The 288,358-nt window shown below is 36.7% G+C and overlaps 13 protein-coding genes and 5 long non-coding RNA genes across 20 annotated transcripts; 9 read left to right on the top strand and 9 right to left on the bottom strand.

Moving 5' to 3' along the window:
- Positions 1-11,961: 11,961 nt before the first annotated feature.
- LOC128242548 (uncharacterized transmembrane protein DDB_G0289901-like) lies at positions 11,962-14,828 on the bottom strand. Its single transcript, XM_052959739.1, has 2 exons — positions 14,708-14,828; positions 11,962-14,310 (listed from the first exon to the last, which is right to left on the bottom strand). Exon 2 carries the CDS (start codon positions 14,287-14,289, stop codon positions 13,441-13,443), a length of 849 nt encoding a protein of 282 aa, XP_052815699.1. The 5' UTR covers positions 14,290-14,310; positions 14,708-14,828; the 3' UTR covers positions 11,962-13,440.
- Positions 14,829-38,756: 23,928 nt separating this feature from the next.
- LOC128244464 (uncharacterized) lies at positions 38,757-39,551 on the top strand. The gene is made up of 2 exons (XM_052962466.1): positions 38,757-38,987; positions 39,237-39,551. The coding sequence occupies exons 1-2, from the start codon at positions 38,757-38,759 to the stop codon at positions 39,549-39,551; spliced, it is 546 nt and encodes a 181-aa protein (XP_052818426.1).
- Positions 39,552-42,269: 2,718 nt separating this feature from the next.
- Positions 42,270-47,120, top strand: LOC128245063 (uncharacterized). The gene is made up of 3 exons (XR_008263045.1): positions 42,270-42,401; positions 45,991-46,185; positions 46,487-47,120. It is a non-coding gene; the product is annotated as an uncharacterized LOC128245063 (long non-coding RNA).
- Positions 47,121-66,218: 19,098 nt separating this feature from the next.
- Positions 66,219-70,621, top strand: LOC128242643 (uncharacterized). Its single transcript, XM_052959882.1, has 3 exons — positions 66,219-66,331; positions 68,596-68,698; positions 70,316-70,621. The coding sequence occupies exons 1-3, from the start codon at positions 66,227-66,229 to the stop codon at positions 70,459-70,461; spliced, it is 354 nt and encodes a 117-aa protein (XP_052815842.1). The 5' UTR covers positions 66,219-66,226; the 3' UTR covers positions 70,462-70,621.
- Positions 70,622-75,263: 4,642 nt separating this feature from the next.
- Positions 75,264-76,489, top strand: LOC128242793 (uncharacterized). Its single transcript, XR_008262714.1, has 3 exons — positions 75,264-75,355; positions 75,915-75,978; positions 76,428-76,489. It is a non-coding gene; the product is annotated as an uncharacterized LOC128242793 (long non-coding RNA).
- Positions 76,490-83,807: 7,318 nt separating this feature from the next.
- Positions 83,808-87,393, bottom strand: LOC128242581 (uncharacterized). The gene is made up of 2 exons (XM_052959799.1): positions 87,288-87,393; positions 83,808-84,747 (listed from the first exon to the last, which is right to left on the bottom strand). Exon 2 carries the CDS (start codon positions 84,732-84,734, stop codon positions 83,829-83,831), a length of 906 nt encoding a protein of 301 aa, XP_052815759.1. The 5' UTR covers positions 84,735-84,747; positions 87,288-87,393; the 3' UTR covers positions 83,808-83,828.
- A 7,249-nt stretch (positions 87,394-94,642) lies between these two features.
- On the top strand, positions 94,643-99,762 carry LOC128244463 (heat shock 70 kDa protein 12A-like). The gene is made up of 6 exons (XM_052962465.1): positions 94,643-94,657; positions 95,009-95,231; positions 96,164-96,363; positions 97,382-97,600; positions 97,903-98,047; positions 98,684-99,762. The coding sequence occupies exons 1-6, from the start codon at positions 94,643-94,645 to the stop codon at positions 99,760-99,762; spliced, it is 1,881 nt and encodes a 626-aa protein (XP_052818425.1).
- A 1,332-nt stretch (positions 99,763-101,094) lies between these two features.
- Positions 101,095-106,011, top strand: LOC128244462 (heat shock 70 kDa protein 12A-like). The gene is made up of 6 exons (XM_052962464.1): positions 101,095-101,216; positions 101,995-102,223; positions 102,441-102,584; positions 104,170-104,388; positions 104,644-104,779; positions 104,939-106,011. Exons 1-6 carry the CDS (start codon positions 101,095-101,097, stop codon positions 106,009-106,011), a joined length of 1,923 nt encoding a protein of 640 aa, XP_052818424.1.
- Positions 106,012-112,995: 6,984 nt separating this feature from the next.
- LOC128242322 (uncharacterized) lies at positions 112,996-118,236 on the top strand. Its single transcript, XM_052959427.1, has 2 exons — positions 112,996-113,846; positions 116,260-118,236. Exons 1-2 carry the CDS (start codon positions 113,193-113,195, stop codon positions 117,604-117,606), a joined length of 2,001 nt encoding a protein of 666 aa, XP_052815387.1. The 5' UTR covers positions 112,996-113,192; the 3' UTR covers positions 117,607-118,236.
- A 4,284-nt stretch (positions 118,237-122,520) lies between these two features.
- On the bottom strand, positions 122,521-126,247 carry LOC128243478 (uncharacterized). The gene is made up of 4 exons (XR_008262839.1): positions 125,498-126,247; positions 125,076-125,139; positions 124,515-124,541; positions 122,521-124,287 (listed from the first exon to the last, which is right to left on the bottom strand). It is a non-coding gene; the product is annotated as an uncharacterized LOC128243478 (long non-coding RNA).
- Positions 126,248-127,149: 902 nt separating this feature from the next.
- LOC128243459 (serine/threonine-protein kinase PRP4 homolog) lies at positions 127,150-147,629 on the bottom strand. Its single transcript, XM_052961250.1, has 15 exons — positions 147,569-147,629; positions 142,875-143,810; positions 142,456-142,629; positions 141,764-142,012; positions 141,282-141,363; positions 139,426-139,585; positions 137,870-139,021; positions 137,570-137,655; positions 137,137-137,221; positions 136,536-136,683; positions 136,094-136,231; positions 135,479-135,632; positions 134,506-134,620; positions 133,895-134,133; positions 127,150-127,591 (listed from the first exon to the last, which is right to left on the bottom strand). The coding sequence occupies exons 1-15, from the start codon at positions 147,607-147,609 to the stop codon at positions 127,388-127,390; spliced, it is 3,963 nt and encodes a 1,320-aa protein (XP_052817210.1). The 5' UTR covers positions 147,610-147,629; the 3' UTR covers positions 127,150-127,387.
- On the top strand, positions 128,192-133,066 carry LOC128243477 (uncharacterized). 2 transcript variants are annotated; one of them, XR_008262837.1, is made up of 5 exons: positions 128,192-128,654; positions 129,288-129,452; positions 130,327-130,445; positions 130,771-130,846; positions 131,173-133,066. It is a non-coding gene; the product is annotated as an uncharacterized LOC128243477 (long non-coding RNA). The 2 variants fall into 2 exon arrangements; XR_008262838.1 differs by lacking the exon at positions 129,288-129,452 and having other exon boundaries at positions 128,204-128,654.
- Positions 147,630-150,549: 2,920 nt separating the features above from the next.
- LOC128243457 (protein virilizer homolog) lies at positions 150,550-195,062 on the top strand. Its single transcript, XM_052961247.1, has 44 exons — positions 150,550-150,629; positions 150,881-150,993; positions 152,684-152,770; positions 154,399-154,447; positions 155,536-155,668; positions 155,957-156,174; positions 157,349-157,520; positions 157,688-157,790; positions 158,116-158,595; positions 158,841-158,936; positions 160,077-160,171; positions 162,670-162,806; positions 165,331-165,417; positions 166,380-166,528; positions 166,829-167,069; positions 168,611-168,718; positions 169,108-169,307; positions 169,857-170,088; positions 170,386-170,483; positions 170,946-171,126; positions 172,205-172,319; positions 174,717-174,866; positions 175,330-175,473; positions 176,028-176,231; positions 178,272-178,357; positions 178,921-179,067; positions 179,865-179,960; positions 180,148-180,220; positions 180,630-180,766; positions 181,003-181,202; positions 181,634-181,861; positions 182,188-182,293; positions 182,732-182,806; positions 183,873-184,033; positions 184,517-184,763; positions 185,045-185,144; positions 185,449-185,594; positions 186,197-186,318; positions 188,278-188,339; positions 191,590-191,768; positions 192,144-192,252; positions 192,505-192,592; positions 193,081-193,200; positions 194,019-195,062. Exons 1-44 carry the CDS (start codon positions 150,564-150,566, stop codon positions 194,092-194,094), a joined length of 6,216 nt encoding a protein of 2,071 aa, XP_052817207.1. The 5' UTR covers positions 150,550-150,563; the 3' UTR covers positions 194,095-195,062.
- A 7,803-nt stretch (positions 195,063-202,865) lies between these two features.
- LOC128243464 (sodium- and chloride-dependent glycine transporter 2-like) lies at positions 202,866-217,627 on the bottom strand. Its single transcript, XM_052961255.1, has 13 exons — positions 217,219-217,627; positions 214,500-214,631; positions 213,413-213,704; positions 212,013-212,145; positions 211,712-211,846; positions 210,952-211,055; positions 210,603-210,727; positions 209,966-210,078; positions 208,694-208,828; positions 205,080-205,179; positions 204,538-204,638; positions 203,926-204,093; positions 202,866-203,583 (listed from the first exon to the last, which is right to left on the bottom strand). The coding sequence occupies exons 1-13, from the start codon at positions 217,439-217,441 to the stop codon at positions 203,368-203,370; spliced, it is 1,977 nt and encodes a 658-aa protein (XP_052817215.1). The 5' UTR covers positions 217,442-217,627; the 3' UTR covers positions 202,866-203,367.
- Positions 217,628-222,303: 4,676 nt separating this feature from the next.
- Positions 222,304-225,592, bottom strand: LOC128243471 (uncharacterized). Its single transcript, XM_052961266.1, has 2 exons — positions 225,103-225,592; positions 222,304-224,563 (listed from the first exon to the last, which is right to left on the bottom strand). The coding sequence occupies exons 1-2, from the start codon at positions 225,461-225,463 to the stop codon at positions 224,154-224,156; spliced, it is 771 nt and encodes a 256-aa protein (XP_052817226.1). The 5' UTR covers positions 225,464-225,592; the 3' UTR covers positions 222,304-224,153.
- A 4,277-nt stretch (positions 225,593-229,869) lies between these two features.
- On the bottom strand, positions 229,870-231,765 carry LOC128243475 (uncharacterized). The gene is made up of 2 exons (XM_052961271.1): positions 231,382-231,765; positions 229,870-231,128 (listed from the first exon to the last, which is right to left on the bottom strand). The coding sequence occupies exons 1-2, from the start codon at positions 231,641-231,643 to the stop codon at positions 230,665-230,667; spliced, it is 726 nt and encodes a 241-aa protein (XP_052817231.1). The 5' UTR covers positions 231,644-231,765; the 3' UTR covers positions 229,870-230,664.
- Positions 231,766-240,913: 9,148 nt separating this feature from the next.
- LOC128243466 (uncharacterized) lies at positions 240,914-247,844 on the bottom strand. Of its 2 annotated transcripts, none has more exons than XM_052961261.1 (3): positions 247,788-247,844; positions 244,552-244,693; positions 240,914-242,104 (listed from the first exon to the last, which is right to left on the bottom strand). In XM_052961261.1, exons 2-3 carry the CDS (start codon positions 244,645-244,647, stop codon positions 241,361-241,363), a joined length of 840 nt encoding a protein of 279 aa, XP_052817221.1. In that variant the 5' UTR covers positions 244,648-244,693; positions 247,788-247,844; the 3' UTR covers positions 240,914-241,360. The 2 variants fall into 2 exon arrangements, with proteins under 2 accessions (XP_052817221.1, XP_052817222.1); XM_052961262.1 differs by having other exon boundaries at positions 247,767-247,801.
- Positions 247,845-265,391: 17,547 nt separating this feature from the next.
- Positions 265,392-268,451, bottom strand: LOC128243480 (uncharacterized). Its single transcript, XR_008262841.1, has 3 exons — positions 267,799-268,451; positions 266,607-266,730; positions 265,392-265,823 (listed from the first exon to the last, which is right to left on the bottom strand). It is a non-coding gene; the product is annotated as an uncharacterized LOC128243480 (long non-coding RNA).
- Between the last annotated feature and the right edge of the window lie 19,907 nt (positions 268,452-288,358).

Below are 288,358 nucleotides of genomic sequence, written 5' to 3'. Positions count from 1 at the left end.
AACCACCGCAATCACCCGGCATTGCGAGGACATTAGTTCTGGCTTCCATCACTTTAATGTTGATATTTTTTATGTTTACAACACGTCCAAGAAGGTAATATATAATGTGTTCGCTGAAGTTATTTTATATAATAGCTACTAGGACACCTGAAAGGTAAAAACACAGCCCTTTTCCCCGGTATATCCCCGAGGGGGCTGTGGTAACAATTGACTGGTGCATTATAAGAGAGGAAATCAAAATTGAGCATGCAAGATTGTTTTATCAAAGGCGATGGCTTATCACCATATCATTGAACAAAATGTATAAAGTAATTATGTACTTACACTGAGAGTGGCTCCAAGACTTTTCTATGCACATAGGTAAACAATCATCTTATTCACAGATGCTGTGCACATATTCATACATTTGGCCTCATTTAAAATGAAACTTCATAAATAAGTATGCGTATATTTGATATTTTTATCACCCTTTTGCAAAATTGAAATTACATTATTTTTTTCAAACGAACTTGTATTGCTTGAAAATTTACGTGTCAAATTAAAAATGCTACCCACGGTAAGATGAAAATAAATCCGTTTGATGGTGGTAATCATTCAATGTCGGCTTTATTACCTCAATAAAACACTATGAAATTCACATCATCAGCATCCGGAAGTAGTGATAACATACATGTCTGAATCATTCGGACGCTTTGATCAGAGTACATTTTGAGGTCAATAAGTAGACTGGTACCCTGATTTACTTTTCCTAAAAAATATAAAGTTATACAGGTACGTGGCATATGGTTTTTAGTAAACATTAATAGTATTTGAACAATAAATACCAAAAATCATGTTGTTTTTAAAAAAGTGCGAAGTGCCTCGCGATGATTAGTTAAAACTTTGTATCGAAAAGAGAATATCACGGAAACATGCAAATTATGTCGAAAAAAAGAACAGGGACCGACTTCGGAGTACCAACATTCTATACAAAGGATAACAATACTTTTTTAAACCAACTTTCCTGGTTGTTTTCTACCTAGACCGCACGCTTTATTCGCTTTACGTATGAATTCACAAGACATTTCGAATGCGCGACGGGCACCGCGGTTAGCTGATACTGGTTTCATTTCGGATAAAAAAGAAAGAGGGTACCAGTCTATCAATACAGAGCATTGAACGGAAAAATTTCGATGCGTACTTTTCCAATATTTTCATATTCTTATTGCATATAATCTGACCGTATGCAAGAACATTCATGTAGTTAACCCGATTAACTCACTCGCTACGTATGAATTTATTGTGCTTCATTAAAAGAACATACAGTTAGCTTGAATTGTTAGGAGAACTATTTTTATTGGATGTTTTCATTGTAATCAGTTCTGGTACTACTTTGATTATTCAAATTCGCTAACCGCAATCCAATCAAAATACAGCGTATGAATACATTACGTCAGTGAACCCCCAGATGCGGCTTGAGAATGCAGGTATCGTGTTTATGGCTATGAACTAGGCCACAAGTGCCCTAGTCCAAAAACGAATGTCTTGCTATCTCGACATTCGACATTAGACATTCAAAAATGAAAGTCTTGTCGGCACGAAATTGGACATTAGTCATCAAAAAATGAAAGAGTGCTTGCACGGCATTGGACATAAGAGATTCAAAAACGAATGTCTTGCTGGCACAACATTAGACATTGGACATTCAAAACTGAAAGTCGTGCCAGCACGACATTGGACATTTAAAATCTAAATTGCTGGTGAAACATTGGACATTAGAAAAGGAATGTCTTGCTGGCACGACATTGGACTTTCGACATTCAAATATGTAAGTCGTACTGGTACGACATTGGATATTGGGCATTAAAAAACGAATGTCATGCTAGCACGACATTCGACATTCGACATTAAAAAATGAACGTCTTGCTGGCACGAAATTGGACATTGGTCATCAAAAAATGAAAGTCGTGCTGACACGATATTGGACATTAGAGATTCAAAAACGAATGTCTTGCTGGCACGACATTTGACATTGGACATTCAAAATTGAAAGTCGCTGACACGAAATTGGACCTTGGACATTCAAAAATGGAAGTTTTGCTAGCACGACATTGGACATTCGACATTCAAAAATGATAGTCGTGTCAGAACGACATTGGACATTCAAAAATTAAAGTGCTTGTGAAACATTGGACATTCGCAAACGAATGTCTTGCTAGCACGACTTTGGACATTTGACATTCAAAAATGAAAGTCGTGCTGGCACGACATTTGACATTGGACATCTAAAATGAATGTCGTGTTGTTACAACATTGGGCATTGGACATTAAAGAATGAAACTCATGATGGCACGACATTGGACATAGGTCATTCTAATATGAATGTCGCGCTGTTACGACGTTCAAAGACGAATATCTTGCTGGCACGACATTGGACATTTGACATTAAAGAATGAAAGTCGTGCTGGCACGACATTGGACATCGGACATTGAAAAATGATAGCCTTGCTGTTACAACATTGGACATTCCAAAGGATTGTCGTGATGACTCGACTTTCAGTTTTTGAATGCCCAATGCGCTGTGTCGTGCGTGCAACACATTCGTTATTCATGCTCAAAAAGCGAACGATCTCTTCAGACATTCAGAATATTTCAAGACAATTAGTATTCAAAAACAATCGGGGAAAGTTAAATCGAATGAATGCTTAAATAAATAGATATATAAGATATCACCAGCATGAGGTGTGTAGTACTTGCGTACTACTCCGCATCTTTAGACTTTGTTTTGAAATACACATCATATTTTTCAGCGAAATGGCCACATTTCCTAGTACATCATTTTAAAAGCTTAACGAACGTTCAAATGATTTCAATGGTTAATATTGACAATAGAGAGAACATAGTTAAAAGGGCTTGCAAAACTGATTCAAATATTATTAGCAATTAGCCATACAAACTACATTAATAATGACAATTTTTCTAAGGAACATAGTTGCGTACTTTATTTAACTTTTGATTGTTTACAATTCTTGTTCATTGATTTAGGCGCTCATTATTTGCAGAAAATGTCATCTCATATCTTTGGAACAAAATGCAAACAAATAAAGTTGTCTATAAACAAAAAAAAAATTGAACAAGTTTAATAAATTTTGAATTAGATGACCATAAATATGATATTTTATTTACATCAAATTTTATTATTTGACGATTTACAGCTTTGCAAACTATTAAAAATGAGATGTATGACCTATTTCTTTCAAAATATGTCATGCATATGTAATTTGGCACGACTTTTATTTTCGAATGTCAAATGTTGTGCCGACACTTCGTTCATTTCTAAATGTCCAATGTCGTTTAGACACGACTTTCATCTTTTGAATTGCCAATGTCTTGCTGGCACGACAATTAATTTTGACATTTTTAAATGTTCAATGTCCAAATGTCGTGCCAGCACCACTTTCGTTTACCAATGTCGTGTCAGCTAAGCATTTATTTTTTGGACATCTAATACCCAATGCATTGCCAGCACGAAATTCGTGTCAGGTCGACTTTCATTTTTGAATGTCGAATGTCGTGTCAGGTCGAATTTCATTTATGAATGTCGAATGTCGTGCCAGGTCGACTTTCATTTTTGAATGTCGAATGTCGTGCGAACAAGCCTTTCGTTTTCCAATGTCCAAATTTGTGCAAGCACAACACTCATCTTTGAATGTCAAATGTCCAATGCTGTGCCAGCACAACAATCATCTTTGAATGTCCAATGTCCAGTGCTGTGCCAGCACAACAATCATCTTTGAATGTCAAATGTCCAATGCTGTGCCAGCACAACAATCATCTTTGAATGTCAAATGTCCAATGCTGTGCCAGCACAACAATCATCTTTGAATGTCCAATGTCCAATGCTGTGCCAGCACAACAATCATCTTTGAATGTCAAATGTCCAATGCTGTGCCAGCACAACAATCATCTTTGAATGTCCAATGTCCAATGCTGTGCCAGCACAACAATCATCTTTGAATGTCAAATGTCCAATGCTGTGCCAGCACAACAATCATCTTTGAATGTCCAATGTCCAATGCTGTGCCAGCACAATTTTTATTTTTATTTTTTGCTCAATGTCCAATGTCGTGCCAGCAAGACATTCGTTTTTTAATATACGATGTCAAATTTCGTACCAGCACGAATGTCCAATGTCTTGCTGACACGACATTCATTTTTTTCATTTTCGATTGTCCAATGTCAAATGTCGTGCCGGAACGACTTTCTTTTTACAATACTGTGCCAGCACGACATTCGTTTTCGAATGTCCAATGTCGTGCCAGCACGATTTAAATTTTTGAATGTCCAATGTTTTGCTGGCACGACATTAATTTTGTCAATTTTGAATGTCCAATGTCGAATGTTTAGCTAACTTTACACAGCAATCGACGAATACACATTTCCTTATTTAATAAACTCGGTAACGGGTATTTCAGACGCCATTAATCCGAGAGTTTTTACTGACACAAACCCTTGAATGAAACCCGATTCTTATAGGTCCTCAAATAATTGCAAAAACTTTACATGTTTGTGTATGTTTTTACGTCCTTCAGTGAAAGAAGGCTTCGTACCAGAAGCATTAAACCATCATCCATTCATTTCAAAATTCATTTTTGGATATTCCTTTGTGATTTGTATAGTAAAAATACATACCAAATCACAAAGGAATATCAAAAAAATGAATTTTGAAATGAGTCACCAATCAATTGGATGTAATTTTTTTACATCCAATTGATTGGTGACTCAATGCTATACACGTGAGAGAAAAACTTCCTCTAAGGAAAACCTTTAATTTGAATTTTTGGTGTTGTGTTACATATCACAACGCAGAACATATATCAGACAGGAGCGAAACGTTTGCGAAACTGCAATCTTACATTTTACGCGTCCGACCGCGCTCAGTTTTAAAACATTTGAACGCACCAGTGTTTTAACACACACGTGTACAAATGAATGTTAGCGTGTGATTCATTTTATAGGGTGTGCACTTGATGTTCACAATCTAAACGCATCATGTCGGAAAATAGCTCATTGAGCTAATGTTTCTTATTTACATATCCGACTTTAAATAAAGATTCTTGTATCTTGTATCTCTTGTATCATGTGTTCACAAAATCACTGACATTTAGATGTTTCAGGTGCTTTTCATTTGGATGTAACATATCTAAATATATCACATTTTAATGTACATGAATTTAGCGGCCTAGCGGCGTGAAGTTAGCGGCCTAGCGGCATAGCGGCGTGAAGTTAGCGGCCTAGCGGCCTAGCGGCCTAGCGGCGTGAAGTTAGCGGCCTAGCGGCGTGAAGTTAGCGGCCTGGCGGCCTAGCGGCCTAACGGCGTGAAGTTGGCGGCCTAGCGGCATAGCAGCCTAGCGGCCTGGCGGCCTAATTTTTTTTTCTATTTCCAAGCAATTGTTAATGCGGGTTTTTTAAAACAATGATAAATCAAGTTTTTTATACATATAGTTACATAACGGCAATAAATTGTTTTCTGTTCAGAACAATTTTCTTTACCTTTTATTCTAAAACAATTTTAAATTAACTGTTTTATGCACAAATTATCACTCTGAAGCATTTTTCATCTTTTTTTCAAAAAAGTCGATCAAGCACTTCAGCGACCTAGAGGCCTAGCGGCCTAGCGGCGTGAAGTTGGCCGCCTGGCGGCCTAAATTGAATCCTATTTCAAAGCATGTATACATGCATTTTCTTCTAAAACAATGACATATTAACTGTTTATATGCACACATTAACACATTGAAGCGATTATCAACATATTTTTTTTCAAAAAACGTCGATAGAGCACTCAACTAATTCAAAGCATTAAACATGCCTGTTCTCCAAAACTGTTGACTGTTTTTATGCACAAGTTATCACTCTGAAGCGTTTTTAACATTTTTTCAAAAAAGTCGATCGAGCACTTCAGCGGCCTAACGGCGTGAAGTTAGAGGCCTAGCGGCTTAAAATGGTTTCCTATTTCTAAGCATGTTTACATGCATTTTTTTCTTAAACAGTGATTTATTATTTACTGTTTTATGCACAAATGCACTCTTAAGCAACTATCTTCTTTTTTTTCAAAATAGTCGATCAAGCAGTTCAGCGGCCTAGCGGCCCAGCGGCGTGAAGTTAGCGGCCTGGCGGCCTAGCGGCCTAAAATTGGTTTCTATAATAAACCATTTATATATGCCTTTTCTTCTAAAAAAAAATGACAAATTTATGGTTTATATTCACAAATCACCATCCTTTAGCGAATTATCTGCATTTCGCCCAAAACTCGACCAAGCTGCCTAAAAAATCAATTATAGCGAATATCAGCATTTTTATTTTTATTTTGTATTTAGCAAAATTGTTAAACCATGGATTTATCATTGTTTTGGAAGAAAACGCATGTATACACACTTTTAAAAATAATATTAGAAGAACATGCATGTTCACATGCTTTGAAAAGCTGACTGCTTGTTCGACTTTTTGAATAAAATGTTGATAATCGCCTCAGAGTGATAGTCTGTGCATAACAACAGTTAATATATCATTGTTTTAGAAAAAAAAATGCATGTATACATGCTTTGAAATAGGAAACCATTTTAGGCGGCTAGACCGCTAGGCTGCCAGGCCGCTAACTTCACGCCGCTAGGCCGCTAGGCCGCTGAAGTGCTCGATCGACTTTTTTGAAAAAAAGTTGAAAAACGCTCTAGAGTGATAATTTGTGCAAAAGAACAGTAAATATATCATTGTTTTAGAAGAACAGGCATGTTTAATGCTTTGAAATAGCTAACTGCGTTATCGATGTTTTTGAAAAACACTGTTGATAATCGCTAATCGCTTCAAAGTGTTAATTTGTGCATAAAACCAGTGAATATGTCATTGAAATAGGATACCATTTTAGGCCGCTAGAACGCTAGGCCTTCAGGCCGCTAACTTCACGCCGCTAGGCCGCTGAAGTGCTCGATCGACTTTTTTGAAAAAAAGTTGAAAAACGCTTCAGAGTGATAATTTGTACATAAAAACAGTAAAATATATCATTGATCAAGAACAGGCATGTTTAATGCTTTGAATTAGCTGACTGCTTTATCAACGATTTTGAGAAAAAAAATGTTGATAATCGCTTCAATGTGTTAATGTGTGCATAAAAACAGCTAATATGTCATTATTTTAGTATAAAATGCATGTATTCATGCTTTGAAATAGGATTCAATTTTAGGCCGCTAGGCCGCTAAGCCTTCAGGCCGCTAATTTCACGCCGCTAGGCCGCTAGGCCGCCGAAGTGCTTGATCGACTTTTTTGAAAAAAAGTTTAAAACGTTTCAGAGTGATAACTTGTGCATAAAACAGTTAATTATAATTGTTTTAAATAAAAACGTATAGAAAAATGTTCTGAATAGAAAACAATTTAAGGCCGCTATGTAACTGTATGAATAAAGAACTTTGATTTATCATTATTTTAAAAAAAAAAAACCGCAATAACAAATGCTTGGAAATAGAGAAAAAAATTAGGCCGCCATGCCGCCAGGCCGCTAGGCCGCCAACTTCACGCCGCTAGGCCGCTAACTTCACGCCGCTAACTTCACGCCGCTAGGCCGCTAGGCCGCAAATTAATTAAATGACTGGTGAGTGCTAAAATATTTACAGTGATCAACTATCGTCTCATAAGGTAGAAATGCCGTGTTTTCTGCACCTTTCTTTCATATCCTTCATGAGAACCATTGATTTCGATATTTATCCATCCTTTTGGATAAATTAAAACAACTGGATTAATTGTGGTGCATCTTATTCGTGCGTAAGAGTGCATCTTTAAAGTTGTGCCAGAATGCATTCTGTTTAAGAAACAGTTACAAGATTATATAAAAGGTCATATTTAATAAATAAAAACATATGAATACCACTTGAATCAAGCTATATTCATACTTTTATGGACGTCGTAACAGCTTGGCACCACTTCGTTATTGAACATATTAATTGACACAATGGAGCATTTCAGTAAACTTTCTGGAAAAATCGCTTTTACTTCATTGTGATATAATAATCCTTTTTATAGGAAATAATTTGAATCTATTTGATCCCACATTTGGAATTTATAATCGTTCTTAGTAACCATGCACAGTTTTATGTAAATATAGGTTTTTTAATGGTGATGCCAAATGTCCCGGCCTCATAGCTCGCGTCAGCTGCAAGAACAGCAACTAGTCCATGAGACTGTTCTTGACCAACTTAACTCCGCCAAAGAAGGCAAACAAACTAAACACACCCTTCGCCTTGTCGTTCCCGAATGCGCCCGCAGACCTATCGTGGCGACACGGAACAGCTCTCGTCGTAGTACATGCTACCCCAACCACACCGGCCAACGCCTACAGTTCCGGCGGTACATGAGGGGCTGTGGATCCCCTCAGGGTCCGGGCTGTTATTGCCGCTCTTGGAAATGCTGCTTGACCAGCCATGCTACTCCAGCCATTGCCCAAACTCATTCTGTTTTGTTGGTGACGTGTGATAATCCTTTGCGACAAAACTTTATTCAGAGACCGCGTCGTTGGCAATTTTTGTTTGGTATATTTTTCACCACGTTGTTATCAATGAAAATGTATTTACTGAAATAAAACAGAAAAAAACTCGAATATTGCATGATTATAGTTAGTTATATGTATTTCAAGTGAATAGGATTCAAAATGAGAAGGGAAGATCCATTATTTGGTTAACAATAAGCATTAAACCTATGATTTATGCTGTCGTCACAAATCACGAAATGCCGCCGGCCGACGTTGTAAATGCCAGTTTTCACTAAATATCGGCCGGTGGCAGGACTGCGGCAGTTACGATCGGCCGGCGGCAGTCGGCATTTTAGACGTTGCCAGCAAGCAGCTGAGATTTTAAGAAAAAGTTAAATTTCTGGCGACGTCGTGGCGATTTTTTCTATTTTTGCAAATCGGCAGGTGGCAGGGCGGGCGCATTTTTTGTTCGCGCGGTGGCAGGCAAGTGGCAGGCGGGGCGCAGGGCGATTTTTCCTCCGCGATCGAGACCTCAAGAGTCTACAAAAATCGGCCGGTGACTGCTAGAAACTAACTGCCACTCTCCAGCACCCGGCCTGCCACCGCTCTGCCACCGACATGCCACCGCCCGATTTCAGTATATCGGCCGGTGGCAGCGCGGAGGCTGGGAGGCGGCAGTCAATGTCGGTAGGTGGCAGGACTGCGATCTGCCGATTTCAGACTACCAGACATTAGTTTATAATGAATTGACTATTACCATACATAACAGTTCCCATGGCGTTCTTAATTGCACCAGATCGACTAAGAGACTTAAGAATAGCGGAGTTAAGATGGCGGCTTCGAAGAAATGAACGAAGACAGCAGTTTGTTCTTGCTGTTCTTCTGCATGAAGAAGAACAGCGTGCCCAACAGCAGCGACGAAGACGGACGGTTTGGGTGCGGTCATGGTTGCAGCGAAGAGTGTTTCTCGGCCAGTATGACACCCTTATGAACGAGCTTCGAAAATCGGCCTGCCACCGTCAGATTATCGGTCGGGCGCAGAGCGGTGGCAGCTAGATCGCTCAATCGCCGGCCGGCGGCAGTTGTAAATGGGCTGTCCCCCGCCAGGTCGCAGGGCGGTGGCAGTTTAATTCTAGCTGCCGCCGCCCTGCCACCTAACTGCCACTGGCCGGATATTTTGGGGTGTCACGTTTCCCGCGAGCCTTTGAAACCAACTGCCGCCGACAGGCGGCATTTTGTTGGCAGTTATATGTGACTGCTCTCAGCGATATGTAAAATATCGACCGGCGGCAGCCAACATCACGACTCTGCCGATGTCTAAAATCGGCCGGCGGAATTTAGCAATTTAGCAATTGTGACGCTAGCATAAATGGGGAAAAAACACATACCGTCGAAGCAGAAGTTTCGATTATTGTGCCAATAATATCGATCTGTTCGCTTTTAGCCTTATAGTTCGTTACGGGTGAACATTTTGTACACTGTCCACGAATGCTATTTTTAGAACCAAAATCATTGTTCAGGTACTTAAGTACAGAATTCTATGAATGTGTTGGTATGAAATGCGAGTTTACTGAAGTAACAGATTGCAGGCGATTTGAAATTGATCGTTTTAAATTGATTAGGATTGTTTTTCAGTCTTTTTCGAATTTTAAGAAATCATAATCCACGGAAAATTTCTTTCTCGGAAAACAACGAAACTTCGTGCGGACATATAGACATGTATACGATTTCACAGTATGCTGTAAACATTTGAATTCAACATTTTGAAATGGTATATATTGTTGCATAAAATATGTAACATAAATGCTTTTGATCACAACTACATGTATACATAACAACATGGCGAATACTAAAACAATAAGATGGCTTATCAGCGATTTTATTGTCTGGTAGTGTCCTTTGGTACACGTAAACTGAACTGCGGGTATTACAAGACGTAAAGTGTTAGTTCTACGCTATTCACACTTTCTTTGAAACGGAACGTATTTGCATTAAATATGCTACCAGTGCCGGATCCAGGATTCGACGTTAGAGGGGCCTAACTTAAACAGTATATGCTATCAACTATCAACTTGTCTTAGTCAACACACGTTACGCATTCTTTCTTGTGTCTCCGTTACACTAAATTCAGTCCCATAAACTCATCTTTGCCTGTTTATATCCTCCAACGACGGACAGCACCTTAAAAACACCACTTTCCTGACCGCCGCTCGCAAATGACCCGCCGGCCCTCGCATGCCGACACCCAGGGCAGCCCTCGTCATAGAAGGGGCGGCCCCATCTGGAGCTACACCAGCCGTCACTTCCTGCTATACAGGAAGCACCATGCTGGCCCGCGGGGTCCTTGTTGTTCCCGGCGCTCTTGGCGATGCCGCTTGAGAAGCCGCCCTTGCCCCAGGATCCTTCCATCGTGTCACTAGATCGCTTGTACTCGTGCTCTAGCACTTTCGACACGTGCTGAAAAAAGACGTCACGTGTATATTCAATTATTCAACCAACTAGCAATAAAATGTTTGTGTTATGACATTTTAATCTTGTGCATATTACATGGTGCTTTTATTGTCATTGAGTGAGTAGGTGTGCTACTAGGAAGAGTCAAATATAATTCATTTATTCATTAGTTGGTGTTGGTTTGGAACGGAAAGTTCTCAATATCCTGAATGGCCCTCAAACTTGGGCTCAGACTTCATTATTTTATTTTACGCTCAGAAGATATAAACTATTAAAAGAATTTCATGCAATACAAAATTAATAAAATGTTCGTAATTCAATTGCTGTTGTCTTTCAATAGCTGGATAAAGGTTTCCAACCATAACTAAAATTCAAGAATATTTATAGAATGTTCTATACTATATGGAGGTTGTATTCTAAGGCCGTTTTCAGAATTTGAATCAAAATTATTTCCGTTTAGTATCACCGATTAGGTCATGATGGTTGTTGTAAGACAAAACAACGAATAATGCAACATTTTCATCAATATACGTAGAAGGTGTAAGATAAAACGTCAATAGTTAATAGTCATTTCGCTCAACGTTTCGAAATTTACAAATTATAGCCTGCTAAAACTAGTTGTATTCTTTCCAACGTACTCGGGATTATGTCAAAATATAAGTTTCCTAAACGGAACCATATGGACTCATAATGCATATTATAGTCATTCACATATTCGACCGATACAAAAGCAATTGTATTACAAAGGTAAATTGCAAAATGCCAGTCTTAAATCAATTAAACCGCGGCAATGACCGCGTGTATCATAAAAATAACTTTTGGTCTACGTACATTATACCGTTGTGCATGAAGAACATTTTGAAATATTAAGAATCATATTAGACTGTCAAACATTGTGACAAATGTAAAGCTTTGCCTAAAATAATATTTATTTATGTCTATATCAAGACACTAAAAAGAGTGTAACCTGTGCTTTAAAAATGCAACAACCGTTTGCCCATTGAAATGTGAATAAGAAAACTCTCGTAACTAAATTGTTTGAAGATAAATTTTATTGAGATTATGTAAAACTTGAGCTCACAAATCAAGAAACAAAAACAATAACACAGAGAGTGTTACGACACATTGCACGAATAGAGAGATCAAAATTACACAGACACGATGGAAAATACAACACAATGATCACAATACAAAACAATACCACTGAGAGTGTTACGACACATTGCACGAATAGAGAGATCAAAATTACACAGACACGATGGAAAATACAACTCAATGATCACAATACAAAACAATAACACAGAGAGTGTTACGACACATTGCACGAATAGAGAGATCAAAATTACACAGACACGATGGAAAATACAACTCAATGATCACAATACAAAACAATAACACAGAGAGTGTTACGACACATTGCACGAATAGAGAGATCAAAATTACACAGACACGATGGAAAATACAACTCAATGATCACAATACAAAACAATAACACAGAGAGTGTTACGACACATTGCACTAATAGAGAGATCAAAATTACACAGACACGATGGAAAATACAACACAATGATCACAATACAAAAAGGCTTTTTTCAACACGACCACTTGTTGACATATCTGCTATTCTGTCTCAATATATGACTGTGGGCTTTGTGGAGCTGTATGTTTTTTATATTACTACCCACAGAACTTTGGGAGCTGTGATTCAGCCTTTTAATAATACTTCCTCATATTCAGTATATAAAACCATTGAATATATATTTTCAAAACTATTCCAGCGGTACCAATGTCTCAATATTGTCACCATGTGGAACTCTGCCGACGAATTATTAATACTCAAATCTAATACAACACGACATATGGGTATCAAACAAAAGTGCTTTTTTTAAACCATTAAAGGTCTTAGTGTATGCACGGTTTATGAGAATAGGGTATTATTCAATTTCCAGTTTATATTCCACAGAACGTTTGATGACAGAATTATAGTTCTAAGTAAATGTTATTAAAAAAAAAAGGTTCGATGGTTTCGTGGGGCTCGGACCCCGTGTAAGACCTTCCATGCTGCTGACTGAAGTATAGAGGAATACACGTTTCCCTGTTAAAAGTATTTTTTGACATCATTCGCCGTCTTTGCAGTGACACAAGTCCTTGAATTCAACTCGATTCTCATTGGTCCACAAATAATGGCATCAATTGAACATGATTGAGTATATCTTTAACGCAATCGGAGCATCTCGGTCATTTACCACCGAAAACTAGTCGTCGTATCACTATGACGGAGATGGCCGAGATGTTCCGATTGTCTTTAACGCCTCATTCGGGCTGCGTCAGTGCTGACCCAGTCCTATTTTTTTCTGCAGAACGTGAAAAATACTATTATATGTATTTAACCACAAACAAAACGGCTTTTGGATTAAAGCATTTGACTATTTATAAAAAAATAATTTATGTTCATTATGGAAGATAACACATAAGCTTAATGTTGTGTCCACCTTTTAAGTAAAGATACTTTTATTTGCCATGCGAATTTTTCTGTTTCCGCCTAACCCCCACAAACTTGGCCCGCCAAATTTCGATTTGCTCTGTGTGTCCCAAAGACTCTTGAAGCCTTTTACTTCAGGGCTCGATATAGTTCCTTCTTGTCCATCGGAGCTTATTGTTTCAAAGTCGCCGGTTTCTGTGGATGAAGTCATGCTTGTTTCCATCGCCTCCTCCTCTATCGACGACGATGTCTTTTTCAGTTTTTCCATCTTCGATAACTTACTGTTAGGAGGGTGGTTGCGTTTTTCTAGCAATTTGTCGCCCCAAAGGCTTGTTGTCGCGAGTTTCGGTGGGCCTTTCTTTGGAATCCGTGGAACGATGTTTTCTTTTCCTTTTTTTAGAAAGCCGAGAAACTTCGACTTCTTTTTCTCCGCTTCTTCGCCTCCTTCGCTTTGGGCATACGCGTACATTGATCCAAGGACCATAGAACCGGCCGCATATTCAAGAGAGCCATAACCGCCAAACTGTTCCGAGCCCATCTGCGCCATGCTGCGTTCCCGGCGACACCCGGGACACGACTCATCATAGTGTGGCTTCATGAGACCCTGATTACTCCAGTTGGTCGTATTGCAGGCGACGCACATGTTGGAATGCGTTCCAAGCGGGTCTGCGTTGTCCGGGCGGTCGCAGTGTCCCCAGCTGCTCGAACCGAAGCCTCCTGTGCCGATGTTCCCGCCACATGGCTCACCGGAACTGAACCCGCTGCTGCCCCAGCTTCCACTTCCATGACTCGATGATCCCCAGTTCCCGCCATTGCTCCCGGCGTCTACGGAATTGCCAAACCCACCGGAACCCCACACCATTTTACCAACGTTATTTGAACACTGTGAAAAGCAAGATACTCATTTAGCATTTGTAGCAATGAAAATACAATGAATAAACTAACATGTATATATATATATATATATATATATATATATATATATATATATATATATATTGTACAGAAAAGTGTTTTGCCGAGAATTGTCTTATCATTTTAGCAATTTACTACGACAATTACTTACACCAACAATTAAGTAGGAGTATTTTGTAATATTATATTCAAAATTTGCTATTAACATGTCTTTAAAGGCCGTCAATATATATAAAAAATCTTAAATATTTATAAACGAAGTAGAATAATACAATTTAAGTATGAGTTTCCATTTTAATAATACAATAGAAATTTTAATTTAAAGTTTATGTACCCTGTATGAATTAATATGATAAATCACTTACCCGCGAGAGAACTCTGTAGACATTTGTTGGCAAACAATATCTTCACAAATCTGTTTCTATTGCGCTCAAAAGTGTAATAGACGTTTACCCTATTTATTCGGAAAAAAATGAGTAAAAACTTTGGATTAATATTGGCAGTAATAATTATCTGATTCAGACACATTGACAAGCCATCGTTCCGTTCAATATTGCATGATTTCAATCCAACAAAGGCCCAATAGAAATGAGAATTTTCTTTTGTCTTCTAACAGTGACTTTGTTTGAATAGGAACAAATTACTTACCTTTACTTTCCTCAATGATTATTAAAAAAGAATAGATCTTTATAACGAAAAATTCCGATTATCTAAACAACATGAAGATAGCCCAGCTGTCGTTTTTGATGCTTTGAGTTTTAAAGGAACCCGGGGATGATTAATATTTACGCAAAAAATGGTATTGAAAGATATCAAATCATCATTTGTATTGATGATAGTTTAATATTAATGATAAATAGAAGAATCATCGTTTGTCAGCTGAAACTTTAGAAGCTGATGTGAGACAAATGTGCCTTCAGAGCCACCTTTGGACAAAAGGTTACTTAACACTAATTCCCTTGTACCTCTTTGTTTGCCTTGGGCATCGATCTGTATTGAACCTTATCTGCCATCTGAAATTGAAATGCAATATGTTTTCGTGAATCAAGTTTCTTTACAGCAGAACAGTTTTCTATAATAAAGCAACGCACAAAAATTGAATAACTCATTGTTTGCTTATTTAAAAGAGCTCAATAATGTATTCATAGAAAAACACAATTAATTGGCAAAATGTGAGGAAATATATACTTATATATTATACTTGAAGTCACAATAGTGTCTTGTACTGTTTCTTTCAGATTATATCGCTACCTTCAAATATTAAGAGCCCTGCATAATCTGAATTATTTCATTACGTCGTTTCGCGAGACAATTTCGATGAAATTGCGGAGGGGTGGAGGAATTCTCGACCTGCTGTAGTCACATATTTCGTTCTCCCTTCTTAAGAATGTTATATATTAACGCACTCTAACTATGGTCTGGAATGATTCCTATTCATGAGTTGTAGACGTCCAGCGAAGTATTTGCTTCACCAGTTACTGCAATAACATCTATCCCTCCTTTACTGTATTTGAATCGGAATAGAAAAACATTGACTATTACAGTGTGTAAAGATCATCCTAATCTACCGTGTACTTGAAGGTTATCCGCAAACATCTTGCTTTCTATTACATTGTCCAATTCTTTGTCATTACCTGAAACACATATCATATGATAGTTGAAAAGACACTCAGAGCAACACTTCCTCGACACAAATGAGCACACAAAAGTGAATCCAGTCAACGTACCTTGTATCAAAACACCTTCTCGATAAATGTAAGTACATGTTTACATATAGCATGTAACATTTTGTTGTTGTTGTGGGATTTCTGTCACTGTGTATAGCCAACTGCATCCATATACAGTCAGTGGTCAGAGGTCATAACAGTGGGCATTCCCTATACCATACGAAGGTCATTTATTCTTTTTACTTAGTATATTTGTTTTGCTTTATATTAGTTATGATAACAAACACGTTGTGCATTTGTGTAGGCCAAATTTCAATTCCTTTGACAATACACCGATCTACTTGGAGTATATTTGTAGCTGAAACGATAAACCAGTTTGTTATAAACGGTTGCTTAATTAACTTGTTCGTTCGTATTTTGCTTTTTTATATACTACTCAGAATGTGCTAAATGTCACCTGTAGTTACTAATAACAAGCCTTCAGAATGGACGTCAATTATGGTATAAATCATGGTTAAGCGATACTGGTACAATGCTCATTTGTTCATCCAAAGCGAAATTGTTACAGAACTACAATAATTTTGCTATATCTGACTAAGGATTATTTTATTATGAAATGAAGTATCAGGAAGTTTTGAAATTAACTTGACGTCGTTTTGACGTCAGTTCACTTTATATTTACGTTTTTGACTATATGATCATTTAGTATAATAACTTGATGACTTCCAAATACTACTGATAACGTAAAACGTAAGTAATAGATTTCAAAACCATAAAAATAACATGTGATCTTTAGTCAAATTTCAATTGTATGATAAACGCGACATTGCAACCACATAAGATGATAGTAAATATGTTAACGTTGTGCAGAAAAAAGAACGCTTGTTCGGGCTGCGCTCTTACCTCGGGCACTTCTATTTCTGCAGAATATTTTATAAGGAAATAATTTAATATTCACTATAATTTACTTAAGATTCTTTTTATTCCGATGATAGAACCATCCAAAATGTTTTAATATTAAACCGTGCAAAAACGTTGTCGATGAGGTCAAACTGAATTGCACTATCAGATCTGTTCTAGCCAGGCATCATCGTTGATGACAAGGCCGAAATAACAAAAAAGCGCGGGATCTTTGCTTTCATTGAACAACAATGATAGAGCATTGATGCCTGCTCTGTAGCGGAAGTGCCGGATTCTCGGATTCTCGGATTCGTACAACGTACAACGTGTTGCTTTACTCGTTTCTGATTCACGTATCCATATAGTTACTTTCTCGCGTTTTTCGCCCTCAACGAGTGTTTATATTAGATCTGCTCATGAGTTGTGAAGGACCTTTTCTCTTACGTTTTCAATTAAATTGCGGTGAGGCCCTGACCAGATTTGTCATAGTGTAACCAGATAAATAGCGTTCATAGAATAAGCGACCCGGCGACGTTCTATTTAAAATAATCGACGATATGACTAAACACGCGCGTTTCCAATTCTGAAAATGGAGAGAGATATTCCAAAGAAAGTATGGTATTTTAAAGATTTCCGGACCTTTTGCGAGCGGTGTGCACTACACGGAAAGTCCGACTTTTAATCGACCTTTCTGAATAAAATCCTTTCACGAGTGACGATAAACAAGAGCACCGCGGTTCGAACGGCATACTTTTGTGTGTGATTTTTTTCGAAAATGGAACTTGAAACTTTCCGGCAAGTCTGAGTTATGGGCCTTGCTATACATGCGTATATTCTCTCTGGTATCAAAAGGACAAGAGTACCAAGTTCATTTAAAAAGCTTGAAGTCAGAACAGTTTTGAGTTATGGCTAACGAGACCGATGACAACGCCGAAAAACAAGGAAATGGTATCAAAATACCATGGCATTTTTATTCGAATATCTAAAACACATTTCCATAGGTTGCAGTATACCTAATCCGACGGTGCTTACTTGAGAAGGTAGTATACTCTTCAAAAGTTTCTTCTATATTATGTCGTCACTCTTTTTTGTGTGTTTTTATGCATGTATTACTTTATTGTTTCCATGTGAAATAGTCACGGGATGGACAAACTTTGTAATTTTCTTTAATTCATAATGAAAACCAATCGGATATGGTGCTAGTCTTAATTAAGATGATAAGATGCACATAGCGCGCTTACACATCCCCCACGCCCGTTTAACCGTGGCTGACCCCACACATCCCCAACGCCCGTTTAACCGTGGCTGACCCCACACATCCCCCACGCCCGTTTAACCGTGGCTGACCCCACACATCCCCAACGCCCGTTTAACCGTGGCTGACCCCACACATCCCCAACGCCCGTTTAACCGTGCCTGACCCCACACATCCCCAACGCCCGTTTAACCGTAGCTGATCCCTCGTTTTTCACTTGGTGGTGAAACATTTAAGATGTCATTCATCGCTTTTACACAACCACTTTTTTGGAGCTTAGTTATTATTTTTGGCATTATTCCTCGTTTAATGACAATCCCCTTTATGCTTCTAAATTATTTTATAAACAGCATGAGGGTGTGGTGTGGTAAAACCAAGCCAAACTACGCGGACGACTTTAGGAATTATATCACCCTTGATAACCTCATAAAGAATTCGCGCGTACAAGTATTCACATTTCGCTTTTCGATATACAATTGCATGTGGTAAGTCAAATGCATTCCTCATTGAAATATAATACATTCATGATCGATTATATTTTGCAAAAATAATTCGTATTAACATTTAAACAAGAGTTCATGAGAAAACGAACAAGAGACAAATTACTCATATATGTTTGTATTCAATTCAGTTTGTTGAACAAAAGAGATAAAAAAAATGTTGATAGAAGGCGTAGAAACCTCTGTGCGAACAAAAGAGGCAGCACAAGAACACCTGTATCGCCGGAAGTGGTAGGTGGGGCCAGAAAGGGAGGAATGGCAGCTTCTAAGACGAAAGCTGTCCCGGGTGTCGACACGGTTGGCGTCGACGTCATTCGGTCAATATGATAGACGGGAATATGAAAACAAACGAAAAATAAACAAGCAATGTATAACTAGATTGTATAGTACTCACTGAGACACTGTTTTAATCAATAACATAAGAAGATAATACACGCAAACTAGTAACTCGTGGGCAAAGTTTAAACCAGGCTAAACTGACTAAGACGAAACATTGATGACAGCAACACGCGGCCCTAAATACCCTTCGAAACTTCGTAAAAGTTGTGCACTAACCTTGCTCATGAGTGGTGCACTTACCATTGCTCATGATTAGTGCACATACCATTGCTCATGAGTGGTGCACTTACCATTACTCATGAGTGGTGCACTTACCATTGCTCATGAGTGGTGCACTTACAATTGCTTATGAGTGGTGCACTTACAATTACTCATGAGTGGTGCACTTACCATTGCTCATGAGTGGTGCACTTACAATTGCTTATGAGTGGTGAACTTACAATTGCTCATGAGTGGTGCACTTACAATTGCTCATGAGTGGTGCACTTACAATTGCTCATGAGTGGTGCACTTACCATTACTCATGAGTGGTGCACTTACCATTGCTCATGAGTGGTGCACTTACAATTGCTTATGAGTGGTGAACTTACAATTGCTCATGAGTGGTGCACTTACAATTGCTCATGAGTGGTGCACTTACAATTGCTCATGAGTGGTGCACTTACCATTGCTCATGAGTGGTGCACTTAATAGACCTCGTAAATAGTAGTTTAACCCTATACCGTATTATCTCAGGCCATTGTATCAAAACAGCCTATCCTTTATCTCTTGCATATACACCTTTTAACCGCTCCGATACAATTTTTACCTCGCTGCCGGTCAAATGCCGTTTCTTTAGAGTATTTATTATACTTACGTTGCTTCGTTTTCATATGGTCTATAGCTTTTCCATTAAGATATTGCATTCTGCAGTACATATGTAAAATATATTTAATAAAAAAGTGTCCCAATTTTCGACTAATGTGGGTGTTAACGTAGTCCAATCGTTGTAAAGCTGCACTCTAAAAGATTAACAGTTATGACATTTAACAAATATATCTCGGAATCAGCTTATTCTGGTGTCAATGCCTTCAAATCAGTCATGCAAGATAAGTCACAATAGAACAAATCTCAATTGGTTGAAAAACTGTGGTGAATTTTATTCTTCGTAAAGAGTTAGTAACATTTAGCCATAAAACATCAATTTCGAAACGTTGATATGAAAAACTACGGTTTGGTCTTTTGTCAGTAGTCTTATATCACTGGTTTCGACAAATTTACGCAAAAAAGTGTCATTCCTAAACAAAAAAAAACAGTTGACAAAACGGTCAAAATGTACGAGTGCAGCTATAAGGTGTCCGATATACAAGTGATCGTGTCATTTCATCGACCAATTGGCGAGTATGTATAATATGGATGTATTGGTGTACAATGTGATGTTAGTATCAAAATATAAAGGGAAATGCTTGCTCATATCTTATATGTACAATAAATGACTGAAGCTACACTAGAGAAAAGGCTTAGAGTTTGTGTTTCTGTTCTTGAAATCAATTGAAATTAAATTATGATGAAAGGCTTATTTTGCAATTATATAAGGCCGAAATGGCGTGCTTGTAACGTTATTCTTCGGTATAAGTTTAATGTGATATTTCTCTACACATCACAACCGTTTGAATGGTAATTAAATAATATGTGGTTGAAGACAATAATTTCAACGACTGACAAAGTGATAGTTAGACATTAAGTAAAATTTAGAATGGGCTAAGTGAGCGTAGAGAACGAGCCCTTCTTAATCATGAAAATCTTATCTCAGGTCATCTTATTAGAATACAACCTCATTGGCTGACACATTGTAAACGCGAAAACTGACGCAGGAATTGGGTATCGGATGATTGGCATGTGGAGGACCTTTAAACAACCGCGAAAGACGAAATTCTTAATGATTAAGCGTAGTACTTAATAAATGCCTATCTGCAATTGCATTGACTGACAATTTAGGCTGTATTCTAAATTGAATGTGAACTGATATGAACCTTGTTATGACCATTCCCCAATTAATCAGTTCCGGCCTGTTAGGGTCAACCTGTTGTAGTGGAGGCGGAATGTCCGGCTTCTGAACGATGATAACGATGCACTAAGCAGGACAGATTTTTTTCTTAAGATATATAAGAAGAACTTTTCCAAAGCTTACCAACAGCAGTGTTTCTTTTGAACATGGCAGGATTCGGTATGTGTTACTATGTTCTTTTTTAACCAAATTAAACTGCAACGGCTTTTAAGTGTATTTGCCTTAAATTGTAGATTACGGTATTACGTTTTTTTATTGAAGTATCATGTCAGATACATTTTTACAAATTTGTCGTATGCTTGCTGGCAACATAAAACAGAAATATTTCACTCCTCAATGGTACATTGGTACAGTAAAAAGGGGCAGCTGACTGAGCTTTATATATTTTACAAGAACAGAAATTACAACTATTAGTCGCAACGAAATCAAATGTTATATTTTGCTTATAAATGTGATATGATCATATTGAGGTAAAATAATAAAGACTTGTGAACAGAATGTGTTTTTGTAAACAATTAATTGTTTAAATTACACCATCAACGGGTCTGGGAATGGCGCTTTTCTACAATTTCGTGTAAAATGTTTGTGTTTAGATAAAACTGTTTTTTCCAAGAAGTATGTAAGTGAATTTAAATAATGTTTATAATGTTCTCATCATGACTAATATATTTGCATGACAACCTCCAAACCATTTTATTTTCAGCATTTACAATAGCGATAGTAATAGTGAGCTGCATCTTTGGTGAGTAAATATAGTCAATGTGTGTATACCACGTGATAAATTACGTCATATATGCTACGTCGGAAGGCAGAATTTTGCTTAAAATGAAGACGATATCTTTTCTTGTACAAGACCTTTTTCAAATGAAACAAAGGGCAGTCTATGCCTCTTAAAGAGCCCCGCATTTGTTTTATCATCGAAATTTGATAAAGTCATCAGTTTCATCAAACACTTCGACAAACTTGTTTCCAAAATCATGTTTTGACAGTGCTCCGTCAGACGGCCGTATTGTGAAAAGTGTTTAAAGTAACTAAACTCTCAATCAAACTCTGGTAAAAGGCCGAAGGCAAGGATCTGTAAGCGGCGTAGACTGCGCTATATTTCATTTAAAATGGTGAAGAAATAGTGAAAATATCTTTGTTTAAAGTATTTTTTTCAAATGAAAGTATTGCCTTCCGACGTAGCATTTATGACACAATTTATCACGTGGTTCACACACACTGGTAGTGATAATAATGTAAGTTGATCGTATCAATCCAGTTGTGAACTACTTCATTTTTACCAACATCAAAAGTATACGCTTTCTATAATCATGAGGGTCCTATTAGTGAATGGTGTGAGTAAATGGTCAAATCACTGTTAATACAAAGCGACTTATCATGTATATGCATGCGAAGGTTACAAGCAATACATATCACACAAACGTTTATCCATAACCCTACGACCTAGTGCAATGCGGCTATATAGAGCATACTAGGTTTGTGACATAGATAGAGAAAATTTACTTTACTGTTGTTAAGATGTGTCTTATAAAATGTTTTAACAAGAAATGAATATAATAACAATGTTATTGGAACTTCATTCGGATCTGGGAGGTGGTATTCCATTCTTGTACTCATAGTACATGCTTATTGGACTCGAGCACATAACAGCCTTTTGCAATGAGTATTCTGTTCACGAAATAATTTTAGTACAACACAAATTCAATTTCATAATATAAATTACATCCACATTTCATGATATAAATTACATCCACCTTTCATGATATAAATTACATCCAATTTCATGATATAAATTACATCCAATTTAATAATAAAAATTACATCCACACTTCATAATAAAAATTACATCCACACTTCATAATATAAATTACATCCACCTTTCATGATATAAATTACATCCACACTTCATGATATAAATTACATCCAATTTAATAATAAAAATTACATCCACACTTCATAATAAAAATTACATCCACACTTCATAATATAAATTACATCCTTATTTTATGATATAATTTACATCCACATTTCATGATATAAATTACATCATCCACATTTCATGATATAAATTACATCATCCTTTCATGATATAAATTACATCCACCTTTCATGATATAAATAACATCCAATTTCATGATATAAATTACATCCAATTTCATCATATAAATTACATCCACATTTCATGATATAAATTACATCCACCTTTCATGATATAAATTACATCATCCTTTCATAATATAAATTACATCCACACTTCATGATTTAAATTACATCCACATTTCATGATATAAATTACATCCACATTTCATAATATAAATTACATCCACATTTCATGATATAAATTACATCCACCTTTCATGATATAAATTACATCATCCTTTCATAATATAAATTACATCCACACTTCATGATATAAATTACATCCACATTTCATGATATAAATTACATCCACCTTTCATAATATAAATTACATCCAATTTCATAATATAAATTACATCCACATTTCATAATATAAATTACATCCACATTTCATAATATAAATTACATCCACATTTCATAATATAAATAACATCCAATTTCATAATATAAATTACATCCACATTTCATAATATAAATTACATCCACACTTCATAATATAAATTACATCCACACTTCATAATATAAATTACATCCACATTTCATGATATAAATTACATCCACACTTCATAATATAAATTACATCCACATTTCATAATATAAATTGCATCCACACTTCATGATATAAATTACATCCACACTTCATGATATAAATTACATCCAAATTTCATCATATAAATAGCATCCACATTTCATGATATAAATTGCATCCACACTTCATAATATAAATTACATCCACATTTCATGATATAAATAACATCATCCTTTCATGATATAAATTACATCCACCTTTCATGATATAAATAACATCCAATTTCATGATATAAATTACATCCAATTTCATCATATAAATTACATCCACATTTCATGATATAAATTACATCCACCTTTCATGATATAAATTACATCATCCTTTCATAATATAAATTACATCCACACTTCATGATTTAAATTACATCCACATTTCATGATATAAATTACATCCACATTTCATAATATAAATTACATCCACATTTCATGATATAAATTACATCCACCTTTCATGATATAAATTACATCATCCTTTCATAATATAAATTACATCCACACTTCATGATATAAATTACATCCACATTTCATGATATAAATTACATCCACCTTTCATAATATAAATTACATCCAATTTCATAATATAAATTACATCCACATTTCATAATATAAATTACATCCACATTTCATAATATAAATTACATCATCCTTTCATAATATAAATAACATCCAATTTCATAATATAAATTACATCCACATTTCATAATATAAATTACATCCACACTTCATAATATAAATTACATCCACACTTCATAATATAAATTACATCCACATTTCATGATATAAATTACATCCACACTTCATAATATAAATTACATCCACATTTCATAATATAAATTGCATCCACACTTCATGATATAAATTACATCCACACTTCATGATATAAATTACATCCACATTTCATAATATAAATAGCATCCACATTTCATGATATAAATTACATCCACACTTCATAATATAAATTACATCCACATTTCATGATATAAATAACATCCACATTTCATAATATAAATTACATCCACACTTCATAATATAAATTACATCCACATTTCATGATATAAATTACATCCACACTTCATAATATAAATTACATCCACATTTCATAATATAAATTACATCCACATTTCATAATATAAATAACATCCAATTTCATAATATACATTACATCCAATTCCATAATATAAATAACATCCAATTTCATAATATACATTACATCCAATTCCATAATATAAATAACATCCAATTTTATAATATAAATTACATCCAATTCCATAATATAAATAGCATCCAATTTCATAATATAAATTACACTCACCTTTCTTTCTACTACAATGTACTACCAACTGACATTTCTCACTCTTTCCTTTAAAGCTGTACTTTCGCAGATTGAACGTTTTGACAACTTTTTAACTTTTTGTCTTGGAACTAACCAATTTTTGCGAAAATCCATGGAAACCAGTTATATAAGACTGCTGACAAAAAAATTAGATCGCAGACTTTTATATTAAAGTTAAAAAAATGATGTTTAATGCATTTTTTTAAAACCGTTAGTTTAAGCCATAAAACACTAATCTTCGGACGGAAAAATCAAAATCTGCGATCTGATCTTTCGTTAGCAATCTTATATCATTGGTTTGCAGATATTTACGCAAAATTTTGCTCTTTCCAAGACAAAAAATAAAAAAGTTGTAAAACTGGCAAATCTGTTAGAGTGCAGCTTTAATAACGGCTAACACAAATAGACATCTCAATTATTTTCTCAATATTTGTTCTACACGACCTAAATCTTGGATTTACATTTAAATCAGGGGCGGCTTAATATAAAACAATGATCAGAACTAAGAACTATTTACGTTATTCAAAACGAAAAACGCACTTAGACAATGACGTCAACGTGCAGCGTTTGGGACTGAAGTAGGACTTACAATCCTATACTGGGTGAGTACCTGAATCGGAACACTTTCCGCACTTTTTGAAATATTTTTAGTTAGATTTGCACCACAGCATACTAGGATTCAAGACCAATGGGTTGATATAAATGGTGTTTTTCAAGATACTTCCAATCTGCATGAAATGTACTTTATTAACAGCACAGTCAAGGACTGCCATTTTTGTCCCTGGAGTACCTAAATATGGAACAGTTTTAATTCGTATTTATTTTTGTGTTTTATTTTAAAGTTGTTGCTACATGTTTTGTTTAAGTAAACTAAAAAATTATTTTATTTCCAGCTTGTCTTTTTGTCAGTAAAATTTGACGATTTAAGTAAAAAAAAATACAGACTGTGCCAGTATGCTGTAATTGTGGCAAGCATAAAGTCGGTTCTCCGAGTTCCATGTATTGACATTTGAACATGAACAACTTTGAATGATAGCAGCATTTTAAATACATACCGGAGTATCGTGTTATTTGGGACGTGTATTTAAGGCAAGCGTCTATATTGATTAAAATCGTAAATAAACAGTTAGATCAAAATCGGAAAAACGCTTTTATAACGGGTGTTCCATATTTAGGTACAGTTCCGATTTAGGTACTCACCCAGTACGGTCTTTTTCACACCTTTGTTTTGTTTAAAACCACCGATCACTGTTATGAGTATTTCTTGTTTGTCATTATTTCGTTTTCACCAATTCAGCAAAAAGTACAACTCCACATCTGGGTATATATTGAAGAAAATGAGTTTCAGTACAAGCATGCGAGTACAACTCCACATCTGGGTATATATCGAATATATTGAGTTTCAGTACAAGCATGCTAGTACAACTCAACATCTGGGTATATATTGAATATGTTGAGTTTCAGTACAAGCATGCGAGTACAACTCAACATATGGGTATATATTGAATATGTTGAGTTTCAGTACAAGCATGCGAGTACAACTTAACATCTGGGTATATATTGAAGAAAATGAGTTTCAGTACAAGCATGCGAGTACAACTCCACATCTGGGTATATATTGAATATGTTGAGTTTCAGTACAAGCATGCGAGTACAACTTAACATCTGGGTATATATTGAAGAAAATGAGTTTCAGTACAAGCATGCGAGTACAACTCAACATCTGGGTATATATTGAATATATTGAGTTTCAGTACAAGCATGCGAGTACAACTCAACATCTGGGTATATATTGAATATATTGAGTTTCAGTACAAACATGCGAGTACAACTCAACATCTGGGTATATATTGAATATGTTGAGTTTCAGTACAAGCATGCGAGTACAACTCAACATCTGGGTATATATTGAATATGTTGAGTTTCAGTACAAGCATGCGAGTACAACTCAACATCTGGGTATATATTGAATATGTTGAGTTTCAGTACAAGTATGCGAGTACAACTCAACATCTGGGTATATATTGAATATGTTGAGTTTCAGTACAAACATGCGAGTACAACTCAACATCTGGGTATATATTGAATATGTTGAGTTTCAGTACAAGTATGCGAGTACAACTCAACATCTGGGTATATATTGAATATGTTGAGTTTCAGTACAAGCATGCGAGTACAACTCAACATCTGGGTATATATTGAATATATTGAGTTTCAGTACAAGCATGCGAGTACAACTCAACATCTGGGTATATATTGAATATGTTGAGTTTCAGTACAAGCATGCGAGTACAACTCAACATCTGGGTATATATTGAATATGTTGAGTTTCAGTATAAGCATGCTAGTACAACTCAACATCTGGGTATATATTGAATATATTGAGTTTCAGTACAAACATGCGAGTACAACTCAACATCTGGGTATATATTGAATATGTTGAGTTTCAGTACAAGCATGCGAGTACAACTCAACATCTGGGTATATATTTTCAGTACAAGCATGCGAGTACGACTCAACATCTGGGTATATATTGAATATGTTGAGTTTCAGTACAAGCATGCGAGTACAACTCAACATCTGGGTATATATTGAATATGTTGAGTTTCAGTACAAGTATGCGAGTACAACTCAACATCTGGGTATATATTGAATATGTTGAGTTTCAGTACAAGTATGCTAGTACAACTCAACATCTGGGTATATATTGAATATATTGAGTTTCAGTACAAGCATGCGAGTACAACTCAACATCTGGGTATATATTGAATATGTTGAGTTTCAGTACAAGCATGCGAGTACAACTCAACATCTGGGTATATATTGAATATATTGAGTTTCAGTACAAGCATGCGAGTACAACTCAACATCTGGGTATATATTGAATATGTTGAGTTTCAGTACAAGTATGCGAGTACAACTCAACATCTGGGTATATATTGAATATGTTGAGTTTCAGTACAAGTATGCTAGTACAACTCAACATCTGGGTATATATTGAATATGTTGAGTTTCAGTACAAGCATGCGAGTACAACTCAACATCTGGGTATATATTGAATATGTTGAGTTTCAGTACAAGCATGCGAGTACAACTCAACATCTGGGTATATATTGAATATATTGAGTTTCAGTACAAGCATGCGAGTACAACTCAACATCTGGGTATATATTGAATATGTTGAGTTTCAGTACAAGTATGCTAGTACAACTCAACATCTGGGTATATATTGAATATATTGAGTTTCAGTACAAGTATGCTAGTACAACTCAACATCTGGGTATATATTGAATATATTGAGTTTCAGTACAAGCATGCGAGTACAACTCAACATCTGGGTATATATTGAATATATTGAGTTTCAGTACAAGCATGCGAGTACAACTCCACATCTGGGTATATATTGAATATATTGAGTTTCAGTACAAGCATGCGAGTACAACTCCACATCTGGGTATATATTGAATATATTGAGTTTCAGTACAAGCATGCGAGTACAACTCAACATCTGGGTATATATTGAATATGTTGAGTTTCAGTACAAGCATGCGAGTACAACTCAACATCTGGGTATATATTGAATATATTGAGTTTCAGTACAAACATGCGAGTACAACTCAACATCTGGGTATATATTGAATATGTTGAGTTTCAGTACAAACATGCGAGTACAACTCAACATCTGGGTATATATTGAATATATTGAGTTTCAGTACAAGCATGCGAGTACAACTCCACATCTGGGTATATATTGAATATATTGAGTTTCAGTACAAGCATGCGAGTACAACTCCACATCTGGGTATATATTGAATATATTGAGTTTCAGTACAAGCATGCGAGTACAACTCAACATCTGGGTATATATTGAATATGTTGAGTTTCAGTACAAGCATGCGAGTACAACTCAACATCTGGGTATATATTGAATATATTGAGTTTCAGTACAAACATGCGAGTACAACTCAACATCTGGGTATATATTGAATATGTTGAGTTTCAGTACAAACATGCGAGTACAACTCAACATCTGGGTATATATTGAATATGTTGAGTTTCAGTACAAACATGCGAGTACAACTCAACATCTGGGTATATATTAAATATGTTGAGTTTCAGTACAAGCATGCGAGTACAAAGGAAAGATCTATGAGCAAGGCGAGGTGTGGACGGATGGATGTGACTATAATTGTACATGTGTTAACAAGACAGTCGGCAGCTACCAATGCAGAGATATGTAAGACATTATATTTTGTATTAAATTATATCGTCATTATGACAGCAAACAAGAATTGTGATAACATATTCATGACAAAATATAGTGCGCTTCAGAACTTCAGCTTGCATACTGTAAATGCTGTTGAAGGTTTCGTCGTATTATGGCCTGAGTAATCAGAGTTTAATGTCTAAACTATTGTCCGCCCGTCTCCTGTGCTTGCAAATAATATACTGGTTGTTTATAAACAACAATAGTGAAATAGGGAATGTCTCATTTATGACAATGTCTATATGTCCCCGGTTAAAAACCTATATTTGTTATATCAATGTCAAGACGTCCCTGTTTTAATATAAATCTCTTTAATTAGATGTCCCCCGTCAATATACGTACCATTCGGATGCACGTCGGTCATACCGCCAGGGAAATGTTGTCCTTCGGTGTCCTGTCCCGGCCATACAGTGACCGCAGGCATGACCACTTCTCAGACAGTGGAGCCGTGTACAGACAAATTACTTACGTGTCATTTATTGGATCAAAGCTTTTACTGCATTGGAATGTACTATAATTGGGCGGTGGAAAACTGTCGAAACTATTGTGGTTATTGTGACGTGTTAAGTACAAGTAAGTCATTGCAGAGCTTTTCAATGCCTTGTAGGTTCTTTTCTCAATACATTAGTAACGTATTAGGTGAATGTAGTCTTTTCTTGAAATTTAAAGCAATATTCACCAAATGTATTTCCATATTTTCAAAGATGAACCTTTTGCTTTATAAATACTTTTACATTATTACTATTTTATAAACTTTTACAATTGAAATAAATGAAAAAGTTACTGATTGGACACTTTTTAACTAAAAATAGAATATGTAGCCATATAAGGAAAATAGTATATTTTAATAAGACATACCGCTCTTTTGAACACTACTTGCGCAAATTAAGATATGCGTTACAAGTCTAAACATTTATATTACTTCGGGCGCAGAACGTACTCCACAGCGCCACCACTATTCGACCCTAGAGCAACAGCGCCACCACTTGAATTATTATGTGCATATTTCCTTTTTAAGAAGTGCTTATTAGTTCGGTTGTGTTCCGGTGTAAATTCTTAGCATAACTGTTTAATTTTGCTATGCGCCAAAATGTACTTACAGTGTGTGTAAGCATCGAAGTGTACTTTAAATGCTTGCAGATCTCAAAATATGCACCGATTTTAAGTCCGATTCGGGAGAATTTTAATCAATCACAACAGTTCGCACAATAATGAAACGAAATCGTTGCCAACCTGCAGTTAACGTGTTCTTACACGGTACCACATTGTCCGATTTACGGAATATATAAAAAAAATCAAATGAAATATAAATCATAATCACTTGTGTAGAAGTAAACACAGCGCACAGCTGCACCACGGTAGTGTCGACGGCTAATTTTCTAAGCACCAGCATTAAGTGGTGGAGCTGGCGGTTAGTGGTCGTGTAATACTGTGCATGGTTTTGATATTCATTTAAAAAAGCTGCACTGACTCAGGAATTACCCCACAAACAATCTTTATTACAAGTCAAACATTCAAACCATTCAGATACTAATCATCCCACTTGATTACTACGGCCGATTATCATTTTTAGAGGAACTTCTTGTTTATTTTTAAGCCACCTTCCCGCCATGTTAGTAGATCATCTAAGAAATTGCTTTTGCTTATCAAACGGTTAACCAACTTGCCTTCAAATAGGAGTAAAGGAAATGTGTTAGTAAGCGAGCCCTTGGTGAGCTACTCAACATATTTCCTGGACGAGTTGAATAAAAATGTGTAATAAATGACGACGAGTGCCAGATTCTTTTGATCACATGCCTTCTCTAGTATTAAATAACTAAAAACATCTACTTAAAGTCTTTTATCTAATTATATGCCGAATACCACAAACTGACAAAGCAATGATTCTTCTAGCGATACATGCATTGCAGAAATCTAGTACCCTGTTGATTCTAAAATGAAAACTAAATGCGATCTTTTTAATACAATAAGTAAAATAGATATTGAGATTATTTCCAGTAATGCTCACAAAATAAAGACTACAGTTTTTAACGATATTTGCATTCTTTTAATTGATGACATCACACCGGTTAGATGACGTCATAATTTGTAATATGTTTCAGAACGCAGGTTTAGATTATATTTTTATTAGAAATCAAGAATGAATTCAATTTTTTCCCTAATGATTTAAAGCGACTTGTTCATAGTTTGTAAAATGCATTTTCTACGAAAGAAAAGTATGACGAAACAAATCATAAGGAGTGTTTTTAAGGCTGCACTATCGCAGATTGAACGTTTTGACAACTTTTTTTTATTTTTCGTCTTTGAACGAGCCAATTTATGCGAAAAAAAAACATGGATACCAGTGATATAAATCTGCTGACAAAAGATCAGGTCGCAGATTTTCATATTTAAGGTCAAAAATGGATGTTTTATGCATTTTTTCTGAAACCGTAACGGTAAACGTAAATAACGGTTCAGCCATAAAAAATATTTAAAAAATATGAAAATCGGCGGTCTGATCTTTTGTCAGCAGTCTTATATCACTGTTTTGCAGATATTTACGCAAAATTGGCTCATTCCAAGACAAAAAAAATATATATATATAAAGTTGTCAAAACGGTAAATCTGTGAGAGTGCAGCTTTTGAACTAAGATATTGAGAGCCGACAAATGTTGATATTTTCCTAAGTTTTGTCTTTAAAGACCACACTTTGGAAGAACGTTAGCAACGCAATTCGCAAAAAGGCTGTTGCGTGATTGTTTCATCACATTATCACGTGATGTTACCAATGTCTTCGATAAAGTTTAAAATCTCAAATCATAGTTATATCAGACCTTTTGGCGTCGAGTTTTCTTATTTTGTTTCTTTATTGTTCCGGCGTGGGTTCGCTCCCCACTAAAACCAGTATATCTTTTTGTACTTTACGGATTTTTCTACAGTTTCTGTATTAAAGAGCTATAAAATAAGAGTTTTCTGATGCTTTTTTGAGTAAACTTATTTTAGTCCAAAAACATTAGCGAGTCCCTTTAAATGGAATACTTTAGTTCACACTACATCATAAAAGCAAAATAAAGAAATAATCACATGAATTAATGGAATACTACATAATTAAACAATTATTGTTTCAAATTAAGTTTTTTTTACAAAAAAGTGATGTTCTATCGTTTTATTAATCACGTGTACTCCAAATAATATGTGTTTTATATTAAACTGAAAACAAGCTATACCATTTTTTATATATTTTATTTATTAGATACAAGTATGAACTGTGTGATTGAACACCATTTGACGCAACTTTTGAAATGCATTATGCCATAAAACGTGGTGGTAGCGTATGAAATACCAGAAGTATTGGAATTGGTCAAGTAAACATACGTGAGGTTGCACTGTCAATTACTTTCGTGACTCAAGGCCAATTCAAGTTCAGGTTTGCAAATGACGGCAATTCAGAAGTTAAAATAATTAAAATATTTAAAATAATATATCTCTTACTAACCATATTGAGTATTGGTCTGGTCATTTTTTATCTGTTTAATGTGAGTAGGTTTAATCTTGTTATGTATGCGGATTTTAAAGTCATCGAGTGACCTTTGTAAAACTGTGTATATCAATATTTCAAGTATGCCAATTGCGTGCCGTCTTAACTTGAGACCATAAACTGTTGCAAGCAATACGAATATATTCAGTTCAAAATTTCAGTGAATTTTTTTTTATTGAGAATCATCATACCAAATTTATATCTTCATTATGTAGATAAATAGTGTGTGTATACCACGTGATAAATTACGTCATATATGCTACCTCGGAAGGCATTTTGCTCAAAACTCTCAATCAAACTCTGGTAAAAGACCGAAGGCAGAGCTCTGTAAGCGGCGTAGACTGCGCCATGTTTCATTTCAAATGGTGAAGAAATAGTGAAGTTATCTTTGTTTAAAGTCTTTTTTTTCAAATCAAAATATTGCCTTCCGACGTAGCATTTATGACGCAATTTATCACACACTGATTATCTAAATAAAGAATGCTAATAAGTTACAAATATTCTTAGCAAATTGTTTGTGGGAAATGTTTGACATAAGGAAATATGTTAATATATGCTTATATGTTCTCTTTTTAGACACCCACAACACCGCGCCTTCAAGTAAGTGACGTGCCGATATCTTTCATCGTACATTTATACTTTAGGTCATCATGTTGAATACTTGCTTTAGATAGGTCAGTTACAAAGTATAGTGTACATATCACGTGGTTAAAAGGTCTTTATGTGAACGTAATATGTATGTGTGTTTCGGAAAATTTTCAGACGGACAATATCGCTTATGTCTTTTAAAAAATGTTGTGCATTGTAAGAGTAGTGAATGATACATATACTGATCACGTAAGCACTTCCTTACTAAAGTATATTCACTATTTAATGCTGCACTCTCACAAATAAAAGTTTTGACAACCTTTTTTTGTCCTGGAACGAGCCCATTTAATATATGAAAAATTGATGCTTTATGCATTTTTCTTAAACCGTTCGTAACGCATTTATCAATAAAACATCACTTTTCGAACGGAAATATGAAAATCTGCGATCTGATCTTTTGTCAGCAGTGATAATCACTGGTTTGCAGACATTATGCAAAAAAAATGGCTCATTCAAAGGCAAAAAAAGTTGTCCAAACCGTGAATCTGTGAGAGTGCAGCTTTAAAGCGTGAATGGGTGAAGAAATGTTACTCTTTTGCTTGATCCTCCATCCAGGCATTCATTATCATGTACTATGCTTAATCATTAAGAATTTCAAATTTTGCGGGTGTTTAAAGGTCCGCCCACTGCCACTCATCCGATACACAATCCTTGCGTCAGATTTTGTGTTGACAGCCAATAAGTTAGATGACATGAATTAAAATCGTAATGATTAAGAATGGGCGGAGTGAGCATATCTATACGGAAGTATAGATATACCAAATATGTATGCTATTATCACGCGCTTTGTGTTGCAGCATTTGTAATTTAGCGGGAAAACAATGAGAAACACCAATGTCCGTCTGAGAAAAATGTCCGAAATAACCATCAACTTTCTGTTTTTCATATGACGTAAAAGTAAGTGTAATAATCATTAAGTGCTCAACCCATTCCTAATCGTCACGATTTAACTTAATAAATTATATCTAGTAGATCGATAGACGGAATAAAGAACATTGAGATTGTACAAACAAAAATTATGATGATATTAATTGGTCCTTGATAACATACCTTTTGATCCAACGTGGCCTTTAATCATTTTGACTTAGTTTTTAAAACGAGAAACGGTCTGTTCAATTTTATAAAGAGGTAATGCTATGTTGAGCTGAATAATACAACCTTGAGTATATCGTATGCATGATAGTGTACGTTAAATTTGATATAGAATAATTACATAAGCCTGCAATTGGATGATGATGTCTGAACATTTACGATATTATATTTATTTTAAGAAACTTGTGCGTACAGAGGTAAATACTACGACGAGGGCGACTCATGGACGGACTGTCCGTTCCACTGTACCTGCGTGGACGGCTCGACGGGGAACTTCAGTTGTGAAGATGGGTAAGCAAACAATAGATATACACATTTTTCTCAGGACAAAACATTATAGTTGCTTTTATTAATATAAGTTCTAGTTTTTAAAATGATAATTGACCCGTTTTATCAGTTAAAGGTACACATTTAACAAAGTAAAAAAAATCATTTGAATTTTTAAGTTATAAACTTTGGACAGAACTTATTTGACCATGGTTGAGTCGATAAAAAGCAAGCTGTTAGCCAGTTCGACAGTAAACACTTGACAGTGTCCTTTCGTGAAGCATTAAAATTAAATATGGATAGCCGACTGGGTCGGTACAGGCACACGGCACACGAAACAACACTAAACGATACAAATAGAACGTTTCAATATCCACAACAAGGTACAAATTACAACAATCATGGCGGTATATGTTCTGCCGAACAATTCTAGATCGTGGCGAACCTTTGTACTTGTAAATTAGTTCAACAAACGGCAGTCACAATTGCAATTTGATGCGGTCCAAACTGGAAATGGCACACTGTAATCTATCAACGAAATCATTGACACACCAAGACAACTTGGATTTCAGTTTCAGTTCAAATTTAGCGATTTTACAACGTAATACATATACTTATTACTGGACACTCTTTTGATATCGTTCATTACGCTATTGTGAACTCGTGCGTTGTGACAACAAGGCCAATTTTTAATATTTAAAATTAATTGAAACGCTAAACAAAAATACTAACAGTAGTATTCTTATTTAAAAACATGACTTATAATCTGTTTTACATCTGTTTTAGATGCAGCCATATACCTCCGCTTCCGCCCGTCTGTCAGGAGTCGACGGATTGTTGTGCCAAAATTGGATGTGGTGCCACAAACTTCGTTGGAAAGTAATTCAACCAACATCGACTGATCCTTGAGGACCATGTTATTCTAAAACTAATATCAACCTCCTATCGTTTTTGTGATAAATTTCATTAAAATTATCAATGAAATATAAATAAATATGCATACAATTCACATGTGTTAAGTTTGCAAGCATTCGGGGCAGTAGATCATATATCTCATATCGAATCAATTTCTTATGCCATTTGTTCTGTGTTCACGCATTGTCATATTACTGTGTGTACACAATACCATATTACGGTGTGTACACAATGCCATATTACTGTGTGTACACAATGCCATATTACTGTGTGTACACAATGCCATATTACTGTGTGTACACAATGTCATATTACGGTGTGTACACAATGTCATATTACGGTGTGTACACAATGTCATTTTACAGTGTGTACACAATGTCATATTACAGTGTGTACACAATGTCATATTACTGTGTGTACACAATGTCATATTACAGTGTGTACACAATGTCATATTACTGTGTGTACACAATGTCATATTACTGTGTTTACACAATGTCCTATTACTGTGTGTACACAATGTCATATTACTGTGTGTACACAATGCCATATTATTGTGTGTACACAATGTCATATTACAGTGTGTACACAATGTCATATTACTGTGTGTACACAATGTCATATTACTGTGTGTACACAATGTCATATTACTGTGTTTACACAATGTCCTATTACTGTGTTTACACAATGTCCTATTACTGTGTGTATTAAAGTGTGTACACGATGTCATTTTACAGTGTGTACACAATGTCATATTACAGTGTGTACACAATGTCATATTACTGTGTGTACACAATGTCATATTACAGTGTGTACACGATGTCATTTTACAGTGTGTACACAATGTCATATTACAGTGTGTACACAATGTCATATTACTGTGTGTACACAATGTCATATTACTGTGTTTACACAATGTCCTATTACTGTGTGTACACAATGTCATATTACTGTGTGTACACAATGTCATATTACTGTGTGTACACAATGTCATTATTCTATGTTCACACAATACTATTACAATGTGTTAACGCGATATCAGTTTACTATGTTTATGCATTGCCACACTACTGTGTTTACATATTGCCATACTTCTGTGTTTACACATCACCAAACTTCTGTTTGCACATCGCCATTCTGATGTATTTACACAATGCCATTGTGCTGTGTTTACACAATGAAATTCAGTGTTTACACAATACCATTCGACTGTGTTAACACAATGCCATTCTACTATTTTTACACAATTTCATCTAATAGCCACAGAAAGGTTGTGTTCATCGTAAATGGAAGGATTGACAAAAATGTGTCTGGTTTTACGGATATTTTCAACTCGTACAGCCTGACAAGAAATTCTGAGATTTGGTGGAGTGTATTAAAGGCCTCCTCACACATAAGCGAACCCCCCCCCCCCCCCCCCCCCCCGACGTCAACATGCGTGTACTGGCGAATAGGACTTGAGTTAATTTCGTTCCCATTAGTATATGTACGTTGTACATCGTTGATGGTGTTCGTATGAATGCGTTTGTGAGCTTCGGCTTCGGTTGCGATAAGTCTTGTTCGTCGGAATATTTGGAAAATGTTGAAAAATTAAAGTTTTGTCTATCATTCGTTAAAATTCGTTTCAATACGTTAACCATTCAGAATGTCTTCGCATAGCGTTCGTCAACTGTCGTTTGAGTTTGCTCGTTTTCAGCTAATTTGCATATCAAGCGATCGAGGACGATTCCATGACGAATCTTTGCGATAGTTTGCGAATTTGTACGAAATGTAGCGAATAATTACGTATTGTAGCTAACTGAATCCGAAATTTCATTACAAATTGAAGCGAATTGTGACGATTGGTTGACGTTAAGAAAACGAACGGCAGACCCTTGCATACGAATCATTACGATGGGTAACTACGACATACGAATCAACGCGAATCATTACGCATCTACATTTCTTGAGTAGTTTTGAGTATCTCAACAGTTTTGTGTATTCCTGAATTTCATATATAAAAGGTGGAGGTTAAATACCAAGATTATTTGTTATTCCTTCGTCAAAAATGGAAGATCTACAACGCCTGACGCTGCAGTATGTGGCGGCTATGGCCCACCAAGAAGCAACAACTTAACATCCACCAGTTCATCAGAGGCCGATTTAGGGGAAGAAGAGGAGCCAGAGCATGTCGCATCTGGAGTAGACCATGGCTGCATCCCGAGAGACGGCGCCAATTTGGCATCTACGATCAGCTCATGGTTGAGCTCAGAAGAGAAGATCTTGGAACCTTCAAGAAATTCCTCTGCAGGCCAACTGAAATGTATGATGAAATATTCGAGAGGATCCGCCATCGCCTCTCGAAAGAGCACGCCTGGTACAGGGAGCCCTTGGATCCAGGCCTCAAATTAGCTGCCACTATACGCCACCTGGTTTCTGGTGTCAAGTACTCAGACATGCAGTACTCATGGAGGGTCGCTGAGAATACGCTCTCTGAAGTAGTTAGAGAAGTCTGTCATGTGAGGAATAATATTATGTTGATGAGGTTATGACAGCCCCCTCCACACCTAAAGAATGGAAACAACTGGCTGATGGGTTCCTCAAGAAGTGGAACTTTCCAAATTGTGTTGCTGCCATTGATGGCAAACATATAGCCATCAGAAAGCCTGCCAGCTCTGGTTCCTTATATTATAATTATAGGGGTTTCTACAGCATTATCTTACTTGCCATTGTCGACTCAGACTACAAGTTCGTGTGGTGTGACGTCGGTGGTGAGTATAAGACCACATAAATTTTACTACATTTGTAATTATATAAATTATATATTGATTATTAATTATATATTATAAGTATTGCTATTTTCAATGTATACTGACACTTTCTTATCATTTTGTATTTTCAGGATATGGTTCAAGTGGAGATGCCAGGATCTATAATGCATCAGAATTCCTGGAGATGATGTATGATGGTTCCATTGGAGTTTCAGACCCACAGCCCTTTCCCAATGACACAGTCGACATGTACTTTTTCTTGGTGGGGGATGACGTCTTCAGCCTCAGTGAGCACATGCAGAAACCCTATGGAGTGAGAGCCCTGACCGGAGAGAAAAGAATTCTCAACTACCGGTTATCCAGGGCTAGGAGGGTATCAGAAAACGCCTTTGGCATTTTGGCCAATCGATTCCAGGTAATTATCTTTTTTTGCCAAACATACAGTCGAACTTCGCTAGCTCGAAGTTCCAAGGACTATTCCCTGCAACTAATATAACGTGCTTACACAACAAAAACCTTTATGTTTTGGTCCATAAATAATTTGTTCGATAAGCATAAATTCGAACCAACCGAGTTCGACCTATCGAAGTTCGACTGTTATTTCATTTATAAAAGAATTTTTTCACGTTATTTTTTACGCATGACATTATTTCGGTCATTTCAGATACTCCTGTCAAAGATGAACCACAGTCCATCCACAGTGAGACTGATTGTCAATACATGCTGCATTCTACACAATTTGATGAGGATGAGGTACCCCAGTATGCAGAATGCACAGGTTGACCATGAGGACAGAAGTGGCGACCTGGTCCCTGGGGAATGGAGGAGAGATCGCAAATTGGAGGATACCAGGACTGTCAATATCAGGGGCCACAACACAGCAAGCAAAAAAGGGAAGATTGTGAGAAATACTCTGAAACACTGGGTCAACTCTCCAGCTGGAAGTGTGCCATGGCAAGACAGGATGGTGCCAAGTTAGAGGTTAAAATTAAGTGTAATTTAGTGGAAATAAATTTAAAAATAATAAAGTATTTTTATTTTCGAAAATAGAATTGTTACCTCAAAGTCTAATCTAAATAAAGAAATGAATCGCAATACTAGTTCAAAATATTGATAAAGGAAAGTAAATAAATTATAATAAACTTAAAAATGGTTTGGAAGTCAATTGTAAAAAACATCAAAACTTTGCAATATTAATTAAATTGAGCCATATCAAGGGGATATGGGTCTTATGGTGTTGCAAAAAGTATAGATCAATTCCTAATAAAGGGAGTGAAGACACAACAATAATATACCCGACATTTTTATTTAAATTATTGGGCTTAATAAGAGAATTAATTATACAAAGACAAGAAATTTTATATTCAAAAATTATTTAATTAACAAAAACCTGCAATCAACATACAATGATACAAAAGCAACAAATACAGTGATCATATTTCTCCTCAGGATGACCAGGCTGCTAATCAGACTGCACCTCTGGTTCCTCGAGTTTATCTTGCTCTACAGAAGCAGCCTTTCTCGCTTTAGACGTTTTTCCTCTTCCCCTTGGCATTCCTTTGCAAAATGTTTTGTAAAACTTAAAAAAAATTGAAAATCAAACAGCACTATGACGTGGTGTTGAGTCAGAGAAAATTAGAAGCAAATTGACCCCACCTTTTCGCAAGTCATGTATAGCGTCCGGTAACGGCCGGATGATGAAATACGCTTTCGGAAAGCTTCGGACGGATTCGGATGCATGCGCAAAGTGGCGCTTTAGTTCGCATGTTTGCGTTCGTAGTCGCTAATAAAAAGAACAAATATTGTTCGCGCGACCGAACGCATTTTAGCGAACAACAGTAACCGTTCGTCACACTTCGTAAATCATTCGAAACAAATAGTTCCCCTACGTTTAAATAATTACAGTTTGAATATTTCAGCCGACCTGCAAGTAATGAAATATTCAAATAAGCTAATATTTATGTGTACAAAGTCTAAGTGACATTACAATGTAATTTTTGTAATAAGTAAGTCAATGAAAAAACTAAATAAATATATATTATGTAGGGATTTGAAACTGAACTTTGACATTCTCAAAGCTTAACAACATAAGCTAAGGCTTTAAAGAGTTTCAAATGGGAGTTTTCATTAGGGATGTGCTACCTTAATAACTAAATAAAGACATGGAAAATTATTAGTTTTATAACTTTATTTAAATTAGACCACATCGTATCCGGGACAGCTTGTGTGTATTCGACAGCATATTTATTTCCTTGTGTAATGTTCTATTTTATTCTGTTTGAGCATCTCATTCGTACAATGATATTATCATTATGAGTTTGCTTGAACACAGATTTATACCTTCAAATTTAGTATGAATGCTATGTCGAAAATCTGTCTCTAAATGGCTGTGTCGTGTCTTTCAGTAGTTCTTGTTTTTAATCAGACTTTATTTATTCATTTGCATATGCTGTCTGTATCTGACCGTTGAGTACTTGAACTTAGTTTATAAGAGTATATAATTGTTTTAGTTATTCTTCCTCGTCTTTCAGATCGATGGGTGAATGCGAAAAAATTCTAAGTGACATTAAATAAAGAAGAAGAGAGAACGCTTTCACCCCTCGAGATGATGCTTCCGCGTGTTGGGCTATATAACTTTGGTTTTGCTTTGATTGATAAATGTTGGGACATTTATGTAGGGCATTTTGAGGTTTTAACCCTCCAGTGACCCCATCATTTGCTGACCGTTCCATGGCGGTTATTCCACCAACAGTTATTTATAATTACAGGGGCGTTCATAGAAAATTAACGTAAGAATGGGGCGTAACTTAGGAACACCACCTCTTGACATTTGCTCCTACCTCAGACGCGAAGTTTAAATAGGCTTAAATGACAGCAAGAGGAGAATAAAAAAGATATTTTAACAATTTCTAGTTTGAATTTTGTAAGCATATATTTTCTTGTTTCTCCGATATTGACACAAAATAATCCGCTAGGGAAATATCTATTTCGATGCATGTGTAGCTTGTCTTTGTTGTTTAATGTATAGTGACATTGTGTATGTCACTCGTTTAGAGATAGTCGGCCTAAACCTTGAACATTTAAACAGGGTGTTCGTTTAGATGTTTAACTTTGACCTTGTCCGTTCTCTCTCTCTCTCTCTCTCTCTCTCTCTCTCTCCTCTCTCTCTCTCTCTCATGTATTGTGGTGCTATTTAGTCCCCTTTTCAAATAGACCGCTTTATCTTTATGCGATTTTAAATTTTGAATTTATAATACACTGTATTATTTGTGCTTCATTGTCAGATCACAGTATAAAACAGCACCAAAAATGTATTACAATTTCAAATAATATGTTTACGCAAACGTACTAACCGTACATATCCAAGGCTACATGATATTGCTATTTTGAATGTTCTGTAATATGTTACCTCCCTTATGTCCTAAAGAAGGAAGAGTTTCGATTGTTTTGTTGTTATGTATCATCCGCTGACACTGAACTTAAATAATAGCAACTACGTATTTTAATTATCCATAAACATAAAAAAAACTTTTCAATCGACTTCAAAGGCCTCACGCAAAGTTTTGTTTTTGAAGATGAAAATCAATCTCAAGGAAGATTATTTGGACTGTGTTCATGTCAGTGTTTTTTTTTCCTTGGGCGAAACTAGTAGTACCATACTTATTCATTTTGCATTTGTTTCCTTCTTCCCAATACCACGACACAAGTTTTTAAAACAAATCCTTATATGGAGATTATGCAATACGAAAAAAGAATATTACAAAACGGAACTGCCTCTGGCATCAGTAGACATAACCGCGCCTGCCACGTGTATAGCTACTAGTTTCAGGTAAACACTTAATTATACATAATTAATGATCGGTGTGAGTTCTAGTGATGAGAAATGACTGTGATCACTATATATTATCATAATTGGGACATATATTTGATTTAGGACAAGGTAAGCTATTGGTAAACATGTTATATGTTGTTGTTTTTTAATTTAACCTTAAAGAGACACTCATATTCATACACAATTATAACAAACATAAATTTTAAGTGATACATTTTTAACTACAAAGAAATTTTGCATTTATGGAAAATATTTATAAATTATAACAAGATTGTAACCGTGTATTTAATAGCTCCACACGCAAAAATATTTAATGATTGGTGAGTGCTAAAATATTTGCTCTGATCTACGATAGACTCGTAATGTAGAAATAGCTTGTTTTTTGCACCTTTATTTCCAATTGAACACGGCATCCTTCATAAAAACTATTGTTTTTGATTTCTGTTCATTCTTTTTTGTATATCAAAACAATTGTATTAATTTTGGTACATCTTATTTGGGAATAAGAGTGCATCTTTAAACAGCCAAAGGTAAACATTACCCGCAGTTACTCGTAGTATGCTGTGTAAACTAAACAACTTTTGCTAGTTGTCATTTTATTATATAATAAGTAATTGACAATTTACAACAATAATATAATTAAATCAGCTATTATGCTATAATTATTGATATAATTATTATACTGAACTGATTTATTTATGGAGTTTTTTCCCTGCGTTACCGTGAGGGAATCCCTACATCGCTTCTAATTACGCTCTAGAAACAAGAATATCTGCTGGATTCTAGCGATAAATAAGATAAATCTGAACATGTTTCTTATTCCTTCTGTTAGAATTTTGTATATATAAATCGTATACTATTCACCTCTTTCTATCTATATGTTAACAGTGGTGGCACAGTTGTTTCTATTTTATAAGTTAATATTTCTGTCATCCTTTCATGTGTTAAGGCGAATAAAATTAAAAATATCTAATTGATTGTTCTACCCCTTACCCTATATAATTTAACCGTTTTAAAATTATTTATTCTTGATCATACTTATTTCGTTAATCTCGATTATGTCGAAAAGAGATAGCTAATAGAAATATGCTCCGGTCCATTTATTGAGCAGAACCTTTATCTCATGGACCCCGTTGGAAATAAGCTTTTGTACTTGTGCAAAGCTCTACGGGTTATCCTGTGCAATGTCATTTATTATGTTAAACTTTATATGGTTATAAATTAGATAGCTTTATCGTTAACACCAGAAGAAATACTTGTTTTAGTAGATCTAGTATTATGTATTTCATGTTAAACTTTCTGCGATATAACTTATTAGGATTCTAAATATCATGCAAATACAATATGTGATATACCTTATATTGATTAAAATGTACTGTTATTGACTTGAATAAAACTACTACTACTACTACTACTAACCATGACTGACTGTTTTGAAAGGCCACGAGAAAGGGGATTAGAATATACCGTCTTGAATAAGAGACGGAAAACTACACCGCTCTAACCTTTTAAGTTCCAAAGGGTTGGTTTTCTCATTTAAAAATGCAAACGAATTTTTTAAAAACTCATTGTTAATACCATGTTAAGGAATATCGTTTTTAAAAATAAAGCGTGTCATACCTGCGCTGCTTAAATTATGGAATCCGCGTTACCCCTGCATTATCATTAATGGCGTAAATGCTTCACCCTGTCGGTCACTATCTCCATCTTCGAACAGACCGCCATTATATTAAATTGTCGGCGTGTCTCTAGTGTATGTCTTTGTTTCCTAAGTTGTTGTCATTTACATCTGACTTTGACTAGGTTTATGCCCTGGGCTTATTGTTAATGTGTGGACCCTTATAATTACTCTGCTGGTCAGCTTGCATAATTTTGACAGACACAAGCTATGTGTAGACAAGGCCTGAAACAGGTCCTACATCGCTGATGCCCCTAAAGGGTTGGATTTGGAAACCAACATTGCAGCTTATATTAATAACCCTGAAATGGCCGATTCCCCGTACCAACACCTACACGGGGAGGAAAGCATTAATAAATGCATCATTTCCAATTACATTGTATAGTTTTGCAGCATGGTTCCGGTTAAAATAGGTCAATGTAGTGCGAGACATATTTTTTTGAAATAACTGTTCAAACAGAAATTCAACAGGATTCCCATTTTATATAGGAACGTTTCAATGAACATGTTTGAAATATATATTTCATGCAGTCTTAGTTTAAAAATTGAATGATTTGTTGAATCAGGCATCAATAAGTATTACATATTTATCTTTAGAAACGATTTCAAATTTCCACCCGCTGTGTTCATTTTGTACGCAAGATATGTGAATAATGTCTTGTTTTGGATAGATATATTTATGTGAGCCATTTCAAGTAAGCCACATTTTCAGATGCTATTAGTTAGTCGAAAAAGAGCGCGGCGATATCATACGAGCCAATCAGAATACCACCGGCATTTTCCTTCGTAAACAACGTCGGATGTATATGGGTGATTTACAATTGCAGAATTATTTACATTTAACTACGCTAGGAATGGATCGCGTATTAATTGTAATTTATCAGTTAAGCCTGAGGTCTTTACTGTTCGCAATCTTAAAGCAACTGTGCACCAGATGATCAATTTGCAAGAAAAAAAGAAAATTGTCGAAAACTGTCATAAACTTGGTATAAATGTGTACAATGCATTGAAACTTACTAACTGAAGTACCACATAGTTAACAATTAATTTTAGTTATTTCAGTTATTTCGTATTTTTTCATTAAAAAAGATTACTGGGTATGTCTACCTGGTGAATTCATTCCTTATGCGTGATTGGCTAGTCGGTGTTATCACGTGATATTACCGAGTTAGGTCTATAGCTTAATTATGTCTCCCGATTAGAGTAAGCCGTCGTTGCTCAGTGGATACGACGCTAGACTGCAATTTTGGCGACACGGGTTCGAACCCGGTCTCCGACACATTTTATTTTACCTTTTGGTACTTTTTTTACAAATATGATATCAAAGCGTAACATATTCTATTAAATTATTGTCCTGAGATTCGTTAGAGAAAAAAAAAATTTGGTGCCAATCTGGTGTACAGTCCCTTTAATGAATTATGCAATAATGCACTTCAAGTGGAATCAATTTGAACTTATTTATTTAAAAAAGCACTTTATAACATTACAACTAATGAATATTAACTTATTTTTGATATACTGGCATTTATCCAAGACCCTTCGTAGTGTGGAGATGGCCTAGGTGCCCCGACTGTTTACGAGTCTTGGCCAACCAAGCATAAGATTTGTAATTGCGCATAAGGCAATCACGAATAATTAACAAGTAAAGCGATATGCATCAAGTTCAATACAAATCTTAAAAAAAAGTTTTCATTACATGTAGCTCTTAGTGTTCAAATGAAAACAGTCGTAAGTGATTTAATGTCAATTTATTGTATGATGCATTTTGGTCCCAATCAATATGGGAGTCCCTTTTGAAGGACGTATTCGTGTACGATATTGTTATGTTTTATCGTTTTCTTGTTTGGTACCAACGGAATGTGTACCGTAGGTAAAGACAATGGTTTAATAATATTATGTTTCGAACAGTTGACCGTCGAAATGAGTTCCGGCTTCATCCTTTTATTCATTCTCGCCGCAATTGGACCAGTCGCCGCTGGCAATTGCAACACTGCCCCGGATGTAGACGGATGTAGCGTTAAAGTAAATAGATGGGACCTGCCACCTTTCTTCTGGGATATTTTCGAACCTGGCTGCAATAAACACGACATCTGCTATTCCTGTGTAAGACGATTTGCTTGTTTTAGTTCTAAATGTCATATTAGAGGTAGTGTAGTATTTCTATTTGCTGTGCACTGTAATACAGGTTGCAATATTTTTGGTTTAAGATCTAATGCAACTGTTCTCAAATTCATTGTTAGTAATCCTTGTTTAAAAAGCGCATGTGTTCATTGGTCACTGATGTTAGTATTCTTGTCTAAGCGATGAACGCGTGTATGTTTCAGAAATGCTTATTCTCAACGTGTCACGCATGAGCGTTTTCATGTTTCAGAGGTGCTTGTAATCTTTGAATATGATTTTTCAGGGAGCTTATTATGGAGTGTCGAGAAGGTTATGCGACGACCATTTGTACGCAAATAACAAAAAAATTATGTTCCACCAATACAAAAGTAAGACATCTATCATGGTGTCTGCAGTTTGCCCGAGAGTACTACTTGGTATGGATTAATTTCAAGCATTCCTATTATAAACAAACGTCACCGGGATGGTGCAGCCAACCCTACGTAGCAGATTGCATTATTTAAGCGTCTCTGATTGTGTGATGAATCAACTAAACGTGAACATGGTTTGTATTCGGAACAGACAATTTAGCTTTGCCAAACAACAATAATATGCTTTATTGATCAACTATTTGACGCGATACTGAAACAATCATATTACTTATACTTTACAATGGACAAATGCCCAAACTAGCCCAATAAGGACCAAAGTCGACTTATACGAGTTCTTACCGTTTTGATTGGCAACAAAACTGCCAAATACGGAATGTGAGGAATGGTCCATTTTTATTACCTGTTGAAACTCGCCATAATATGAGAATGCTGTAAATTATTAAATTTGGCAGCCATTTTGTTTTTTTATTTTACCGACTGTTTTAAAAACTGTATGCCTTGTTTAAAACATATTTTAATTACTAGCTTATTAAATCCTTCAACCACTTTGTTATTACAGTTGTGTTTAACCTGATAGTAGGTTTTATAACAATTATATTTGGGGAAACCTTCTAAATGGACGACGAAGGACAAAAATATGCTTCATTAAAATGCACAGTGCATTCGGCTTTATTCATAAAGCTGTGCAATGTCACTCAAGACTTTGCATGTCAAAACCAGCAAGGTCTAGCCTAGAAAAGCAGAGTCCATGAATGAAAAGGGAAATAAGCTTAATTAATAAGGCAATGTTTTAGAATGATTTAAAACAGACACATTGGTTCAGGCCAATACTGTTAACCTCGGACAAATTATTCCGCAAATATGAAATCACCTCATCATGAATCACATTATTATTATAAAACTGTCGAAGAGCTTATTCTCAAAGGCAATGGCGTAGTCCATACGGCAATTATATACGCCCTGGCGCTCCAATCTATTTCCCTGTTACTTCCTATTGAGCATGGTGTCTTTTAAGCTTTCTTTTCTTTCAATTTAAACATATCAAATGCAACGGACACAAGAGAAATACTTAGCAGAAAGTTAAAATGCGAAAAAAAGAAAACAATGTACAGTAACCCCCTTTTTCGATGCTAGTGGTAACCAGAAAAGAGCGCGGCGATTCCAAGCGAGAGTCTATATTCTGGCACAATTTAGCGGAATGTCTAGGCCACCATTTACCATAACCACTTTTTATCAAATCAATATATTATAGTATTGCGACCACTAGACGCAGCATATAAAGAGAAACCAGAATCGCACTTTAAACCATTTTTTACCTACAGTGTTGCAAAAATATTTCAAATTAAAATAAAAAATGAATAATGTACCTAGAATAAAGGTTGGTGTCCAAAGTCCAAAAATATAAAATATTTCTTCACTGGTCCATGTACTTTCAATGTACACAGAATCAAATTCACATAATATATATACTAGTATATTGAATACACTTCATTATTATACTGTTCATATCCAACAACACTTTCAGAATATAAAAAACATGTATACAATATTCATAGAATATTTTAATTAAGTCCAAGATTTTATCAATGTTATCACACTAGATTTTGTTTCACTTAAAGCTTTACAAAAAGACCCAATTTCAAAAATGATTGCTCTTTTTTATACATAAGAATGTTCCAGAGCATACCACAAACATCCTCAAAAGATGTATCTCAAAATATATAAGAGTCTTGCTAAACGTCTATACATGGAATAAATATATGATTCTAGAACAGACTAAACTCATCCTGGGAAATGCATTTAGGGAAAACCATAGTTCACTTTAGTACTTCTCCCATCTCAGATAAGCAGATCCAAAATTTGAACATTCAGAAAATTCTTATCTTGCCCACGGGCAAAGATAAAACAAGTATGGAACTCCTTTTTTATTGTCATCTCACAATGACCTCTGACGTTAAAGACGTTCGTCTGTAGCATCATGGAAATCTTGTAAACCGTAAATATTTAAAATCATAATTAAACTTTTCTAGCTTTGAATGGCACCATATAAAAATTACGCTCCATTCAAGAATTAATGCTGCACTCACCGCAGAACTATTTAAAGAAGGATTTGACTATTTACATAATCTGAATCACTGCGCGCCTATCCATGACAACCACGGTTTTCACATATCTATACGCACAGTATTTTCACTACACACAAAAGAGTTCCAGCGAACAAAATACATTTTGTTGGATTGAGGAGGGAGAAATGGCATATACCATTGCCGTTCGTGTACACTATTTGTGTATGTGTCTTTTGAACCTTTGCAATCACATGTTTATGAAATACAGTAAATGTATTGCAATTCATAATGGTAAAACAAAGCAGACATGACCGTTATTTATAAACAATGTTAAAACAGCGGTTTTGATCAAAAGCATGTGTGTTTTAAACTTCATATTCGGAGGCAAAATTGCATTTGATCACAGTATTTGCCTTGTTGTTTAAAAACACCTGTTGCTCTCCTTAGCTTGAGCTGACTTGTATAATGCACCAGTCAATTGTAACCACGCCCCCGGTCCGGTGTATACCGGGAATAGCCGGGAAAATGGGCCGTGTTTTTACCTTCTAGGTGGTCCCGCAGTGCCGGTTGGATGCGGTGGTTTTGTCTTCGCGCCAAAAATAGCGGGGAAAAATACCTAGGGTCCCTTGAGTCGGGGAATTTGGTGGGGATTTTACCAGCAGTTCGATCCCGCAGGACAAGGATTTTACCCGGGCTTGGCTGGATCTAAATTCAAAGTCCCCGCTATTCCCCGGACCTTGGGGGCCGTGGTAACAATTGACTGGTGCATAACTAATTCACGAGAAAACGATTATTTATCACATAACAAAGAAACAACAAAACATCTTTCTTGAAATAAACCTTGAAGCAATCAAAATATAGCCACAAAACGATGTTGTAATAGTGTTCAACATTTGGCCTTGACGGTATCCGACCAACAAGAGCTATGAAATTGTACTTGGTAACCGTGATATAAAGTGTATATGCAACGAATCACGAAAATGATTGCGTCATTGGTGGCCTAGTTGGGTATTCAATAGGTTACAAACCACTAAATAAATTCCCTATACATTATTTAGTGAATTGAACGATTTACACGGGAAATAAGACTAATTCTTAATGTTTCCCACCCCTCAACACCATATGTGTGATGAAAGTTCCCCTTGTGTTCTAGACTAAATTAGAAAAAAATACGTTATATAATATAAGACATATAAAATTGGTTAAATGTGACAACTGTTTGTTTTATAAAGCTGCACAATCCCGCGTAACGGGACAATAACTGCGGTAGAAATGCAAGCCAAAAAGGTAAATCAAGTAGATCCAGCATGTTTATCAGGGTTTTCAATCAAAAATAATTTAGCTTCAATACCTACAAGGGTGGAGAGTAGCCAGTGGACTGACATGGTATGACCATGGTAGCTCACCTCGAAAATGGTGTTATTTGCCTCGAACTATTACAGCAATAGTACTAATGTTTTAACCCCCGTTTGCACATTTCTGTTACACAGATATTTTTTTTAAGTTGCAGTGGCCATCAAGGTCCGCAATGTGTACCCGCGTTAGTGATGGTGGCAGTTCACCTGCATGACCATTATAAAAACATTGACTTTGGGCCAATAACCCAAATCAAGCTTGCCATTCCAAAACGTTCCTAAAAGAAGATATTTAATGTAAACTGTTCTTCTATTTTCAACTTCATTGACCTGAATTTGTAAAAAGTTCACCCGCAAATAAGTGCTAGTCGAACTCCATATGCTTTTGCTACACAAACATCATTGCCATTTTTTCCTATATTATATAAGAGCTACTCTGAATTAGAACCCATAAAAGCCCAAAGTGGAAGCAATCAATCGTTAGCTGTTTTTCTTTTTCAAAAAGGGTCGTAACTCAAAAAAGGCAGCTACCTATGTGCATGTTGTCATTGGAATCATGTGTACTAAGTTCCATGTGATTATTTCGAACAATTTTGAAACATGGCCAAGGCAAGAGTCTTTGCACAAAAAATCACGCCACCGATACCAAGACTATCATATTTTCTAGATATGTGTCTTCGAAAACAGACAAGCTAAAAAGAATGAAAAACAAGAAACTGTTATATTATGTATTCAATTTAATAGCTCATTTGTTCACATTCTGAGTGGTATATTACAACCAGGGACTACAGAAGGCATGCTGATGGTTTCAATCGATAAAGTAATGGAAACAACAAAATCAGGTCTAGGTAAAATCACATGATAGTTTTCTATTACGGATAAGTACATGTAAATAATGATAATGATTGAAATACAAGCTTTCAATGGTGAGAGTTAGAAAACAAACATTGTCTACGATTATCGTAGAACAGCTAAATACATCCAATTGTCACCCCGGTGTGACTCTGAAGATCGTTAATGTCGTTACGACCCTAGCCCCTGTGGTTGGGTGATGCTTAACTTTTAACACATCTTAAAACGATGTTTACCATTTTGATAAATGTTGAAAAACAGTTCCCCATCGTATAAAATCATCATTTATACGTCAGAGAAGTATATGCAATCAAATATTTTAAAACCCGAAAATCGGAGTGCTGAACTGAAATTGCCCCAAAGCAAATTAAGCACTTCGACCCCAAATTAGATGACATAACCCAAATCGGCCGACAGCCAACCTTAAATAGTGTCAACACAGACATTGTGAACGATAGAAAAAGTAAAAACAACAACGTTAAAAACGTGAAAACATGTAGATATCGGGATAGGCCAGCACAAATGAATAAATACTGCATTAACATATCAATTAATTCTGCGTCATGAAATTTGTATGTTCACTCCAGTATTGATACGAATATACACAAACTAAGCTGCAGAGGTCGAACCTCAATAGATGAGATCTTACACAGATCATAAACTGGAATTTCGAAGGAATTCCGAACAAAGTACATGTAAATTCATCGAAAATTTATGGATATACACATAAGATTTTGGGTTATGCTGTGTCTAAAAACAAGTTTTAGTATGAATGAATTAACTTACGATTTCGACATACGTTACAATATATAGAAACATTTTATTACTAAAAATTCGTTCCCGCGAAAATGAGTATCGATTCAACCAGTTTGATTATCACGACACGTGAGGGAGATTATTTCATAATTGTCCGATGAAGACAAGCACGTGGACCATTGACGCCATTTGAACGAAATTTTATAATGCCGACGTGTAGCAGAATATACACATGCAAATTTAAGCGATGAAAACGGAAGTGAAAGAAGTCTTACCGTTATTGACACGCTCTGTCTTTTAGTAACGAGTGATTCTTAAAACCGTTTACATGTATACAGGAAGTTTACAGTAGGGTTAAAAGCAGTGAATGGAGTGGTGTGTTGAAACTTACTCTATTATATCTATTAGATCGATAGACGGAATAAAGAACATTAAGATTGTACAAACAAAAAGTATGATGATTTTCATTGAACCTTGATACAGATCTACTTTTTAATCAGTCTGACATAGTTTTCAGAACGAGAAACGCTCTGTTTCATTTCATTTCACCTGAAATGAACTAAAGTGACTAAAGAGATAATAAAACTAGGAATGTGACTTAAGTTAGGAAAGTGACTAAGTTAGGAATGTGACTAAGTTAGGAATGTGATTTAAGTTAGGAAAGTGACTAAGTTAGGAATGTGACTTAAGTTAGGAAAGGGACTTAAGTTAGGAAAGTGACTTAAGTTAGGAAAGTGACTTAAGTTAGGAAAGTGACTTAAGTTAGGAAAGTGACTAAGTTAGGAATGTGACTAAGTTAGGAATGTGACTTAAGTTAGGAAAGTGACTTAAGTTATGAATGTGACTTAAGTTAGGAAAGTGACTTAAGTTAGGAAAGTGACTTAAGTTAGGAAAGTGACTTAAGTTAGGAAAGTGACTTAAGTTAGGAAAGTGACTAAGTTAGGAATGTGACTTAAGTTAGGAAAGTGACTTAAGTTAGGAAAGTGACTTAAGTTAGGAATGTGACTTAAGTTAGGAAAGTGACTTAAGTTAGGAAAGTGACTTAAGTTAGGAAAGTGACTTAAGTTAGGAAAGTGACTTAAGTTAGGAAAGTGACTTAAGTTAGGAAAGTGACTAAGTTAGGAAAGTGACTAAGTTAGGAATGTGACTTAAGTTAGGAATGTGACTTAAGTTAGGAAAGTGACTTAAGTTAGGAAAGTGACTTAAGTTAGGAAAGTGACTTAAGTTAGGAAAGTGACTTAAGTTAGGAAAGTGACTAAGTTAGGAATGTGACTTAAGTTAGGAAAGTGACTTAAGTTAGGAAAGTGACTTAAGTTAGGAATGTGACTTAAGTTAGGAAAGTGACTTAAGTTAGGAAAGTGTTAGTGTTAGGAGTGTGACTTAAGTTAGGAAAGTGACTTAAGTTAGGAATGTGACTTAAGTTAGGAAAGTGACTAAGTTAGGAATGTGACTTAAGTTAGGAAAGTGACTTAAGTTAGGAAAGTGACTAAGTTAGGAGTGTGACTTAAGTTAGGAAAGTGACTTAAGTTAGGAATGTGACTTAAGTTAGGAAAGTGACTTAAGTTAGGAAAGTGACTTAAGTTAGGAAAGTGACTAAGTTAGGAATGTGACTTAAGTTAGGAAAGTAACTAAGTTAGGAATGTGACTTAAGTTAGGAAAGTGACTTAAGTTAGGAAAGTGACTTAAGTTAGGAATGTGACTTAAGTTAGGAAATGACTTAAGAAGGTTTATGAATACCACCCCATGTTAGACAAACTACGGTCATAATTTTAAATTATTACCCAAACTGGAAATGTCACACTGATGTCAATCAGATCACTCAAAAGGTTGAGCAATATAGGCTAAATCTTTAAAATTAAAGAGTTTCAAGTGGGGGTTTTCATAAGGAGTGCTACCTAAATAACTATATAAAGACATGGACAATTATTAGTTTTATACCTTTATTTAAATTAGACTACATCATATCCGGTACAACTTGTCAGCATTCTACATCATATTTATTTCCTTGTGTATATATATTTTTTCTTTTCTTTTTTTAAACACATAGATTTATACATTCAACTTAACTTTTGAGAGCTATGTCGGAATTCTGTCCTTTTATGAATGTGTCGTATCTTTCAGGAATTCGCGCTGTTAATCAGGCGTTATTTATTCATTAGCAGATGATGTCTGTATCTGACCGTGGTTATGCTTCGTTGTGAATGTATGAAAAAAGAAGTGTAACGGAAAGAGGGGCCGTGGTTGCCGACGAAATCCAACATGGCCACCAATAACGGAATCACTTCGTAACTCGCTGCATATGCACTTTATCACCTGTTACCAAGTATAATTTCATACCCCCTTGTTGGCCGGCTACCTTCAAGGCCAAAAGTTAGACACTATCCTCACATCATTGCTTCGTGGCTATACTTTTATTGCTTCAAGGTTTCTTTAAAGAAAGATATTCAATGTATATATTGATCATTAAAATCCCCTGCTCAGTTTCAAGAAATTTGTTGTGTATTTATTAAAATTTTGTGTTCCAGTGAATATCATACCGCAAAACCATAGCTTGGGTAATACGTGCCCTGTAAATACTCGTTTGTATTTTTCTTTATGCTAATTACCAGACAAACTGTATTTTTTATGACTTATTTAAGCCGGTGGGTGAGATGAGATTCCAATGTCATCAAGGTATTATTATAAAAAAAATGTATGCCAATTGCACCTAACATTACAGAAGTCAAGAATTGTATTCAAATTATGACTGAACAGAGTTGAAATAATAAGATGAGGTGGAATATTGCTTTGGTAATGTTAAACGATATGTTTGTTTGCTGCTGCATTTGATTAAACAAAGGCCATAAGTCGGTTATTATGCAGCAAGTAATACTATAATTGATGTATACATGTTTGTTTAAGGGGAAAACTGCATCATACCAGAAACAACTGTACAATGTGAAGAAATTGATATTGGAAACCATCTTTAAAAGTACACTGTTTACCATTTTTAAGTCGACAATGTATTTATACGGTATTTACCATCGTTTAAGTATATGTTAAGAGTTCCTTGTGGCGATCTACAGAAAATAGAGGCCGCAGAATACGACACCCTTAACTGTCAAACATAGTTACTTTGCGCATGTCCAGAGGTCAGGTTGGTTTATGAAAAAAAGACTATTTTACCAAATCATGTAGATCGAGAAAATAAATGATTATATTCACCGTCAAATCTACTCTACATGACATGGACCAGCAGTAAATAGGTGCGAACACCATGTAATGGTTACAGCATGTCAGACCGTTATTATTTTAAGAGGTATTGATACAGTCTTTTTGTTGTTTATGTTTTGCATATTAATTTTCTTGACCAAATAAAAAAAAAACATTAAAGATTTTGATGGTAAAGGCGTGCAAAAACTTTTAATCATTGGTCATACATTCAGATAATCACATTATACTTGATACATTGAAGTTGATGGTTGTTTAAGAAGAAACTGATTAATTATTCATTCGTTTGTTTGCTTATTTTATTATAAGTATCGTTTACTCGTGAATTAGTTACACTTGCAGGTGCCATTTCGGAGACGAAGCAGCTGAAGCTAAGGAGAGCTAACATGTGTTTAAAATACTATATGATTGCATAATTTGTTTTAAAACCACAAGGCATATATTGTGATCAAATGTAATATGTTGTATCATACCTTTATGGGTTTTTTATTTGTTTATCGCTTTGAATAGCATTGTTGCATGTTTATGTTTATTGTGTTGTTGTTTAGAGTGTGTTGCTAGTTGCTTTGTCTCTGTTGCGTTTGGTGGTCATTACAGTATAACAGATTGATTTGATAAAAAGTGGTTGTGGCAAATCCGGCTTTAATTTGCTCGTATATAGCCCTCGCTCGGGTAAGCCGCGATCTTTCCTGATTACTGCTAGCATCAAGAAAGGTGGGAACCGGTGAATCATATTTTTTCGCATTTTTCATTATTTTATAAATATTTTCTCTTGCCTCTGTTGCATTTGATACCAACATGCTAATTTAATTACAAAATACTTCAGACTACTTACAAATAAGTTGCGGAGAAATATATTAAATAAATATGAAGAGAGCACCTGGCCCAAAAGTCCAACTCTTCTTATATGCCCTATACGTCGTGTGGACTACTCAATAGCCATTGAGAATGAGCCCCCTTTCACAGTATTATTGCACTTAATGTATGCGTTGCGATGATATATAGAGATTTATTAGTAAACTAAAAATGATATTTCACAGTTTCAAACAATGAAAATATCAATTTTATACTTTTCACTGTTTCGAAAATTTAGCCCGTTCTGCTAACGAAATCAAACAATAGCGCGCTAAGGACCGGGACACAACACTGACGACGTGACATTACGTTCGCATACAATTTGGCGCGATTTTTGATTGAATGCAGTCAAATGTCTGATAATACTTCTTTTAGGTAAATAATTAAAAGAACAACCGTTTTTTTCAGTGAAAGATCAAAATATGTTTTACCTTGCGAACACCAGAAGTATATAATTCACTTGTAGCTGCACCACTAGTAAAATATAACTGTTGGTGCATACTCGTGGATATGAATAACGACCTTACACTGAAACAATTATCCGCTATATAACTGAAACTTAATGGTCTGAATCAAACACACACTATGTTCACGTTTTTATTGGATTCATCACACAATCAGAAACGTTTAAGCAATACATCCTGACACGAAGGATTGGTTGCACCATCTCGGTGAAGGGTCCTTATAATGGGACTTCCCGAATTCCCTCACGGCCGCGTAGTAGTCAAAGGTAACCATCAGACACCAGAGTTCGTTGCTTACGTCGGGATTGGTGACACATGTAGCTCTAATATTTTGGACAAAACGGGTGTCGCAAGTAAGTCGATCTATCCCATAACTACTGCCCTGAAAATTTACACGTGCATTGCTTAAACAACGAGTAAAAGAATTACCTGAAACATAAACACGTGCATTGCTTAAGCAAGAAGTATTCACATCCCTTAAATAAATGCGCATTCATCGCTAAGATAAGGAAAACTAGCATCTATGGCCAATGAACTCGTGCATTGCTTAAACAAGGAGTACTTGCAATGCAAGTGATAGCAACCTAAAGTACTGCACACTAAATGCCACACTACTCTCTAATATGACACCCAGGTCCCAAAGTCCCTTACAACAGGATTAAGCTAATCTCACTATTTTTGTTTTTCTATAAAATGTGTTATATTTACTTCTTCAAGAATATTTAATAATTATGTAGAAACAATCTGTATGATTTTCAGAATAAACTTTTTTTCATTTATTATAATCCATTTTCAGTATGTATTTTGGCTTATTGAAATAAGCAACTTAAACCTATTAAGCTTAAGAAGTTTGGGCCAGAACAATAACAAACAAACTCGTCTTACACAGGAATAGCAGATGTCGTGCTTATTGCAGTCAGATTCGAAAACGTCCTTGTAGAAATATGGCAGGTCCAATGGAATGCTACAGCCGTCTACATCCTGGGCATTGTCGCAAACGCCGGCGGCGGTGAGGCCAAACGTTGCGAGAAATAGCAAGATGACGAAGACTGAACGCATTTTGACGGTCACCTGTGCAAAAGATATATCATTATTATAAAATCATTGTCGGTATCTACGGTGTACATTTCTTTAATACTTAACAAGATAAGTATGTATCCGAATGAGTACAAAGATATAAATATCATACTTCAAAAGGGAGTCTATTAAAGATTTGCATTAATGCAATATCCAAATATCCCCAATTCGCCAATATAAGTAATAGGTTGGGTTAGCCTTAAATATTCCGCTATGTTTGGCTCGTATACAATCGCAACACCTCGGCCATCTCCGCCATACGAGGAGACTCGGGAGGATGCCAGTGCATTAGTTAAAATAGTTCGTACAATTGATAACATTTATATTAATTAATTGTAATGTTTTAACGTGCAATTTTTATTTATAAGTTCAAGTTGATTCCAAGTTTAGTGTATTTTTTGCAAAAATCATTAGAGTTGCTAAAAGGAATGTCCTAAGCATTGACTGCTAAATTGGAATAACTATGAGATCTTCTTGCAGCGTAGTTAAATGTAAAGAATTTCGACATAATTAACCGTCCATATACACGAAGTTGTTTCCGAAGGACAATGGCCACGGTGCTCTGATTAGCTCATATAGTATCGCCGCGCTCTTTTCAGATTACTAAAAGCATCGGAAATGGCTTACTCTAAATGTTTTACATAAAGATTAAAATTCCAAAAAAGAAAAGAAAAAGAAAATTGATGTATGTTGGTTGATTAATATGTGGCTGTCTCGCCGGGTCACTTGATCAGCATAGTTATAATAAGGGAGCACACATATAATATACAAAAATCCCAGGGCACAAATATAATAAAGATCGAATGAAAATGACGTGGTGATAGGCCACAAAACGCAGACAATTACATGAGACATGCCGAAACTAAGACTGCCGACTGTCCATTAGAGATAGGTGACCATGACCGATAGGCTGAAAAATGATGGCTTTGATAACAAATTAGCTGACTAAGGGTACCGTACAACCAGTGTAAAACTGACGACGGAGCACCAATTTTGGATACCATGCCACGACAAGATACAAGGACTTGGGGCAGGCAGATGTGACAACCAGAGGTATTTTGACTATACTATACGTATCTTCCATGGCTGAGAGTGTAAGATAGGTTCATTCTGACCCGAGCGTATGGTGTTTTGCGGAAACGGGTTTACCAAGTTTCCACAAAACACCTTGCGCGAAATTATTGGATCTACTTTTCTCCCATCTCAGATAAGTAGAGCCAATAATTTAACCATGCTAGAAATTCTTATCTTGCCCACGGGCGAAGATAAAATGCCCGTATGGAACTCCTTTTTAATGGTCACCACATTGTAATTACCTCCCTTGTTAAAGACTGTCGTCTGTAGCATCATGGAAACTTTGTCTTGTTGCAATATTTCGAACGCTAACTAATTATTTCTCGCTTCAAATGTCACCATAAAACAGTTTTCACGCACCTTTCAAGAAATACTGCTTCTTAATCACTCTTAAAGACCGATTTCACTATTAACATCAACACAAATATCCATACGCATTTATTTTCACTACGCACAAAAAAACTTCCAGCAAAAAATACATTTTTACTTAATTTTGATTAACTGAGGTGGGAGAAAAAGCATCTACCATAGCCGATCGTGGTAGGATAGGTTCATCCCGACCCTCGCACAGAGTGTTTTGCGGAAACTCGGTTAACCTCGTTTCCGCAAAACACCCTACACTCGGGTCGGAATGAACCTATCTTACACTATCGGCCTTGAAGATACTTATAATCTGAGGTGGGAGAAAAAGCAGTTCGTAATAAGGCTGGCAAACACATAATATATATATATATATATATTATGGTCTTTGATAAATACATGCGATAAATATGTCATTGTTATACAGGCAGTTGTAATCCTGTATCACTTAAAGTGTTCTTGAAATAGCACGTATTGTATTCTTAACGTAGAAGCGACACTTTTTTTAATTCAAAAAAAGATCGTAGTACTACATTTTCAAAAAGCATATTCCTTAAAATGGTATTAACAATGAGTTTTTGAAAAGCTGTCTAGAGGGGTAAAGTTGTTAATGTCTCTCGAGCAAGAGGATGTGGTTTTTTTATCCCCTTTCTCGCAGCCTTTCAAAACTGGAGTCGGTCATGCTTCTGCTGAAAGAATGGACTGAAGCGTAATTCTATTAGCTATCTGTTTTCGACATAATCAAGATTTAAGAAATAAGTGTGATCAAAAGTAAAGAATTTTCAAACGATACAAGTATATATATATATATAGAATAAGAGGTAGAACTATCAATTAGATATTTGTAATCGTATTCGCATTATTACATGAAAGGATGAAAGAAACATTATCCTTTATAAAATACACACAATTGTGCCGCTGTTAACATATAGGTAGAAAGAGGTAAATAGTATGCGTTTTTACATTAAAAAATCAAACAGAAGGAATCAGAAACATGTTCAGATTTATTTTAATCGCTACAATTCAGCAGATATCCTCATTTTAAGAGCTTAATTAGAAGGAATGGAATCACATTAATGAATCAGTTAAGTACAATAATTATATCAATAATTATATCATAATATCTATCTTAATGATACACTAATTGTTATTAAATGCCAATTACGAATTATAATATACTATGACAACTAACATCAGTATTTAAATTTACACAGCATACTATTTGTAACTGCGAGTAATGTTATTCTTTTGCTGTTTCAGGTTAAATTTAAAACATAAGACTACATGTTTACATAAATTACCAATTATTTACAAATTCCTTTATTTAACATATGTTTCAAGTATGACGATATATAGTTATCAAAGTCATTGCTCATCGTTAGAACCAAAATCGATCATTAATTATGTATAATTAAGTGTTTACCTTAGGCTAGTAGCTCTACACGTGGAAGGCGCGGCTATTTCCACTGATGCAGAGGCAGTTCCGTTTAGTTATATACCTTTTTCGTAATGCATTATCTCCATATAAGGATATGTTTTAACTTGTCATGTGGTATTGGGAATAAGGAAACAAATGCAAAATAATCAAGTATGGTACTACTACAAGGGGGATGACGTAATTTCGTTTCATGCAAACATTAAGTGAGAAAAATGTTTCATGGCAAACAAAATGGCGGATTCAGAATGAAAAGTACCGATTCTGGTACCAACTTTTGCCTGGTAAGTGGACTTTTTTTTAAATTTTAAAAAATGTTTGCGTCCAGTATATGGCGAACATAAATTTTTAAAATTTAAAGAAAAAGTCCACTTACCAGGCAAAAGTTGGTACCAGAATCGGTACTTTTCAATCTAAATCCGCCATTTTGTTTGCCATGAAACATTTTTCTCACTTAATGTTTGCATGAAACGAAACTACGTCCTCTCCCTTGACTACTTGTTTCGCCCAAGGAATCCAAATAATCTTCCTTAAGATTTTCATCAGTTCATCTTTCAAAAAAAAATACGTGAGGCCTTTGAAGTCGATTGAAAGAGTTTTATGTTTATGGATATTTCAAATACCTCTGGATGACTTAAGGTTGTAAACATGTTGTTATTGCTAAAGTTTATTGTCAGCGGATGATAAACAACAAAAGAAACTCTTCCTTCTTTAGGACAAACACTATAATAAATATTCTCAAACTACTTCGGACTAGATATTGGTAAAACAATCTTTTTATACAGCCCCCGCCCCTCCCTTCATTCTTACCCATTTAAATTTCGGTTTTCGGTTCTAATGTAGGAGCGAATGTCAAAAGGTGGAGTGCCCCCGCTTACGTCAATTCCTACATCCGCCCATATAATTATAATTTAAGACGGTTGGGGTTACAGCCATGGAACGGTCGCGAGGGTGGCATGACGGTTAAACTGGTGCCGTCGCGAGGGTTGCATGACGGTTAAACTGGTACCGTCGCGAGGGTGGCATGACGGTTAAACTGGTGCCGTCGCGAGGGTGTATGACGGGTAAACTGGTGCCGTCGCGAGGGGGTATGACGGGTAAACTGGTGCCGTCGCGAGGGGGTATGACGGGTAAACTGGTGCCGTCGCGAGGGGGTATGAGGGGTAAACTGGTACCGTCGCGAGGGTGTATGACGGGTAAACTGGTGCCGTCGCGAGGGGGTATGACGGGTAAACTGGTGCCGTCGCGAGGGGGTATGACGGGTAAACTGGTGCCGTCGCGAGGGGGTATGACGGGTAAACCTGTGTCGTCGTGAAGGGGGTATTATGGGTGAATTGGTGCTGTCGTGAAGGGGTTATGACGGGTAAACTGGTGCCATCGCGAAAGTGGCATAAGGGTTACGCTGTGGCGTCGTCAAGGGGGGATGACGTGTAAACTGTTGCCCTCGTGATGGAGTATGACGTGTAAATTGGTGCCGTCGTGAAAGGGGGTATGGCAGGTAAACTGGTGCCGTCGTGAAGGGGGTATGGCAAGTAAACTGGTGCCGTCGTGAAGGGGGTATGACGGGTAAACTAGTGCCCTCGTTAAGGGGGTGTGGCGGGTTAAGTGGTGCCCTCGTTATGGGGGTATGACGGGTAAACTGGTGCCCTTGTAAAGGGTGGATGACGGGTAAAACTAGTGCCATCGTTAAGGGGGTGACGGGTAAACTGTTGCACTCGTAAAGGAGGATGACTGGTAAGCTGTTGCCCTTGTAAAGGGGGGTGACGGGTAAACCGTTGCCCACGTTAAGGGGTATAGCGGGTAAACTGGTGCCCTCGTGAAAGGGGATGACGGGTAAACTGTTGCCCTTGTAAAGAGGGTTTGACGGTAAACTAGTGCCCTCGTTAAGTGGGTATAGCGGGTAAACTGGTGCCATCGTAAAGGGGGAATGACGGGAAATCTGGTGCCATCGTAAAGGGGGAATGACGGGTAATCTGGTGCCGTCGTGAAGGGGGAATGACGGGTAATCTGGTGCCATCGTAAAGCGGGAATGACGGGTAATCTGGTGCCGTCGTGAAGGGGGGAATGACGGGTAATCTAGTGCCTTCGTTAAGGGGTATTGCGGGTAAACTGTTACCGTCGTGAAGGAGGAATGACTTGTAATCTGGTGCCATCGTAAAGGGGGAATCGTGTAATCTGGTGTCATCGTAAAGGGGGAATGACGGGTAATCTGGTGCCATCGTAAAGGGGGAATGACGGGTAATCTGGTGCCTTCGTTAAGGGGTATGACGAGTAAACGCGTGCCTTCGTGAAGGGATATGGCGAATTAACTGGTGCCGTTGTGAACGGGTATGACGGGTGAAGTGTTGCCTTCGTGAAGGGGTATGACGGTTAACTGTCAATCTTGACACTTGAGCGACAGTGAATCGACATTACAACAGTAGCTAATTATGAGATGTCAGTGATTTTGAGAAGTGACTGTGAATTGAATGTCTGGCGAAAACAAACGATGACAAGTACCTTTCTGAGAGCAGAGGAACAATAAGCAGTACAAGAGGTTGGCGGTTTCAGTGTTGGCATGGGCTGTATATCATTTTGAGGTACATTTTGTAGCCAAATATACATTGAACATTTTGACATCAACGTGTGTCAAGATATATTGATACTCTTTGCCAAACGAAAAAATACCAAAGCAATATGTACTTTTCCTACATCACATAACACGGGTCGAAAATGCTAGACAGATCTGTCGAGGGGAAATAAAATGTCCACCCTAATCCTACTTACCGACAGAATAACATCAAAAAAACAAATCTTTATAAGAAATTCCGGATGTAAACACGTTCTAACGCCATAAACGAGAGATTTGTAAATGTAGTGACAGATTTACTTAAGTTGTTATCATTGCTACCTAGTGACTTGTTATTTCATCTGTAGTAAATTCTTCATGACTTTAATGGGAAAATTCTATTAAGAATGTTGGTTTACGACAACATTGTAAAGCTAAATGTATGCAGGTCATTTTTCGACGAGAGACATTATTTTTGTGGGGTTATTCTTTTGAACGATTTGCAAAATGACGTCAACGTTTACAGAGGTTGTTAGTTAGAGAATGTATGCATTACATACGTTAATTAATTATTATATTCAAAGAAAGGGCATAAAAATGCTTTATATTAGAAATATTTATATATATTTATATTAATAATATTTTTATTATCGTTCGGCGATAACCCGCTAACTTCACTCCGCATGGCGGTTAGGCCGCAAAGCCGCTTATTTCACACCGCTAGGCCGCCAGGTTGTTAGACCGCTTACCACATGAACATATTTAAACCTACGATGGCACTGCAATAGTTGACATATGTGTGATGAGAAAATATTGTCAACGTCATTATATTCACACTCCGTTTGAAAGACGTTTTATATAGATAACAGGAAATTGCTACTTCAATTAAAGACGTACCCTTACTCCCACATAAGATTTACCCGATTAATATAATTGTTTTAATATAACAAAAAGGATGTATAAATGTCGAAAACAATGGTTTTTATAAAGGGTACCGAGTTTAATTTGAAAGAAAGATGCAGAAAACACGGTTGTTCTACCTTATGCGACGATAGCAGATCGCAGTTATTTTAGCATTCACCGATCATTTAATAGTTTTTTTTGCGTTTTCAGCTACATACAGCTACGTATTAAAAACACGGTAACAAACTTCAGTAACTAAGAGTTTCACTTTAAAGTGTAAGCTGTTCTTCTTTGGTCATATATTTATTTCTATAGCATAAAGACTCATCGAAATTTGTTCTGAAGTTCAGCTTTGAAGAAAAGGGCATTATCGAATGTAAAACATGTATTATATGAATTAAGTGCGTTCGAATAGGTGTAACCGTATTGCAAATATGATATTTGCGACGGAGTAAACGAAATTAATTGTCTAACTGTTTTTTAACGGTTATGCACGAGTCAATTGTAACCCGAGGTCCAGGGGTTTACCGGGGATAGCCGGGGATATGGGCCGTGTTTTTGCCTTCCAGGTGGCCCCGCAGTGCCAGGTGAATGTGGTGGTTTTGTCTTCGCGCCAAAAATAGCAAGGAATGGCCTAACCTAGGGTCCCTGGGGTGCGTGGGCATATTTGGCGGGGATTTTACCAGCAGTTCGTCCTCGCAGGGCGGCGTTTTCCTGGGCAAGGCTGGACCGAAAGTCAAACTCCCCGCTATTCCCCGGACCTTGGGGGGACCGTGGTTACAATTGACTGGTGCATTAAGGCTTCACCGTTGAGATCTATGCACTGTAAGAAACGTCGATAATTTCAAAATCAAAACACAGTTATTTCTATTATAATCATCCAACTTTCTTGATGATACCAAAGTTTCAATAGTTCTCCAGGTATTAGAAACAAGTTAATATTATGGTTTGAGAGCATAAGCTTATTTGTCAGTCGAATACATTAGAATGAACGAGTACATCTTCTTGACAGACGGCCATGTGTTCTTTCAATGTAATTTACAATTTCATTTCATGTCAAAGGTATTATGCATAATACCCTGCATATCAGTTTTGGACCATTGAGATGGTAGTTTCAGTATACGCATGTTCAGTGTAGTAACATGTGATTGTGAATGACTCACTGCATTTATAACTTCTACCGCTAAGTCTTGCTGCAAATTGTTTGTCGTAACATAACAGTGTAAGTTAAGCATTAGGTTTTCTATTTGTTTTTCTGATCAAGTTTCTCAAAAACAGTATTTTTCAAAATAAATTCCATAAAACAATGACCTTTACGGCCTACACGTGTTATTTCTTTCTCTTTTCTCGAAATGATATGAACTTATACGACCACACTAAATCTACCTTGGACATAGGAGGGGCGATCAATCATATTTTGTCTGACCTTACTAGTGTACTTGTTTGTATATTTCGTCGTGCGTTATACATATTTGGAACATTTGTAGTTCCATATTTTAACTGTTTATTTGTAGTTCCATATTTTAAGTGTTTGTTCTACATTTAACTTTCTTAAAGACCCAACAGAGTATTTACTCATCAAACTCATTAAGGTGCTCATCTTTAATTACTTAAAATGTCAAAAACCAGCAATTGCCGTGCATGTGCTCAGTTACATAATTATGTTTACTTCACTTATACATTTAATAGTTGATGATGTTTGTATCATGTTGAATTCTTGAAGTTAATTCATTCATAGTTGATACGAAATTTTGTTCGTTTAATTACGCCTTTTCTTTTAATGTTGTTTCCGATTAGGCGGATGTGTTTAATTTTGCACGTATTGATAATAAATGTTTGAGGTTGATCGCTCGTTAACTGGTTTAAACCCAATCTCCTACTTAGTGATCTCCCCTGACAAGCGAAGTAGATCTCTGCCACCATGAGCGAGTATACCTGAATTTCAGTTATATAAACATTTTTAATGTAAACTCTCTTTTAATATTTTTTCTTCTCTTTTTATATTTGTAGCATCAAATAATTGTTCAAGGCGCATTTAGGTTAAAATACAAACAAAATTAAAGCTGCACTCTCACAGATTGACCGTTTAGACAACTTGTTTTTATCTTGGAATGAGCCAATTTTCGCTAAAATCCATGGAAACCAGTTATATATGACTGCCGACAAAACATAAGATTGCAGATTTTTGTATTTAAGTTCAAAATTTGATGTGTTATGTATTTTTCATAAAAACATGAAACATTAATTTTCGAACGAAATATAAAAATCTGCGATTTAATCTTATGTCAGCAATATTATATCATTGGTTTGCAAAAATTTGTACTTCAACTGATGTACCGGCATACATCTGAGGTTGTTTTCGATTAAAATGGCCAAGGAGTTCCGAATGATGTTCCTCGTTTCATCAACCATTGCTGTCAATAAACTGTCCCTATTAAACTGAGACTACTAGTTCTATACTTCGGATGTATTGCCTTCTTCAGGAGGGTCCGTCTTCAAAAAATGTATACTTAACATGTTCATATGACACGTTTTTGAAGATGGGCTACATATCTGTGCATTTCCCTGTGATGTGTGCCTTTAGATCTAGTCACTGTAAATGTCCTAAGCTCGTGACCGGCGCGACATCTTCCACAAGATAATGGCGTATATAAATGCTGATCATGTGCACTTAAAGCATTACCACACATGAACATAATGACTTGTTCAAAGATCTTTACATCTGCTACAATTTTGAGCACATTGCTAGTGTTGTGCTGGACTCAAACTAGCGATGTGTCAGGCCAAGGAAAGCAATATCAAGTATGTACATAGTTATAAGTTACTTAATGTTTAGAAATCTAGTTTCATTGTTAGATGACCTATATTAATTGAAATAAAATACGTTTTCCACATTTGTTTACAATATTCGAGAATTTTCTATTTATTACATGTTTAAAAGTTTTAGAATAATAAAGATTTTTATAGAGTTTGAGAAAAAAAACCTTGGGGAAGGTTTTAGTATGCTTTTGAACATTTGTATTTGATAAATTATTTAAGGCCTAGTTTAAGGAATGTTTGGCATGACAATACTCTGCTTTGCATCTCCTGCTAATTGCACTGATGTCACAGTAGGGGCCAATTTCCTGGTTTTTTTTTTGTTTATTGGTTCAGGGTCATTTAGGGTCCATTTCTATAATAAAACTTCCAAAACTGCACAGTAAGATATTCAGATAGGAGATTTGATAAGACAATTAGGCAATTAGATTAAGATCAGTACACCGACATTGTGTACTATACACGGTTGTTTGGCATGGTTTTTGTTGTTGTTGTTGTTGTGTTTTTTTTGTTTTTTTGTTGTTTTTTTGTTTTTGTTTTTTTTTGGGGGGGGTCACTTATAGAAGGATTTAACTAGGCCTTAAAGGGCAAACGTCTCTGATATGTGGTCTTTGGGTGAAATTAAACTATGAAAACTTGGATTGTATTAAATTGTACAGTGTAAGAGTGTACCGAGCGAATGTATTCTAAAAACATTTTATGGCAGAAATCACAAACACAGTATATATTGTTCTGTGAATATCATAACCTTTGAATTGTTAATAAATAATTTCGATTGGGCTTCAAATAATCAAAAACAGTTTTTTTTAACTCATTTTCACTCTGGAAAAATGTTCTCTGCAAGAAGTCTTGATTTATTTATTAACAATGAATTACAAAATTGCCAAATCACCTTAAATCTGCAGCTATGAAGTGGTTGCCTACAAACACCAGTGCAGACTCTTATCCGAGCTTTCCCTGTATATCATAGAGGAAGGCTCACATAATTTATTTTACTAATTCATGCTATAACGCATCACAGGATAGCCGAGCTGTTTTAGTTTGACGTAGTCGAGAAATGTTCACTAATTTTAGTTTTGCCTATGTATGCTATAACTACGCTATACATGACAGCAGAGCTTTCTCGGTATATACATAGAGGAAGGTTCACTTACTCTTTAGTACTTATTTATACTATAACTACGCCTTAGTAGATAGCTGAGCTTTCTCGGTATGTACAAAGAGGAAGGTTCACTTACTTTTTAGTACTTATTTATACTATAACTACGCCTTAGTAGATAGCTGAGCTTTCTCGGTATAAACATAGAGGAAGGTTCATTTACATTTTAGTACAGTTGCTATAGCTACGCCTTAGTAGATAGCTGAGTTTTCTCGGTATATACATAGAGGAATGTTCACTTAACATTTAGTACAGTTGCTATAACTACGATATAACTACGCCTTACTAGAAAGTAGAGCTTTCTCGGTATGTACATAGAGGAAGGTTCATTTACATTTTGGTACAGTTGCTATAACAACGCCTTATTTGTGTGTAGAGCTTTCTCGGTAAATACATAGAGGAAGTTTCACTTAACATTTAGTACAGTTTCAAAAACTACGCTATAACTATGCCTTTCTAGAAAGTAGAGCTTTCTCGGTATATACGTAAAGGAAGCTCACTTGTTTTATTTTACCTATTTAAATGATATAACTTGAATATGGAGTTTAACAAGCTGTAAGTTGGAACTATGACTCACCAGATAACTGAGCTTTCATACTTCGGAATGCCCCTAGTGGGGCACTCGAACCCGCAACCCCTACGAGGGACGCTGTTAACGACCTTACCAACTGAGCAAGCCGTCACATAACGTTCACTGAAACACGTCATACGGCGAACAGTTAACATTTGACTATTTCGTTTGAACGTTTTGTAAATCATAGCATGTTTGTATAGTACAATATGTATTACCTTTTATAAGTATTAACATCTTTCCACGTGGCGTTGAAAAATAGAAAGCTCATTTTGAATGTCAAATTACATAAGTTACATGTGAATGTATTATATTTGTTTGCACGTAGTGAAGTTTTACTTAATATTCTTTTTTCATCGAAATACTTGTGATCCGACAGAACTAAATCATCAAGTACGTAATTGCCTTTCTGTGCATACATGTACACACCATTTAAATACGTATGAACCTTTCTATGGTGTGACAATGCAACCAAAATAGTATACCTTTATAAAAAAAATGTATTAAAAATGCATCCAGGCAGACGATCCTCAGTGCCCGGCATTCGATCCGTGCCAGCTGCCGCCTTGCTGGGATCCAGTCCAGGACCCTAATGATCCCTGCTGTAAAAAATGCCCCAATGGTAAGTTGCTTTGACCCTAATGCCCCCCTGTTGTAAATTATACCGCAGTGGTAAGTGTCTATAAACTAATGCCCCGTGCTGTGAAATATGTCCCTTAGGCGAGTGTCTTGTCAAGTGTCTTTGATAATAATGTCCCGTGCTGTGAAATATGTCTGTATGGCAAGTGTCTTGGCAAGTGTCTTTGACCCTAATGACCCCTGCTGGTAAATATGTCCGTATGGCAAGTGTCTTAGCAATTGACTTGGCAAATGTCTTTGATACGAATGGGCCCTGCTTTGACATATGTCCCAGTGGTCCCAGTGTCTTTGACCCTAATGTCCCCTGCTGGGAAATATGTTCAAATTGTAAGTGTCTTTGCAAGTGTTTTTGATACTAATTAATGTCCTTGCTGTGATATTTACCTATGGCAAGTGTCTAAGCAAGTGTCTTTAATACTTATAAGTGTCCCCTGCTGTAAAATATGTTTCTGTGGCAAGTGTTTTTGATACCAATGTCCGCTGTAAAATATTTCCCAGTTGTTATTTCTTTAACCTTAATGTCCCCTGCTGTGAAATATCTCCAAGTGGTAAGTGCCATTGGCCTTAATGTCCCCTGCTGTGAATTATGCCCAAGTGGTAAGTGTCATTGACCTTAATGTCCCCTGCTATGAATTATGTTCAAGAGGTAAGCGTCATTGACCTTAATGTCCTCTGCTGTGAAATTTATTCAAGTGGTAAGTGTCTTTGACTTAATGACCGCTGCTGTGAATATGTAAAAATGTTGAGTGTTTTACCCTAATGTGCCCTGAAATGAATTTTCTCAAAATGGTAAGCGTCTTCCACCCTAATTGACCATTAGGACTCCTTCTATGAATTATTTCTCAGCGGTCACCAAGTTTCAAGCAAATCGAATAATAATTTCTGAAGTTACATTTCATCAGACATAGATGTGTGTCATAACCATGGGCACGACACACCTATCGCACGGCGATCATCTGCCATTTGAACCTGGTACATGACAATAGTGCAACAAATATTTTCATGAAATATCATTAAGTACTAAAGTATATGTCTACATCTGCAATATGCCGGATTATAATAACGTAAATAGGGCATTCTGCTTGTTTCATCATGGATTTGGTACGACTGTCACAGTTTTTAAACATGACTATATGCCAACAAACAACCAGGCAAGCCATTTAGCTTGATTCACCGGTTATGCATGTAATGCACCAGTCAATTGTTACCACCCCACCCCCCACCACCCACCCCCCTCCAGGTCCGGGGATTAACAGGGACTTTGAATTTTGGTCCAGTCAAGCCCGGGTAAGATCCCCGGGCTGTGGGGATGAACTGCTGGTAAAATCCCTGCCAAATGCCCTCGCACGCCAGGGACCCTAGATAAGGCCCATTCCCCGCTATTTTGACGCGAAGACAAAACCATCGCATTCACCCGGCACGGCGGGGCACTCTGGAAGGTAAAAACACGGCCCATTCCCCCGGCTATCCCCGGTATACCCCTAGACCTTGTGGTTACAATTGACTGATGCATAACCAGAAATAGCCAAGTTATATGACCTGTCTGTCCCGGCTATGAAGGCTCTACACTTCCTTACACAGTCATATAATGTACTTACAGGTAAAAATTGTCGAGCCCCTGATGGAAAAATAATTGCACAGCACGGAAGTTACTCAATAAACTCCACGCATACTTGCAACTGCGGGGACCTCGATGCAATCCCATTCGGTCAACAGATGGCTATCTGCTACGTCCCGTTAGGCTAGCCCCGCACTAATCTTGATCTAGGGGAATGTATCGTGCCGACAGTACATTGGTTCTGTAATTTGTATTCAAATACCTGCTTAGGTGCATGAATTGTATAGTATTATCAATTACCTCAATGTTTTCATGTTGTGCATGAATTTCAGTGAATAAATGTGTTGACTTGACTTGACTTGTAAAAATAAAGGGCGGAACGCCAAATATTGTCGTATGTTGATTTTGAAATAATGAAAGGGTCATGGAGAAATCGAAAAAAAAAATCAAAGACGACATAACGCGATTAAAATGGTAAGCAAAACATATAAGCAGGGCAGAATTCAGGCATCATAGTCGAAAGTGGTGGACCTATTTTTAATTAAGCCTCAAAATTAAAAGCTTTGGGTTTGTTTAGTTTTCGAATTTCATAGTACATGGTCTAACATGGTAAGAACACAAACACTGGCACGTCAAATACATGTAGTACATGGTTTAACATGGTAAGCACACAAACACTGGCACGTCAAATACATGTAGTACATGGTCTAACATGGTAAGCACACAAACACTGGCACGTCAAATACATGTAGTATATGGTCTAACACTGGCACGTCAAATACATGTAGTACATGGTCTAACATGGTAAGCACACAAACACTGGCACGTCAAATACATGTAGTACATGGTCTAACATGGTAAGCACACAAACACTGGCACGTCAAATACATGTAGTACATGGTCTAACATGGTAAGCACACAAACACTGGCACGTCAAATACATGTAGTACATGGTCTAACATGGTAAGCACACAAACACTGGCACGTCAAATACATGTAGTACATGGTCTAACATGGTAAGCACACAAACACTGGCACGTCAAATGCATGTAGTACATGGTCTAACATGGTAAGAACACAAACACTGGCACGTCAAATACATGTAGTACATGGTCTAACATGGTAAGAACACAAACACTGGCACGTCAAATACATGTAGTACATGGTCTAACATGGTAAGAACACAAACACTGGCACGTCAAATACATGTAGTACATGGTCTAACATGGTAAGCACACAAACACTGGCACGTCAAATGCATGTAGTACATGGTCTAACATGGTAAGCACACAAACACTGGCACGTCAAATACATGTAGTACATGGTCTAACATGGTAAGCACACAAACACTGGCACGTCAAATACATGTAGTACATGGTCTAACATGGTAAGCACACAAACACTGGCACGTCAAATACATGTAGTACATGGTCTAACATGGTAAGCACACAAACACTGGCACGTCAAATACATGTAGTACATGGTCTAACATGGTAAGCACACAAACACTGGCACGTCAAATACATGTAGTACATGGTCTAAAATGGTAAGCACACAAACACTGGCACGTCAAATGCATGTAGTACATGGTCTAACATGGTAAGCACACAAACACTGGCACGTCAAATGCATGTAGTACATGGTCTGACATGGTAAGCACACAAACACTGGCACGTCAAATGCATGTAGTACATGGTCTGACATGGTAAGCACACAAACACTGGCACGTCAAATACATGTAGTACATGGTCTGACATGGTAAGCACACAAACACTGGCACGTCAAATGCATGTAGTACATGGTCTGACATGGTAAGCACACAAACACTGGCACGTCAAATACATGTAGTACATGGTCTAACATGGTAAGCACACAAACACTGGCACGTCAAATACATGTAGTACATGGTCTAACATGGTAAGCACACAAACACTGGCACTTCAAATACATGTAGTACATGGTCTAACATGGTAAGCACACAAACACTGGCACTTCAAATACATGTAGTACATGGTCTAACATGGTAAGCACACAAACACTGGCACTTCAAATACATGTAGTACATGGTCTAACATGGTAAGCACACAAACACTGGCACTTCAAATACATGTAGTACATGGTCTAACATGGTAAGCACACAAACACTGGCACGTCAAATGCATGTAGTACATGGTCTAACATGGTAAGCACACAAACACTGGCACGTCAAATACATGTAGTACATGGTCTAACACGGTAAGCACACAAACACTGGCACGTCAAATACATGTAGTACATGGTCTAACACGGTAAGCACACAAACACTGGCACGTCAAATGCATGTAGTACATGGTCTAACACGGTAAGCACACAAACACTGGCACGTCAAATGCATGTAGTACATGGTCTAACACGGTAAGCACACAAACACTGGCACGTCAAATGCATGTAGTACATGGTCTAACACGGTAAGCACACAAACACTGGCACGTCAAATGCATGTAGTACATGGTCTAACACGGTAAGCACACAAACACTGGCACGTCAAATGCATGTAGTACATGGTCTAACACGGTAAGCACACAAACACTGGCACGTCAAATACATGTAGTACATGGTCTAACACGGTAAGCACACAAACACTGGCACGTCAAATACATGTAGTACATGGTCTAACACGGTAGCACACAAACACTGGCTCGTCAAATACATGTAGTACATGGTCTAACATGGTAAGCACACAAACACTGGCTCGTCAAATACATGTAGTACATGGTCTAACATGGTAAGCACACAAACACTGGCTCGTCAAATACATGTAGTACATGGTCTAACATGGTAAGCACACAAACACTGGCTCGTCAAATACATGTAGTACATGGTCTAACATGGTAAGCACACAAACACTGGCACGTCAAATACATGTAGTACATGGTCTAACATGGTAAGCACACAAACACTGGCACGTCAAATACATGTAGTACATGGTCTAACATGGTAAGCACACAAACACTGGCACGTCAAATACATGTAATACATGGTCTAACATGGTAAGCACACAAACACTGGCACGTCAAATACATGTAGTACATGGTCTAACATGGTAAGCACACAAACACTGGCACGTCAAATACATGTAGTACATGGTCTAACATGGTAAGCACACAAACACTGGCACGTCAAATACATGTAGTACATGGTCTAACATGTTAAGCACACAAACACTGGCACGTCAAATACATGTAGTAAGTGTTGCAGTCGAATAGAGTTGACATGTGGGATTTTTTTAATCTCGAAGCCACGACGTACTTACTCGTTTCAGCGATTTAGTTAGTCTTGGCTTCAGCTTTCTATCTTGTGGACACGACTTAGTTATAATGCAGATGCCACGAGATAACTAGTCGTGGGAAAGAGATAGTAAGTCGTGGCCACGACATTCTTAGTACGTGGGAACGAGTTCGGTACCAATCATAAACTTATTGAAACACATGCATATGCCAGACCATCATAAAGTGTCGTTAAAAGAGTCGATTACGTTCGCTTTCGTCTGGCATTTCAATCGCAATCTTGTGAAATTATTTGATAAGTCGTTTAACGTCAGACTTAAGTCGTTCAAACGAGATACGTCATTTTAATGAGATGAAAAAGATAACACGTATGTCACCTCTATGCCGGTGTAATTGTTAAAAAAAACATTTTAATCTATCAATCCCAATTAAAAGAGGGTGGTGGGTGGGGCATAAGCTAAATAAAAGAAAGTTATGGCATCGTGTGGCGACACACGTATTTAACATTATCATAAACCACAGCACGTACATCCCGTGAACTTAGGCAATATCCTTCCGCCGAACGACAATTCATTCAAGCAGACGACAATTGGGAAGTTTTGCACCGAAATAGCTGGGTGGATAGTTTTGGTTATTTCGGTACAAAAGTTCAAGTTTTTTCCATTTTAAATTTAGACCTTAGCTTTACACTGAAAAAGACATAAGGTTTTTACGTTCTTTTGACTATATACCGATTTGACAACACGCGTCTCACGTAATGAACTCTGCACACAAAAGTAAACATACAAACCTCGATGTAGCCGCTATCCCGGAACGTCTATGCATCTAGTTGAATTCGTAATGTGTACGATACTTTACGATTGTGTAACTTGTTTATTTGAGAGCAATAAAAGTCGTCATTAACCTAAATATGCAAATAAACATAATCTACGTGCTTTGGCTTTTTGTACCGTAACAGAAGATTGTTCAAGGTTTTAACCGCTATAGGTCAATTTAAAACCGATGACCCCTATGACAGTGAAAACTTTGGTTTAAAAAAATCAAAACAGAACTCAGGCCCTTATAGTGCTTAAACAAAGACGTTCACTACAAGAGACATCTCCGGACTTCCCGGTGCTTAAGTTATGTAAACACATACTAAAATACAATTAAAAAAAAAATCTTAGGATAAATATCTGATATATACTATACTTCCTTTAATGGGACACTCACATGCCGATAAGAAAATTACCATAGACTGCAATGAACAAATAAGGGAAAATAGTGAGACACTGACTAAAATTCCTTGACACAATCTTACTAGAAAATATATAAATATATTAAAATAGTGGGTAAGATTATCTACCGATGAATACAAAATGTTGACAATCTCATTGAAAACAAAGTTCGTAGTCATAACTTAAAGCAATTCAAAAGTTCCATACAGACTAGAGTAAGCTTGCTCTCACCAAAAATAAAATAGAGCAATCTCATCAAATGAAAATAGAAATCTGGGAACTGAATTTATAGACAAGAAAAAATACCCGAAACAATCAAAGCACTGAAAGTGCTGAGGGATGGTGCCTTTGGTGTATGTGCAGAAAAATATACAGGGAGAGCTGCCTGGTGTCGTTGTTATCATCTATTGACAGTTTGGTTATTTCAAGAGCCAACTTTCGTCATGCATGACTATTTTTTATGAATGCATGTTAAGCAAGCGATCACTTCGTACGAAGCTGCATGCGAAGATTTCTGCGACCGTTTTATTAACGCTTTCGTACGTAATTACTCTTCAAAATGGGGAAGGATCGGACGAAAATGTAAACAAACCGTAGATGTGAGTATACTAAAAAAATCGCAAATAGTGATTTGATCTGCTTCGCTTTTCGAATAATCAAAATAGACATTTACTATTTACTTTGATAAATACAGTGGGTGGTAACGTTTTGTCGACTACGGTTGCTACGGCATGGTTTGACCCGTTTAAACAGCTGTTTCCTGTGTCACATTGCAATGTTTTCAGGTTATGACACATTTTGATACCAACTATATTCATTTCTTATCGCTTGTATTGTGTATAATAATTGTTATGGCGTTAACATGTTAAATAATCACATCCCAAAAGGTAAATGTACTATTACGTTCGTTAATTCTTTGATCTATTCGATTGAAAATCCCGGAAGTACAAATTTAAGAAAGAGTTTAATTAGCGAATATTATTTGAACTGTTTCCTTAAGGTATGTAAGTTTACACACTCAAATATGTTTTAATATACAATTCTATATACTAACCAGTATACAAATGATATTTGTCATTACAAATAGGTAGACCTATTGTCAATTACAGCATCCTCTTTGTTTGTTATTGATATGATTTATTAAGTTTTTCATTGCAGGCAATCTTTTGAAAGAAAAGCTCAGTCATCTGAGATGCAGTGTTGCAGCACTGAAAAGCATTGGGTATGACTGTATATCTCAGCGTAGGATTAAACCAACTATTGCAAAAACTATGCAAACAGTAATCGGGGAGTAGGATTATTATTATATTTTTTAGAGTTATTAGACCCAGTCTTTCAAAAACAGATGCAATTGCCATTATAACATAGTATGAAATAAGAAAATACTTGCTACTGCTTCTTGCAAACTACCGATTTTTTACCAATATATGTAATCTCAATACAAACTATCACTGTCAAGGCAGGCATTTCATTTGAATTTGAGAAATGGCTTTTAAAAAACAAATTTGTACTGTAATGTTTTTTTATCTCTTAAGATAAATATGTACTTTTACAAGAAATATTATCAAGAATTGTATTTGAAAAAAATCTTAGACCATTTCTTTTTTATTTTACTAACAACTTTCACGTTTTATGGATAATAGTAAAGACTATGTATCTTCTATTTTACAGGTGCCCATCATAGTGTTTCTCTTTGCCTGCAATCAGGATACATCAAATGACTTTTGAACTGTGTTTTCCAACTTGGGATTCAAACACATGCCGTCTTGGGTAGTAGAAAGTCAGACAAACACTTGTGGCTATATCACTATACTTCTTCAAGTCTTGCTCTATGAGTGATCATGATGTGAAATAAAACAAAATGCAGTCATCTTTTTGTTATATTAAATAAGTTATGAGCAAATAAAATATTTCAAACATTTTATTAATTCGTTATTTTGAAAAACAGTATGAATAAACATACATGTATACCAATAGACAAACAAATAATTGGCAAAGAATGGGCACAAAAATATAAGAATATTGAAGTTGGAGATTTATTGTTAATATTGATTTTAATGTGACAGAAAATGCCCCAATTTGCCAAAAAGCATTGAATATCAATTGGCAATGCTTGGATTTACAAAATCTGCCCAAAAGAGTATAGATTTGTGAGATGCTGTTTGGTATTTGTTCATAAAAGTCATGATATATAAATCAAAGTTTAAAAAAAAATGTTGCAAACATAAAACAGTGGAAGATCTGATGTCATGTTAAAATGATGTACTTGTATAAGCTATAAAAACTGTATATGAGCAGATTCGTATGGAAATATGAGCTTTAAGTATTACTTTATTCCAAAATGGTGACCTAGAAGGTTTAGTTCCTTGTATTGGTCAATGTTATATTGTTCACTTAACAGCTTGAGGTAAATGCAAGATATAATACAGTCAAGTTCAGAAACTGCTCAACAGTTATAATAATAATCCCCTTCCCCTCAATATGATGTACATTTGTGGGAAGTTATATCAAATCCTTCAAGAGGTATAAGAGACATGGAGCAGACACAATTTGTTACAGACGGACAGACAGACAACTGGAGCTAAAAGAATTAGTCTATTTCAGGAGGAGACATACTTAGCCAAATGGTTCTTGAGAAAAAGTCATTAAAAATAATTTATAAAAAGTACAATAAACAGGCAGTCATAAAAGTTAACATGAACACTAACTTAGGCTTAAATGAGCTGGATGAAAAATGTCTTAAACAAAATAATTGAGAAGTTGCCCAAAATGTTACAGCTACATGTAAGAAATGAGCCAAGTATCAACAAGAGATGTTTGTCAAACATTATGCCCCCACCTAAGCGCCATGTTGTCAGGATTATATGAACAATTGAATGAAATAAGCATGGACCGAAATGACAGCTGATTAGTCACTGACATTGGATGCCGTTGAGGCAGTTTTAAGATTATGACCATTCAAAGTGTGAGGATAGAGTGTGTTATGACCATGACCTTTGACTCTATGACCTCAAAATCCATATGAGTCATCAGCTGGTCTACAAAAATCTAAATGTCAAGTTTGAGGGACATGGGTTCAGGCATTGACATGTTATCACACAGACAAGCTTTTTTCAATCAATGTCACTGTGACCTTGACGTTTGACCCGATGATCCCTAAAATGAAAGGGACTCATCTACAGGCCAGACACAACTCCAAGTCAGGTTTGATTGCCATGGGTACAGGCATTGTCAAGTTATCACTCGAAACATTTTCGCATTCAAGGTCACTGTGAACTTGACCTTTGACCCAATGACTCCTAAAATCAATAAGCGTCATCCCCTTGTCAGGACCAACTTCCATGTCAAGTTTGATGATCATAGGTTCAGGCATTGTTGAGAGATCCCTGAGAGAGGATTTGTTATCTTTTTTGCATGAAATGTTATTGTGACCTTGACCTTGACTTGATGACCCTCAAAGTCAAGAGGGGTCATCTACTGGTCAGGCCCAACCTTTATGTCAAGTTTGATGACCATTCAGACTGAATGGCATGATTGGTCCAGGAATTGTCGAGTTTGCTTTCAAGATCACTTTGACCTAGGGGTCATCTACTGGTAAGGCCCAACCTCCGAGTCAAGTTTGAGGGCCATGGGGGCAGGCATTGTTGATTTATCACTTGGACAACCTTTTACCATTCAAGGTCACTGTGACCTTGATCTTTGGCTCGATGATCCCCAAAACCAATAGGGGTCATCTACTGGTGAGGCCCAACTTCCATATCAAGTATGATGACGAAAGGTCTAGGCATTGTTGAGTTATCACTCGGACAAGCTTTAAAATTAATTTATCATTCAAGGTCACTGTGACCTTGACCTTTGACCCGATGAGCCCTAAAATCATCTACTGGTCAGGCCCAACCTTCATGTCAAGTTTGATGACCATACGTCCAGGACCGACCGACATGTGCAAAGCAATATACCCCTCTTCTTCGAAGGGGGCATAATAAAAAAATGTCTTATTATGCACAGCAGTGATTACATTGACAGAGACATTTTTCCTTTGAAGTATTTATAAATTGAGTCAGTAGCTGAGTCCTTGGATGACATAACAGTGTAGTATGTTGGTTATAATATTTGTTTCCTTTTTAAATGATATGCCAGCATGTATAAAGATGGTCTCTTCTTCCTGTATAGAGTCAACATCAAAGTTCACAGTAAATAGATTCATGTGAGTTGCACGAAGACAGATTTTTCAAGTTTAAACAATTTACAATGTTGATTTGATGTAAGTAGTTGCTCAGATCATGGCAAGGGTGAACTGAATCAGAATGAATCCATTGAAGGTGTTGAAGCAGTTTCTGTTTGAAGGCTGTTCAACTAAAGCACAATCCTTTGATATGAGATCGTGGCATAAACTGTTTTGTGAATTCTGTCCTTGAAAAGTCTTTGGTAGTCTCAAGTATCACCTTGAAAAACAATTAAGATGAATTTTGTAGAGATTGGAAAGTCTATTGCTCTTTCGGTAACTTTCATTCTAGGTTCTGAAGTATTTGTGACATGGCGCTGAGTCTCTGAAACGAAAAGTATTTAAGAGCAAAAAAAAACAATGATTTCATATGTTTTCTTTGAGGCTGCACTCTTACAGATTAACAGTTTTAATAATATTTTATCTTTTGTCCAGGAATGAGCAAATTTTGTGTAAACATCTGAAAACCAGCGATACAAGAATGCTGACAAAAGATTTTATCACAGTTTTTCATATTTCTGTCCCAAATTAATGTTTTTGAAAAATGCATAAAACATCAATTTTTGAAAATAAATATGAAAACTTGCAATGTGATTTTTTCAGCAGTCTTATATCACTTGTTGCTATGCATTTTCACATGCAATGTTACACATATACAGTATCCAGTGATGTGGATCATTCCATATATATGCTGCACATCTTTAATATTATAATCATAGAATGTGTATCAAACTATATGCATGATAAGCTTAAAAGTTTGTATTAAAAAAATGCTACAAACTGACTGTAAATACATACATAATGCACGATTTCCACTTGATTCGCTCTTGTGGTGTATTTACTTTTATCTTGCTTATAAAAACACGAGTAAACCGGAAATATTTGAAATTTATTTACCCATCCAGAAACCTGCAGTTCTGTGTAACAATCCGTCCCGCCTAGTTACCAGCATCTTGGATCCATGTCAGGATCTGAAATAAAAAAATGAATAATCTATTTATTTATAAACAGGCTGTTTTTTTCTGAAGCTTAAAATATGGTTGACATTTTTCTTTAAATGCAAGGTGGTTTCTGTTTTAATAAAGCCATTGCTTGAGCTCAAGTAGTCATCAGTCGTGGGGTTCAAGATCTGAACCTGTCCCGCTTTTGCACCCAGGTTTACCGTACTACCGTTCATAAGTGTGTCCCAGTACTAACCCACAAATGTCAGATTGTTTGCAAATTAAGTTATCAGGAACAGTTTGTCGAGCTGGTTGAACAATTCAACTGCAAGCTTTAAGTTATTTTAAGTTCTAAGGGCCTGTGAGCCAAGTTGATAGAGCACAAACTTGCAAACAGGGAGTCCCCAGTCCAAGTCCCATTACTAGCTGCAATGTTTTCAGAACGGCAATAAAATTGAAAAAAAAAATGTAGTTTTGGACAAACAAGTCTCCCGACTGTGACCAATAGAGCTTCTGCCTACCTTCTGGCTGCTCTGGATATTTAAAAAAAAATACTTTTTGAACCATCCCACCCCCCGCATTTCAGGAAATTAACGGTGGACTTTTGTTCTATCTATAATTGATTTATTATGTTATATTTTGGTAACCTTGTTAAACTTGTTTTATTAAATGAATAAAAAACATTTTAAAACTTTTTATGTACTAAATTTTATTCGATATAATAAAATAAATATCATATGGCAGCATCGGGTGACATTCTGCTCTCGGGTTGACAATATCAATGCCACACATGCTGCCATATGATATTTATATAATGTCCAATGCCCAATGTCGTGCCAGCACGACTTTCACTTTTGAATGTCCAATGTCGTGCCAGCACAACATTCGATTTTGAATGTCCAATGTCGTGCCAACACGACTTTCACTTTTGAATGTCCAATGTCGTATGTTTAGCTAACTTCACACAGCTAAGTTATGTTTATTTGCAAAACTATCCTTATTGAAACATGTGTAACCTTTTTTAGTGTCAAGGTAGTTAGAGAAAGGTAGTTCTTAAAATTGATGTTTTCACTCCTTAGTTTGCAGTGAAAATATCATATTGATATTTATCTGTTGTTATTTCACTGATTAAATTCCATATTTCATCAATAAACATGAAAAATATAATAAACAAACAAAATAGCAAGGTGACAATATGTCAGATTCCCCAAGTGATCTTATGTCAATAAAATGCTTGTCTAAATTACTTTGGAAACGTTACAACAGTTACTTAAACACATACGCTGCTTAATAATTAAGGAGCTGTAATATACATTATTCTGGATGCCTAGTCACATAGTAGGAAATATAGGCAATGAAATTGCTGATCAAATTTCAAAACAGGCATCAAAATATGGAACACTGCCTCCATTGGGTTAAGACATGCGCCATGCAGCGAAAGGCCGAAGGACCCAGCAGCTAGTTGAATAATGGGAACAAATTGCCTGGCAAAGTGTCTCATAGGACTGGCCTGTGAATGGATTGGTTGTCACTACAATAAACAAACTATTCACCTATAGTTTTATTAACATTAACTTAAAAACAGAACAGGCAGTTATTTCGACGTATACAAGTGTACATCATCGTAACCCATCAGGCGTGTATCCAAAACACAAAAATTATCGTACAAAAACACAAAGAGATAAAGTAAAAAGTATACACAATACTCAGGACTGAGTGTTCCTTTATTACAACTTACAAACAATGTGGCTTCAAGGAAACGTTCAATCACATTTTCTTTGGATGTTCGCACATAATAAAAATACACCGATAAAGTCTGAGTAACTTAAATATGCCAGTTGCGCAATCCCCCGAACACAATATTTCCGAGACAGTTAGTGGACCTGTGAAAAATAAATGTCTTAAACAAAATTTAATACTGGCCAAACAAAAATGATATAATTGACAGATTATGTTTAGAAGAAGAAGAAGAAGAAGAAGAAGAAGAAGAAGAAGAAGAAGAAGTACAGGCAAATCTATATTTTTCTTTCAATGATATATTTTACACTAGTTGACCCAATGGGGAAAGCCCCCCAAGATGAGCGATGAATAGACGAGAGCCTCATGAGGCGATAAACTTAACAAAGAAAGGGTTATACGTTTGATAACGTACAAAGTACGTTTGATTTATGTATATCAAAATGATTTTTATCATCGAACAAAAAAACATAAAGACTATCCCAATGATCCGCGAGGTGTATCCAATATCATGTTCTAAAATTAATTACAGCACGACTGATACCCGCTTTCCAGATATTTAAATTAAAACAAAAAACAAACAACACATAAAATATGCTTTAAGTCTTTGAACTTATTATAATTAGAGTGTTTTTTTGCGACATCTTAAAACATGACAACATTACATGAGTACCATTTTAATAATAACTCCTCCCTTGTTAAAAAATGTTATAGAGACGCAGTTATTTATTGCGCTGCAAATGAAATCGATCAGCTTTGGGTAAAAAATCATAAAGCCGAAAATAGTGCCAAAACAGTAAAATTGTAACTCTAAATAAAGGGTTTCACATAGGTCTTATTTAAAAAAAATACATTCCTTTATATAGAAGTGCAGTCAAAATATAGACGTTCACTTCTATTTACATCCACAGAAAGGTGATGCACCTATACAGATAGAGGTTTACCTCTTGAATATACGTGTAGCATTCGCACATGCGTTCACATGCTGTGCAATAAGCATTACCCAAGGTTGAGAAGGTGGATGAACTCGTGTGCATGCAATTTTCTATAAATATCGTGAAAAACCATTTGGCTAATACTTCATACTAAGTTAATACTGTTTATCTGTATATTTTAATGTGTTGATGGCCTTTTAGCCAAAAAACCTAATCATTTTCATGTCATATACTAAATACCAAATATCTAAGCTATGGATATTCTGTTTTTTGACGAGATGTTTTTGTGGTTTAGCACTGTAATTCATAAAAAGCAAATGAGTATCAGTGATGGTGCTTGGCTCCAGGGAAGCGGTTTAAAGATTTTTTGAAGACCCCTTGAAGTAATTCATAGTAAACATTTACCCTCGCATGCTTCTGTTTTCTGATAGTAATACCAGTTTAGCTATATGGGTAATACTTAAGGACCTATAACTAATGCTACAGGTTTTTTGGACATGAATACGTAGAGACCCACCATTATGTTTTTTGATAGCTACCTTAACCATACAGTTAAATTTGGATGCATAATGACCCCATGAAATGTTGGTTTCATTTTGCTTCTACATTCTATACATGACCAAGCAGATCTTGTCTTGAGTAGTTCTGCTCTATTTTGAAGTATTTCAAGAACAAAAAGTGTTGTTTTTATTATTTTGACTTTTTCAAATTCAACCCTTTCAAATGGTAGCAAATACAAGACATCCAAATTCGGATACCTGAATACATTTTCTTCTCTTTAAGGTTTTGGAGAGAGGACAGGAGGGACGGCGTGCGGCAGAAAACAGGCGACAAAAAAACCTTTGGCACTTGAAGTTCATTTCCTATAAAATTCGGGTTGAATGTAACCGTAGTTGTTGATGTGAATGCAAACAAATATCTCTTCATCTAAGGCCTTGTAAAATATTTAACGTGATTCGTCTCGAGACGGAGATATGAAAGCTCAAAAAACAAAAAAGCATGATATAAAGTGATATCATGTTTGTTTGTTTTTTTGTAATTTAGAATGCATATATCTGTCCTCACGACATCTCTTTTCATTGCATACACACATTTGTATATAACTATGGTATGAAAATAACAGCCCGCACTTGGAATGCAATGTATGCTGTATGACTAAACGGCAGAGAAGACAGACACATACATGCTGTTATTAAAACAAGCAAATCAGATCAGTTGAATAATGCGTGCGATGTTAAAGCTTGATGACGTATATTTGTGAGTGACAGTCATTTGGATTTCTTTTAGTTACACTGTTACTATTTGTTAATGTATCAGTTAGCTTATTCAAGTCCTCATCAGTTAAGTCAACACTTTGGTCTATGTGATCGTCTTTTTTCAATTGTTCACCTCCATTCTTCATCAATTTTACATTCTTGGAGTCCTGGGAGTCCAATGTAACTCTGTCTGAAATAATGCCAGTTTTCATTGGATTGTTTTTTGAGTCAATATTAAATGCAGTGTTGTCAATTCCAGTAGCTGTTATCGACTGTATTTTACTACGGTGTTCATTGACGGCGTCGTTGTTGTTTTCTATAGCGTTAGCAACTCCTTGAATGTTTGTAATTTTAACATATATTTTATCTGGACTGTTTATACGATCGTATTTAGGCAGTGAGGACCGCTCTGGTCGTTTTTTCTTTTGGTCCTTTACAATTATGAAGATAAGTCCAATAATGCAGGGAATAAGGAAAACAGCACCGGCTAGTATCCCAACCACTACTCTCTGAATGCTGAGATTCACTTTCTCACATTTATTGTGTATAATGGTGGTAATATTTGCGAGCACTTCGAGGCAAACTAAACTATCTTCCTCTGGTTGAAACCGTATAACCATCTCAGTTTCAGATACCTGGAGAATGGGAGATTTATACTGGGTGTTGCCATCTAGGTCAGTAATTCGAACACGAAATCCAAATATTTGAGTCGTTGTTTGATTAAACGACCAAATAAGGCTCATTTCTTCCCCGGACACGTCTACATTAAGCAGCAGAGGAAGTGTGGTTTTGTTTTCGTCTCCAGAGCGGTTGTTCCATTGGATAGCGGACGCTAACGTTGCTGACAGAATCATCACGGTCAGGCTGATTGTCTGGTGTAACATCAGGCCGGGTTGGCTGCAGTAAATTTCGATCATTTTATATTAAACGCAGTAAAGCGTAAACTTCAATTAGATAAAGATCTCTTAAGAATTTATCACAATGTGTTGCCTTATGCAGGTATATTTTATGGCAAATTTGGAAAATGGTAAATGAATCTTACACATACATAAAATATTTTGAAAAGGATTTTATTTGCAGCAGTTTAACGACGTTTGTTTAGTACAATGCAGATTACTGAAAGACAGCTTAATAAAAAAACCCATGATAAATGTGCTGTTCCCTTAACCCTAACGTTCAGACTCGATTACATGTATTAGTTTTTACCGGTTCAGCTTTATTGAAATACAGATAAGAACTGGATATATTTGTCTAATAAAGTCCATTATCTTTAAATCTGCTCAAGTCTGGCTCTCACTGTCACGGTTTTGACTACAATCCACCCCGATAGATCGTCGCCATGTTATGCACCAGTCAAATGTAATCACGGCCCCCAGGTCCGGGGAATGGCGGGGACTTTGACTGTCGGTCCAGCCAATCCAGGGTAAAATCACCGCTCTGCAGGGTAAAACTTCTGGTCAAATCCCCGCCAAATGCCCCCGAAACCCCGGGATAACCGGTAAAGGCCTATTCCCCGCTATTCTTAGCGCGTAAACAAAACCACAGCATCCACTTGGCACTGCGGTGCCACCTGGAACGTAAAAACACGGCCCAATTCCCCCGCTATCCCCGCTACACCCACAGGCCTGGGGGCGTGGTTTCAAATGACTGGTGCATTAATCGTGGTAAGTCTTAGTAAGAAGGAATGCATGGGCTCCAACCCTCCCTTCGCACAACTGTTGGCGACATCCCCACGACGGGAGTACCATGGAAACAATGAGTTACGATCAACGCAGTTTGAAATGGTTTGACACCGTAATGGTCTTCTAAATGCGATAACATTACGAACACTCACGTTTATAGTAAGCTTGTAATAAGATTGATGAAGGAAAGTACAAGCAATGCTATTTTACGTTTTAAGGTGGTTGAATGCATATTGACAAATAGTAAAGAGGTCAAAACTATATTATTTGGTCGGTATTCATAAAACATCATAGTCATTTCTTATAATTAGACGAATTCCTTCCTTTTTCCATGCTAAATTTTAAGTAACGTAAAGGTGTTGTGGGGTTTTTTTTTCAAAATAATTGTAGAAAACAGTATTTTAGATGTTATTCAGTTATTGATTAAACAATGGGATCAGTAAGATACTATACAAATGCTTGAAGTTTTATGGATACCCTGGTAACTGATCAAAGTTCGTTTCATTGGCCTACAACCTGGCCGATTTGCAAGAAGAAATTGTAGTGCATGGAATTTCTTTTGCCTAGCTTGCAAGCACTTCGACTAAAAAGAAGAAGGTGTGTGAATTATGATGTATATACACGATAAACATAAACTCTAGGAATTGCTCCGAAAATTATCGTAGAGAATCGTGATATATCGTACAGCAATCGTAGGGAGTGCGATAATCGATACCGTATACTTAACAGGTCGTTCTGGGGTGAGGGTCACACTTGCCTTGCCATGTAGGGGTGTAAGAGAAAAAAGTGACGATCAACCAAAATGACCAATATTATACAAATATTCTCGATTGTGTTACGAATTTACTAAGATTTGTGAATGGTTTGAAAAAATAATGCATCACGGCTCACCACGACTCGCCACGGGTCACCACGACTCGTCATCACTCACAACAACTCGCTAATATTCACGACGACTCACAACGACTCACGGTGACTCACCATGGCTCACCACGACTAGCCATTACCCACCACGACTCACCAATATGCACCACGACTCACAGCGACTCACGGTGACTCACTACGACTCATAACGGCTCATAACGACTCATAACGAATCGCAACGACTCACCACGTCTCACCACGACTCACCACGACTCACCAGGATAACAACGACTCGCCACGACTTGCCACGACCCACAACGACTCGTCACGACTCACCACAACTGACCACGACTCGCCTAGGTTAGTGATGATAAGCTACAAATATATTCACGACTTGTAATGAAACACCACGACTCACGATTCCATACCGACTCACGATTCCATACCGTGGGTAATCGTAGTCAAAATCGTTAAAGTGAAAGCCATGCTTTAACTAAACTTGAGGTGATTTTATTCGTTTTAAAAGCTGTTTGCTATTTAGCGCGATTGCGTAGAAAGCTGTCAAAGCTTTTATGGATAACTCTTAACTCCGTTTCCTGGGTAGAAGAACCCAGTACCGGTATCCCTTTCCAGAGGTTATGGGTATATGTTCCTTGTGGTACACAAACGGCGAACATATATACCATTGGTTCAATCCCACACTTGTTAATATACATTGAAACAGTAATATGTGGCATATACGCGATGAAAGGTATATGTCCGTCATCATTTAAGCTTATATTAAACAAACATATCTTTTACGACGAAAAAGGAAATGACACAGAACAATTTCGATTAAGATAAAGTGAACATATTTAGGTAATAAGTATAGCATAGCAATGTTTTACTTACGTTAGCACGTGAAAAAAACACTATAACCCTTGATAGTGAACATAAATGTGCACATAAATTCTGTTTGATAAATATTTACTTGTTTATCAAACCAAGCGCACTGATAATGAAAGGCAAAATGATTTTAGCATCGCATGTTGTTATCTTGAAACGATAAGTCCCGAGGCAGAATTATTTAGTTATATGCCCTATAATCAACTTGAGGGTCTTAAATAACGGGCTGTGTAAACAAGAACTAGGAGTGATACGTGCGGGTGTTCTAGAGTTGTCTAGGGACCATGGTTGATAAAGAACTTGGGAGCCTTGCAAGCATAGACAGCCAACTCAAGCGTATGGAAACTTTCCCTCCTGGTCGTTTAAACTAAGTGAGCCTATCTATATATGTATACCACTGTGAACCATGTCGAGCGAACGTAAACTATAGTGTTTTCTATCGGCTTCGACTATACTAGGAGAGTCTTGCAGGCATTGTTAAACAATTCGGGGGAATTAAATATTTTTGGTTGATTACTGGTATGGGTCGTTTATTACTGGGCGTCTAATCGACATTGTGAAATAATTCGGGCGGATGTAAACTTTTGGGGTTTAACGAGTCATTGTCGATTATATTAGGAGGGTGTAGCTGGTATTGTGAAACCATTAGGGCACATTAGGGTGGATGGACACTTGGAGGCTGTTACGAATCAGAGTTACAAGTTTATATACTAGAAGGGGGTAGCTGGTACGGTGAACTATTTCGGTCGAATAAAAACTTTGGGCCTGTTTTGGGGCAGGGTCTTAAATTCGACGAGAGTCTAGCTGGCATTGTGAACTGATGCGAACGGATGAAAACTTTGATGCTGTTTATAGATCAGGGTCGTTTATACAAGAAGGGCCTAGCTGGCGTTGTGAATCAGTTTGAACGAATTGAAACTTAAAGGCTGTTTATGGGTCAGGGTCATTTATGCTGGGAGAGTCCAGTGGGCAATGTAAACTAATTCGGGTTGAAAGAATCATTGTGGTTGTTTATGGGTGAGGGTCATTTATGCTAGGAGAGTCCAGTGGGCATTGTAAACTAATTCGGGCGGAAAGAATCATTGGGGTTGTTTATGAGTGAGGGGCATTTATGCTGGGAGAGTCCAGTGGGCATTGTAAACCAATACGGGCGGATATTATCCTTGGGGCTGTTTACGGGTCAGGGTCGCTATACTGGGAGAGTCAAGTGGGCATTGTGAAACCAATTCGGGCGGATAGAATCATTGGGGCTGTTTATGAGTGAGGGTCATTTATGCTGGGAGTGCCCTTATACTAGGAGGGTTTTGCTGAACCATTTCAGGTGGCTTGAAACTTTTTCGTTGCTTATGAGACACGTCGCACATACTAGGATAGTCTTGATGGTATCATCTACCATTTTGAACGTATGGAAACTTTGGGCTTTTGCGGGTCCTGAATGATTATTCTGAATGGATTTTGCTGGCATTCTGAATCATTTTAAGCTGATGGAAACCAGAATACTGTTATATGCATTAGTTGGCTTAGCTACCTACAATAGCTGTCCTTTGGGTTGTTAAGGGGTCAGGGTATTTTACTAATGGTTTTACTAGTTGGCTTAGCTGAAATAGCTGTCCTTTGGGTTGTTAAGGGGTCAGGGTATTTTACTAATGGTTTTCCTAGTTGGCTTAGCTGAAATAGCTGTCCTTTGGGTTGTTAAGGGGTCAGGGTATTTTACTAATGGTTTTCCTAGTTGGCTTAGCTGAAATAGCTGTCCTTTGGGTTGTTAAGGGGTCAGGGTATTTTACTAATGGTTTTCCTAGTTGGCTTAGCTGAAATAGCTGTCCTTTGGGTTGTTAAGGGGTCAGGGTATTTTACTGATGGTTTTCCTAGTTGGCTTAGCTGCAATAGCTGTCCTTTGGGCTGTTTAGGGGTCAGGGTCTTTTACTGATGAGTTGTCCCAGTTAGCTTAGCTACCTACAATAGCTGTCCTTTGGCCTGTTTAGGGGTCAGGGAATTTTACTGATGGTTTTCCTAGTTGGCTTAGCTACAATAGCTGTCATTTGGGCTGTTTAGGGGTCAGGGTCTTTTGCTGATGGGTTTTCCTTGTTGGCTTAGCTACAATAGATGCCCTCTGGCCTGTTTAGGGGTCAGGGAATATTACTGATGGTTTTTCTAGTTGGCTTAGCTACAATGAAAAGGTGTTCGGTGTGCACACTTAAACGTATGTCATTTGCTTCCGAAACTTGAGGAAATTAAATACCACCTTTGTCAATCGTATTCGCCAAATATATTAGGTTTATGTGAAACTTTTTTACACGCAGATATCAATGACAATATGCTGCAAGTTAAGAATTACACGTTTGAAAGGAAAGACCGAGAACATAAAAAGGGAGGGGGTATTCTTGTTTACGTGAACAATAATATACAGTACCGTAGACGTCTAGATCTCGAGGTAAATGACATTGAATCGATTTGGCTTGAAATTAATGGTCTATATTGCAAATCGTTCTTAATCAATTTCATTTATCGACCTCCGAACTCCCAACAAAAATGGATTGACTTATATGATAAGCAGTTAGAAATAGCTGATAGTTCTAATATTGGGTTTCATTTAATTGGAGATTTTAATATCAATTATTCGCCGGAAAGTGGCAAATATAACAACACTAAATGGGCAGATCTTACCACGAAGTATGGCTTGGAACAATTAATCAAATCACCAACAAGAATTTCAAAAAATAACTCTACTATAATAGATCATTTATATACGAATATGAGTAATCATGTAACTGAATGGTGTGTGTCTCACTTATCACTAAGTGACCACTTTCCCGTTTGTTTCACACATTCTATTACAGACAAATTACCAAAATTGGCCCCTAATAGCCATACAGTTATACAATATAGATCTTTTAAGAAATTTGAAAAAGAAGCTTTTCAGGCAGAATTGATGTTTTCAGGACTGGATGAAATAGACTCATTGTCAAATTCCAATGATGCACTGAAAAGATTTTATGAAATTCTAAATGGCATTTTATCTAAACATGCCCCAGTCAAAGATAAACGTGTGAAACGCGAGAATCAGCCTGATTGGTTTACTGAGGAAATTATATCTATAATAAATCACAGGGATAAATGCCGAAAAACTGGCAACATAGACCAGTATAAAATACTTAGAAATAAAGTAACTTCTATGATAAAGAAAAGTAAAAAGAATTTTTTCAACAATGCAATAAAAGACAATAAAAATCCGACATATTTATGGAAAAATCTAAAAGATATTTCACATTTGAATCAATCAACTGTGACAGCATTACCTCATAAAATGACATTTAATGAATTTCCGGTTGAAGATCCGTCAAATATTGTAAACGAATTAAACAGTCATTTTGTAAGCATTTCAAACATTATAAATAAAACAAAGTTTTTGAATACAAATTTTAGAAACTTAAAACATATTCTAGATACAAAACTAGGTACAAATAGGTTTGAGATTAAACATATTACCCCTTATGAAGTCCATACTATTATTGATAAATTAAATGTTGGAAAGGCCACAGGCATTGATGGAGTAGGCCCCAAAATTTTGAAGCAATGTGGTGATACTATTACACCTTGTATAGCATCAATTATCAACAGTAGTATAGCGCATGGAGTTTTCCCTGATAAACTGAAAGAAGCACGAGTAATACCAATTTTCAAGTCGGGCAACAAAGAGGACCCCAATAATTACCGCCCCATTTCAATACTCCCAACTATATCAAAAATCTTTGAAAGGCATATAGCGACACAGGTACAGTTGTACTTTGAGAAAACCGATGTCATACACAAAACACAATCTGGATTTAGAAAACACCATTCATGTAACACTGCTCTAATAAGACTTATATATACTTGGCTTAAAGATGTTGACAGTGGTAAACTAGTTGGTGCGATATTTTTGGATTTGAGAAAAGCTTTCGATTTAGTTGATCATGAAATTCTTCTTTATAAATTGAAACTGTATCATTTTTCTGAAATAGCATTGAATTTGTTTAAATCATATCTTGAAAATAGAAACCAAATTGTAAAGATTGGCAAAATTAAATCGCAAAAACTCACTGTTACATCTGGGGTACCCCAGGGTTCCATACTGGGACCCTTGCTTTTTATTTTATACATAAATGATATTGCAGTTATGCATCCAACATTAAATATAGATCTATATGCAGATGACTCAACACTTTATGAATCTGGATATCAGTTGACGGATATTCAAAATAAATTACAACATCATTTAAATCATGTTAATAAGTGGTGTCAACTAAATAATATGTCATTGCATCCTTCCAAGACTAAATGCATGTTAATAGGGTCTGCAAATAAATTAAAAAACACTGGGAATCTTGAACTTTGTATTAATGATGTTCAAATAGTTAATGTTGTTGTGCAAAAGTTATTAGGGTTGTATATAGATAATACACTAAACTGGCATGTGCAAATCGATTATGTTTGTAAAAATCTGAATAAGAAAATTGCACTTCTAAAAAAAAATATAATATATTTCCTCACACCTGATACAAAACGAATGTTTTACAATGCATATATTCTGCCAAATTTTGATTACGGCTGCTTGGTCTGGGGCAAGGGAACCAATTCATATGTGAATAAAATAAATAACTTACAAAAACGAATTGCAAAAATCATACTTGGTAAATCTAAACGAGATTCATCAACAAATCTATTTAAAGAACTAAAATGGCTAAACTTCTCGGATAGATGTAAATACCACGCAGCAGTATTAGTTTACAAGACGTTGAATAGCATGGCTCCATCATATATGTCAGAATTAGTAACAGTTTCAGACAATAATGTATATATGCTAAGATCAATGGCACACAAAGATATTGTTTTACAAACTAGACCTCGTACTAATTATATGAAAGCATCGTTTACATATTACAGCAGAATTGTTTGGAATAATATACCTTTGGAAATACGAGAATCAAAAAACTTTAATACGTATAAAATAAAGGTCAAACAGTACCTCATAGGAAACTTGTGATTATACAAATTGTGATGTTTTATTCATAATTATATTTAACTGAGAGTATCTGTCTAATATTGATTCAACATCATCATCATGTCATCATATGCATCATTATCGTCAGCATCAACAGCATACTTATAATCATCATCATCATCGTCATCGTTGTTAGCATCGTCTTCATGTTTGTCTTATGATTATTTGCCATATTTTCATTCTGTTTCAGAGGGCCATATCGAAAATAAGATTCTGTAGTTTTGTACATGATCTTAATATGTCACCTTCTTAAAATAAAGATATTATTATTATTATTATTATTATTATTATAATAGCTGTCCTTTGGCCTGTTTATGGGTTAGGGAATTTTACTGATGGTTTTCCTTGTTGGATTAGCTACAATAGCTGTCCTTTGGCCTGTTTATGGGTTAGGGAATTTTACTGATGGTTTTCCACTTGGCTTAGCTACAATAGCTGTCCTTGTGGCTGGGAAAGTCCAGTGGGCAATGTTGAAACCCGTCTTTTGGGCTGTTTAGGGGTCAGGGAATTTTACTGATGGTTTTCCTTGTTGGATTTGCTACAATAGCTGTCCTTTGGCCTGTTTATGGGTTAGGGAATTTTACTGATGGTTTTCCACTTGGCTTAGCTACAATAGCTGTCCTTATGGCTGGGAGAGTCCAGTGGGCAATGTTGAAACCCGTCTTTTGGGCTGTTTAGGGGTCAGGGTCTTTTACTGATGGTTTTCCTAGTTGGCTTAGCTCAATAGCTGTCCTTTGGGCTGTTTAAGGGTCAGGGTCTTTTGCTGATGGTTTTCCTAGTTGTTTTAGCTGCAATAGCTGTCCTTTGGGCTGTTTAGGGGTCAGGGAATTTTACTGATGGTTTTCCTAGATGGCTTAGCTACAATAGTTGGCCTTTAGTCTGTTTTGGGGTCAGGGAATTTTACTGATGGATTGTCCTAGTTTGGTATTCTGAATTATTTCTAAATGGAAACCAGAATAGTAAGGTTGGTTTAATTGGGCCGTTTAGAAGTCAGGCTTCTTTGTACCTGGATAGTTTGCTAGCATTATCAGTGTGTGTATACCACGTGATAAATTGCGTCATAAATGCTACGTCGAAAGGTAATATTTTGCTTCGATTGAAGACTTAAAACGATTATAACTTTTCATTTTCTTAACCATTTTAAATGAAACATAGCGCAGTCTATGCCGCTTACGGAGCCCCGCCTTCGCTCTTTTACCAAATCATAATTGAGAGTTTAGTTTCTTATAACACTTCGACAAACCTTTTCACGATACGGCCGTCTGACGGAGCACTGTCAAAACATTGTTTTGGGAACAGGTTTGTCGAAGTGTTTGATGAAACTAATCACCTTATCAAACTCCGGTAATAAAACAAAGATTGGGCTCTTTAAGCGACATAGACAGGCCTTTGTTTTATTTAAAATGGTGTATTGAGCGAAAAGTTATTTTGATTTAAGTCTGTTTTTTAAGCAAAATATTGCCTTCCGACGTAGCATACATGACGTATTTATCACGTGGTATACACACACTGATTATGAACACCTTCTGACGGGTGGAAACCAGAATAGTGATGCATGTATGAGTCGGTTAAGATATCTTAGTTGTATCTAAGGCTGTTTACGGGCCATTTATATTGTTTTTTTTATTTAAAAAACTGCCCTTTAATAGGTTGAGGGTCGTGTTGGTAGCATGTTGCATTTTTGAAATAAGAAATAGGGATTAGTAGTGGTATATGCTTGAGTTGGTTAAGGGTACAATGGCTTTAATCGAAACGATCTCTGCGAGAACGAACTAAGCATTAGGTTTTCATATGTTCAGCTACAATGCATCTTTAAAAAATATATTTACACGCTTGTATGTAATATGTTTTTAAAATGTCATTAAATTACGTTGATTTCAAAGATACATTTTTTAAATACTATCACGTGATTTGCTGAACAGTAGCTGCAAAGGGGAGTAACCGCTGTATGGATTTAACTGTAAAGTTATCTCATACAGTTTTGCAATACTTACAATTTTAAAGAAGATTCCAACGAATGTGACGAATATTTTTTTCTTTGTTGCTGTTGTGACGAATGATGATAATATCGATCCTTCTAAATGTAACGATAATAAATGTACAGATGAGGACAGCTTGAAATAAAAGTCTTGACATTTAAATCAACGACTTATCTGGGGATCAAAAGATTAATAACCGAGGCTTAAGAGAAACTTCTATCAAACTATGTGGTAATGTTCATTTAAATAACTAGGGTAAATATGTGAGAGATATACATTTGCAATAACAAGGAAAACAAACAATCTAGTATCACTTTAAGCTTGATACAAATTTCAATAGGATGCCGGGTAAACGGGTAAGTGTAAAATTTGATATCATTACATATTATAAATGTATATTCATATTATTTTAACAAAAATGATAATAACAATGAGGAAACATTACCGAATTAAGAAATTAATTCTTAAGAACTTATTAACCCCTGAACATTTTGATATTCTCCATATTCCAACAAACCTATATTATAACTGCACTTGCATATTGAAATAATTGGGTGCCATGGATCTTTTCCTTTCTGAACCTATAGTTGATTGTAGCATAACTATGTCCGTGCTATTCACTTATGCCACCATAAACTAATAAAGTTGTTAAAACATGTTCTTGATGAGAATGAGGCTGTTATAAGATACCGACCAATAATTTCCAGCGTCCAAAGCTGGAACGCCACAAGACGACACTGCCGTCTATCACGCCGCGGTTCCCGGCGGTTGAGCGTCAGAAGACGAGCGTTGATATTGAGCCGCGACCGGCCAAGTTCACCGAGGACAAGGAGACCTTCACACATGTGGCGGCCATCGAGATAGGGACGTCATATTCTGGTTACGCGTACGCGCCCCGGAAAGAGGGGAAGTCCGTAGCCAAAGATATAGGTCAGTTTGTGAATTAAGCTTCATTAAAAAAGTTTATATGGATGCGTCTATTTTATTATCTATTTATATCAACGTCATTAACGACATTAAGTATTGTGTGACGTTGACGTTACTTCCTTTCTGTGAGTGTTTTTATCTAGTTTAGATATAAAAGTGTGAAAAAACAGATTTTTGTTAATATAAATAAAGCTTCAAAATATGTATTAAAGATTTTCTAATCTATATATTTAAGCGCTAATGAAGTAACTATATACTTTCATGACCTACTTTTGGAATATTAATTGGCTAAAATATATAACAGTAAATACAAAAGTATATACCATATCGTTTCCATTTTTAGCGTCGGCGGATGGATAGGTTTTAAAAATCTATATAATAAATGAGCCAGGTCCAATATGAACTAAGGAGGCTCTGGTGTATTCTGTATAGCATGTCACTTATTTAGTATTCGCTTTTTTCGGGTTTTTTCAGGATATCTAAACAGGTTTTCGTACTTACAATTTTGTATGGCTTCAATCATATGAACACCTTTCAATAGGCTTGCACTTAATAATATGTATATAAACATACACAAAATCACGTGCATACGCATCCAATTCAGTTAAAAGTAAATGAACTCGACAAATCAACTCATTTAACCGTTCTGGTTCGTAGCAGTTTCGTCAAACGTAAGACGCTGTCCAGGGTTTTAAAGTTCAAAATCTGATTATCGTGTCATACTTAATGACATTGTTCAGACGTCGACAAGCATCGTCGGATATTCCCGGTACTTACTTACGGTCTGTGATTCTAAATGTGTACCGTTTGTGCCAGCCATGGTAGTCATATATATGCAAGCATGGATTGAGTTATTTGAAAATAACTTTTTTAAATTGATTGCCATAAGAAATAAGCTGTGTCTAGTTCACGTTTTTCTTCCTTTCCGTTGTTAGTAATGAATCAGGCGTGGCTACAGACGGACCGGGCCCTCGAGACGTTACGTACACCCGCGTGCTTGCTCCTTAATGAGAAGAAGGAGTTCGAAGCGTACGGGTACGAAGCGGAACAGGCGTACGGGCAGTTGGTAAAAGACGGGAAACAGAACAGATGCTTCTACTTTCGACGCTTTAGACACAAACTTCTCGGCGTAGAGGTTAGATATTTTAGCATAAACGAGGGAGGGGTTCAATGAATAAAGTTAGATATTAGAGTACGTGTTTGTACTAGGCTTTATATAGAGTAAACTTAACGTTGATATTGCACCGCACGAGATTATGACGTAATTATTAAAGATTCACTCTAACTCCCAAATAAGATTTACCACAATTAATACAAATGTTTTGATTCACAAAATGGATGAATAAATGTCGAAAACGATGGCTTTTTATAAAAGATACAGAGTTTAATTTGAAAAAAGGTTCATTTAACACGGTATTTATACCTTATGTGAGTAGGAGAACATAGCTTAAATACAACAGTTTCTCAGTAATTAATGTTTTCTATAAATGCATTATTTAGTTGGTAGCTAAAGGTTTATCGCTCAAAATTGATGTATTTTTTACATGATTGTGTATGCATTGATTCTGACTGTAATATTACCCGTCCATACGATACAAACATATATGGAAACCAGGCATGACCAATTTACATTATTACCAATGGCCCGATGGAATGACATCGTTATTTGTACACCGAATACCTTAAAGATGCACTATTACTCCCAAATAATATACCGAAAAGAATGAACAAATGTCGAAAACAATGGTTCTTATGAAGGATACCGAGTTAAATTTAAAAGAAATGTGCAGAAAACACGGTATTGCTACCTTATGAGACCATAGTTAATCGCAGTCATTCTTTTAGCATACACCAATCATTTAATAGTTTTGCGTTTTCAGCTATTAAATACACAGTTATAATATTGTTAATAGTAATTAATATTTTCCATAAATGCATTATTTAGTAAGTAGTTGAGGGTGTATCACTCAAAATTTATGTTTGTTTTACATGTGTATGAATTTTTTTAATAAGAGTGTCACTTTAATAAACACACACCAAGCTTTCAAATAGTTTATCAGTTATACACGTATATTTGAATCAATTTGGCGATTTCACTGTTCACATCTCAAGTAAATAGTATCTGTCCCTTACGTTCTTAATTCCCCCTCTAGGATCTCCGGCTGAACTCTCACATTACGGAAGAGAACGGGAAGACGATGCCCGCCCTCAAGGTGTTCTCCATGTCTTTCCGCTACCTTAAGTCCCAGCTGCTCAATGAGCTCTGTCTCCACGGCCTCGACATTCCCGTGGACGACTTCCGGTGGGTCATTACAGTGGCCGGCTTCTCAGACGATCGCACTAAGCAGTTCATCAGGCGCGCGGCGGAAAAGGTGGCCTTTTAGTATAGACTACTAGTTATAGTTTTAGTTATTTTATTACTTCTATTATTTGTTTCAGCTGTTTTGTACCATTCTCATTCATCAGGTTTGACAATGATGATTCTAACGCATCATCGCTCTGGTGTAACAGTTCTAGAATATTTGAACGCGTACAACACGGAAACAATGACTTTTAATCAATATGCATCATGTTCTTCATACTAACTAAACATGTCAGACAAATCAAAAGTGTATCATACACATTATATGACCTATGTCAAACCTTTTCAAAAATCTCCATTTCCCTCCTGTAGGCCGGTCTACCCAGGCGGCAGATTATACTGTGCCTGGAACCGGAAGCAGCGTCGCTGTTCTGCCAGAACCTTCCCTCTAACGCCTTCTCCGAGAAGATTCCGATCCTTAAAGCCGGGGCGAAGTACGCCCTTGCTGACATTGGGGGTAGGGACACCTAATTTTATTTGTTCAGTTGGTTAAAACGTTTCTGGTATGTTTGGTTGGTGCTGAAACGTAAACATGTCAGATCCTTTAAGAAATATGCTGAATAAAAATAATGGTTACTGGTGTCATGGATATAACCATGTGAAGCAGACTTTGTTTGTATTTTGCAATGAGGAACGTAACAATACAAATTACTGACAGTCGAACCCCGTTGGCTCGAAGTCCTAGGGACCGACGAAATAACCTCGAGTCTCCAAAATTTCGAGCCAAGCGGGAATGTTCACCTGCAGTATATAGAAATCGGTGTTTTACATCAAGTTCGAGCCAACGAGGAATTCGAGCCAAACGAGCTCGAGCCAATGGGGTTTGATTGTATTACTGTTATGTCTTGTGAGTCGCAATCCTTGTTTGGCAGGCACGACGAGGTCACGTTTGACGGCATCGTAGGGTCGTGTCGTTTGGCGTATGCATGTCTCGATGTCTCGTTAAACAGAATCAGTTCAGCACACTAATTATGTTCTGATATAATTTTGGTTATTGTCTCATTGAAATAGGTTTGAAACATTTAAAGGAAATTTTCTTTATAAACACTGTTTTTGCAATTATTTGTCAGTTGATATGTTCTCTGCCATTCAGGTGGGCTGACAGATATCGTGATGCACGAGAAGAAGCGAGATAGCATTCGGGAGGTGAGTCGCGGCGTAGGCGCCAAGCTGGGCGGCGGCTCCGTTGATAACATATTTCTACAGTTCCTCTACAAGCTTCTTGGTGACAAAATCGCGGAAGACTTCGTCAACCTACACCGGAAGGACTTCCTAGCGTTGATGCGCGATTTTGAGAATCAGAAACGTAACGTTACGCCACTGACTACGACCTACATCGAGCTAAAGGCTCCAACGTGCCTTCAGGTGTTGTGTCAGAAGGCTCAATATAATGACAATCTGGCGAATGTGATTTTTCGATCAGTTTACAAAGGGCGGGTCAAGCTCTCAAGTAACAAACTCAGAATTGATGCTGTTGTTAGCAATGAATTCTTCAGAGCGACGACAGTTGAGATGACGAAAATCATCGCACACTCTCTCACGAGTCTCAAAACCGCCAGAGACGTTCCATACCTCGTTTTAACAGGTGGATTCGCGGAGTCCCCCGCTGTTCAGGAGTTTATGAACCAGGAACTTGTCGGAAAGACTCAGATTAAGCAAGTTATCGTGCCGCCTGATTCCGACATCGCAGTTTTGAAGGGCGCTGTTATATACGGCAACAATCCGGCAGGAATATCAAGCAGAGTACTCCGTAATACCGTCGGACTACGTATCGCTCGACTTTTCAACCCGGAAATGCATCCACCGGATAAAAAGACCGTCCTCGCAAACGGAACAGAATATATTTTAGACATATTTTCACCGTTTCTCACTATTGGCACACGGGTACCTACGGCATTTGTGTCGCATCAGTCCCTAACGACAACAGAACCGAATCAAAAGAAAGTTGAAATTGACATTTACTCTTCTTTGGGTCTGTCACATAATTTCGTGAGTGACGAGGGATGCTCACAGCTGGGGAAAATAGATTACCCGATCCCCGGGCCGTCCGAAGAGCCGAGGCCGGTGTTTGTCGACGTCGTTTTAGGAGACACTGAAATAACTGTCATCGTCATTGACAAGAAGACTCAGTTACAAACTAAGTACTATTTTCCTCCCCTTAAGGACAAATAGATAATCACCCCAAGCCCATAGTGTTAGGTGCAAAGGTTTGTGTCATTAATGTGAATAATGATGGTTATGATATTTGTACCAGTATAACTAACATTATGTATTCAGAAAAAACACTGCCAATGCTCCGTTCGTAAATTCATGTACATTCGAACCCCGTTGGCTCGAAGTCCTAGGGACCGGCGATATAACCTCGAGCTTCGGAAATTTCGAGCCAAGCGGGAATGTTCACCTTCAGTTTATAGAAATCGGTGCTTTACATCAAGTTCGAGCCAACATGGAATTCGAGCCAAACTATTTCAAGCCAACGGGGTTTGACTGTAGTATAAATATAAATAATAACATTCTTTAAGTATTTCTCAATGACATGATATCTTATCATGGTACCATCGCAGGAATCGGGTTACACCATTCAAGTTTCGTCTGTTGGAATTTATTATAATAATATACTGAAATAAAAAAAAATGGCGAATATAACACACTGACTACTTAAATATTAGAATCTGACTAGTGAACATCTCTAGTGTATGCATATGGTGTCCAACATAAAAAGTGTCATGTTTCTATAGTGATTTCACTGATATGAACGGACAGCTAATAATGCTACTGTTTAGTTAGTGAAAATTGTCGTCCGTAATAAAAATTCCGATAGCATATAATGTACGTGTTGTTTGCTAATCCCTCCAGTAATCCTACTGGTTTTAAGTACGGAAAGATTAATGCCTTAAATCTCCCAGGAGTATGTTTCAGGCAGTTTGAGTTTATTTGTTAATCTGTTTGCACAAAACTTTGAGATTACAAAATGCAGGTAAGTTTTTAGTATATTTATTACCTTTTCAATGTGTGTGTTTTTTTTTATCAAATGTTTGATTAACAAAGTTTACGACAAAACAGTTTGCTATTTAAATACAATATGACATTTTGTTGACGGGTGGTCTTTCAACGAATGATCCATTACTGTAATGATATATAGTTGTATGCTACGGTCACATATCCACCAATCATCGGATATCCCGATACACACTACGCTATGCTTCGTTGTGTATGAAGTGTGACGGAAGAAAGTACCGTGGTTGCCGACGATGATATCCACCGGTCCCTGTACAAATTGTCTGTGGGAGAACAGCGATTGGAACTAAAAAATTCCCTCTAGAAGCTCCCGATGGGCTCTGGATAGTCACGATACCATTTAGTCCGACGTGAGCCCATATGGACCCTTTCATCATTTCCCTTGTCAGCTAATCATAACTTTGTTTTCCATAATTTTCTAGAGAAAGAAAATAAACTCATGAGGCGTTTTTAGACGGAAAGTCCACCCGCCCTGCTGCATGCGCCATGAGTGTTACGTCAAGCACACGGTCACGTGCCTCCGTGACGACCATCCCAGATTCGAGCTTCACTGTGGTCGTCGCTCTAGACGTCGGCACGGCGTATTCAGGATACGCATATGCATTCAGGTATTTACCATATGCGTCGCTCGTGACGTCGGCATCGCGAACTCCGGAAACGTTTACGTTTACAATGATATTTCAAATATGTCGCCATTGACGTCAGCACGGTGTAAACCTAATACGCTTATACTAACGGGTATGTACCAAATACTAGTATGTCGCCATCGACATTGGCACGGTGAACACCTGATACACTTATACTAACGGGTATGTACCAAATACTAGTATGTCGCCATCGACATTGGCACGGTGAACACCTGATACACTTATACTAACGGGTATGTACCAAATACTAGTATGTCGCCATCGACATTGGCACGGTGTACACCGGATACGCTTATACTTACGGGTATGTACCAAATATGTCACCCTCGTTCTCGACAAGGCCTACTCCGGATACGAATATGCTTATGGGTATGTTTCATATATGTCTTTAGTAATAATTACAACATATTAGATACATTCTAGAAAGGGCGGAGCTAGTGAAGCGTTGTACTGTAGGCTTAATTCAAACACAGTTAATATGGTGATAGTGTTCACTGTGTTATTATCAAGTAACTGTGTTTACCTTTATTTCTAAACCCTTAATGGTTCTTTATAAGGATTAGAGCAATTCTTTAAAATAAAATCTTAGCTTCTTTCAGACACACTCTACCACGGTATGAACTTTTGGGTACAGCCAAAAACATTTATTGTAACACATATGTATTAATTGTTACTTCCATATGTGGTAAAGTAATTTTTAAAAGTTCAACAAATATCCTTTTGCACCTTTACTTTTCAGAAAGGAAATGGACGAGAACATGGATAGCGTGATCATGAACTCCCCCTGGACGGGCCCCGATAAGTTGTCCACATTTAAGGCCCCCACCCACCTCCTCCTCAACGAGAAGCGCGAGTTCGAGGCGTTCGGATACGAGGCCCGGAAGAGGTACACCGAGCTGTGTAACCAGGGGAGACACGAGCGATGCTTCTACTTTAAACGCTTCCGAACAAAACTTTTTACCACACAGGTAGCAATTAGCGAATTTAATTGTGCTTATAGATGCAGCCATGCGTCTATAAGGATACAATTTACAATTTTAAATGAACAATGGTCAATTATTTTTTATTTTTTTAAATTAACCTGTCAATCATCTATTAATTTGTGATTATACACTATCCTGGCAAGCTTAAAGCATGCTGCATGCTTTAAAATGGCAGCCGCACTCTGCATGCTTCAAATGGCAGGCGCTCTCTGCATGCCTCAAAAAGCAGGCGCTCTCTGCATGCTTCAAAAGGCAGGCGCTCTCTGCATGCTTCAAATGGCAGCTGCTCTCTGTATGCTTCAAATGGCAGCCGCTCTCTACATGCTTCAAATGGCAGCCGCTCTCTGTATGCTTCAAATGGCAGCCGCTCTCTGCATGCTTCAAATGCCAGCCGCTCTCTACATGCTTAAAATGGTAGCTGCTCTTTGCGTACTTCAAAAGGCATGCGCTCTCTGCATGCTTCAAATGGCAGGCGCTCGCTGCATGCTACAAAAGGCAGCCGCTCTCTGTATGTTTCAAATGGCAGTCGCTCTCTACATGCTTCAAATGGCAGCCGCTCTCTGTATGCTTCAAATGGCAGCCGCTCTCTACATGCTTAAAATGGTAGCTGCTCTCTGCATGCTTAAAATGGTAGGCACTTTCTGTGTGCTTAACATGGTAGATATCCGTTGCATGCTTTAAAACGTCTGCTCTTTGAATGTTTTAAATGGTAGACTCTCTCTAAATGCTTAGATTGATATGCGCTCTGGCCATGCTTCAAATGGTAGGCCCTCCTTGATGTTTTAAAAAACACCTGTCTCTGAAAGCTTAGAATGATAGACGCTCTGTCCATGATTTAAATGGTAGGCATTCTCTATAGGCTTTAAATGGTCGGCGTTCTCCAAATGCTTTAAATGGTAGGCGTTCTCTGAATGCTTTAAATGGTAGGCGTTCTCTGAATGATTTAAATGGTAGGCGTTTTCTGAATGCTTTAAATGGTAGGCGTTCTCTGAATGCTTGAAATGGTAGTCGTTCTCCAAATGCTTAAAATGGTAGGCGTTCTCTGAGTGCTTTAGATGGTAGGTAGGCGTTCTCTGGATGCTTTAAATGATAGTCGTTTTCTAAAGGCTTTGAATGGTAGGCGTTCTCTGAATGCTTTAAATGGTAGGCGTTCTCTGAATGCTTTAAATGGTAGGCGTTCCCTAAAGGTTTTAAATGATAGGCGTTCTCTGAATGCTTTAAACGGTAGGCGTTCTCTGGATGCTTTAAATGGTAGGCGTTCTCTGGATGCTTTAAATGGTAGTCGTTCTCTGAATGCTTTAAATGGTAGGCGTTTTCTGAATGCTTTAAATGGTAGTCGTTCTCTGAATGCTTTAAATGGTAGGCGTTCTCTGAATGCTTTAAATGGTAGGCGTTTTCTAAATGCTTTAAATGGTAGGCGTTCTCTATCTGAATGCTTTAAATGGTAGTTGTTCTCTGAATGCTTTAAATGGTAGGCGTTCTCTGAATGCTTTAAATATTAGGCGTTCCCTAAAGGCGTTAAATGATAGGCGTTCTCTGAATGCTTTAAATGGTAGGCGTTCTGCAAAGGCTTTAAGCGTTCTCTGGATGCTTTAAATGGTAGACGTTCTCTGAGTGCTTTAAATGGTAGGCGTTCTCTGAATGCTTTAAATGGTAGGCGTTCTCTGAATGCTTTAAATGATAGGCGTTCTCTAAAGGCTTTAAATGGTAGGCGTTCTCTTAATGCTTTAAATGGTAGGCGTTCTCTATTTGAATGCTTTCAATGGTAGGCGTTCTCTATTTGAATGCTTTAAATGGTAGGCGTTCTCTGAATGCTTTAAATGGTAGCCGTTCTCTATCTGAATGCTTTAAATGGTAGGCGTTCTCTATTTGAATGTTTTAAATAGTGAGTACTCTTGTTGTTTCCCTTACGTCTTGAAACTCTGCTTAAGGTTCTCAAGGCCTCGCACACGTTAAAAGACGAGACAGGAAAGTCGTTGCAGGCCATCCGTGTGTTCGCAATCACTCTGCGCTTCCTGAAGGGTCACCTTCTTAATACACTGCGCATGCGCGGGAAGGAAGTATCCACTGAGGATATAAAGTGGATGGTCACCGTCCCAGCCGTGTGCAACGACTTATCAAAGCAGTTCATTAGGCAAGCGTGTGTTCAGGTACGAACATACATGTTTCTAATAAGAAATCAGAGATATTTGTTAGACTCCAATGAATTGTTCACATTTCCAGCTGTGAATATGTCAACAACAAGACGTTATCATTTAAGCTATGTTTTTATTTATATAAATGTAATAAACAGTCTCAATATCAATGTTTATTCCTGCCTCCAGTGCCAGTTTGTTACGTCATTTTAAATGAGCTTAATTCAGTAGAGGCAGAAGCATAAACCCTTTGTTACTTTTTATCGCTAGGCTGGTATACCAGGTGAGCGGTTAAAGATCGCCTTGGAAGGGGAAGTGGCGTCTGTCTACTGCCAGCACATGCGCGGTGTGGGCAAGCTCCCGATACACGCGGCTGGATGCTCATACGTTGTCGCTGACATCGGGGGTATGTGCAATCTTTCTCCAAAATAGCTATATTTAACCACATGTTCGTTTTTTTTATTTCTGCGATATTTACAAGAAAGCACAAATAAAAGTATATTTACGGAGAATAAAACGTATGTGCTGTGCGGTATAACATGCAATGTTTACACATTTTTCCCAGGGGGCAAGACTGACATCATTCTCCACCATAGGCGTCCAGACGGGCGGTTAAAGGAGATGAACAAAGGCGGTGGTTGCATGGTTGGCGCCAACCAAGTGGAAAACGCCTTTCTCCAGTTCCTTCTGCGCGTCCTCGGCGCCCCCGCCATGCGCGAATTTCTTGACGACTGTAAGGTCGAGGTGCTTGAGTTTCTGCAAAGTTTTGAAGCTTCCAAGAAATTGATCACGAGCTCGCAAACTAAACCTGTAACTGTTTTGGTGCCAGTTGGGTTGGAACGTATATGTAGGAAGAAGCACAACGGTGAAGACATGAGTGGAATACTGCAGAAATCAATGTACAAAGAGAAGGTAAAAGTTGTTGACAATCATTTCCACTTCGATCCAAGTCTTTGTAAAGACTTCTTTCGCGTGGCGTGCTCCGAAATCGCAAGACATATACGCAATGTGTTGACGGATAAAAACGCCAAAGAGTGCACGGTTCTCATCCTGGTAGGCGGTATGGCAAGTTCGTCCATGGTTCAAGATCTCATCAAGCTGGAACTAGAATCGGGAACCAGCATTCAGCGGATATTTGTTCCACCGGAGCCAGAGTTAGCGGCCTTGAAAGGAGCCGTGATGTTCGGCCATCAGCCGAAATCTATTTTTCAACGAGTAATTCGTTACACATACGGTCTACGAAAGGCTAAACTCTTCAACCCCGACATTCATCCACATGATCGGCTTGTATCAATTCACGGCGTAGATTTCATCACCGATGTATTCTGCCCGTTCATCTCCGCCGGGTCCCGGGCACCTGTCGGTTTCATGTCATACGACTCCCTGACGTCAATAGAACCCATGCAGAAAGTGATAGAGATAGACGTCTATTTCTCTCCAGAGTTAAATCCCACCTTCGTTAATGACAAACACTGTGCACTGTTGGGAAAGATAGAATATCAGATCCCCAACCCGTCGAAGGAGGAGAGAACAATATACGTTGAGTTCATCTTCGGAGACACGGAACTTTTCATTAACATCACTGATAGAAAAACTGCGTCTAGATTTAAAAACTCATTCCCAGAAATAGAGAAATAATTGTGTACATATGTTTAAATATACTTTTTCATATAAATTATCTTAGAGTGGTATTTAAAAGCGAGTGGTGAAGTCAACTAAGTGTCTTCGTCACTTATTTCGAACGTTGTTTCTTTGACCTCCATCCGTCGAATTCGTATGCATCCAGGGCCAAAATATAGATGTTTTCTTTAACTTTTTACAAGCAGTATACAACACTATAGACACAGTTGTGTCCGTTCTGTCGCTGAGGGAAACTGCTACTCCCAGGGTGCATGTATAAACGGCGTGGCTATACGGACGTAAGTCATGCTCGTCCCCCCTAACTCAATAAGGAATACGGTATTTGAGACATTTCCGAAAATAACCATGAACTATTTGGGACATTGAGTTTAAAAACATAATCTAATTCTGCATTGTATGGTAAAGATGTATGCCATTTAATGTACACTTCTTTTCAGATCCATATGTCCAAGTTCATAAACATAATAAAGTTATCTTTGTTTATTCAAGATTTGGGATTTGCAATTTGTTTCTGTTCATCCTCACCATATTTGATTATATAACTCATAGTTATATACCACTATTTATAGTATGTATATATGACCTGTTCATCCACTAAGTTTGTGTCATAATGTGTGGCTATAAAGACGATTAACCTGATGCAGGCATTGAGTATCTATCTGCTCTGTGTATATAACAAAGTTGTAATAAAAGGTAAATTGTGTTTTTGACCATTGACCTATTATAAGTAAGATCTTGACCCATGTGATCTTGAGGCTCGATAAGGCCTGCACGAGGGTTGGGACGGATCTATATTACACAAACGGCCATGGCACCCGCGTTTTCTCCCATCCTAGTTAAACACAATGTAGTCTATATGAATTCAAATTATTTTATGACGGTAAAGTTGGAAGGTAGTTGGTAGTTGGGGATTCGAATAATCAACTACTTACCAGTTGCCAGTTGGGGATTCGAATATTCAACTACCTGCTAGTTGCCAGTTGGGGATTCGATAAACACTGTTTTAATTCACTTTTATTGGTATATTCGCCAGTCGGATATTCGACCATTTCCAGTCGATTATTCGTGAATGTTCAACTGCAAACCAGTCAGTAGTTGGGGATTCAGTTTATGTCTTTATGTATGGTTTTAAAGGTCACATATGGGAAAATTAATCGTCAAATGTTTCTGTATACATGTACACATATGTTTCTTTGCGACAAACACTGTTTTAATTCACTTTTATTTGTATATTCGCCATTCGGATATTCGTCCATTTCCAGTCGATTATTCGCGAATGTTCAACTGCAAACCAGTCAGTAGTTGGGGATTCAGATTTTTTCTGTATGTATGGTTTTAAAGGTCATATATGGGAAAATTAATCGCCAAATGTTTCTTTATGCATCTACACATATGTATCTTTGCGACAAACACTGTATAAAATCACTTTTTCTCGTATATTTGACAGTCGGACATTCGACCATTTCCAGTCGATTATTCGCGAATATTCAACTGCTTACCAGTCAGTAGTTGGGGATTCAGATTATGTCTATATATATGGTAGATGCATAAAGAAACATTTGGCGATTAATTTTCCTATATGTGACCTTTAAAACCATATATATAAACTTAATCTGAATCCCCAACTACTGACTGGTTTGCAGTTGAACATTCGCGAATAATCGACTGGAAATGGTCGAATATCCGACTGGCAAATATACGAATAAAAGTGAATTAAAACAGTGTTTTTCGTAAAGATACATATGTGTACATGCATAAAGAAATATTGGCGATTATTTTATCCATATGTGACCTTTAAAACCATATATATATAGAGAGACATAATCTGAATTCCCAACTACTGACAAGTTAGCAGTTGAATATTCGCGAATAATCGACTGGAAATGAACGAATATCCGACTAGCGAAAATACGAATAAAAGTAAATTAAAACAGTGTTTTTGTCGCAAAGATACATATGTGTACATGCATAAAGAAACATTTGGCGATTAATTTTCCCATATGTGACCTTTAAAACCATACATATAGACATAATCTGAATCCCCAACTACTGACTGGTTTGCAGTTGAACATTCGCGAATAATCGACTGGAAATGGTCGAATATCCGACTGGCAAATATACGAATAAAAGTGAATTAAAACAGTGTTTGTCGCAAAGATACATATGTGTTCATGCATAAAGAAACATTTGGCGATTAATTTTCCCATATGTGACCTTTAAAACCATATATATATATATATAGAGACATAATCTGAATTCCCAACTACTGACAAGTTAGCAGTTGACTATTCGCGAATAATCGACTGGAAATGAACGAATATCCGACTGGCGAAAATACAAATAAAAGTAAATTAAAACAGTGTTTTTGTTGCAAAGATACATATGTGTACATGCATAAAGAAACATTTGGCGATTAATTTTCCCATATGTGACCTTTAAAACCATACATATATACATAATCTGAATCCCCAACTACTGACTGGTTTGCAGCTGAACATTCGCTAATAATCGACTGGAAATGGTCGAATATCCGACTGGCAAATATACGAGAAAAGGTAATTTTATACAGTGTTTGTCGCAAAGATACATATGTGTAGATGAATAAAGAAACATTTGGCGATTAATTTTCCCATATATGACCTTTAAAACCATACATAAAGACATAAACTGAATCCCCAACTACTGACTGGTTTGCAGTTGAACATTCGCGAATAATTGACTGGAAATGGTCGAATATCCGACTGGCAAATATACGAATAAAAGTAAATTAAAACAGTGTTTGTCGCAAAGAAACATATGTGTACATGCATAAAGAAACATTTGGCGATTAATTTTCCCATATATGACCTTTAAAACCATACATAAAGACATAAACTGAATCCCCAACTACTGACTGGTTTGCAGTTGAACATTCGCGAATAATCGACTGGAAATGGTCGAATATCCGACTGGCGAATATACGAATAAAAGTAAATAAAAACAGTGTTAACATATATGTTCATGCATAAAGAAACATTAATTTGGGGATTAATTTTCCCATATGTGACCTTTAAAACCATACATATAGACATAATCTGAATCCCCAACTACTGACTGGTTTGCAGTTGAACATTCGCGAATAATCGACTGGAAATGATCGAATATCCGACTGGTGAATATACGAATAAAAGTGAATTAAAACAGAGTTTGTCGAATCCCCAACTGGCAACTAGCAGGTAGTTGAATATTTGAATACCCAACTGGCAACTGGTAAGTAGTTGATTATTCGAATCCCCAACTACCAACTACCAACTACCTTCCAACTTTACCGTCATAATTATTTTTCATCTTTACCCGTGGGCAAGATAAGGATTTCTAGCATAGCCAAATAATTTGATATCTACTAATATTGGTGGACGAAAGTGATATCCGACTTCGAGGCTGCTAGGTTAAAAATCAATGATGATAAAACAAATTTGTTCAGGTTAGGCATAAAACCTTCCCACACGATATGTTTCCATGCCGCCGGGTATGTTTTTTTTTATAGTATTTTAGACATGACATCATGAGATTAACAGTCTTCATACGCGCTTTTTTTAGTTGAACACTTTGGACTCGATTGAAAAAAACATTACCGTGCCAAATCGGCTTGTGAACATCAAATGTGTGCGGTACTCTGCGCGTGTGGATTATTCTGACAAGCCGATGGTACATAGTATAAGATATTGTTTTATCTATATCCTTTCGTATTATACTTCAAACTATGTATATGTATATTCAAGTACAAAATGTAATTCTAATATTTATTTACAAAGGACAGAACAGAACATTAATTAACCGGGATGGCCGAAAATCAAACAAAATGAAAGTTCCCTACTGAAAGCTTCACGGGCCTGTCACACTTAGCCGATTTGGCTCCCTGGAGCTATACGGGAGCACAAATTTGGCGATTTTCGGGGATCGGTACCAGTTCGGTAGCGCAACGGTATCTCATCGTTAGTTCTCATCGGTAATACATCGTCAGGACATCGGTGACAAAATAAACAATGGTGGGCAACGGTATAAACTTTTGAACATGCTCAAAGACTTCTACCGATGCGTTTCCGGAGCGAGGAACGGAATTACAACGGTATCCGGTATTACTCCGCTAGAGCTCCGGTCGACGTTGACACACCAATAAGAACATCGAAGGCGACGGAAAAGTGGCAATCGGTAGAACATAGGCTCTTTCATCGGTAGGACAACGGTAGAACAACGGTGTAACAACGCCGGTACTATATCGGTATTGCTACGGCCAACTGTGCCTTTTCGACAGAGCCCCGCCATTTTTCTCGCCGTTGTTTTGTGCGCTCCGGCTAAGTTTCGACTAGGTACATCGGTAGTGTGTGACATACCTTTCAGAATAGAACAAATGAAGTATGTTACCTGAGATAATGACATAAAAACGGCCCTACTGGGTAATGTCCGTTAAGGTAGGCAATCCATCCCTCGCAGGCGACATAGCTTTGATTGCAGTTACTCCCCTTCATTTACATGAAGTGTATGGATATGAATGCAGTCAAATCTAACAAGACATAATATTTTGGGAAATGTTATTATACACATGCTATTGACTCTTATGTTTTGTTTTACGATATTTCGTAAAAACACTTTTATCGCATTAATAAATGCTCTATTTTCATTCAAAGCTTGTGTTACGTTTTCCCTTCATCCATACGAGTTCGACACGGTCTGTGACTTAGTACCTTGACGTTGGGCAATACATAAAAGCAAACCAGCGTTACAGGGGAACAAAGATTCGAAAAAGCAATTGTACAATTCGATATTTAAAGACAGAAATATGAATAGAAAAAATCAACAACAACAACAACGAATACTATGTAAGTATTTAACATGATCCCTTGCAGGAAATGTGGGGAAATGAATAGGAATAAACTAAAAACTACATGGGTGGCAAAATTTTGCTTAAAATGAAGACTTAAAACAATGATAACTTTTCTTTTTTTGCACCATTTTAAATGAAACTGAGAAGGGCTGTCTATGCCCGGAAGCGTCTTTCGCTCTTTTTGCTATGTTCCCTTTTTGGTTGTGGAGCGATTGTTTACCGGGCGTGTTATACTGCTACTATGATCACGTTGTCTTTTCGATTTATATTTGTTGATTGGCGAGTTATAACAAATTTCAAATGTATGTCGACTTGTTCACTTTATTACTTAATCGGAAGTCATTAAGTACCGTTCTGTATGCTATTTGCATATAATCAGGTATTGCACAAAAGGTAGTTAAATAGTCAATGTCAGGTTCATTTCAAATGACCACATGTTTAACCTATTTGTCAACAAAAAATAAGTCAACCTACCCATTCAAAAAGTGGGCAAGTCGATACAATTTCGAAAACATGTTTTATATGCAGCGTTAAGGCGACAAAAAGCAAAGCGACAAGACTATATGGTCACATCATGTGTATGTCCGATATGTGCTTCCATAGTGTTTGGGTTTTTTTTAAGTAGGCTACATTCGGAACTCCTCGGCCATTTTATCGAAAACAACCTCGGATGTATTTGGATGGTTTACACACTCAAAAAGTGGTACGTTTAAGTCCGCTGCAAGTAGATCGCGTAGTAATTTTATTTAGCAGTTAAACTTTGTGACTTAACTCTTGGGATTCTTCATTATGTTTGCTATAATACAATTCAATGACAATAAATTTAAACTTAGATCAATAAATACAACTCTAAAACACTACATTTAACTAATGATATAATTCAAAATTTTACGAACTACTTCAACAACAGATGTACCGGCATACATCCGAGGTTGTTTTCGATAAAATGGCCGAGGAGTTCCGAATGTTGTTTTCGATAAAATGGCCGAGGAGTTCCGAATGAGTAGGCTAAATGGGCATTCGGAGCTCCTCGGCCATTTTTATCGATAAAAATGGCCGAGGAGTTCCGAATGCTAAATGGTCTCTTTGAACGGAGCACAAAGCATAGCTTTATTTACACTTGGTCTCAAAGGAACAGAATACAAAGACATGGACTCATGTTACAAGCATTGGGTGTGATTTAATGGCGATAAATATCAATTTCAAGTCTGTGCTGTAGAAATGTACAGTATACCATAAACTTAAACATAACATTAACCATAAAAGGAACTACAGGTATATATTGAAAAAAATGGCGCATACCTTATCAGAGTTATTACGCATATGTTTAGCACAAAATAACTCTGCCAATAATATTATTGAAAAAATTCTGTAAAACTACAGAAATACTTGATACCCTTTTGATATTTAAACATTATTGGGAAGTGTGTGTGAAAACTACAGCAATACTTAAAACGTTTTTGATATTCAAATAAAACAATATGCACATGTCAAGCACATACTGCTTTCTCATATACCCTTCATGACCTTGTTTACAAATTGATCGCAGTTTTTCCCCTTTTTAAAAAGATATATTTGTTTTAAATATTGTCTTAGTGTTTTAAGCACCTCATGTAAACTATCATTATCATTTGCAAAGTGAATACTGAAATGACAATGTTAGAGGTACAATAGTCGACGCTCTGGCTATAATAATCCAACGCATTGGGTTAGGGTTAGGGTAAGCATGGATTGCATGGGACAAATTATAATATGAAACTCAGAAGTAGATTCAGGGCCAGTTTTATTAAACTTCGTACGAAGTCTTCGTGGCCTACGAAGTGATCGTAGATTTCGTGTATAGTTCATGCGTGGTTTTACTGAAAAATAGTTCGATAATTACAATAAGACTAATTTCAGGTACTGCCACAAAACATAGGCCAATAGATAATATCATACCACGTAACTTGTAGCTGCATGTACATGTACATATTATTATCAAGTACAAACTATTTTTAAACATGCATGTATGTAACTGATAACATGTGTACAACTTATCCTAGTTTTATACGACTATGTTTATGTCAACGCGTCACTTAATTCTGTTCCGCTATTTATAGCGGTGGTGGAGTGGCGGATATGCATTCGCCGACTACTCAGTGGATATTTTAAACTACGGTAGTGTCTTGTGTTTAACATGTTAAGGGTATTTTCTGTTTTGGTTTGCGGTTATGATATTCGATAATGAAGGAATACGCGTTTGAACGTTGATCGTTTACTCATTTGGGGGTCACCTCGAAGTCTTTTAATGTTAAACATCTAAAGAAATAGTAAAATGATGAAATTAAGGTTAATACTGAAATACAGATCTAAGAAATATTTGCGATGCTTGGTGGTGATCTTATTGCTGACATTTATGATATATTGTAACTTCACGGTCCGTCACGTGTACCGGAACTCCGGGGTGGCGGTCGCCTGCAGCATCCCCCGGCTGGACCCGTTTGACGCCAGCATTCTGCCCTACGTCTGGGAACCAGCCCCTCTCACGTGCGACGCAGGACTCATGCTGTTGGTCTCTGACCCCAAGGGTCTTATACAGTGGAACGACACCGCGCTCCGACTGGCGGGAATAGGAAAGGGACAGCTTCCGACGTGTATTTACCGTGTGATTGAACTTGGAAGTGACTTCAAAACTAAATACGGACCGGAAATAACATTCAGACCGCCGGCTGTTATTTCCTCAGAGTTCTTTCAGGTTATATGTAAGAATAGTAAAGGGGAGGCGGTGTTTGAGAGGATTTTCAGTGTCATCCATGAGGGAATAGGAAAGAATCATTCCACCCTCCGGGATGATAACCCGGAACGTCTGAGTGTGGTGTTACTGGGTATAGACTCCGTGTCCCGGTCCGCCGCCATCCGGAAGTTACCAAGGACTGTGAAGTACCTCACAGAGGAGTTGGGCTCCTACGACTTCCGCGGAATGATGAAGGTGTGTACAAGGCAAAGCTGTCTCTAGTTGAAATCCATATTTGCATTGCATCTTGTGGCAAGATATATACATGTATTACATGTATTTTGAAAACAGTATACATTTACATAGTTTTTTGCTGAACAAAATGTTAAGTACGTATCAAAGAGTCAATAACAATTGAATCATTGGTATTAAATTCTGTGAATTTGCCTGTGCAAGAGTCCGACCCCAGACGAGCATTTACAATTATTGATACAGTTGCCTTAAATAGTGCCAATATCTTATAACAATAAGAGTTACTGCCATCTGTGTAGCGGATTCCTCCACATCAATATTTCTTATATGTTTTAAATAATACTATCTGTTTTACATGACGTTCTGGCATTAAATCTCCATCAATTATAACAGTGCCAATGACTGGTAATGGTTAATATCATTTTCGAGACATTCAAAAAGGTCAAATTAACAATAGTTATTAGCGAACTAGCTTTTTTACGGGTTAAAATCATTTCGTGACGTGAGAGATCGATTTTTGGAATCCAATTATAATGAGATTGTGTCGATATGTTTCTTTCATGCTCGCAATATTTCTATTTGTTTTATGCTTATAAATAATGATGAGCTAAATATGCTTAAGTTAAATAAACATTCTGTTCTGTTCAGTTTTGAACATGTTTGTGCACGCGAATCCCACTCATGAAACTTGTTTTGGCTGAACAGAATAGCGTGGCAATGATTTAGTCTGAGATCTAATCGAATAAAGATTTGAAGCAGAAAATGACAAACTATCTTCGTGTTTCTAGAAAAATATGGTCGTGCACCATCATGCATATCAATAGTTGTAATGAAAACGTTTGAAAACTGTACACAAATATACAATGCAAGTTCAAAATCAAGGGTTTGAACATAATCGTATGAAACTTTCAAGTAGCTTAAATTTGTGTGTTTGGTTAGTGCGATATTTTATTACTGTTTGCTATATACGTCAATATTTGCTCCTGATAGGAGAGGAAATAAATGTTTGATACCCAATGAACTAGAGCCATCACTTGAGGTCGTAAGGGCCCCAAACGATAGTATATTTGGAGTGGGGATTTCAAGAGGATTTCAGATGTATGTACATGAATGTAAAAAAATAATTAATTATGTACATATTTCTTAATCATTAAGATTTTACTTCAGGTCATCTAACTGACTTAGAATACAACCTCATTGGCTGAAACATTGTCAACGCAAAATCTGACATAGGGTGTCTGAGTATGTAGGCGGATTTTTTTTTAAACCCGAAAAAGGTGCTATTCTTAATGAGTAAGCCTAGCCTTTCAGCCATTTCATTAGCTGAAAATGTAGGGTGTATTTGAAGGGGGGGGGGGTTCAAGAGGATTTTTTCAGATGTATTAACATGCATGTAAAAGTTTTGTTAAAAAAGAGTAAATTATGTACATATTGTCCAAGAAAAAATAACTTAAGCGCAAAAAAGAGAGAATTCAATGGACTTAAGGGAAGATTACTCTGTGAGTTACCTATGGGAGTTATGGTTATTCAAATCGGAATAAACCTGGGGCCAAAAACTTATTTTTCGAGGTTCACTCCCTTTCTTGAATATTTTGTTTGGAAACAAACTGCTATTAAGTAATTGCCATCAACTAATCATAATTCCTGATAAGAGCGATTTTGTTTAAGTTGCTCTAAGAGATATGATTCTTGTACAACACACAAGTTCAAATTACAGCAACATCATCAAAGTCAACAAAAAGAAAGCCTAGCTATCATAGTTCTAAGCATTCATTACTTCTGTTCTTCTATTGGGTAGATTGGGGTATCTTGACAATGGCAATGGCAACGAAAACATACATTTGCTATAAGGCCATCGGTCCATTGTAATTTACACAAATACATAATTTTAATATTACATATCCAATTCCAAGTCAATTTCGGTTTATCGCGGTAGCGAAGTAGATGGAAGGTTGCCTCCATGCATATCGAGACTGCGCAAATAAATCATCATGTGTATTTTAAAAAAGCTGCACTCTCACAGATTGACCATTTTTACAACTTTTTTATTTTTTGTTTTGGAAAGAGCATATTTTTGCGTTAATATCTGCAAACCAAATAAATTATAGATAAAAGATTGCTGACAAAAAATCAGATTGTAAATTTTTATATTTCCGTTCGAAAATTAATGTTTTATGGCTTAAACCTATAAACGGTTTCAAGAAAAATACATAAAACATCTATTTTTGAACTTAAATATAAAAATCTGCGATCTGATTTTTTGTCAGCAGTCTTATATAACTGCCTTCCATGGATTTTCGCAAAAATTGGCTTGTTCCAAGACAAAAAATAAAACAGTTGTCAAAACGTTCAATCTGTGAGAGTGCAGCTTTAAATCGGCATTTATCTCAAATGATTCTGACATGTACATTTGCAGGTGGGTGACAACACGTTCCCTAATCTTGTGGTGCAGCAGGCGGGTGTGTTGGACCCCGAGGACATATGTTTGTACTCCGAGTGTGATCGCCTCCCACTCATCTGGCGTAACTTCTCGGCTCGCAGCTACGTCACAATGTTTGCAGAGGACTGGGGCTACGAGGCGACATTCACCAACCATCGACCGGGCTTCCGGTCGCCGCCCACGGACCACTATATGCGGAATTTCTGGCTCGCTCTGGAGGAGCAGGCCGCCAAGGTTGGCGTCGATACGCTCAAGTCCATGCTCTACCCACTCGAGTGGACAAACCTCAAATCTCAAGGCGCTCTCACCGCGCGCCGGTTGTGCTATAAAGACGAGTTTAGATATAAAATATTGCTGAATTATTTGAAACAGTTCATGACAGTGTATAAAAGCAAACAAAGATATGCATTAACTATGGTAAATTCCGTTGCGCACCAAGTGGATAACTTTGTATCCTATGCAGACGAAGGATACCTCGATATACTAAAATGGCTGAAGGAAAACGGCCACCTGAAGAACACGATGCTAGTATTTTTCTCTGACCACGGGTCACGCCTGGAGCGGATACGGAACACGCTAGTGGGGCGGCTTGAAGACCGGATGCCCGTGCTGCACGTGGTCCTGCCAGATCACATCAAACACAAATATCCGCATATACACAACAATTTGATTGTAAATAAAGATAGGCTGATATCGCATTGGGACGTTTATAAAACTCTAGAGGATGTTTTAAATGGAAATTTTAAAGCAAAAACAGATTTCCTTGAAAAGCCTGGAGGGATCAGTTTGTTCCGGGAGATCCCGCCGGGCCGTTCATGCGTGGACGCGGGGATCCCGGACATGTACTGCGCGTGTAACGCAATAACGCTCCTCGATCCTCGCGGGAGTCCGGCAGTGCAGAGCCTAATATCAAGACTGCAGGCACACATGATAAAGGAAATAAACGGCTTTTTAGAAAACCACAAAGAATGTGCGAAGTTAAGAGTGCATAAAGTGCACGAAGTAAGACATTTGTCGAACGGCCTGCATTATGCGACATCAAATTACGGGTTTTACTCTACAATATTCGGTATGTTCATGTCACCGGAAGACGCCAGCGTGCGGTACGAATTGGTGCTGCAGACGTCTCCCGGATGTGGGCTGTTCGAGGCCACCTACCGCCTGTCTCCCGCCGAACAGCCGGTCAGACTAGGTAACATTATCCGCATTAACAGGTATGGCAGTCAGGCCAACTGTATGGACGTCGGGCACCTGAGAGTGTTCTGTTACTGTGGTAACGAGACAACTCCAGGGACGGGAGAGTGTTCCGGTGAAAAGCACTGACATGGACCATTGGCGTCGCACGGATAATAATGTGATAAATAAATGTTTAAACGTTTATGGCATTTCTTATGCAATCAGTTTATCTTTGAGAGGCATCGGCTTTAACATAAATGTTAAAAAAATACCAAAACTTACTTACAAATCATTTAAAATCATTTGAATGGTACACATGAAAGATGATTCGTCCGGAGTCGTGAGTAGCTAAGCTATATGATCATTTGAAATAACTTTAAGAGGCAGAATAAATTTGAGCTCCTTCTTAGTTCGATGTTACTAAGGTGACAATCGAAAACCTATAAAGTGAGCAAAATGTAAAAATTCATAGAATGAAAACAAAAACATTATTTTAAAGAGCAAGACATTTCCTATCATACATGTGTGAAGTAAAAGATCCGACGATTTACGCATACGTGTGGAGGGGGTTACGTTCTATTGTAAACGTAATATCTATTATTACGTTTTGTGTCAACAACCCAAACAAGTGTAAGAATTGTGGATGCCTTTTGACGCCATTTTATTTTGGAATCAATTGAAAGGTTTACTGATTGCAAACATGTTGTTTGATCTTGAAAGTTTGAACAATATGTCATTTTACGTTCGTTTGTGTTGAAATAAAGAACAAAAATACAATCCCATCTATCTGACATGTACATACGGTCATTTAGTTCGCATATGAGTTTTCAACAAGCCATACCATCTATCAAAGAGATAAACGGTTACCCTTAAAATCAACCTTTATGGTTAATGGCATATTGAATAAAAACTTATTTGAACACAGCATACATGTAGGCCCATTAAACAGCATGTACAATATTGTCCATGGTATAAAAATGTTTTACAACCGGGGTTTGTATTATTTGAATAGGATTTGAATTTAACTGAATGAAACCTGAGACAAGAGATCGACAATTCGCAAGGCTGAACTACTCGAGTACATATCTGGTTTCGTTTTATAGGACGCGAGTTAGACTTTTCTGTTTACAATTATTACAAATATACTGAAGATCTCAAATTTCACCTTGACAGATCTATTACTGACCTGACTTAACAAACTTGAGTTATAAACAGTACTGCCCCAAATCAGCATTGTAACAAATCTCATGTGATGTAATTTAAGAATATTGACCTTAAACATACACACCAATCTGACGGTGTAACATTAAATTTTGACTCCGTCAAGAGTCCTTTTTCAACGACAACATTTTAACATTATTTTTTTATCAGGAGTCGTTGAAAACTACTCAGTGTTAAATTGTGACCAGTAATCGTATCATTTTAATGGTTTATAAAATTTAAATTAAACGTTTATGATAGTGATCCAGTGTCCGTAGAAAAAACAAACACCTGGGACTCTTAAAAGAGAACAAGCGACTTCCACAAACTTACTGGCTAGCTTCTTTACACACAATTCCGCACGAGCTCGGATCTATGTAGCTTTCTAGAGTGATTTTTAAAGCTGCACTCTCACAGATTGAGCGTTTTGACAACTTTTTTAAAAAATTTCTCTTGGAACGAGCAGTTTTTTTGCGTAAATATCTGAAAACCAGTGATAAAAGACTGATGACAAAAGATCAGGTCGCAGATTTTCATATTTCCTTATTAAATTTGGAATGGAAATATGAAAATCTGCGATCTGATCTTTTGTCATCAGTCTTTCATCACTTGTTTGAGAGAGAATGAAATACATAACTATTCAGGACGTACACCATCTATATCAATATATACAAAACCCTATTCTTCATAGGCGAAGGGGTTAGAATTAATTCGCTCCGCACGCCCGAATATGTGTATTCCGAAAATATCATCAGGAGAATCATATAATATCGGGACAGTCGGTTCGTTTCGTAGATAGACTAATACTAGAAAAAGAAGGCCTGCAGTCTACAGGCTAAAAACACTAGAATACACAGCAAGTGTTTCCGGTCAAGGGACTATACCGATTGCTTGATTTCATAAGAGGAATTATTAAAAGTGCATTTCTTTTATCTGTTCAGCTACAGAAACAAAAAACTCAACAATTCAAAGAGCTCTATTACCAAATTTAAAGGTCTTTTCCATAAAGGTACCTACATGTACATTTACCAAACTTTTTTGACTAGTTTCAGCAGAGATCAGCGGAGATATGGGCCAAAAATAACCCAAACTAACAAACATTTCTTGCAATCCAACACGTGTTAATCGACCGAAATTTGTATCTCATAAGTACCTTGCATGCAACTATTATTGGGTCAGTTTTCAACGTTGAAAATGACCCGACTACAGTTTGGATGATATTCAAATATTGGTCCATTTCGGATCGAACTGCATTAAAGAAGTAATAAACGAAACTATACAGTTAATAAATTCAATGAATTGAATGACCATTTGATTGACTAAGTTTGCTTTGAATGCCCACCATGATCAATTTTCATTTAATGTTACACCAGCCGCCATTTATTGCGTAGGAAAAGTTACCATTTTATAATGCTATATAATGCCCCCATTACACTTGGCCACATCTCCACTACGTCCTCAAAAATCTGGCAGGGCGCAGTCAGAACTTGGTCAACGTGGAAGGAACGCAGTAGATATCGATAAGGACGTGGTATGGTCTCTATGGACGTGAAGGACGTGAGCGGACTTTGAACATGTTAAAAAAACGTAGCGATGACGTGGTCGAATCGCGACGTAGTAAGAACTTAATAAGAACGTATTAACGAAGGCCTGGACGTGGTGACAGCGTAACAAAAACCTAGTAGAAACTCGATTTACGTAGTGCAAGCGTGGTACTCGACGGGAAATATTGAACGGCGTTCTCATCGCGTTGTCTCTAGGTTGTCAGTGCGTTCTTGCTCACCCAAATATGCCAGTTATAAATAAAACACGGTAATTCCATCTAAATCACATTTACAAATACATTCAAGTCACAAGTCGTCATGAGGACATGACAAGCACTTGGTAAGCGCGTGATGCAATCTTCCTCGTAGTAAGAACGTACAAAGAACGCATTGGACGTGGTGCGCGCGTAAAGATGCGCACAGTAAACAGTGTATTTGAAACGTGCGAGACGCAGTGAATGCCTGGCAGAGACGCAGTATAAACTGGAGTAAAGCATTTTTAATATAACCGCGTCCTTGCTGCGTTCGTCGAAATGTCCAGGACGTAGTGCGGTCTTCATCTAGTGTGATGAGGGTATAAATGACGTCATGAAAATATCACAATATTATGACGTTATCTGACCGGGTCACCATTAAATGAGAACAAATTATAATAAAGTGTTTTTGATGTGATTCTTGCTGGATTTTATTTCAGTATTCATTCCCCTTATAAACGATAGTAAAGGCCAACTGCTTGCATGTTTGCTTACAAAATTTCTAAAATCGCTGAATTAAATTGTGTAATCGTGAGAGATCCTTTATTAATATTCTCGGTAAAATACAGCAGGCCCCAATTTCTCGAAACTTCTCAAGTCCCTTATAACAGGATTAAGCTAAACCCATTATTTTGTCTTTCAATATTTTGCGTTTTATATACTCCTTTAAGGTTTTAATACTTTCGACAGGAACTATCGTTACGATTATCAAACTAAACCATTTTTCATTTATAAAAAAATCACTACAAGTATGTATTTTGGCTTACGGAAATAAGCAACTTAAGCCTGTTAAGCTTAAGAAGTGTCGAGAAAATGGGTCCAGTACTGTTGAAGTACTTCTAGTTTAGAAATCTGGATTCTAGATAAATTTACCCCAAATGTCTTCCAAGATGCACTATTTCTCTTTTTTTAGAACACGTGCCATTTCACTTTTAATAACTTCAAATCCAGAAATGCACGACCAAATTTCAGCTCGGACAAACCTTGTAGAAGGCCGGGCGTGACTTGGACATTTGACCACATTGATTTGAGGATACACTTACTGTACTGTAGGCGAGTGAACCATGGGCCTATTTCAATAACGATATGTCATGAAGTTTAATTATCTTACGATCATATTTCGCTATTGGATATTTATCTGTAAAAACCAAACTTCAGCCAATATCAGAGGTTAAATCACGTTTGAGGAAACAAACACTTGTCACTTGTGATGTATCTTCGGATTTAAGACCACTGAAGTAAAGCCTGTTTTTTTTTTATTGAAACCGAGCCCAGGGCCTTAAAGCTGCACTCTCACAGATTTTACCATTTCTGCATTTTTATTTTATTTTTTGTCTTGGAAAGAGCATTTGTTTGCGTAAATATCTGCAAACCAATGATATAAGATTGCTGACAAAAGATCAGATCGCAGATTTTCATATTTTCGTTAATGTTTTATGGCTTAAACCGTTACCGGTTTAAGAAAAATGCATAATACATCAATTTTTGAACATATAAAAATTTGCGATCCAATTGTCATGGATTTTCGCAAAAATTGGCTCGTTCCAAGACAATAAATTAAAAAAAGTTGTCAAAACGTTCAATCTGTGAAAGTGCAGCTTTAATGATACTCTATAGATAAAAAATTGTCAATTTAAAGGCCAACACTCTGGAGTGAATTGTGTGATCTAGCTGTTGATCAAACTTGTTTCGGATATTATGTCCGTGAACATTGTCACCAATTTTAATAAAAGTTGGATAACATCTCAAGTTAGAGACCGGTCAAGTGTATTAAATTTTGGTCATTTTTTTTGTTAAAGAAGGATAAAAAAATAAGAAGTGGCGCTTTGTTGGGCGGTGACACCCTTGGCAGTTGGGCTTTTTCAGCACCGCCAAATTTACCAGAAATGCCAGTCTGGGGTGCAAGAAAATATTCTGCAGTTGTTTCAGGCCTCAAATAGTCCTATTGGTGACTGTTCAACATATCAAGATGGCATAACATGAACTGCGTGTAGAAGTCGTTGGGGGATTTTGAAACAGCCTTTAACATTTATTATATTTTCGTTGTGATCACTAAGGCCTCAACAAAGGGTATGTTTCTGGCATCCCGATTGATCCCATTTATTTACCATTAACTCGAAACAAAAAAATACCATAAAAAATCATTTGCAAAAAAATCTGTATCTGATTTTTTTGGCCGAAATATAGTGCTTTTGCTAATTTCATATCTAGATTTTTTTCAGAAAAAAAACTGGATTAGTTCTTTCTGCCATATGACAACGAAAATGCTCTTTGACAATAATTTCACTTACCATATTAAAACAAGAGGGCCATGATGGCCCTAGAACGCTCACCTAAGCAAAGGGCCACAACTCTGTGATAAAGCATCAATAAAAATGTTGCAATTAAAATATATCTTTACTGATGACGATGCCTTGTTTTATATTTATAAAGGGTTATGCAACGAAGCTACCTGCAAAAGTTTCATTGAATTTGGACTGGTAGTTTCAGAGATTTTTTTTGAAGCAAAACAGTGAGTCGGCCATTTTGTTGTTGTTGTTGTTGTTGATCAATCTCAATGTCTAGTTGTATTTTTGTAGAGGGTCATGCAATGAAGCTTCCTGTAATGTTTCAGTTAATTTGGCCTGGTAGTTTCAGAGATGTTTTTTTAAAGCAAAACAGGAAGTCGGCCAGGTTGTTGATCAATCACGACCCGTTATTCTATTTTTGTAGGAGGTTACCCAAGGAAGCTTCCTGTAAAGTTTCATTGAATTTGGACTGGTAGTTTTAGAGGAGATGTTTTTTAAAGCAAAACAAATTGTAACTCCTTGTATTTTTGTAGAAGGTTACCCAAGGAAGCTTCCTGTAAAGTTTCATTGAATTTGGACTGGTAGTTTTAGAGGAGATGTTTTTTTTTTAAAGCAAAACAGGAAGTTGGCCTTTTTGTTGTTGTCGATCAATCGTAACCCCTGGTTGTATTTTTGTAGAGGGTCACCCAAGGAAGCTTCCTATAAAGTTTCATTGAATTTGGACAGGTAGTTAAGTTTCAGAGGAGATGGGTTTTTTTAAAGCAAAACAGGAAGTCGGCCATTTTGTTGTTGCTGTTGTTGTTGTTGATCAATCGTAACCCCTTGTTGTATTTTTGTAGAGGGACACCCAAGGAAGCTTCCTGTGAAGTTTCATTGAATTTGGCCAGGTTGTTTCAGAGATGTTTTTAAAGCAATTGTTGACGGACGGACCGACTGCCTGACGACGGACAAAGACCGATCACAATAGCTCACCTTGAGCACTTTGTGCTCTGGTGAACTAAAAATTAACATATATAACATGGCATATAACCAGAAACAAACACCTTTTTTAACGCCTTAATTTTGCAAATAGCAAGTCATGTATTGCCCTTTATAATTGTTTTCATAAATATCAACAAAAAAAAGTTTCAGAATATATTACTCCCTTAATATTTTAATACCTTCATTATATGTAAGTGAATGAAAAACATAAATATTGTACAGTTCATAATGCACTTGTTATAAGATGTAATGTTAGTACATGAACAATTGATAATGTCTTGTTAAACTTGTAATATTCTTCAGATGAAGTTCATTTCAATAACTTTTTTTATTACAGTATATGCAACTCTTTTTTCCGCAATAAAGCTGCTGCTAACCACAGTTTCACTCAGAACGCTGTTAAACACAAGTGTTCTGGAGCAAGACAGAGTTCCATTTGCTGTTGAAAACAGGTTCAGTATCGAAGCAACATTGAGGTTTATATGCTGTTGAACACAGGTTCTCACAGGTTCTCTATCGAAGTACATCAGATTTCTTCATATGGATTATAATAGGTCTTACCTGTAAAGAGAAGGGAAATGTTTTAATTATTTTATTAACACATTGGAATACTTACCTTCTTTTTCAATTGAACCAGCAGTACTTCATTAATAATCTATGCTAACACTAATTTTTTTTGATAAAATTTTAATAGCTGTTGAGGTAAAAAATTGATAATAAATCCCAAATCTTAAAAAACTCTAAACAATAATTATAGGTTTTGAATATCAGTATCTGCTGGTAACAACCTTAATTCGACTGAGATCGCCTCTCCCCTGAAATAAGAATAAAAGATATAAGAGGAATGAATAGGAAAAAATAATGTTAATTAATTGCCAACTTATCAAATGTAAATACATTTTACTTTAATACAACATTAGTGCGTTTTAAAGCATTATATCCTGATTTACATTTTTTTACAGTGAAAGGTTTTATCATTAAAGATTTATTATAAAGCAAAATATATTAAATATGTTTTAAAAAGATACAACATAAAAATAATAAAGGAGATTATGTAAAATTTCACAGACCTTGTTATAGTATTGAAACCTGTTTCTTTTAGTAGTTTTGTAAAAGACAATACAAATTCAGTTTCAAGTCGGCCATTTGTTTGAAAAATATTTCCATATATTTTCTCAAAATAAACTTGGATAACTCATGGATTTTCCGATTCTAGAGAATGACACACTCTGTCAATACAAACACTTGTGCAAAACTATTCCAGCAATCCAGATTTGGGGATAACATCATTCAGGAACAAATAACAAATATATATACATGTAAAACCAGAATACTCAGGGTGTGTGTACCTATTTGAAGAACATATGAAAGATTACCACATCAGCTCCTTGATACTCGGCCAGGGCTGCCTCCCTAAAGAAGATAAAACCATTTAAACCTCAGAGTTAACCACAGCAATTTCTCACTTTTTTTGCTCTCTTCTCATTTGTTTTGTTTTCGTTTGAAATCCACAGTTGATTTTTCTTTTATTACAGTAAACCAACAACTAAATGCATAGAAATATGCTTTCCTGCAATTTTTGTGGTATGCAAATACTTTTACCAAAAGGAACATCAATGAACGAAAACCACAAACGTTTTGATTTTGAATATCTGACAGAATAAAACAGAACAAAATGCAATTTTTTAAACAGACTGACATGTATTTGTAAATACTGGACATTTGTGGTAATGTTCAATTGTCGAAGCCCTATCACATTACATTTGTTTACATTTACGTGAACCGTGAATGGTAATCGTGTCTCTATCGATGTCAGCTACAGGTCACGCGCTGAAACCTTGGGAGTTTATGCCCTTTGCAGCTGACTTTCAACCATCGATCTATGGCTCTTCCTCCGATTGGTGGTAAAGAAAAAGCAAATGTATGAGAGACTTTATTCGCATTCAAAGTTGACTTTTACAAAATAGGATGGTTATAATGCTGATGCAGGGATGAGCTTTGCAGACCAAATTTGTATGGTATGATCTAAACCTAACTAGGACTTTAAATTCAGCATTCTGCATTTCTTAATATGTATGGCAACGAAAAAGTATAGGAGAATGTTGGGATTACATAACAATTTATATTTTAATCTAAATAGAAAATTTTACAGTTAAAACACCAATAGAAAATAAGATTACCCAAAGCATTAACCATTCTGTACTCTAGTGTTTTTGAAGCACCTCAGTGCTGGGTTCCTGCATAAGAAAGCTAGAAATTTCATAAACATGAACAATGCATCAAATGTCATACAAAAATAGCAAACAATACATGGAACTCCATATCTAACCATGTATGCATGTATGCTATAAATTGCTTTCAATAAGCGAGTTATCTTTTTCAGCAATCTTTTCCTCTGATCATTTGCGAAAAATTCAATATTTTGTGTGAATCGCTTCCATGTATATGGCAATTTAAAAAAAAAAAAAATTAGTGACACATTGAATTCGCACCATCAAGGAATTGCAGATAGAAACCAACATAAGACCCCCCCCCCCCCCCCCCGTAAAAGTAAAGCAATCTACAGTATACAGGCTGATATAAAACAACTGGAATAACAATTGCACACTTAATCTCTTCAAAACTATCTTCCTTTTAATTCATTTATACAATGTCCAAGCTTAATGATAATATTGAATATGTTAATTCTGTCACAGTCAGTGTGTATCACATACAGTCAGCCACTTATCTTTGTATTATCAACTCCTCAGCAATTATGAACTGAACTGACTGATGTTCTGACAGTTTCTTTGCAGTACTTTCTTCTGTAAAACAGAAGATCCAAAAACAATTAAAATCATAATTACAAATTAGGTTACATTATTATGAATATTCATAAACAACAAAATACATCCATTGATAGAAAAAACATATATCTACTCCATAGTAGTCTTCCATAGATTGGTAAATTAACTAATTACATTTAATGGCATTCATAATTCATGTGTAATTAAACAGGAAACTACCTTTAAACTCAACTTTGATGAGTCATTCATGGGTGAAAGCTGGCAAATTTAATAACCCTAAAAATAGTGCAGGTCTACTGTAATAAACTAGAATTCTGTAACAAGAACACCCTGTTAAATGCTGGAGGAAACCTTGTAGAAATTTTCCAGAACCCACTCAGCAAATATCCAAAGAAGCTTGCTGGAGCTAGCTGAGTAAATATGATTATTCCGTCATATCAGTGATTGGATGAGTTTTGTTTCTAATCGGTAAACAAAAATAAAAATAGGATTTACAAGATTTACAATATTTGGAAAAGGGACCCCTGGAGCCATTCAAAAAGCAGAAATCCAGAATAAACCGAAAAACTTTCACCCATGTTAAAAAAAGACAAATATCTGATTGTGATATTTACATGAAAATTGTCTGATATTCATGTTAAACTGTTCATTCTTTTTTCCATCACAAAGCAGTTTTTTTTCAAACTATTTCAAAACAAGAAATATTAATACTCTACCTTTCATAATCCTTTCTAAGAATATTTCCAACTAGCTATAAAAAACCACACATGTAACATCGCAGATATAACTTATGTACTTTACATTACTCAATAATCACACAAGCCTCCTACCCTAAGTTTCTTCATGAATATCTCTTAAATCCATGATCACACTCTTCAAATCTTTTCTGTAATGAAAGGGTGCGTGAGTGCTCCCTTGATAGGGATGCGTTTGGCCGGGTCGAGCATGAGAATGTTTTCCAGTAGGTCCTTGAGCTGTTTAACCTTGCGAAGCTGGTCCTCTGGAAGGCGCTGGTAGCCAATCAGCTCCGCCAACAGGTCTCGCGATGGTGCAATGGTTGACAACACCGTTATCTTCTCCTATAATTCACATTCAAGTTTTAAATGTGCTATTTATAAATGATTTTTTTGGCAAGATTGCCAAATAAGTATACAACTTTTTTTAATAATTTGGTTTTATTTTAATGAATATGTTTCATAGCATGCTACTGGTGCATGTGAAGACATATTTTACTACCCCATACTTTATTTATATGTATTTTGAGGCTATTTACTAAACAAACAATAATCTTAACTAAGTATGAACAATTTTTTAGTATTAGATATTACTCAACGTCAAAAAAAAATGTGCTCCTTTCCAGAAATACATGCAAAGTGGCTGATTTTGCAATCAAGAGCACAACTGTCACAAAATACGCCTGTCCTAATGTAAGGACACCAAGTTAGGTGTTAAGTAGTAGTATGTTAAGCCAAATTAAGAGAGCGAGCCCTGAAAAGACAGTTTTTGCCAATACAAAGGTCTAACTCTGGATATACTGAGGTGACATGGCTGGTTATCGAATCTGACTGAGATATTCTGCCCATATTTTAGGTAATTTCTTTAATTGTGGATGGGAACGCGATTTTGATCATTGTGGCGCTAACGTGAATAACGAGAAAAAGCGAGAATCAAATCGCGCACTCTTTTCCCCTTGATTTTTCATGGTATTTTCGAGCTTAAAACTTAGTTATTTGTTGTCAACATAAAAAAAACACGTCAATTTCAGCAATAAACCCTCTGAAACACTATTTATTGACGTTTAGTTGATCATAACCTTTGAACGTGTGTTTAATTTACCGAAAGAATTGGTCAGCTGTTCGGCTTTTGGACTTTGGCAACTACGTTTGTATGACGGTAAGGTGCAAACATTTCTGGTCGATGATGTGAGGCGTTTTTGAAATAAAAACAGTATTATTTTATTTTTTTGAAACGAAAGAACATTGATCAGAATATGCTTGATCATGAAATGGTTGTTTATAACCGATATTTGTTAACATTCTGACAAACAACGAAGTAACCGAGACACCGTTTCCCAGTTTATCACGAGGAACATCCGGTGTTAAACTTCAACGTTTCTTGGTTTAAATTGTGGAATTTCAAGTGGTAAGTACAAATAAAATGTTATTTAATCATTAATGATTATTTTTAATCAGTATAACACAATCTACAAGCTTGATAAGTAATTTGACAGTACTTTCACATGGCAATCAAAGTAATTGTCAAAACCCGGAAGTGAATTCTGCGAATTGTTTTGTTGTTAGCAACCGATAATGACCGCCAAGGTTAAATGTTAAACGTTGTCACAGGCCTCGACGGTACCTTATGAAAAAGAATATATTCAAAATGATGATCCAGATTTTGCAAATGAACAACTTTAACTTGACAATCTTTATTATAAATGAATTTGTGCAGTCTTCTCAAAGTCAAAATATAAAAGATTCAGATGAAAGGTCAATTTTATGTTTGATAAATAATGATGATTTTGATTGTGAAATGAACAAGAGTCTGATAGTGGACATGATGTTTCTGAGACTAATTTCAACGACATAAAAAAATGTAAAATAGTTATGATGGTACTCTGAGAACTGAAGATGTCAAGGAGATTCAAAATGTAAACAAACTGCAGTGTGCATACTACTATCATTTGAATGTTACTGAATAACGGTTCGGATCACCTGTTTTCATAAAGTAAAATACTATTTGATTTTTTATTTGCTATCATTATTGTCTTTGAAGGTGCTGAACCATGTAGCCAAGATGTGCACTACCACTACTCATGGGATTTTGCCCAGCAAGTCCACTATCCACATCATGCCAACAAGTTGGGCCGATATATTTCGCCACCCCACAGAAGTGTCATGTGTTTCGCATGTGTGCCTTAGGTTCAGCTATGTTTTTATGGTAAGATGTCACTCTGAATTAAACATGGAGTAACAGAATAAGACAGATCTTATACAATAATGATGTACCTGTAAAAATTGTCTTTCCAAGTCAGAATTAATTTTTTAGGTTAGATTTTTTATGTTGTCAGCTTTGTATTCCTGTTCAAAAACTTTTACCTTGGCCATACTTAGAAATCCTTTTAAAAGATTCAACGTAAACAAGTTAAACACTCTTGATCTTAGCTTGGATTTTAAAAATGAATTTTAATTAGAAATAAAGATCTGTAAAAGTAATACAGCTATCTGTTTGTGTCATTTTGGGTTGTCTACATTATCTTCTTGCTGACTATTTCAGTACAATTTTATTATTATTTGTGAAATCAATTAAAGGGGCTATACACCATATGATGAAATAGCGGGAAAAAAAGAAGAAAATTGTCGAAAACTGACATAAACTTGGTATCAATGAGTACAATGCATTGAAACTAACTACATGTAACTGAAGTACCACATAGTTTACAATTATATATTTACAGTTTTTTCGTATTGTACCATTAAAAAAGATTACTAGGTATGTATACCTAGTAGAATTCATTTGTATGCGTGATTGGCTTGTCGATGTTATCACCTGATATTACCAAGTTAGGTATATAGCTTAGATATTCCAAAGGTTTAGAGTAAGCCTTCGTAGCACATTAGATACAACATTGGACTGCAATTTTGGTGAATCCGGATCGAACATTTACATTTTGGTATTTTTTTTACAATTATGATATCAAAGAGTAAAACATTTTATTAAATAATTGTCCTGAGATTTGTTACAGAAAAAAACTGTTTTTGGTGCCAATCTGGTGTATAGTCCCTTTAACAATAGTTAACATTTATTTGTACAGGAAAGTAGACATTTTATCTGGTGGACGAGGCCGAATTGCCGGGGAAAGGAAGTGACAGTGTCGTGAGCCTGGCCCACCACTACTTTCAGCACTATGGTGTCGGTGAAAAACATGCTGAGGTATTTAGTGCTTCACCCATTTAAATTATCTATAGAATTTTAATGGATTAAAGGTTCTAACAGCTTATGCAAACTTTATCCTTATTGCTGAGAAGAGATTATGAGAATCAATAGTGAATATAAAAGATGATGAAACTTAACATATTTTACACCATGAAACACATTCTTACTCAGATTTTTTTTTCCATTTCACATTCGATGATTGATAACGATTGGATATTTGGATTCAACCATGGCTTATGAAATGTGTCCATCAATATAACATTGCTTTCTTCATGTACTGCATATAGCTTAAAAAAGAAAAAAAATGTATTAAATTTTCCAGGTTTATTTCGATAATGCTGTCGGCCAAAACAAGAACAATGCTGTGCTTTGGTATGCCATGTGACCTGTAATGACAGGTAAGTTTTCTTATCTGTTAATTATTGTTTGTCTGATTTTTTAGGACAAATGCACTGTCTTTTGAAATCAATCACATCATTGATATCTGCGATTGGTGCTTTAATTTTAAAGGATGCAGAACTGGATGAAGTTAAAGTGTAGTTGGCAGTAATTTGATATGAGGAATATGTTAACTAAATAAACATATGTTAACACTCCATTATTGTAAGATTTATATGTCTTGAAAACTTTATTATACCCTAGTTAAAATCATTTGCTTAGTTATATTTTTTGTGAATATAGATAAGTTTTATTTACACTAAACAGATCTTCCAACAATTTTCAGGATTGCATGAGAGTGTAACACTAAACACTATGTTGGCTGGGCACACCAAATTTGCTCCTGACTGTCACTTCGGCAACTGGAAGGTCCAGTGGCGATGTTGTAATGCCGAGAATCTTCAAGAAATTGCCCACACTGTTTTCACCTCTTCAAAGTCCGGCCACAACATCCCACACTTGGTTTATGACCCTCAACAGCCAATCACAGTTCACAGTTGGAAATCATTCCTAGATACATATTTCAAAACTCTAAAGAATATTACCAAATACCACCATTTCTATGTATCAAAACATAAACCAGGAGTTTAGTATGCAAAGAGTTTGTAGATTCCTCAGAAAATGAAGTTATTCTTTTGAGGATGAGTCCAGAATGTGGTGTTTTGCCTGAAATAAAGCACGCAACGTGCCTAGATGCTGAACGTCAATCGTACCTTCAATATTCTTTTGGTCCATTCTTTAGATCTGAGTCATCAAGATCTGCAGTATGCCCTAAACCAACTGTGTAAAGTCGAAGTTTACTCATTTGTTGGTGAAATGTCGATTGTAGATCAAATGTTTGTGGCAAATATGAAAGAAATGAGTAAAAAATGGCTTATCACATGTAACCATAGCAACAGGCTGTTGTTTTATGTAGTTCTTTTATGTCATTTTGTACATATAATGAGCAATGTGTACTCTTTGTGTCTATGAATTAGTTTATGTGTTAGCTATAACAGACAGTTAAGTTAGTATTTCGGCATGGACACTGCATTTAAAATAAGAACATTTTTAGTGGACATTGTTTTCAAACTGGCTTACCAATGTGTAACAGAATGATCCATATCTTTTGATTTCTTTGTACAAAAATGACTAGAAACTTTAGTTTTTATACCTAAGATACTTGGTATCATTTACATGCCAATAACTTAAAACGCATTGTATATTGAGAACACATTATTTGTGGCAGACTTTGAAAATGATTGGAAATAGCATTTTCATTAGTAACCATAGCAAAGATTTTTGCTTTGACCTTTGTGGCCAATTTCTATGTCATTATAGACATTAGCAATGTGTACTTGCTATTTTAATGTTGAAGTTTATGTAACACTAGTAAAGATAAGTGATATATTTAAACAGGTATCTTGACATATATATAATATTTAAAATAAGAACAGTTTTGTTCACATTGTTTTTTATCCCTGTGTTTCATAATGTTTCATATGTTTTATAACTTTTGTGAAATTTAACGTGAAACTTTAGAGTTAATTTCTGTAAATACTTAGTATCATAAAAATGTCAATAACATATAAATAAAAAAAAAATTATGCGGACTTTCAAAAATGATTGGTAATAGCATTTTCATAAGTAACCATAGCAACTGAATTTTGCTTTGACCTTTGTTGTAAGTTTCTTTATCATTATGGACATTAGCAATGTATACTTGTTATTTTCCTTTTGTAGTGAATGTGATACTAGTAAAGATAGTTTTATATATTAATATTTTGACTTGTGTACTTCATTCAAAATAAGAACAGATTTAGCGAACATTTCGTTCAAATTGTGTTAAAGCTCTCTGTTACGAAATGTTCCATATCCATTGTTGTTTTTTTAATATTTGACTGACTAGTTCAGATTTTATTTCTGCAATTGCTTGGTATCATAAAAATGTCAATAACTTAAAACACAACTTTATGAAAAACATTATTTTTTGAGAAACATTTAGAAAATGAGTGAAAATGGCATTATCAATAGTTACCATAGCAACCAAATGCACTTATGAACTTTTCGTTAACTTTTGTAATCAAACTATGAGTGCTTATTGTTTCTATGCTAAAACTTATATGTTACATGTAAATAGTCCTTGACATGATACTTATCTGACATGGATATTTCATTCTAAATAAACACATTAGACCATACATTTTGTTCATTTCGATTTCTACACCCGTGTTACGAAAAGTACTATATTTTTTTAGTTTTTGTGAATTTTGACTTGAAACTTTGGATTTTTGTTCTAGAAATACTTGGCATCATAAAGGTTACAATATCTCAAAATGTCATTTTTGGGCCAGAATGATCATATTCCCATTCCCATCCACAATTAAAGGGTAATAACTCATAAGTGACTGCCAATACATCTTCTGACCAAATGTGGTAATAACTGGACAAAGGCTTCTAAAGAGGTCGAGCGTACAACATACTGGACACTGCCCGCCCTCTTATATGCAGCAGGTAAAACTAATACGCCATTGTGAACATGTGTAACTTGTCATTGTGGTTTTGCCATTGGGAACATGTGAATTAAAATTCCTACTGATATCTTGTTACTAGGCTTCTTAATCATAATCGACTTCAATGTATGTGGATGAAAATGTTACCAAAAACGATAAGACACAAAGGCTATGATAATACCTCACTTTTTTCTGTGAAAACAATTAAGCTCATTCGAAATAGAAGAGCACCCAGAAAGAATGCCAACACTTCTCTGCTGATTTTGGCAGCAAGGAAAAGGGTCAACTAGACAGTTATCAAAGTCAGAGTTCTGGACTTTGGTATATATGTGCATATTGTCTCATGCAACATGTGTACCAAGTTTTATTTAAATATATTTCCGGTATGGCCAAAGTTAAAGTTTTTGCACTACCATGATCCCTGCGCTGCACAGCAAACACCAAGGCTGAGTGTTTTAAACAATACCTCTTCTGAAAAAAGTATTTACAAAAAAAAATAAAAGTGGCTGTACTCACCCTATGCGTGACTTTATCCACCTCATGGTACATGAAGTTGTTGTTGCTGTCAAAATGCTGGTCCCTAAACATACCCTTCCTGATCACCTTGTTAGGGATCTTCCCCTTAACATCCATCATGAACTTGAGCATTTCATTGTTGGAACTTCCCGCAAACAGTATCTTCCCTGTGTACAGCTCATAGATGGTACACCCCACTGAGAACAAGTCTATGGCATGGTCATAGCCTATCCCAATTACTGAAATAAACGGAGAACAGGTTACAAACATTAATGTTTCACACATGTTTGTAAGAGCTCTCTTACTTACTGAGTTCTTCTGTGTTTCTGTATTTTATTACCATGCCTGGAAATCTAGGTCTTTCCTATCCTGGTTTGGACAACTCACATGCAACAGTGTGCAATATCAGAATAATATCTTGATGGAAACTGATATGCTAAAAGTCCATAAGTCTCAAACTTTAATTATTGTATAAAGAATATCATAACAAGATTATTTTGAATCCTTAATACGATGATCAATATATCAATAGACCTTCAGGCACTCTCTGCCTGGCTTGCAACTGCAACTTGAGGTCAATATTGTATGAGACAGCCAAGAAATGTACTCACTGATTTCTGGAGCTCTGTAGAACCTGCTGACAAGGTACGGGGTGATGTCATTCTCTGACACGTGGGATGCCGAGCCAAAGTCACACAGCTTCAACACCATCTTGGACTCGTTCACCTGCAGAAAAGCAATATTACAATAATAACGTTTTAGCATTGTGGGAGCAGAGCACAGTAAGTGATTTATTTGAAGGCAATATTTTCATTAGCAAGAGTGCCACAAAGCAAACGCCAATGCTAACATGTTTTTTCCTTGTCAAACAAAGGGCATAGCTTAACAATTATGAAAGCTGGAGGAAAATCTTGGAACAGTTTTTGAGTTACAGCCTAGGTTAAAAAAAGCATGATAAGGACAACAATGCTATAACAATGCATCAACTGTTTTCCTTGGAAAGACAGACTAGCTAATAAGGAAAGTGTTAGAAAGGTATTTGTTCATCTTTGGATAACAACATAAAGAGAGCAAATATTGAAAAATAACAGTTTTAAAATCAATTTAAAACAAACTATCGAAAGTAAAACATTTTTTTCAAATTAGTTTTAATATTTTTTCAAATAAGTTTTAACATTAACTTTATATATCTACAACTTACTCTATTGATGATACATGCATGGATTTTTTTTTGATACTGATCATTATTGGATCAGTAATGAAAGTTGCATGTATCTCACATTATCACAAAGACATTGTGTAATTTTATACAGTTATCAAAATAAGACTTTTGAGTAAACAAGCCTAAATCCTTCACAAGTGTTCAACATCATTTCTACAAGCCCTGTTATTTCAAATCCAGAAGTATACCAAGCCAAATTACATTTTACCAGTATAGGGCTTGCTGGTTTGTGAAATTTGTTTGTATATATATATATATCAAACAACCAATTTTTTCTTCAAATGCAGATACAGCCTTGTAAGTCAAAGGTAAATATTCATATGAAGATGATAATTTGTTAAAGATAATGCTTTGTCCCTTACCAGTATGTTGTCCGGTTTGATGTCAGCATGGAGGAGACTACACTTCTGTAATAACTTGATGGCACACAGGAGCTGCTGACTGTAGCTGCGTACAGCCTTGATGTGCAGGCCAATGTTTTTACCATACTTCTTCATTACCTCACGCAGGTTCATACTACAGGAAGAACACGGTTTACTATTAGAGTGAATCTTTAAATCGTTCAGATATGCTTCAGGGAACAGCGGAGCTGCTGACTGTAGCTGTGTACGACCTTAGTGTGCAGCCCAATCTTCTTTCTATGTTTCGTCATTACCCGACACAGGTACATACAGTTTTGAGAGATAATACTAGTCTTGTCCTAAGATCTACATATGCACTGTTTTATGCTGAAACTATATTGGAGTGTTTTGTTTTATCAAGGTGCTAAAACATGATTGTTCATTAATACATGTTGGGTGGTTAGAAAATCTGAGTACAATTGTTTAAAATATAAACTTTTGTTTCTTTTGCGCATAGGAGTTGTATGTTCAAAACGATTTTAAATTAAACCAAAAAATCAAATCTTTATTAATCTATTTCTATTTCACTTTTCACAAACTGAGAAAATATTCCTTTAACAAGACAATAGCCCCTACCTGAGGGATTCAAAGACAAGACAGAGGTGATTTTTATGGAAGAAATGTCTGAAGAGTCGTAGACAGTGGAACTTGTCGTCCGGGTCAGCATCATTCAGCTTACGGAGAAACTCTAGTTCCTTCAGACCCGTCTTGTGCCTGAATCGTATGGCGTGGATAAATTATATTTCCAGATTGAAACAATTAATAATTTTTCAAACTTTGAGTGTATTTTATGCCTTTGATCAATCTATTTTCTCTTGAATTTGTGTGGACTACATGAGAACTCTGACTTTCAAACATGTTACTGTTAAATTTCTTATAAAGTAGCTGATAAAACAACTCATTAAAAATTTGGTTTGCCAATCAATTTAGATAGTAGAATAAAAAGCTTATTATCAATAATATAAATTTGGTTACAATAGGAAGATGATAATTATATTTAAAATTAGCATGAACTCACATCATCTCGTTGTTTCTGATAATCTTGATGGCGATCTCTGTGTTGCTGCGTGACTGGTCGCGGGCTCGAACCACATTACTGAACACACCCTGGCCAGTGTAGCCGTACACAGAGTAGCGCTTGTCCAGGACCTCTCCAATACGCACCCCTGCATGAAGCAAATCACCATATTAATTTGAATTCTCTGTTACTTCAGATATTAAAACATATGTATGCATTTATGTCTTTAAAGTGTATTCTATTCCATTTATGCTTCAAGTTGGTTATCACACAAATAAACCTTTTCCTGGAATATATTTTTTCACACTTGTTCAAAGCGAAAAGAACAGATGCCTTTATATCAAAGGACATGCGATCCACTTAATGTTCACTAATGTGTGCCAGTCACTAAAATCATTACTTTAAGCAAAAGCCTGAATCCATACTTTTTTTTGGTTAAAAAAGATTGTACTATACCTGGCTATATAAACTTTGAACAAGCCAAACAATGACTCACCAAATTTGGACGAGATATCTACGTTAAATAGTGAACATTTCTCCAGTGGAATGTTTATGAATTATGTGAACATTTACTCAGAGCTACAAAAACAACTTGACATACTGTAATATCCCTCGGCATCGTCCCAGTTGTCCATCAGGTTTGGGTTCTCATTCTTCCCCGTCTTCAAGGCCGACAGGTTCGGGCTCTGAAGGAAATTACACATCTTGATGAAAATGCTAACACATAGTATACACTAAATAGTTTTTTGTTTTTATTTATATACACGTAGTTTGTCAGAAAGCTATAAGTCTGTAAAACTGGAATACTAAATAGTTATACAGTACAGCTAGTAGTGGGGCCAAAATACGGCTTGGGCAAGACAAAATACAAATGATTTTGACCAATCAGTCAACTGTTATTCTCTTTGATTAGACAAGTCTGGTAATTTGGCCTGTTTCCAATCGTCTACAGGCCCATTTCCTATCCCTTAGGCCAGACACTTTCCAATAGCTAAAATAATGTGTTTTTCAAAAAAAGCCAACATTTCACTTACACAGTAGTCCTCAGCGAACATGTCAGCATCCTCGGAAAACATGTCCACACCTCTACTCTTCCCATCTTCTTTCTTTTCTGTTGTATCTGTAGCAGAATAAGAAAATTTCAATATCTTTACTGCAGCCTTAGTATTAAAAACAATATGATGTTAAATCTACTCCTAAATTATTCAAATGTTGTGACAATGATATTGATCTATCTTTGAACGTAAACAGTCCCTTTTTTTAATCCATCGGTTCCACTAAAGATAAATAGATCTTAACATTTAAACAAATTACAAACACAAAACAATACAAACCTCCATTTTCCCCTTGGCTGAATCCTTCCAAGGACATTCTTTTCTGCTTTACTGTTTCCTCAAAGTCGGTGGTGTTTTCTCCTTCATCGTAAATACTCATACTTTTATCTTCTTCTGACTTAACCTTTTCTACTTCACTCTTCTTATCCTTCTTATCTTTCTTACTATCTTTATCATCTCTCTTATCCTTTTTACTGCGTCTTTCCCTTCTTTCTGTATCAGAGTCACTGCTACTATGTCTTCTTGAAGGTTTTCTCCTATCTCTTCTATCATCTCCGTCACTATCATATCTTGAACTCTTTTTATCATCCCTCCGCCTTCCATCCCGACTTTCCCTCCCGATCTTATCATCTCTTTTCCTGTCACCATCTCCTTTTTCATCTCTTCTTGATCTTTCCTTCCCTCTGTCATCATCTCGCTTAGATCTCCTATCTCTGTCTTTATCTCTACCAGACCTTCTACCATCTTTTCTAGATAGTTCATCATCACTTTCAGAGTTATGATGTCTCGACTTACTTTTTTTATCTGTCTCATCATCCTTTCTTCTCTCTTCATATTTTCTGTCATTCTTTTGATATCTTCTCTCCAATTCCTCACTATCCCCCCTACTTTTCCGATCCTTATCTTTCTTCTTTCTAGCTTCATTCTCACTATCACTGTATTTTCTCTTTGACTTACTTTTTTCATACCTCTCATCATCATCACTATCAACATCTTTTTCCTTCCCTCTTCTCCTACTTTTATCCTCCTCAGTCTTAACCTTCTCCACCCAAATCACTTCTTCTTTCCTACTTTTTCTCGATATCTTCTCTTCCAATCTCTCAGCACTGTCTCTCTGACCGCCTTTACTTTTACTCCTCTCTCTATCCCTAGCCTGGGACATTCTCTCGCTATCACTAGCCTGGGAGATTCCCTCTCTATCTCTGGCTTGGGACAAACTTCTCTCATCCTCATCAAGGATGTGTTCACTTCCCTTCACGCTTTCTCTGATTGCTCGATCCATCGCCTGTATGCGTTTTGCCTCCTTTGATTGCTTGACCTCATCATCGTCACTATCCGAGGAAGAGTCTGAGTCACTGGAGGAGGAAGAGGAGGAGGAATCATTGCTGTCTGAACCTTCTGGACTGGCAGGCCCTTCTGATGGTTGGAGACCTAAAAGTAACAATAAAAAGAATAAAGTTATTATCCAGGGGTTAAAACAGATAATTGTCAATCATGAAACATACCCAAGGGATTCATGTCCAAAGCAGGGAAAAGGCGCTATACGCTATAACCTGAATTTCCCAAAGTCATGTATATTTATTTCAGGATATTTCTGTTTTTTTATGCACTTTTTTTAGCAGAAAAAGAGTAAAAGAACATCTGAACAGGCACCATTCAAGAGTACTCAGAAATTAAACTCTGAAAACAGTCAAATAAATGCTGATAACATCTTTTAATCTTTCTTGTTTACTTGACAATATGAATTTAGAGACTTATATAGAATTTTGTATGTATGTTCATGTGCTGAAAGCCAAAAATTACATGTTGATACCCTTATAAATAAACCCACCCACCTGGCGCTTCTGTGCCTTGTTCTGAAGTAGGAGGTAATGGAGGGAACTCGACACTGATTCCATGCTGGCTTGGTTCTGGAGGGGTTGGCTCCAAAACAGGATCAGGCTCTTCAGGGACGGCTGGCTCAGGTTCTGGGACAGGCTCTGCCTCCTTCAGTTTCTGAAATAGGTAAACAAGACTTTAAAGTACATATTTCAAACTAAGGCTGTTCTGAGATGATAGGGACTGAGATAATTACAATTAACATGGCATCAATAAAATGTTCATTTTATATTTTAACAACTTAAAAAAAAGAGTTTATTTTCAATATTTCTTGCATTTACAAATCAATTGCAGGAGCAGTCAGCATTTTTCTCAGTCGACCAAGCTCAATGACCCAACATATATTTTAGCCAGAATGATTGGAACTGCCCTGATACCAAATTTGTTTACATTGGTAACATGTTTTGTGCCTTGCAATAAGTGTACAAAGTTCCACTTGAATACTTTAAAATGCTCTCTTTTTCCTCAACGAAACTAAATCTCTGACAATATCCTGACTTTTTTCATTAACAAGAGGCACATCAGTGCCTGTGCTCCACTGGCCAAAAGGTTCAAGCAAAGACCACCTAACGAACATTTTCGTTTCATAGAAATACAATCATCAATTTTTGAGGAGAAGTTATTTAAAAAAAAAATTTACTTTAATAGCTCTGGCTGCCATGTTGTGCAGTGGACCGAAATGATTTGGGCAATTTGAGTAAAGGAGCACCAAACAAACATTTCTGTAAAGTTTTATCGAAAAAAGGTCATCGGTTTCGACGACAAGTCGTATAAAGTTTTTTTATTTTTTAGCTCTGGCAGCCATGGTGTGCAGTGGACTGGAACCATTTAACAAATTTTGGTTAATGACCACCCAAGGAACATTTCTGTCAAGTTTCATCAAAATCTGATAATCGGTTTCTGAGGAGATGTAGTTTAACGTTTTTTTCTATTCTTAGCTCTGGTGCCCATGTTGTGCAGCAGACCAGAACTGTTTGGGCTATTTTGGTTAAGGACTACCCAAGTAACATTTCTGTCAAGTTTCATTGCAATACGATCATCGGTTTCTGAGGAGAAGTCGTTTAAAGGTTTTTCTATTTTTACCTCTGGGGGCCATCTTGTGCAGTGGACCGAAACCATTGAAGCAAATTTGATAAAGGACCATCCAAGGAACATTTCTGTTAAGTTTCATCAAAATCTGATCATCGGTTTCTGAGAAGATGTTCTTTAAAGGTTTTTCTATTTTTTTGCCCTGGCAGCCATGTTGTGCAGCAGACCGGAACCATTTGAGCAATTTTGGTTAAGGACCACCCAAGGAAAAATTCTGTCAAGTTTCATCAAAATCTGCCTATCCGTTTCAGAGGAGATGTTGTTTAAAGATTTTGCTATTTTTAGCTGTGGCGGCCATATTGTGCAATGGACCAGAACCATTTGAGCAATTTTAATAAAGGACCACCCAAGGAACATTACTGTCAAGTTTCATCAAAATCTGCCGAACCGTTTCAGAGGAGATGTCGTTTAAAGATTTTGCTATTTTTAGCTCTGGCGGCCATATTGTGCAATGGACCGGAACCATTTGAGCAATTTTGGTAAAGGACCACCAAAGGAACATTCCTGTGAAGTTTTGTCAAAATCCGCTTATCAGTTTCAGAGGAGATGTCGTTTAAAGTAAAAGTTTACGCACGCACGCACGCACGCACTCACGACGGACAATCTGTGACGACATAAGCTCCATGGCCTTCGGCCAGTGGAGCTAAAAATCGGACTTGCTGAAAACACATTAAACATTTATAACTTTATACAATTTAACTGAAAGTATGCATGTTATACGTACAGCAAGAAGGGCTTCCCTCTCCTGGCGTCTTCTCTCAATCAAGGTCTCCTCGTCCTCCTCATCATCTGGGTCTATGTCTGTCCTGCAACAACATAAAACAGAGAAATTGTTACATATATTTACAAAATGTATTAAAGTACTTACAGCTATGTACATATAGCGTAGCATGACCAACATTTTTGTCAATTTTTTATTTCATGACAAATCATATCTAATTTGCATTTTTTAACATGAATTCTCTGATAAAAAACCTTTTCTTCATAAATCTTTTTTTTTTGCTTAGATAATACAATGAAGTATTAATGTAACACTGCATGTATGTTAAAAATAATGTCTTTGAGGGATACGTTTAAAACAATAATCAAACTGCTTAAGAAGAACATTTCTTTATGTTAATAAAAATGTTATTACAGCCACCATAAAATGTTTCTCACAAATCAAACAAGTACACAAGCACATCAAGTATACAAATATTTACTTACACTTCTAAATCATCATCTGACTGATCCTTTTTCACAAAAAGCCCCTCTGACAGACTGCCCTTAAATTTGTCTTCATCTCTCTCACCCCTTCTTCTATCCCTTGACCGACTTCTTCTTCCTCGTGATCTGCTCCGTCGCCCGCGGGACCTGCTCCTACGATCACGCGACTGTCTCCAGAAATCTCTGTCCCTACTCTGGCTTATTGGCCGGTCCCTGGGGCTTCTTTCTCTACCTCGTGGACTCCGCTCTCTGTATTAAGGAGATTAATTGTTCATAGATAAGTTCAATTTTTAAAAAGAAGTATAGGTAATAAAAACAATTTTAGTCCCTAAGAATATAGAATAGGAATGACATTGCAAAACAACTAAAAACTAAGATGTCACAGGAGTGTTATCAATAGTGAAGGGTCACATGTTATGATTCCCTGCTTCAACACTAAAACAAATTATACTGGATACCCCAACATGCGGCCTTGACACAAGATTGGTCAACTATTTCTTTGAAAAGAGGGCCAAACTGGTGGATTGTAACCAAAGTCAAACTTGATCTGTATTTTTCATTTATAGTGTTAACATGGGCACAAATTCAACATTATTTTTTCATATTCATTGTACTTTTCATAAGTTATTGTCCGGAAATCAAACTAATTAATTAACTAAATAACTCCCACATCGAAATAACTCATGCCATACCTGACTTCCCGTGACCGATCCAGTTCCCTTTCCCTTAAACGTTCCCGCTCTTTTTCCCGTTCCCTCTCCCTGTCTCGTTCCCGCTCCCGCGTTCTTTCCCGGATGCGTTCTTCCTCCCGTCTGCGTTCTCGGTCCAATTCAGCTGCTTTGGCATCTTCTGCTCTGGATTTTGACCTACAAAACAGAATCATTACAAAAAAATACAGCTTAAGTGTAATGACATGATAAATTCATAATTATCTCAATTAATGACGTTAAGAATCCTGCCAGTACATATATTCGATATATTCATCATAAACAGTATCCATTAAACATTTAATACACTTACAGTAATGAATCTATGATTTTCAGATTTGAACAATTTAAGGTGAAAGCTACATGGTTTATGCTTATTTAATCCATTTAAAATTGCAACCTACCTGGACCTCTCTTTTTCACTGCTCTTGTCTGATCCTCTCTTCTCTCGACTCCTTTTTGACTCTTCTTTCTCCTTGCGCCTTAATTCCTTCTCCTTTTCTTTCTTTCTCTCTTTGTCAGTTTTCTTCTCCTTGTCCTTCTTTTCTTTCTTGCGCTCTTTTTCTTTTTCTCTTCTTTTCTTTATTTCTTCATATTCCTTTTCAAAGCTTTTAAATGCCTCATCCTTACTACTTTTTGAGCGCTCTCTTCTACCCGGTTTTGGATATTTCCTGTCACTCTTGTTTTCGTTAATAGCATATTCTAGCAGTTCATCGTGGAGATCATTTTGAATTTCACCTTCTTCCTCAGAAATACTATTGTCATTGGAACCATAACTTGCAATCAGACCTATAGAACCAGACCTACCTACAGCTTCCTTAACTTTCTCCTCTGTAAACTTTCTACTCTTTTTGGCTTTGCCTGAAACTAACCTGCTGTTATCCTGAGAATCCCCTTTAATAGTGATTGCAAGACCAATGCCTTGCCTGAAGGCATCATTGGTTCCACCATTGTTAGTGTCATTATATTGATTGTGATAATTATTAAATTGGTCTTCACCCGCATAATCATTTCTGGAATCTTCATTCTCACCATTCAATTCCGCCCTTAGAGCAGCTCTCGCTGCTTCCAGTTTATCCAAGTCAGATTCATCCAAACCCTCACTTCCAGAGTCGTAAGTGTTCAAAGCTTCAATCCTAGCCCTTTTTCTGACTCTTACATCTGACTCTTCGTTATCTGACACATTCTTGGATTTTTTTCTTTTGTGTTTATGCTTGTGTTTGTCACCTGCATGTTTGTCTCCAGCATGTTTGTCGTGCTTGTGTTTATGCTTGTGTTTGTGCTTGTGTTTCTTTTCTTTTTTGTCTGATCTGCTTTTAGGTTCAAGTTCGCCATCATCACTGAAAAAAAATAATCAGGTTAATGACATAATCAAGAGTTTTCAAGGACACTCAAAAGTGATGTGCATTTTACAAATTTCAGTAAAATTCAGAAGTATGAATTAATGATTTTGTCTTTGCTCTTTAGCTGAATTAATGTTGTTAATTATGTTAGTTTTATAATTTTTACTTATCAAGTCAGAACCCTAAATTTGCCTTTTTTAGGACTGAGGTATGAATTTGTATCGGAATGCATAATTTATTTCATTAAAGGTAATCCAGAAGAGTAGTTACTGAATTCATTTCCTAAAAAATATCCCCATTTATATCAAAGGGCTGCAGCCCCTATCTCCCAATGTATAGTGAAAGCCCTACATTATTTCTAAAAATGATTAAATGTTGTTTTTTTCAAGTTTAGGAATATCAAAGTTTGTTGAGATTAAAATTAATGATCGCTATTCCATCCAAATCCACCTAGTGTTAAAAGGTGATATCAAGTGTAAGAGACTATTGTCTGCCAATCAATGAACTCAATAGAAAATGTCTCAAGGGCTTTTTACAGTCATTTCTTGGCTAAATTCCACTTTCTTACTGCCAAAATCTTTTTCAGTGTTTCTCAATTTGATTTCAGGGCGGTCATCATAGTCGCAAAAATGGCAACAATTATTCAATTTGGCGATTTTATGGTGACAGCCCTTTTTAAATATATTATTAAAATGATGTAAGCAGGAACATAGCGGCCAGGGACAACCCCCCCCCCACCCCCACCCCCACCGGTTACCTGAAAAAAGTTCACAGGATGCTTCTTCTATAGCTGAGAAGAACACTCAATAGTCAACTTTCAGATGAACAGTCCTTATTAGTATAGGCTAGTTTTAGGTATATCGGAAACGTGCAATTTCATATACATGTATGAGCTTTAGAGCAATATTTATTACTTTAATTGTAGCTAAATCTTTCAATTTAACTTATGAATGGTGTCATTGAATCATAAAATATTAAATTATATTATTTCATCTGTAAATGCAGTTCGAAGATGGACTTGTACTATTACTTTGAAATATCATCATATGACACAGACAAGGCACATGGGAAGATGAAAGCAGCATATTTTAAGCAGTCAATGGGGCAGCATGGCGACACCTAGCGGGAACACTATTATCAATATCACAAGTATTGCATAATATGTCTCAATTATGACAGCGGATTAAGGGCTGTTAATCTTTCATGGTGATTTCAATTGTAAAAAGGGCACAAACTGGATATTAGGCGCCAATAGAGCATTTGTGAAAAAGGCACTACCCTAAAAGAGGGCAGGGAGGTAAACAAGAGCTGTCGTAAAACAGCGCGCTCGACTGCGCCGCTTTGACTTAGAAGTGAATACAATAACAATGTAATATTACCAAGTTTGGTCTATTTATGTCAAACCTAACTAAAATTATTCAATACATAAGGTGACTTTGATGGTGCCCTCCCACCACCCGAAAAATGACGCAAGTCATTCAAATAACTTGATTTTCCATTATGAAAATGTGGTAAAGAATATACAAATATGCCTTTCAAAAGAAATTAAAATAAAATTAAAAAATAAATAAATTCAAGGGCCATATGGTTTAGCCCTCCTTCTTTCCCTTGGTAAAAAACTGGTTAAGAATGTAAAAATGTGCCTGTCAAAAGAAATTAAAAAAAAATCAAGGGACATAATTTGTATTTAGGGTTAAAATGGAGATATGTTTCTTGTTGTAAGATGGTCGTAAATAATTTTGAATTTTATTAAGTGCATTGAATGAAAGGTATAGAAGTTTTTTTATTAAAATCACAACTTGCCCTTACTTTTCCTTGCCTAAAACTTTAACCTAAGTCAATCAGGGGCCATAACTTGTATTAAGGATATGGAGTTATGTATCCTCATTGGCTGATGGTCCTGAACAATTGTGTGAAGTATTAAGTCAATTGAATTAAGGGTATAGAAGTTATTAATAAATATCCCAACCTGCACTAAAACTTAAACCTAAGTTCCATAGTCAATCAGGGGCCATAATCTGTATAAAAGATAATATGGAGTTATCTAACCTCATTATGTGATGGCTCTGAACAACTGTGTGAAGTATTCAGTCAATTGAATGAATGTTATTGGAGTTTTAAGTGAAAATCCCAACTTGCCCTAAAACTTTAACCTAAGTCAATCAGGGGCCATAACTTGTATTAAGGATAATATGGAGTTATGTAACCTCATTTTATGATGGTCCTGAACAATTGTGTGAAATATTAAGTCAATTGAACAAAGGGTATAGAAGTTATTAATAAATATCCCAACCTGCCCTCAAACTTAAACCTAAGTTTCATAGTCAATCAGGGGCCATAATCTGTCTAAAGAATAATATGGAATTATCTAACCTCATCATGTGATGGCCCCCGAACAACTGTGTGAAGTATTAACTCAATTGAATGAAAGGTATTGGACTTATAAGTGAAAATCCCAACTTGCCCTAAAACTTTAACCGAACACCGAAGCCGGGGCGAGTAGTATAGCCCACCTATTCTTCGAATAGTCGAGCTAAAAAAGGGTAGGGGCTGATCGCCCTCAAAAAGGGGCTATCTGGAGCACTGGTATACGAGAAACTTGGACAAATTCAATAATAAAATGAAACATTTGAGATGCTTAACTTGTTCACATCCGGTAGCTGATTAGAGTGTGCCATATGTGTTTACATCTGGTAATTGGCAATGTCGGCCAAGGTAAAAAGGGTTAAATGTTCCCAATTCAAGTGTTGACCAGTTTCCCAAAATTTAACTTTCAAATTCATCTCATTTTTTTGCTTTTATAGCCTTGTTTCTGGTTCTCCCTGCAAGTGTGCCACATCATTATCATTAAAGTGAGGCATTCAAAGCGGACATGTCACATAACACTAAACTAGGCAGAACAACATTAATTTCAGACGGGTGCAGGACGAAGTGAACCATTTCACAAGTGAACCAGTTCCTAAGTGTACAATTTCAGGACCAAGTGAACCACATATGTATTATATAGTGGATATTGTGTGATGGCACACTGCCTGAAAGGTGATAATAACTAGTAATTATCGCCATTCAAATGCAAGACTTCACAAATTATCCATTTATTACACCCAATTAGGATGCAGTAGGATGTATTGATAATATAATTATTCATTATAAGGATTAAATAAAAAGGTATTTTGTTTTTCATTTTTCTTTTCATTTTTTCAAAACATTGTTATATCAAAATACAGAATTCTAATAAATAAACACTTTAATTAACAATTTATTCATATTACCTATTAAATCATTTATACTCAGGAAAATAAACTCCGAGTTACTCTGAAACATAATATTACATTAAGAGAATATTCCCTATATAACATATAGATGGTTCACTTCGTCTCACCAAGTGGTTCACTTAGTCCTGGTTCACTTGAGAAGTGGTTCATTTCGTCCTACATTCATTTCAGACCTAGTAACATTGAGGAACCGTTGCCAGAAATATTAAGTAAAATTGTTATGATTTCGAATTCCTATACAAAGGAGTGTCCTTCACAAAACTACCTTAAATTGGAACTGATAATATCTATAAAATACACGATAACAAATATGAAACAATGCCTGCCTCGCTAAATAAAGTCGCGAAAATACATACCAACATTTAAATGATTATTTTCTCTTTGATAATAAATGAAATCTACATTCTATCAGATCCATTTTTAAGAATGCCTGTATATTCATTTAAAACAAGGTATATATTGATGTAACAATTGGGGTACCTGGATATGATCTGAAAATATTCATTTTTTTCGACGTCCATCTTTGTTTCGCTTTTTGGGATAATTCTATATCATGAAAACGAGATCTAAACGCTTTGTAAGGTTAGACACCACCATAACATAGTGAGAGAGAAAAAATCGAGTAATACCAAAAATCCAGTACATCGTGATTTCACACGCTCTAACCCCGACTGTTTGCGATTGTTTTTATATCTTTTGTCTTAAACTTTTTGTTCTTGATTTGAATTGCCTTGGGTTGTTTTTGTTACCAATGAACAATTTCAATCAATCGGGGACTCGCGCTTTTGAAATCATTCGTTGTATGTACCATGGTAATTTTTACTTCCGAAGCCTCCCCCTCTTTTAAGAATGTTATAACAGTAACCGGAAATTACACAATTATGATAACGTCTACAAGAACGTTTCATGTTATTGAGCAAAACATTTGTTAGCTTGATTGTTTGTCTTTACTTTTGTTCAGAATTATATTCATATCAGTGGTTAATTTGAAACCTTCTCATTCTGCTAGGGAAACATTCAATTTTGATCCCGTTAAAATCTACCACAAGGATCCACCCGTTGGAAATTGACCCTTACAACATTTCAAATTTGATCCACACAGCTGATAAGTGTTCAATTTTGATCACTTATTGGGTCATTGTTCAATGGTTCATAAAATAAAAGAGAAAAAATTGTCACAGATCGACTGTGTGTAGAAGAAAAACAACTTCCAGTGATTTCCGCAAGCCAACTGGCTATTTTTGTACCACTGCTTCTTTCGCGAGTAAAACAAGGTATTTCCATCTTTTTGTATGCGTTACACTAAAAGTGTTTTACTTATAATCCCCGCTATTCCCCGGACCTGGTTACAATTGACTGGTGCATAACTTGCATGCGACAATTTGGGTATAAATGTTGAAGACAACAATCGGCCTACAGATGGGTTAGTTAAATGATCAAAAGATTGGTTTTGCTAATCGGATTGTGTGGTATGAATAACCATTATAAACAATTAATGCATTCAATTTAGTATGACCATAAGAATAAGTTCGATATTGAATACCACCCTTTCACTGACCTTAAGGTCTTTTTGCCGGTTTGCACTGTCAGGGTTGTTGGCAACACTAAGGAAGGCGATTGTGTCGTCCGCGAAGAGGCGTCTTGTGGCGTCAAAACTTTGTGGAATATCGTTGATATAGTATAGAAAGAGGCATTGGCCAGGCATGGAACCTTGGGAAACGCCAGATTTTACCTTCACTGTGTCAGAGGATTCCCCTTCATGGACTACTGACTAAGAGCGGCCACTCAGGAAGGCCCTAACCCAATGCATGCATGGTTGGTTGTTTCTAGAATGCCATAATGGTTCAACTTGTGGAGGAGAAGACTGTGGGAAACTTTATTAAACACCCTGGAGAAATCCATGAAAAAACGTCTGTCTATTAACCCTTTTCCGGGTTTGAGGATATGTTGTCTGTGGATTCAAAGAGCTGTGTCTCCTTTACGGAAGCCATGTTAGTGGGTACAATATGTTATATTGATTTCCCCATAAAACATAATGTGACTGGTAACAATGTGTTTGAGTAGCTTACAGCAAATACATGTAGGTGAGATCGGGCGGTTGTTCTCAGGGTTGTACTTGGTCCCTTCCTTATATATTGAAGGTACTTGGCTTTTCGCAAGTCATCGGATATATATATATATATATATATATATATATATATATATATATATATATATATATATATATATATATATATATATATATATATATATATATATATATATATATATATATATATATATATATATATATTGCCGGTAGTGAGCGAGTATATATATCTACAGATGGTACGTGGTAAGGAGTGGGGCTAGAAGAAAAGTTATTTCCATCAATACTCGAGGAGTTATTCCACCAGCACCTGTTTTAAGGGCTCAGGATGAGTAAATGTTCTACCCCACTGTATGTGACGGAGATATTTGGGGAAACTGGATGTTTGTGGGGTGGAAGATATTCCCCATTCACTAATACGTGAATTGATGATTGGAGCCAAGACTACTTTCTGATAAGAAAGATTTGAATTAGAGGTTGAGGATGTTGGATTTAGCTTTTGGGTCTTAATAAAGTTGACCATGACCCATCAGTCCTGAAAAAGATATATTATCTTTTTTCTTGTGCTTGATGAAACTCCAGAAACGTTTGGAATGGCTCGTGTCGGTATCGGTTGGCTGCGTAGTAATTAAGTTGTCAATGTATGACAAGCAAGCATGACGAAGTCCCATCTGGAGAAGTTGTTTGTTGGATTTATATTTAGTTTTGTGAGGTGGGTCGTTGGCTTTCTGCTTTGTGTTATGGAGACGGTTTCTTTACTACACAAATTCCTTGATGCCAGGAGTCATCCGAGTTGCAGAGCCTTATCATGATATATGAGTTACCTTTGATTAATTAAAGTTTGGTGCTGTACTACATTAAGTGCGTTCAGTAATGCTGTTTTTTTATCCCTGTCTCAACTCAACGGACACACTGCAAGCTGGGAACAATACTGTAAACGTTCGCCTTAAAGGCCTAGTTTAATTCTTCTATAAGTGCACCATTCTGCAAAAACACACAAACAAACTAAGAAAAAATAAAATAAAAATAACAACCGTGTATTATTGTACACAATGTCTGTGTATTGATCTTAATGTAAGCCGTAATTTTCTTATCAAATCTCCGATCTAAATATCCTGCTGTGCAGTTTTGGAGGTTTTATTTTAGAAATGGACCCTAAATGGCCCTGAGCCAATAAACAAATAAACAGGAAATTGGCCCCTACTGTGACATCAGTGCAATTAGCAGGTGATGCACAGCAGGGGATTGTCATGCCAGACATTCCTTAAACTAGGCCTTTAAACTTCACGTATTGGATTTATTTCATGACATGTTTGACTGTAAGACGTTTTGTCTTGATTGTATTATTATACGGCAACGCATTTTTATGATACAACAACAAACAAAATGGTAGAAAACCGGCAAGAAATGGAACTTTTGTTTTTCGAAACCTTTTCTCATGAAAGTGCAGAGGTTTGCTAAAGTTATATTGATTGTTTAATATTACTTTAATGTTTATAAAATGAGCCTAATCTTTATACTGGAAAAATATTGATGCATTTGCAGATTTAGTCTAATTCAATAACTGAAAGTTTAATTTTGACATAGTAATAGGAGTTCGTTTATTACAACCTACACCAAACAGAAATATTATCACCGCATCCCGGTACTTTATATCAATACTTTATTTTTACTAACTTCCAAATTATTCTCATTTCATTCAGGAGCTGAATCTGGACTTAGTTCAGTTCCCTCGGCCAGTTGTGATAGAGGAAGTTCGAGTGATACCACTGCAGACCCGTGTTCAGGCAGATGTGCCGGGTGGAGTTAGGCTTGGGTAGAGCTTATTTCATTAGCCTAATAAGTTCAATTTTTCATATAATTTGAATGACCATTTCAATTAGTTTTTTTGTGCAATTTAGGCTGAAGTTTGGCACCATTCCCAATGCCAAAACTAAGGCAGAACACTTGGTACCTAGTCCCAAGAATTGTCTCATTTTGTACCAATTTCAGCCTTACTTTTTCCCCTTGCCTGGATAGGAATTGACATGATAGAGGCATTTTTATTATGCTGTCACATGTTTGAATCAATTTGTATGAATGGGAGTCTAAATTATGGAATTACAGACATAACGGACCATGGACATTACGCACCAGACAAAACATACATTATGGACCATGATATATAATTTTACTCACATTTTGTTTAAAACTTTATAACATACCATTATTGCAGACAATGATTTATAATTTAACTCACAGTTTGTTTTAATGTTATAATGTACCGTATTTTGGGCATTACGGACCATGAATTATAATTTTACTCATAGTTTGTTTTAACTTTATAACAGACCATATTTGCGGACAATGATTTATAATTTAACTCACAGTTGTTATTTTTTACTTATAATGTACCGTATTATGAGACATAATGGACCATGAATTATAATTTATTCACAGTTTGTTTTAACGTTATAACATACCATATTTGAGGGCATTAAAGAATGAAGACAATGGGGTGAATAAATTGAAAAAAATGTTAATAACATTATAGATCATGGTCCGTTATGTTTCTTGAGATGGTCTGTAATTTCCCGAAATATGATCTGTAATGTCCCCAAATCTGGTCCGTTATGTCTGGTCCGTAATGTCCATAATCTATAATGTCCGTGACTCTATGGCCACATACCCTTACGAAAAAAAAGATCAGTAAAACTTTTTTTTTTCAACACAAAAATTATTTGGAACATGATCATCTATCAAAAAACTATAGATCAACCAAAAATTCAAAGCATTTTTTCCTAAAAATACTAATATTCTAATTAGAATATAAGTATTTTTTGAGATCTCTTTTCCTTTGATTTTTTGGTATATATTTAACTGCCGCCTGTGAATAATAATAAGTTTATTTGAAAAAAAGAACAAAAAAAAATCCAAATTTCAATTTCTCACTATATCAAAAAGTATTGACAGTCTGAAATTTGATTTTTTTAACCAACAAGCCCGATGATTTCATTGCCAGTCGGGTCATCCAAAAGAACTTTTTGGAAGTCCGGGACAATTTTCTGTTGCCAAGGGTGATCGGGCTACCGTTAATGTCGCACACTGATAGATATTATCCTATGAATAAGTAAAATTGCTTGCAAGCCCTGGCCACATTCCCCTACAGTGGAATGACAGCCCTGCTTATTAATTTGTTGGTACCGGTATACAACCCTAGCAAGAACATACTTTTTCCCAAAAAATAAAATTAAAAATTCCTATTTCCCTTTTGTATATTTATTTTGAGGTAATCATTGTAAAAAGGATTTTGGAAAGAAATTTGACACCAGTTTGAATTGTTTTGTGAGAAGGGGTTAATGTTTTCATTATTAAAAGCAAATTTGAGCAAATCTTTCACTTTCCTAATCTAGCAATACTGATTATTTCTAACAAAATTCTCAAATTAAGTAAAAACAATGCATTATTCCAAATAAAAAAGGCGGCAGTCAGATATCAACATGCAAATTTGTTCTGACTCTTTTCAGAGCCACAAACCCAGCAAACTTCAAGCTTGAGCTGTTTGTGAACAACTTGAGTAAACCAAATGCTTCAACTTTTGAAAAACTAGGATTGTAAGTATATTCTTTACAGTATGTAACAGCAATGAAATGAACTACGTAAAACAGGCATTCAATGTTTTAGCTTGAAAGTTGCAAATGTCATAAAGAGCCCCAAAAATAAATGAAGACTGTTGTTTTATTGAATTTAAATCCCAAGAATTGTTATGAAAATAATCATGTCCATAAAATGCATGTATATTTCCTTGACACAAGATATTAAAGTGTTTAAATGGGGTCTTCTTAAATTTCTAGTAGAAAATTTGATTAAGTTGAACATTTTCAAGCTTAATGAATATGGCCCCTATAGTTTTATAAGTCATATTAGTAATATGTAGCTACTAAATCATCAAACTAATCCTGCTGCAGGCAATGGTGGTGGTGTGTAAGCTTATTTATATTGTTACTTGCATTCACACCTTACCCATTTGGCAAGTGCTCCGATAAGATTGTCAGTTTTGGAGCATAGTGCTCAGACAGAATGTTAACTGGTTAGAGCTACCCTGGTTCTTTAAGGTGTACCAGTGTATAGCACTGTCAAACAGGAACCCTCCTGGAAATCGTTGAGTATTTTTAGCTCACCAGAGCACAAAGTGCTCAAGGTGAGCTATTGTGATCAGTCTTTGTCCGTCATCCGTCCGTCAGTCAGTCCGTCCGTCAACAATTGCTTAAAAAACATCTCCTCTGAAACTACCTGGCCAAATTCAATCAAACTTCACAGGAAGCTTCCTTGGGTGACCCTCTACAAAATACAACAAGGGGTCACGATTAATCAACAACAACAACAACAAAATGGCTGATTTATGGTTTTGCTTTAAAAAACATCTCCTCTAAACGTACCTGTCTTTGTTCAATGAAACTTTACAGGAAGCTTCCTTAGATAACCTTCTACAAAAATACAAAAAGGGGACACGATTGATCAACAACAACAACAGCAACAACAACAAAATGGCTGACTTTCTGTTTTCCTTTAAAAAAACATCTCCTCTGAAAATACCAGTTTAAATTCAATGAAACTTTACAGGAAGCTTTCCTGGGTGACCCTCTACAAAAATACAATAAGGGGTCACGATTGATCAACAACAACAACAACAAAATATCCGACTTCCTGTTTTTTTTCAAAAAACATCTCCTCTGAAACTACCAGTCCAAATTCAATGAAGCGTTACAGGAAGCTTCCTTGGGTAACCCTCTACAAAAATACAACAAGGGGTCACATTGATCAACAACAACAACCATCTGGCCAACTTCCTGTTTTGCTTTAAAAAACATCTCCTCTGAGTTGTGGCCCTTTGCTTAGGTGAGCGTTTTAGGGCCATCATGGCCCTCTTGTTTAAGTGGTGCAGCTGGGAAATCGAACATGCAACCCCTGAATTGACAGTTAAGTGTTTTACCACTACGACAAGGATCCGTCACTGCGGGCAATGGTTTAAAGCCTGGCTAACTTGTTTATTTTTTGGTTAGTTTACATAGTTAAATTATTTGATTGGTTAGTAGTAATTATTCAATAAAAAGTTGCCAATCAATAAACATTTTGGCCAACTTTGACCAAACCATCGAATTCGTTTGTTTTATACAATTGGCCCCTGTAATTGATAAGAGTGATCTCACACACGTGTTTATTCTATCTGTTCTGTCTGCAGAATGGAATACAAAGCAAATGAAGACATCCAGCTGAGGACAAATGTTCAGGTATGAAATATTCATCTGAGGATATTCAGTTGAACACCGTTAATCCGAAATCAGAGGGACCCAAAAATAATTTCGAAATAACGATATTTCGGATTAACAATTTTCAGAAAATGACAACGAGCGCGAAAATTATAGATGACTTGAAATATTTAGTCGTGAAGATTGCAATGTGGGTTACACGTTACCAATACGATTCATTTAGCTGGAGTGATCTTTCGGATGATTGTTGAATTATTGTTAAAAGAAAGACAAATAATTTGCTATTATACTTTATAAAAACAAGATAAATATTTAAACAAAATGACAGCACATGTATGCATTCGGAACATAGCACAGTTTATAAAGAGCCTTTCTCCATATTGTTCGGTAGCGTGTAGGATGAGCAATGCGGCTATCAAATTTATTGAGATAGACATTTTCGAATGATATTCGGGTTGTGTTAACCAGCAATTATATACACTCTGCATCACCCAAATGAATCGCTCATTTTCTGACATCAAGGGTTGTAACATACTCGTCTTCAATGTCAATTTTGAAAAAGCGAAAATTTTGAATAAATGATGTTCGGAATAGCGATGTTCAACTGTATATTCAAGTATAAAATATACATTTTTAATAGTACAAATATTCATGTATGAAATATTCAGCTGAGGACAAATGTCTTGGTATAGAATATACAGCTGAGGACATATTATCATATAAAGACTTGTTCATGTTTGTTACAGTTGTGAGCATTTATAAGATGTATGATATAATTGTAAGTCAATTTTAGAATATATTTTAATCCAAAAATATCATCTGAGAAAGGGTAATTATGTATTTCAAATATTCAAAGGACAATATTATAAGGGTTTGTTAAGTATATGCATGGGCTGGAAAACCTGGGTGGGAATAATGAGGAAAGGTTGCACTGGACAATGCTACGAGTGACCTTTTCCCTCCACATTTGCCTTCTAATTTGGGATAAATTCCATGAAGTCCTCACCGGTAAGTAGTGCCAAGAAAGGTAATAAACACCTACATTTATATCGTTATTATAATAAGCCAACCATCATTGACCAATTTGCATACGGTATATTTTCTTACAGATACCAACTGATGGGCTGATTCTGAAGGGCTGGTACAACACACTTACAATTGCCATCTACGGTGAACTGACCAGTGTCAGTGTCCAGACCGAGTCCCTCCCTCCACCTCCACCACCACAGCCAAAGAAACTTGGTAACCTCACTTTTCCTTTAATTAATTCAAGAAGTATATAAGCACACAATTTGAGCATTTAGAAACTGTGCATATACCAGATTTTTTTCTTTTATGTCTTTGGAATTGTTTTTTTCCCAATATTGGGAAAAATATTCCAGAGATATTGTAGGAAGTAGAATTCATTCAATCGATTTAGAAATTATGTTGTGAACTAGTTTCTAGAGATCAAAAATCGATCTGTGTATTAACATATGACCCTTTATTACTTTTTGCTACAATTTATTGGCTTTCTTAACCTTGCTTCAGTTGCATCAGTACCACAAGGAAGTCAGACACCCGGTGTAAAAATAGAGCCTACCAGCTCCACCCCCCTGAGCATAAAGATCGAGCCAAAGATCGAGCCCAAGGAATGGGATGCCACATCACAGATGTTGGCCCAGCCCCCGGTGGTGATTGCCACGCCCCACACCACACAACACCCTCTGGACTACATACAAGAACAGCTGAACCAGGCTAACCTCCAGGTAGGAGAACAAAGAGTAGTGACTTTGAAAGAATACTTATTCTTCTAATTGACATTATGGTATAAAGTTCATTACCCATTTTCAAAAAAAAATCCCAACAAAAAACTGGATTTTCAACAAACATTTGAAGGCAAATAGATTTGGGAAGATCATAAATTCCCTGTTTAATGATGTTAGGTGCCAACAGAGGGTCATAAATATCTGTAGGACAATCAACTATTCTTGCTCAGTATAGAAACTGCTGAGAGGGGAAATTGTAGCCTCAATCGGGATTGACCTTTACTAAATATAACTATGAAAAGCCGAACAAACTCTCGAACTAGTTAAATAATAAAATGAAAATGGAGGTGGATTTTGATTCATATATTGTACAACAATACAGGAAATATATCATAAATATCTATATTATACAGTTAGATTTCAAAGCATTAACGATATATCGAAACAAGGAAAACAGTTTATGGCAATTAACTAGAACATGTCATCATGGCAATATAAGCTATATTGCACAGCTTAATTGGCAGCCAAGAAAACACATCGGTGTGAATCTTAATTTGCATGGTCATTTAATGTACCAAAAATATTTGGAACTTGTTTTATAGTCTGCTATCGTAAAAGTACGGGGACTGTTTTATAGTACATTTAAATGTTATTGACATAAGATTGTACGCAGGGTATTGTAATCACGATAATGCCTCTGGTGCTAGGGGCAAATTGTAAAAATAAGACAAAAGAACCTTATACACAATACAGTTGCTGGCAAAAGGTTTATTATCTTATTTATTCAGCATAATAACAACATAACAACGAATATTCATGTATCGATTTTGACGTTTGAATACCAAATGTTTAATATAATATTTGAATATTCGTTTGCATCCTCAGTATTAAGGGAGCCCTGCTGTGTAAAAGTATTATTTTAAAACGTCTTGCAAATATTTCACCAGAGGATGACTTGCACGCTGGTTCTTATTTCAATTACTTGGAAGAATGTTGGAATTCGGAAGTCAAGTTGTTCAGGCATTCTTTATCTTGTTTGGCTCGTTTTGAAACAGACAGGAGTCTTGAAATTGATTGTGATTTCTTCATGTTTAACTCATTACACTGTTTAACTTTTGTCACAATGAAGCTGAAAGAAATTAGTACAAACTGTAAGCTTCATCATACTTTCCAGTCTTCAACAATGACAATCACTCCCAGTCTGCAGCCCCACCCCATAGTGCTGGTTGCTCCCACTGGCTTACCCCCAGGACAGATGTCACTAGGGCTGGCCCAACCCATTCAGGACTATCCCCGCCCCGGGGAGTTCCCTAGACATCCCGCTGACACCGACAGATTCTCCCCAGGTTAGTTATGTTACATCACGAAAAAGATCCATAGCATACAAGCAGCTTTCTGCATTCAAGTAAAATAAAAAATAAAATTATGACCAGGTTTTGAATGCCAACTTTGTATCAACATTTTAAATGTATGTGTTTTTGGACCATTTATTTCATACCTCTGGTCCTGTCAGATGGGCATGGAGGACGAGAGAGGTATGATGACGGACGAGAGAGAACAGACTCCTGGAACTACCATGATCAGGACAGGCGCTCCAGGGACTACCCAACCTCAAGGTATACACCGCTTCTTCACTTTTTACTAATGAAATAAACTATTAATGCTTAGAAAAGGACAGTCCCAAGAGAAATATTAAATCCTTTATTAGCACTTGTGAAATACAAGTTCATAATACATCATTCGTCAATATGCTTGGATTGTACTTTCAGTGAAAACAGGCTTATTCTAATTTTAATGTTAAGATTTTTTCTACAAGTTCAGATTTTAAGTTAATTTATCTTAACCAACTTTGCAGAACAAACTTAGAGGAAATGTTAAAACTCTCAATTAGTCTCTTTGTAATATTGTATTTTTATCAACATGGGAGTCATTAATTTCCAGAGAGGGATCTCGTGACCGTGACCGGGAATACCGTGGCGATTACCGTGATGATCGTGACCGCGAGAGAGATTGGGATCGGGACAAGAGAGATAGGGGAAGTAGAGACAGGGACAGTAAGGAGAGATACGATGATCGGGGGGACAGGGGACGGGGTTACGATGAGAGGAGGGATCGGGACTTTGATAGGGGTGATAGAGATAGGGATTCTAATAGGGATCGGAACTTTGAAAGGGATCAGAGAGATCGAGAGATGAATATAGAAAGAGAAAGGGGGCGAGACTATGATCGTGACCAAGGTAGGGAGGAAGGCTACAGAGAAGGGGAAAGGGAGAGGGAGCTAGAGCTTGAACCACAGACCATACGTGTGATAGGGCGGGACATCCGTGAGGCAGGTTTCAGAGACAGGACACGTGATGACTTTAGGGACATGTCGAGAGACGTGTTTATGGAGACGGAAGCACCAAGGAGCCCTTCCATAGGGTAAGTGATCATCATGGATGCTATGTTTGGCCAGGATGCCACTTATATTGGTCTCTTTGTTAGTATTAACATCTTGGTAAGCTCAGCTGTATAAGTGGGATTTTGTCTTTATGTATTACATGTTTATATTGACAGTAGTTTATGAAATCATTCATAAATATTTCTGAGGTTTTGATTTCTGGTTCATTTGGAATTCCAAAACATTTACAAATATGATAATTTCATTCAGTAAACTTTATGTTCAGGTCAAGGTCAAGGTCATTTAGTGGGGACAGGTTTAGTTCAAGGTCAAGATCAGCATCTCCAAACAAGGCAAGATCAAGGTCCATTTCACCAGATAGGTATGTAATATATGGTATATTTTTACTATGATTGGGCCCTTGCCACTTGTTAATACTTCTGCAACAGAAAAAAATGAACAAATATTCAATTGTTGTTTTAAGGAATGTAATGAGTACTTGAGCATCAGATTATGAGATGGATTAATCACAGATTAGATACTAGATTCATAACCAGGGTGCTCAGAGTAAACAGATGATTTAAAGATGTTTTTTAATAAAGATTTATTTCAATTAACTTGTTTTAAAATGAGATAAACAGGTGATCAGAAGTACTGGCATGTTGCCAACATTAAAAAATATGCATACTCTTAACAAACAAAAGATTATTGATGCTATCAAATTTAATGGCGCTGATTTTTTGTTGGCAAATGATATTGCCAAAGCTTGACTAGTGTTATTTTTAATTATATTTTTTTTCAATCTGCATAAAATGTGCATACTTTAAACACCCCATATTTCTGCAGGCGGGCTGCTTCCAGTATGTTGTCTGCTCAATAAGTTAATAGCTGTAGAAGCCTTTATCTAATCATCACCAAACTTGGTCAGAATGAAAATTGGCATAATATCTTGGACAATTCTATATCCACATATATTGCTGTTATCACGTCTTAAAAATATCATTCATTGATTTCACATTTTAAAACTCGTATTCACTGGAGCAGACTGGTTGCACAATTTCATATTTTTTCATCAGTTTTTTTCACAACAGATCAAACTGTTTATTTACACAACAGATTTTGTTTATAAAGTTTCAAGGATTGAAAGTCAATCTGAAGGTTGTCCAAATACTTGCATATCAATATCTACTACTTGTTATTTCTAGTTTATTTGAGTCATAATTGTAATCATCTGAGACATTAATAAAACTTGGCTTGTTGTTCCTACTCAGATAAATACAAATGTGTGAGAAAGAGTATGCTGTTTATAGTGTTTAAACATACTACCTTAATGTGCCATACTATATGCCAGTTGTCAAAATTATCTCAATCCTGTAACCCTGTACTGTAGGTTGCTCTTCCATTTCTTGATTTTATATAGCAAGGCTTGTTGAAATTTGCTTAAGGCAAGCATAAGTTTAAGGATTTGTGCTTGTTCATCCAAAAGTCTTATTTCAAAGACTGATATTATGAATGTCTGCAGGGTTGATCATGTGTCAGCCGGTCGGGAGATATACAGAGTGAAAGACAGCCTTCCTGAACAGCCACTTTCACCATCACCAGACCAGGATATTAATGGTACATTATATTGCTTCTCCGTGAACGCTATACATTCAACTTGAAGAGCAATTTGGTATTCCATATTCAATGTATACTAGCAGTTATATTGTCTTGCTACTGAGCTTGCTGCTGTAGTGACGTTATAAAGAGTGTTTCTCCACGAAAGAAAAAGCTGTGGGTTTCATTCCCACCAGATGCACATAGCATTTTTTCATCGAAAAATTACGGGTTATAGAATGGCGAAAACCGGCCGGCAGGTGGTTGAGCGGGTGGGCTTACGCACGGGCGTGCGTTAACAATTTTTAAAAAACTTTTCATTTATGTAATTTATGGAGTTTTTATCCAATGGTTATCAAACTTTGTCAGACAATTTGTCGGCATGTTATCTTGAATATATGTGAATATGGGTCATCTTGGGTCAAAAACTAGGTCAAATCTTTAGAAGAAATATTTCATGGTAATAAATTCAACAATTTTTATAAAATCTTGATGAAACATGGTCAGAATGCTTGTCTGCATTATATCTTGCATATTTTTTAATATGGGTCAACCCGGGTCAAAATCTAGGTCACTAGGTCAAATCTTAGGAAAAATATTTCCACGTCATAAATTCAACATTTTTTTCATATCTTGATGAAACTTTGTCAGAATATTTGTCTGCATAATTTGTCTTGCTTATTATTTTTTATCGGTCATCTTGGGTCAAATTCTAGGTCACTAGGTCAAACCTTAGAAAAATCTTTACATGTCATAAATTCAACAATTTTTGTCAAATCTTTATGAAACTTGGTCAGAATATTGGTCTGCGTAATATCTTGAAAGTTCTTTAATATGGGTCATCCCCGGTCAAAATCTTGGTCACATGGTCAAATCTTAGGAGAAAGAATTCCACGGTCATAAATATTCATAATTTTTTGTCAAATCTGTATGAAACTTGGTCAGAATATTTGTCTACATGTTGTCACAAACATTTGTAAATATGGGTCACCTCAGATAAAAAACTAGGTCACTAGGTCAAATCTTAGGAAATATTTTCCCGATGTCATATAAAAAAAATTGAGGAAACTTTTACAGATTTTTTTTCTCCAGGATATCTTAGTCACATTAAAGTATAATAGAATTTTAGCAAAAATTACAGTTTTTTTCCTGCAGGCTATTGAATTTTTTTTTCTCCAATTTTCATGACATTTTGTTACCTTACATACATACTAACAAAAACACCTAGACAAGACCACATGATGGCATATTCATTAACCTCAAACCACATATTGAACTTCAGAGTGTTACCAATCTGCATGCTAAACATGGTCAAGTTGTTCATCTGGAATTAAGGTCGTCAAAGCGTTTTTCACTAAACTGTTTACCGTAAACCAAATGTTAGATTACTGGTCTCCTAGATCTCCTCACACAACTTCCAGCCAATGACAATACACTGATAGCCCTTGGGGACTTCAACATTGACCAACTGAAGCCCAGTGCAGACCGTCACAATCTTCAGGAGCACATGGACTCTATCAATCTAAAGCCTTCACCTACATGTGAAACTTCAGACTACCACTCTGGCTTTGACCATATATATGTCTCAGATATGCCTCACAAAACAGATGTCATGGAAACCTTCTCGACTGACCACAAAGCTGTCTGGATTGCCTTTTAAGTGTTTACCATTATCTTTAAGGGTTACCATTTCATATAATCATGCCTACACAATGCTTACCTAACCTATCAATATCAGTCAACAACTATATTCAATTGCTATTTTATAAACATGCATCCCAATCATGAATTTCATATCTATCCATATTTTTTTAAAAACTTAAATTTTAATTAACTTTAAAAATATTTGTCTACATGAAATCTTAGATGATAAAGTGTGTCATCTAGGGTCAAAAACTAGGTCGCTGGGACAGATCTTATTGGAAAAGCTGATGTATTTATAAAATGTTCATTTTCCTCACACAAATGGAATAGTTTCTGTTGATCAGGTTATTTGTATGAATAAGATCTCCGATAAGTATAAATATGGGTGTTTTTGGTTAAAAATACTAGGTCACTACCTCAAATCCTAGGTTTGCAAAATTGCATCGTCAAATAAAAAATCCGGCTTTAATGCGGCGTTGCCCCATTGGCGTCTTGTGTTTAGTTTGTTACACAAACAGTTTTTCTGCAATATAAGCACTGCTGATAAGCATTTTACTATATGTGTAAGGGCTTTATATATACCTTTATCTGGAAACAATAATAATCCTAGTACAATGTGCACTTAATTCATTTGTGTAATTAGTATGATATTTTAATCATTTCTAGATGAGTGAGGAATCGGACCAGCTGTTATGGAATAGAATTTAAATATAATATTAATATATGAAATTCCTTTGAGTGTTGTGTCATTTCTGGATGAGCAAGAAGCCAGGGCATTTGACAAACTGTATGTTTGATTCAGGTAGGGAGCCCATTACAGATATACATGTTGTTATGGTACAATGTTATTACTTTGAGCGCTGTATCATTTCCAGAGGAGCGAGAAGCCGAGACATTTGAGCAGCTATCTGTGGAGCAGGTGGGAAGTCCTGTAGAGCAGGGGTACATGTCGGACGGAGACTATGAGGCCATCTCATCAGAGGACGAGCTCATTGATATTGATACAGAGTTGGTACGTGTAGCTGAGATGATATAGACTTTGAAAGGAGGGTAGGGTTTATAGAAAACCTTTGGTGACTTCATTACTTGATATTTAAAGTTTGCCGCTCGTGAAACTCCTGTCTCATGATGTGTTAATGTCTCAGTCTATGAAATGTATGCATTCATGAACGTTTAGATTATGAAGGTGTGAAGAATAAAATAATTAATTTTTGTAGTGTGAATGCAAACATTTCTTCACCAATGTTTTCTTGTAGAAGCTGGTGTGGTGGCATGCTATCATCTTTACTCTTTGTGTTCCATGTTCATAACTTCTCAAATTTTATTGAAAGCATACACATACATGTGCATGTACGATTATCATAAGACAACTACACATAACCTATGATCTGAGTAGACATGTATCGTAATGTACATCCTAACCTACATGTATCATACTAACTTGGAAGAGCTGTTAATAAAATATTTGGATTAAGTTCTTGCTAATATATGCTTAAACTGTCTCAAATTTTGATGGAATTTTTAATACACCTTTTCTGTTCTAACTGCAAAGTATTCAAAGCTTGTCTATTCAACAATTTAATATTAAGTCATGTTAACCATTGCTATGACAGCTTGGTTGAATGCATATATCCCAGTCAACACTAACATGCCAAGCATTTGATTCAAATCAAGAATGTCAAGGACATCAAGTTGAACCTTGTTGAATAATGTGCAACTGAAGGCCTTTTTTTGAGTTAAAAAATTTAGTTTTGATTGAAACAAATCCCCTTACACAGCACTCTGAATAGGCAAGCAGAACTTCTCTTGTACTATATACCTTGTATATTATACTTAACTGCTTTTAGTGTTTTGTAACCCCACTGTATATTTTCTATCTAGCAGCGGTTCGGTTTTAGACTAATACCATGGCGTAAACGTAGCTGTGTGAGTTATCCTGTCTTATGTTCCCCTGTTACTGCATCAAGTTCCTTAAAATCAATCTTGGCTTTTGAATACATGTCACTTAATTACAGTGTTTGCATTACATGTTGCAATGTATATTGTGGATAGTCAAAAATCATTAAGCACATGCCATGTAGTGCAGTGTTTGTTTAAAAGCCACGATTGGTTAAGTATTTGCACACATCCTATATTACTTGTTATCAATGCAAGTCATTGTGAATTGTTTTCTTGTTGTTATATCAAAGTTTGAGTTCAATTGATGAATTGAACATTAGAAGTAAATGTGGTCTAGTGGTATAGGTGTCTGCCTTTTACCAAAGATGTTGGTGCGATCCCCACCAGGGTGAGAGTGGTATAGGTGTCTGCCTCTTACCAAAGAAGATGTGGGTGTGATCCCCACCAGGGTGAGAGTGGTCTAATGGTATAGGTGTCTGCCTCTTGCCCAAGAAGATGTGGGCGCAATCCTCACCGGGGTGAGAATGGTCAAGGTGTCTGCCACTTACCCAAGAAGATGTGGGCGCAATCCCCACCGGGGTGAGAATGGTCAAGGTGTCTGCCACTTACCCAAGAAGATGTGGGCGCAATCCCCACCGGGGTGAGAATGGTCAAGGTGTCTGCCTCTTACCCAAGAAGATGTGGGTGCAATCCCAACCAGATCCTTGCAAGGCATACTTTCTCTTGGCTTCCCAATAAGGACACGATTCTAGTTTCCACCCTGTAAACAGACATTATTCAGAAAAAAATCATTACTTTTTCGCTGCATATCATCTCAGGGCTATTCCAGCAAAGCATATAACCCATGGAGGGAAGTCAATTATTTCTTAGTATATAGCTAGGTGTCTTTTTTCACTTATTTGGACACCAAAAAAGGTAATTTTGCTTCTGTAGGAGGGGTGGTATAATTTTTAAGTGATATTTAAAAATGCCTTCCCCTGAGGGTTATATATAGAGAGAATAGCACATACATGCTGAATTACAATTCATTAGATATCAGCCTTTGTCCTACATGTTCACCTGAAGGAGATTTTCTACATGTATAAGTGTGTAATAAATGGGCTGAATCCTAATTTTACCATGTATTTAATTGTGAAATAAAAACATTCTTATAAATAGAAGGGCTTTGATGATTTAAGTAACATTGTTCCCTTTGTATTATTAATTTTTCTTTTTTAAAATGTGTCCTTTCATCTTCTGTATAGTTTTAGCTTGTATGAGTTTCAAAGATAAAGGTTGATGTATTGTACTAGTCCTTGAGTCATTGCTGTCCATGGCATTGGGGTCAGCATATAAAAACTTAACCTTTGCCATAATTAAAAAAAAATGTTTAAGTATTTACATGAAACTTGATCAACTTTTACCAGAGACGAACTTGATACACATGTAACCAACCAGAGACAATAGGCACTTGTACAGCCAGGGCCATCACTCTGGCTGGAACTATTGTTGAGTTATGACCCTTTTCACCACATAAACAACAGATGAGTCTGTGGTGCTCTACTATAAGTGTTTAGTGTAAATTCCTCAGCATGCAAAAGCTCCTCATATGAAGTTCATCCGAAATGCATTTGACTCATGTGTTTGTATGTTTGTAGGGTATCGACTATGAGATGGAAGAAGAGGCGTTCAGCTACATCACCTCACCTTTCAACCCCTACCAGTTTGAAGCAACCTCCCTGACCGTAAGTCAAAGTCAGACTTGCATATTCAATAAAAACATAGCCAATACTCAATGTTGACAATAGATGACATGTCATGACAAAAAACAGGATCATCTATCAGCAACACACCAACATTTGTGTGTATGTTTGTGTGTGTGTGTGTGTGTGTGTGTTAGGCTTTGAAGTTTGTTGATCTGCATTATCAATGATCATATGATAGATCAATCAAATATGTTAAATCTTTCATGTTTTGTGAATCAAAATCATTATCTTTCAAGATATGCAGTTGCAATTACTGATGTAGAAAACAAAGGTATCAATATTGCTTAAATTAAGATGTATTAAACCACACAAAATATTTCTCTCCAATAAATTGAACTGCTACACAAGCTAAAGCTTGCAAATTGAGTATCACAAATAAGCAAACATGAAGCACAAATAAGCAAACATGTAGCACAAATAAGCAAGAATGTAGCACAAATAATAAAGTTTGTTGCAAAAATAAGCAAGAATATAGCACAAATAATCAAGTTTGTAGCACTTAATAAGGATAAAAATAGCACAAATAAGCAAAATTGTAGCACAAATAAGCAAGAATGTAGAACAAATAAGCAAGAACGTAAGCACAAATAAGCAAGAATGTAGCGCAAATGAGCAAGTTTGTAGCACTAATAAGGATAAAAGTAGCACAAATAAGCAAAATAAGCAAAAATGTAGCACAAATAAGCAAGAATGTAGCACAAATAAGCAAGAACATAAGCACAAATAAGCAAGAATGTGACACAAATAAGCAAGTTTATAGCACAAATAAGCAAGAATGTAGCATAAATAAGCAAGAATGTAGCACAAATAAGCAGAAATGTAGCATAGACAAGCAAGAATGTAGCACAACATAAGCAAAAATGTAGCACAAATATTCAAGAATGTAGCACAAATGTAGCATCAATAAGTATGCATACGGTGTTGTACATTCTCTTCCCCAGACATTCAAAGACATATCACAGACCAAGTTTGAGCAAGAGAAGGCAAGCCTGTTACACCCGGACTATGTGAGGCCTGACAAGTGTCCAAAGGAGGCCCAACAACTGCTGGATATTGTCGACAGATTCAAGGAAGGGCCTCTTCATGATAGGTGAGACATGTCTTGCTTTAAGATTTGAATAACTGAATTTTTCTGTAGATAGTATGCAGTTATTCTGTAAAAAGATGACTATAACATTTGCCAGTGCACTATATGTCTTATAAATGGACTTGGAATAAATTTCTTTAGTTGAGTTTTTTTTTCCTGTTTTTTATTGTGAAATCATATATATTTGTAGGACATTAATTTTCTAGCTATAACGTTTAGTTATAATGTTCTATAAATTCCTAGCATAGTGAGGTAATTTACTAAATTTGTCAATGTATCAAAATCTAACTGTCCCCTCCCTAGCTGGGTGGAGGCCATGGAGAGTGTCCCCTCACTGCTCCCCAAGGGCCTGTCCTACCTGCTGTATGTGGAGCCTAACCCTGGGGCTCTCGACTACTTGCTGGACTGGGCAATGGAGGGACTGAATGAGGCCCGTGCCATGGCCCAGCCCGAGTCCACGTACAAGGTCAGACACCTGAAGATGGGCTTCAAACTGGCCGGGGCTCTCTGCTGCTGTGACTCTAATGTAGCTGTCAAATGTCTGGTAAGGAGTGTAAGAGAGAGGAAAAATAATTTGTCATGATTTAAATGTAAATAAGTGGTTGTTATGTTGTGTCAAAGCTACAAAATATCTTATAGATGAAAAACTAAATCTATATTTTTTTAGCTCGACTATTCGAAGAATATGGAGAGCTATACTACTCACTCAAGCGTCGGAGTCTGCGTCTGCGTCGGCGTCACACCTTGGTAAAGGTTTTGATACTTAACCATCCAACCTACTTAATTTACCAAGTTAGATAACTCTAGTTTGCATTTAATTAAAAAAATAGGCCTTTATTATTTGACTTAGAAATTCTGGTTAAGGTTTTGCGTGCAAGCACACATAGATTAATATCTCAGCAACTACATGAGGTATTGCATTGAGACTTGATACAATGGTACTCAACCATCAAACCTACTTAATCAACCAAGTTAGATAACTTTACTTTGCATTTAATGCAAAAAATAGGCCTTTATAATTTGACTTAGAAATTCTGGTTAAGGTTTTGCGTGCAAGCACACATAGATTAATATCTCAGCAACTACATGAGGTATTGCATTGAGATTTGATACAATGGTACTCATCCAACCTACTTAATTAACTAAGTTAGATAACTCTAGTTTGCATTTAATTCAAATAATAGGCCTTTATTATTTGACTTAGAAATTCTGGTTAAGGTTTTGTGTGCAAGCACACATAAGTTAATATCTCAGCAACTGCTTGAGGTATTGCATTGAGACTTGATACATTGGTACTCAACCATCAAACCTACTTAATTAACCAAGTAAGATAACTCTTTTTTTTGCATTTAATGCAAATAATTGCCCTTTATTATTCGACTTAGAAATTCTGGTTAAGGTTTTGTGTGCAAGCACACATTATTTTAATATCAAAGCAACTACTTGATGTATTGCATTGAGACTCGAAATAATGGTACTCAACCATCCAACCTACTTAATTAACCATGTAATATAACTCTAGTTTCATTTTATGCAAATAATTGGCCTTTATTTTTCGACATAGAAATTCTGGTTAAGGTTTTGCGTGTAAGCACACATAGGTTAATTTCTCAGCAACTACTAGATGTACTTGAGACTTTATAAAATGGTATTCAACCACTCAACGTAATTGTAAAACCAAGAGTTATAACTGTTTTTTGCAAATGATTGCCCTTTATAATTAGACTTAAAAATTCTGGTTGAAATTTTCCATGTAACCGCATTTATATTAATATCTCAGCACATCATGAATTGCATTGCAATCTAATCTAACAGTGATCCATGCATGTTTCGCCAAAACTTTTCAATCCTTACACTGAAAAGCGGCGGAATAGTCAAGCGCGCTGTCTCTGTGACAGCTTTTGTTTAATTTTAGACTTTTATGATTTGTAATCTTGTACGGACAATTCCAAAACATACATTTGTAACTTAAATAATGGTAAAACTCTTTATATACAAATTGCAATAATCTTGTTTATATTTTGAAATTTGATACTCACAAAACACTACATTTACTCCCTTAACAAGTGCATTTATTTATTGAAGGAGCGTGGTGTCCAGGAGCGGCTGCTGGACAACTTTGAATCCAAATTCATGTCGTTCTCCTTGAAGCTCCAGATAGCGGCTGCCCTTCACCACAGCACTAGGCTTCAGGTAACGGGATAAAATAGTGGATAGTAAGCAATCTCCCACTTTAAATGGACCTATGACAGACATTCACAGCCAGTGGCAGGGCTAAAATTTGTCTATATAGACTTAGATAAAACTCACTACAGTACAGTATTTTCATATTTTATACTATGAAGTAGATTTTGGGGAGCAAAAGTGTGTATATTGTATATTAAAATGGTAAGTTTATCTTCAGTAGACAGAAAGTTTAACAATCAGCATATGTGTTCACTTGAAAGATGCATTAAGCCTTTGTATTGACTGAAGTGACAGCTTTATTTTTCCTCACACTTAGTTAGCAATTAAATAGGACAAAACTTTTTTTAATATTTCAATTAGTTTGCAGTTAAAACTTTTGATATATGTGTTTACAGGATGGCCTGGAGTGGTTTCTTGGTACGCACAAACTGCAGGGAGAACAATCGGGTCAACGTTCGCTTAGCAACTATCAGAGGACTGTCATGGTGTTGCTACAGAAGAAACAGGTTGTCAGGGTGATTGTTGCCATGACAACGCTTATAAAGAAAGTGCATCTTTATGAGGTCATGAATAAACTCGCTTTGCCGCTGGAAAAGTTAGTATATATGTTATCAACTTATGTCTTAATTATGCCATGCTGCAAATCAACTGTATATCATTGGTTCTGTAAGCTACATGTATTTAAAATAAGAAACTTTATTTGAGGTTTAAAGTTATCCATTTCTGTAAAAATAAGGCACCAGAAATCATAGGAAAGTATTCATTTTGGTAAGGAAACAACAGCAAATGGTTGCATGATATAATGTTTTTATCCAAACCTTAGACAGCATATGTTGGCATATACAAGCATGGCCACAGATCATTAAGTGTATGATTTTTTGCCGTGATTACAAATAGATTCAAGTCTGAGTTCAGACTCGGCAAAATCACAAATAACGATCTTTATATCATTACTTTTATATAAATAAATGACAGCTTCAAATAGTACTGGTAATAACATTCAGCAAATTTCATCATATATATATACTGAACTAGAATGAAAATTACAATGAAATAAAGATTTGCGGTGTTGCCAGTTGAGTCTGTGCCCCAGTTTGATTTCAGCACTTGCAAAATAAAAGTATATAATGATATTTCCCCACAGTGCCATAGAGTCTGTGTCTGGGACCCAAGTTGGAGGGGAGAGTCAGAGTGAAAGTAACCAGGGAGACAGTGCCCAAGGAGACAGTAGTCAGGTAGAAGGTAGCCAAGGAGATGGTAACCAAGGAGACACTGTAGAACAGGTAGACGTCTGTCTTGGGGAGTCTGACCTTGAAGCCATCTCCACATGTGTCGAAGAGGTCACTAAAGTCTACACTCTGGCCAACACACTTATTGTAAGTTAATTGAAACAATTCACTCAAAGTTTTGATATATGCTTATAACAATATGGAAGAGTCGTTGGAAGACAAAAGCAAGCATAAAAATATTCCTACTCAAGCAGCTCTGTCTTTAACATCTTTGTATGAATAGACATTACATGTACATCTCTGTATTTTATACCATATATGTTGTTTATATACAAGTATATTACGTGGCTCATTTGTTAACATAAACCATATAACAGACATGGCCAAGAACATTTTTCCACATGCAAGCATTGTATCACCTTTTGTGCACTCCTATTTATTCAGGCCCAGCCCCCTAGGACACTGCCTGGACAGAAGATGGTGGAGATCAAACAGAGCCCTGAGGACCCCTACCCGGGCTTTTATCACATGGCCAATGCTTGGTAACTACATATTCTTGCTTCAGACCATCATGTTGTAGTTAAGAAAAGTGAATCCCTAGACACTGTTTTGATCCAATGGACACATGAGCACTTGCATTTTTTGTTATTTCAGGTCAACTATTTTATCAGCATACGTTTCAATTAGCAATATTTTTTGGATTTGTACAATTCTCTATACTCATAAAAAATAATGTTCGTTGATTTTTGTTCTTACCTACATACAATTAATGAAGCTGAAATGGTCTGAAAATGTAGATACCTTTCCTTCAGTGAAGTGGTTGTGGGTTCAAGCCCAAACATACCTGTTTAACCCTTCAAAATGGAGATCTGCAAGATTTATACTGATTTTAACCATTTATAATCAACCTATTATTAATTTGTTTAAACAAACCTAGATAAATATCACTTAAATATGTATTTTACAGTGGATTGAATTTCATAGCATATTTTTCACTTTTACAGTCAGTTGTTGGAGTCCTTGTTGGTGATAGTGTCATCCCCAACTATGTGCTGCATGCCCACATTGTTTGGAGCCGTTCGCTCGCTTGTGCAGAGGATCATGGGAGAGCAACATGGCCTTGTTTACCTGGCGTCACGCTTCGACACCACCAACAAGATCATACAGGCACTTATACAGATCACGGTAACAAAACCATTTTGTGCGCTTAGATTTGGTTCTTCAAATTAACGCTAGAATCTAAACACCCAAATACTTACCTAATTATGCCACACAGCTAAACCTGGTCATAAGGCCACCTGTTTTATATGCCCACCTTTATTATCCAGCCACTCCAAATTCCTCCCATATGTTTTTACTATATAGAGTACATGCATATAGCGGCCAAATGTCTAATGCAGCCGTAGTCACTAACCTTTGATCCCATGACTAATAAACACTAATAAACAGCCACTAAGCACAGGTCACTGACACTTCTGCTTATAAATTATCATGCCGAGATCATCAATTTTCATCAGTTTTACCAATACAGGCTATAATTATATTCCAAAATTTATGGAAATTTCCTTCAATCAAAATGCGTATCACATCACACGAAATTGGGAGTTTCCCCACATGTTTACTGATCGTTAAATTATGTTTATAACATATAGACAAATGCTGTGATTAGAATTAACACAATTAATGAACAGAGATACTTGAATAAACATTATTAATTAGGAAGATAATGATCAAGTACAGACATTAAACAGTTTTTCACTTGAAGCAACAAAACAAGTTGTGATTTATATGCAACTCAATTTTAATTTTCAAAGTGCACAGATTTCTATTTTTATGAAGGAACATTTGCTTTGCATTGTGTGTGATTTTTTTCTCAATTCTAATCATGGGTGATAGTAAGACAAATTGCATGTGGTTGGCTCTGAAAGAACTTGTTGAGTGTAATAAAAGTATAGAAAACATAGTGCAAAAGGTGGCAGCAATTTCCCACCTGGATTAAGTGGCCACCTGTCTAAAGCAGCCAATATAACCTTTTCGCAAAGGTGGCCACTAAATACAGGTTTGACAGTACAATGCATTGTATTTTTTTCCTCACTAGAAGTAGCGGTTTTAATTGGAAAATAATCTGTTCGTTCATGAAGAACTAAGAGTTCATTCTTATTTACTAGCAATCCAAGCAATAGTTTTTTAAATTCGTTATTTACATTTTAAAAATATCATTCAGGTATGGATATTGTTGAACCTGAATATTCCATTTATCCAGGACTCTGAGGATGTATCAGAAGAGAACGTTGCTCAACAGCTGGGTGTGGAGATGATCTATTACTTACAGGCCCTGGGCCTTATAGACAAACTGGCCGCCTATCATCAGCTACCAGGTAATAGGGTGGGAATCTGTGTTCATGTACTATATATTCTATACAGGCCCTGAGCCTCATAGACAAACTGGCCACCTACCATCAGCTACCAGGTAATGGGGGGGGGATCTGTGGTTCATGTACTGTATATTCTATACAGCTGGGGGTGGGGATGATCTATTACCTACAGGCCCTGGGCCTCACAGACAAACTGGCCACCTATCATTAACTTCCAGGTAAAAGGGCGGTAATTTGTGTTCATGTACTGTATATTCTATACAGCTGGGGGTGGGGATGATCTATTACTTACAGGCCCTGGGCCTCATAGACAAACTGGCCGCCTACCATCAGCTTCCAGGTAATAGGGCGGTAATCTGTGTTCATGTACTGTATATTCTATACAGGCCCTGAGCCTCATAGACAAACTGGCCACCTACCATCAGCTTCCAGGTAATGGGGGGGGGGGGGATCTGTGGTTCATGTACTATATATTCTATACAGCTGGGGGTGGGGATGATCTATTACTTACAGGCCCTGGGCCTCATAGACAAACTGGCCGCCTACCATCAGCTTCCAGGTATTAGGGCGGTAATCTGTGTTCATGTACTGTATATTCTATACAGGCCCTGAGCCTCATAGACAAACTGGCCACCTACCATCAGCTTCCAGGTAATGGGGCGGTAATCTGTGTTCATGTACTGTATATTCTATACAGGCCCTGAGCCTCATAGACAAACTGGCCACCTACCATCAGCTTCCAGGTAATGGGGGGGGGGGGGATCTGTGGTTCATGTACTATATATTCTATACAGGCCCTGAGCCTCATAGACAAACTGGCCGCCTACCATCAGCTTCCAGGTAATGGGGGGGGGATCTGTGGTTCATGTACTATATATTCTATACAGGCCCTGAGCCTCATAGACAAACTGGCCACCTACCATCAGCTTCCAGGTAATAGGGCGGTAATCTGTGTTCATGTACTGTATATTCTATACAGGCCCTGAGCCTCATAGACAAACTGGCCACCTACCATCAGCTACCAGGTAATAGGGCGGTAATCTGTGTTCATGTACTGTATATTCTATACAGGCCCTGAGCCTCATAGACAAACTGGCCACCTACCATCAGCTACCAGGTAATGGGGGGGGGGGGGATCTGTGGTTCATGTACTATATATTCTATACAGGCCCTGAGCCTCATAGACAAACTGGCCGCCTACCATCAGCTTTCAGGTAATAGGGCGGTAATCTGTGTTCATGTACTGTATATTCTATACAGGCCCTGAGCCTCATAGACAAACTGGCCGCCTACCATCAGCTTCCAGGTAATAGGGCGGTAATCTGTGTTCATGTACTGTATATTTTATACAGCTGGGGGTGGGGATGATCTATTACTTACAGGCCCTAGGCCTCATAGACAAACTGGCCACCTACCATCAGCTTCCAGGTAATGGGGGGGGATCTGTGGTTCATGTACTATATATTCTATACAGCTGGGGGTGGGGATGATCTATTACTTACAGGCCCTGGGCCTCATAGACAAACTGGCCGCCTACCATCAGCTTCCAGGTAATAGGGCGGTAATCTGTGTTCATGTACTGTATATTCTATACAGCTGGGGGTGGGGATGATCTATTACCTACATGCCCTGGGTCACATAGACAAACTGGCCGCCTACCATTAGCTTCCAGGTAATAGGGCGGGAATCTGTGGTTCTATACAGGTGCTGGGCCTCATAAACAAACTGGCCGCCTACCATTAGCTTCCAGGTAATAGGGCGGGAATCTACGGCTCATGTACTGTATATTTGACTGGTTGTGGGGATGATTTATTACTTGGCGCTGGGCCCCATAGAAAAACTGACTGCCTCCTCAGCCAGCTACCAGGATGTAGGGTATGGGAGACTTGTAGTAGATCTTTGGTTAATCTGTTGTACTTTTGGTTATTCATGTTGTGTACATCCCAGTTTAAACACCAAAATATTGAGTTTCAGTTTCATTAAGAAGTGATGAAGATTGTCAAAGAAAATAATACATGTCAGTTGAATGGCAATTTTTTTTTCATGTTTTTAAGTGGTTTATTAAAAAATATCATGTGTTAAACTTAATGTTTATCAAAGAAGAATTTCAAAGTTTCTGACATTTTAACCTGTTACTGTAACCAGCAAATATAATGTTCTGGTAAGAAAAATCAATAACATCATAGTATTAACTTATTTAGCTGAACAAATTTAATGTCAATAAAATATCATGAATGCCATGAGAGAAAAGAAATGGTATGTTTTAAGGAGTGAACACAAAGAGTAAACATTGCACTTGTGAAATTTATCTTTTAATGCTTACACTGGGAAATATATTTATCTTGCCACTAAAACGATCATCTACCAATATATCTTATAATTTTTGTTACATCCCAACAGACAAGAACCTAGCTGAGGATGCCGAGCCTGTGACCCTGCTCCATATGATGTTTACCATGACCTTCACCCCTCTTGGCCATGCAGCAGTTGTCCATACTCTCACACAGGCTGACAACATCTCAGTGCTTATGCCCTTTGTGAAACTGTCAGGTAAGTGCTAGCTGAATTTGTTGTCATACATATGTACATTAAAAGCTTTCAGAAAGTAGAAATTTAATCTAGAGATGCTTTTAATTTCAGTTTTGGCATAACATACTTATATTAATAGTACTGAAATATTTTGATGAAAAAATACAAAGATAGTACAGGTGTTCAGGTTGAAAACTACACATACATGGCATGTGTTCAGGTTGATAATTATACTTATTTATTCAGTTAAGAAATTCACTTATTGATCTTGTATTTAGGTTGAAAAGTACACATTGACATATAGACAGGTTGAAAACTTCACATATAGACCAAGTATTCAGGTAGAAAACTTCACATTCAGGTAGAAAACTTCACATATAGACCAAGTATTCAGCTATGCATATAGTACATGTCTTCTGGCAGATTACTAACTTACAAGTACATGTTCATGTATATGCATTTAGGTTGTACTATTTCTGCACAGGTGATGACAGAGAAGATGCCAAGCTGCGCAAGTCAGTGAGCGCAGGCTACTCTACAGAACTGCTGAACATCGTTGTCCACTACTCTGACAGTGTGGAGTTCCTCCAGAGACACAGCAAACACCTGCTCGCTATTGGGGAGCAAGGTAAATCATGTACTTGTTGTAATATTGTATGGAGAAAGATCATGGTTCACTACTCCAACAGATCAAACTTTCCCCTGAAGTGTGGCAATAACCTACTCACTGTAGGGGAACAAATTCAGTAATATTTGTATTGTTGTAAGAATGATATATGTAGAAAAATTTCACGGTTCACTACTCCGACTGTGTGGACTTTGACCAGAGTTATGGCAAAGACCTGCTCACTGTAGAGGAGCAAGTTAATCATGTAGTCATACTGAATTGAGCGTTTGGTTTTTAAAAACGGATAAAGATCATCCAGTGAATGATCCTGTTCTCTTAGTACCACTTATAACCAAACATGACACACTGGTGAAATGTAATTCTTCCACAGCTGCAGCTGTACAAATCGTGCACAAAAGTTGTGAATTAAGTGATGTTAATTTTATTCAACATCAGCTCTTAATGTTGTAAAAAAATATCAAACTCTGTTTTAATAGGTAATTGTAACCTTCAGCCAATACCAATAGTAGATGCAGTTTTTCCTATTGTACTGATCCTAAAGGTTTTACCTCCAGAATTCAGCAGTAAGCTCGCCCGACTGAAGGAATGGCTGTTACCTTTGAAATCTCTCACCATCTTCTCTCACAATGGTCTGCCAGCAATCATTGAACAGTTGATGGTGCTGAAGAATGATGTTCTCAAACTGCCTCGGGGTCTCATCACTGTGTTGAGGATTTTGAAGAACCTTGCAGTGGCTCCGCAAAATGACTTTCCAGAAGGTAAGACTGAACAGTCTAGTTAATAGAATCACCTTGTTTTGGTATAATTAATGGCTAAAAGAGAATTAATGGTATCAGATGTTTTTATGCCCCTGAAGGTTGGCATATTTGAATCGTAAATGTCTCCTGTATGGATTTTTTTTAAAAATAACTTGCCACATGTGTTTGAGATACGAAGACGATGTGTTGCATGCAAGACCTGTGTCCTTACCTCTAAGGTGAAGGTCAAACTTTAAATGAGTGTTTGAATACTATGGAATGCTGCATATAAGGACATAGAGTATAGGTGGTTGTATCCTGGCTGTAACATTCTCTTGTAAGGACAGATTTAAATATAACTTGCCAATGTTTTCGACATATAAAGACGACATGTCGCATGCAAGACCTGTGTCCCTACCTCTACGACCACTAGTTCATAACAGGTCCTTGCTTTATCCATACATTTTATTGCTATTTTCTTTGCTTTTTTAGAACTGATATTGTTCAAATGTCAATGTCACATTGAGGGCATTGATCACATTCTGTGACAGCTCTTGTTCTCTGTAATTCAGTGATTGTTTAAACTAATGTTGTTTATTTACTAAATGCAATAATCAAGAGATGATATCAACATGATTCTTTTCTTTTCATAATAACAAAAATTGGTGCCAAGGAATGAAATGTTCCATATATATTTGGTTTCAGTTTCAACTATGACACCCATCAGTCGTATATTTTGCTAATCACAAGCTCTCTAAACATGCACATGTTTACTCATGTTAAGCTCACTACTGCTACAGGTTCTTCAGCTACTCTTGATATTTTTCCCACTATTCCTTCAGGTTTTCCCCCTACTCTTACTGTTTCTTCTATTGTTTTTTCCCCACTTCCTCTTCTGGTTTTCCAAATACTGGTTCTCCCACTACTCTCACTGTTCCGCCCTCAACTTATAATTTTCCCACCTACTGCTCAAACGGTTTCAAACCACACCTATTGTTTCTCCCACTACTCCTATTGTTTCTCCCACTACTCCTATTGTTTCTCCCACTACTCCTATTGTTTTTCTTCCACTACTCCTACTGTTTCTCCCACTACTCCTATTGTTTCTCCCACTACTCCTATTGTTTCTCCCACTACTCCTTCTGTTTCTCCCACTACTCCTATTGTTTCTCCCACTACTCCTATCGTTTCTCCCACTACTCCTATTGTTTCTCCCACTACTCCTATTGTTTCTCCCACTACTCCTTCTGTTTCTCCCACTACTCCTATTGTTTCTCCCACTACTCCTTCTGTTTCTCCCACTACTCCAATTGTTTCTCCCACTACTCCTACTGTTTCTCCCACTACTCCTACTGTTTCTCCCACTACTCCTACTGTTTCTCCCACTACTCCTATTGTTTCTCCCACTACTCCTACTGTTTCTCCCACTACTCCTTCTGTTTCTCCCACTACTCCTACTGGTTCTCCCACTACTCCTATCGTTTCTCCCACTACTCCTATTGTTTCTCCCACTACTCCTACTGTTTCTCCCACTACTCCCACTGTTTATCCCACTACTCCCACTGTTTCTCCCACTACTCCTATTGTTTCTCCCACTACTCCTATTGTTTCTCGAGGGACTCCTACTTTTTCTCCAACTTATCCTTTTGTTTCTCACGCGACTCGTACTGTTTCTCACGGCAATGCTTTTTCTCGCGCGACTCATGCTGTTTCTCCAACTAATCCTTTTGTTTCTCCCACTACTCCTACTGGTTCTCCCACTACTCCTATTGTTTCTCCCACTACTCCTACTGTTTCTCCCACTACTCCTACTGTTTCTCCCACTACTCCCACTGTTTATCCCCCACTCCCACTGTTTCTCCCACTACTCCTACTGTTTCTTGCACGACTCCTACTGTTTCTCGAGGGACTCCTACTTTTTCTCCAACTTATCCTTTTGTTTCTCACGCGACTCGTACCGTTTCTCACGGCAATGCTTTTTCTCGCGCCACTCATGCTGTTTCTCCAACTAATCCTTTTGTTTCTCACGCGACTCCTACTGTTTCTCCCGTGTATTTTCAGACAAGAACGAAGAGATGAAATACAAGTATGTGCTTGTGGAGCTGTTCAGTGCCGACTGTCTGCCCGTTTTTATCACCATACTCCAGGTTAGCGAACATAAATTCCAGGCTTTCTCCATTTATACTTTAATCATTGATTTCTACATAGAAGGACATGTCATGCATGTAACCAGAAATAGAAATAGAATATGTACAAATAGAATGTTTTTAACTTTGCTACACGAGGTGATCTATTTAAATAATGCTTACCACTTTGGTCCAACTAAAGTTACTGTATTGAAAATATCTGTTTATTTAGGTTAATGAAATGAAATGATGAAGAAAGGGTTATAGTGTAGAATAAGTGAAACATTCTGTAACTTTTGTGACTAGGCTCAACAGTTATTGAATGATATAATATATGCTTGATTTAATATTCTCATTCATCTGCATTTACTGTTTTGGCATCATTGGAAGATGTGGTTAAGAAATAAAAGACTTGTTCCATTATTGAATTATTTATGTACTGGTACATCAAATGCACTTTCATTTATTTGAGAAACAAAAAGATCAGATGTTGCAGCGATGGCAGAAGGCATTTGACAGTGACTCTATCTTGTGGGATATAAACTTTTTTGTATACAGCAATGAGTATCTTTCTTCTTTTCTAGAAACTGAGTGAGTTGATGTTGCGGCCATGGCAGAAGGGAGTACCAAAGAGCAGCGAGACCCTGTCCCTGTACCTATTCATCATGAAGCCCTGCCTAGAGATGGCCAAGGCTATCACACAGTACCTCATCATGGCGAGGGGCACAGAGGTGGGTGGAGCATGGGATTATTAGAATAGTGCAACAAAGGGATTGTGTTGTTTATGCAAAAATGTTTGATAATATTTGGTGATATATGACTGTTATTACTTATTTTCCATGATAGTGATTTACAATGAATGTAACAGTAGCTCTAGTAAAACTTGGAATAAACTTATTAAGTTCAAGTTTTTATTGTGGCTAGTGATTCCTAAGAAGCATGGCAGACACATATTGATAGGGTCTGCTTTTTCTGGTCTCTTTGGTGTCACATATTTTTGTTTCTATCAATGACTTTTAAATGATTTGGTGTTGAGAGTCTTCAAACAAGTTTGCACATTGGACATGGTCAGTTGACCTTGTGTATCTCACTGTGATTGGCAATTGTACAAAAGCCACTTCTAACTCCTCCTCCTTCTCCTCCACCTCTTCCGCCTCATCATCATCATCATCATCAAATAGATGATCTATCAATACAAACCTAGCTTGGTGACATTATACCGAATGAATACCGTACTTTCTTGGCATACTTCGATGGATATTTAACCTAGCTAAGTACTTGTCATTTATACAAGTTATGCTACAGACATGTCAGTCATGATGGCCTTGACATGGAAAATTAAGTACTTTCTCGAATGTTTGTTATTTTTCCAAGCTTTCCTAGCATAATCAGTTGGTGGGGTATTTGGTGAGATATTCTGTCTTAATATTGACTGCAGCAATTTCTATAGAAATGTGTGTTGTTCTTGCAAATTTTATGACCTATGATTGTCATGGCCGTACCCCAGGAAGAACATGTATATTTGCAGTTCCGAGACCTGACAGGACTGGCCACTATGTTTGAGCTGCATACAGTGCTATGTTCTGTTCCCACCATCAGCATCTTTGCTCCAGAAATCAACAGTGTAAGTTGTATTGCACCACAATATAGTTTCTAATATCATTAAATCATTACTGCTGCATTTCTAATTCATAATTTGCTACAATAAACATGTTCAAACTATCACACATCATTCTTCAACAATATTCTAGGTACATGTACTTGGGCTTCTGATACAGATTTTGTGTAATGGATGTATTTGTTTCTTTCAGATCCAGAGAGAGATAGTTGACACAATAGCATCCTACACCCAGCCACTGTCACAGCCCAGTCAGGAGAAAGACAGTAAGACAGCTTTCATACATGCAGTCACAGCTGTGTCTACAGTTCAAATATCCTTTGTCGATTGAAAATGAGGCTTAAACAGGCTTATTTTAGGGTACTAGGATGACTAGGTGTCCACCTTTCACTTAAGGGGTCTTCAGTTTAAGACCTGCCAAAGGCATCATTATTCCTCATACAAGCAGCTTTTGGCTTCTGTCACAGGAAAGCTACATTGTATTTTGTTGTATGGACAGGTATATGTGAAGACATGTAAAACCAGCATATCTCAAATCCTAATAGTGGTATTGATTCAATCAACTGTGTTAGTATTGTTTGAGATCATTATTCTTGTCCAGAGTTTAAAAAAACAAAACAATATTTTTTATGAAAATCTGAATCCCTTTAATTATTGTTTATAACTTATCTTCAGAGATAAGTGAGAGTCTATGGACGCTGGCTATCCGGGACTTGCTCAAGTTTACCATGAAGGCCCCCTACACCTACCTGAGTGGCCTGCAGATGCTCTCAGAGTTACTGCCCCTGCCACTACCCCTGCAAACAAAGGAGGTGAGAACCATATAGATTCAGAATACTCAATAGGTGGTTGATTTTCTATTTGATAAGAAATAGTTGAAAAATGTAAAAATATCCTATGTTCACCATTGACCTATCTCACTGGCCTGCAGATGCTCTCAGAGTTTCTGCCCTTGCCTCTTCAGATTATGGAGGTAGGGACAGTGGACTGGCATGATATGAAATAATACTTTTTGAAAGGTTATCTAAACTATATATTGTGTTTCCAGCCATTAACCACTGAGGAGGTTCAGCTGGCTATCAACACAAGGAAGGTGTGGAGTGCCCATCTTCTTCCCCTCCACACGACACTCCATGGCATCGTCCGCACCCTGGCTACAACTTCCTGTCAACCTCTCCAACAGATACTTCGGAAGATCTGCTTCCAGATGTCAGACTTGGCATCTCCCACGGCATCCATGATCACACAGTATGTGCTATTCCCTTTCTGCTTATAATGAAGGAAAGAATTATTCAAAATTTGAATTGCATACATCCCATGCTACTTTCATATTAATATGCAAATAGGGAAAATGCATGGTGAGGTTTCCTTTGCAAAAGAATTGAATTCATACACAATCATAAGCTCATTGGTTTGTGATGGAGGCTGAGGTGTGCAAAAACTATAACCAATACAAAATGTTTATGTTATTCAATTGGACTTGTCCCTATACACATGCTTATAATAACTATACAATGCACATATTATGATTAGCAAGGTCTATAGTACTGACTTTAATATTGTTTAATTATTTCATGTAAACAACTGATAAAAGTGTATAAGCATTGGCTTCACCTGCTGTTTTATTGCCTGTATTAACACAACAGTTTTGTAGCATCCTGTGGTTTCATTTATCTCAGGTGTATACTGGACATCCTCCTGGAACACATAGAAAGTATAGGGAACCTGGAGAAGGGTGGAGACAGGCCTGGTGCCCAGTCTGCTGCTGATAAGCCCCAGGAGCCGCGGCCGGCTCCCAGCCCGGAGGATTACAAGGTTGTGCTGGCTACACTGGGCCGGTTCCTCAACCTTCTGGCCTACCTCCTCTCACAGCCAGCCATCAAGTGTACCATGCTGAGAATCATAGGGTGAGGACTGAGTGAATAACGTCAGTGATGTTTGACGTATTAAGTATATACTAAATATTAATACTGTACTTTCATATTGGGACTTGCTGATTTGGCTGATATAAATGAATTGTCCGTGAATATATTTGATCACTTCTCTTCGTTAGTGATGTAAATTCATTTGAACAATGAAATTTTTTCATGCTTCGTATCTGCAATAATAACACTCTCTAAACTGAAAAGAAACATCTTTACTGAGGTCAAACCAACTGTCTTATATGGACGAAGGTAAACAAATTTTAAGTGGCATTAAAAATTTGAACGATTTTACTTTCTCATTATCGCAGGAGTGATGGGGAGGACAAATACCAGAGTGTGCTACCACGGATGTTGGACATCCTCAACACTGTGTGTGACCGGCCTGAACACATCCAGGACCAGGAGTCCATAGTGGTATGTAACCATTACATGCTATAAGTCAATATCCTTATTTTTGCACATTCTTCACTTATTATCACATATTTATTTGTTGGGTTTTTATTGAAAGAAAAAAAGTTTTCATGGTTCTGGTCTTGTTGATGGCATAGAGTCTAGCATAATTTTTAACCTTGTGTCCATCAACTCAAAAAAGTTCAGCATATTCTTATGAAACTTATAATAAGTCAAATGTTACCAGTGACAGTATTGGTAAGGCCCAGCACTGGCAAAATATCTGTACTGGTTCCTTTTCACCAACTTTGAAATGCATGTACTCGCACTAAAAGTGGAATTATACAATGTACACAAGATGTTTTTCATTTTTAAATGAAATATTTTTGGGAATATTTTTAGATTAACTTGACTTAAATCCTCTGAACCATTATTGATAACTCTATTTTGTTTGTATTTTAGTCGATTCTACAGAGCCTGTGTGACCTTGAGGTGACCTTGCTGGCAGGAGACTCCAATGTCTCCATCCCTGAACAGGTTAGTGACTTAACATCAGGCTTTGGTTTCCTTCATTTTGTATTATTTCAGCAATCTCAGCAAAGATGGGTGGTGGAAGACACACCTGTCAGGTGTTTGCAAGACATTTCACCAACACTTACGGGTATCATTTGGGGGTGGGGGGGGTCTTGTTCTTACAAGTATTTAGATTATTCTTGGAAAATTGACAAATGAATATTAGACAAGAACAATAAGCAAAAAAATATGAACACATGCATATATTCTTGGCCAAATTTCAACTTCACAGAATTTTGTAGAACCATTCAATGCTGAAATTTTGGCCAATGATTGCATCATTAAAAAACAAGCCAATCTAAATATTGCGCACTTTCTGTAGAAGCAGAAAATAGCAAAGTCTTTAAGAGGCTAAGAAATATATTCATATCTTTTCTTTCAAAAAGTTATTTAGAAATTAATGTCACTTAATTGTTTGTTTACATGAGTGGTGACCCATGTGAGAACTCCTTTAAGTCACGTGATTCCTCACCTTGTAGCTTTTTCATATATTTTTTTTTATCTAGGTGGTGAATGCCCTGCCCTGTTTTCCCCAGCTGACCCAGATCATGGAAGCCCTATTTGTGCATATCCCCCATCTTAACCATATGTATGAGACTGTGTTGCCATGTAACTTGTATATCAATATTCTCTGCAGGTGGTGAATGCCCTGCCCTGTGTTCCCCAGCTGACCCAGATCATGGAAGCCCTATTTGTGCATATCCCCCATCTTAACCATATGTATGAGACTGTGTTGCCATGTAACTTGTATATCAATATTCTCTGCAGGTGGTGAATGCCCTGCCCTGTGTTCCCCAGCTGACCCAGATCATGGAAGCCCTATTTGTGCATATCCCCCATCTTAACCATATGTATGAGACTGTGTTGCCATGTAACTTGTATATCAATATTCTCTGCAGGTGGTGAATGCCCTGCCCTGTGTTCCCCAGCTGACCCAGATCATGGAAGCCCTATTTGTGCATATCCCCCATCTTAACCATATGTATGAGACTGTACTGCCATGTAACTTGTATATCAATATTCTCTGCAGGTGGTGAATGCTCTGCCCTGTGTTCCCCAGCTGACCCAGATCATTGAGGCCCTATTTGTGCATATCGCCCACCCAAGCCACAAGTATGAGTCAGTGCTTCCGTGTATACGGGCCCTCGTCATGCTTACAGAATATAACTACAGCTTCTACATACTTAAAATGTGAGTAGCCAGTTAAATGTTGGGTTTATAGTCGCATGCCACTCTTGCAAATACTTTAACTGTAGTTAAAGGTAAAAAATGTTCCAATATTTGAATTTATACGGCGTATTGTCTCAGAAGCAGTATTCAAATATTGGAACATTTTTTACTTATAACTACAAGTATTGAATATGCACGGCATGTGTAGCAAGGCATGTATCTCTGATTCGAATAGTTGTAATGGTATGCCCCTTTTCTGATAAATATTTTGCATCCTCATATGCTGCTTTTGTTTATTGTTATGTTAATTCCATACCCCCAAAAATGTACAATAATGATATCCTGTTCAGAATGGAAATATAAAACCATTTGATACCATTATATGCTGTTTAGCATAGACTTGTTATTACTTTCATAATCCTGGACGTGTGTGAAAGTATATGGTTTAATAGTTTAATTTTAATACTCTTTTGCATTCTAATATGCTAACGACAATCGTTTTAGCACATTTGAAAAGCACAAGTCAGCGGTGTACCGTCTCCTGCAGCGAATAAAGATCAAGTTTAGCAAGGACAGTTCTGATACACTATCCACATTCTCAACCACCCTTGAATTTCTCCGCCTGCTCGTGTGTACGGACATGCCAGACACACGCTCCATCACTCTGACCAATCAGGAACTGCGTGAGGTTGTTGGCTGGAATAAAGATGTCACTAACCATCCCCTTATTGACTTGCAGAAGTTGCTTGATGTAAGTGTATTAGTGCCATGAGTAAACATTTCATCATCTCAATGTTTAAAATCCTTCATTTACTAAATTATTTAGACAGTAGCTGCTAGATCCTTATTTTGTGTTCGACCACTGTAATAGAATAAACCTTTTCCTTTCTGTATGAATTTTGTAGGTTTTGTGGATATAACTCAAACAAATGATGGTTAGATTATATTTCGCATAGCTATATTTCCTTGGGTATAGCCCAAGCATACACTGTTTAATTTCTTATGTAACATTCGCTTGTGTGTATTCTGTAGGAGAGTTTAAAGGAGGAGGAAGCCCTGGACAGCCTGTTGGAGAGTGTGAACAGCCTACTGGCCGTGCTGAGGGCAGAGTCCCCTCAGAAACAAAAGCCTGGTAATATTATAGTTTGTGCCATAGGTTTGTTAGTGTTTTTTGAATGAGAATATGTGAAATACACCATTGCTTGGACACTGATGTGTTTCAAAAATAATCTTTGCTGGATGACAGTTGAACTTGTAAGCTATGATAAAGCAAGACCTTATTCTTGGCTTCAATCTATATGTACAATTTTACAGATAATTCAGCCATTTAATCTAGATAAGCTATGGTGTATTTTAGCACTGGTTTTGTAAGTTCTCTCTATCCCCTTTTGCAGCAACAGTTATTACAATACTTCTATATGTACATTGTTTATCAGATGTGAGCCCGCCAGTGGTTCCCGAGCCCTTGTCCCTGCACACTTTGTTCAACACCCGGTCAGTGTACACAGTGACTGATGCTGACGATGACCGACTGACCACAACCTTCTGGCAGACCACATTTGAGGCTGACGTCCCTGATCTGGTGAGTATGGGAGTCTTTATGTTAAAATTCATTTTATGTTTATTTTGAACAATGCATCAATGAGAATTCAAGCTTAAACTGGAGTAGATGTGATCATACTATGAAAATACAAGTTTTTTATGCCTGGTCATGTAACCTCGAATAATAGTGAATAAGAAAATTGCTTGTTGTATTGTTGATGTAATGATTTAAATATGAATACATGAAGTTCAGTTGTATTTCGCTTTGAATGTGTGTAATGTCCTGCTTGTTACTGTACTGATTTCTTAGTTCTCAGTTCTGTCTGATGGAATGACAGTGTCTTTAGTTCATTGCCCATCTACTGACTGTTGAATCTCTGCCTAGGTGCAATGAAAAATCAAGTATGGAGAATTTTACTTTTGTATGCATACTTCTGGGCTACATGTTGTGTACTTGGTCATCCAGGTGTATGATTTATGCAAGTAACAGGGGGCTTACAAGTAAAAGTTTCAATTTTAGAAGCAGCTTTTAACACATACCTAACTTTTATACATATATGTAGCTACCCACACATGTGTGATTCACTACCATTCTAATAAATAAAATTAGTCTACTAATGTTGTAAGGTCTGTTGTATCCAGGTGCCGTATGACCTTGAGGCCATATGCCTAAAGTACTGCAGGGACTTCAACATCGAGGAAGAGCTGAAGAGAGATACGGGGCTCCCTTCAGACGAGGAGCTCACGAAACCTAAAAAGCTCAAGTAAGTAAACACTAAACACTTTACCATAAAATAACATCTATAATGTGTGAAAGTCAAAAACTTTGACAGATAAAACAAAACAGTGTCTGTTTAAGTCTGCAAGTTGTTAAAGTTTTAAGTTTATTCTCAATACAATTTGGATTATTGCAGAAGATTGTTTAATCTCCATTTATTTACCACCTATTAATTCTACCATCATTGAGAAAACTGCTATAACAACTTGCAAGTCCGTTTCTGAAAGGAAGCCTTTATACTGAGGCTCATTTTTAGGGGCCATGAGAAATTACCCCTGATAAAACACATGACCTTTTGCAAAACACATGACCTTTTGCGTTGGAGGCAAACCACTTTTGTTAATATTTATTTTGTAGGGGTTTAATATTTATATCCCTCTTAATCGATCAAGCATCAATTTACAAACTAGTGAATGATTTGATTTACATTTGTTAACCAGGTTTTCACATAGTGAAACCTGGTTATTAGAATGGCGAAAGTTGTTGTTCGGGCGGGCGGGTGGGCGGCCGGGCTGCGTCAAACTCGCCTATGAAACTGAATAACTTTAGTAAGGGTTGACATATCTTGACCAAACTTGGTCTATAGAAAGAGTTTATGGGTACCTTTCATGGGATTGCATTTGGGGTCCCTAGGGTCAGGGTCAAGGTCACTGTTACTAAAAATAGAAAAACGGTTGAAACTGAATAACTCTAGTTAGTGATGACATATCTTGACTAAACTTGGTCAATAGAAAGAGTTTATGGATACCTTTCATGGGATTGCGTTTGGGGTCCCTAGGGTCAAGGTCAAGATCACTGTTACTAAAAATAGAAAAATGGTTGAAACTAAATAACTTTAGTTAGGGATGACATATCTTGACTAAACTTGGTGTACAGGAAGAGTTTATAGATGCCCTTCATGGGATTGCGTTTGGGGTCCCTAGATTTAAGGTCAAGGTCACTGTTACTAAAATAGAAAAACAGTTGAAACTGAATAATTTTAGTCAGGGTTTACATACTTTGACCAAATCAGGTGTAAAGGAAGAGTTTATGGATACCTTTCATGGGATTGCGTTTGGGGTCCCTAGATTCAAAGTCAAGGTCACTGTTACTAATAATAGAAAAATGGTTGAAACTGAATAACTTAAGTTAGGGTTTACATATCCTGACACAACTTGGTATAAAGGAATAGTTTATGGATACCTTTCAATGAATTGCATTTGGGGTCCCTAGGGTCAAGGTCACTGTTACTAAAAATAGAAAAACAGACACAGGCTGAAATTCTTCTGTCAATCATTAAAAACCTGGTTTCGTTGCATTGCGGCATTCTTGTGTGTTTTTTTAACTTGATAATGGCATCATAAATGTTAAAACAAGGGGCTGTTGGCCAAAACTAAAAATTCTAGATTAAAAAAGGGACCTTGCTAAATTGAAGAAAACTTCAGTTTACAACTACAACAATTTTACCTCACTTCTCTTGAAAGACTTATTAAAACAGTTTGCACAGGGATCAAGCTAGAATTTTAGATAAACAGGAAAGTTTCTCACAAAACTGAGAATTTTTATTTCAAATCAGGTTTTCTTTTTTAGTCCTAAGCTAAAAAGAGAAAAATTATCCCCTACTGTTCAAACTAAGGTGAGGTTTGAAACTTTAGGGAATCTTCATCCTCGAAGTCGCCCTCTATCTGACTGGCTGCTGCTGCTTGCACCGTAACACATACATTTTATGTTGAAGCAAAAGATATGTATGAAATGTGTGTTCTGTTTTTCAAAAAGTGAAAAGGGTACCTAGTGGTTAAGGTGATGCCTCTCTGTCTCACCAAAGGTTTGAGCCTCAGAGGCACATTCTGAAAGAAAACCAGTACTGTTTTCTACCCAGAAAATGGACTCAAAACTGATTCATATCTTCTTCATGATCGAACTAAATTGAATTAGTATAAACAGTTTGACTCTCCTACACTTTCAGGGACAGGAGAAAGTCACAGGAGTTTGTGACGTGGAGGGGCAGAGGAGTGAGAAGACCTTTTGGTGAGTGTTGTACTGATAGGAGATTTTAGTTACAGGCCAAAATCAGGGCTATTTCATGAAACTCATAAACCCATCATCCTTAAACCTGGTAGGCAGGTTTGTAATGACCAGCAGATGAACACTTATGATTTTGAGGTCAGTGGGTCAAAGTTGAAAGTATTGGTGACTGCATGCTGAAAATCAGTTTCAAATCAATAAAAAGAATGCTAAGATCCAAAGCCCTCAAACTTGGTAGGAAGGTTGGTTATGACCAGCAGATCGATTTTGAGGTCAGTGGGTCCATTTCCATTCAATAACTGAAGAATGCTTTGACCCAAAAATGATATATATCCAAAATTCATGGGAAGGTAAGTAAGGTAATCATGAAAATATGTTTCATTCTCAAATCTGTCCATACAGGCCTAAATACTTATGGCTATCTGTCCATACAAGCCCCAAAACCTATGGCTATCTGTTCATACAGGCCCATCTACTTATGGCTAACTATCCATACAGGCCCAAATGCTTATGGCTAACTGTCCATACAGGCCCAAATACTTATGGATGACTGTCCTTACAGGCCCATCTACTTATGGGCTAACTGTCCATACAGGCCCAAATACTTATGGCTATCTGTCCATACAGGCCCAAATACTTATGGCTGTCAGTCCTTACAGGCCCATCTACTTATGGCTAACTGTCCATACAGGCCCATCTACTTATGGCTATCTGTCCATACAGGCCCAAATACTTATGGCTAACTGTCCTAACAGGCCCATCTACGTATGGCTAACTGTCCATACAGGCCCAAATACTTATGGCTAACTGCCCATACAGGCCCAAATACTTATGGCTAACTGTCCATACAGGCCCAAATATACTTATTGCTATCTGTCCTTACAGGCCCATCTACTTATGGCTATCTGTCCTTACAGGCCCAAATACTTATGGCTAACTGTCCTAACAGGCCCATCTACGTATGGCTAACTGTCCATACAGGCCCAAATACTTATGGCTAACTGTCCATACAGGCCCAAATACTTATGGCTAACTGTCCTTACAGGCCCATCTACTTATGGCTATCTGTCCATATAGGCCCAAATACTTATGGCTAACTGTCCTTACAGGCCCATCTACTTATGGCTATCTGTCCATATAGGCCCAAATACTTATGGCTAACTGTCCTTACAGGCCCATCTACTTATGGCTAACTGTCCATACAGGCCCAAATACTTATGGCTAACTGTCCATACAGGCCCAAATATACTTATGGCTATCTGTCCTTACAGGCCCATCTACTTATGGTTAACTGTCCTTACAGGCCCATCTACTTATGGCTATCTGTCCATACAGGCCCAAATACTTATGGCTAACTGTCCTAACAGGCCCATCTACTTATGGCTAACTGTCCATACAGGCCCAAATACTTATGGCTAACTGTCCCTACAGGCCCATCTACTTATGGTTATCTGTCCATACAGGCCCAAATACTTATGGCTAACTGTCCTAACAGGCCCAAATACTTATGGCTATCTATCCATACTGGCCCAAATACTTATGGCTAACTGTCCTTATAGGCCCATCTACTTATGGCTGTCTGTCCATACAGGCCCAAATACTTATGGCTAACTGTCCATACAAGCCCATCTACTTATGGCTAACTGTCCATACAGGCCCAAACACTTATGGCTATCAGTCCATACTGGCCCAAATACTTATGGCTAACTTTCCTTACAGGCCCATCTACTTATGGCTATCTGTCCATACAGGCCCAAATACTTATGGCTAACTGTCCATTCAGGCCCAAATACTTATGGCTAATTGTCTAATGATGCCTTTTGGAGGCATTTTTAGGTCAACTATTCGAAGAATAAGGAGAGCTATACTACTCACCCAAGCATCGGCGTTGGCGTTGGTGTCACACCTTGGTTAAGGTTTTGCGTGCAAGCACAGATAGGTTAATATCTCAGCAACTACTTGAGGTATTGCATTAAGACTTTATACAATGGTACTCAACCATCCAACCTACTTAATTTAACCAAGTTACATAACTCTAGTTTGCATTTAATGCAAATAATTGCCCTTTATTATTTGACTTAGAATTTCTGGTTAAGGTTTTGGGTGTAAGCACACAAAGGTTAATATCTCGGCAACTACTTGAGGTATTGCATTGAGACTTTATACAATGTAACTTAACCATCCAACCTACTTAATTAACCAAGTAAGATATATCTAGTTTGCATTTAATGCAAAATAATTGCCCTTTATTATTCGACTTAAGGGTTAAGGTTTTGCATGTAGCCACATTTAAGTCAATATCTCAGCAAATATGTCATGTATTGCATTAAAACTTTATATATGTATTTCCAACTATCTTACCTACTAAATTAATGAAGTAAGATAACACTTTTTGAATATAATGCACATTATGGGCCTTTATTATTTGACTTAAAAATTCTGGTTAAGGTTTCGCATGTAAGCACACATAGGGTAATATCTCAGCAACTACTTGATGTATTCATTGAGACTTTATACAATGGTACTCAACCATCAAATCTACTTAAATAACCAATTTAGATAACTCTAGTTTGCATTAAATTCAAATAATGGCCCCTTTTTTATTCGACATAGAAATTCTGGTTAAAATTTTGCATGAAACCACATTTATGTTAATATCTCAGCACATCATGTATTGAATTGAAATCTTATCTAACAGTCTCTGTGACAGCTCTTGTTCAAGTTACTGTGATAGCTCTTGTTTTTTTTTATACAAATGCAATTTGAAAGAATAATACTCTGTACCGGGGTATTTCAGCAGTCATATAAGGTAACTAGAACAATGATTGTAAATTATTCTGAATCATATTCCATCTACTATGTTACAATACGAATATGTATCCATTGACGAAAAAAGGTGTTACTAAGAACCTTGAAGTGCAAAATATATTGTGATTGAATGGTAGTAACAATTGTTAACATTACTAGTGTATTGAATACTTCTGCTTTATTAGCTGTAACATTGTTGTATGACTATCCAAAGAATAAAAAAGACTAATAAAGTCTTTTATACATTGGCATTGCTGTTGCTCAAGTCTTGCATGCCAGTCACTTTCATGCATATTTATATATCTCAATAACAATTCATGTAATGTAATTAAAACTTGATTATCGTAAACCCAGTAAGGCATGGATTAAGTCATTTCTCAGCAACACAACCATACACACACATTCTAGGTAAAAGGTATATCACAAGTACCATCTATTCCTTCAGTTGCACCCATGCGCGGAAGGGGTATCGCCCGAGGTCTAGCAGCCCAGGCAAATCGCCATGACAATTTCCGGAACCGCCCTCCAAACACGAGCCGCCCACCTTCCATGCACGTGGACGACTTTATGAAGCTAGAACAGAAGAGTGAACAGAACACCTCTGGGCCTGACAACAGAGATAATGTGAGTACAGATGTTTCTTCTAATGGGGAGACAATTTTAATTCATTAGGAATGCTTGAGTGAAGCTAAGCCAAGATCACCAAGGTGATGTTTTTGTCCCTCTGGACTTTAATGTACAAATTAAGACCTGAAATTTGCTATCCTGATAGGATACACAAAAACTGTGGTTGTATATTGTTAAAGTAGATTTGAAAAATAATGAAAATAAGTACATGTAGCTCCTGTCTGGCAGCTTGGGCTGATTTTTAAGAGTGATTTTTTTTTCATAATGCTGCTCTTATTTCTAACAATCCAACAGTGTCTGTTTAGTGAAGAATTGTGGAGTAATGTTTATTTAATACATTTTTTATTACCATGTTTTGCTTTTATTTTGCAGAACTTTATACACAACAGAGGTCGAGGTGGGTTTGAGAGGGGGCGGGGCAGTTTTGATCGGGGTCGGGGAGGAAGATTCTTTACACCACCAGGAAGCTTCCGCAGAGATGGTGAGTGTATAATTAACGGTCTTATGTGATTGGTTAGTTATGAGGAGATGTTGTAAAAATGAAATGGTATAAACTTAATATTCATCTATTAACTAATTACTTACTTGTATGGTGTATAACATTTCAAATGTCAACTTTGTTCAAGAAAAACAATAGAAGTTTCAATTAAAAGGTTGAATGTTTATATCGAATATTTTCTCAATATTTGAATTTACCGTCTGTTATATCCAGTATTCCCCATCTGTGTTTCAGTTAACACACGAGGTGGTCAAGAGGGAGAAAGCTCCATGTACAGATCTAAAGCTCCATTTGGTTCCAGCCCCCGATTCGGTAACAATGGGTGAGTCAGTCTTGCATTCAGTTCTTATGTAAATGCTGCTAATGAAAAAAATGTTTTTTTGGATGCTCCTGTACCATGTCACTGGAATATGTGAATTTAAAATTATCATTAGCTATCCATCCTTTTTGGAAATGTCATCTGTTTTGGTGTGAAGATATAATGTTATAGTCAAAACTTTCAGGGAAAATCGATAATGTAACAATTTTAATTTTTAAGGTAATGATGGTTTCTCCAATTACCAGTTAATGTCATGAGTGAGTCGAGGAATTTGTGTTGCAGGTGGGGGCAGATTTGAGCCCTGGCTTCACGTCTAGGACTGCAATATTAATATGGTTTATTACTGTGATGAAATTTCACTGTTGTTGCAGCTATGACCAGCCAATGTTGAGAGAGAGGCTTGACAGTAGGGTTGAGCCCGATTTTCAGCCCGGGGGGACTAAAATACTAGTATGGTATCTCATTGTTATGAAATTTCACTGTTGTTGCAGCCATGACCGGCCTATGTCTGGTGAGAGAAGAGACAGTCGGGGTGGGGGCAGGTTTGAGCCCAGGGGCCGGAGTTCATGGAGAGGAGGGAACTGGACTGGTTCCAGGTTTAAAGATGACAGGTACAAGCACCATAAATCTTCTTATTAGCTTTGATTATTTTATTAAGAATGAAATTTATATAAATTTGATTGCTTTTTCACCAAAATTCCTAGGATTTATTTCATACCTAATTTTACCAATGAACAAAATCAATGCCAGCAGTAATTTAATGCATTCATGATGATTTTGATAATCCATCCTTGACAACTTTGGGGGAGTAAATAACCTCATTTAGGAATTATGTAAGTACTACTTAAGCTAGCCTGACTGATATTGTGCTTAATAATAATTAATTTACACGGCAAAAAACGTAAATTGACACTCTTTTTCAAAATCAATACATACACATGTATAACAAACATAAATTTTGACTGATGAACCTTCAACTACTTACTAAATAATGCATTTATGGAAAATCTTAATTACTGATAACAAGATTGTTACTGTGTATTTAATAGCAGAAAGCCCAAAAATATTAAATGATTGGTGAATGCTAAAAGATTTACTGTGATCTACTATAAGGTAGAAATACAGAGTTTTTTGCACCATTCTTTCAAATTAAACGCAGTATCATTCATAAGAACCATTGTTTTCGACATTTATTATTCCTTTTTGGTAAAGTGAAACAATTGTATTAAATATGGTAAATTTTATTTGGGAGTAATAGTGCACTTTTAAATGTATAAGTGAGATGATGTCAGAAGCATTCTTCAATGAATTTTTAAACTTATATTATTCACAAATTTGGATGAAATTTCATATGAAGGAGTCATTTAGGTGTTCTGGTGTTTCATGTTTAGAGCACTGTTATATCGGTGTTAATACTTTTATATTGCAGGTTTGGAGGAAACAATATGGGAGGGTTCCGCGGTCACGGCGATCCTGGACGACACCAGAGGTCCTTCACAAAATAACGGCCACTGTTCTAGCTTACATAACCGGACCGCAGACTGCAAATGGATGTACTGTGCTCAAGCATTCAAGCCCAGTTTGCCAAACTGTACTAGCAGAAAAAAAGAAAATGTTCATGTAATGAAATGTGTCAAGAATCAAGTCAAGTCCTTTTATGTTGTGTTGTTTAATTCAATTATTTGACACACATAATTGTGATAAAGGGAGGTAATTACTCAGAGCGTGTGTTGATTTTCATAATTAATGTTACCTCTAGAATTCAAAATTTTGGGGTCATTTAAAGGTTATTTTTACTTGCACAGATTTTATTTCGCTAGTATGCATGTGGGACCCATTTGGAACAGAAGTGTTCTAATTTTTTTGGAATAGTAAAAAGTGTGAAGAGGAGTGTGCTGATTTTGACTCTCAGAATACTAGTACATAATTTCCAGGTGCCTTTACCCCACAGGCACTATGTGTTTCATGTTTTGGTATCATGTTTCTGAGAAAATAAGTGTGAAAAGGTGTTTGTCAATGTTTATTGAATACTTTATTTAAGGCCTTTCCAGAAGGCACTTTTTTAAGACAGGCACTGGGCATATCATCTTTGAGGTAAACTGACTTGAGTGTTATGTTTCGGGTTTAAAGCAACCAGCCTTTGTGAACCTGATGAGCAGGTAATGATTATGCTATTATGGATTCACAAATGTTTTGAACTTTTTCCAGCAGCAAGGCAGCTTTTAATGATGTGCACTGTAGATCTCCCCCTGTGTTTGTACATGTAAATTGGCTTAGAGCAAAGCAAAACATATTGAAATGGAAATGTTGCTTTATATGTAGTAAGAGTGCAATACCGTTATTATCCTTTAACGTCAATGTACTTGTTTATCGACTTGTGTTGAGCGATTAAGAAACAACATTTTGGTTTCTAAAAATATTTGTGTATGTTATTGAGAAACAAAAGTATTGTACAAATAAACGTGAACTGTAATTATGTCTTTGTTTGTATACAAAAGTTTTAATCACGTAACAGACGACTTATATTTTGCATTCTTTTTCTCAAGAATAATAGTGAAGATACGGCCATACATGTAGCCTAGACAGTTTTAATGTAGTCCAGTTACTGGCATATATGTAGCCTGGGCATTGTGCAATGTAGTCCAGATACTGGCATATATGTAGCCTGGGCATTGTGTAATGTAGTCAAGATACTGGCATATATGTAGCCTAGACAGTTTTAATGTAGTCCAGATCCTGGCATATATGTAGCCTGGGCATTGTGCAATGTAGTCAAGATACTGGCATACATGTAGCCTGGGCATTGTGCAATGTAGTCCAGATACTGGCATATATGTAGCCTGGGCATTGTGCAATATAGTCCAGATGTGGCATATATGTAGCCTGGGCATTGTGTAATGTAGTCGTGCAATGTAGTCCAGATACTGTTGTACATGCAGCCTGGGCATTGTGTAATGTAGTCCAGATACTGTTGTACATGCAGGCTGGGCATTGTGTAATGTAGTCCAGATACTGTTGTACATGCAGCCTGGGCATTGTGTAATGTAGTCCAGATATTGTTGTACATGCAGCCTGGGCATTGTGTAATGTAGTCCAGATACTGTTGTACATGCAGCCTGGGCATTGTGTAATGTAGTCCAGATACTGTTGTACATGCAGCCTGGGCATTGTGTAATGTAGTCCAGATACTGTTGTACATGCAGCCTGGGCATTGTGTAATGTAGTCCAGATACTGTTGTACATGCAGCCTGGGCATTGTGTAATGTAGTCCAGATACTGTTGTACATGCAGCCTGGGCATTGTGTAATGTAGTCCAAATACCGTTGTACATGCAGCCTGGGCATTGTGTAATGTAGTCCAGATACCGTTGTACATGCAGGCTGGGCATTGTGTAATGTAGTCCAGATACCGTTGTACATGCAGCCTGGGCATTGTGTAATGTAGTCCAGATACTGTTGTACATGCAGGCTGGGCATTGTGTAATGTAGTCCAGATACTGTTGTACATGCAGGCTGGGCATTGTGTAATGTAGTCCAGATACTGTTGTACATGCAGGCTGGGCATTGTGTAATGTAGTCCAGATACTGTTGTACATGCAGCCTGGGCATTGTGTAATGTAGTCCAGATACTGTTATACATGCAGCCTGGGCATTGTGTAATGTAGTCCAGATACTGTTGTACATGCAGCCTGGGCATTGTGTAATGTAGTCCAGATACTGTTGTACATGCAGGCTGGGCATTGTGTAATGTAGTCCAGATACTGTTGTACATGCAGCCTGGGCATTGTGTAATGTAGTCCAGATACTGTTGTACATGCAGGCTGGGCATTGTGTAATGTAGTCCAGATACTGTTGTACATGCAGCCTGGGCATTGTGTAATGTAGTCCAGATACTGTTGTACATGCAGCCTGGGCATTGTGTAATGTAGTCCAGATACTGGCATATATGTAGCCTGGGCATTGTGCAATGTAGTCCAGATACTGGCATATATGTAGCCTGGGCATTGTGCAATGTAGTCCAGATACTGGCATATATGTAGCCTGGGCATTGTGCAATGTAGTCCAGATACTGGCATATATGTAGCCTGGGCATTGTGTAATGTAGTCGTGCAATGTAGTCCAGATACTGTTGTACATGCAGCCTGGGCATTGTGTAATGTAGTCCAGATACTGTTGTACATGCAGCCTGGGCATTGTGTAATGTAGTCCAGATACCGTTGTACATGCAGCCTGGGCATTGTGTAATGTAGTCCAGATACTGTTGTACATGCAGCCTGGGCATTGTGTAATGTAGTCCAGATACCGTTGTACATGCAGCCTGGGCATTGTGTAATGTAGTCCAGATACTGTTGTACATGCAGCCTGGGCATTGTGTAATGTAGTCCAGATACTGTTGTACATGCAGGCTGGGCATTGTGTAATGTAGTCCAGATACTGTTGTACATGCAGCCTGGGCATTGTGTAATGTAGTCCAGATACCGTTGTACATGCAGCCTGGGCATTGTGTAATGTAGTCCAGATACCGTTGTACATGCAGCCTGGGCATTGTGTAATGTAGTCCAGATACTGTTGTACATGCAGGCTGGGCATTGTGTAATGTAGTCCAGATACCGTTGTACATGCAGCCTGGGCATTGTGTAATGTAGTCCAGGTACTGTCGTACATGCAGCCTGGGCATTGTGCAATGTAGTCCAGATACTGTTGTACATGCAGCCTGGGCATTGTGTAATGTAGTCTAGATACTGGCATATATGTAGCCTGGGCATTGTGAAATGTAGTCCAGATACTGGCATATATGTAGCCTGGGCATTGTGCAATGTAGTCCAGATACTGGCATATATGTAGCCTGGGCATTGTGTTATGTAGTCCAGATACTGGCATATATGTAGCCTGGGCATTGTGTAATGTAGTCCAGATACTGGCATATATGTAGCCTGGGCATTGTGCAATGTAGTCGTGCAATGTAGTCCAGATATTGTTAAACATGCAGCCTGGGCATCGTGTAATGTAGTCTAGATACTGGCATACATGTAGCCTGGGCATCGTGTAATGTAGTCTAGATACTGTCATACATGTAGCCTGGACATCGTGCAATGTTGTCCAGATACTGTCGTATATGTAGCCTGGACATCGTGCAATGTAGTCCTGATACTGTCGTACATGTAGCCTGGAAATCGTGCAATGTAGTATAGATACTGTCATACATGTAGCCTGGACATCGTGCAATGTAGTCCAGATAATGGCATACATGTAGCCTGGGCATTGTGCAATGTAGTCCAGATAATGGCATACATGTAGCCTGGGCATTGTGCAATGTAGTCCAGATACTGGCATACATGTAGCCTGGGCATTGTGCAATGTAGTCCAGATACTGGTATACATGTTGACTGGGCATTGTGTAATGTAGTCCAGATACTGCCATACATGTAGCCTAGACAGTGTGCAAATTAGTCCAGATACTGGCATTCATGTAGCCTTGCCATTGTGCAATGTAGTCCAGATACTGGAATAAACGTAGCCTGGGCATTGTGCAATGTAGTCCAGATACTGGCATAAACGTAGCCTGGGCACTGTGTAATGTAGTCCAGATACTGACATACATGTAGCCTGGGCATTGTGTAATGTAGTCCGGATACTGGCATACGTGTAGCCTGGGCATTGTGGAAAGTAGTCCAGATACTGGCATACATGTAGCCTGGACATTGTGTAATGTAGTCCAGATACTGGCATAAACGTAGCCTGGGCATTGTGCAATGTAGTCCAGATACTGTCATACATGCAGCCTTGGCATTGTGTAATGTAGTCCAGATACTGTCATACATGTGGCTTGGGCACTGCAATGTAGCCCAGATACTGCCATACATGTAGCCAGGGCATTATGCAATGTTATCCAGATAATGCCATACATGTAGCCTGGGCATTGTGCAATGTAGTCCAGATACTGGCATACATGCAGCCTGGGCATTGTGCAATGTAGTCCAGATACTGGCATACATGTAGCCTGGGCATTGTGCAATGTAGTCCAGATACTGGCATACATGTAGCATGGGCATTGTGCAATGTAATCCAGATACATGCTTGCCGACATACTCCATGCTGGTCGACATTATGCGTGCTTGCCGATAAAATGTATGTTTGCCGATATTATGCATGCTTACTGAAAAAATGCATGTTTGCTGACACAATGCTTGCTTGCAGATAAAATACATGCTTGGCGGTTGATGCATTTATGCCAATATAATACATGCTTTCCGACATAATGCATGCTTGCCGACATTATTCATGCTTGCCGATATAATGCATGCTTGCTGATAAAATGCATGCTTGCCGATATAACGCATGCTTGCCGATATAATGCATGCTTGCCGATATAATGCATGCTTGCTGATATAATGCATGCTTGCTGATAAAATGCATGCTAGCCGATATAACGCATGCTTGCCAACAGAATACATGCTTGCCGACATAAAACATACTTGCCGATATAATGCATACTTGCCGACACAATGCATGCTTGCCGACAAAATGCATGTTTGTTGATGTATGGAATGTTTTCCAAAATGCTGACATGAAACATGCTTGTCGACATAATGCATGCTTGCCGACACAAAGCATGCTTGCCGACAAAATGCATGCTTACCGACATAATGCATGCTTGACGACATATTGCATGCTAGCCGATATAATGCATGGTAACCGAAATAATGCATGCTTTCCGACACAGTGCATGCTTACTGACATAATGCATGCTTGTCGATATAATGTATGCTTGCCGACATAATGCATGCTTGTTGACATTATGCATGTTTGCCGATTTTATGCATTCTTGCTGATAAAATACATGTTTGCCTACATAAGGCTTGCTTGCGGATAAAATACATACTTGGCTGTGGATGCATTCATGCCAATATAATACATGCTTTCCAACTTAATGCATGCTTGCTGATAAAATGCATGCTTGCCGTGATAATGCATCCTTACCCAATAAACATATGTTTGCCGACATAATACATGCTTACCGACATAAAACAGGCTTGCCGATATTATGCATGCTTGTCGACATAATGCATGCTTGCCGACAAAAAGCATGCATGCCGACAAAATACATGCTTGCCGTAATAATGCATGATTTCCGACACAGTGCATGCTTGCCGACATAATGCATGCTTGTCGACAAAATGCATGGTTGCCGATGTGATACATACTTGCCGATATAATACATGCTTGCTGGCAAAATGCATGCTAGCCAACATAGTGCATGATTGTCGATTGTAATGCATGGTTGCCGAAATGCCGACGTAATGCATGCTTGTCGATATAATTCATTTATGACGCCATATTGCATGGCTGCCGATATAATGCATGCTTGCCAACATTATGAATGCTTGCCGATGTGAGATACTTGCCGACATAATACATGCTTGTTAACATAATGCATGCTTGCCGATATAATGCATGCTTGCTGGCAAAATGCATGCATGCCAACATAGTGCATGATTGTCGATTGTAATACATGCTTGCCGAAATGCCGACGTAATGCATGCTTGCCGATATAATGCATTTATGACGACATAATGCATGTTTGCCGACATTATGCATGCTTACCGATATAATGCATACTTGCCGATAAAATGCATGCTTGCCAACATAGTGCATGATTGTCGATTGTAATACATGCTTGCCGAAATGCCGACGTAATGCATGCCTGCCGATATAATGCATTTATGACGACAAATTGCATGTTTGCCGACATTATGCATGCTTGCCGACATAGTGCATGCTTGCCGATAAAATGCATGCTTGTCGACATAATGCATGCTTGCCGACATAATGCATGCTTGCCGACATAATGCAAACTTGCCGACAAAATGCATGCTTGCCGACCTAATGCATTATTGTCGATGTAATGCATTCTTACCGAAATAATGCATATTTGCCGACATAAAACATGCTTGCCGGCAAAAGGCATGCTTGTCGATGAAACGCATGCTTGCCGACATAATCCATACTTGCAGACATAAAACATGCTTGCCGGCAAAAGGCATGCTTGTCGATCAAACGCATGCTTGCCGACATAATCTATACTTGCCGACATAAGGCATACTTGCCGAAATAATGCAAACTTGCCGACATAATGCATGCTTGTCGATGAAACGCATGCTTGGCGACATTATCCATACTTGCCGACATAATCCATACTTGCCGATATAATGCATGCGTGTCAATGTAATGCATGCTTACCGAAATAATGCAAACTTGCCGACATAATGCATGCTTGCCGATCTAATGCATTATTGTTGATGTAATGCATGCTAACCGAAATAATGCATACTTGCCGACATAATACATGCTTGCCAACATAATGCATGCGTGCAGATATAATGCATGCTTGCTGACATAATGCATGCTTGTCGATGTAACGTATGATATAATGCATTATGGTCGATGTAATGCATGCTAACCGAAATAATGCATACTTGCCGATATAATACATGCTTGCCAACATAATGCATGTGTGCAGACATAATGCATGCTTGCTGACATAATGCATGTTTGTCGATGTAACGCATGATATAATGCATGATTGCCGATGTAATGCATGCTTGCCGACATAATACATATTTGCCGACATAATGCATGCTTGCCGACATAATGCAATCTTGTCGATGTAACGCATGATTGCCGACAGAATGCATATTTGCCGACATAATGCATGCTTGTCGATGTAATGCATGCTTACCGTAATAATGCATACTTGCCGACATAATGCATGCTTGTCGATGAAACGCATGCTTGCCGACATTATCCATACTTGCCGACATAATCCATACTTGCCGATATAATGCATGCTTGTCGATGTAATGCATGCTAACCGAAATAATGCATACTTGCCGACATAATGCATGCTTGTCGATGAAACGCTTGCTTGCCGACATTATCCATACTTGCCGACATAATCCATACTTGCCGATATAATGCATGCTTGTTGATGTAATGCATGCTAACCGAAATAATGCATACTTGCCGACATAATACATGCTTGCCAACATAATTCATGTGTGAAGACATAATGCATGCTTGCTGACATAATGCATGCTTGTCGATGTAATGCATGCTAACCCAAATAATGCATACTTGCCGACATAATACATGCTTGCCAACATCATTCATGCGTGCAGACATAATGCATGCTTGTCGATGTAATGCATGCTTGCCGATATAATGCATGCTTACTGATATAATGCATGCTTGCCGATGTAATGCATGCTTGCCGAAATAATGAATATTTGCCGACATAATGCATGCTTGCCGACATAATGCATGCTTGTCGATGTAACGCATGATTGCCGACATAATGCATACTTGCCGACATAATGCATGTTTACCGACATAGTGCATGCTTGTCGATGTAACGCATGCTTGCCGACATAATGCATACTTCCCGACAAAATGCATGCTTGTCGATGTTATGCATGCTTACCGAAATAATGCATACTTGCCGAAATAATGCATATTTGCCGACATAATGCATGCTTGCCGACATAACGCATGCTTGTCGATGTAACGCATGCTTGCTGACATAATGCATACTTGCCGACATAATGCGTGCTTGTCGATTTTATGCATGCTTACCGAAATAATGCATACTTGCTGACATAAAGAATGCTTGCCGACAAATGTTTGTCGATGTAATGCATACTTGCCGACATAATGCATGTTTGCCGACATAATGCATGTTTGTCGATATAATGCATGCTTGCAGACATAATGCATGTTTGTCGATATAATGCATGCTTGCAGACATAATGCATCTTTGCCGACATTATGCATGCTTTTCGAGGTAATGCATGCTTGTCATAATGCCGACATAATGCATTCTTTCTGGTATAATGCATGCTTGCCGACATAATGCATGCTTGTTGATGTAACTTATGCTTGTCGATATAATGCATGCTTTCCGATATAATGCATGCTTGATGATATAATGCATGCTTGCCGGTATAATGCATGCTTGCCGACATGATGCATGCTTGTCGATATAACGCATGCTTACCGACATGATGCATTCTTGGCGACATAATAATTATATGCTTGCGACATAATGCATGCATATCGATATAATACACGTTGGTCAATATAATGCATACATATTGAACTAATGTATGCTTGCCGGTAAGGAAAACTCCGACGCTTTGTAGTATTGTGTGACGCACTCGCCACAAATGTATTAACAAGATTAAGATCAATCATTTAATAGAAAACTTGTGTATTTATTTTCTATTTTTAATACTAAAAAGGTAGTTGAGCATTTCAAACGAAAGATAAAACAGACGCATTCAAACTATTACATCATTTTCATGTGTGGACGTTCTACAAAAACTATTTCAATGAATTACAATAGATTAAGATCAAATTAACAACAATGATGCCAGCCGGTATGTAACATACTGGTATAACCTTTATAACAATGAAATAAACTTTATTCTGGGCAGATCACTGAGTTATCACCAGTTGTGACACTTACTATGATATACTCATTTTAAAATGAAGGAAGTAGGCTAAAACAGACACTGTAATGACAGCACGATCATCAGTCTACCAGTGTGCAATGCGGTATGGTAAAATATATGGGCTTACTATTCTCTATGAGTATTTCCGGATCCGGTAAATAACTATTCAACATGTCTTGAAACAATAGTAAATACATTGTACACATATGAGCATCTATCGACACAGAAAATTTAATACAAAATTTAGAATTTATATGCGAAAGTTTGATCATGCTATTGGCTGATCAGTCTTGTAAAGGGGAGACAACTCGTGTTTGGAGGCTTCTTGATTTTGAGCATTATCGTAATGTTTGCGTTGACGTCCAGTGATGTTAAAAATCAACGTTGACGTAAACGTCCACGGAATGTGAACGTCACCATATGAAACTTTTGACGTGTCGTTCGGCTTCCATTCGGGCGCGGGAGTGGTCATGTCCTCGACACGCTGAAACAAATTAAAAACACTTTATACAATGTACTAATATCTAAAGGCTATATACTTCAAATACTTCAAGATTGGGGGCAAATAATTGATGTCGCTCATCTTGACCATCATAGAATAAACCTAAAACAATGCACGTCGCAAATCTTAATTCAATAATAGTTGTTTTAAAAGTAAATTCACAGGCGCCAAATTAATATATATCATATATTTATAAAATATAAATATATTAGATGGTTAAACTTATTAATAAATATTTATATTGTGTGTTACTAGGAATTCGACTTGGGTCGATTTTCGAGCAAAAGTATTGCTGATTTTTTTGCTTGATACTTTAAAACCTACCTTGCCACATGAACCCCTAGACCTCCCAAATCTGAACACGAAACATATAACAATTGGTGAGATGATGGCGAGTGCGAGTGCCCAGCCAAGAGCCTCCGCCCACGGGGGATACGTGTACGACCCGTAGGTAGGGGGTGAATACCGGGAAAACGAGACCACGATCAGCACCTGCAAATAAGGACAAGTGTTCTCAAAACTTCCTTTGACTCATACAATATACCTATTTAACGTGTATATGGGTTTCTCGCAAACGTGCCAGCATTCATAAATGTAACTCTGATTTGTCGCTCAGTTGCCAGCACACATAAACGTGACTCTGATCTGTCGCACTGTTGCCAGCACACATAAACGTAACTCTGATCTGAGCATGTAACTCTAATCTGTCGCATAGTTACCAGCATACATAAACGTAACTCTGATCTGTCGCATAGTTACCAGCATAAACACACGTATCTCTGATCTGTCGCGTAGTCGCACAGTTACCAGCATACATAAACGTAACTCTGATCTGTCGCACAGTTACCAGCATACATAAACGTAACTCTGATCTGTCGCACAGTTACCAGCATACATAAACGTAACTCTGATCTGTCGCATACTTGCTGTAATTACCAGAATGAGTATTGGCGCTACAACCGATGCATTGCACCTGAGGATAGCCGGGATTGGACTCCCGGTCATTAGTTCAACGTCCCGGCTCAGACGTGGCAAACCTGTAATACATAAAAAGCTGTTATACTTAAAGCAAATTTTATGAAATCGGCTTGCTACAACATTACGGGTTTGTAGACTGCTTCAGACCGCGGACCTCAGGAGAACGGGACACATTATTCTCTGTTCAGCAGAGCTCTGCTGTTCGAAGAGACAACCGAAAACATTCTGGAGGAATGATCAGGCCTTTAACACACCAGTTACTGATAATGGTCTTGCACAAGCCTCTGCAAATACCATCACGAGTACATATGGTATACTGTGTACTGAAGTATGCAAAAACAGGACGCTAGTCGTTCCTTCTTTCTTAAAACGTTTAAGAAAAATACATATAGTTCACAATCTACGTAAAATTACAGCGTAATGTAATGAAGCATAATATGATTTTAATTAGAGTGCATGTAGTTCACCAAAACAAGAGTATGGTAATGACGTCAACTTACCGTAGACCCAGGTGATGACGACACACTCAGTGAGGCACACAAACAGGATGGTCCACGCTGCGGCGTACCAATCCAACCACTGGAAGATGTACATCCCGCCCTATAAAACACAGTACAGTGACCAAACAGGGAGGATAATAACTGCAATGATTGATATTGCATCCCTGTGTGGAATATGAACTGTCGGACACGAGCTTGCACCTTTCTCAAGAAGGGCTGACGTGCTATGGTATTGCACGGCGTTCTACAAGTACGACACCACGACTACATAATAAAGTGTGTGATATCTGCAAAACATGTTTCAGACGAATCAAGAATCAGTTTTCTTTTAAACTAATTGTAAGGTAAGCTGTGAAAAAGTTATATTTAAAATATAATTAGAAATATGATAAAGAAATATTGTATATATAGTTTCTGAAGAGTGTGATTCATTTGGGTTTTGAATTAGATGATTTGACAATACAGTCAAACCTGTATTAAGCGGCCACCCTTGGGAAATGATGAAAGTGGCTGCTTAAGACAGGTGGCCACTTAATCCAGGTTTGACATTTCCGCCACTTTAGCTTTATTCAGTATGTATCTTAACCACCACCTCACACCACAATCAGTAACATATGTATCAAAATTATTGAAGAAGGTTGAATACAAATGCATTTGTATAGATAAAATAACTTTATTTCAAATTTATAAATAAAATACATTAGATAAATGTTGATACAAGAAATAAACAAAACACACCACATATCAGTCTACATGTAGCTAGGCACATCAATCTTATAACTCACTGTACAACTGGGACAGAACATGTATATGTACCTGGGACCTGTTTTGGTGTTTACCATAATACATCAAACATGCTTTCGCTACATACAATGTTTCATACATCATTTATTTTGCAAGGATTTAATATTGATGATAAGAGTAGTTTACTTTGTGAAGGAGCAATCAAACAACTTTCTTCAGTTGCACAGCAGTACACTATTTTATCGTCCCATTTTGGGGTTATAATCAATCTTAAAACTAACATAACACGCAACACTGTATCGTCATGGCTCTGAAACAAACAACATAATGTAAAAACTTCATCACTAATATTTGTTTGTTCTCCTGAGCTCAAATGTAAATATTAAGTGTGTATAAGGAAGGGTTTTAACCACAGAGTTATAAAGGGATCATGCACCCTGTCCTTTTTGGTAGCACTAATGGAAAGCAACATGTGCACCGTTCTGCTTATATATCTGCCCATTCGGAGCTCCTCGGCCATTTTATCGAAAACAACCTCGGATGTATTTGGACGGTTTACATACTCAAAAAGTGGTACGTTTAAGTCCGCTGCAAGTAGATCGCGTAGTAATTTTATTTAGCAAATAAACTTTGTGACTTAACTCTTGGGATTCTTAATTATGTTTACAATAATACAATTCAATGGCAATCAATTTAAACTTAGATCAATAAATACAACTCTAGAACATTACATTTAATTAATGATATAATTCAAAATTTTACGAACTACTTCAACTGATGTACCTGCATACATCCGAGGTTGTTTTTGAAAAAAATGGCCGAGGAGTTCCGAATGTATATCTGCCTATATAAAATGAAATGCTATAGATTATCATATATGTCTTACGTTTTTGGAAGTTAAAACTTTATAAATTAAACACATTCTTTAATACATATCTACTAAAACAAACATTCCTTAAGCATGCTATAGCATAAAATATTATCTAAATGTAGAACAAAACAACATTTTCTTAAAATCACAGTATGTTTTAGTGATGCATTTTTTTGTATATCGTAATGACTTATCTTTACCTTTTTAACCTTTCTTAACCTTAAGATTGATAAAAAAAGTGCAATTATCGCAATTAAAAAATGCAACAAAACCGAATGCATAATCTAAATTAAGCGCGCACAACGTCATTACGAAATTTGCTTTTCACGTGATTTCCTTTATACAAAAAATGTTGTTGTATATACAAATGCTTGCCATATCTTAACGAAAAAGTTATTGGTAAAACTGTGTATTCATATTTTTAAAGGTAACCATACTTGCAGTGTTATTTTCATAAACTATTTCAATCGAAAGCTTAATCATATTCAAATGAAGAAAAATGATATATTAAGACAATTAGTATAGACACATTTATCGGCCATTTTTTCACTGAACAACATTGATAATTTTTCATTCGAAAAAATATCACATTTATTTTAGAAACAGGAGCTTTTTTCTTCATGGTAATGTTCATTTGGAAATGTTCAATGACAGTATATCTCCAGTTATTTCTTCAGTCTAAAGCATCAAAAAGGCAACTTCCTTGATATCGTTTGTGCAAAGCGTTATTCTCTTTAAATGTATATACCTCATAAGTATATATTGAGTCAGTGGTCGAGTCAGAGGATCCCTTTGTATTTCCCATCCATTTCTGATTAATAAAGCATCGTGTGGCCTCGGGGTTTTAACAGACATTATATGAGTCTTTATTATAGTTATATACGCACTTTATTTTTTTAACTAATTATTGAAGCCCTAAGTGGCATTGGGACTTTAAATTATAAACCACGGCAATCTTTTTTAAAATCTTGAACAGTTTGTAGTAATTTGGGTATGGACCACACAAGTAATCATTTTGATTTTAAATTGTTTGTTTGGAATAACAGTTATTGTTGCTAATGATAATATTTTGTATTCATTCGATAATGAAATACAAAACATCTTTTTGATACTGTTTTTCGTAGACGCTATGTTGCCATAAAATGATATGATATTAAACTAAAATAACACAATTTTATCTGAAATTGTTTTGGAAGTAAAATGCTTTTAGTTATTTAAAGATGGATTTAGACACCAGTTGCCATAGCAACATATTTTGATTGATGATTGTTTTTGTTGTTGTCATGACACAATTAATCTATTGTTTTCCATCAAGTGTGTTTTTAAAGTATTAGTATTAAATCAATAAAGAAACATCATTTGAATTTTTGTTTATAAATACCTTAATTTTGCAAGCAATTTCATTTTATTTTGCATGTACCTTTATTTAGCAAAATGCCATAGCAACGCCAAACAATGAGATATTTCTGATTTTCTTTCCACTGAAATTCTCCGAAGGTAGTACTGCTTCAGATTCAGTTAAAAAAAAACTTAATTTGTGATATTGGCGTCTTTAGTGCCATTTTTAAAGGCGTCATCACTCGTCACGCCGTTACTACCGCCGTCGAGTCAGGACAATAGATACAGGGAAAATACAACGACTATCAATAATGCCGCGACTGTTTTTATAAAAACCTTAGGGCAAGCTGAGTGATACATCGAACGTTTGTACCATGGTAGAGAGTTTTCTCTATACTTTAACGCCCATATCGGAACAGTAACATGTAGGCGGACATCAATCGTTCTATAACTATCATATGAATAAATCAAAACGCCTTTCACTTACATGCACGCTAGTTATTTAACATTGGCCTAGAGAGCATGGTACCAAAAAGTTACCTCATCCCCATTACCATGATTGAAAATTAAACATACGTGCTGAAGCGCTCGCTTGTAATTTCAATTTCAACTCGAGCTGCAGCTGCAATCACTATGACACGGGCATTTGGATCCCACTTACCCTGGTACAGAAGGGCAAAGTGAGAATGAAGGCGATTATATTGATGACGACCACTGCGCAAAGCCGCCTCTTTCCTCTCAACCAACGAGGAACCAGATACTCCAAACAGCTCATTAACGTCTCCGTGGACAACACCTGTCAACAGATATGCCAAGGTAATGAAATCAAAGTGCTAAAAGTGATAAAAGATGCGTGAACATAGTGCATACAACCATTGCCACATTGAAAACAAACAGTCCCATTTACGCGGATACCTTTCATCCGGAGTTTAACACCGAAAGCGCTTAAACACTGAGACCCATTTCCAAATCTTTCGAATTGCGATTTTAATTATTTGAATATGAAGCAAAACTTCCCAATGAAGCGTAAATTTATGCGGCACAAGCAGTATGAGCGAGAAACAAAACAGAATGGGAAGCTAGTCATAAAAGTCAAATTACCGGTACAGGGAAGCCAGTCCCACCTGTCACATAATAATACAGAAAAACCAAGTTCACGTGTCACGTTTTGATACAGGAAAGCCTGGTCAACGTGTCATATAATGATACAGGAAAGCCTGGTCCACGGGTCACATAATGATACAGGTAAGACAAGTCCACGGGTCACATAACGGTATAAGGAAGCCAGTCCCACCTAGAAATCTTTCCCATTGGGTTCATCAATTGGTCTAGGGCAACCTCCAGAGAAAATTCAAGTTTCATTGTTCTAGTCAAGTCAAGTCAACACATTTATTCACTCAAATTCATGCACAACATGAAAAAATTAAGGTAATTGATAAAGACAATACATTTCAGAGGCTCAAATTGAGGATTCAAAGACATAACATACATTCAAGTGAATCAAATATTTAAAGACCAGATAGTTCTAGGTCATACAGTTCTTGAGTTATTGTGCGGACAGTTTACATTTTTTGAGAATGACACTGACTCTCCAAACAAATCAGAGTATCTCCTAAAGGAGTGCAACCATACCACTGAAGTTCCCTGATCATATGCCAAACTATTCTAAATGTATAATGTGGACAAGAGATGGTCTATCGTCAAACATAACCGACCGGCCGTCAGACCAACCAACTGACCTATCTGTTTACATACCTATACATGTTCCTCGAAGGAGGCATAACAACACATATAATCGCATCTTAAAAATAACCACAGAAACTATATATCTATCTAACTATGGCATTGGCGGTGCGATTTGTTAGTTAAGTGAAATGGGCGGTGACTAAAATAGTTCAGTCTGCAATACTAGAGGAGTTGTAACCCGCCTTACCTGGGAATCCAGACCAACGAAGATTAGGTTGATGAAAAACAGTGCCGACCACAGTTGGCCTAGCGGGAAGTAAGTGAATGCCGTCGGGTAGACGGTGAAACCCAGCGACAGACCTGGGGTATTATATACATATGGGTAGACTTTCTTATTTGTTTTGTTCATGGATTTCTGTAACGCATCTCCTTGCATTTGATCGTGGGATTTCTTTTGAATCAATACAATACAATACAATACAATACAATACAATACAATACAATACAATACAATGCAATACAATACAATACAATACAATACAATACAATACAATACAATACAAAACAATGCAATGCAATGCAATGCAATACAATACAATACAATACAATACAATACAATACAATACAAAACAATGCAATGCAATGCAATACAATACAATACAATACAATACAATACAATACAATAAAATAAAATACAATGCAATGCAATATAATATAATACATCAAGCAGATCTCCACGTGATCCATTTGCGTAAAAATCTTCGATCTAGGATATTCGGCGGTCTTACAAACTGACGACCGGCCCTAAGCTAGTTTTTTTATTTAGCAAAGGTATCACATTAGACTTTTAAATCAACATAAAATAAGAAACTTTGGCCGCCTACCGGAGGTGACTGTTTTTTCAAGGTCAAGGCCGCTGTCGTGCGCCATCACGCCGAGGACGGCGAAACAGATCAGCCCGTTGAAAACAGCGGAGAAAAAGTCCAATACGGTGGATACGACAGAATACCTGGATAAAAGTACACACATATTTTAAAACTCTGTTAATAATAATAAGTGTAAGTTTTCATTCGTCACGGATTTCTTGCATCTGGCGTTGCTTAAAGAAAATCATCACTTAGGATACTCAGTGTATGTGTTCAGCAAAACTGTAATGTAATTTATAAATGATACAGGGATTATGTATATTAAGAGATGCCTTTGAACACATATGGTTAGGATTGCGTGTGGTACCTGACTGTGTTTCCCCTGAAGCTGTTGTGGCTAGCGATCATGGGTATGGTTCCCCAGCCCGGGCCCAGCGTGTACGCCGCCATCATCGCCGCCTCCACCCAAACCTTTGGAACCATGGGAATATATTTGGTTACATCAATTATGTTCATTTAGATAATTTCAATCATCTGGTATCGCCTATATAGTATTATACAGTTAAAACACAACGTTATTTCAAATAGATTTCACTCGCGACAGATCTTCGCTGACATTGTGGCTGTTAAAGAGTTGAATATACAAAGCTCATGAAGTACTTGGAGACATTTGACGAACGGCTTTGCATTTATGCATTACAATCAGCAGATTCGATGGGGGGGGGGGGGTTACGGACGCCATCCCCTAAACTTGACCAAGTTAACACTTTTATGTCAATACATATACACTATCGTAGAATAAAAGACTACAAAATAAGACTACAAAATGCACCAATACAGACAAAACATAGCCAAACCCTTACACAAAATAGAACAATATATAATTCGGTCCAGGGGGAGGGGGCACATGTCCATGGTTGCAAACCCATATCGCGCCCCATATAATCCTGAACCGCCCCTGATTAAGGGTTTACACTTGTATTTAAGGTGTCAACAAGTCTGTAACTGGTATTGTTTGGGTGGCAACCCAAGTGTGTCATTCTAAAATAAACTGCTAAGCATTAGCTTAAACAACTTTTAGAACATGACCTGTATTGTACTGCTTATTTCCCGCACTCTTCACCGACCTTGACGTCCGTGATCCTGTCGAAGGTTGGAGTGAGGTAGTACAGCATTCCCATAACGGACCCCTCCAACATGAGCGCGCGGATCCAGATGGCCAGCATTAGAACCAGCGGCAAAAACACTGTCACGTACATCACCTGCACATATGCAATGAATTGGTCTACGGTACATATTTTAATGAAACAGAGTAGTACGCTAGCATGTCATAAACACTTCGCAAAAATTGGCAACCAATTTGACTTATTTTACTACTTACGTCTGTGGGCAAAGATCAAACAGCAACTGACAAATGATCATTTAAACCTTTTCAATTGACTTGATGCTCTTGAGCATGCAGAGGGTGACGAGAAACCGCCAGATGAACACGTACAGGACAAAGTTCCATAGCATGCCGTCCATGTGACCCAATCCCGGAGACAACTGCAGAACCTCGTATCTGAAACGTCAAGTTATGCGTAGATGGACACATTTAGCGCTGGCTCTTCAATGTTCCGGCGCATGTCCCGGGTAAACTTCAGACCAACAAGGACAGTCTATATATTTCAGTAAAGCTCGATGAAAAGTTTGTTGAGCCTCTTTCATATAATGATACCTGTCCACGCCCTCCCCCACCCCTGGCCTTTTAATTGAACCAATCACAGGGACAACAAGGCAATCCGACATTGTAACTATCGATCCATAAAGAATGTGATGCTATTTGATGAGTTTGCTGAAATCGAAGTCTAATGTTAAAGTATTACGGAACAGATCAGTTCACCTTTAAGACACCTCCAAACCCCCGTTGTCATTCCGTCATTGTTTTACCTCTGTTCTTACTTCAATGGTATTGACACATAGACATTCGTATAGATCTTTACAATAAGTACTAATTTAAGTGACATGCAAAAGAGAGAAAACCTATGACCTATGATTCTTCTTCATTCTACACCATTGTTTAGACATTATCTAGAGATTGATAAAGACGTTTTTGAAATCTGATAACGCTCAATGGCTGTCATGAATCAGTAATGACGCACCAATCAACCACTCATGCACACCCAACCAAAGTCGAAAGTGGTTTTATGTTAAAACTAATGATTAGTTTCTGTTCGATTGTGAAGACATGTCAAATACTCACGACTAATCACCTCTTAAGTAGCGGACACAGACATCTCTCATTATGACGTTTGATAGAGTAGTATGTTTTTTAAATCGCAAGTCAGCATGTGTACTTGCAAGATAAAAAAAAATATTTTGTCGAAGTATGTAGAGCGTGTCCAAAAGGCACAACACGACCGAAGTCTTATGAACAAAGCTTATATGTTCTCAGTTAGAACTATAATTGCAAACCTTGCAATAACAATTGTCAATACCTTGGTTGTCTTTGTCCTTCGCTGTCTGGTAATTCGAGTAATTAAATCAATGGTCCATAGTACGAAACACAAGAGATCATGAGTGAACATGGTTTCCCCCAAATAATAATTCATTTACTGACTATCTCAGCATTTTGACTGATATTGTGTTAAGACAAGTATTTTAGTAGCTTAGTATCAGTAAGAGGTTACTCCGAATCCATCAAATCAGCATATATTTAATCAAACTTATAGAATGAATTCTCTAAAACCTAAACATGACGATACTATGAAAAGCCATATAAAGGTACCGAATATTCCCTGAACGTGTCTACTGCAAATCATCAATCAATATTAACAATGGTTACTCACTGCCAGAACTGTTCTGCTGACGTCATCATAGTTCGATTATTGTCGTCAGAATGTGTGTATGACGTCATATTATAGTTCACAGTGGTATGCTCCCCGGCGACACCCACTGCAACCGTGTCGTTGACGATCTTTGTGGCCGGGATACAGCCGTCCCTGTTCCAATCGTTGTTACATGAGGCCCAGGGCAGCTCAGACCGGAAACTGCGCACGAAGTACTCGAGGATCCACGCGCGAAGCACGTTGTAGTAGATGCTATTTACGATGTTGATGACAAACAGAGTGTAGCCGATTCCTGAATACGCAACATAAACGCATGCAACCACTATAAACGCATGTGGACACTGGTAAGACTTGTTGTATTTTACACAACATAAACGCATGCATACACTGGCACGACTAATAATATTTACACAACATAAACGAATGCATACATGGGTAAGACTTGTTGTGTTTACACAACATATACAAACGCATGCAGACACTGGTAGGACTTGTGCTGCTAAACACAACATAAACGTATACATGCAGACATTGGTAGGACTTGTGCTGCTTTACATAAGATAAACGCATGCAGACACTGGTAGGATTTGTTGTGTTTACACAACATAAACGCATGCAGACATTGAATATACTTGTTGTGTTTTACACAACATAAACGCATGCAGACACTGGTAGGACTTGTTGTGTTTACACAACATAAACGCATGCAGACACTGGTAGGACTTGTTGTGTTTACACAACATAAACGCATGCAGACATTGATTATACTTGTTGTGTTTTACACAACATAAACGCATGCAGACACTGGTAGGACTTGTTGTGTTTACACAAAATAAACGCATGCAGACATTGATTATACTTGTTGTGTTTTACACAACATAAACGCATGCAGACACTGGTAGGACTTGCTGTGTTTACAAAACATAAACGCATGCAGACACTGGTAGGACTTGTGGTGGGGACGATGTAAGTTGTGCTAGTTAAAGAGTCTTAACCAAATACATGAGGATTGTTAGTAATAAACACCATAGTTATGTTACATTATCGACGGATTATGTTACTTTTAAGGACATCATTCACTACTGACCCCGAAAGAATGGAGCGAGGTCCCAAACGCCCATGGGTCCTTTCCCCGAGAACTGGGCAGTAGTCACTTCAAGAAACATCATGGGCAGGCCGCATATCATCATGAATAACAGGAACGGGATTAGGAACGCACCTGTATGACATTAAAGAAGTTGTACAAGTTAGGTGTTTGCAGACCAAATAACCCTGAGACGATTCAGGTGTTCAAACAGTATAAGGTATTTGATATATTATGTAAATATATTTACATTTAATGGTCATATTGTTTAAATTTTAGATTCACTTTTGATATATGATGTCATATATGATATTAGTTAAGTAACAAAATGTTTGATCAATCTTAAGTTAATCGTTTAAAGCATCACTGTAACAGATTCACTGTTTTGACAACTGTTTTATTTTTTGTCTTCGAATGAGCCAATTTTATGAAAATATCTGCAAACCAGTGATATAAAACTGCTGACAAAAGATCAGATCGCAGAAGCGTTACTAACGGTTTAATAAAAATGCTTTAACATCGTAAAAATATGAAAATCTGCGATCTAATCTTTTTTCAGCAGTCTTATATCATTGGTTTCCATGCATTTTCGCATCAATTGGCTCGTTCCAAGACAAACCATAAAGTTGTCAAAACGTTCAATCTGTGAGAGTGCAGCTTTAAGACCTTGATATTTTTTTTTTGTTTAATCTGTTTATATAATATATACAGGCCAACAATTTTTGTCATATATTGTTGCACAAATGTCGACAGATCGTGAGCTCCACGAGCTGTTTATTGGAATATATATACGGATTAAACCGACTTAAAACAAGGAGTGTCTTGTTTAGGGCACAGTGCAGGTAAGACAAAAGAAAAATAACATGAAAATATACTCGGCGGCGTAAAAAGTAGTAATATAAATATGATTTAAACATTTACCTATATAAATAACGACATCTTTCAGCTTATACATAATAATAAGACCCATAGAAACAAAGCTAAAAAAGAGGAGCTCACGCGTCTGGCTTCCGGTTAGGCGTATTTATATTACGATAACAGTGATATAAAACTACATTCCAGGTCAAATTATCCTTCAAAAATAAAAAAATACTGAAATCATCCGTCATTTTGTTCCGCACTGGCTTAAAATTCATAAATAAAAATCAACGTTGGACCCCCAGATTACGAGCGACAATGAACACATTTTGCGATACAGAAATATTATTTTCTGCGTTTGAGTAAAACGAATTAGAAGAAAAAATATTTTCCCTTGTTTGTAATGGAATAACCACAGGTGGCGTTTTATAGACACGAGTCATTTATATGCATGCGTATTTCGGGCGTGTATGAATGTAAAGGCATTCAGCGCTCGATACGTTCAAATCGATACAATTGATTGTTAAATTTTACAAGCAAATGTTTAAGGCGAATGTTTTCTGTTATTATGCAATTTCATCATATAAATGATCTATTTTTTCTCACTTGTACACAAAGCGTTGTATTTGACAATTGTATAACTTGATATAGTACGTATACGTGAATCATATAAATGATATGTTTTTTATACATAATTTAAATTATTAAGGAGCTTACGGGTGATGAGGCCCGACATCTAGTGATACGAGACAATTCCTCTAAATCTGGATGACAAACGGGTAGAGGTTTCTGAGTTTTTCCCGGAAGGAGGGTTTTATCTCAGTTTTTTCTCGGCCAATCGACCACGTCTGTAAGCTTCATATTTTGCAAGCACGTTGTTAACGAGACATACTTTGCTCATGTTGCAAGTTTGTGCTGCTTGTGTTAATCGGTTTCCCAAAGGCTTTACTGAGAATTCCAAAATAATACCATTGAAAAGTATTGAGTTTGATGTTTTCTATAGGAGATTATAGAATGGTATTAAGGGAAGTATGGCGTTATACAAGGGCATTGTATTGCTATTTGCTATTGTCAAATGAAGCTTTTTGTATGTCAATATGAATAGAATACAACAGCATGCGCCATTTCAGAGTAAAAATAGCCAAAACATTTCTGTGTGAGGGAGCTGAAGGAGGAGCACATAATCACGTTTCAACCCTATCAGAAGGGGCATTCGGTAATGCAAATGAGGCTCGTGTAGACAAATGCTTCATATTGCTATTGCTCCGGAATAAGAAGAGGCTAGCATGTGAATGATAAACCGCTGTGAGTGACAAGGACATGTATTAAATGTCAGAACTATATATAGATATACTAAGTACGAGCTTGACATATAATTCTCATCAAGGAACGGGCATCCAAACAACCACCATAAGTGTAACGTCACGGCGCCGGTATTACCATTTGTGTGTAAAGATGACTGCCAAATATGTATTCCTGTAACTAAATGTAGCCTTATGTTTTAGACATACGGAAAACCCAGTATTGATAGCGAGACTGCCATATCCTGGACCCGCCCTTGAGCGAAAGTAACTCAATATAATTCTTCTTAGTATTATTACTATTATTATTATTATTATTATTATTATTATTATTATTATTATTATTATTATTCTATAATTATTATTATTATTATTATTATTATTATTATTATTATTATTATTATTTTATAATTTTTATTGTTATGATTAATATAATTATTTATTATTATTATTATTATTATTATTATTATTATTATTATTATTATTATTATTAGTGTTAGTGTTAGTATTAGTATTATTACATAATTATGTATAACTACTCTTGAAGCAAACACCTCGCCTACCTCCGCCGTTTCTAAACACGAGGTAGGGAAACCGCCAGAAGTCGGATGTTCCCATGGAGTAGCCTACCAATGACACCAGGAAGCTGCAAGGGCCGGAAAACTGTGGCTTCCGGTCCCCCGAGTCCGCGCTACTGCTCTCCTCTGAGGAGTCTGCACCCACTTCTGGTCCTTTCCCGTTGGTTTCCGGCAGCATATCACCTAACTCTGTACTCGAGTCCGACATTTTATAATTATATTTTTGAATTAAAATAGTATTTAATTCGGAATGAAAATAACCACATACATATCCTGGAATTAAAACTATAGTTCCGCCAGACGAATGGTGTTGCAGAAAACAATAAATATATTAGTCATGATACGCACTTTCACATTGTATAAAGTTACGATACGTAATATACTGCCGACAAGGCTTATTACGATAAACTGCACAAGTTTTAAAAAGCAAAAACACACACGCCCGAATATTAGCGCATTGTTTGAGTCAACAAAATTAACCTTAATGGTAATCGATAATCAATTCAATTAATATAAAAATAGACAATCTCTTTGATAAATAACAAAAGAAGGAATAGTCATTTCACTAATTTTAGTTTAGTTTAAACATATTTTATTGCATGACGATACATTTACACATTATATGATGATGATAACAACAAAGGAACAGAAACAGTGCAATGTAACAAAGCTTACATACAAATAAAAAGGACATGCAAAGGGATTGGGCCACGAGTTTTACCAACATCAGTTACGGCCCTTTCACAAAATGTCACATGAAAAGCAAAAATGATTACGTTGTCACATAAACTATGAAACCAATTCATGCATTTATGTAATGTTCATATACATAGGAATAAGAATAATGTGTCAAATAACTACGATACAAAATATTTCTATGAAAGATGAGAGAGGTGGAGTGCTCCTTGTGCTTACTGTGGAGTGTCTAAGAAGCGATTACTGTACTTTATATAGTGGTGCACTTCCGTAAATATTACAACATTATCATCATTAGAGAGGTTAGAAGATCCGTCAAGTAGTTTGTTAGTGCTCAAGGGATGAAATTGTCTAGTGCTACGAAAAAGTCTCTGCCTTTCGACTATAAATAGTGAGCAGTTAAAGAAGTAATGTTCGGCATTTTCTTCAGTATTACAGTGACCACATAACGGAGAGTCTCTAATGTGATTATTAAACAAGTCTGAATTGAGATCACTGCAGTTATTTCTTATGCGTGCATGATAGACCGACCAGCGGCGTTCTCCACAGACAAATAACGATGGAACATCAGGCCCTTTAAACCTTTGTTGTAAATTGCGCTTGAAAGACGAGAGTGAAGGCGAGTGTCTTGTGTCTACATCGAGTTTATTCCACAATGAGATGGCAGAAGGAATTGTTGAACGACTGTAGATTTCTAATCTCCTATTAAGTGTTACTAAATTTTCACTGTTTCGTAGACTATAAGGGTTAGAGTCATTTACGGTCATTGGGAAGAGCTGCGATAGATAAGATGGTAGTTCTCCACTTTTATATTTATAGACTAGGATGAGTTTTTGCATTGTTCTTCTATCCGATAAGGAAATCCAACCAATTTCTTTAATCAAGTTTGCAATTGACACAGACCGTGTAAGACCTGTAACAATTCTAGCTGCCTCATATTGAAGTTTCTCGAGTGTTTCTTTTTCATATTCAGTTCAATTATACCATACTACTGAAGCATATTCAAGGATTGGTCTTAAGTAGGAAAGATAAATTTGATTGAGAGATTTTCGACGAAGTTTAAATTTGAGAGCTTGCATTGAACCAAGAACCTTTTTTGTAGAAGCAATTATGTTTTCAATATGTTGATGCCAGGTTCCGTCAGAACTTAGAGTGACCCCTAAGTGTTTGTGTGTGTCGTAATAAGTGAGTGTTGTTGAATTAAATACAAGATGTGGGCGCGGTTTATTTGACAGTGCGCAAAACATTGCTTGAGTTTTTGATGGGTTGAATTGAACAAGCCATTGTTTTGACCAGTCAGAAATGGTTTGCATGTCAGCATTTATGGTATTCTCCATATATTCTGTGCTAGCTGACGAGACAGCAAGGGAACTATCATCTGCAAAAAGTCTAGTTGTACTTTGTTGTGCGTCCGCTATGTCATTAACGTATATGAGAAAGAGCAGAGGGCCCAATACTGAGCCCTGTGGTACACCTGCTGTAATGGGTTTGAACTGGGAAAAGGATGTGCCAATGAACACTCGTTGACTTCGATTTTGTAAGTAATGGGATATCCAGTTGATTAAATTACCGGTAATTCCATACTCTTTAAGTTTGAAAATTAGTCCGCGGTGCCAAACTCTATCAAATGCCTTGGATATGTCACAGAAAACTAAGGTAGTTGCTAGTTTATCATCGAATGACTTGCTTATTTGATTGTAGATATCAATAAGATGATATGTTGTAGAATGGCCAGGTATAAATCCTGACTGATTTTTGAAAATAAGATTGTTATGATGCATATAGTTGTATGCGTGTTTGAAAACGATATGTTCCAATATCTTTCCTACGCAACTAATCAGAGATATAGGTCTATAATTGGATAAACAGGTACTATCGCCTTTTTTGAATAGAGGCATAACGTTTGCGAGTTTCCATTTTGTGGGGTAAGAACATTCAGTTAGAGATCTATTGAAGAGAATACAGAGAGGAGTGCATACTGATGATTAGGTTGCTTTTAGCATTTTGTGGCTTATTTTGTCTGGACCACTAGCTTTGTTAGAATCGAGGTTATCAATAACATCTTTTATTTCGGTTTCGGTAACATATATTACTGAGTTCGCTCCGTGTTTTAAGGTTAAACGTCGGCAAAATAACATTGAGATCGTCAACACTAAAGATAGAAACAAAATAATCGTTCAGGGAATCTGCTTTTTCCAAGTCAGTAAACGAATACGAATTATCTGGGTTGTGTAACGGAGGTATACTATTTCCATTGCTTGCATTCTTTTTTAGAAGCATTCGAACAGTTTTCCAATATAAACGCGGATTTGAACTATTAAACTCAACCATTGTATTTTCCAAGTTACTGTAAAATAATTCCTTTGCATGTTCAATCATATTAGTAACTTTGTTTCTTATGTTCTTATATTCGGACCAATCGCCTGGTTTGTTCGAGAAAGTGGCTTTTTTCTTTAGCTTATCACGCGTGTTTGTTGGTTTTCCTAATTTCTGAGTTGTACCAAGGCTTATCTAAATTTTGTATAGTTGCAAAGTAAGTTGGGATGCATCTTTCAGCTATTCTGATGAAAATATTAGTTATTAATTCATTTGCGGCTTCGTCAATACCATCTTCGTTCAATATGCGCCAATCAGTGCTTGAAATGAGAGCGTTCATTTGGTTAAAATCCGCTTTTTTATACTTCCATACCTTTCTTTTAATTGAAGAATTTGATACGAAATTACTTTTGATGAATGCGTATGTCGAAAAATGATCACTTATGTGTGAAATAGTTTCAGAAACTCCTGAATTTAGGACACTTATATGTTCTGATACCGCGATAGGGTCTAATAAAGTACGAGAAGTATTCGTTACGCTAGTCGGCGTGTTTATGACATTATGTAGATTATTAAGTAGCATAGTATCTTTAAATTTGTGGTTTGAGGGGTTCAGCTGGTCTTCGTTAATGTCACCCAGAAGAATAATATTTTCACACAAGTCAGAAGCCTTTTCAAGGCAAATATTAACACGGTCCCAAAATTCAATTCTTAGATGAGGATTGCGATATAATAAGCATATAAGGAAACATTCAGTATTGTATCTAATTTCTACCCAAAGCGATTCGGGAAGATATAATTCTAAGTCTAGCCTACGCATAGGTCTAAAGGAGGCCGAAACATAAATTAAGAAACCGCCCGAATGGGAAGAATTGTCTTTTCGGAACAGGAATTCGTGATCATCAAGTTGTAGGAAATCATCATTAATATCAGGAGAAAGATGGGTCTCCGTGAAACACAAAGTGTCAAAGTCTATAAGCTCATCTTTGATGTAATCTAACTTTGATCGAATACTTCTGATATTTTGGTGAAGAACTAATTTTACATTTTCTTGATCGTTAAAAATGGTTAACCATTACTTATATATAGCTGGTCCGGCATAATGACCACAAACTAAACCCAACTGCACCTAGGCCGGGAATCGAACTCAGGAAGCCTTGGTGAAAGGCGAGTGCGCTAACAACTGCACTAACCGGACACTGTGTACTACATAAAATCTATATTTCGTTGTTGCTGCCGTTTAAGCATTCTTGCTAGAGGACAAGTTCTGGTCACATAGTTCTGGCAGTCTACACTCACTTGGGTCGATTGGTGGGCAGGGTGGGGAGGGGGGGGGGGGTAGATCGGTTTTGGGCGTTGTTGCCGTTACACTCTGCGAGAAAGATCTACCGACTTTTTACTCAAACATAATATATATAGAATTAGGTTAAAAAGAAAATTTGGAAAACCTAAAATACCGTGATGCCTCCGAGGTTTAAAATCAAAAGTACATGAACATAGCATTGCCAAGCGACAATAATGCGGTGAAAAGGAGATTAAAACAAACTTTTATCATTATCAGTATCAATGTTCAAATTACCAATTTCTAAGCCCTCCTAAAACATTTCGCTGGAAAAGTGTTCGAGAACTGTGTGTATAATATAATCTAAGGACCGAAAGTAGGTGAACTGAATACAAACAGAACTAGTGGCCGTGTTCGTAAGGCATCTTAGAACATTCAAAACAAGTTGCAGGAGGCGTGTACCCACATGAAACAAACGCATGCATAACCATGTCTTTAAACGTAGCGAATAGAATAGTAAGTGGGTGAACATGGAGTTGTGTTACATTTGATAACATGCGTGTAAAACGTACTTGACGAAAAACACAGTTCAAACGGCGACGGTGTGAACATTAATTCATCAAATGTTAAACATGGTATGTCGATCTGCCGATTTACGATTATAAAAGTATGCCGGTCTAGCGGCCTACAGCCTTAAACTGGAAGATAGAAAAAGAATTCTTGATTAAAAAATCCAAACCTCACGGGAGATGAGTCATATACAATAACGCGCCAAATACAATATATAGTTATTTAATGCGAATCAAATAACGACATTTCATAATTTAGCATAACCAAATGAATAACTAATCGTTAATCATATTATTGAAAACTGACATAAAATCATTAGAAATGCAATTTTTTTTCTGAACTATTTGACAACCACTGTTACATGCATCTAGATTCTATCAGAATGTGGTTTCAAGTTACTGTATTTACAATGCATTTAGATAATTGAAATCCCACACAAATTGCACCTCTTGCCAATTTAGATTAGATGAAAAAGAAGCCATTTAATTAAATCCAAATTTAGTGCTGTTTAAGGTATAAATTACTATTTCAATGAGGTATTTTCGAACTGTTGAATGTTTGCACTGGATCGTCTTCGATATTGTTTGGCTGCAGAAAAGAGGTAAAAAAAGATTCAACCTTCGATACCTTTATATTTAAGCGATTGTGAAACTATCTGATTAATTTACAAATTGGTATTCTTCTATTGCATACATTGGTTGTGTTTTTGGCTTATTATAATGTGTAAGATTGTATGGAGTTAATAACAATTATGCAATATTTTCAACCTGTAATCGTAGATTCAATCAAGCGTAATTGATTTAATTTCTTGAAAGACAGGATCATTATAACTTAAAAGTCTTCAAGCAATAATCCGTAATTTTAGGAATGAAATCATTCATTTCAAGGGTATGCACGTGTTAAGTGTTGACGGTGTGAACATTACAGTTTCGTATGTGAGATACATCTTTATATCCTTAAGTTGAAATAATTCATATTTATACAATATAATTTCACATTCAATATGACAGTATATTCGATAAGATCTGATTAAAGCGATTGATAAACCTAGTTTAATATATACGTAATCATAATCTTATGTTTTAAAGCTACATCTCACAGATTCACCGTTTTGACAACTTTTTTGATTTTTTGTCTTGGAATGAGCCTAATTTTGCGTAAATGTCTGAAAGCTGGAGATATAAGAATGCTGATCAAAGATCAGATCAAAGTTTCTAATATTTACGCTCGAAAACTGATGTTTTATGGCTAAAAGCGTTACTAACGCTTTAAAAAAAATGAAATTTTCAGCAGTTTGCCAAACAATTGAGATCTGCTCTATTGTGTGTTATCCTATAGGACTGATTTGAAAACACTGATACACTGCCAAACGGTAATAATGCAGCAAAAAAGAGAAAAAAGAAAACAACTGCTATCAGTATTCATTTTCACATTTCCATTCTCAAAGCCAAACTCAAACCGTTTGATAGAAACGTGTCCAATAAAAGAAATCCAACAATATGAGAAAGGGTGTTAACTCTTATATATTGTATCTAATATAATGTCATCGATGAGAACCGGCAGGGCCGTATAGGCGTATGCGTTAGGCATCTAAGTAAAACAATCACCTAAGCGGAAACTTTATTTTTTTAGTTGAAATTAAAGAAACTCAAATGTTTGTACACCAAAATATAAGAAACAAAATTATCTTAACAATTTATGCATATCAATAAATTTGATTAAATGTTAACGGTTTGCTAAAATCTGCAAAATGTTCACTGATAGATATTCAGTTTGATTAACGATTCACTGGCAGACGCAGGGCTGCGCCAGGCTAAAACTATGTGAGTAAGATGTTTTGTATTTAGCAAAAATAACTCTACATTTACAGAACACATTCGAGCTTCGTGGGTGTTTTTGGTAGCTTAAGTGAATATATTTTCAAACGACCATGTCTTGTAGTTAGTTCAGGTGAGACATGTTCAAAATCGAGTATTCGCAGTTACTGAATCCGGTATGTTTCAGGTCATCTGGTGCGTGTACAACACCAACATGGGGGCAGTAGGTCCTCATTTAATTATTTATGAACAAGAGCTCCCCCGAAACTGGTCCAGCGATAACTATCGTGATACAGCTGGGCTGTGTCCCGTCCTGACACACAATACACCCAGACGCTCTCACTCTCTACAAGCCGCGTGAAAACCTGGGCACTGGAGCACGGATGCCCTTGAGTATGATAGTAACTACTACCAATCAGCACGTTAGCTTCCTTCACTAGTTGTAAGTTAACATAGACATTGCTATAAACGCAGACTTGCATGAAGAACATGTAGAGACCAGACACAGGCGCGGTAAACTTCCCGTTGGCGGCATCGTAGCCCAATCCTTCGTTCGTTTGAATGTCCGAGAACACGATTGTGTCTCCTGTGGCGGGACTTTTGTCTTTCGGATTACTTGCGTGGAAAAGCACAAACGGTGTTTCTTTGGCTGCAAAACCAACAAAGGATATTTAGAGTTTAATCACACTTGGATGGATTTTACATTTGTGGAAATTGCCAGTTTGCATCGTTTTCTTTATCGTTAAGATTCTGTTTTAAATACAAGCATTGTTTTGTGATACCACATCATGCATTTATAATCTGAATGGGGTTTCGGTAGCCGTTAGTTTAGTAAAAGGAACCTCGACTAACAATTTCCATGAAGACGAGGAGCCGTACTGATAAAGCTTCATAAAGAAAAAAATCAACTAAGTGAAACGTTTAAGTTTTTAGCAACGAATATTTTCAATATCCTTTATTTGATGTTAAATTTAATCGTGTCCCTTTATTATTTGGACATGTTCCTTGCTTATTGTCATATTTTTGGTGTAAAATCATTGTTAGCTATTATTAAATCCTACTTAAAATCAAATCATTATTTCTAAGTCCATGTCTGAATTTATCACAAAGAAGCATTATAAATACGGCCCAAAGAAAAAATACAAGGGTTACAACAAGCACAACTATGACCACTATCACTGATCTTACCTTTGGTCAGCTGAATCGCATCGTCCAGGGACGCACGAGCGCTGCTTAGAGACTCCTCGACCTTGTTGGACTGTTGCCTTTCATAATCGGTAAGATTAGTTGACATCTCACTTATCAACTCCCTCAGTTGAGCGTTTTCCCTCCTGACAATGTCCAATCCTTCATTAATTTGATCGCTGACGGCGGCTTTGTTGTCATTCACAATTTTTTCCACTGTGAACTCCATTCGTATCACCCTCTCTAAAAGTTTCTCTTCGTAATCATACTTTGAGCATACTGGACACACCGGCTCCAAAGCTAGTACCACAGAAGAAAAGGTACTGATGAACAGAGCACAAAAATAAACGTGTGTTCGAGCCATTTTCTTGGGTTCAAATAACAACCTAACTGTACATCATGGAAAGCAATCTGCTTTTGTTTTAATTTTCAGCTGCAAAACCACTTTAGGTACTACCATATTAAACATACTTAACGCTCCGATACACCTTTATGTAATAGTTAAAAAGTGCCAAAATAATCGGTTTAATGAGAAAATGTAATACTATGTAGTATATGAAAATACTTCCATTCCATTAGTCAAAATACAGTTTCGAACACTTACTGGAATTCGTTTGCCGCTCTTATGTTTAATGGATGAGATATTTGGTATTGGAGTTAATTCAAAACATATGCAGATATGACCGATAAAGATTTTTTTCCTTTATCACATTATTCACACACTTGTTAAAAATAAGATCCTATCATCATCATCATCATCATCATCATCATCATCATCATCGAGTTCAGTTAACGGCCATTAAAGAATTGACACATTTTTTCTTCCGTTCATGCATGAACGCTGAGTCGATCTACATGTATGTTAATGCCTCGACATTTTGTTATTTCTTTTAAAACAGACAGACAGACAGACAGCCAGGCAGTAGTGTTTATTTTCGTAGACATATCTACAACAGTTTATTGAGTTGTTATTAGGCCATATGAACATGGTCGTAACTATACACGGCATCAGCGTTTAAGCTTACTTAAATTACGACGCCCATAATGCAAAACTCGGGCCATTGACCAAAGAACCCTCACGTGTGTTTGAAGTTGTACGGTAATACACAACATGTGTATTTACTTATTATGCCTAAAACAACAGTCTCTTTATGTCACGAGCTTCCCACGGCACGCTGGAACGTTGTTTCTTGTGAAACTATTTCTTGGAATGTCATTCCTCTCGCCGAATGAAATAACTGTCACAAATTTTGTATTTCAATCAGGAGACGGAGAACAGGTTTTAGAGAGAGAACTACGCTTTCCGTTGAACGGACAAGTTGGCGGGCGGCTTGTAAAGCGCATGTCTTTGTGAAGTTGGGTGGGCTGTGAGGTAATGATTTAAAATGTTACCTGACACCAGGGTAAGTACAATGTTTTATTACATTTTTTTTAATTTGTTTAGTTATCATTGCTGAGTGAGGTAAATATGTAATGTATGCAATATTTTTCAAAAGGAATTCAATACTTTATTTTTATTAGTAATTATTGGTATAGTGTTATATTGAATTGTATTTCAATGTTTTGGTTGTTTTTTTTCTAGACTTTTACGTTACATATCTATTTTCGATAGGAATTGTACTCGTGTACATACTATCATAAATGTTGAAATAATTGTCAAGGTCATTATAGTTAGCAAGATGCTTATATGTTCTTGTAAATAATATATTTCTTTGATATTTAGGAATACCGTTCTTATAGCTTCCTGTAAATCATCAGGTTACTTTGGGGTACTTTCGGCGATGTGCGTATACGGCGAGCAGAGACGTAACAAACATTCGTGGGAGTTTGTACTTCCGGTCTGTGTGGGCGGGACGGCAGCGTAGAGCGTAACGTTGGTGTTGGAGGTTTTGTTTTGTCACGTTCGAATCAGTGGCAGCTGACGCTGTTGGGTCGTCGGTTATGCCAGTTTCAATGAACGTTAACATCGATTGACGTCGGAAGACCATATTACCATATTAAGTCCTAAGAGCTGACTAAAATCACATCTCTACACGAAAAAAACAATTTATTACAAAAGGAAGCATAATTATTGTTCTGAATGACTGTAGCATTTCATTTGTTTTGTATTTTTATTACATATGTACATTATTGTATGATATAATATCTTAACCATAATTTCATTGTTTAAAAACTTTATTGTGGGGGTTGTTTATGTTCCTTCACAATTAATTGGATTGCCCCCGCTCTGCACTATTCCTGACCTTTGACAATAACACATTTTGGAAAGTTCAGATTTCGTTGAATAAAATTAAATTGAACTTCTAAACTATTGTGTGTACCACATAATGTAGACTCAATGTATTTCATGAGAACGAATCAACGCCAAAAATAAACGGTTATGTATTAAACCCCATCACGCTTTATGCTTACAACACTATTAGGTTTAATGAACAGGTCTAAATGCACTAGTACCAAATATAATTAAGACTAGATCCTTTCGATATCTTACTCAGAAACTGAAAACCTCAATTGCAGGCCTACAGACTTTAGTACCGCAAATTGAAATAAGGTATCGTGATATCTACTTTTGGACTTGACATGTTGAAAATATAATAGAACGGGGCTACAAAATGTACATATGGTGTTATGCGGTTTTAAGTAGTGCGAACTGAAATACCACTTTGTACCATTACCTTCATAATAAAAGATTCAAACGTTAATGTGAATTCGAAATTAATCCGAAAATCTTAGATAAAACTTTGTGTGGGACCGAGGGAAATATATAATTATAGATAACAACGCAGAAAATGGAAATATATATACTAAAAGGCCATACCTTACTTTACCACAAATAGTCAAAACGTCTTCAGCCCAAATCGGGTTTCATTTAACTTTACACTAGTGAAACTCGCGAGATGAAAACAAATATTATAAATCCTAGTACAAACGTGTTTCAGTTACTCTTTTAGTAACAAGCTGACTGTATTAAAAAAACACATCCTTATTCTTATGAAAGGGCGTCGACAGGCACTTATCGTTTACTGTTTGAGGCGAATCAAAATATTTTTTTGATTCGATATTAACTTCATGTGAAAACAATCGTAAAACAAGTAAAATCATGCTTATGTTTTTCCCCATTTCATGTCTGATAATTATCTCATTCCTCGCAGTCTCAAGATTTTCCATTATACCGACAAACAAAATATGACTATCTTAAATAAAAGATGGGACATAATAATTTGAACAACAACGGTCATAATATATGACTCGCTCATGTTTGAGCCAAAAATGAGTTTTCCCGGTAATACATCTAAAACTTATATACTAATTATTTTACTTTTTGATACCGAAAGTGCGTGTACTGTGATTGCGTGAACCCTTTGACCTTGTCCAAGCTTAAAAAACACACACAAAAACTCTTCGTCCGAAACCCCCGATACCCTTCTACCTGTTGGGCTGACATGGGAGTGGCCACTGTACACCCTTTCCTGTCACCTGGATTGTGGACTGGAAACTTAGGAACATTATACACGGAGCCTAGTTTGTAACTGCTCTTTTCTTCTGAGGATTTCACATGCGGATCTTCCGTAAAAACACAAGTATTTTGTCAGTGAGTTATTTTGACCAAGGGGTACAAGAAATGACATCACAGCCAATGAAGAGTTCGTGGGGAAAGTCTCCCGTTCATTTTCCATTAGTGTCATTCCGAAGGACGTTAAAACTCGGTACCAGTAGCTCCCTCGCCTGGTGCATTGCATCAGATGGTGATACTGGGACATTTTGAGAACTCAGTACTCTAGGTTAAACGAAGGGAAATCGATGCTTTCCAATTATCGCATTAAAAAAACCAATAGGTCTTCTCGAAAATAGCTAGAGAATAAAACCCAGAACTCCTGGTGTATCTCACTGTGTTCTGTAGCCTCTTCTAACTAATGTTACTAATGTTACGGGTCAAGCCATCAAGCAGCCAATGGGTGCGGACAGGCCTTCATGAACTCTTTAAGAAACGAGCATCTAGCTATCGTGCATATGCAGTATGTCGATTTTGACATGTGGTAGTGTATAGTGTGTCACGTAAATAGTATTGATGAGTTGTAATGGTCAAGGCTAAAGTTATTCCACACAGACAACATCGAAAAAGGCACATTAAAGGCCCAGTGCAACATAGGATAAAATAATTAGAGGAAAAGGGTGAGTATAAAACTATGAGAGAATCTCAGATAATGAATGATAAAATCCCGAGGTTCACATGCTACTTTTTAAAATGAAATGTATGGGAAATACCAACGAAACCCCTATACCACTGACTCCGTATATGCTTATGAGTTAAATAAGTAGGCGGAGCATAGCGAGTTGTAAACAGTACCTGAGCAGTTGCCGGATAAGACTGAATAAATAACTAGAAAATTACTGAACATTTCAAATTTTCATTTCCAAAGTCCTTTAACTTTTCAAAGGAAACTTGTTCGATGAAAAAAACGCAAAAGAAAAAAAGTATAAAAATGTCGACGAAAAGGAGACATAACCAGTTCGTCAGGCATCTTGGTGAAAATGTTCACTGAAGTGGAAAATCGCCTTTCCAAGGTTGAATTTAAAGAAAATTAACAATGTTTGTACACCAAAATTATGAAAATAAGTAAGAAAAGTGTCTAAGCAATTTATGTATTTCAATCAATTTGATGAAATGTAGACAATATGTAAAATTTGCAAAATGTTCACATGGTTCACAAGTTGAACACATTAACTAAGATTCTTTTTCTAAGATTCTTTTTGAATACGACCCTCATAGTGTTCGCATTTCTTCCCAATTAAAGCTACACGTAATTATTCCCATGTAGCATAATACAGTCTAGGGCAATACTTCAGAGAAACTGCATTATTTAAGAACAGTATTATTTCTCTTTTCTATTCTTCCTCTACTTGTAAGGGGAGGTCAATGCGTAATTGATTGGAAACTACAATGGATAGGATATGTATTTGAATGTGAGGATTTGCCCTTCATAACAAACATTTTCATCATGACTCCGTGAAAAGCCAATGCGATCCAAACTTCAACTTAAACTCCCTTTCGTTACAAACAATTCCCCGAAAATTCAATAAAAATTGTGGGAGGCGTTATCCAACAATGAACAAACGCATGCACAACATTTTAACCAGGTATTAAAGGGGGCAAACAGAATAATAATTGGGAAAAAGTAATACTGCATTTGATATCATGCATGTTAAAACTTCATGATTTGACGAAAAACGACTGCCGAAATTTAATTCAGTACTATATAATGTGAATGAAATACATCTTGAGGAATTCCTGCCAGCAGAAAAGCTTTAATTTAGAAATACGATCAAATACTAACAATAGTTTTTTCTTCTGTTTTTATAAACAATTCACTGACAGCCGCAGGGCTGCGCCAGGATAAAACTAAACACTCCATTTATAGTACATATTCAAGATATCTCCGAAGTGGATGTTTTGGGTAGTCTATATGCTATTTGAAGCTCAAGCGACTGAGGTTCGTTCAGGTCAGACATGCTGCAAACCGAGTCTAACAGCACAAAATCACTTTCAGGTCAACATGAATATATTTACACACAACAACGCAAGGGGGGCACGTGTGCCCACTTGTAGGTCCCCATGTAAATATATATGAACCAGAGCTCCCCCGAAACTGGTCCAGCGATAACTATGTTGATACAGCTGGGTGTGTCCCGTCCTGACACACAAGACACCCAGACGCTCTCACTCTCTACAAGCCGCGTGAAAACCTGGGCACTGGAACACGGACTCCCTGTAGTATGATAGTAACTACTACCAATCAGCACGTTAGCTTCCTTCACTAGTTGTAAGTTAACATAGACATTGTTATAAACGCAGACATGTATGAAGAACATGTAGAGACCAGACACAGGCGCGGTAAACTTCCCGGTGACGTCATCGTACCCCAATCCTTCGTTCGTTTGAATGTCCGAGAACACGATTGTGTCTCCTGTGGCGGGACTTTGGTCTTTCGGATTACTAGCGTGGAAAAGCACAAACGGTGTTTCCTTGCCTGAAAAACCAACGAACGATATTTAGAGTTTAATAACACTTGAATGCATTTTGCGTTTGTGAAAATTGCCAGTTCGCTCTGTTTTCTAATTAGTTAAGATATAATATAATATACTAGTATTTTCTTTTGTTAAACCACACAATGTACGTAATTCTACTTAGAATAGAAGCATTAATGTTTCACTTAGTTGGAATTTATCACCAACAATCATTATGAATACGGCCCCAAGAATTAATACAAGAGTTACACGCACAACTATGACCGCTATCACTGAACTGGCCTTTGGTTAGCTGAAGCGCTTCATCCAGGGACGCACGAGCGCTGCTTAGAAACTCCTCGACCTTGTTGGACTGTTGCCTTTCATAATCGGTATGATTAGTTGACATCTCACTTATCAACTCCCTTAGTTGAGCGTTTTCCCTCCTGACAATGTCCAATCCTTCATTAATTTGATCGCTGACGGCGGCTTTGTTTTCATTCACAATTTTGTCCACTGTGAACTCCATTCGTATCATTCTCTCCAGAAGTTTCTCTTCGTAATCATACTTTGAGCATACTGGGCACACCGGCTCCAAAGCTAGTACCACGGAAGAAAAGGTACTGATGAACAGAGCACAAAAATAAACGTGTTTTTGAGCCATTTTTTGCGTTCAAATAACAAACTAACTGTACATCATGTTAAGCAACATGCTTTTGTTTTAATTTTCAGCTGCAAAACAACTTTAGATACTACCGTATTGTACATATTTAACGCTCTGGTACGCCTTTAAGAAATGGTTAAAATGAACCAAAATGAATGGTTTAATTAGTAATGAGTGTTATGAAACTACTGTCCTTAAACAGTAATTGCACTAGCAGAAATTTGTTCATAAAACGTAAAATTCAAGTAACCTTCGACAAAAATAGTGTAAAGCTAGGGTTTATTCCATTGCAAATTACTATGCACATTTGGGAAGCAGACTTTCATTAACGATGTGCAAATTGATCCAAATAACCTACCGTCTTAGCATCAGTGGATAGGTCTTGTGAAACGTCCTGTTTACACGGGAGAAACAGACCTGTGGTATAGGAGAACACTATCGCTAAATGACTTCCGTTACTTTCGAATGCTGCATCCCATAATAGCACCCGCTGTCATTTATGAAGTGTTCGACCAAAATAGCCTGAGACTCGAACATTGAGCCTTGTGTCGCAAAACTATGGACTAGGTTATAGCTTACCAATGCACTTACTTTTCACAAATTTGTGTGCATTGTGAAGAAGTGCAACTAGTGTATGGTTGCATAACAACCGAGTGAATCAGGTATAAGTTCCTCTGTAAGGTAGCAGAAATGGAATTACATATTACAGAAGAGCAGCTGTTAATGGAAGCAGAGAGGTTTTACCTCACCTTACTCGGTGCTTCTTGTAAACGTATCATGGACAGAAGACTACACTCGGACTTTTATGAAAATAGCCCTCCATTTTGTGATGAAAATGTATAAACAATATCTGACTGAACTTGTTTGGCCATCAGCATATGTTTTGAATACTTTAATACCAATTCAATTCAAATCAATTTCAATTCAATATTCTTTATTTCCACCAATATTTGATGAGTATTAAACATGAATACAAGTATGCAAAACATGAGAGGAACACTAGCTCAGACATAAATATATGGATTAGAAATTAAACTTCATCCAAATTATTGACAGTGTACAGATTTATTAACAAAAAGATGAATATTGTTTTATACGGACAATACTCACAATGATCTTTATGTGTTATGTACATACTCAAATAACCTTTAGTAGTCGAATGCATTTATGTATTAATCTCAGTTACATGTTGAAACAGACAACAATTCGTCAACACGCTGTCATCATCATCTTTATCATCATCATCATCATCATCATCATCATCATCATCATCATCATCATCCTCTTCCTCCTCCTCCTCATCATCATCATTATCCTCCTCCTCCTCCTCCTCCTCCTCCTCCTCCTCATCATCATCATCATCATCATCATCATCATCATCATCATCATTATCATCATCATCATCATCATCATCATCATCATCATCATCATCATCATCATCATCATAATCATTATCATCATCATCAACATCAACATCATCATCCTCATCATTATTATCATCAACATTCTCATCATCATCCTCCTCCTCCTCATCATCATCATCATCATCGTCATCATCATCATCAAAAAGATTTATTAATAGGAGCCAATGTGTCTTGACCTTGTACCGATTATAAACCGTCTTTTTCTCGGTCAATAAAATGGCATAATTCGATGAATATTAAAGTACTTTGTACTTGTTTTTATACAATGCTACACACAGATATGATAGTGAATATGTGTAAAAACGAACCTGACAATACATAACATAATGTGGAGTTCTGTTTATGACCATTAAAAGATTGATTCCTTTTTTCATCCGTTCATGCAGTATGACATGTATAAAACAGATTCTTAACAAAGAAAGGGTCATATGAACATGTTTATAACGATACATGGCATAAGCTACGCACATAATGCAACGTTAATAGGCCATTGTCCGAAGTACCTTGACTTTTGTTTAGAAATTTACGGTAATACGCAACATGTGTATTAAATTTCGCTTTAAACAACAGTTTTGTTTACGCCACTAGCTTCCCACGCCCCCCCCCCTTCCATTTCGATAAGCACGTTGTTTCTTGAGAAAACTACTTTTTGGAATGCCATCCGTCTCGCTGAATTTAATAACACATTTTGGAATGTTAAGGTTTCCATTGAAAATACTTAAATTGAACTTCTAAACTAGTGTGTGTACAACATACTGTAGACCCAATGTCTTTCGTGAGAAAAAATCAACTCCAAAAATAAACGGTTATGTATTGTTTTGACAACTGTTTTAGTTTCTATCTTTGAATGAGCCATTTTTGCGTAAATGTCTCAATACCGTTATGTGATTGACCAAAAATGGGGTTAACAAGGGAATTATTTTTTCTCTCAGGTATTTATGTCTCTTTTTTTAAAGATTATGCCTCAAAAACAAATAAAACATGAACGCTTTCATGTTTGGTCTTCCACGGGTAAATCTGCTGCGGATTTATAGTAGAAATAGTCAAATGAAATACAGGGGTGGTTGGATATTTCGGCTAAGTTGAAGTTTATGGGGTGAATATTGAAGGCATTTTAACACGTAATAGGTCAAGTGGCCCGCGATTAATTGCTACTTCAAGTACAATTTTTTACTAAAACGCAACGTATATACAGTGGAATATGCTGAAATATTAGAATTCACTCAAAATTGCAGAAGAACATTTTATTTCATAAGACAATTCTAGAGGGGTTAAGCGTAGTAGCGCCATCCTATTTTCCCAATTCTCACTAGTTGAACTATTATAAAAGCTCCGTCTTTACACGATTTTCCATTAAATGACAAAAACAGTATGACTGTCTTTAGTAAAAGATGGAACATAATACTTTGAACAACAACGGCCGTAATATAAGACTCGCTCATGTCTTGAGCCAAAAATGAGTTTTCCCGGTAATGCATCTAAAAGTTATAAAAAACAATTTATATTAATTATTTTACTTTTTGACACCGAAAGTTCGTGAACTGTGATTGTTTGAACCTTTTGACCATGTCCGGGCTTTAAAACCTCACACAAAGAGTCATCGTCAAAAATCCCCGATACCCTTTTACCTGCATAAAATCCTTGATCGTTTACGGCGCGCCAATAAAAATGGGTGACTTATGTTTGATCTTGAGGTGATGACGCACGGCTAACATTGGAGTGGCCACTGTACCCCCTTACATATGACCTGGATTGTTGACTGGAAACTTAGGAACCTCATACACAGAGCCTAGTTTGCTACTACTCTTTTTTCTTCTGATGATTTCACATGCGGACCTTCCATAGAAAGGTATATATCTTGTCTATGAGATAGTTTGACCAAGGGGTGCAAGAAATTACATCACAACCGACGAAGAGTGCGAAATTCTACGGTTCATTTTCCATTAGCGTCATTCCGAAGGACGTTAAAACTCGGTACCAGTAGCTCCATCGCCTGGTGCACTGCATCAGGTGGTCATACTGGGATATTTTGAGAACTCAGTACTCAGGTTTATACGAAGGAAAAACGGTGCTTTACAATGATCGCATAAAAGAACCAAGAGGTCTTCTCGAAAATAGCTAGAGCATAACAACCAGAACTCCGTGTTTATCTCACTGCAACTGGGAATTGTAGCCACTTCTAACTTATGTCACTTCGCGTCAAGCCATAATGCAGCCGATGGGCGTGGGCAGGCCTTCATGAACTCTTTAAGAAAAGAACCTCTAGCTATCGTGCTTGTGCATTATGTCGATTTTGACATGTGGAAGTGTTCAGTGCTTCACGTAAGTAGTCTTGATCAGTTAATTGACTCAATGATCAAGTTTAAAAATGTTCCACTCATACGACATTCAAACAGGCATCTTAAAGGCTCAGGATTAAACTAGAGATTGCTTTTTTTAAAAAGCGCATGTCTCCCCCATTGTGTGGTCGTAGGTGAGAAATAATCAATGATGGACATGAAATTTGTACTTCCTCCCTACCAAGTTTGGTGAACCTAGGTCAAACCATTCTCAAGATATTGAGCGGAAATGTTTTTTACATTGGGGGTCGCCGCGACCTTGACCTTTGACCTAGTGACCCGAAAAACAATAGGGATCTTCTACACCTCATGACCAACCTCCCTACCAAGTTTGGTGAACCTAGGTCAAACCGTTCTCAAGATTTTGAGCAGAAATGTTTTTTATATTGGGGGTCGCCGCGACCTTGACCTTTGACCTAGTGACCCCAAAAACAATAGGGATCCTCTACACCTCACGACCAACCTCCCTACCAAGTTTGGTGAACCTAGGTCAAACCGTTCTCAAGATTTTGAGCAGAAATGTTTTTTATATTGGGGGTCGCCGCGACCTTGACCTTTGACCTAGTGACCCCAAAAACAATAGGGATCCTCTACACCTCACGACCAACCTCCCTACCAAGTTTGGTGATCCTAGGTCATGCGGTTTTCCAGTTATCGATCGGAAACGAACAAAGCATTCTCCTGATATTGCACGGAAATATTTTTTTACATTAGAGGTCACAGCGACGTTGACCTTTGACCTTGTGACCCCCCAAAATATAGGAGTTTTCTAAACCTCATGATCAACCTCCCTACCAAGTTTGGTGAACCTAGGTCAAACCATTCTCAAGATATTGAGCGGAAATGTTTTTTACATTGGGGGTCGCCGCGACCTTGACCTTTGACCTAGTGACCCCAAAACCAATAGGGATCTTCTACACCTCATGACCAACCTCCCTACCAAGTTTGGTGAACCTAGGTCAAACCGTTCTCAAGATTTTGAGCAGAAATGTTTTTTATATTGGGGGTCGCCGCGACCTTGACCTTTGACCTAGTGACCCCAAAAACAATAGGGATCCTCTACACCTCACGACCAACCTCCCTACCAAGTTTGGTGATCCTAGGTCATGCGGTTTTCCAGTTATCGATCGGAAACGAAGTGTGACGTACGGACGGACTGACGGACTACCGGACTGACGGACAGGGCAAAAACAATATGTCTCCCCCAGAGAGGGGGAGACATAATAATTATAGAATAAAGTGAGTACAGAACATGAGAAAGTCTAAGATAATGTATGATTAAATCCAAAGGTCCACACGATGTTTATTGAAATGAAATTTATTGGAAATACCAACAAAACCCCTATACCACTGACTCCGTATATTCTAACGAGTTGAATAAGTAGGCGGACCATAGCGCTTTGCAAACAGTACCTGAGCAGCTGCCGGATAAGACTGAAGAAATAACTAGAGAAATACTTACATTCTCAAATGAAATTTCATTTAAACTTCTGTGTCTTAAATGAATGTAATGCACGCGATTTCGAATGAAAAATTAATCTGCCAATACTGATTGTCGTACAATATGTATATTTTATGAAAATAACAGTGTATGATTATTTTGTTTAAAAAATATTTAAACCAAACATTTCTTCAAAAATGGAAATCATTAGTATACAAAGCAATATAGAATTTTGGCATTAAAAGTCACGTGATATGCAAATTTCGTAATGACGTTGTACGCGCTAATTTTAGACTATCCACACGGTAAATTATATCATAATATATGGATAGAAAAAGTAAGAAAAGTTAAGAGAACTCATTTGGATATGTATGTATACAATAAAATAAGTCTACATCATCAAAACATAATGGGACATTAATTACTAAGACAAAACTAGATTATAAATTCTCTAAGTATTGACTAAAATCTGGCCCAAATTTCTCGAGCCACCTTTAAAACATTGAAACAAGATACAGCTAAGCTCACTATTTGTGCTTAGACATTGTTTGTGTAATGTTTACATTCGTTAGATTATCTGGACAGGACAATTATATTTATGGTAATCACGATAAACTTTTTTGTTTACCAACCGACATTGTGCTTAACGAAATAAACTTCTTATGCGTATTACGCTCAAGCAACTTTTAGAAATCGGGGGCTGTATCTAATACTTAATATGCTTTCGGTTGCGAGGTCCAAAAACTTTGAATAATAGTACATTGTCTGGTCCAAAACAAATAATACTAGAGCAGAGATAGACATGTTGGTAAACAGCACATTACCAGGTCCAAAAAATGAATACTAGTGCAGAGATAGACATGTTGGTAAACAGCACATTACCAGGTCAAAAATGAATACTAGTGCAGAGACATACATGTTGGTAAACAGCACATTACCAGGTCAAAAATGAATACTAGTGCAGAGACAGACATGTTGGTAAACAGCACATTACCAGGTCAAAAATGAATACTAGTGCAGAGACAGACATGTTGGTAAACAGCACATTACCAGGTCAAAAATGAATACTAGTGCAGAGACAGACATGTTGGGAAACAGCACATTACCAGGTCAAAAATGAATACTAGTGCTAAAATAGACACGTTGTTAAACAGCACATTACCAGAACAAAAAACAACAAGCAAATTCGTTGAATTGATATCCCCCGCCTGATTAGGCAAAGTTCATGGATTGGAAATGAAAAGTAGGTGGAACATTCCTATATCAACATGTTATATGGCTGCATAGAAATGGATCGTTATGAACGTTGGATATAAGTTTTAGTTTTTTTTAGAATTATTATCATATGTTTAGTCATACATGTATGAACATAATCCGACCAATCACTGCCATGAAATGGTTTCGGACAAGATTTTTGTAAGATTTGACCTAGTGACCTAATTTTTTATCACATGTGACTCAGTTTTCTAATTTTTTATCACATGTGACCCAGTTTTAAACATGTCACAAAGAGTTCATCAAGTAAAACATTCTGATCACGTTTCATGAATATTAGACCATACAAAATGCCTGTAATGTGTTCCAAAGACTTTACTAAGATTTAACCTAGTGACCTAATTTTCGATCATATGTGACCCAGTTTTATACATATCCAAGAGTTCATTAAGGAAAACATTTTGATTAAGTTTCATGAATATTTGACCATGTATAATGCCTCTAGTTTGTTCCAAAGATTTTTCTAATATTTGACCTAGTTTTTGACCCCATGTGACTCACTTTTACAATCGGTCCATATTTCATCAAGGGGTACATCCTGACCAAGTTTAAGCATAATCTGACCAATCATTACCATGATATGGTTCCTGACAAGATTTTTCTAAGATTTAACCTTGTGACCTAATTTTCGATCATATGCGACCCAGTTTTATATATGTCCAAGAATTCATTAAGGAAAACATTTTGATTCAGTTTCATGAATATTTCATGTATAATGCCTCTAGTTTGTTCCAAAGAGTTTTCTAAGATTTGAGCTAGTAACCAAGTTTTTGACTCCATGTGACCGACTTTTACAATGGTCGAGATTTGATCAAGGGGAACATTCTGACCAAATTTGAGCATTTTCTGATCAATGCCTACCAAGATATGGTTACGGATGGAGGGACGGACGGACGGAAAAACGGACAACGCCAAAACAATATCCCCCTCCCGAAACCTTTGATTGTCAGGGAGATTAAAAATACTAGTGCAGAGATAGACATGTTGGTAAACCGCACATTACCAGGTAAAAAAACGAATACTAGTGCAGAGATAGACACGTTGGTAAACAGTACATTACCAGGTAAAAAAAATGAACACTAGTGCAAAGATAGACACGTTGGTAAACCGCACATTACCAGGTAAAAAAACCGAATACTAGTGCAGAGATAGACACGTTGGTAAACAGTACATTACCAGGTAAAAAAATGAATACTAGTGCAAAGATAGACACGTTGGTAAACAGCACATTACCAGGTAAAAAAATGAATACTAGTGCAAAGATAGACACGTTGGTAAACAGCACATTACCAGGTAAAAAAAGGAATACTAGTGCAAACGTAGACATGTTGGTAAACAGCACATTACTAGGTCAAAAAATGAATACTAGTGTAAAGATAGACATGTTGGTAAACAGCACATTACCAGGTCAAAAAATGAATACTAGTGCAAAGATAGACATGTTGGTAAACAGCACATTACCAGGTCAAAAAATGAATACTAGTGCAGAGACAGACACGCTGGTATACAGTTCATTGCCAGGTCAAAAAACAAGAGGCCCAAAAGGGCCTATGCTCTACTGGCTGTGTTTGTGTGGTCAACAGCACTGTTTTCGAAAAGAACCAACCTCTTATGGATATCTAAATACTGTACACGTTTCATCGAGATACAATCAAAAATGAAGACTGTATCGTGTTAACAAGCAATTGTTTACACAATAGCATTTTTTTATACTATCATGGCCCATAATCTAGGCATGCATGGGCTGATCTGGCTGGTTTTCGAAAGGAACCAAGCTCTAATGAATATCTAGATACTGTACAAGTTTCGTTGAGATACAATCAAAACTGAAGGCTGTATCATGTTAACAAGGAATTGTTTACAGACGCACGGACGCACAGATGCACATACTACGTACACATTACTATCGCATAAGCTCTTTTGGCCTTTGGCCAGTAGAGCTAAAAACAATGAATATTAGTGCAGAGATAGACACGCTGGTATACAGTATATTGCCAGAACAAAAAACAATGAATATTAGTGCAGAAATAGACACGCTGGGAAACAGTACATTGTCAGGTCCAAAACAATTAATAATAGTGCAGAGATAGACTCACTGGTAAACAGATCACATCAGACATGTGCCTCCCTGGGGTTCATTTCTAAATAGAAGTACGAGTATTGGTACCATATTTGAACAAGAACAGTCCCGAGATTCAACTTCCACATCCAGCAATTCCAACCAACCTGTTTTCATTCAAATTATTCTTGAGTTATTATTATGTCGTGCGTACTTGGCATACACCTTGTCCTAACTTACATCTATACACTTAGTTGGTGAGTTAAACCATGTTGTTGATATAATTTTTTCTCATTTTCAAAATATCATCCCAAAAGCTGTCGATGAATTCTGTTCTGCAAAACATCTAGGTGTAGCAGAGAAGCATGTACTTATTGTACAGGTCAAATTTCTGTATGTAACATTTCCATATGTATATAGTGTTGTAGATCTTAAAAGCATCATCAGCAGACAAGCTTGGCACTGAAATCTGTTTACACTGCATTTCCCATGAAGTAGCGCATAACCTACCGTGGATCTTTCCACAATGCTTCAGTAGTGCTAATGTGTAATTTCGTAACATGCTAAAGACATTTAAATTGTTAAAAAAGGCTAATGTAGAGGTCATGAATATGTTTATTTTATTGGTTGTCACTCTGACATCATTTACAAGTACATGTATATTCCGAGGGGTAAAAGTGAAGCAGTTCTAAGTGACATTAAATAAACAAGATATGTCACAGAGACAGCACACTAAACTATTCCATGTTTTGAAGATTGCAAAGTTTTATTGAAACACATCCATGGATCACTGCAAAATTAGAACACATGCAAAGTCTTAAACCTTGGTTTTCACTTATCAATCTGGATAAAATAAAATTTATTTCATAAGAACTCAAGAAAAAAAATACCATACTTATAAAAGAAATATTTTTAACATATGTTCAGCTCATTGGAAGCAAGGTAAGAGGATTCTCAAATCATTGAATCAATCACTCTGATATAAATAAACAGTTATAATTTAATAATTCAATAACAGCATCGTGCTACAAGCAAATAAAATATCCTAATTTTCTAACTATCACATTTGTCATTGGTAATCCTTGCTTCTTCTGTCCTGGGTAATGTTGTAGTTTTCCGTTTCATATTTATGGGTCTTTTTTCCAGTTTGAACAGCTTGTTGTAGTATGAGTCATTTATAAAGTCATCCAAGTGCAGTGCCACGATTCTGTCACCAATCTTGGCATTACCCTTTTTTATCTTTCTTCCATAATTTGTTGGCGTCAAATCATCGAGACCAAATTCCACAGTTTTCTGTTTTTTTAAGCCATCTATCACAATTGCTATGTACCTGTCTGGTTTTGGTGTTTGATAAACCCTTATTACAGACAGTTTGTTCTGCCGATATAAGTTAAATGCAACATTGACTATCATGAAAGATATAAGGCATACATATCCTAAAAGAATGTCAGGAACTTCAATATCTAAAAGTGGAATCAGGACATCTTCAGCCTCCCCCGAGTTCATACACACAAACGTTCCAAAGCTTAGCATTGCGAATGCTCCAAGAGAAACGTAAAAGGTTTGTTTGATCCCAATCAAGTAAAGGCGTCGGTGATAGATGATATGACAGTCCCTTGAAACCTTATCCACGTCATACATAGGCACTATGTGCTTCTTCCCGATGTCTGAACTGACGGGAATCTCTTCAGCAGCCAGTTTTGCTACACTGCTATCTGGTGAAGGATGAGACTTCAAATTTGGCGCATTCGATGCAAATCTTTGATGAAAAGTCACAGGACATTTTCCATGAGCTCTCTACAATATAAAGACAAAAAGTAAAAGAAAACATAGCATAAAATACAAATATCCATAAATATCATTTTACTGTACAGGTCTGTGAAGAAACAAAAACACTTATATATAAAACTAAAAATACCAATTCAGTAAAAATTGCTTTAAAATATAAGTATATAGTAACTTCAAAATTTAATACAGCACAATATAATTTTAATATATATGAGCTTGAAACCACACACATTCATTGCATGTGCTATGTGTTACTAGTAATATATTTTATAAACACTTATTTCTATTTTGTATTGATATTAGTTTTTATTCATTCATACTAGTACTCAAAAGTACAATGTATAAGCCCCTATCCCCAAAAAAATCTTTGTTTCCACTAACATCTCAAAATAAAAGGGTATGTCTACAGGCAGGCATAACTTTTTTTCTTTTTGTTTTTAGAACCAGGATTCTGTACCAAACCAACCAATATCAGTGTTAATGGTTTATCACTATTGTAGAAAAATGTAAGCGTAAAATTGTAAAATATTAACATGTTCACTCAAATAAATGCATATTTTTTTAGAAAATTACGGAAAACTCCATACTTGAACAAACAAGAGGGCCAAATGGCCCTGAATCGCTCACCTGTCATATATTGCACATTCTACCATTATATACAAATATTGAAAACCTAAGCCTATGAACACGGGGCGTGGCCAATTTTGACCCCAGGGCTAAAGTTTGAACAATCTTAATAGTGGTCCGATAAACGATGCTTCATACCAAATATCTAAGGCCTTCGCCTTTTGGTTTCGAAGAAGAAGATTTTTTAAGTTTTCATCATATACATATATAAGGAAACCCATGACCGCCCCGGTGGGGCCATTTTTTGACCCCAGGGCCAAAGATTGAACAATATTGGTACAAGTCAACTAGATGATATATCATGCCAAATATCTAAGCTCTTGTCACTACCTGATTTTACGTGTGTATCTATATAATTATTATGTATATTTGTTATTAATTGTTGTATGTGGCCCATATTGAAAATTGGTATGTGTACTAAATATATTATCCAGTTTAAATTAAGACGTTACTTGTCTTTGTGAGTTCGGAGAAGATTTTTTAAGTTTTCACTATAACACATATAGAGAAAACCCATCAGCCCCGGGGTGTGGCCAATTTTGACCCCAGGGCCATAACTTAAACAAACTTTGTAGAGGTCCACTAGACGATGAATCATGCCAAATATCTAAGCTCTAAGCCACGTAAGTTCAGAGGAGATGATTTTTGAAGTTTTCACTATAAACATATAGAGAAAACCCATGACCCCCCAAGGGGGCAGGGCCAATTTTGACCCCAAGGCCATAATTTGAACAATCTTTGTAGAGGTCCACTAGACGATGAATCATGCCAAATATCTAAGCTCTAGCCCAAGTAAGTTCAGAGGAGAAGATTTTTTAAGTTTTAACTATAAACATATATAGAGAATACCCTAACCCCCTGGGGCGGGGCCAATTTTGACCCCAAGGCCATAATTTGAACAATCTTTGTAGAGGTCCACTAGACGATGAATCATGCCAAATATCTAAGCTCTAGTCCAAGTAAGTTCAAAGGAGAAGATTTTTAAAGTTTTCACTATAAACATATAGAGAAAACCCATGACCCCCCGGCGCGGGGCCAATTTTGACCCCAAGGCCATAATTTGAACAATCTTTGTAAAGGTCCACTAGACGATGAATCATGCCAAATATCTAAGCTCTAGTCCAAGTAAGTTCAGAGGAGAAGATTTTTGAAGTTTTAACTATAAACATATAGAGAATACCCATGACCCCCGGGGCGGGGCCAATTTTGACCCCAGGGCCATAATTTGAACAAACTTTGTAGAGGTCCACTAGACGATGAATCATGCCAAATATCTAAGCTCTAGGCCAAGTAAGTTCAGAGGAGAAGATTTTTTAAGTTTTCACTATAAACATATAGAGAAAACCCATGACCCCCCGGGGCGGGGCCAATTTTGACCCAAGGGCCATAATTTGAACAATCTTGGTAGAGGACCATTTGGTGATCCTCCCTATCATAAATCAACGGCCTAAGCCTTGTGGTTTGGGAGAAGAAGATTTTTAAAGTTTTTCCTTTTGGTTGCCATGGCAACCAGAGTTCTGCATGGAATTGAATTCTTTGAAAAACTTTGATAGAAGACCACCCAAGGAACATCCCTATGAAGTTTTATTAATATTGGCCCAGCGGTTAAGGAGGAGATGTCTTTTAAGTAAATTGTTGACGGATGACGCACGACGGACGACGGACAAAAGGCGATCACAAAAGCTCACCTTGTCACAAAGTGACAGGTGAGCTCAAAAGTGTAGGTGCAATGGATCAGTATAATGGAAACAAACATTTATTTTTTACGCCAAGTTTAAAATAACAAGTTTAAATTGATGAACGCTGATGCGATTGCTGAAAAGTATCACCTGTACAAATAATCTGTAGACTTTCTTAGCAGCATTTTTATGGCCCAGTGTTGAAGCCTGCCTAAGCGGTAAGGTGGAGACGGTGAACAGAAACATCGCTATAACATCAGTGTCCAATGGCTGTTTGGTGCAGGACAAACATCTAAAATTTAAATAAAACCAGACATCAATTTAAAAACATATTCCATTTATCCTTTTCATTGTTTTGAATTTGACTTGAAAGTGCAACATCTCTACTTTATAAAACTAATTTAAAAAAAAAACGGTTTCTTAAAGCTGTCAGAACTTATGATGTCTCGCAAATGTTGTCATAACTTATAGGATTTTTTTTCCTTATAAGAACAGGTGTTTGAAGACATTTTTTATGCAGGCATATACATATGATATGTGTGCATACAATAGTCCATTACGCTTAAACATAATACTAAATACCATAATTATTCAAAAATCCTTAGATATTGAGTTTTGTTTGTAAATAGTTTGATATCTTTCTAGATGGTTGTCTTTTATTCTGGATACAAAAAGTATTCAATGATTACAGTCAGTATCTGTTGGACATCTGACTGTTTTTCTGAATTAGGTGAATTAAACATGGAAATCATTGAACAAGTAATATTTATGCCAACCATAAATTGCAGATCATAGTTTATCTAAACATGTACTTGTTTCCATTTTAGAGAAACGATAATTATTTATTTTCTGTTTAGAAAGTATCTTTTTATTCTGATTAATATTGAATAAAAAGCCATTCCAGTTATTAATATCCAATATCACAAGCATATGTCTGAACTATATCATCTGCCAATATTGGCTACTAAATTCAACAGGAGTTGAACCAATACAAACTTGTACCACCACGAAGAGAAGTACAAGATTCAGAGAAGTCTTTTAATATAAGTATTTAATAGTAAAACTTCCTTCATATAGTTATAAGATATCATATATGCACTATTCAATAATATTAATATACATGATCTAAAATTCAATGGTGATAAGGTATGGATCCTTGTTATTTCCACACTATCTGGATACAGGATACATCTACTAAAAACTACATATATTGGCAACGTCACCAAATCTGGTATGACTTCACAGTGGTACGAGATTGTAATCATTCTAATGGTACAACTTCTTTTGATACCTACAGGATTAGGGACAATACACCAGTGGCAATGTTCATAAAACTTCTTAAGTCATTTCTTAACTTCAATCAATTAAGTCTGTCAATCAATTAAGTCTGTCAATCAATTAATTTCCAAGTCAAATTAAAAGAAAAGTATAAATATTTTTTGCATAAAGGTATGTATTTTGAATCAAATCAATGAAAATAAAAAGTATTTAAGATATAACATAGTTAAATCATATGTTTTAAGTAAGTTACTTTTAATGACTAAATGACTTAAGATCTTTTATGAATACCACCACAGATGTTAAAAGGTTATAACAGAGTCAAGGAACCCACAACTTCCACCAAACAAAGCCCGAATAAAAGGTATCTAAACAAATTAAATTATATTCTCACTTGTTAAAAAAATTATGAACATCATTTTTAAAAATCAGAACGTGAAAACTGTCGGTCAGATGGACAAAATCCAGTGTTTCTGCAAGGCCTTTACGGCTAGTCGGGCCTGATAAGGCAAGGCTATAAGTATCGACACTTGTTAATTGTGCTGACATGATATAATCTGCCTTGCGACAAGCCTTATCAAACAATCTTCATTTTTGACAAAACAGGTTATTGCTGCAATTGCATCGGTTGACTGAATGCCGGTAGGCGTGTCCTGAGTATTACAACATTTGTATCAGTATTGACAACAGCAAGAAGGCATGTCAGTGAGGACACACAGTGCTCTTTACCCATCTTCACAACAGGATGGTGTGAAAAACACCACTGTCAAAATATGTAAGGACCTTCATCCATATAAACGCCTATGATTGTGAAGCAAACAACAAGACTTTGTGTTCATTGACTTAGGCAACATAACTATGTTGTTTGTCGACACGTATCATTTTGAATTGTAACTGAGAAGCATGGGTGAAGAAAAGATTATACCTTAGTATCACAATTTTACTCATTTTGAATAAAGGTAAATTAAATTGAAAAAACACATTTGCATGAATATATTATTCCCTTATAATTAAGCTTTTTCAATGATGGGCTGTTGCAGATTTTGCTGTGATGTTAACAGTGCCAATTGAATGTAAAACATACCCACGTTAAAAAGAATTTGAGTCAACAAAATCATTGATATTTTTTGGTCAGAATACTAGAAAAATAACCAAAACAAGCAAATAATTTTTTTTAACCTTTAAGCAAATATATTTTGTATTATAATTAATTTCATTGTAGTAGGTTATCCTTAATAAAAGCAACATATAAACAGTAATTGGAAATTTGTTTAAAATACAGGAAATTACACCATTTTGATTTCTAAAATAAACCAAATAGACAATGAGTGGACTATGTTTCAGGACCCATCGTCCTGACATATCTTAAGAACTTTATGGCAGAGCCCCTACAACCCCTTACATTTTTTGATGGAAACCCTGAAACCCCTTACATTGAGTTGGACCCAGTCAAATTTAACGTTCAGCACGGCTGGATGAATGGTTTTCGAGGTGTCTGCTAATGCACCAGTCAATTATAACCATTGCCTCCCCAGGTTTTGGACTTATGGTCCAGCCGATCCAGGTAGAATCCCCACCCAGTGGGCTCAAGCTGCTGGTAAAATATCCATAAAACCCCCCGCAACCCAAGGACATCCAAGGTAAGGCCAATGCCCCACTATTTTCGGCACAGAAAAAACACTATTTTCGGCACAGAAAAAAACACAACGCATTCACCTGGCCCTTCAGGGCTACCTGAAAACACATGGTCAATTTCCCCCGCTATACCTCCGGAACTAGGGGGAGGGGCATGATTACAATTAACTAATGCATAAATGGGCATCAGATATTAGTCTAGGAGTTTTTTTGATGATTTTAGTACCAGTCAGTGTTTTCAGGGAGTCAGTGTTTTCAGGGATAAAGAACAAATTTGTGTGAAAATGATTTGGACCGCCTTCGGTCCAAATTTTTGCTAGCCGTGACCTTCACAGTATGGTGATAATAAACAATTAAACGTAGTAGAAAATGTGTCTTCTCGATAACGTTGAGAAAGTATATATCAGAACTGTAACCGTTGACATAACATTAAAACTTCAAGCAAGTTATACCTTTAAAAATAGTTCAGTTACCTTTTGTGTTTTTCCAAGTAGTACCCGTTACAGAGGAGTTATATTTGCCGGGACCCGGGATCGATTGTCGGGGTAGGTATAAAATCCGGCCCTATAAGGTCTCTACAGAGATATATAGGTAAGAAAAACACGGCCCTAGCGTCTAACTTTTTAATTCTTCACCAATTTAATACATTTTTGTATCGTTGTAAAGAAGAAACAACCAGCTTTCAGAAAATGTTTTGGTTTTTAATTTCTAGTTTAAAAATTTATGCTAATATTACCTTAACGTCATTGTTGGAAACAGCGTATTTTCACTACAGTAGTGTCTAACTTTTCTAATTCTTGATACTTTTTTAAAGTTTTGGTATTATTGTTAAGAAGGAACAACCAGCTTTCAGAAAATGTTCTGGTTTTAAATTCCTATCTTTATAAGTTATGTAAATAATGTCTAATGGTCACCGTTGAAATTCGCGTAATATCGCACAGAAGCGCAAGTATGGAAAACACGGCCCTAGTGTCTTTCTATTTTAATTCTTCATCAATTTAATAAATGTTGGTATCGTTGCAAAGTAGACATAACCAGATTTTAGAAAATGGTTTTGGTTTTAAATTCCTACTTTTATAAGCTAAGTAAATAATGTCTAAAGGTCACCGTTGATATTCGCGGAATATCGCACAGAAGCGCAAATATGGAAAACAATTTAAAACCGGGACTATTAAAGTCGATCAGGGGTTAGGACACTAATCGGAGCTACGGAGCGGGAGGTCGTGGGTTCGATCCCGGGTCGCGTTATACCGAAAGACGTTAAAAGCTGGTACAAGTAGCTCCCTTGTCTGGCGCTTGGCATTTAAAGGGTAGTGCTTTGAAAAGTGGTGTACTCAGTACTGGTTCAACCCAGGAAAGTTGTATCCCGTGTATCGGTGCTTTACACCGAGCACGTTAAAGAACCAAGAGGTCTCTTCGCAAAGAGCTAGGGTATCGCACCCGGATCTCTTGTATCTCACTTTGTTTCTTCAAGTCTTCCAATGTCTGGATTTGACTGCGAATTGCTTTCACTTCTGTCTCATGTCACTTATGGCATTTAAACACAATTTAAGTCGTGATGGCGTCACGGCGGGGTCAAGCCATAATATGCAGCCAATGGGCGCGGGCAGACCTTGATAAACTCAAATAAACAAACAAAAGACAATGATCGGTAAACGATCAGCAACGGGCGCCCGGGATCACAAGTTTCTTACATACTTTCACACATATTTATATCGAGAAATCCTTGCAAATCGTATCAGCGTCTGAAGCGGTAGGCCCATACCCCTGATATTTCGTTTGTAGCATCATACAGTGGTCATCCACCAAGTTTTTTCAAAATATTCCCATGGGAACAAAACTGGCAACACCCTGTTGTACAAAAGTTTGCGATAGACTTTTATGGATAAATATTTGGATTTTTTGGTGTGTGAAACCGCTTACGTCCGAATCTTACTATTTTGTATATATCATCATATTTAATAATTTAGGGATGCCAAGGAATATTCGAAAATTCGATCGAACGTTTAATATTCGAATGTCAAAATCGGTATTCGATGAAATAAAATAATAAACCTTCTTCCTACAACTGTGCTGTTGTATATATTGGCTTGTCTTGTTTTTACAACGACTGACCCCAAATGCCCGAGGCGCGTCATATATCAATTAGGGACACATAGTCGGGGACTATAAACAGTACCCGTAATTTCACAAAAACTGGCTATAAGACAAGTGACCTCAAACAATGTTCAATTATTTTCGGTAAATTTTAATGACCATTACTAGGTTATATACGGAATCGGCCAAAGTGGTGTCATGACTTCCAATTTATCTGTGCAATATTGCTCAAATCGCCGTAATGATATGGATGACATGTGCTAGATATATGCTGTTTCCATGTTTCGACAAAACGTTCGTGCTTTGAAATGTAACTGTTTAGAATAGCAATTTAGGTTATTTTCGTTTTATTTATCTAATTCCCGAGTAGGTTTGGGGTTTCCATAGATGTATTTAGTAGATGTCAATCCGAGAACGAGGCTGCTCGTCCTACAGAACGACCCGTTGGTGCATCACGACATTCAGCCAGCATTAGTTACGACCATCGCCTTTTTCAGTGGAACTGAAATGTGTCGCTTTAATTTGTACTATTGCTTTTGAAAAAAAAATGTAAATGGGGAATTACAGTGCTAATGATTGGAAAAATCAGGGTCCTTCGCGTATACCGACTATGACGAAGAATGGTTAAAATGCCCCGGCTATTACTAAAGCAAATAATACTAGTATCAGAAATGGATGGCACAGTTAAACATCGTAGTGACCTCCTGGTGCTCCAGCATGTCTTTTGTCACTATTGTTGTATGTATATCTAAAATATTTGTAATACGTACTTTTTCTATAATTATAAAACAACATCTTGTTGTGATGGTGTTTTGTTTTTGTTTGTTTCTTTGTCTGAATAAAGTTCAGTTTCCAAATCTCCTCTTAATTTAATTATTTTAAACATAATGCTGCAACATTTGTTTGTTTCAAGCTGTATGCTAAAAGATGACTTTTTTACCAGTATTATGAACCAGACCTGCCCAAGACTCAGCAAGAGTTCAGCGATGAAGGAAGGAGGTGGATTCTGCGATAGCAGGTGAATGTTGCCTTCGACACTGCTGGCGACACTCAACAAGACATCGGAGGCAGCTTATCCCTGCATATACATTATACTGCAGATACTGCTGACCATGCCTGCCAATCCGCCTCATGTTAGCGCTCCTTCAGTTCCATGAGGCGTATCGAGACATACCTTCGTTCTACAATGGCCGGCGAGAGGCTATTCTCACTTGGCGTCCTCCATATTCATCGCGATGTTGAGATAGACATAAATAAAATCATAAACACTTTTGCTTCAGTCAAATGCGGGAACTTGGATTTCATTTAAAGACCCTCGATATATCATCGTAAATAAAACCAACTGGACACGCTTGTTTAACCATTACATATTTTCCATTTTGAAGCTTGTTTGACAAATTAGTATCAAAGCTTTGTATTTCAGTTCTGTTACTGTACACCATACGTAAGACAAAAATAAATTTTAGTCAAGTGCATTATGAAGCTATTTTTGATGACTAAAACGGCTCCAGAAACACGCCAAATCGCACCATATCGTATCTATAATTAAAAAAAATCTGAGGGGGAGGTCCCCCAAACCCCCCTACCAAGTCGGCCTATACTTCATAATAGGCCCAGCTACGCCCCTGGTAGTAAATAAAGTGATAAAAACATTAAACGCTCCATGGTGTTTGGAACGAACAAAACACTTGTATGAGATCATCATTTTGGAAAAGGTTGAATATAACTTAACTACTTTGTTTTTGCCGTAACTGGCATTGAAACGGAAAATATGTCAAAATGTATAATTCGAATGCGAAACTCAAGACTTCTATATTCGTGACCATTGTACTTGACTGAATAATTGTCATTTGTTGTTGGTAGTTGGGCATTGGAATGTTTCTTTAGTCGCATGCAACTATATGTTGCAGAAAGTTTGAAAGTATTTCTGTATTTGTTTTTTTGATATTATTGGTATCGAAACTGGAACTATTTCAACACAGCATCATCATGCTGCAAAATGACGATGTCCAATTGTCCATTTTCGCCACAATGTAATTTTAGTTGTGGCTTGGAATTTGACTTGGGTGTGTTTTTTACAACACGCAAATTTATTTGCTTAAAATAAATCGATTTTTGCTGGCAATAGGCCAAACACGATGATTGCAGCACGTCTTGAAAAAGAAATAATATGTCACATTTGGTCGTATATTTTTTCCACATGTACATGAATTGTGAGCAACGATCATATTTTTTTTCGATAACTAGCATTAAAACGGTGTATCTCTGGTGTGTAAAATCACGTTGACCAATAAGGCCACCATTAAACTTGACTGGAATTAATGTCGTTTGGTGTTGATAGTTCGACATTGGACAAGTGTGAGGTTTTGGCCATGCTTAATAATAAAAGCCCCAAGTAGACTCCATCCCATCGTTTACACGGTAAGGCAATTTTGATGAGGTTATGGTTTGTTTGTGGTATTTTTGTTTGTGTATGTGGTGTAAGTTTGTTTTTGGTGTTTGTATTTGTGTATGTGGTTTTAATATGTTTGTGTCTATAGCTCATTGTCGTTGAGGCCCTTGCCACGTGCCTTTAAATAGGGTTAGTTTTTTAAAAGTATCGACTATTGGGATTGTCACGGTATTTTTTGTTGTATTATTAAAATATATTGATCAAAACAAGTGTATACACTCATGAAAATAATAAAGGTTTATCAGTCAGACCATTTTGTATATTCCTAACCGCATGCACAGATAATTTACATTAAAATACTTGTTGAGTATGGTTTGCAGTAGGCCACATTCAACCACATATAACATGTGTGGGCGAGTTCATTTTGTTTTCTTGGTTTCGACCAAAAAACAAAAATAGACAAATATAAAGCTGGTAAAAAATTGATCATAGAACAAAAACTTTTACTTAAAAATGCTTAAAAGATTTGTCATGTTGTGTAGTCTGTTTTCGTGACAAATAACATCAAACGTTAAACTATTGTTTAGAAAGAAACTGAATAATGATAACGTTTTTCTGTGTATGCCCTAACTGGCATGGAAACGGGAAATAAGTCCAAATGGCGTCATTCGACTGCCACTATTTTATTGAATAGATATTTGTTATTTGGTGTTGGTAGTTCGACACGAGATGGTTTTAATCTCATGCAAAATGATTTGAACATGTCGATCTGGGTTGGCCATGCCTACAAAAAATGCAGGAAGGCGTATAGGTATTAAATGTGTTTTATTGCTTTCAAAAAGAATAAAAGTATATGGAAAGGGAAAAGAATAATGTTTTAAATAAAACAGTTATATTTGATCCTTGATTTGAGAAAGGTTTAATAGTAAAATCCTTTCGATTATATTTGCCCTAAATGACATTCAAACGGGGAAACATGTCAACACCGCAGCTGCAAAATCACGGTGGACATAATGCGACTATTACAAGTTGGAAATTATTCATAAGAATTTTTGTTAACCACATGAAGATTTATTTTGTTTGAAAATGTGTCGATTTTGATTTGAAACACGCTAAATTCAGCCCCATATTCAATGAGGGATAATGCATGGAATTTGATAAAAAATGTTGTTGTTTTATTTAAAAAAGATTTCAAATATAAACATGGTTAAGAGTTATAATTCCAGAAAGAGTATTTTGTTGCATTGTTTCAGTACTTTTTTCTTGAAATATAACTTCTTTTGTCACATTTGATGTGGTTATTTTGCAGATAGTGACGTGAATCGCTAAAAGCAGATGAAAAAGGTAAACATTTTTGATTCAAGAACAAACACTCAAACATCATGTTTGAAACATAACATGTAACAAAACATGTATGCGATCATGAATTTGGAAAGGGTTTGGCGGTGGGAACCTTTTTGTATATTGTTTGCGCTAAATGGTATACAAATGGGAAAATGTTTCAACTGCATCATCGGGCTGCATTATTACGGTGGCCATTTTCGCAACCATTACACATGCAATTTATTCCTTGTGATTCCACATACGAATTTGTTTTACCGTATGTAAAAGTATTTGCTTTGAACATTTGTCGATTTTGGTTTGAAGTAGACTATACCATACCATTAAACGCTCAATGCCGTTTGGAACGAACAAAAGAAACAATTGTATGAGGTCATCATTTTTGAAGATGTTGAATAGTACTTACCTTTCTCCGTGTTTGCCGTAGCTGTCATTGAAACGGGAAGTTAGTCAAATTGCATCATTCGACTGCGAAAATCAAGATTTCTATATTCGTCACCGTACTTGACTGAATTAATGTCATTTGAGACACAGTGATTTGATGGGAATGAACTCCTGCTTTTGTGTCATTTGAACTGTACAAAGTTTAGTGAAAGTTAACCTAAAAAAAAATCTTCAGATTTATCAAAGGGGTCACTCATACCAACTATCTAGCTTGAATTAACTATGAATAACTGCAGTTTCACAATGTCAGAAAATCTCGAAACTATATTTGCATTGAAGATGTTCATTTTGGGTTAGCTACAACGTACAGAAAGGCTTACGTATTTGAAAAGGGAAACAATACTGATTAATGCAAACCTATTAAATATAATGTTTGATACAAAACAATTGAATGCAATTATTACTTTGGAAAATGTTTAACAGTTAAAACTTGTTTTCCGTTCACTAAAAGGCATCAACACTGACTATAAATGTAATCAGTGTATCACCAGGCTGCCGATTTACGGTCGTCAAATTCGCGACCATTAAACCTGGCATTTGTTGCTGGTGATACGTTGCAGAATGTTTTTATCGCATATAAAATTATTTGCTTTCAAACTTTGTCGATTTTGTTTTGCAGTTGGTCACATTCAACTCTGTTTAGCATATAGGAGAACGTATGGAAATTGTTTAAATTTCTTTGTTATTGGTTTCGAATGCACTAACATATTTCAGAAGAATCATGATTATAGGTCAACCGATTTTTGCTTCTTTATTATCAAAGTGGCCATCTCCTAGATGACAAAAATGTAATATAATTTTTAATTTCGTCTTAGGTCGGCCTCTCATGACGCTAATGCCTAAAAAGCTGTGGATGTACGGTTTTTAAAAACAATTTTGTCCTATTGTGTGCTCTTATATTTGGCGAGAAATAACATGTACCACAAAAGAAATAGTGTTTGAAACATAACAATCGTATGAATTCATGGATTTGCAAGGAGTTTAATAGTAGTTTTTTTTTGTTTTGTTTTTTATGGTATCAAAATTCGACTATATTTCAACACAGCATCACCATGCTGCAAAATAACGGTCTCCAGGTGTCCATTTTCGCCATCATTTAACTTTATAAGATATTTTGAAGTTGTTGTTGGTCATTCGACATTTGAGTATTTTGTATCCACATGCAAACTTATTTGCTAAGTATTTAGTATCGAGTTTGGTTGACAATAGGCCACATGCAATGATAACAGTGCTGTATTCTATTCCTATAAAAGAATTGATACGTCCAATAGAGTGGTGTTCCGCAAGGACATTAATCGTTACCAACGGTCATATAGTGTTGTTTTTTTTGCCACTGGCATTCTCGGTGTATCTCTGGCCAGCAAAATCACGTTGGCCAATTTGGTCACCATTAAGCTTGACTGAATACATTCATTTGGTGCTGGTAGTTTGACATTGGAATATGTCATAAAACATATTGATTGAAGAGCAAACACTTCAACATAATGTTTGAAACAAAACAAATATATGCGCTAATGAATTTGGTAAAGGTTGAGCAGTGGGAGCCTTTTGAATATCCCTAACCGCGTGAAAATGTATTTACAATGATAAATTTTCGATCATGTTTTGCAGTAGGCAACATTCAACCAAATGAAACCGGTGTGGGAGAGTTCAAATGCTTTTCTTGGTTTCAAAAACAAAACAAAAGTATATACATATATAAAGTAGGTAAACAATGTTGATCACAGAACAATAACATTTATTTAAAACATCAAACGTTAATCCGTTGTCTAGAAACGAACACAACAATTTTTCAACAACCTTTCCCTGTCTTTGCCCTTAATAGCATTGAAATGGGAAATAAGTCCAAATGGCACCATTGGACTCCCACAATTAAACTTGACTAAAATACTTCATTTGGTGTTGACAATGTTCACAATATTTAATGGAATAAAAAAAATGTGTTGATCATTCGACATTGGAATGTTTTATCATCCACATGCCAAACTATTTGTTTTTGAAAATAAATTTATTTTGTTTGCAGTAGGCCAAATGCAACCCCACACAAATGTAGGAGAATGTACGGAAAATATTAACGTGGTCAGAGTACTTGGCTGTATGTTGCCTTGGACAGGTTCGAATATGGGTAAGCTCATGTCAAAATGAAGGTCATTAAGTTATATCTTAGACGAATAAATTCCCGTCATATATTCATTAGACTTTATCCATGTTTTATGAATCTCTGTCAATCTACTTCTTAACATTTTGCCTTGAATTGCGAGGATTGTCCACATCTGGTCAAAATCAAGATCAAATCCCTGACATTAGTTCAAGAGCTTTTATCAAACTGTTATGGAATTTGGTCGGAAATTTTGTCTGCAAGTTGTCTTGTTATTGGTTTTAATGCGAATGAGAACTTGGATAGGAGTGCTTCTTGGGTTACTGCCTTTGACCATTTTCAAATTTAATTTTAATAGAAAGGATTTTGGTTTCAGCGAACAACTTTATTATTTTCTTCTCGAGTGTAAAATAAGTGTCCTTCTCCTTAAGCAAAAACCCCTTTGGCACAGAAGAGGCACCAAAACGGGAATAAGTATCTGCGAACATAGTTACCATTTCCTTCTCGCGTGTAAAGTGAGTAACCTAAACCTTAAACAGCAACTCTTGATTCAGAGGAAGTGTGTTTAAAATACAGTTACCTCTTGACTCGGATGAGGTCTGGTGAAAAACAGTTACCTCTTGGCTCGGAGAGGTCTGTTCCTGTAGCATTTTCCTGGTGCATAGGAGATGTATAGTCTATAAGTTTCCAATAAAAAAAGCCAGTGTGACCCCGTTTGACTGTCCGAGAGGCCTAGCACTCCTCGCAAGGCGTCATTCAGTAGTGTTTCCGCCTGGGAGGGAATCTAAAGGGTGCTGGCTTAGAACTGGTGCGTAACACTTGAATGAGGGAAAGGTATCTGCGAACATATTTAGCATTCCTAAACACTTCAAAAGTGACACATCTTAAAGAGTAATCTCCGGACTCAGAGGAGGTCTGTTTTAACAAACGGTTACTTATTCAGAAGAGGTTCGTTTGTTTGAAGCTTTTTCTTGGTGCATAGGAGTTGTAAGTCTACCTAAACGAAAAATGTATCTGTGAACGTATTTACCATTTCCTACCTGCGTGCAATGTGGGTAACATGACCAAAGCCAGTCACAAATCTGGGTGAAAAACAGGGAGAGACCACTAGTTCATATTAGAAACCTTTTTTGATCGCATGTTTTACTTTACTTTTAAAAATTCGCACTTCAATCGTTCAAAAAACAAAATTCTTTCCTTTTCTAAATTATTTATTTATATATATATATATAATTATATATATATAGTTTGTAAAGAAATTTTAGTGACGGTACCAATTCAAATTCAAACTAACACATAACATACTATACCGCAATATCATAATAAATCGCAGCTCAGTATTTCAGCCAGTGGCAAGGTTGTTTTATCGAAAATCGAAAATTAAGACATTTAAAACCAGGCTAATAAGTATGATATCGGCTCAGTGTTAACGTAGTAATTTGCTCAATGAAGTTGCCAGGTTCAAATGGCGGTAGACTTCTACCGTTGTTGTCAGTAGAAATTTTCAAAATAAACTGACACTGATCGTTGCTATTGATGGTCAATATTTGTAAAAACAGCGTTTGACTTAAATTACATAACGCATCCCTAAATAGCTTTTTAAGCCTCATTAGCAGGGCAAAGGCACAGTGCGTGTTTTGTAGCATTCTCCGTAAGCGAACCGCACCCGCTGCAGCGCATAACAAAGTGTTTTGAAATTAACTGTCCAGCAGCTTTAAGAAGTGAGGTGCACATTTTCGTTATTTTATTTTCGTTCCTCGCAACATTCGAACGCCATTCGACATTAAGGTAACGAATGATAGATGTCTTTTATTCCTCCAAGTTGGACAGCAAAACATATAAACAGAAGGTTAATTACAACAGTGTGTATATGGATTATTACAATACACAAATACATGTATACATATACAAATGACATAATACAAAAAAGTGATAATAGTACTGTCAACATTTGAACCTGGCAACATCATTGTGCAAATTACTACGTTAACGCTGAGGCGATATCATACTTGCCCATCGCTTTCACGAGATCAGTAAAAAAGAAACAAGTGAAAAACAGTCACGATTCAATAACATATCGATGTTATAAAAGCTTCGATGAAGATCTTTTTAAAGCAGATTTAGTTAACTCGAATCTGATCCTTATCGATTCAATAGCAGATCCAAACTTTGCTTTGGACATTTTATATGATACAATTCATACTGCTCTTTCTAACCATACGACAATCAAACAAAAGAGAATTCAACATGCGAGTCAACCGTTTTGGTTCTCGGATCAAATAAAACAAACATTTTTTTGAGGGATTATTATTTTTTGCACAAAGATTTTGAGAGTTACAAAAAAAACACGAAACAAAATTTCATCTATGATACGCAAAAGCAAGAAATCCTTCTATAACGATGCCATCAAAAATAATAAATCTTCAAAGTTTCTTTGGCAAAACCTAAATGATATCACAAATAACAACAAAGCACACCAATTAAGTATTCCAAATAAACTTATAATGAATGAAAAAGATATTGAGGGTACAGTGGAAATATTGGAAGCCTTAAATTCTCACTTCACCAATATATCTAATATAATTAAGAGGAAACCATTTGCTAAGGAACATTTTTCTACTCTGCAGAAATATCTGGATGAACAATTGCGACATCATCAATTTAATGTGGAAAATATTACAGCCCTTGATGTAAAGCACATCATTGACAAACTTGACATTTCAAAGTCCACTGGTCCTGATGGAATAGGACCAAACATTTTACGCTATTGTGGCGATTACATAACATCTGCAATAGCTTCTATCATCAATAACAGTATAGAAAGCGGTATATTTCCTGACAAATTGAAAGAAGCTTCTGTTGTCCCGATACACAAATCAGGAAATAAGAACGAACCGGGAAACTATCGCCCTATATCCATTCTCAATACATAATCAAAGATATTTGAACGACATATTGCGTCTCAGTTGCAAATGATTTTTAAGAGAACGGATATTATACACAAAAATCAGTCGGGTTTCCGTCCAAATCACTCATTTCAGACAGCATTAACCCATCTTATAGATACATGGTTGAAGGGTATAGACAGTGGTGATTATGTAGGGGCCATTTATCTCGATCTCCGAAAAGCATTTGACTAAGTTGACCATGAAATACTCTTACACAAACTTAAACTTTATCACTTCACAAAAAGGTATGAAGTTATTTAGGTCCTATCTGACTAACAGGATGCAATTTGTGAAAGGGAACAACATTAATTCTGAGAAAATGAAACTTATGTCGGGTGTCCCATAAGGATCAATACTCGGTCCCTTACTTTTTCTAATATACATCAAAGATATGCCTTCAATTTCTCCCGATTCATGTATTGACTTATATGCAGATGATTCCACGTTATACAAAATAGGTCCAAGTATATTGAGCATTCAATCAGATCTTCAAAAAAGTCTTAATAGTGTGAACTGTTGGTGTAAGACAAATAATATGTCAATCCATCCATCAAAAACCAAATGTATGATTCTATGTACTAATTATAAGGCAAAACATGCATTGCAACTTGAACTATCAATAGATGGATTGTCAGTAGAAAACGCGAAATGTCAAAAGGTCCTCGGGGTGCATGTTGATCAGATATGGCATACACATGTTAATACTGTAGTGAAATAGCATATTATCTAACAGACGAGATGAAATTATTGTATTTTAATGCATATATCATGTCAAACATGGAGTACTGATGTAGTGTCTGGGGACTTGCACATTCCTCAGATACCGCAAAAATCACTAATATTCAGAAAAGAGCGATAAAGCTAATAATGAAGTCGGGAACTAGCCACTGTGGAAACATATTCAAACAGTCAGGGTTGCTATTTTTGAAGACAGGTGCTATTATCATCTTTCATTACTTGTTTTCAAAAGCATGAAATGTTTGGCTCCTTCGTACTTCACAGAATTGTTAACATTTGCCAAAAATGAGCACTATAGCTTGCGTTCTTCAGAAAAGAACGATCTTTTTATTGTAAAACCTAGAACAAACTATATCAAAAATACATTTGCCTATAAAGCAATGAAAATTTGGAATTCTCTTCCTACATACATTAAATGTCAAGATAAGCTACCAGCCTTTAAATATGCATCAAAAGGCTACTTATTGGCAGAATAATTTTATCACATGAAAAAAATCTTGACACTTTATTTAATTCACATTATAATAAATAGTTCATTGTTTACATGAATTGTGTTAATGTACGTATATGACCTTCTTGCAACAAATTGTAATGGATACTACCAAATATGTAAATGTTGAAAATATGTTGATTGAATGTGGTTTTACTGAATATATCTACATTATTTACAGTATGAAATTACTGTAATTTATAATCATCATATTAAACTGAGTTGTGTTTGTCGAAGAAATGTATGATAGTGACAGTGTGATTGTATGTTTTGTATGTTACTTAATATGTAACTTAGTATATGTGTTTTTGTAAAACTTTTTGTGCGAAGGCCATGCTGGATATAAGTAGTATGTCTGTAATAATTGTACACTTAGTATGTAACCTTCGTTAAATAAAGTTGTTATTAGTATTAGTATTATAATTAATGTAGGGCTAGACGAACGCCATTCAACATTGAGTAAACGAATGTGGGGCTAGACGAACGCCATTCGACATGGAGTAAACGAATGTGGGGCTAGACGAACGACATTTGACATTGAGTAAACGAATGTGGGGCTAGACGAACGCCATTCGACGTTGAGTAAACGAATGTGGGGCTAGACGAACGCCATTCGACATTGAGTAAACGAATGTGGGGCTAGACGAACGCCATTCGACATTGAGTAAACGAATGTTGGGCTAGACGAACGCCGTTCGACATTGAGTAAACGAATGTTGGGCTAGACGAACGACATTTGACATTGAGTCAACGAACGTGGGGCTAGACGAACGACATTTGACATTGAGTAAACGAATGTTGGGCTAGACGAGCGCCGTTTGACATTGAGTAAACGAATGTTGGGCTAGACGAACGCCGTTCGACATTGAGTAAACGAATGTTGGGCTAGACGAACGCCGTTCGACATTGAGTAAACGAATGTTGGGCTAGACGAACGCCATTCGACATTGAGTAAACGAATGTGGGGCTAGACGAACGACATTCGACATTCATTACGTATATGTCGAGCTAGTTCGACAAATAATTTTGGACATTTAATGTTGACCTGACCTGCCTTGACAATGGACGTTTGACATTTAGAAAATGAATGTTGAACTGGCTCTTCAAAGAACATATAACGTTAGAAAATATAAAGTTCAGAAAATAATTGTTGAGCTGGCTCTAGAAACATCATATAAGATATGAAAATGTTAAGTCAGAAAATGAATGTTGTGCTGGCTGGTCAATATGTGTACATGTATTTCAAAACAAAATGGAAACTTTTTAAATATGTATTGGGTAATCATCTACGCAGTCAGGAAAGGGAAGTAACAGTTATTACCGCTGCATGTAGTTTACTAAGTAGTTAGCTCCCTTGAGTAGCTGCATGGAAAATGTTGACACTGGCTTCTGGTGTTCTACGAAGTCAATGTTCATCTTTTCTTTCATAAACTTATCAATATAAAAGTGAGTACGTAATACTAGTAGCGTTAGATGTCGACTGTTTTGATAAAAATTAAAACATATATGCATATAAATACCATTATTCTTGTTAAGTCTTGGTTACAGTTCCCTCTAGACATGATTATTTTTCAAGCTGGATTTTTTTTTTGTAATTGATTAGGGGTGTGACACAACCGCGCACCCTGCTCTTGTGTTAAACAGTGTTGTTCGGGCAAGGGTGCACTTCATCCTTTTTAATTTTATGTATAAATTATCAAAACAGCCTGCCCATGGATAACAACTGTTAATTTTGTTAATCAGCTTAACGAAATCATTTTCTTATTTCGGCGATGAAAGCAATATTATTCAGGAATTGACGAATTGTCGAAATAATCCCATCTGTGTGGATAGTTATCTACTATCCGTGCTTGATAAATCACGTTATACCTATTTAGATTTTATTACAGAACTTAATTTATTCTTTATAAAAATGAATGCATAGTATATAGTTATTTTGCAAATATTTATGAGTAGATAAATGGTTTGAAAAAGAAATTGACAATCCCCCTGCGTACCGAACACTACATCAATATATACTCTTGCGTACCTTAAGCATTACAGATTCTGCATACCAAGTATTTCCAAGATACTTTTAACCGGGTACTGTGTACCGCATTCTTGAGTAATAACTGTTCTTCTTAAACTATTGAACACTGCATATTTAAAGCTGCACTCACAGATTGATTTTTTTGACATTTTAGTCGTTTTATTTTGTCTTGGAATGAGCCATTTCTTGGCAAACATGTCTGAAAAGTAATGATATAAGACTGCTGACAAGAGCAGATCGCAGTTTCATTTTTGCGTTTGAAAATTGATGTTTTATGGCTAAAAGCTTACTAACGCTTTAGGGAAAATGAGATTTTCGGCAGCTTACCAAACAATTAAGATCTGTTCTATTGCGAGTTATCTTACATGACTGAATGGAAGGCACTGGTGCAAAAATGAGCTGATTCTGAGACTAAAATAAATAAATAAATAAAAATATCCAAACTGTCAAATTGTGAGAGTGCATCTTTAAGGGGGAAATTAGTTTCAGAGATCCCGATAGATTAAGAAATAATTTACTGAACATTTCCAATATAACTTGAAACAATAAGCCCGAGTGTACAGCAAATGTGAAAACATTTACATTCATCTCGGTAATTTATCATTCATTCACTTCAATACATCCTTGGCACCTCAGTGTATTATAACCTATATCATAGGATGTATTCAATATAACATGTACATTTTATTATAAAGAATTTCTTACTTTTGGAATTCTGAAAAGAATAAAGGTGTTCAATCAAAACGGTTAGTTGTTTAGATATATTTCCAATTATATCTTAGTTCAATCTAATGCAACTCCTCTTAATTTCATTTTTTTATTTTGCATCATTTACTGGTTCAGAAGTGATGTGTTTAGTTTTGATCAAGCGGATGTAACTACAATGTATTTTAAACATAATTCTTATAGTTGATATTTCACTCTATTTTGTAGTGAAAATACATCTTTTCACTGTTATTTCACTGATTAAACTTTATATTTCTTCGAAAAGTATGAAAGAAAAAAGGGTGCCACGATACCTTAAGGAGGCTACCACGTGAAGAGATTGCAAATGGCGTAACGCCTAAGGATCAAGTTTAGAACTTCCGACAATTTTAGACCAACTATTTCAGGATAAAGTCTTTACACATTTCCGTAACAACTAACACATACTTTTTGCTGGGGCAACACGTGCGTTAGTTTATTGCTTGAAACTTGGTGAAAGGAACAAGTCAAAAATACATATAATCATAGTGCTTATAAATCCGTTTGCATCACATTCAACAATTCAGGAAAATAGCTATAATCAACATTCATGAAACATATTATACTCGTGTCTGTTGCACTCAAATACTAAAAACGTACCATTATATTCTCACAGATACGCTGGGGTCAGATTAAAAACCAGAGATAAAACATCGCCCCTAATTGAAGTGTAAAAAGCTCTGGAAAACTGTTCCCACCGTACCTGATCAGACTACAAATATGCTTTCTAACAATCAACATGTAAAAGCAGATATAAAATGATTGCTCAGGATGAATTAACAAAAAATCTGCATTTTAATGGCATTTGGAACGATCGCTGTCGGGCCTAGAGTTGATCAAATCAAAAATAGTCCCCACACTATCTGGAAATTTCCCGCTTAAAAAGGCAATCTTTAAGCTATTATAAATAGTTTGTACAAGTAACGAATAAAAACTGAAATGTTCAGTCAGTGATTCACTAAAGTAAGTCAAGCAGCAGAGTTAGTGTAAGTAAGCGAGTGTAGGTAAGCGATAACAACAGCAAGTTGCAGTAATTCACTGACTGACTCTTCTAATGCAACTTTCATAAAGAAACATGCGCATTGTTTCTTCAATGAAAGCACATTTGTTTCTTAAAGTAAACTATAAATTATTTTAATGTACAAACCATTTTGATTATTTTTTAAAAAATAAATGTTGTTTTTTTAAAAAGTTGCAAGAAAGATTTGAAAGTTTTTTGAAATTCCGTAGAGAAACCAGAAGTATTTGAAATGATAGGACAAAAGTCATAATTATTTAAATCTACATAAACCCCAACATGTTAAACAGAATCAAGACTTGCTGAAGACGCCAAGGCCACTACAATGCAGACGATCTTAGAAATCAGAAACAATGAGAGAAGGTATTCCATTGAAAGTTACAAAAAAGAAACCTGTCACATGGAAAGTAAATAAAACATCAGATTGAAAAATCAAAAACTGAAAGTAAACAACAACAACAGCAGAATGTCACATAAAAATAAGACAAAACAAAATTCATGAATGTCACATCAAAAACAAGTCAAAACAAAATTTAAGAATGTCACATCACTTATAAATGAACTAAGAATGTCGCACTAAGGGCAGTGTGATAAATTAGTTTATAATGTCCAAATTTAGCTGCATTTGAATTGTATTAAAATATTCGACCTCATTTAAATATTCCAGCGAGATCTGTTAATGAGTTGTTAAAGCAAAGAATGTGATGAACGACTTCGTTGTTAACTTTTAAACGTGAATTATTTGAAGATGTGCTCATATATCTAACTGTAATGGGTCTTGTTTAATCAGATGTCCAAATTCTTGTAAGAAATACTGCAGCTCACAAATGTATGAATTAAACTTCCACAGCAATAAAGATTTAAAAGTTAACAATGATGACGTTAACAACTCTGTTAACTTGAACCAACTTCTGAATATGCCCAATGTAAATCTTTGTTTGCCTCTTGGTCAGTGTTTTTGAACATTTTTGTATTTAATGCACTAGTCGAAATCTCTCAAAATTCAAGTGTCTTCATTACAAACATATGCAAAACAATTTACCAAGACAAAATGTCCATATCCCTAATAACTATATAACTAAGCACTACAAATCTAATTGCATATCTGTCTGCCGGAGAAAAGAGGAATGCTATGGGCTGGACCTTAATTTAAATATGCTTAGGTAAAAGGTGGATTTGGGTTAGAATGGCAGTGGACAACAGGTCAGAGTGTGGGACAGGACAGGGGCATTCAGGACAATAAAGGTGGGTCAAGAAAAGGATTTGGTTCGAAAACGGCTGGACAGTAGGCAGGGACGATTTGGGGGAGGGGTGGGGTAGAATGGTAGGAATACAGCGGCCCCTGATTTCAAACAAGGCATACACGATGGAGTGACGGGCCAGGGAATAAAGCCAGATATAGGATTGACAGACAGATGCACAAATATATGCATTTCATATTCAATAAAAAACAGGGTACGTTTACGTGCAAAAGTTACAAACGCACAGTTTTCTATCCAATAAAACTTCAGATAAGTGATATGACATTCAAATGTATTAACAATCACACGCGTATATATGGATAACCATTCGGAACTCCTCGGCCATTTTCCATCGAAAACAACCTTGGATGTATATGGCCGGTTTACAATGTCAGAAATATGTACACTTTAACTACGCTGCATGTAGATCGCGTAGTAATTTCAATTTAGCAATTAAACTTAATGACTTAACTCTAGGAAATCGTAATTGTGTGTGCAATCATACACTTCACTGACAATCAAATTAAACTGAGATATAAAAGCACGCCAAAACACTACATTTAATTAATAATATTATCTAAAGTTTTACGAACTAATTCTTCCGATGTACTGGCATACATGCGAGGTTGTTTTCAATAGAAAATGACTGAGGAGTTCCGAATGATGGATAACACGCTTTCCACTTGATAAGGGAGGCTTGTTCTTGAAGGGAAGGAATCATTTGCACTGAAATAACCACAAAATGTTCACCGTCTTGTAGTAGAATAGCTGCAGCAGTCAGAACAAGCATCATGTTTGCTGTGTGACTGTTAATGCTGTTATAAGTTCAAATGCATAATGATATACATTTTATTTTCGATGGCGGGGAGGGGTAGGCACTTTTCTGGTGTCTGTACTTGAATCGTTATCCTGGCCTTTTCTCCTTGATGCTGGAAATGTATGGTACAAGAAGTAAGCATATAGTTTACAACATGAGGGTCGAAATAGCCCTATATCGCTCATTTGATAAAAATAAACAATATGTCAATGGTGAGTAAGGATGTTGCTGTTAGTTAGGGAGTAAGTGGTTGCCAAGTTATATGATGATTGATAAGGAGGTTGGTTATTGTAAAGGGAAATTAATAGTGTTCCTAGTAAAGTCAAGACATTGTAAGCCAGTTGTTCCCATGGACAATGGATGTGATTGCAATGGCAGCAGACTACTGCTTTGACAATGGTTGCTTATGAAGTCATTGATATATATATGGATGTAGGTAGAAAGGAAGAAATAAGAATTTAGACAGCACTATCGCTGGAAAAGGCAGTAATTGTAATACAATGTGCTGATAGTAGGTAAACGGTTGTAGTATTTTAGGGGCGGATCCAGGAACTGACGTTAAAGCGCAAAAATGGTTTACCCCCCCCCCCCCGTCCCCCAAGGCGGTACCTAACAATACCTAGTTTTTGTTTTATAGAATATATGCACCGTGTTGTTTGCCGAGTTTTGTGATGTTGTTTCATGTTTCTTGTTTTGTGTGTTTGATGTCGTTGGCGTATACCCTGAGCCTTTAAACCGGGTTTATGTTTAAACTTTTGGATACTGAGCTTGTTTCTGCATGATAGTATCAACTACCATTGACCTTGATCTCAAATTATATTATACTCTTAAATTGGGTTCGGGCAAAGGACAACTTCTTCCAGGAAAAAGGTAATCATCATTCCTAACAACTCACCAGTAGAAGGTCTTTCTTGGCCATATTTTGTGATTGGCGGGGGATTTCAACCGACGTCCCGATGGGTGTTGGTCTCATGTCTGCTCCAAGCACTGCTCTTCGAAATAGGACGGCACCCACCAGGCTGCAAGTAAAATATTAAAGGTTGTTAGTTGTAGTTTGCAACATACTCGGCTGTTTGTTGAAGTTTGTGCATAAATATGTTTGTCTCAACCCGGGTTCGATTCCCGGCTTGGGTGCATGCGAAATTGGATTTGTAATGACCAAGCTGGACAAGGGGTTCCATCAGGTTCGCCGGTTCCCCCACACAAGACCACACCCTCGTGCTACATCATGTACACGGACATCTTTCTTCAAAATCATTGTAAAATAAAGTTTAAATTATCTAGCTTTTCGCTTTTTATCAAACGGAGTTAAAACTAAAATTCTGCTAATCGAGTTTGTCGCCACTCGGGATCTCCGAAATAGTAAAGATCATCAGGACTGATCATAAAAAGTGGGCATTCCAGGCTTTTAGAATATGCACCAAATCATAAGAATATGATTAGAAACGATCAAATTGTTCCAGTAAAGATGACCATGACCTTGCCATTAGACTGCTGCCACATATGTCTTCACGAGTGAGATATTTAACAACATTAAAAAAGCTGCACTCTAGCAGATTTGCCGTTTTGACAACTCTTTTTTTGTCTTGGAAAGAGCAAATTTTTGCGATAATATCTGCAAACCAGTAATAAAAGATTGCTGACAAAAGATCATATCGCAGTTTTTCATAATTCCTTAGGAAAGTAAATGTTTTATGGCTTAAACCGTTACTAACTGTTTAAGAAAAATGATTAAATCATCAGTTTTTGAACTTGAATATAAAAACCTGCGATCTATTTTTTGTCAGCATTCTTAAGTAACTGGTTTTCATGCATTTTCGCAAAAATCGGCTCTTTTCAAGACAAAAAATAAAAAAGTTGTCAAAACGTTCGATCTGTCAAGAGTGCAGCTTTAAAGGCTATTCGCCAAGTTGTTTAAAGTAAATTATACTTTGTATTGACACAATGAACTTGACCATGACCAATTGACACTAACTTCAGAACGGTATCTGTTACCAGCCGTACAATGCAATCCCGATATGTCAGTTATGCCACGCAGGCAAAAAAGACACTCAAATATAAAAAAAATGTATTTCAAAACATATTACCTCCGTTCTGCAATGTTGACGCCGTGATGTACAAATGGTCTGGGAGGAAGGTCTTGAAGGCTGGAACAGACTAAGATGCTTGCGTTTTCTTGAAGGGGACGCGTGTGACCTGCGCCGTGATGTACAAATGGTCTGGGAGGAAGGTCTTGAAGACTGGAACAGACTAAGATGATTGCGTTTCTTGAAGGAGACGCGTGTGACCTGCGCCGTGATGTACAAATGGTCTGGGAGGAAGGTCTTGAAGGCTGGAACAGACTAAGATGATTGCGTTTCTTGAAGGGGACGCGTGTGACCTGCGCCGTGATGTACAAATGGTCTGGGAGGAAGGTCTTGAAGGCTGGAACAGACTAAGATGATTGCGTTTCTTGAAGGGGACGCGTGTGACCTGCGCCGTGATGTACAAATGGTCTGGGAGGAAGGTCTTGCAGGCTGGAACAGACTAAGATGATTGCGTTTCTTGAAGGGGACGCGTGTGACCTGCGCCGTGATGTACAAATGGTCTGGGAGGAAGGTCTTGCAGGCTGGAACAGACTAAGATGATTGCGTTTCTTGAAGGGGACGCGTGTGACCTGCGCCGTGATGTACAAATGGTCTGGGAGGAAGGTCTTGCAGGCTGGAACAGACTAAGATGATTGCGTTTCTTGAAGGGGACGCGTGTGACCTGCGCCGTGATGTACAAATGTTCTGGGAGGAAGGTCTTGCAGGCTGGAACAGACTAAGATGATTGCGTTTCTTGAAGGGGGCGCGTTTGACCTGCGCCGTGATGTACAAATGGTCTGGGAGGAAGGTCTTGAAGGCTGGAACAGACTAAGATGATTGCGTTTCTTGAAGGGGACGCGTGTGACCTGCGCCGTGATGTACAAATGGTCTGGGAGGAAGGTCTTGCAGGCTGGAACAGACTAAGATGATTGCGTTTCTTGAAGGGGACGCGTGTGACCTGCGCCGTGATGTACAAATGGTCTGGGAGGAAGGTCTTGAAGGCTGGAACAGACTAAGATGATTGCGTTTCTTGAAGGGGACGCGTGTGACCTGCGCCGTGATGTACAAATGGTCTGGGAGGAAGGTCTTGCAGGCTGGAACAGACTAAGATGATTGCGTTTCTTGAAGGGGACGCGTGTGACCTGCGCCGTGATGTACAAATGGTCTGGGAGGAAGGTCTTGCAGGCTGGAACAGACTAAGATGATTGCGTTTCTTGAAGGGGACGCGTGTGACCTGCGCCGTGATGTACAAATGGTCTGGGAAGAAGGTCTTGAAGGCTGGAACAGACTAAGATGATTGCGTTTCTTGAAGGGGACGCGTGTGACCTGCGCCGTGATGTACAAATGGTCTGGGAGGAAGGTCTTGCAGGCTGGAACAGACTAAGATGATTGCGTTTCTTGAAGGGGACGCGTGTGACCTGCGCCGTGATGTACAAATGGTCTGGGAGGAAGGTCTTGCAGGCTGGAACAAACTAAGATGATTACGTTTCTTGAAGGGGACGCGTGTGACCTGCGCCGTGATGTACAAATGGTCTTGGAGGAAGGTCTTGAAGGCTGGAACAGACTAAGATGATTGCGTTTCTTGAAGGGGACGCGTGTGACCTGCGCCGTGATGTACAAATGGTCTGGGAGGAAGGTCTTGAAGGCTGGAACAGACTATGATGATTGCGTTTCTTGAAGGAGACGCGTGTGACCTGCGCCGTGATGTACAAATGGTCTGGGAGGAAGGTCTTGCAGGCTGGAACAGACTAAGATGATTGCGTTTCTTGAAGGGGACGCGTGTGACCTGCGCCGTGATGTACAAATGGTCTGGGAGGAAGGTCTTGCAGGCTGGAACAGACTAAGATGATTGCGTTTCTTGAACGGGACGCGTGTGACCTGCGCCGTGATGTACAAATGGTCTGGGAGGAAGGTCTTGCAGGCTGGAACAGACTAAGATGATTGCGTTTTTTGAAGGGGACGCGTGTGACCTGCGCCGTGATGTACAAATGGTCTGGGAGGAAGGTCTTGAAGGCTGGAACAGACTAAGATGATTGCGTTTCTTGAAGGGGACGCGTGTGACCTGCGCCGTGATGTACAAATGGTCTGGGAGGAAGGTCTTGCAGGCTGGAACAGACTAAGATGATTACGTTTCTTGAAGGGGACGCGTGTGACCTGCGCCGTGATGTACAAATTGTCTGGGAGGAAGGTCTTGAAGGCTGGAACAGACTATGATGATTGCGTTTCTTGAAGGGGACGCGTGTGACCTGCGCCGTGATGTACAAATGGTCTGGGAGGAAGGTCTTGAAGGCTGGAACAGACTAAGATGATTGCGTTTCTTGAAGGGGACGCGTGTGACCTGCGCCGTGATGTACAAATGGTCTGGGAGGAAGGTCTTGAAGGCTGGAACAGACTAAGATGATTGCGTTTCTTGAAGGGGACGCGTGTGACCTGCGCCGTGATGTACAAATGGTCTGGGAGGAAGGTCTTGCAGGCTGGAACAGACTAAGATGATTGCGTTTCTTGAAGGGGACGCGTGTGACCTGCGCCGTGATGTACAAATGGTCTGGGAGGAAGGTCTTGCAGGCTGGAACAGACTAAGATGATTACGTTTCTTGAAGGGGACGCGTGTGACCTGCGCCGTGATGTACAAATGGTCTGGGAGGAAGGTCTTGCAGGCTGGAACAGACTAAGATGATTGCGTTTCTTGAAGACGCGTGTGACTTGCGCCGTGATGTACAAATGGTCTGGGGGAAAGGTCTTGAAGGCTGGAACTTGAGCACGCAGGATGATGGCTAATATTGAACGGCCGACTGAAATAAGATAATGAAAAGAATAAATATCTGAATTAAACAATAAAAGAAGGCAAGAATTGAATAAATAAACTAATAGATGGATGAACCAGTCATTTAATCTATTAATCTAATAATTGTTAGTCAAAATAAAAGGACCCCATATCGCTCACCTGATTTAAATTATCAAACAGGCCAGTGGGTGGCCCCCATGGAAATAATTTTTCACAATCTTGGCCACGACAAGAGACTACATACGAAATATGAGGGTCTTTGCCATGCAGGTTTAGAGAATATTATGTTCATGGTATAACTATAGAAATAATTAGAAATTTGGGGACCGTCATGATGGGACCAGGGATATATTTTTAGCATTTTAAAGTATATTGAAAACTTGTGACCGCTTGGGCTGTGCAACCTTTTATTCCAGGGACATTAGTTGGGCAATTTTGGTAAAGGGCCACTACATGATGCTGAATACCAAATATCATAAATCTTACCCATGAGGTTTAAGAGCAAATGTTTTAAAGAGCCATCATAATATTAAAATTCTACATACCAAATACCAAAGGTCTTTGGGAAGCGGTTTCATACCAGAAGATTTTCAATGATTACCCTGAAGTATTCAAGCTACTTGTGAACCCCAGAGCATTATGTGTTCATACTTGTTAGAAACCACTATATGATGCCACATACACATTATCAAAGGTCTGATGCCTATGGTTTGGGATAAGATTATTTTCCAAGTAATTTTTATATAAATTGTTATATAGAAAACTTGTGACCGCCATGGCGGGGCCAGTTTTGACCCATTTTAATAAACATGATAGAGAGCCATCATATAATACAAACCAAATAACAAGAGTATAAGCGTATTGGTTTCAAAGACAGGGTTAGGAAGTCCATAAGAAACTGGTGACACAACCAGACAGGATTTGACCCCGGGGCATAGTATGAACACACATGGTAGAGGACGACTATATGTTGCTACAAACAAATTATCAAGGGTCAGGCCCAGCTGATTTAGGCTAGAGATGTTCAAAGTTGTCTATGTATTTTTAAACAAGCAACACCAAGGGCATGGTGGATTTTGACCCCATGGTTCTTGCACACTGCACCTTTAATCACTTTGCTTAACCATTGTAAGAAGTCCTTCATTAGTTTTCAAATTATTCTCCGGACAAGAACAAGAGCTGTCACAGAGACAGCGCGCTCGACTATTCCGCCGCTTTTCAGTGTAAGGATTGAACAGTTTTGGCGAAACATGCATGGATCACTGTTAGATTTAATAGGTTTCGATGCAATACATGATGTGCTGAGATATTAACATAAATGTATTTACATGGAACATTTTAACCAGAGTTTTATAGTCTAATAATAAAGGGCCATTATTTGCAAAATACAGTTATCTAACTTGGTTATTCAATTACGTTGGCAGGTTGAACACCATTGTATAAAGACTCAATGCAATACATCAATTAATTGCTGAGATATTATCCTATGTGTGCTAACATTCAAGACCGTAACAAGAATTAAGTCGAATTATAAAGGCGCAAACTTAAAAATATGAAAGATAGAGTTATCTTACTTGATTAAAGAAGAAGGTTAAAAGGTTGGGAGCATGTGTGTAAAGTTTCAATGCAATACAGGATGTATTCACTGAGGTATTGACTAAAAAGTGTCAACAAGCAAAACCTTAACCAGAATTTCTAAGTCGAATAATAAAGGCCTATTATTTGCATTAAATGCAAATTAAAGTTTTCTAACTTGGTTAATTAAGTAGGTTGGAAGGTTATGTACCACTGTATCAAGTCTCAATACAATACCTCAAGTAGTTGCTGAGATATTAACCTATGTCTGCTTGCATGCAAAATCTTAATCAAGGTGTGACGCCAACGCCGACGCCGACGCTTGGTTGAGTAGTATAGCTCTCCATATTCCTCGAATAGTCGAGCTAAGAAGTAACAATGGCCAATAACTCTAGTAGGATAAAATATAGTAATGGCTCTTGTACACTGTACTTTCTATCACTGTGCTTTATTAAAGTGTAAAGTTTAATGAATTTCATCAAATAGTTTAAAAGTTATGCTCAGGACAAGGAAAAGTAAAAAGGAGTAGTATAAAAGTAAGAGGAGCAAAAAGTTACCCTATTGGTTTTGCATAAGTAAGAGGAGCAAAGTTACCCTATTGGTTTTGCATAAGTAAGAGGAGCAAAGTTACCCTATTGGTTTTGCATTAGTAAGAGGAGCAAAGTTACCCTATTGGTTTTGCATTAGTAAGAGGAGCAAAGTTACCCTATTGGTTTTGCATTAGTAAGAGGAGCAAAGTTACCCTATTGGTTTTGCATTAGTAAGAGGAGCAAAGTTACCCTATTGGAATTGTATTAGTAAGAGGAGCAAAGTTACCCTAGGGTAACTTTTTGCTCCAAAGTCTATAAGAGGAGCAATGTTACGTTTTTTCAAAGAACACATATTGTGTATGGGAAACAACTCGTACATACGAGGATAAGCTTTGGGAAACAACTCGTACTCGCGAGGATAAGCGTAAGTACAAAAGTTGCCTCTCGATTTTCATATATGAATTAAGTCATAGTTTTTTCTTAAGAGTACAAATGTAAACACGATATATTATCAATTAACATGACACAGTTTTAAAAGTTTATTTCACCTGCTGTGAAAAAAAACGTTCCCACGGTGTAAATAATGATTTTATTATGAAATAAAATTATGAAAAAGTGACACTGGCATTTAAAATATTTGGCACTCTTTTCATACAAATAAGATTTATAGGTTAATTACATCGCTGTTTATGAAAAAAGACGTTATTATATCTTTAAATGAGTTGTATAATGTTGTATTTAAACATTACATTACCATAAATTTGTTTATCTTCAATACAGACGAAAAATGATTTATTTAAAACCCCGTTTTTGAATGTCACTGTGGTAACCCATTTTTTAATTAAAAATAATTTATTTTGGGTTACGATATGTTTTGCATTTATGAGGTAGAATTCTGTTTCACAATCACTTGTGTAAAAATCTTCGAACTAAAACATGTCACAAGACTATCAAGTGTTGATTTCGCAATTATTAAAAACTCAAGTGGAAGTAACCATGTTACTTCAAAAGGTATGGTATTGTTTCACTATTATACGGGAGATTTAAAATATGATTTTATTTAACATGAACAGTCTTTAAAAACTTTAATTTTACTTTCTATGTTATATGAATTCCATTTTCAGTTACAACCTTGTTTCAGAGTACATCCATACTTTAAATGCTTGTAGATTGAATCAGTGCCTATTTCTTTATTGTAACTTTTTTTCAGACTACCGCCTTGGAGAAGGGTTAAATGTGTGTTAAACATCGGTCACAATGACACAGTTTTAAAAGTCTATCCCACCTACTGTGAAAAAGAACGTTCTCACGTTTTTAATAATGACTTTTATTATGAAATGAAATTATAAAATAGTGACACTGACATTCAAATAATTGGATGGTGGTGTCGATAAGACGTCCTATTCTAACAAATAAGATATATAGGTTAATAACATCACAGTTTGTGAAAAAAGCGTTATTATATCATGAAATAAAATTGTATAACGTAGTATAATTTAAACATTACATTACCATAAGTTTGTTTATCTTCAATAGAGACGAAATTGATTTATTTTAACAACCCACATTTTTTGAAAAGTCACTGTTGCAATATTTTTTTTAATTAAAAAATAATTTTGTTATGGTTATGGTATGTTTTGCATTTATGAGATATCATTCTGTTTAACAATCACTTCTTTAAAAAAACTCGAGTGGAGAAAGATGTCGCGCAACACGGAGTTCAATGTTGTGATTTCACAGTTATTGAGAACGCAAGTGGATAATTCCATTTTAATTCAAAAGGTATGTTATTGTTTCACTATAATACGAGAGAGTTGAAATATGCTGTTGAAACATTATATGAACAGCCTTTAAAAAGCTTATTATATTTTACTTTCTATGTTACATGAAGTCCATCTTGATGTACAACCTTGTTTTAGAGTACACCCATATATTAAATGCTAGTTTATTGAACTAGTGTCTATTTATTTCATTCATTATTAAGTTGTTAGCTTTTATTGTAACTTTTTCAGAACGTCGTTTTGGAGAATAATCTCCAAGCACTAAAATCCGACATAGCTGTTTTAAAACAGCAACTGAGTAGTGCTCAGCAACAACTGAATGTCGCTGAGCAAGTAAGTAGTTTTCACTGTTATTTAACGGACTTAGTGATTATAATTTGGTTTACTGAATTATTAAACAATTTCAAAGTCATTTCCATTTCGCTGTAAGAGTGACATTGGATACATATTATGCCATAATCCAGTTAAATACATGCATACATTGACTTATTTTCTTAATTTTAATTAAGTAACAACTTGTCTGACATACCAACCACTTTTTAAATTTTTTTTTTTTACTTTAGCGTGACGATGAGATATTTGGGAGACACCCGCTTCTACCATTAACACTCTATCTGTGTGTCGTTTTTATTTTAGTTACAATGTGTCAGTTCACAAATGACAGACGTTCACAAAGAACTAAAAGTAATAAAAGAGAGGTGTTTTTTTTTGTTAATTTTTATTACGTAAGGATTACACTAATTAGAAAATAGAACATGTTTTAAAAAAATGCAACAACTTATCAAAACTAATTAACAGTGAACAAACATTAACATGATACTAAACTTTCAACTTAAAAATACCCTTTTATACCAAATAATACTGTTATTGGTAGTAAATTGACACAATGATTGTAGAATAAATTTAATAGTAAAGAATGTAAAATGAATATGACAATGCTATGAGGAAAAGACATGTTGACATGCAGAAAAACTATATGGACATAGTATATGAGCTAACATTATATGGCATGCAAAAATATATGAGGTAGTATACGAGGTTATTATATTAAGAAGAATACATGAAGCAAAATATAGAAGTGGAACATATGAGGTAACATATGACATAAAAATATATGAGGTAGTATATGAGGTTATTATATGAAGCAGAATACATGAAGCAGAATATATGAGTGAAAAAAAAAATATCCACCAAAGATGAAATAAATGAAAATTTGATTTTATTGCAGTTTGAAGAAGAACAACAAAGTATGCAGACTGTCTCCAGTATGTACAAAATAATAATAATATATTTTCCATTATTATAATGCATGTTCCAAGTTTTATTCAAACTATCTTAAACTGTTCTTTTGAGTTTTGGTTTTTCAATACTTTGTTTAAAAACAATAACAATATTTTTTAAATTTAAACTTGAATTTTCATTTTTGTAGCACATTAATTGTCTACATGTATAACAATAGAAACAACATACATCACAATATGATAATAAAAAATGCTGTCATTTTAAACATTATGCATATGAGAAAAAAGTATATTATTAAGGTGCACATTTACACATGCTTGTGTTTTTTTTGCAGATGTCGAGGCTTGAGCCAACAGTAGTCCTCCAAAGGCTGGATGACTTTACTTCCACCCTATCAATATGTACCTCAAATACAACAGGAGACAGGAGGGATTGACGAGGACACAGGAGGCTGGGAGGAGTGCTGAGGAGGCTTAAATGAGTGTCTAGTAGTGTTTTCCCAGCATTTGAGAAACGTGAGGGTTGCTATGTGTGCATGCCTTTAACAAATATACTTGTGTCGAATGAAAGTCAGTGTCCGGCGACATACCGTTGACAGATCTGCATTTATAATGGAACGAAACGAGAATGAAATTCGTCTATATTCGTGCGTCAAATGAAGGTACTTTTTTCTTTTCCTGGAGAAATCTGTTGCACCATTTACGAGTATGGCATACCTGCGCGTATTATTCCTACACATGTATATGCTGCGAGCAAACGTTTCAGGATCGGAAAACATTTTTGCTGCATTTGAAGAAAAAACTTGGTACAAACCCGCGCGGTTAATGATGCTACTATAAAATCAAGTGTCATGAAGTTTTCAACCTCAGTGAATGTTTGGATGACAAGTAGTCAAGTCGTACATTAGTGGGAAAAAATGGATCTATTGGATACACGAAAATATAAGATGAGGAGAAAAAGTAGTGCCTCTCGAAACAGACATGAGCCTCTCTCCAAAATGTATATACGGATGGTTCTCCCGGCTGAACAGATGACAGCTATCGCCAAAAGCATGCTTGACCGTCAGTCGAAACCTAAAGGGACTTGGATTGACTTGGAATTACAAAGAATGAAAGAAGCCAGCAAAAAACGAAAAGGCAAAGTGCTCAGTGCGGGTGTTATCGGTAATAAGGGCAACAAGAAACCTAGAAAGGTGGCACCATCTGGACAGAAAACGCCGAGACAAACTCCAGAAAAGTCCGAAAACATCGTTACCATCGGGCAGGTATAAAGCTGAAGGTTTCACTCACTCCTCCTCATTAGCGCTTAAGGATTTTGTTGCGATGCACCAGTGTGATATTTGTTCGAAAAGTTTCGGAAGACGCGATAATATGTTGCGACATAAAAGGTCTGCGCATTCAAACGAAGATTCGGATGAAGACGCTATGTCTGACGTTACTGACCAAGAGGATATTTTTGGATCTGTTGATGAAAACGAGTCTGATAACAGCGACGACGACATGTCTGTAACCTCGGAGAACTCTTCGGGTATTGATCCTTGGCAAGAGGTTGTCGATGAGGCTTTTCAAGAGTGTCAATCGCAGTATGAGGACGAAGTGCGTGAACTTATGCAGGATAATACCGACCTTAGTGAAAGCGAAGCCAAGAAGGATGTCTTTGAGGATATGCGAGGTACTTACAGAAAGGCCCTGATGAATAGTTTTGGGGCAAAGCTGATGTGGTTTGACTCTATCAAGCGAGATACCATCTATAAGACCATAAAGAAAACAGTTAATCAACTTAAAGAAACAGAGGACTACGACGAACAGGAAGCCGTAAAGTACGCCATCCTTAAGCGGAGATTTCTGTTCGATAAGTTATTGGACAGTTACGACGTTCCTCAGTTGGATGCAGAGCAAGAGGAAGAAACAAAACAGTGAAAATCATTCAAAGATACTTTAATTCGTTCGGACTAGAGTGCTTTGGGAAATTATTTGTTTTCAATCCTCACACAATGCAGAATACAGACGCCATTTAATTTCATAACACAACTGTATTTGATAGTTTTGCAACGCGTACTTGTTTTTAAGTAAAATAAATGTCTTTAATGATGTAAAATAAAATGTCTAATAATACGAAACGGAGTTGTTCTTGTGTGTTTTAGTTGTAGTTTTATTTATGTTTTAAGCGTTTTCCATATATAAACAAGACAAATGTTGATGCTGGGTATCAAAGACGCCGCCAGATCAGTTAAAAATAATAATGAATGCATTAAAATATTATGTTAATATTGTATTCAGTCATACCTTAAGTCATTAAGTAATTAGTAAAGACGGCGGACTTATAAAGATATAGAAGGGTTCAACAGAGCGCATCTTTTCTGTATAGCCACACCTGACTATAATACGCTATATTGAATTATATAAAACGTGAAGCGTGTAACAGACTTGATGTTTCGTATTGTCACACGTATGCATTCCACGAAACATGTATTGAAGAACCCTAGATCTACCTTTAAGCAATATATATTTATATCAATATGTCTGTTAGGATGACCTCGTTAGAGCAGCACAACATATTTAACTTAAATTGCATACATTCGATTTTCTTAATTATTCATTGGATTCAATTTACATGTAATTAGTCAACGTAGTTCCGGGCCGACGAAAATTTCATATGGGAACATGTAGGATCATGTTAACTGTAAGCGAGACCTGATTGGTTGACCTCTTTTTTAGACTTCTCCATTCTATACATTTAGCTACCCCACCCCCCTTTCCCCATGTAGGGTTATGTGATCTGTAAGAGAGACCTGATTGGTTTACCCTTTTCTTTAGACGTGTCCATTCTATAGCTTTAGGAAAATCAGAAAACCAAACAGAAGGTAAATTGATATTATTTTTTATCTTCAAGTAAGAGCTAAGATAATATGCACTATCAGTATTATAAGAACAGGTATAAAATACAACAAAAAAATATGAGCGTTGAGTTTATCAAATATCATGGATGTGTTCGATTGAAACAATCCGACGGAGATCGCGTGATTGCTAGCAGAGTTTTAATTCACGATGGTCGGAAGTATTATAGACATTTCTCGCTATTGGTTCCCTATATTTTTCACCAAGAAATGGCAAGCAATGTTGTACAAGGATATAATCAGCAAAGTTCGCTTTATTTTAAAATTGATAACAATAGTCAAACTAGGATGGAAAAAAAGAACTCGAAGCACTAGTCGAAAAGGCACATTTACAGCAGTCTGGTTACGGGCGCAGATTTAAACGCATATTATAGATATAGTGTTGCAGATATCAAAGGCGAAGAAGGATTTGCACTCTTGCAGATGACATACACAATTAATGTGTTAGTAAACGCATATAACATAGAGATATAAAAATAGAACATAACCTGTAGACATACAAGCTGGGTAATAAAATGTCATCGAGAATATTACTTATGTAGTATGTATGAATTGTAACCAGATATAAAACTTACTTGATTTAATTTTGTAGTAATTGTAGCTTTAAACCTAATGCTCAGTACAATGAAATGAGTTTATTATTTGGACAGTTGAGATGTTTAATTTTTAGCACACCTTTTTACAAACTAAGAGGTATGACTGAATACAATATTAACATAATATTTTAATGCATTCATTATTATTTTTAACTGATCTGGCGGCGTCTTTGATACCCAGCATCAACATTTGTCTTGTTTATATATGGAAAACGCTTAAAACATAAATAAAACTACAACTAAAACACACAAGAACAACTCCGTTTCGTATTATTAGACATTTTATTTTACATCATTAAAGACATTTATTTTACTTAAAAACAAGTACGCGTTGCAAAACTATCAAATACAGTTGTGTTATGAAATTAAATGGCGTCTGTATTCTGCATTGTGTGAGGATTGAAAACAAATAATTTCCCAAAGCACTCTAGTCCGAACGAATTAAAGTATCTTTGAATGATTTTCACTGTTTTGTTTCTTCCTCTTGCTCTGCATCCAACTGAGGAACGTCGTAACTGTCCAATAACTTATCGAACAGAAATCTCCGCTTAAGGATGGCGTACTTTACGGCTTCCTGTTCGTCGTAGTCCTCTGTTTCTTTAAGTTGATTAACTGTTTTCTTTATGGTCTTATAGATGGTATCTCGCTTGATAGAGTCAAACCACATCAGCTTTGCCCCAAAACTATTCATCAGGGCCTTTCTGTAAGTACCTCGCATATCCTCAAAGACATCCTTCTTGGCTTCGCTTTCACTAAGGTCGGTATTATCCTGCATAAGTTCACGCACTTCGTCCTCATACTGCGATTGACACTCTTGAAAAGCCTCATCGACAACCTCTTGCCAAGGATCAATACCCGAAGAGTTCTCCGAGGTTACAGACATGTCGTCGTCGCTGTTATCAGACTCGTTTTCATCAACAGATCCAAAAATATCCTCTTGGTCAGTAACGTCAGACATAGCGTCTTCATCCGAATCTTCGTTTGAATGCGCAGACCTTTTATGTCGCAACATATTATCGCGTCTTCCGAAACTTTTCAAACAAATATCACACTGGTGCATCGCAACAAAATCCTTAAGCGCTAATGAGGAGGAGTGAGTGAAACCTTCAGCTTTATACCTGCCCGATGGTAACGATGTTTTCGGACTTTTCTGAAGTTTGTCTCGGCGTTTTCTGTCCAGATGGTGCCACCTTTCTAGGTTTCTTGTTGCCCTTATTACCGATAACACCCGCACTGAGCACTTTGCCTTTTCGTTTTTTGCTGGCTTCTTTCATTCTTTGTAATTCCAAGTCAATCCAAGTCCCTTTAGGTTTCGACTGACGGTCAAGCATGCTTTTGGCGATAGCTGTCATCTGTTCAGCCGGGAGAACCATCCGTATATACATTTTGGAGAGAGGCTCATGTCTGTTTCGAGAGGCACTACTTTTTCTCCTCATCTTATATTTTCGTGTATCCAATAGATCCATTTTTTTCCCACTAATGTACGACTTGACTACTTGTCATCCAAACATTCACTGAGGTTGAAAACTTCATGACACTTGATTTTATAGTAGCATCATTAACCGCGCGGGTTTGTACCAAGTTTTTTCTTCAAATGCAGCAAAAATGTTTTCCGATCCTGAAACGTTTGCTCGCAGCATATACATGTGTAGGAATAATACGCGCAGGTATGCCATACTCGTAAATGGTGCAACAGATTTCTCCAGGAAAAGAAAAAAGTACCTTCATTTGACGCACGAATATAGACGAATTTCATTCTCGTTTCGTTCCATTATAAATGCAGATCTGTCAACGGTATGTCGCCGGACACTGACTTTCATTCGACACAAGTATATTTGTTAAAGGCATGCGCACATAGCAACCCTCACGTTTCTCAAATGCTGGGAAAACACTACTAGACACTCATTTAAGCCTCCTCAGCACTCCTCCCAGCCTCCTGTGTCCTCGTCAATCCCTCCTGTCTCCTGTTGTATTTGAGGTACATATTGATAGGGTGGAAGTAAAGTCATCCAGCCTTTGGAGGACTACTGTTGGCTCAAGCCTCGACATCTGCAAAAAAAACACAAGCATGTGTAAATGTGCACCTTAATAATATACTTTTTTCTCATATGCATAATGTTTAAAATGACAGCATTTTTTATTATCATATTGTGATGTATGTTGTTTCTATTGTTATACATGTAGACAATTAATGTGCTACAAAAATGAAAATTCAAGTTTAAATTTAAAAAATATTGTTATTGTTTTTAAACAAAGTATTGAAAAACCAAAACTCAAAAGAACAGTTTAAGATAGTTTGAATAAAACTTGGAACATGCATTATAATAATGGAAAATATATTATTATTTTTTTGTACATACTGGAGACAGTCTGCATACTTTGTTGTTCTTCTTCAAACTGCAATAAAATCAAATTTTCATTTATTTCATCTTTGGTGGATATTTTTTTTTCACTCATATATTCTGCTTCATGTATTCTGCTTCATATAATAACCTCATATACTACCTCATATATTTTTCATGTCATATGTTACCTCATATGTTCCACTTCTATATTTTGCTTCATGTATTCTTCTTAATATAATAACCTCGTATACTACCTCATATATTTTTGCATGCCATATAATGTTAGCTCATATACTATGTCCATATAGTTTTTTTGCATGTCAACATGTCTTTTCCTCATAGCATTGTCATATTCATTTTACATTCTTTACTATTAAATTTATTCTACAATCATTGTGTCAATTTACTACCAATAACAGTATTATTTGGTATAAAAGGGTATTTTTAAGTTGAAAGTTTAGTATCATGTTAATGTTTGTTCACTGTTAATTAGTTTTGATAAGTTGTTGCATTTTTTTAAAACATGTTCTATTTTCTAATTAGTGTAATCCTTACGTAATAAAAATTAACAAAAAAAACACCTCTCTTTTATTACTTTTAGTTCTTTGTGAACGTCTGTCATTTGTGAACTGACACATTGTAACTAAAATAAAAACGACACACAGATAGAGTGTTAATGGTAGAAGCGGGTGTCTCCCAAATATCTCATCGTCACGCTAAAGTAAAAAAAAAAAAATTTAAAAAGTGGTTGGTATGTCAAACAAGTTGTTACTTAATTAAAATTAAGAAAATAAGTCAATGTATGCATGTATTTAACTGGATTATGGCATAATATGTATCCAATGTCACTCTTACAGCGAAATGGAAATGACTTTGAAATTGTTTAATAATTCAGTAAACCAAATTATAATCACAAAGTCCGTTAAATAACAGTGAAAACTACTTACTTGCTCAGCGACATTCAGTTGTTGCTGAGCACTACTCAGTTGCTGTTTTAAAACAGCTATGTCGGATTTTAGTGCTTGGAGATTATTCTCCAAAACGACGTTCTGAAAAAGTTACAATAAAAGCTAACAACTTAATAATGAATGAAATAAATAGACACTAGTTCAATAAACTAGCATTTAATATATGGGTGTACTCTAAAACAAGGTTGTACATCAAGATGGACTTCATGTAACATAGAAAGTAAAATATAATAAGCTTTTTAAAGGCTGTTCATATAATGTTTCAACAGCATATTTCAACTCTCTCGTATTATAGTGAAACAATAACATACCTTTTGAATTAAAATGGAATTATCCACTTGCGTTCTCAATAACTGTGAAATCACAACATTGAACTCCGTGTTGCGCGACATCTTTCTCCACTCGAGTTTTTTTAAAGAAGTGATTGTTAAACAGAATGATATCTCATAAATGCAAAACATACCATAACCATAACAAAATTATTTTTTAATTAAAAAAAATATTGCAACAGTGACTTTTCAAAAAATGTGGGTTGTTAAAATAAATCAATTTCGTCTCTATTGAAGATAAACAAACTTATGGTAATGTAATGTTTAAATTATACTACGTTATACAATTTTATTTCATGATATAATAACGCTTTTTTCACAAACTGTGATGTTATTAACCTATATATCTTATTTGTTAGAATAGGACGTCTTATCGACACCACCATCCAATTATTTGAATGTCAGTGTCACTATTTTATAATTTCATTTCATAATAAAAGTCATTATTAAAAACGTGAGAACGTTCTTTTTCACAGTAGGTGGGATAGACTTTTAAAACTGTGTCATTGTGACCGATGTTTAACACACATTTAACCCTTCTCCAAGGCGGTAGTCTGAAAAAAGTTACAATAAAGAAATAGGCACTGATTCAATCTACAAGCATTTAAAGTATGGATGTACTCTGAAACAAGGTTGTAACTGAAAATGGAATTCATATAACATAGAAAGTAAAATTAAAGTTTTTAAAGACTGTTCATGTTAAATAAAATCATATTTTAAATCTCCCGTATAATAGTGAAACAATACCATACCTTTTGAAGTAACATGGTTACTTCCACTTGAGTTTTTAATAATTGCGAAATCAACACTTGATAGTCTTGTGACATGTTTTAGTTCGAAGATTTTTACACAAGTGATTGTGAAACAGAATTCTACCTCATAAATGCAAAACATATCGTAACCCAAAATAAATTATTTTTAATTAAAAAATGGGTTACCACAGTGACATTCAAAAACGGGGTTTTAAATAAATCATTTTTCGTCTGTATTGAAGATAAACAAATTTATGGTAATGTAATGTTTAAATACAACATTATACAACTCATTTAAAGATATAATAACGTCTTTTTTCATAAACAGCGATGTAATTAACCTATAAATCTTATTTGTATGAAAAGAGTGCCAAATATTTTAAATGCCAGTGTCACTTTTTCATAATTTTATTTCATAATAAAATCATTATTTACACCGTGGGAACGTTTTTTTTCACAGCAGGTGAAATAAACTTTTAAAACTGTGTCATGTTAATTGATAATATATCGTGTTTACATTTGTACTCTTAAGAAAAAACTATGACTTAATTCATATATGAAAATCGAGAGGCAACTTTTGTACTTACGCTTATCCTCGCGAGTACGAGTTGTTTCCCAAAGCTTATCCTCGTATGTACGAGTTGTTTCCCATACACAATATGTGTTCTTTGAAAAAACGTAACATTGCTCCTCTTATAGACTTTGGAGCAAAAAGTTACCCTAGGGTAACTTTGCTCCTCTTACTAATACAATTCCAATAGGGTAACTTTGCTCCTCTTACTAATGCAAAACCAATAGGGTAACTTTGCTCCTCTTACTAATGCAAAACCAATAGGGTAACTTTGCTCCTCTTACTAATGCAAAACCAATAGGGTAACTTTGCTCCTCTTACTAATGCAAAACCAATAGGGTAACTTTGCTCCTCTTACTTATGCAAAACCAATAGGGTAACTTTGCTCCTCTTACTTATGCAAAACCAATAGGGTAACTTTTTGCTCCTCTTACTTTTATACTACTAAAAGGACAATTATTCTGTAATAAGCTTAAAATAGAGAGATGGTTCTTGCATACTGCACTATCTTGCATAATATTCAATCACTGTATAAATTTTAATTCAATTCCATCTAGTAGTTTTGGAGCTATGCTCCAGACAGAATAAACTAGCAAAGGGCAATTACTGTTATTAGGTGAAATAGAGTTATGGTTCCTGTACACTGTACCTCACATTATGCTCTACCATAGTATGCAGTTTGATTTAATTATGTTTAATAGTGTTCAAGTAAATCTCATGACAAGATAAAGAAACAAAGTGAAAGAACTCTGTAATTAGCTAAAATAGAGTTATGGTTCTTAAATCCGGCATTTCCTTATAATATTATACCAATGTATGAAGTTAGATTTAATTAAATCCAGTTGTTTTTAAGTTTTGCACCGCTCTAGTCACTAGAAAAAGAACAAAGGAAAATGGCTCTGTGATTATGGGAAATATGGTGTTATAATTCATGTACACTGCACTTTCTCTCATTGTGCTTAACCTTTGCATGAAATTTTGTTAAATTCCATCCCGTAGTTACGCGCAGGACAAAAAAGTAACAAAGGGAAAGTTTTGAAGACTTGAATAGTGGTGATGTTTACACCGCCCTAGATCCAGGATCGTAAGTAATGGATGTAAAAGTATCCCCTACACGCAACACCGTTATATTTTAACTGCCAGGCAGCTTTAGACGTGATTTAAAGCATAAGAATGCGCCATAAATTACGATTGCCAACCACCCATAGGCAGAATTACGTATGCCAGCCAACCAAAGTCAGAATTACGTATGCCAGCCAACCACAGGCAGAATTACGTATGCCAGCCAACCACAGGCAAAATTACGTATGCCAGCCAACCACAGGCAGAATTACGTATGCCAGCCAACCACAGGCAGAATTACGTATGCCAGCCAACCACAGGCAGAATTACGTATGCCAGCCAACCACAGGCAGAATTACGTTAGCCAGCCAACCACAGGCAAAATTACGTATGCCAGCGTATCCCAAAGGTCCCAACCAGTTAAAGGCAGATAAACATCAACTCATGGTCAAAAAAGGGGGAGGAGTGCTATAAAATCATCGGAGTTTTTTATATTTCAATACAAGAGAAAGGGTAACATAACACACCAAACCGCACCATTACGGACTAGGAATTGTTAAAACTTTCGTGGGAATATATCGGCATCCCCCTGTCAACAGTCTGAACCATATATACATATCAATTATCAGGGAGAGAGGGGGCGGGTCAAAAGGTTACGTTTAAGTTACGCCACCTCTAACGTCGACTACTGGATACGCCCCTGTTTGTCATGTTATAGTTCATTTCAAAGAGTAGTTGGCAATTTTAGGCTAATGGAACATTTGATATTCTGAACATGTATCATTAATATATATACTGATACACCATGCACTGGTATACTTAACCTCGATTAAAATTTATATTAATATGTGCATTTGTGTCACCAGTAACCACATATCATGAACTCACTCTGCACTGTGCTGCTCTGTCAACGTCGCTATTCATCCTGCAAGAGATCTGGCCACCGCTGGAATCATTGGATAAATACAGGAGACATTGTCATCTTCAACGATGCTGTAGGTCATCAAGTCGAATAGCTTCTGCAAACAAAATTGATAATTATTCTCAAAGTACAAAGGATACAGACAAATGGTTAATGGGAAACAACATTATAGCCATATATTTCATTCTGACAAATGAAACTTTCGGACAGTTACATCAAGATAATTAGAGAGTATAAAGAAGGTTGAATTTTGCTTTATTTTTTAATTAGACGCCGCCCGCCTACATCGTCACATAATCTTATTACACGCCACCATGAATAAACTAAGTCGTGACCACAAGTAACTAAGTTGTGGCCTTAAGTTACAAATTGTGGCCTCAAGTTACTAAGTTGTGGCCTCAAGTCACAAATTGTGGCTTCAAGTTACTAAGTTGTGGCCTCAAGTTACTAAGTTGTGGCCTCAAGTTACAAATTGTTGCCTCAAGTTACTAAGTTGTGGGCTCCAGTTACTAAGTTGTGGAACCAAGTTACTAAGTTGTGACATCAAGTAACTAAGTTGTGGCCTCATTTTACTAAGCCTCAAGTAACTAAGTTGTGGGTTCAAGTTACTTAGTTGTGGCCTCAAGTTACTAAGTTGTGAACTCAAGTAACTAAGTTGTGGCCTCAATTTACTAAACTTTTGCCTCAATTTACTAAATTGTTGCCTCCGGTAACTAATGCGTTGCATCAAGTTTCTAAGTTGTGGACTCGAGTTTCTAGGTTGTGGCCTCAAGTTACAAAGTTGAGGCCTCGAGTTACTAAGTTGTAGCCACCAGTTACAAACTTGTGGCCTCAAGTTACTAAGTAGTGGCCTCAAGTTACATAGAAAGGCATTAAGTTCCCTAATAGTGGCCACAAGTTAATAAGTTGTGGTTTCAAGTTACTAAGTAGTGGCCTAAAGTTACTAAGTAGATGCCTTAAGATACTTAGTAATGGCTTTAAGTTCCTAATAGTGGCCTCAAATTACTAAGTTTTGTCCTGAATGTACTCAGAAGTGGCAATGTAAAGCTATTCAGTAGTGGCCTCAAGTTACTTAGGATTGGCTTCAAGTTACTTAGCACTGGCCTCAAATTACTAAGATGTGGCCACAATATGAATAACGTGTTTTGTACTACGGTAAGCCTAGCCGAGCTCTAGGACAACTGGGTAAGGTATCAGAAATTTGCAATGTCTAATCTACTTAGTCTAGTAGGTCATATACAGAAGGGGCATATACTGACAACTCTAAAAGCCAATGAATAATGACGTTAAAGTAACGGTTAGATTGTTTAAGCTTAACCTTCAGCTTTTAATAGGTCATATACATTAACATTACCTTACATCCAAGCCTCTGGTCTATGAAACTGTTGTGAGGATGATCCCAGATTGACCCTGGATTCCCGGGACTATCGAGACATTTGCCACCGGAAGTCATTTTCTTGGAAGTTGTCATCTCCAATGAGAGGAATGAGAAAATGGTTAATACAGTATTATACAAATACAACGAATGCTGTCATAAAATAATGTATTATTATACAACTGATTTCTCTGTCTTCAGCACATAATGTGGCTACACATCAGTCTGCCAAAGAGGGCAATAATTATCGGGCCGGCCCTTCATTAATACGAAATAACTTATGGTGGGTAAAAGGTGGGATAAGGTTTGGATAGAAGTGGACAACAGGTCAGGAGGTGGGGCAGGACGGGGCCGGCAGGCGGGGGGACGGGTGGCAGGCGGGGAACGGGGTGCGAGTCGGGGGGATGGGACGGCATATGGGGGTGGAGTGGGGTCGGGAGGACAGAGGGCTGTTTGGAGAGACGGGGCGGCAGGCGAGGGGACAGGGCGGCAGGCCGGGGGCGGCAGGCCGGGGACGGGAGGCTGTTCGTGGGGACGGGGGAGGGGGGCGGTCGGTGATAGGGGGGATATAGGGGGCACTTATTGGTTGACAGGACAGGGAATACAGTAAGACAGTAAAAGATTTACAGTCAAATATACAAACAGATGTTTCGTATCAAAGTAACATTGTCATGAACTACTCATTTCTAATGTTCATTTTTCTGCAACCCTATATATAGGGATAATTTCACCCGGGTGTTTTCCGAAGACCCTGCATGACATGTACTGTACTTGGCTCCACAGCAGCTTGATGCACGTGCACAATACATCTCTTGTCTGAAAAGTATGGTTACTGTAAGCATAAAACTAACC

This window comes from Mya arenaria, chromosome 8 (genome assembly GCF_026914265.1).
Source record: "Mya arenaria isolate MELC-2E11 chromosome 8, ASM2691426v1".
NCBI lineage: Eukaryota > Metazoa > Mollusca > Bivalvia > Myida > Myidae > Mya > Mya arenaria.
Note: the sequence above shows the minus strand (reverse complement) of the source record. Positions and strands in the feature narration are given on the sequence as shown.

Bases quoted from the DNA above. Each gene is read 5' to 3' on its own strand.
- LOC128244464 (XM_052962466.1), top strand. From the start codon at position 38,757: ATGATGTATGATGGTTCCATTGGAGTTTCAGACCCACAGCCCTTTCCC. The intron at 38,988-39,236 runs GTAATTATCTTT...CGGTCATTTCAG, and splicing joins TTTTGGCCAATCGATTCCAG to ATACTCCTGTCAAAGATGAA.
- LOC128243457 (XM_052961247.1), top strand. From the start codon at position 150,564: ATGGTAGAAAACCGGCAAGAAATGGAACTTTTGTTTTTCGAAACCTTT. The intron at 150,994-152,683 runs GTAGAGCTTATT...GACTCTTTTCAG, and splicing joins CCGGGTGGAGTTAGGCTTGG to AGCCACAAACCCAGCAAACT. The intron at 180,767-181,002 runs GTGAGAACCATA...TTGTGTTTCCAG, and splicing joins TACCCCTGCAAACAAAGGAG to CCATTAACCACTGAGGAGGT.
- LOC128244462 (XM_052962464.1), top strand. From the start codon at position 101,095: ATGAGTGTTACGTCAAGCACACGGTCACGTGCCTCCGTGACGACCATC. The intron at 101,217-101,994 runs GTATTTACCATA...TTTACTTTTCAG, and splicing joins GGATACGCATATGCATTCAG to AAAGGAAATGGACGAGAACA. The intron at 104,389-104,643 runs GTACGAACATAC...TTTTATCGCTAG, and splicing joins TTAGGCAAGCGTGTGTTCAG to GCTGGTATACCAGGTGAGCG.
- LOC128242581 (XM_052959799.1), bottom strand. From the start codon at position 84,734: ATGTTACACCAGACAATCAGCCTGACCGTGATGATTCTGTCAGCAACG.
- LOC128242322 (XM_052959427.1), top strand. From the start codon at position 113,193: ATGATGAAATTAAGGTTAATACTGAAATACAGATCTAAGAAATATTTG. The intron at 113,847-116,259 runs GTGTGTACAAGG...GTACATTTGCAG, and splicing joins ACTTCCGCGGAATGATGAAG to GTGGGTGACAACACGTTCCC.
- LOC128243464 (XM_052961255.1), bottom strand. From the start codon at position 217,441: ATGTCGGACTCGAGTACAGAGTTAGGTGATATGCTGCCGGAAACCAAC. The intron at 214,632-217,218 runs GTAGGCGAGGTG...AATGTCATACAG, and splicing joins CGTGTTTAGAAACGGCGGAG to GTGCGTTCCTAATCCCGTTC. The intron at 205,180-208,693 runs GTAAGTGGGATC...TGTGTTTTATAG, and splicing joins CTTTGCCCTTCTGTACCAGG to GGCGGGATGTACATCTTCCA.
- LOC128242643 (XM_052959882.1), top strand. From the start codon at position 66,227: ATGACTTGTTCAAAGATCTTTACATCTGCTACAATTTTGAGCACATTG. The intron at 66,332-68,595 runs GTATGTACATAG...AAATGCATCCAG, and splicing joins GCCAAGGAAAGCAATATCAA to GCAGACGATCCTCAGTGCCC. The intron at 68,699-70,315 runs GTAAGTTGCTTT...ATGTACTTACAG, and splicing joins CTGTAAAAAATGCCCCAATG to GTAAAAATTGTCGAGCCCCT.
- LOC128242548 (XM_052959739.1), bottom strand. From the start codon at position 14,289: ATGGTGTGGGGTTCCGGTGGGTTTGGCAATTCCGTAGACGCCGGGAGC.
- LOC128243475 (XM_052961271.1), bottom strand. From the start codon at position 231,643: ATGATACGAATGGAGTTCACAGTGGACAAAATTGTGAATGAAAACAAA. The intron at 231,129-231,381 runs GTGCGTGTAACT...TTGGTTTTTCAG, and splicing joins CAGTGATAGCGGTCATAGTT to GCAAGGAAACACCGTTTGTG.
- LOC128243459 (XM_052961250.1), bottom strand. From the start codon at position 147,609: ATGGACGTCGAAAAAAATGAATATTTTCAGATCATATCCAG. The intron at 137,656-137,869 runs GTTTGTATTGTT...ATTCTGCTACAG, and splicing joins CAGCCAAGGGGAAAATGGAG to ATACAACAGAAAAGAAAGAA. The intron at 127,592-133,894 runs GTGAGTACAGCC...TGTGAATTATAG, and splicing joins TGGATAAAGTCACGCATAGG to GAGAAGATAACGGTGTTGTC.
- LOC128243466 (XM_052961261.1), bottom strand. From the start codon at position 244,647: ATGTTTCTGTTCACCGTCTCCACCTTACCGCTTAGGCAGGCTTCAACA. The intron at 242,105-244,551 runs GTGATACTTTTC...TTTATATTGTAG, and splicing joins TCTACAGATTATTTGTACAG to AGAGCTCATGGAAAATGTCC.
- LOC128244463 (XM_052962465.1), top strand. The intron at 95,232-96,163 runs GTCAGTTTGTGA...TTCCGTTGTTAG, and splicing joins GTCCGTAGCCAAAGATATAG to TAATGAATCAGGCGTGGCTA. The intron at 96,364-97,381 runs GTTAGATATTTT...TTCCCCCTCTAG, and splicing joins ACAAACTTCTCGGCGTAGAG to GATCTCCGGCTGAACTCTCA.
- LOC128243471 (XM_052961266.1), bottom strand. From the start codon at position 225,463: ATGGCTCGAACACACGTTTATTTTTGTGCTCTGTTCATCAGTACCTTT. The intron at 224,564-225,102 runs GTAAGATCAGTG...TTGGTTTTGCAG, and splicing joins TGCGATTCAGCTGACCAAAG to CCAAAGAAACACCGTTTGTG.